The 203,141-nt window shown below is 49.7% G+C and overlaps 2 protein-coding genes across 4 annotated transcripts; both read left to right on the forward strand.

Annotated features, from left to right (window-relative positions):
• Positions 1–24,037: 24,037 nt before the first annotated feature.
• TCF7L1 (transcription factor 7 like 1) lies at positions 24,038–188,028 on the forward strand. Of its 2 annotated transcripts, XM_070429596.1 has the most exons (12): positions 24,043–24,319; positions 24,402–24,465; positions 24,663–24,790; positions 167,271–167,354; positions 180,406–180,538; positions 181,744–181,846; positions 182,106–182,189; positions 183,129–183,272; positions 184,393–184,552; positions 184,640–184,747; positions 185,364–185,439; positions 186,693–188,028. In XM_070429596.1, exons 1-12 carry the CDS (start codon positions 24,107–24,109, stop codon positions 187,124–187,126), a joined length of 1,731 nt encoding a protein of 576 aa, XP_070285697.1. In that variant the 5' UTR covers positions 24,043–24,106; the 3' UTR covers positions 187,127–188,028. The 2 variants fall into 2 exon arrangements, with proteins under 2 accessions (XP_070285698.1, XP_070285697.1); XM_070429597.1 differs by lacking the exon at positions 185,364–185,439 and having other exon boundaries at positions 24,038–24,319; positions 186,693–186,873.
• Positions 188,029–195,427: 7,399 nt separating this feature from the next.
• TGOLN2 (trans-golgi network protein 2) lies at positions 195,428–201,725 on the forward strand. 2 transcript variants are annotated; one of them, XM_070429601.1, is made up of 4 exons: positions 195,428–195,489; positions 195,938–197,178; positions 199,081–199,164; positions 200,970–201,725. In XM_070429601.1, exons 1-4 carry the CDS (start codon positions 195,444–195,446, stop codon positions 200,973–200,975), a joined length of 1,377 nt encoding a protein of 458 aa, XP_070285702.1. In that variant the 5' UTR covers positions 195,428–195,443; the 3' UTR covers positions 200,976–201,725. The 2 variants fall into 2 exon arrangements, with proteins under 2 accessions (XP_070285702.1, XP_070285703.1); XM_070429602.1 differs by having other exon boundaries at positions 195,431–195,489; positions 195,941–197,178.
• The last annotated feature ends 1,416 nt before the right edge of the window (positions 201,726–203,141 follow it).

The following is a 203,141-nucleotide window of genomic DNA, read 5'->3' on the forward strand; positions in this document are numbered from 1 at the left end:
GATCCTGAGTCACAGCAAAAAAACCAAAAAACTGTCCCAGACACTCACTCAAACCACAGTGCCGAGGGCGGAGCCTCTGGATCACAGGTGCCAGTTTGCAAACACGTTGCTTCTCTCCTGGGGAGCCACGGGGTGCATCTCCCTGGAGAGTGGCAGAGGGCTGTGTTCACTCAACGATGGTTAATGACACTCCTGAGCACAGCTGGAGAGGTCGAGGTTTGCAAATATGACTAGGAACAGCCTAGAGGAACGATCCAGGTAACTTATGCTTTCATTTTTTTCATAATGAAAAAATATCAGCAAATAGGTTTGTATATTTATATTTCCACACTTTTCTTACCCAAAGAATAGTATACTATGCACTATTTTATACTTTCCTCTTTTCCCATTTATCCATAGAGGTAGATGGGTATCTTAGGCAGCTAGAGCTGCCATTACAAAATACCACAGACTGGGTGGCGTATATGACAAAAATTAATTTTCTCACAGTTCTAGAGACTGGAAGTCCATGATCAAGATGCCAGCAGGGTTGGTTTCTGGTGAGGACTCTCTTCTTATCTTGTAGATTGCCACCTGCTCTCTATAGCCTCAGATGGTAGGAAGACAGAGTAAGTTTTCTTCTTATAAGGGCACTAATCCCATCATGAGGGCACCACCCTCAAGACCTCATCTAAACCTGACTATCTCCCAAAGGCCCTATCTCCAAATACCATCATGTTAGGGGTTAGGGCTCCAATATACACATTTTTGAGGGGAAATGGTTCAGTCCATAGCAATAGGAAATCTCATTGCTTTTAACATTGATATATTACTCCATTGCATGGCTGTAACCTTCAACCAGTCCCTTTTTGATGGACATTTGCAGTTTTTATGGTCTTTTTTATAATTATAAATAGTTCTGCAATGAGCTCCTTGTTTGCATGCCATTTCATAATTTTACCTGTGAGTCTTTGGGATAGATTTTTAGAGGTAAGATTGCTAAATCAAAGGGTGAGCACATACTTAATTTTGCTGCATTTTGCCAAATTGCCTTGAGAGAGCCTGACTCCCTACATCTCACCATCAGAGTATGTTATCAAACTTTTGGATTTTTGCCAATCTAATAGAGGAGAAATGTTATCTCAGAGTAATTTTAATATGCACTTCCCTTATTATGAAAAACATTGAGCATCTTTGCTATTTTCATTTCTTTTTCTATTAACTATGTTCATATATTTTCTCATTTTAAAAATCAGGAACACTTTATATATTAGTAGTATCAACCCTTTGTGATATAAGTTTTCAGTTTGTTAATTTGTCTTTTGAAAATTTTTTGGTGATCTCTCTCAGTCTCTCTGTCCTTAAAAATATACAGGCATGCCTCATAGATATTGTCGGTTCAGTTCCAGATGACTGCCATAAAGTGACTGCAATACTAAAGAGTGACAAGCTTTTTGGTTTCCAAGTACATATAAAAGTTATGTTTACACTATACTATAGTCTATTAAGTGTGCAATAACATTATATCTAAAAAAAAAAACCCTGTACATACCTTAATTAAAAAAAAATAGCTTATTGCTAAACAATGTTTCTGCACTTTCCAGCAAGAAGTCTTTCTTCCTTTCCTTCTCTCTCTCTCTCTCTCTCTCTCTCTCTCTCTCTCTCTCTCGCTGGTAGAGGGTCTTGCCTCGATATTGAAGAAGAGTCCTCAGGTGTGTTTTGTCCAAAAACTGTTGAAGCAAGATGTAGATTTTCAGGACAGCTGGGCACGTTGCTAAATAAGAGACATTTTATATCTTCCTTTTCAATTATATCTCTTATCTAATGTGATTTCTCTTGTATAATATGTGTTAGTTAATACTTCCAAAATGATGTTAAATCACAGTAAAGAGAGAAGCATTATTCCTGATTTCAACATTCTACATTATGTAAGATAACTGTTGAATATATATATATATATATATATATGATCAGATTTATGTCACATGCCTTTTCTACATTGTCTTGTGGGCTCCCCTGAAAGTAGACAAGGGATTGTGTATGGATAGTTTTTTGGGGGAGGTGATCCCAGGAAATAAGAGTAAGGGATAAGAGAGAGTGAACCAGGGTGAAAGGGAAAGCCAATGATACAAGGATTGTTAATAAATTGGTCACCATGATAGGCAGCTAGGGCTGATTCTGTGGGACTATCTGAGAAGCTTTATGAAATGGCCTTCCAAACTGTTTGCCAGGTAATGAAAGAGGGAAGCTTGTATCCCTCATTGATCAGGTTACCTCATATTTCAGGGCGGCACACCTATGAATGCTGAGAAGGTTTCTGCAGGCATCCCACGGCACCCAGCACAGACGCCCTGCCGCAGACAGTAGTGTATTATCTCAGTGTCTGTGGATCAGAAATGCAGGAGGAGCTTAGCTGGTGGCTCTGGCTCAGGACCTCCCATGAGGTGATAGTCCAGACACCCACAGTTCCTGCAGTCATTTGAAGGCCTAATTGGTGCTGGAGGATTCACATTCTAGATGACTCACTCACATGGGTGTTGCCAGGAAGCCTCACATGGGCCTCTCCATTGGTTGCTTGAGGGTCCTCACAACATGGCTGCTAACTTCCCTGAGAGCAAGTGACCTACAACGGCAGATAAATTAGGCTCTAACTTCGGAAGCAAGAAATATTAAAGGACTTGCAGACAAATTTTGAATTCAGCACACCATTCTAATATAGCCCAAATAGATCTGTACTAAATGAACTTTCCTGAAGAACATCACATGGGTTCTTTATGTCAATACATCATGCTAATTGGACCCCATGAGCCAGAAGTAGCAAACACGTTGTACATGCTCTCCAGAGAATGGGAAATAAAAGCCAGGAAGATTCTGGGGCCCATCCACATTAGTAAAGGGTTTAGGGAACCCCTGAAAGAAAAAGGCAGCACAGTACTTGGTAGCCTCCTTGAGTTTCCTACTGGGGAAAACTGTTCTGACCTACTTACTGGATCACATGGAAGGGTAGCAACTTTGAGTGGGGTCCAGAGCAAGAAAAGGCTTTGCAACTGGTTCACATGACATTACAAGCAACCCTGCCACCTGGGCCATGTAATCCAGGGGACTTTTTTTTAAATAATAAATCTTTATTGTTCAGATTATTACAGATGTTCCTCTTTTTTCCCCCCATAGCTCCCCTCCACCTGGTTCCCACCCCACCCCATGCCCTTACTCCCCCCCCCCCCCCACTGTCCTCATCCATAGGTGTAAGATTTTTGTCCAATCTCTTCCGGCACCCCCCACACTCCCTTCCCCCCAAGAATTGTCAGTTCACTCCCATTCTATGCCCCTGCTTCTATTATATTCACCAGTTTATTCTGACTTAATTTTTAGGTTCATTTGTTGATAGGTATTTATTTGTTGTCACTTTATTGTTCATAGATTTTCTTTATCTTTTTCTTCTTCTTCCTCTTTTTATAGAATATCCTTCAGCATTTCATATAATCCTGGTTTGGTGGTGATGAACTCCTTTAGCTTTTTCTTGTCTGTGAAGCTCTTTATCTGACCTTCAATTCTACATGATAGCTTTGCTGGGTAGAGTAATCTTGGTTGTAGGTTCTTGGTATTCATCACTTTCAATATTTCTTGCCACTCCTTTCTGGCCTGCATGGTTTCTATTGAGAAATCAGCTGACAGTCGTGTGGGTACTCCCTTGTAGGTAACTAACTGTTTTTCTCTTGCTGCTTTTAAGATTCTCTCTTTGTCTTTAGCCCTTGGCATTTTAATTATGATGTGTCTTGGTGTGGTCCTCTTTGGATTCCTCTTGTTTGGGGTTCTCTTCGCTTCCTGGACTTGTAAGTCTATTTCTTTCATCAGGTATAGGAAGTTTTCTGTCATGATTTCTTCTAATAGGCTTTCAGTATCTTGCTCTCTTCTTCTGGCACCCTGACAATTCAGATGTTGGTACGTTTGAAGTTGTCCCAGAGGCTCCTTACACTATCTTCATATTTTTGGATTCTTTTTTCGTTTTGCTTTTCCGGTTGGGTGTTTTTTGCTTCTTCATATTTCAAATCTTTGACTTGATTCTTGGGATCCTCTCGTCTGCTGTTGGATCTCTGTATATTATTCTTTATTTCAGTCAATGTATGTTTAATTTCTGACTGGTCCCTTTCCATTTTTTGGCATTCTCATTAAGATCCTTGAAGGTCTCACTAAGTTCCTCGGAGGTTCGTAGAAGATTCTTGAGTAATCTTATAACTGTGGTTCTGAACTCTATGTCCTCCATTAGCTTGCTTTCCTCCATTTCTTTCATTTGTGACATGTTTCTTTGTCTTCACATTTTTGGCTGACTTCGAGGACCCACTGTGTCTATAAGAAGAACTGCTGTGCTGGAGACACCCTTAGGGGGCAGGACTTGCTTCAGTGGGGCTTTGGTGCTCACTGAGTCTGACTCTTGAGGGTATCCCTTATGGATGTGAGGAGTTGAAATCTGGTATCTGACCAGGGGTACCCTGGCTCCTGGATCTCCAAGTCAACCACTGTGTGAGTTCACCCAGCAGGAGCTACAGCGATATCAGCAGATTTCTCCTCTTTGTTTGGAATTTGGAAGTTTTGGCGCTCTCTAACTCAGCTGCAGTTAGATTAGGCTGCAAAAGCCGAGGTGATTCCTTTGCACCACTGAGCACAGCTTGGGAGGGGATGTAAATTGAGTGGGGCGGGGTCTCAGAGAATCACCAGGACAGAGCGACTGTTGTCAGCATGTCCACAACTCCTGGCATCTCCGTGACTCCGCTTCTCTGCAGTCCCGCACCTCCACAGCAACAATGATTTCTGCAAGCTCCTCTGCGAGAAAGCCCCCCTCACTTTCCAAACTGCTGCAAGACAGTCCAGTTTCTCCCTGTACGAGTCTGGGACCTCAGAATCTCGCCTTAAATGAGCTCAGTGCATTCGAGAGCTTGTATCCCCTTCCGATTGAAAAAAACCATGCACCAAGGTGCAGCCGCCTCGCACTTGCCTTTGTACCTCTGTTCTTGGCGCCTCTGCACCTCCTACTCGGTCTCAATGAGCTTCTTTCTTTCCTTCTAGTTGTAGAACTTCCACTCGGCCAGCTTTCCTGTGGTTCTGGATGATAGCTGTTTGTCTTATAGTTGTAATTTCAGTGTTGTTGTGGGAGGCAGCATGCACAGGTTTATACCTTATGCCGCCATCTTGGTTCTCCTCAATCCAGGGGACTTTTGACAGTAGAGGATTCTATGGTGAAAAAAAAGACCTGTGAGGAGTTCCCCAGACAACTATATGCCATTTGAAAAACAGCTGCTGGTCCGGCCAGCATGGCTCAGTGGTTGAGCTTTGACCTATGAACCAGGAGGTCATGGTTCACTTCCCGATCAGGGCATATGCCCAGATTGCAGGCTCGGTCCCCATTTTGGGGTGTACAGGAGGTAGCAGTTGATCGATGGTTCTCTATCATCATTGATGTTTCTATCTTTCTCTCCCTTCTTCTCTAAAATCAAGAAAAATTTATTTAAAAATAAAATTAAATTAAAAAATAAATAAATAAACAGCTGCTGGCATGCTCCTGGGCCATGATGGAGATGGAGCATCAGACTCTAAGTCATCAAGTAACCATGTGAGCTGGTTTCTGTCAGACCTACCACATCACGAGGATGAGTGAGCCCAGCAGCAATCCATTATAAAAATGAAGTAGTGCATATCCAGTAGGGCCAGAGGCCAAAGTGAGCTACGCAAGCAAGTGGCCTATTCCACTGTGTTATCCTCCATTGTCGCACTGATGCCACCTCCTGAGATTCCTAGCTGATGGAGGAGCAAAAGGCCAAGGTTGAGTCTTGGCTGACTTGCCTTGAGATGTTAGTGTTAGCTGTCATAGTAGTGTCCCCTTCAGGGATGACCCTGGGAGAGAATTGAGGGGAAATCCTCCCAAAGATTAGAGCTTCGGGCAGTCCATCTTGTCATTTACTTTGTGTAGAAAGAGAAGTGGCCAAGGTAAAAATATACACAGACTTGAAGGCAATGGTCAATGGACTAATTGATCAAGGACTTAAGAGGGGAAAGGTTGGAAGGTTGGGGACAAGGAGGTATCGGAAAGAAGCATGTAGATCAAGAATCTGAAAACTTTTTCTGTAAAGGGTGAGAGCAAATATTTTAGACTTATGGGCCATATGGCAGCTGTTGCAGCTATTCAACTCTGTTGTTACGGCGCAAAAGCAGTCACACGCAATATGTAAACAAATGAGCATGGTTTTGTTCCCATAAAACTTTGGGAACTTTATGTTTAAAACAAGGCAATGGGTGGATTTGGCCTATGGGCTTTAGTTTGCCAACTTCTGGTATTGATGGACCTAAGGAAGTAGGCGCAAAGTATGAGTATCTTTGTGCTACATTTCAATGACCACGCAGACACAATGAGAGCATCCACCCACAGAAGAGTCACCAGACAACCAAACAGACAAAACGACGCAGCCAATTGATGGCAGCCAACCTGTTATCACCCATTCCAGCGCGGGCACAATTGGCTCAGAAATGGGGTAGTCATTGTGTCGGGGTTGGAAGCTCTGAATGGGCCCAAAAGCATGAGCTCCCACCCACCAAAGCTGATCTAGCTACTACTGCTGTGCAATGCCGGGCCTGCCAGCAGCGGAGGCCAAAGCTGGGCTCCCGATACAGTGCCATTTCTCAGAGCCCAGCCAGCCACTTGGTGACAAACTGATTATTGAGAGCCTCTGGAAGGAGCATTGATTTCATCTGAATTAGCACAGGTTCCAGATATAGTCTGGTTTTTCTGCCTGCAGGGCCTTGGCAACACCCCATCTGAGGACTTAGAGAGTTGTCTGCCAGTAGGGAATTCTGCATCACATCACCTCTGACCAAGAACCCCAACAAAGGAGGGGTGGCAATGGCCACAGGATAATGGGATCCATGATCCTATCACATACAACATCACTCAGAAGCTTCTGGACTAACAAAGTGATGGAATAGCCATTTGAAAGTGTAGCTGAGGTACCAGCTTAAAGATGATAGTCAACAAGAACGGACATCATCCTTGAGAATGCAATATGCACCTTAAATCAATGCCCATTACACGGTCTTTTGTCCACAATAGATAGACGGCATGAGGTTGGAAACCAGATAATGTAAGTAGGAGTGGCCTCACTAACCATCACTCCCATTGGTTAACTTGGGAAATTTGAGCTTTACTATCCCCTCATTTCTTTTTCTTTTTTAAAAAAAAAATCCTCATCCTAGGGCAGTGATGGTGAACCTTTTGAGCTCGGCATGTCAGCATTTTGAAAAACCCTAACTTAACTCTGGTGCCGTGTCACATATAGAAATTTTTTGATATTTGCAACCATAGTAAAACAAAGATTTATATTTTTGATATTTATTTTATATATTTAAATGCCATTTAACAAAGAAAAATCAACCAAAAAAATGAGTTCGCGTGTCACCTCTGACACGCGTGTCATAGGTTCGCCATCACTGTCCTAGGGCATGCTGAGGGGCGGGGGGGCGGGGGGGAGAGATCGGTTGCCTTCCATACATGCCCTGACCTAGGTTTAAACTGGCAACGTTTTGATGCATAGGATGACACTCAACCAACTGAGCCACTCCTGCCTGGCACTATCCCCTCAATTTCAAGTTCCAGAGATCCTGGCTCCCAAAGGGAACACTTTCACCAGGGGCCATAGTAAAAGTCCCCTACAGCTACAGCTACTGCCTTATCAATTTGGGCAACTTGTGCCAAGAGACTAGCAAGAAGGGAATAACCATATTGTTTGGGGTAATTAATTAATTGTGACCATCAGAAGGAGATAGGATTGCTGTTCTTCGGGGAGGGGAGGGAAGAATGCATTTTACACCCAAGTGATTCCCTGAGAAATCTCTCCGTGCCCATCTAGATTGAAGATGAGAGAAATCTGGAATTCTAGACTGAAATGTGTATGATGGGAAGGAGCCTGTGGCTTGAGACCAGCTGACACAGTGAGGGCTATAGTTTGTCCCACTAACCTTTCTCTCAGAAGTTGTTCCAGGCACGGAGATCATTCAGACCCTGGCGCTGTTCCCAGATGGACGGATGCCTACACAAAGGAAGCAGATCTAAGTGGTGCAAGGGACAGACTGCAGTGGATGCTGCGGTGTGCACACTGAATTCCCCCTTTAGGACTGAGGTACTCCTTTCCTCAGCTGCCAGGAGTATTGGCAGCCAACAGCTCACAGCTGAATCTTTCTCTAGAAATTGCTCTGAGTAAAAGAGAGCTTTCTGCCCAAGATTGTGCCCCCTACTCTGGTGGCACCCATAGTCAATGACTAGTCATTGTAGGAGTACAAACATTAGGCCCTTTGCCTTAATTTGGGGCAAGTCTAAAGGAACATTCCAACTCCAAAGTTCCCTTGAGATCGATTGGGTACTCTGTGACAACTGCTTTTCAGTTCAACTTTTCCATCTATCCCCTGCCTCCCTCACTCTCCTACAGCTGTCTCTGGGACCATTCCCCAATAAACCCGCAGACAAATCCCTGTCTCAGAATATTTCCTGGGAGTGTGACTTAGAACTGCTATTGCAGCTCTCACTCTCCCAGGCTCCCTTGCAGCTATGATACAGGATATAGGACCTAGGCTTTGACTGACATATTCACTTTGGACTTTGAATTGGGAGTTAATGATGCAAAGAAGCAGAACCATGGCACATGCTCTGTGGTGCATTGGTGGTTGCAGCCTGCAGAGGTTCCCCAGGGAGCAGGGCAGCAGCACCAGCCAGTGTTTAGAGTCAGCAATGCGAGTGATGAAACTGTGGTGTACAATGCCAGCCATGGCACATGCCTTGCCCACGCCACTCTGCAATATGCTTTTGCAGCTTTTTATCTTTCATCATTGTGTGAATTGTCCGCTTTCTATAATGAGCACAAAAATGTAAGAGTATGTATATATTTTTGTTTATGAACCCAATACATACATACGTGTGTGTGTGTGTGTGTGTGTGTGTGTGTGTGTGTGTACAAACGCATATGAAATGTAGAAGGTAAAAGTTCCCTGTTAGCTCATTTTCGGCAAATAGCACTGTTCACTGCTTGGTGAGTGTTGCTTCAGATTTCTTTTTTCTTTTTTAAATTTATTTCAGAGAGGAAGGGAGGGGGAGAGATAGAAACAATGATGAGAGAGAATCATTGATTGGCTGCCTCCTGCATGCCCCCTACTGGGGATTGAGCCTGCATGTGCGCTTGACAGGAATCGAACCCGGGACCCTTCAGTCTGCAGACCAACACTCTATGTACTGTGCCAAACCAGCCAGGGCCAGATTTATGTTTTATGTGGCCAATATTCCTTGCATAATTTGGAAAAATAAGAATAGAATAATACTATTCAAAAAAACAAAAGATGAAAAGAAATGGGATTGGAAACTTACTACCAGAATTTGGATATTCGCAGGACAGCAAAATGTAACTCCTTTGATCAAAACTGGGTGTGTCCACTGAAAGTGGACTTCAGATATTGACGTGCTTTTTGAGCTGTGGTTAGAGGAAAGTGCTAGGGTGTGAGTTCCTCCTTCAAAATCAGAGAGAAAAGAAGAGAAAGCCTACGTAACTTTGCCAGGAACAATAACACAAAACGATCAGAAGCCAGCAAGTAAACTGAGAAAGGAAAGTGAACTTGTTGGAGGAAAACACTAAACAGTAAGACGTATGCTGATACATTGTGATCTCCTCTATATCTCAGCCATGTTCAGATTTACTCCATTGGATCCCAAGTGTCCTCTGCAGCTGATGTGCCTGTATAATCAAGAGCAGCCCAGGCACCGTACGGTTCTGTTCCCCTGTTTCATAGATGAGGGAACCAAAGCTTCCTGACACTGAGTGGCCTTGTCCAGAGTTACGTGGTCATTGCCAGAACCCGAATGCAAGCGCAGCTCCTCATGGCTTTGACTTACCACTTCTCCATCTTGAGACCCACAGGAGTGATGGGTTTATTGCACAACTTTATTTTCAAAATCTAACGAATGCTTAACCATCATTTATTAGGATGATTCAGTGGGATTTTTATAGGTGGGGAATTTTTTTTTAATTTTTTTTTTATTGATTTCAGAGAGGAAGAGAGAGGGAGAGAGAGAGCTAGAAACATTGATGATGAGGGAGAATCATTGATCAGCTGCCTCCTAATGGGGATCCAACCCGGGCATGTGCCCCTGACTGGAATCAAACCCAGGACCCTTCAGTCCACAGGCTGATGCTCTATCCACTGAGCCAAACAGCTAAGGCAGGGAAAACTCTTTAATTCATGGAATGAGTAGGCTGTTTACTCTTGCTCAAATATTAACCCGTCCATGAAATGATTTAACTCCATATCTGCAAAGACTAAATGACATAATGGGAAAAATTCATTATGACTACGGTAGATTTGTCATAAACAGACAAGTAGCAATGTGAACAGAACTTACAAGCCAGGAAGCTCTTGGACCACCTGGAAGGAATATTTATCCCTTTGAAAATGGTTACCCCCAAAATGCATTTTGGAAAAAAACTTTTTCCGGCTAATTAATACTGTGTGAAAGGAATCCAAAACAAACTGACAAAAAAAGCAAATAACCTTGGACTTTGTAGTCACCACCCTCACTGCCTCCATGCATGGTGTGTTATCAGGACAGCCACCAGTGATGGCTGCAAGAAACCATCTCAAGTTAGAAGAAAAAAACATTTGTTATGCTTTACACTTCATTTGTCAGTTTGCAGATGATGCTAAAATATATGGTCACGTGGACAAAACAAAATATAGACATACTAGAGGCCCAGTGCACAAAATTCGTGCACAGTAGGGTCCCTAGACCTGGCTGGCAATCAGGGATGATCAGAACCTTTCTTCCCTCGGCTGCCCGGGGCCTTCCTTTGTTCCACACCGCCCCCTGGTGGTCAGCACATGTCATAGCGAGCAGTCACACTCCCAGGAGGTCGAACTCCCAGTAGGTCTAACTCCTGAGGGTACAATTTGCATATTAGCCTTTTATTATATAGAATACATATATTCTACTTACTAGAAAAGAACACTCTGTAAGTTAGCAACACAAAATTGGGTGCAGGAGCAGTTTCAAATTGGCATTCCACTATGTTCATGCTCTATTAAATTTTTGTGTGACTTTTATGTATTGCTGAAGCATCATTAAAAGAATAATAAAAGACATTTTGAGCCCTAGCCAGTTTGACTCCATGGATAGAGCGTCGGCCTGCAGACTGATGGGTTCAGTTCCGGTCAAGGGCACATATCTTGGTTGCAGGCTCCTCCCCAGCCCAGGCCCTGGTCAGGGCTCATGCAAGAGGCAAACAATTGATGTATTTTCTCACATCGATGTTTCTCTCTGTCTTTCCCTCTCTCTTCTACTCTCCCTAAAAATCAATGGAAAAATATTCTCAGATGAAGATTAACAACAACAAAAAAGATGTTAAAAATAGGCAAGGAAATCACTCACTTTGTCTACCACATGAACACATTTACCTTTCCTTGAAAACTTTCTATATGTATAATTGTAATGATCTGGTCCCAACAGTTATGCATTGTGCTATTTTTTGCTTAGCATTGTCTGTGTTGCTATGTATTTTTCTTAAACTTCTGTGAAATTTAAAGAAGGTAACAGAATCTTAAAAGGTTTTAAGTATTTATATATATGCTAGAGGCCCGGTGCACAAAAATGTGTGCACTCGGGCGGGGGGGGGGGAAGGGGGTCCCTCAGCCAGACCTGTGCCCTCTCGCAGTCTGGGACCCCTCAGGGGGTGACCACCTGCTGGCTTAAGCCTGCTCCCTGGGGGATTGGGCCTAAGCTGGCAATCAGACATCCCTCTGGCAGCCCAGCAGCCCTCGGGGGATGTCCACTTGCCAGCGGGGAGCAGACCTAAGCTGCAGTTGGACATCCTTAGCGCTGCTGAGGAGGCAGGAGAGGCTCCCACCACCACCGCTGTACTGGCAGCCATCAGCCTGGCTTGTGGCTGAGCAGAGCTCCCCCATGTGGGAGCACACTGACCACCAGAGGGCAGCTCCTGCATTGAGCGTCTGCCCCCTAGTGGTCAGTGTGTGTCATAGTGACCAGTCATTCTCAGTCTTTCTGCTGTTAGGGTCAGTTTGCATATTACCCTTTTACTATATAAGATAGAGGCCTGGTGCACGGGTGGGGGCCGGCTGGTTTGCCCTGAAAGGTGTCCCGGATCAGGGTGGGGGTCCTGCTCTGGGGTGCCTGGCCAGCCTGGGTGAGGGGCTGCTGGCTGTTTGCAGCTGGTCACACCCCCTTAGGGTGGGGGTCCCCACTGGGGTGCTTGGCCAGTCTGGGTGAAGGGCTGAGGGCCGTTTCCAGGCTGGCCCGCAACTAAAGCTCCCAGCCTCTCCTTTTTTTCTTTATTCTGGGATTTATTTACCTTCTATGATTGAAACTTTGTTGCCATCCTGCTCGCTCCAGCTCTGAGGCCACAGCCTGCTGAAAGCAGGTATTTGGCGTTTGTTTAGCTTCTATAATTGAAATTTTGTTGCTTTCGGTGCTGTTGCTTTCGGAGCTCAGAGCCGGGCCGCAGCAGGTGGGGAACCTTGGCTTCCTCCATCACTGGAGCAAGCAAGCCTCCTGCTCGCTTCAGCTGCGTGGCTGCTGGCCACCATCTTGGTTGGCGGTTAATTTGCATATCACCCTGATTAGCCAATAGGAAGCGTAGTGAAGGTATGGTCAATTACCCTTTTTGTCTTTTATTAGATAGGATACATATAGGATAATACAGATATATTGGTAATATATAATATGTAATATAGAATATGTAATATATATTTATTCCTATGTATAGGAGTATATATTATATTTGTACTTACATAATATAACACTATATGTATATTCCTAGATTTCTAATTGTATTACAATTTACAAGCTCAGAACAGGAATATTGTATTGGCTTACCCCCTAGGTCTCACTGCAAAAAGTCAGCCGCTTAAGAGCTCTATGTCACTAAGTGTTGATTTAACCTTTCAAATAACACCATTGTGGCAAGACTTTGGAGTGAAAAGTCCAGGTTTTATAAACTCTTCTATTTCTATGCTTTTTTGAGCATTTTTGTTGTCACTATATCTTAATTTTTAATAAAGATTTTTAAGGAAATTCCCATCAGATCTCAGCAGAAGAAAGGACTGAAAGAATTTGCCCTCTTCCAGACCATGGAAGTCAGGGAGATCTGAAGGCCCAAGAGGTGGCAGGAGCGACAGGTGTGTGGTCATGAGGCTTCCCTGGGATCTGCAGTTCAACCAGATGGGTCAGGGAAAGGTAAGAATGACAGGCAGCTGGTGCCATCTCTGGGCACTGCTGCAGAAGTCATGGCCACCTCTGGTCTCCCTCCCTGATCAATGGCAAATTTCCCCAGGGAACACATCTTATCCTGCCCATACTCAGCAGTCTCTCAACAGCTGTTGAATTAATGAGCAAATATATACACGAGCTTATGTCTTGGAGAGAGTTTGCGGAATAGTGGAAATAAGCATGGCCACTATTAAGTAATTAATTTATTAATTCAATAAGTACACCTACTATGTGCCAGGTACTGTGCTAGGAGGCATTGAAAACACAGCAAAGGACAAAACAAAGAAAAACAAAACACCACTGTTCTCATGGAACTTACACTGCAGTGAGGGGAGACTTAATTGAGTACCTACTATGATTCCACTCAACTCCTGTCCCCTTGTCTGTATTACCAGCTTGGCATTCACCAATATGCAATATTGAACTATGAATCATATTTTCATGTATGCACATGCTATCTCTGGGGCCTAATCTATACTGAGTTGACATTGCAGGGTAAGTTGGTCAAGAGTGACTAGAGAAAGGGGACTAGTTAAGGGGCTAAGGCGATTGTTTTGGCTTGGTCTAAGCTAGGATGGGCGAGTGGGAATGGATTAAAGGGAAGGATCTGTGGCTCTAGGAAAACTTATACGGAAAGGTCAAGAGAACTTGCATACTGAGGAAAGGGGAATTATCTAGACTGGCTCAGAGGTTTTAAACCGCAGGTGAGGGAGAGAACTGTAGATCACTGACTAACAGAAAACCAGGAGGAGGAAGTTAAAGTTCTAGGTAAGGAGGGGAGTTCTTTTTTAAAAAAAAAATGTCTTTATTGATTTTAGAGAGACAGGAAGGGAGAGAGAGATTGATCAGTATGAGAAACATCGATCAATGCCTCATGCACGCACCCCTACCAGGGATTGAACCCGCAACCTGGGCATGCACCCTGACCGGGAATCAAACTGGTACATCTTTTGGTGCATGGGACAACTCTCAACCAACTGAGCCACAGAAGCCAGGGCTATTTCACATTTTGGCTAATGCTAATAATGCTGCTGGAAACACTGGTCCCCACATCACTGGATACACACTTCAGTATGAGTACATACCTAGGAATATGATTGCTGGGTCATGGGATATGCATTTGTTCAGCCCAACTAGATATTTCCAAAATGGTCAGACCAATTTACACTCCCACTCATAGTGAACACACAAAAGTAGTTCCATTGCTCTATATCAAGCATGTCAAACTCAAAGGCTAACACGCCCCAAATAAACAATCCATGGGGCCCGCAGGCCACACATTTGACATGCTTGCTCTACATTTTTTTTTTTACCAATATATATTTTAATAACTTTAGTCATTCTGGTGGGTATATGGTAATAACTCTTATGGTTTTAATTTCTATTTTCTCGGTGACTAAGTTCATGGACCGTCTTTTCATATGCTTCCTGGTTATTTGGATATTCTTTTTTAGAGGTACCTATTCAAATCTTTTGCCTATTTTTCTCTTGGGTTATCTGTTTATTTTTCTTATGGATTTACATGAGGTCTTTGTATATTCTGGATATGAGTATCTTGTCAGATATGTGCAATGCAAATATTTTCTTCTAGTCTGTGCCTTGCCATTTTACTCTAATAACGATGTCATTTGAAGAACAGAGATTCTTAAGTTTGATATAGTCCAGTTTGTCATTGTTTCCCTTTATTGTTAGTGCTTTTGGGTCCTATTTAAGAAATCTTTGCTCGGGCCAAAGGCATGAAAATATTATTCTGTGTGATTTTAAAATACAGAAGCTTTATTGTTTTACTTCAAGTTTAGATCAACAATCCATCTGGAATCTATTTCAGTGTATGGCTTGAACTAAAGGTCAAGGTCCTCCCCTCTCTACGTATGGTTGCCGGTGCCACCCTTTCCCCTTTTATTGCAATGGCTTCTTTATTGTAGACACCACAGCTATAAGTGTGGGTCTGTCTCTAGATTTTTTTTTCAAACTAGTATCAATAGCATCTTATAGATGTGGTACAAGTCAAAATTTATCAGTGCGAGTCCTTCCACTTCTTCAATATCATCTCTGCTATTTTGGGCCTTTTAAATGTTATATTGCTTTAAAATGTAGGTTTTATTATTATTGAGGTCTAGTGAGTGAGGCCAGCAGGTCAGGAGATGACTTCCTTTGAAAAAAATATCTCATTACAGTTCCAAGAGGAGCGGGCACGCCTGTGCCGTGCAGGGCCACACAGGAAAACACCCGACTTGATGAGGAGGCAGGAGGAGAAGGAGAAAGCCTGGGCAAACACTTGTATTGTGGTATTCATGGAGGGGAATGGGTGAGGCAGGGCGAGCAGGCTGAGCAGGTTTGGAATCATTTTAGCAGCCTCCAGGAGCTGTCTTGAATTGTCTGGTCCCTGGCCCTGAATAGATTAGGGCAGGGGAATGTGGGCCTAGACTGTAAGAGCCCATCCAATGAGAACTCAGTAAAGGGAGTAGTTGGGGTGAAGGGGTTTCAGATCGGTTGGGTTGCATAGGAAAGGCTCATTCACAGGGAGTCTTTTACTATCTCTAGCCATGGGAGTGACAGTCTCTCCAGGGTTGGCAAAGCATCATGAAATACAGAAAATAAAAAACATGATTAATGCACATGTCAATTTAAGAATCAGATGATCAATTTCCACCAAAAAATTCAGAATATTTTATTGGCTTTGTATTAAATCTATAGTTCAATTTGCAAAGAATTAGTTGTGTAGTCTGGGGTCTCCTGTTATGATGCTGAACAGAAGTGCTATTAGCAGGCATCCTTTTCTCATTCCCAGTCATAAAAGGAGAGCTATCAGTATTTTACCATTAAGTGTGACGCTTGCTGTAAATTTTCTTGATTGACAATGTTTATCATATTAAAGAGGTTCTCTTATATTTTTGGCTTGTTCAGAGCTTGTTTAAAAATCATAAATGATTGTTAAATTTTATAAAGTACTTTTTATAGCTTTTGAGATAATCATATGATTTTTTAAACTTTATTCTATAATTGTGATTAATTATATTGATTTAATTTTTGAATGATAAACCAACCTTGCATTCCTGGAATAAATATGATTGATCATGTTACACTTTTTAAAAAATATATTTTTTTATTGATTTCAGAGAGGAAAGGAGAGGGAGAGAGAAATAGAAACATCAATGATGAGAGAGAATCATCAATCAGCTGCCTCCTGCATGCCCCACACTGGGGATGGAGCCCGCAACTCGGGCATGTGCCCTTGACCTGAATCGAACCTAGGACCCTATCTACTAAGCCAAACCGGACAGGGCTCCATTACTTCCTATTTACATGCTCTTTCTTGGGATCATTCTCCTGCTGCCTAAAGAAGTCCCTTTAATGCCGAAACCGGTTTGGCTCAGTGGATAGAGCGTCGGCCTGCGGACTGAAGGGTCCCAGGTTTGATTCCGGTCAAGGGCATGTACCTGGGTTGCGGGCACATCCCCAGTGGGAGATGTACAGGAAGCAGCTGATCGATGCTTCTCTCCCATCGGTGTTTCTGACTATCTATCTCTCTCCCTTCCTCTCTGTAGAAAATCAATAAAATATATTTGAAAAAAAAAAGAAGTCCCTTTAATGTTTCTTCCAGAGGAGGACTATTGGCAATAAATTATCATAGTTTTTGTTTATCTGCAGTTACCTTATTTTGCCTTCATCTTCATTTCAGTGTCTTCATGTTCACTGGGTATTATATTCTAGGTTGGCAGTTGTTTCTCAACACTTAAAGATGCCATGCCATGTATTCCTTGGAAAGTTAGCTGTGAATCTTTTTATCATGTTGTTTTAAGATTTTCTTTTTGCATTTGGATTTCAGCAGTTTGACTATGATGTGTCTGGTTATATTTTTGGTTTTCATTTGTTTGTTTGTTTGTTTATATCTTCCTGGCATCTGTTGAGTTTCCTAAATCATGTGTCTTGATGTCTTAAGTAAATGTTGAAAAATTCCCAGCTGGAATCTCTTCAAATATTACTTCTGCCATATCATTTTTCTTTTTCTGGACTCTAATTAAATGTAATTTAGACATTTTCACTATGTTCAGATGCCTCTTGTATGCTTTTTTGGTTTTTCATTCTTTTTTTCTCTCTTTGGTTCTACCTGGGATATTGTATACTGACTGATTGTGGTAGGTAAAATTTTAATATAGTTCCCATGACTTTTGTCTTCTAGGGTTACTCCGTGATTATGTTGTTATACATGTGTAGACATACGTTTTCAACTCTTTTGGCTATATACTAGAACTGGAATTGCTGGGTCATATGGTAACTATGTTTAACAATATGATGAACTGCCAGATGGTTTTCCAAAGCAGGTGCACCATTTTACGTTGCCACCAGCAGTGTATGAGGCTTCCAATTTGTTTACCTCCTCACCACCACTTGTTATCATCTCTCTTTTAGCCAGCCTACTAGGTGTGAAGTGGGTTCTCATTGTGGTTTTGATTTGATGATCTCAGATAAATAATAATGTTGAACAGCTTTTCCTGGGCTTATTGGCCATTTGCTTATCTATTTTGGATAAATGTCTATTCAGAATCTTTGCCAATTTTAAAATTGGGTTATTTCTTCTTTTATTAGTGAGTTATAATTCTTCTTTATATATGCTAGATACGATTCCATTACCAGGAAAATGATTTGTAAAAATTCCCTCCCATTTTGTGGGTTGTCCTTTCACCTTCGTAATGGTGTCCTTTGAAGCACAAAAAATTTAATTTTAGTGATATCTAATTTACTAATTTTTTATTTTTCTGCTTGTATTTATGGTGTCAGATCAACTGCAAATTTATGTGAAAATGCAGACCTTTTGTTTTAACTTCTGACAACATGGAAAGTTTTTAAAGCAGCTCAATAGTATTTGTGATTTAAATAAAACATTAGTTGTCATCAAGATGACTTTACTGCAGTCTAAGTTTCACATGTAAGGGATTTTTTCGCCTTTTAGTTGTAGGTTAATTTATTTAGTAACATTATCAAGACTAAAGTATTATAGCAAAAAGTATTTTTCAAAGTGATTTACTGTTTGATGACACTTGAGAGCAGTTGTTCTTGTTTTAAAAATTTCAATCTCAGTTCTGAGCTAAAAAAAAACCACAATAAAAATATACTACTGCTAAGCCATTAAACTGCTGTGTTATAGGGCAAATCAGGATATTCAGCTTCTATTTCTGACAAAACTTCACAAAACTGATGATAGTTAAATCTACAAGAACAAATAAAATTCACCATCAATACTACTGGTTCAGTCCTGGCCGGTTTGGCTCAGTGGATAGAGCGTTGGCCTGCGGGCTGAAGGGTCCTGGATTCAATTCCAGTCAAGGGCACATACCTCAGTTGCAGGCTGCCCCCGGGCCCGGGCCCTCATCGGGGCGCGTGCAGGAGGCAACCAATCGATGTTTCTCTCTCTGTCTCTCCCTCTCTCTTCCACTTTCTCTAAAAATCAATGGAAAAATATCCTCGGGTGAGGATTAAAAAGAAAATACTACTGGTTCAGTAACAAGTAATAGATTCAAGTATTTCTTCCAAGTACTTGTGGTGGGTAATATAATGAACACTACAGGCTATAAACACCTTGCTTTGTAAATTTCTCCAGGTAAGCCTTTTTCTGCCACACATACACTTTAACTCTATCAGTGGTAATACATCTCAGGTTGCACTGAATTAATGTTGTCTCAACTTCTTTGAAAATATTCTTGCTTGTATCCACAGACTATTCATGAAGGGCAGTTCTTCAGCCACTTCAGATTTGTCATTGACCCTATAAATAAGCAATAATTGAATAGTCCTGTCAACGTATATCAATTCATCAAAAGCCAAGGAAACCCACTTGAGATAATTTTCCTAGCCTTCTAATTGACTATTGGTGTTTTCCCCAGTGTCCTCCACTCTTTTAGCAATGCTTAAAGGCTAGAAGTCCTACCCACGTTTGTTTTCTCTAGACACATTTTCTTTTTGCTACTGCAATCAAATGCAATGTCATTAACTCACCATGTATAGTTTTCTTTGCTTGACTAACAAATGAACCTCTAGAAAGTTTAGTTTGTGAAAAAGTTTTTATGGGATAAGGTATTATTTTCATTTTTTTAATTTTTCTGACCCTTTCAGCTGAAAAAATTTTGATGAATGCTTGCTTAATATTTGTATGTTGACATATATTCTTTTAGTATAGCTGGTGTTATTTCATAATAAATAAAATGCTTAGCCATATAATCTGATAATAAAATAATCCACACCCCACTATGCCTTAAAAGCACAACATTCATGGTCCACTTTTCTTGTTCTGACATGATGGGTATGCATCTGATAACAGAAGAAATAAAATAAAATGTCACGGTACAGTCATATACATGACACTCAAAACACTGCCTCACTGCAAAGTGTGGTGAGCGAGCAGAGGTATAACGCAATGAGAACACCACATACAGTCTTTGTTGCACCTTCTAAACTCTGGCGTTATAGTGTGAAAGCAGCCATAGGCAATATGGAAGCTAGCGACTGTGTCTATCTTCCAATAAAACTTTATTAACACTGAAATTTGAATTTCATATAATAAATTATTATCCTTCTTTGATTTGGGGGGGGGGGGGGGGAGACCATTTAAAAATGTAAAAAACATTCTTAGCAGACAGGCCCTACAAATTCAGGCTATCGTCTGCCTGCTCTAGACAGTTGCTTTTTGTTTGGCCACTATGCCTGATGTTGCAAATCACCAAATGTTTGGAGGGGATAAAACAGCAGTAACTATGAATTCATTTAAACGAACTTCCCTTCTCTTTGGTACTTGGCTCCTTAAGTCCTGGCTGATTTGCTTGTTTCTAATGCCTTCAGATCAGCTCGGTGCTGATGCTGTTGTTGTTGGGTATTTTTAAGTGTTCTTGGTGGAAGGGACAGTCTGACCTCCACACTTTATTAGAATGGAAAGCAAAGTCTATGTAGGTTCATTGTAATGATGCTCTCACTATCATGAGCCTCTTTCCACACATATTTCCATACTGTCAGAGCATTACATTAAGTGAGTGCACCAGGGTTTTTTTAAACACAATTCCTTGTTTGGAGACATTGAAATTGTTTTCACTGTGATGAAGACAAATCTATAGGTTTCCTTGTGTACCTGGTTATTTCTTAGTATAAAATCCTAGAGGTGCATAGGTGAGTCAAAGGTTCACACTTTCTAAAGGTTTTTCCTTCGGAGATGTTACCCAATGGCATGCCCAGAAGCTTACTTTTTCTCTGCACAGGGGCCAATGCTGGGTGTTACTACGGTATTTGACGCTACATTTGCCAATCTGATAGATGAAAAATAGTATCTCTGTGCTATTTCAATTTGCATTTCTTGGAGGTTGGTAGGTGTGATAAATGGATAATGGCTCACTCCAAAGATATGTCCCTGTACTAATCCCCAGAACCTGTGAATGCTACCTTATAAATGTCAACCGATGGTTGTTGGTGCCAGTTCAATGCCAACAGGAGTCCCCAGTTTTGGGTGTGGTGAAGAAGGAAACTATTTAGTACAAACAGCTCAATGGTGATACAGCACAGCTGTGAGAGCAGCGCGGCTGTGGGACAGCTCAGTGGTGTTAGAGTTCAATTATGAAGCAGCACAGTTGTGAAACAGCCTGTCTGTGAAGTGGCCCTGGGGTGAGGTGGCCCTGGGGCAAGGCTATTCTGCAACTAGACAGCTCTGCACTAGTCCACCTGCTGGGGTCAGCCCCGGGTCAGTGCCAGGTCAGCACCAGCTGGGAAAGCCAGCCTTAGGTGCAAAGAGAAAGTGTGCACCCCAAGCCAGAGGGGAGCAGACTTATAGAGACAGAAGCCCCTGCCCCTGGTCTCTGATTGGTCTGTCCTCATGCAAATGAGGATTCCAACCGGTCAGTTTGATGGGTCCAAAAGGCACTGTCCTGATTGGTCAGGATGGAGCTGCTATGATTGGTTGATGAACATGGGGGGGGGGGGGCGGGCTTTAACTGTGCAGCTCCGATTGGACGAGAAAGTCTCAGTCATATTGGTTGAAACAGAATTCCAGGAACCCCTTTATAAGGGCTGGCTCTGATGGCAGAAACACGGTGCAGGCAGGTAGTTCAGTGCAGGAGGCAGGCCGCTGAGGGTGGGCTTCTCCTTGAAGTGGGGTTGGCGTGGGAGGCCCCTGTGTAGAAATGGCTGTTCGGCTCTGTTTTTAACATCTGAGTCCAGTTAGCCACCAGGAACCCTTCCAGTAAATATCTTCTTTCTCAGGGTCCACATAAGGAAAAGGGGTCTGTGCAGATGTGAGTGAGTTAAGGCTGTTGATGGAGATATTACCCAAGATGATCTGGGTGGGTCCTAAATGACAATGCAAGTGTTCTTCCTTCTATGAAGAAGCAGAGAGAGATTTGTCAGACAAAGGAAAAGGCGATGTGACCACCGAGACAGAAATTGGAGCGATGAGATCTCCAGGAATGTTGGCAGCCACCAGAAGCTGGAAGAGACAAGGAATATATTCTCCCTAGAGCCTCAGAAGGGAATATGGTCCTGCCAACACCTCGATTTTGATTTAGTGAAACTCATTTCGGACTTCCGGCCTCCACAACAGTAAGGGAAAGCATTTCTGGTGTTTTAAGCCACCAAGTTACAGTGATTTGTTAGAGCAACGATGGGGAGCTAATACAATAGGCTTTTCATATGTTTATGGGAGACATGAAAAGCCTTTTGACTTTTAAAAACTTATAAAAATGAAATTTCACACAGTAATATGAACGGTATAATCCTATTTATGTGAAAGTAAATCTGAATATTGTATGTGTGCTTACACAGGTAGAAAACTGCCTGGGAAAATGTCTGGAAGGATGAACATCGAACTAGTATCAGGAAGGTGTTTAGCTGGAGGGAGACGCAGGAAGGGGGAACGAGGAAAGTTTACTCACTATATTGTTTGAAAAAGTTTTATCATACTGTATTCATGTGCTGTGTAGAAAACTAGAGAAGGCATATCTGCTTGCTGTAAAATATGCAGGAAGTAGAAAACAAAACGTCCTCTCTCATCTAGCCCCTTTTCCAGAAATATTGATAATAATTTGGTGTGCACCTTCTCAGACTTCTTCTATGTAGAAACAGACATATGTAATTTTTAAAAAGTATTTGTTGATTTTAGGGAGAGAGAGACCAATTTGTTGTTCTATTTATTTGTGCATTCATTGGTTGCTTCTTGTATGTGTCCTGGTAGGGTGTCGACCCCACAACCTAGGCATATTGAAACGGACTGAACTAACTGGCCAGGGTGATTTAAAAAAAAAAAAAGAAAAGAAAAGAAAGAGTGCCATATATATATATATATATATATATATATATATGAAATGAGAGTGACTGCCTTTCCTTAAAGGGTGTCTCTCCAAAATCATTCCAGGATGTCTATGTGCAGGGGCCTCATTCTGTTGATCTGGTAAGAAAGACTCAGAACTCATTTTACAAACCTCCCTGCTACTTCGCACTTTCTTGTATCTGTGCCCTTGTCCATATGTGGGTGGATCGCTCTAGAAAACGCCTCTGCCAGTTGTTTTAAATGGTTTTAGGTTATTTCCCTACTGCCTTCCAGTCTGCTTTTAAAGTGTATGCTCCCACCTGTAGTTCCCCACTGTGGATGACACAAGATCCACTTTCTCACACTTTCCCAAACTGGTCGGAGAGGGATGTCATCTTAATGTGATTGGGACAGGCGTTTAAGTATGAGGCTGGTTGGGTTTTTTCATTTACTCATTGGCTACCGAGGCCGATTTGTGAATGGCTTCAGAGGTCACTGGCAGAGGATTTTCCTTTCAACGAACCAAATCCGAATCCTTTCCGCACCCAAGACCATGAGTTATTTGGTTAAGGACCGAGTACGGAACCAGGAAGGTGAAAGTGGTCTTGGGGATTTCAGGTGACTCGGGACACCTGGACAAGGTAGAAAGCCTGGACGAGGGCGGGGAGCACGTTGAAGCCCCGCAGGAAAGAGGAGCGGAAGGCTGCCCAGCAGACTCCGGGGGCCATACATTTTCCTCGTCCTCCACTCCGTGCGGCCGGCGAGGGCGCCAGGCCGGGTGGTATCCCGCGCTCGGGGGAACTCCAGGCAGCGAGAGTCGCCGGCAGGTCTGTGTGTCCGGAGCTTTCCCACAGGGGGCAGTGCCGCCCGCGCGCGCCGCTGCGGTGGGAGGGGGCGCGGCATCCGTGCGGAGTTCGGGGGGTTATTTGGAAAGAAAGTTAGGGGCTGCCTGGGGCTGGGGGCGGGACTCCAGCGGCTCGCGGGCGGGCGGGCGGGGGGAGGGCCGCTGGGGGTGCGAGGTGGGGCGCCGGGGCGAGTCGGGGGGTGAGGGCGGGGCGCGCGGCGGGGAGGCGCAGCCCCCGGAAGGTGTGAGCGGCTGGTGTGCGAGTGTGAAGGCGAGTGAGTGTGTGCGCGCCGGAGCTGGCGGGGTTCCGCGCGGCGCGGGTGTCAGCTTGCAGCCGGGCTCCTCCCTCCGGCCCCCCTGCCCAGCCCGGCGGGCCCTCCTTCCTGCCCCGCTCGCCCCTCCCTGGCGGGCCAGGCGCTGGGACGCCCCGGCGGAGCAGGCGGTGGCGGCGAGTTGGGGAGCCCTGGGCTCGGCGCTGCCGGAGGGGCCCGAGCCGAGCCGCCCCCGCTCGGCCCGGCCGCGCTGGCCCCGCTTCCCGCCGGACCACGCCCTGTCAAACTTTGTGGCTGCGGCCGCGGCGGCGGCGGCGAGCGGAGCGGCCGGGCGAGCGGGAGGGAGGGGCGCCGGGCCGGGCCGGGCCGGGCGCGGGCGGCGCGGGGCGCGGAGAGCGGTGGCCCCGGCCCGCGGCCCCACCATGCCCCAGCTCGGCGGCGGCGGCTCGGGCGCCGGGGCGGCCGGTGGAGGGGACGACCTCGGGGCGAACGACGAGCTGATCCCCTTCCAGGACGAAGGGGGCGAGGAGCAGGAGCCGAGCAGCGACAGCGCCTCGGCGCAGCGGGACCTGGACGAAGTCAAGTCGTCCCTGGTCAACGAGTCGGAGAACCAGAGCAGCAGCTCGGACTCGGAGGTAAGGAGGCTCCGGCGGCCGACCCTGCGGACCCCGGCTCGGCGCCCGCTCACCCGCCCTCGCCTTTGTGTCTCCTCTGCAGGCGGAGAGGCGCCCGCAGCCCTCTCGGGACGCCTTCCAGAAGCCGCGGGACTATTTCGCCGAAGGTACGTGCTGGTCCGGGCAGCCCCCATTCCCGGGCCCCCCGGTGCTCTGAGCCTCCGTTGGGGCCGCCCGGGTTCCCCGCGTCCCCGCTCTCCGCCCCGTTCAGGGGCGCGCGCTCGGGCGCTCGGGTCCCGGGGTCCCCCGTCCAGGGGCCCCTGCCGCGGCGCTCGGCCTCACCCCGCCTTGGTCTTGCCCGCAGTGAGAAGGCCCCAGGACGGCGCGTTCTTTAAGGGTCCCCCGTACCCTGGGTACCCGTTCCTGATGATCCCGGACCTGAGCAGCCCGTATCTCCCCAACGGACCCCTGTCTCCCGGAGGAGCACGCACGGTGAGCGCCTGTCCGGCCGCGCCTGGCGCGGGGGAGGCCCGGCCGGCGGGATGCGCCCCCGGGCTCGGCAGCGGGTGGGGGATGGGGCCGTCCCGGAGGATCCGGGGCCGAACTCTGCGGAGTTGAACGACTCTGTGGCGGCGGCGCGTTAGGCTGCGCTAGCCAGTGCCTGGGTGAAAGTAAAATCCCTTCCAATCCCCTCCTTTTTTTGGCGGAAAAGCTTTGGGGTCCATTTCTGGGGTGTCCTTTGGCTTCCCAAGTTCTTTGCTCCCACGAAGGAAAACTTGGATTTTTGCCGGCTGCGGGCGGGTGGGTCTCGTTTTCCTTCCTGGAAGTGGGTCAGCTTTCCTTGGCAGTTGGGCAGGGGGCCCGGGAGCTGGGTTGGCGACGTTGCCCCCCCTCCCCCCCGACCTCAGTGCCACAGGCCGCTGCGAGTTGGTTCCTAAGAAACCCAGTGTCGTGGCGGGCTATTCACACACCCCTCTTCCCACCCCCAGCCCTCGCGCGGGGGCCTCCGCTTCTCCGTGGAGCTCGGGGTTTGAAACTCGCTGAGATTTCGAGGGCAACCCGCGCGGCATTCTTCAAGTGGAGGAACTTGGCTTTTCCCTCCTTTGTTGCCGACTTTTCTCATTTAAAGCGAGCGCTGCGACACTTTAAACCTGTTAATGGGCGCGCATTGTGTGCTGCGCGCTGGCATTTAGAGCCGTGATTAAGCAAATTGACCCGGCCCCAGACGACGTGCAAATGAGGGCGGATTCCATTCCCCACCCCCTCGCCGGCTCTCCACTCCCGCCCCCCTGAGTCGCGAGGGGCGCAGCCCGGGGCCGGCCAGGCTTTGTGTCCCGTAGCCGCCACCCCAAGCAGGGGTCCTCTGCCCAGGGGCGAGGTCCGATGGCAGATGTGGGTGAGCGCCTGTCCCCTGGGCGCCGCGCGCACGGTAGTGGTTCTCTGCTTTCCAGTTGGTTCTTGATTCAGGAGGTATTGGCGCCTTAGGAGCAGGGCCGGACAAACGCACTTTATATTCGCGCAGCCCTTACATAATAATTACAATTCAAGGGCCCCCTGAGAAGCGCTCGGTGCTAAATGGACGATCCCTGGCTGTCAGGGTCGGTGGGGAGCGGAGGCCTCTGCTGTGGGTTCAATGGTGCGCTCTGCTGGCCAGTGACATGTGGGAGTGGAGGTGGGGGCTCTGCCCTCCCGGGTCAAGCAGGGAAGATCTGCGGCTTTGACCCTTGTTTCCGAGCACCCCAGGAAGTTCTGAATGTAAACTGGATGTTACAGTGTACGTTCACATGAAAGAAAAAAAGGTGTGAGTAAAAGTTGAGCGATACAAGCTGTGGCCACTCTGTAGGTTTTCACTGATTCCCTTCCATGTCCGCAGATGAAGCCCCGTTCTGAAAGTTTTGGTAGGGTTCCCGTAACTTTGTGTGTTCGAGAGGGTTATGCTGCCAAAGTCTCCGTTTCCCATTTCCCATTAGATGCCTGGAAAGCGGCGTCTGGTGGCATTAGCCAAGGTGAGGGAGCACTGATCCGGGGCCTGGTGCAGACACGTCCCAAATATGACCAGTTATTTCCCTCCAGCGGGCTATTCCTTCTCCCTACCCATTTCTTATGCGGGCGTTTGGATTCTTCCTCTTTGAATGGTGACTCTGACAACTGCCCCCCAGGGAAGAGAGCCAGTGGGACACATCTGTTTGTCTCGGCCCTCTCCTTCCTTCCTTCTTTCTACCATCTGACATGTTCTTTTGCCTGAACACTTCCAAGGCGGGTTCTTGGTGATGCTGAGGACTCGAATCCAGGCCTGTGTGAGATTTTCGGAGCCCTCCGTGGGGAAGTCGACCTTTCCCCCCTGCATGCCTCTGACTGCAGGCTTACCCTCACCCCTGCAGCTGTGCCCTGGCCCGCGTTGTCTAACCCTCTGTTCAAGCCTTCGAGGACACTCGCCCTCTCTCTCGACCCTTCACAAGGGACTTAGTGTGTCCTAGCCCATTCTCATACCTACATTTTGTCTCCCTGGTGACTCGTCTGCAGAAATTCAGTTCCCGCGTTGTTTCTGTGGTCTTTAAGTGCCTATCACTGTGCTGGGCCTGCCTGATTCCAAAGTTAATTGAAGTATGGGAACATTTCCTGTAGTTCCGTCAGCTCAATAGAACCTGCTCTTTGACCCTATCTATCCTGGGGCATCATGGACTGTTACAGTGGTTCTCAACCTTGGCTGCACATTAGAATCACCTGGGAATCTTTATAAAATCCTGATTTCTGGGCCTCATCCTCCGGAAATTCTGTTTCTTTGTTACTAATGTTGTAGCCCCACCCCATAACAAAGAAACAGAATTTCCGGAGGATGAGGCCCAGAAATCAGGATTTTAAAAAGATTCCCAGGTGATTCTAATGTGCAGCCAAGGTTGAGAACCACTGGACTGTTAGGACAGCAAGTGAGGAAACCCTTAAGCCAGTGGTTCTCAACCTTCTGGCCCTTTAAATACAGTTCCTCATGTTGTGACCCAACCATAAAATTATTTTCGTTGCTACTTCATAACTGTAATGTTGCTACTGTTATGAATCGTAATGTAAATATCTGATATGCAGGATGGTCTTAGGTGACCCCTGTGAAAGGGTCATTCAACCGCCAAAGGGGTCGCGACCCACAGGTTGAGAACCGCTGCTTAAGCACTTGTCTGGACTTTAAGGTTGAGATGATGCTTTCCTCTGGGTGATTATGTTAATGTAACTAATGTGATTCTCACTGTAGGCAAACTGTAGGCCCTCCGTTGAGGTCCAGTCCTCTTAAAATGGATGTAGATATGAGATGGAGGGATGCGGGGAGGGAGGTGGCTGCAGAGGGGAGGGGAGTGTCTGGAATATATAATCTGGTCTCTTTCAGTGTCTAGGTCTGTGTTTGTTTCCTCTCTGAAATTCACAGCCTTAGGCTTTGTTGCGCTGAGGCCTGTCAGTGGTATAAAACTGGGCGACTTCAGTTCTCTGTTGCGCTCACACTTTCTGGAAATACCAAGCTAGAAGCAAAAGTAGGGATTAGCTGGAGTGCTTCAGGGTGTTAATTGACCCTAGGAATAGCAAGCAGCAGGGCTGCAGCACCCTCAGCACTGGCGTGATTCCTGCTGGGATGGCTGGGGCCTGCCAGTTCTGCTGTGGGGCCATCTCCTCCCCAGGCATTACCTTTGCCCTCCACTCTGGGTTGGCTGGGAGGCTGGGAAGTGGCCTCTTCCTGAGGCTCTTTAGAGAAGAGGTCCCCTTAACCTGGGGTGTGTGCCAAGCCTCCGAGCCATGATTCATTCCCATCTGGAGCCCTGGGGACCCTGTGGCCTAGGAAGGAAGGAGTAACTGCCACAAACCATCTTTCACTTCTTCAAACAGTCACCCCAAAATGATACATTCATTCCTGAAAAGGCTTCACAAGTTTGCTAAACCACCTCAGCGCTGTTGACTAGAATGTTGTTAGGAAAATGTAGGTCAACACAAAAGAAAGTGGATGTCAAAAATAGTTTGACTAATAAAAATAGTTTGACTAATAAGAGCCGAAAGGGAAATGTTGACTGGTTTAGGGAGCTAGCTGCAGAAGCATGGAGAATGGTTTGGCTGTGACCACAATGGGAGCGCTAATGACATTTTGGAAAAGAACTCCGCTGCTAGGTAGATTGCTGAGGAAATCTGTACGTTTTTTTTTGGTCCAGTTTATAAATTTAAGAGCTTTTCTCACACAGCTCAGCACCACATTCCTCACACCTTTTCGGACTGTCTCAACGCAAGTTTCTGTCTGGAATGGTTTTATTCACCAAACCTGTGTTTCTTTTTAAGTCCTTCCGATTATCCCACTGCTTCCCGTGGGCAGTGTTGCCGATATCCTGGGTGCTCCTGATTTCTTTTGGACACAAAATAGAGAAGTTGTCTGTTTTTAGGAGTTGTATGTAAAAGCTAAGTAAAACCTTTCTTACGGAAGATAGGATAAACATGCTGCTCTTGGTGAAAGTTCCTTTAAGCCATTTCATCTAAATATAACTTCTGTTCCATTTTTTTCTAAATATAACTGAGGGTTTAATGAGGGCTTTCCACATGGAACAAGCTTTTTTGAGGGCCCTGCCTGCGTTGTTGAGGTTGTGGCACTTGGATTGCGGGGGGTGACAAACCCTGGAGAGGGACTCAAACTTTGTCAGTCTTTTCTTTGGATGGGTGCATCTGGCAGGGAAGATCCGCTTGCTCTGTTATAATTTTAGAAAGTTATAGGTTGGTCTCATTCTTCATTGATCTCACTTCTATGGATTCTGGAGGAGAAAGTAGGCTAGCATACACACACACACACACACACACACACGTGCACACACAAAATCTAACCTTTAATAGAGTATTCCAGCCTTTAGAGTGATGTGCAAAATTAACAAAACAAAAAAAGGTGACATAAAAAAGAATTTAAATACTTAACTCACTGGAATTATTTAAATTCTTTTTTATGCCACAAATATTTTTGTTACCTTTGCATTATAGATCGGAAAATTTATAATGCAAAGAACCTACTTATATTCCAATTTAGAGCCAACTTTTACTTGCTAAACTAGAGAACTTTAGATTGGCATCTTTAAGAGTAAGTCTAAGTTCTCTACTTCATCTGATGTTTATTGAATGGACCCATCACGGGCAATGGCTAAGGGAGATGGGATGAATTAGATCCAACTTTGCTCTATAGGATTTAAAAAATGTGTTAGGGAGAAGTAGTGTTAGCCTGGCCGGAGTGGCTCAGTTGGTTGAGCATCATCCTGAACACCAAAAGGTTGCCGGTTTGATTCCCGGTCACGGCACTGATGGGTTATGGATTTGATCCCCATTTGGGGAGCATCTGGAAAGGCAACTATTCTCTCTCTCTCTGAATTTCCTTGGGTGAGGATTTAAAAAAAAAGTAATGTTAGCACAAACTACTATAATAGGAAGTCTATGTTAGGAGCCCATAAAGTCCAGAGAAGAATTTTGAGAGTAGAAAGATTGTTTTGGGTCAGCAAGATCAAGGAAGGCAGGGGGAGGAAGTTGTTGTTACTGTTTTTTATTGATTTTTAGAGAGAGAAGAAAGGAGAGGGAGAGAGAGAGAAACATCTATGTGAGAGCGAAACATGGATCAGCTGCCTCCTGCATGACCCCTACTGGGGATTGAGCCTGCAATCCAGGTATGTGCTTTGACCCGGAATTGAACCAGCAACCTTTCAATGCACAGGATGACGCCCAACCAGCTGAGCCACACTGGCCAGGATGAGGAAGTTGTTTTACACTAGTGCCCGAAAACTCGGTCATTCTTTTTTTTAAAAAAATTTTATTGTTGAAAGTATTACATAGATCCTCCTTTTCTCCCCACTAACCTCTTCCAGCCCACTTCTGTCCCCCTCAGTCATTCTTTAATTCAGAGCAATTCTTGTTGATTGTGTAGCCTCTAAAACTAATCTATATATATATATATAAGGTGAATATGCAAAGTGTCCCCTCGGGAGTTCGACCAGGAAACTGGGAGACCGGGAGTTCGATTGCTCGCTATGATGTGCCCTGACCACCAAGGGGCGGTGTGGAACATGGCAGGTGACCAGCAGCAAGGGTGGGGTGCTGAAGGAGCCAGGGAAGGAGGAGGTGGGGAGGTGGGGAACCTGATCGGCCCTGATTGCTGGCCAGGCCTAGGGACCCTACCCGTGCACAACTTTCGTGCACTGAGCCTCTAGTATAAAATAATATTGAATATCAACTGTAATAGAAAATTATTAAAAATATATTTAAAAAGTAATTCTTGCTCATGATAAATGTAAATAGTACAGAGGTGTTTAGTGTGGTGTTTAGCCCTCCTTCCCCCTCATCTTGAGGTTGAAGCCAGCACAGGGAGAGCAGAGGCGTGGAGGAAGGCGAAAAGTTCAGGGCTGTTCGGGGTAATGCAAGTTATTCTGTTTACCTGGAAGGGTAAGGGGCCAGACCTTGAATGCCAGTGAAGGAATTTGGTTTTATTCAGAAGGCAGCAGAGAACCATTGAAAGTGAAAGCTGGGAAGTGATGTGACTCCTACATGTGCTTAGAGAGGTAATCGTGATCGGAGGGAGAGGACCTGGAAGGAGCCACAACAGTCAGAAGACTCACAGGAGTCCAAGGGGGAGAGGAAAGGGGCTTAAGAGTATGCAAGTGGAAAGGATGGGAGAGACTGGGATGGTCGGTTGAATTTGTGCAGGGAGAGATGGCACTATAGGCAGGAAGTGGCTGATGTCACAGCGAACTCCTGGGGTCTGGGCTGGGTGAATGACCTCCTGCAGGTGGGGCCCTGGCCCGCCATCTGCCTACTCATGCTGGACTGACTCTTGACTACTTTGGCAGTATCCGAGCCCACGTGGTCTGTAAGAGCGTCTCCCTTGGAGAAACTGCTAGGTTTCATCGGAGACACATTGGGTTTGAGGGGATATTGAGGGAATAGTTAACCGCAGCAACTGGCTGATTCAGGGGAGCAAGAGAAGGGGGCGGGGGAGATGCTCAGATAGAGGAAGAAGTCACTGAAGGAGGATGGAAAGGAGCACTTGCCAAGGAGGGAGGAGGGCTTAGGGACTGTGGCCACATGGGAGCTGCAGGGAAAGGAAAGGGGCGGGGTGTCCTCAGTGACACATGCCTCGGAGGGGACAAGAAGATGGAGGAGTCGAGAGGGGCTCTGGGAATTCTCTAATTAGGAAGTTGGTGCCCACAGAGAGAAGTGTTCCAGGCAAGTGCAGTGATAATGATAGGGAGGCAGTGTCACTAGCTTAGGGCTTCCCCGTCCGGTGCCAAGGTGCTGTGCATTGGACTAGTCCCAGGTGTGGCCCATCCCTCACTGCTCAGCCAGAACGCCCCCCCCCCCCCCCCCCCCCTCAGCTGACTCCCGCAGTGGCGAGCAACCTGCTCTCTCTAACCCTGTGTACCTTACACATTTCATTTTCTGCCCTACCGTAACCTGGAGGATGTTGGAAAATCAGACTCCAGATAACTATTTAAGAAGAATGGGTGTGGCATGAAGGGAGGGGAGGGGGAGCCACAGGCTTTGGAAAGTATATTTAGGATGCTGGAGTGGGAGCTTGTTTGCAGGAGCCGTAGGGTAGCATGAATGGAGGAGAAGATAGGAAAAAGAAGAGGTGAGACTGAGAACGTAGGGAAGAAGGTAAAGTCGTCTTCCTTCATTGATGGAGGATGCTTAAGAGTAGGTGTTCTGATTTTGCAGACTAGCCCAAGAGCTGAAGCTGAGGATGTAGAAAAAGGCAGAGGTGGAGTTGGCAGAAATTGAGGGGGGAGTGCATTGGATGGCTAGATGGTTTTGAGAGTCTCAGTAAAACCAAGGGCAAGTTGGCTGGGGTGGGGGTCTTGAAATTTTGTTTGCAGTAAGTAGGGAGACTAAAGCCCTTTCTCTACCCCCGTTATAAATCTGAAAACGTTGGGAACCTCTGAGCTACATGTTAAATAATGGAACACTTGTGCACTGGTTGAAAGATAGGACATACTGGGGGAAATTTTCCTCTTTTTATTGTCTGGAGCCGACTGTTTTTGAAGGGGGATGGAGATGGGAATCAAAATACAACTCATTTGCAATCAGGGGCGGATACTGCAGTGTGGTCAGTAATTGGGGATGGGGAAGGAAGGACCGACGGCTTAAAAGCATGTAGAAGACTGCCCCAAATGGACTAATGCATTTTTGGAGGAGGTTTTTATATTATCTTCTCTCAAGCTGGGTTGGATTTAGTGAAATAAAGGCCGTTTCCAAAACCTTGGCCCTCGGAAATGAAGGGAGCACAGGGGAGCGAGGGGACTGGCCTTTTCCTCTGTGTGTGTGAACCCTCCGGGCCACTGCACAGCTTCTCCCTGAGACTCCCAGGGGTGAGAGGTGCTCCGACTTACCTCAGTTGACTTTAAGTTTCTAAAATAAATTTCAGAATTTTAAACCTTTCCTTTTCATTATATGTATGTAGCCCACAGATTTTCATGGGGAAATGAACGTTTAGTTTAGAAATACACTTCAAAGTTTGAAAACTATAAAAATGTTTTCCACCCTGGCTGGGTAGTTTAGTTGGTTAGACCATCGTCCGGATATGCCAACGTTGTGGGTTCGATCCCCGGTCAGGGTACATAAACAATCAACCAATGAATGCTGGATGGGTGGAACAACAAATCTCTCTCTCTCTCTCTCTCTCTCTCCCCATCCCTTCCCTTCTCTCTCTCTAATCAACAGTAATTGTTTTTAAAGCAACCTGAACCTGACTTAAAAAAAATGTTTTCCTAAACATGGCCTTTTCAAGTGATAATTCTAGTTACCTGGATTCCTCAGAACAGGGAATGTACTCATACTCCAAGCTGTTATAGCATTTTAGAAATCTTTTTTATTTAAGAGGAGCAACAAGGTCCCAAGTACTCACCCTAATTATAGAAAGTAAACAAAGTATAAACAAAAAATCCACAAAAGAAGAATCTACAAATGACTACCCAGTATGTTTAACCTGCCATGTAATAAAAAGTGCTAATACAGCCGAATCATTTTTCAGCCACTACATTAACAAAGAATTTGTCTTAATAAGACTCATAAATGCTGGCAAATGTATGGTAAAGTGGGTGCTCTATTTGCTGTTCTTGAAGAGTGTTAATAACCCCAGTCCATGTGGAAAGCACTTGGCAATGGCTACCAAAACCTGAACATTTGTCATGGCTTCTGACCTGCTGGGAAGTAGATACTTGTTATTCCCATTTCACTGCTGTGCAGACAGACTTGTGGAGGTCAAGTATCTTGTTCAAGGTCATATTACTGGCAATCGACTGTGCAGAGATTTGAACTTGGTTGTGAGTCCAAAGTCTAGGTCTTCCCACTGCACCCTGTGACTTTACACAGTGCCTGATGTAACTAGCTCCTCCTCCTCTTGGGGCAAGGGCACCGACCTTTGTTTTCCACTCAGAAATCCTGATGTGAGTTATCAGTTGGGGGGAGGGGGGTAGATTTGTTCCCAGTGGACCTGGGAATGTGCCTTCCCAAATAAACAGTTGTATAAGCGAGTGAATGGCTGTGGTTCCAGTTGTCCCTCCAGCATTGTGCTCCGGAGGGGTGAAGTAACCTTCCGTGGGTGGCCCCAGGAACTTCACCGCACCCCCTCTTACAGAGGAATAAGTGGTTATCTGCTAGCGTGTGAACTGTTTGGAACTTGGGGCCTGTTTTTCCTGGTTGAAGTCAGTGAGGGTTAGAAGAACACTCGAGTGTGTCTTTGGTGTGGAGGAAGGCGGGAGGAGTATATTGGCTCGCTGCCTCTGTAGTTTGGATAACAACGGCGTTTGGTTAACCAAGTGTTATTTGCAAACATTATTTCCTTATTGTTCATTTTATAAAGTATTTTATAAATTGGTTGCCTTTTTAAAGTTCTCTAAGTTAAAAAGCAGTCCCATTCATCTATAACTACTTCGGTAAACTGACTGTTAAATAAATAAATAGCTAAACATTTACACAGAGAATTCTTTTGGAAATGGCAGAGGATTTATTAGTCCCTCCCCCCATCCTTTTGTGTGTGTGTGTGTGTGTGTGTGTGTGTGTAAGATAGTTTGAAATTAGGAAATGAATCAGGAAATTCAGTGCTTTTTCCTTCACTTCAGAAATTATCTTCCAGGTGGCCTCTTTCTGAAGCAGTAGTATGGTAGAAATATTAGTAAGAGGGCTTCTGCGTATGGTTGAGGGGAGGAACTTGGGGAGCTAGCTAAGCCCTCCCGGAAATCTGGGTGTTGGGAGGCACTACGTCTCAGTGAGATAGACGTCTTATTCCTCATTAAGTGAATGGGGCCACTATTTGTTCAAATGTCTACAGAAAATGTGTGGGGAAACAGAAAGGTGTAAATAGGAGAGAGAGTAACTGTGATTAGGAAATGCATGGATCTGCCGATAATGAAGAAAAACAGGAGAAGTAAGAATGAGTGGTATGAAAAGCTGATCAAGTCCAGATTCGTTGGCAGTAGAGATTTCTGATGTTTGGAACGACACTCTTCTCCATAAATTCCAAAAAGACTATGTCAGTCACGAATATCAGTTGGATTTTATAACACATACCTTCTGGGGATGGGTTGGATGTCCCTCCCTGAGATTCTTCTACAAGCACCCAGCGAGGTGCCCTGTCGCCCTCGCAGCTGGAAGGGGGACCGTCCGTCCAGCTCACCCCACTGGCGAGGAGCACACGTTGGGGAGATTGTGGACTTGCCCCAGACCGAGCAGTTATGAATGATGGGAACATTGCCCTCTTTACTCAGGGAGACCCACAGTAAGCCCGGCAAAGAGCAGGGCTACAGGAAAACTGCACCTCGGAATCCTTCTTTTTTTAAAAAATATATTTTATTAATTTTTTACAGAGAGGAAGGGAGAGGGATAGAGAGTTAGAAACATCAGTGAGAGAGACACATCGATCAGCTGCCTCCTGCACACTCCCTAATGGGGATGTGCCCGCAACCAAGGTACATGTCCTTGACCAGAATCGAACCTGGGACCCTTCAGTCCGCAGGCTGATGCTCTATCCACTGAACCAAACCAGTTAGGGCTCAGAATACTTCTTTATGAAACCGTACGTCTGACCCAGGAGAAGTGATTCTCAGACATTTGTTGAATGTTGGCAGCATGAATATTCAAACATCAATGTTTTTAAAAGCAGCCTTGCAGGCACCGTTCACACCTGTTCCCACATCGAACACATGCACATCTGATATTATAATCTGTTTTATCCACGAGGAAGCGGAGACTGCGAGAGTAGGCGAGGGACCTAGAGTCACCTCTCCAGAAGGTGGCAGAGCCATTATTCCAGCCACAATGCTGGAGTTCCCCTTTTACTGGAAGTTGACAGCCAGATTAATGTGAACATGCCATTCGGAGCAAGATACAAAGAGGTGGTTTGCAAGAGTACAGGAAAAGATGAAGATTGAGTAGCGTCTCCGTATTCATTTTTTTTTTCGGTGGCATTTCCAACCCTTGGACTTAGGAGGCACTTTTAAATTGCTGGGGTAGCGTCAGACCCTTTTAATGGCTGTTCTCTCCACAGTTCCAGAGATGACGATCATTGCAGTGTTAATCTTTCGTTGCTTTTCTGTGCTCTGCAACTCCTTTTTCCCCCTTCAGTATCCCTTGTGTTTTCCTTCTGACATTTTGAGGCGGTAAACTTGGTTCCTTAGATACCATGATATCTAATATTATTGTGTGCCTCTGCTGACGTGGGCTATTGCCTACTTCCTACTCCTGGCCACTCCTGCTTTCTTGTACATGCATGGATATTATCTTATGTGTAAACTAGAGGTCTGGTGCATGAATTAGTGCACTGGTGGGGTCCTGCTGGCCTGCACCGATGGGAGCTGATTGGGCCGGGCCGTCAGGGGAGAGGGGACATGGGAGGTTGGCCAGCCGGCCCCACCCCCAATTAGGGTGGGAGGGGCTGATTGGGGACAGGGCTGACCAGGGGGAGGGGCCGCCAGGGGTTGGCTTGCTGGCCCTGCCCCCAATCGGGGTGGGGGGGCCAGGCCAGCCAGGAGGAGGGGCCATGGACGGTTGGCTGGCCATCTCCACCCCTGATCCATCTTGGGCCGGCCATGGGGAGGGGCCGACCCCCAGATTGGGCCAGTTGGCTGGCTGCAGTGCGTGTCATAGCGACCAGTTGTTCTGGTCGTTCCTGTCGTTCTGGTCGCTTGGCTTATATATATGTAGATGGGATATAGTCAATGCTTATTAATTACATTATCTATTTAAACTTTTCTAGGTGGGATGCATAGAGGAGAGGTATAGGAGGAATGTTAGACGTACACGAGATAAATACACTTTATACCTCTACTTTACAACATAAGCTTTTCTGTTATAAAATGCTTGTCAGGGCCCTAGCTGGTTTGGCTCAGTGGATAGAGAGTCAGCCTGCGGACTGAAGGGTCCCGGGTTTGATTGTGGTCAAGGGCACATGCCTGGGTTGTGGGTTCAATCCCCAGTAGGAGACATGCAGGAGGCAGCCGCTCAATGATTCTCTCTCATCATTGATGTTTCTCTTCCTCTCTGAAATCAATAAAAATGTATTTTAAAAAGATAAAAAATAAAATGCTTGTCAGGGAGAGGAGACACGGGTGCTGAAGCTTTGGAGTGAGAAATAAATCGTCTTCAGAAGGGTGTTCCCAGGCCCTCTCAGGGGAGGTAATGCAGGAAGGGGCTGTGGTGGTGCGAGTGTGGAGTTTGGACGCATTTAAATTCAAAATATCATGGTGTGTGGGGACGGTTTCCGTTTTGGACACGTGGCAGTTAACTGGTTAATAAGCAGTTGCACTGAGAGAGAGGAGAGAGGAACATGGTGGAGGGAAGCCCGAGGCCTTGGGATGGAGCAGCATGCTCCACGGACAGGCCACCCCTTTCCCTTGGGCTGCATGCAGTATGTCTCAGGCCTGGGGCTTGGCCACAGTCGGCCAGGCCTGAACCCCAGCCCAGCCCTGGTCTGGCTCTGTGCCTCTGTGCCCCAGGGCTCTCTTCGGCAAAACGGGGATAATATTAGTATTTGAGGTCACTGAGTTAACGTTTTGGCTAAATGGACCGTGTTTTAAAACCAGGATTTGTCCAAGGCTAAAACGAACTAGCAACATCGTAGAACGAATTTCTGGGATATAAAAAGCAATAATAGGCCTGGCTGGGTGTCTCTGTTGGAGCATTCTCCCGGACACCAAAGGGTGGTGGGTTTGATTCCCAGTCAGGGCATATACCAAGGTTTCGGGTTCGATACCAAGGCAACTGATCGAAGTTTCTCTCTCACTTTGATGCCTCTCTCTGTTTCTCTCCCCTTCTCTCCAAAAAAAAACCAAACCAATAACAAACATAGCCTTGGATGAGGATTAAAACATTAAAAAAAGTAATAAATGTCATCAAAATAATGTACAGTATTATTATAACTTTATTAAGATGTTTGGTGGCCAAAAATTTTAAACCAATACTTTAATAAGTGGGTTTTTCTTGCAGTATTTAAAAATATTTTTATAGGAAATGATTGGTATAGTCTGGAGAAACCAGAAATGCTGGAACAAAAGTAATTAGTACATCAGCTTCAGAACTTAGTGCAGCTTTTCAGTTTACATGGTTTTCAGTTCCCTTTGCAAAGAGTTAACATGTCACTTTAACAGAATTGCCAGTTTGTGTGAGTTCTTAATCAAGTGACTATCAACAGGATGATATATACACACAACTAATTAATATATGTGGAATTTATGTGCATTTGATCCTTGTACAAATCCGTGTGTAAGTGGAGCTACACATGTTGTTTAGCAGTCAACTGTATATATACAGGGTGGGGCACAAGTAGGTTTACAGTTGTTTGTATGTAAACTAATACTATCTATAATAATAAAAGTGTAATATGCTAATTAAACCAGATGTCCTTCTGGATGACCTTCTGGACGAAGCCGGGGCTGCGAGGGCCGAGGTGGTTGCTGCGGCGGGTGGGGGCCGAGACAGAGGCAGCCGCGGCAGCCGGGGCTGAGCCCCTTGCACGAATTTCGTGCATCAGGCCTCTAGTAATTAATAAATAATAATATAAGAATAAACTGTTTCACGTACTCACAACTGTAAACCTACGTCTGCTCCACCCTGTATATGTATAAATTAATTTAACTTTTTATTTTGGAGTAATTTCAGACGCAGAAAAAGATGTGAAATAGTATGACGAATCCCATGTAATTTTCTCTAGATTTCCCAAAATGTTAACATTGACTACATTTCCTTTATCTTTCTCTCTTTCTATCACTTTTGAGAATAAGTTGCAGACACAATGCCCCTTTGCTCCTAGATAACTTCATGTGTCTGTTCTTTTTAAAAAAAATTGTTAGTTTTTTTAATTGATATTTTTATTTATTGAACTTATTTTGGGGTTCCATTGGTTAATAAAATTACACAGATTTCAGGTACACAATTCTATAATATATCAAGTCCAGGCTCCTTCCATGACCTTTTATTCCTCCTTGACCCTCTTCTACCCCCCCACCCCCCCCAGAACCAACTATATTTACCACAATATAGTTATGACATTCAGGAAATTAACACAGAGGTAGCCCCATTGTCTCATCTACAGATCTTACTCAGATTTTGACAATTGTCTTTCTAATGTCTTGTAGCAAAAATTTGGTCTGGGGGTAGATCCAGCATGAGTCCAAGTCTGACTTTGTTGTCTAGAACAGTTTTCAGTCCAAATGTGTCTCTTGTGTTCTTGACTTTTGAAGATGACAAACCTTTTATTTTGTAAAGAACCTTGACTTTTGCTTTTTTCAGATGTGTCTTCATGATTAGGTTAGGTGTTTATTTAGGGCAAGAACACTGCCTAGTTGATGCGTCATTGACATGTACTTCTCTGTACTTCTCCGAGGAGCCATCTATTTTGCCATTATGGGCGGTGTTCATTTGGATCACTCGGTTAAAGGGATACTGCCAGGTTTCTGCAAGAAAGTTATATTTTTCCTCTTTGTAATTTAATGAGTATCTTGTGGGGAGATCCTTTGTGACTGTAGGAATATCCCATTTTCCACCAAACTTTCACCCACTGGTTTTATTATTCATTGGTGTTTCTTGCCAGACACAATTACTTCTGAGGTAGAGGCCAAATTGATGAGCACATTTTTAAAGTTGGACGTTGTAGTGCAGAAAGTTATTTCTCAGCTGTATAAGTTGCTAGTTGTTTCTGTGACACTCTAGAATATACTTGTGAATATTAAATAGATGAAGGAACAAGATATTTCTGGTCCCTCATTTTTTTTATAAAAGTTTCTTTTCATGGTTTTTAATATCTGTATTATGTCTGGATCGAAGACGATTAATCACAGGATTATGGTACATTCTCTTAAAATCTTGTGAAATATTGAGGTAGCAAATTGACATTCTGCTCTGCATTCTAAATAGGATGTAAAGAACTTCCTAATTAGGTTTTTAGTTTTTTATCTGATGCCTCCTGTGGAGTTTCTCACAGTCTGGATTTTGTCAAATGCAACCCCATGATGTCTTTTAACATGTTTTTCTATCCCCTGTAGTTCTTGAAAAGTGTTAGCTGGATTTAGATTTTTGATCAAGCTTCAGGGGTCTCCCTTTCTCTCTCCTTTTAAATTTATTTTTGCAAGACTCTTTCATCAATGTTGTTCTTACATCGGAGACACTTAATGTCTGGTTGTCTCTGTGATATTAGCAGCCACTGATCATCATCATCCACATCCTTTACTTCATTATCGATTTAAAAAATGGTGAATTCCTTCTTCATCTATCGGCTGTAATATTTTTTTAAAAGAGATACTGCTATTAGTTACCTTTAATCAGGTCAGCAAACTAAGATCCATAGGTGAAATCCAACTCACTACTTATTTTTGTAAATAAAGTTTTATTAGAACCCGGCCATGTGCATTCATTTGTATAACGTCTGTGGCTGCTTTTGCACTACAAGGGCTTAGTTGAGTGGTTGTGATGAGGCCGTACATAGCCTATAGAGTTGAAAACATCTGGCACTTTGTGGAAAAAGTTTTCTAACCTCTGCTCTAGATCACATGGGAAAGGCAGTCTTTCCTTTTATTTATTTACCAGTGGTCAGTCGGTTTCCTATTACCCTGTAAAGGTAATCAATGAAGCTATGATATCTAAAAAATATATCATTATAGACTCACGTACAGTAGGTCCTCGGGTTACATCGGAGATCCGTTCCGTTCCTACGGCGCGACGTAACGTGATTTTCGCCGTAAGTCGAAACCCACTTACATAAGCACCTACGTCACTCACATGGAGCACATACACAGCAGTGATGAAGTGAAACAGTAAAAAAAATTTAGAAGAAGGATAACAATTTCTGACCTTTACTTGTGGTAAATAAATAATAAAAAACATAAAGCACATATGTCGAAATGATGGAACTTTTTTTTTTATAAGTACTGTAAATGGGAGATGGCCACGTAACCACGAAACAACGTACGTTGAGTTCAACGTAACCCAAGGGCTGCCTGTATTTAAATCTATTTAGTGTATTTCAGTCCATTTATAATTATTACTAGAGGCCCAATGCACGAAAATTCATGCAAGGGTAGGCCTTCCCTCCTCCGACCGCCGGCAGGCACCTGGGACCCGGGCTGGCTTCCCTCAGGCCACCCACAGGCACCTGGGACCCAGGTTGGCTTCCCTCCGGCCCTGGCTTCGTCATGAAGGACGTCTGGAATACATCTGGTCTAATTAGCATATTACCCTTTTTAAAAAATATATATTTTATTGATTTTTTTTACAGAGAGGAAGGGAGAGGGATAGAGAGCTAGAAACATCGATAAGCTGCCTCCTGCACACCCCCCACTGGGGATGTGCCTGCAACCAAGGCACATGCCCTTGACCGGAATCGAACCTGGGACCCTTGAGTCGCAGGCCGGCGCTCTATCCACTGAGCCAAACCGGTTAGGGCACATATTACCCTTTTATTATTATAGATCCTTATTGATACTCAGATCGCCCCACCTGTAGTCAGTGGAAGCCTCTTCAGGTCCTCATGTCCTTGATGCTTCCCTGCCTCCTGGAATGGCAGGATGTTCCAGGATCTTGTGCATTCCCTGCCCCAGACCTGCAGCCAGCCATTCCTAGAAGGAGCTCTGATTCCTTTTTTAGTGAAATATGTGACTTAGAAGCAATAGTCTGAACGCGGGGGGTGCATATACAGCTCCTAAATGTTCTGTTTACTGTTAGGAGTTCACCAAGCAATTCCACGGGGTTTAGAAGTACAGTTGACCCTTGAACCTGTACAAGTTTGAGCTGCGAGGGTCTTGTTTTTATGTGGACCCACAAATAAGTAGACCTGTGCAATTCAAACTTGAGTTGTTCAAGAGTTGACTGTAGAATGTAAGATGCCTACTGTAATATTTTTTACTTTTTATTTATTGATTTTAGAAAGACATTGATTTGTTTCACTTACTTATGCATTCACTGGTTGATTCTTGTGTGTGCTCTGACCGGGGATCGAATCAGTAAACTTGGCCTATTGGGAAGACGTTCTAACCAATGGAACTACAGGCCAGGGCGCCTATTGTAATTTAAAAAAATTTCATAAACACTTATTTGCTCTAAAAGTATATAATGTTCTCATTTTAAATGTAGTCTTAACATTAGTAATCCTGTTAATTAATCCCATCTATACTATATATATAAAAGGCTAATATGCTAAGTGTCCGACCATCCGACCAGTCACTATGACATGCACTGACCACCAGGGGGCAGATGCTCAACACAGGAGCTGCCAAGCTGTAGTTACTTGACAGCGGCTGTTCTCAGGTGGTGCACCCTGAAACCAGAGAGGAGGGAGCCTGGTTCCTTGCGGGGCCGCGCGATTCCACCTTTGGCCGTAGGTTATGTTGTTGCTGGGGCACTGATGGCCCCGAATCTGGTTTACTGCACACTTGTGTTTGCATTCCACACCCTGTACGACAGCAACTTTGCAGAGTGCCCTCTTTCACTACGGGACCCGTGGGGGGATGTCAGAGAGCTAGTTTTGGCCTGATCCCCGCAGGCCAGGCCGAGGGACCCCCACCTGCCAGAGTGACCCCACTCACTCCGAAGATGCTGGGGAGGGACCGCAGGAGGTTGGCTCCAGAGCATGTCCGGCCCGTCTAGTCCAGTCCCACCCCGCTGGCCACTTTCTAATTAATTTCCTTTCAATGTGCATGGGTCACTAGTTTATTTAATAATTGTAGCTGTATATTACAGTTGCTTTCTATATGAAATTAGTATTATGCTTATAGTTTATTCTTTCAATTAAAATATAGATATATACTTCTGCCGCCTGATAGCATTTGAACAGATAAAGTTCATAAGGAGATTTCCACGGGAGTTACATGTAGAATGCTTCCCTGTTTTTGAAAGGGCATGTTCAGATAACGACATTAAATCAAACATACTTCCTTTCCTTGTTTCCTCCATGGTTACATTAAGTAGACACGTTGGTCACCTCTGTGATCACATGGTCATCGATCAGGCAGAAGTTCAGGCCTTCTCAAGATTGAAGCTGTAGCTGAGTAACAGATTTCCATCGAATGCTGAGTCACGGGCCGTATTTTGATACATTCCTGGGACCTACCTCCTACTTGCAAAGACTAAATAAGGTTGAACACATGCATAGAGAACAGTTCCTGGCACACAGTAAGGGCTTTGTTACCTTTAGTGGCCCTGGGTTTTCAGGATGTCCCTAGCCCCTATAAAGTTCAGTCTCTACACTCCACCGTTCCCTGGACACTTAGTTATATTCAGTTTTGGATTTCTAGATCTCTAGGCTCCATACTCTTGACCCTGGCTGCCGTGGTTTCCTTGAGCTTACCCTGGCACAGCGCCTTGCACATAAAATCTGCATGTGTATGAATATTTGTTATTATTTATTTACATTCCCTTTTTTTATGCATAGTATGTAATAAACTGCAAAAACCTGTCTTTCTCTTGGACAATTTTAGGCTAGCCAGGGAAATCACTGTTCATGTCTAGCATCTTTCAGGGTATAATCTCTTTGATAACTTCATCGTTGGTGGTTGATCGTTTTTGTTTTACTTTTTATGAACCTTTTCTCGATTTATCCCAGCATTGAGGCTTGTGCCTCCGTTTAAAAATAAAGCGGATGCCTATGCTAGAGCTAGAACTTTGAGTCTGGCCCGCTAGTGGGTGGCTGGGGACTTTATTTCTTCTGTGATACTGGGAGATGTGGACGACATATGTTTTTACAGGCCTGTGCCAAGGAAAATACTTTAGAATTACATTAGCAAATCCAAGGTATTTTGGCTGTTCGGAGAGGACACATGATAGTTCTCCAGTTATATGAACAAGAGCTTTTGTTTTATGCAGAAGTTTCTTATAGGCTCTGAGAACAATAGTGCCTCTATCAGCATTTCTCAGAGAAACATCCTTGGGATGCTAATAGGTAGGACATCCCAGGCTCGTTTCTGCAGGGCTTCTCCGGCCTTTAGCAGGCTAAGGTGCACCAGGAATCTCTCAGGGGAGTGTATTGTGCAGAATTCCTCGGACTTAATTTGACCAAGGCTTTCCTTGTGTTTAGAATACTGCCCGCCCCCCCACAGCCCCCACCCCACACAGAAGTCTCACCTCACACTCCCTGCCCCGCGGCTTGGATGCAGTTTCCTGTGGCACATTCTCAGCTCCCTGCCCATGAGCGCCTTTCACTGCTGGTAAATACGTGGCCCAGTCATGATCCGACGCAAACTGTTTCCTCTGGATCCTAAACTCGCTGCAGAAGGCAGAGAGAAGATCTGTTTTGTTCTCTGTTGCATTCTCAGCACCAGGCAAATAGAAGGTCCTCCGTCAATATTGGTTGAGTGAAGGAAGGAACAATAGAACCCTTTCTTTCCAGGTAGTGCTCGACAAAAATCCACCTTGGGAAACGGTAGATTGGTCTATGGCACTAGCCTTACTCTTGGTACTTTGCTTTCAATTTTTTTTTGCCCCCAATGTGGATAATTAGCATTCTGTAGATCTTCATAATTCTGCTCCATTTACTCAGCACATCCAGCTAGCAGGGACCTGTCAGTGTATTAAAAGGTGAGGCTCTGTGTTTGAAATAACTAGCCTCGGTGATCCACCGTGCATCAGCCAGTATTGGAACCTTAATTTCCTGATACCTGTCTTAGGGCCTGCTACCCAGAGGCCTGCTGCAGCCCGTTGTACGTGAATAAGAACTAGTGTTGGAGACTGTTGGGGGCAGGGGAAGTCAGCTGCCCCTTTGTACACTAATGAACGCAGGCCGGACAAAAGGCCCAGCGTGGTTTTCAAGTGCAAGTTTGGCTCATATGTGGTCCTCCGTGAAGATTATGATCTTGGGTAAATTAAAAACAAATGTTAAAGAAGTCATAATGAGGCAGAAAGGGAGTTCAGGATTCTTGTTTTTAAAAGCTTGAGGTAAACAGAACTCTCTTTAAAGCAGATGTTCATCTCCCCTCCTTCCCTTTACCTCTGTGTTCCATTTTATGATGACTCTTCATTTTTAATTAAATTAGCGAGGTGGAGAGATGCGGACCTGTGGTCCCAAGTCCGTGTGCACAAGCCTCGTTCACCAAGACGCTAGTTCCGCTGAAGTGGGGAAATAGAAGTTTCGTCCAGTCCGCTAACACGGTTGGCAAAATGCCCTCTTCTGAGGAATGACCCCCAGTGGCCTGCTGCCCAGGGCGGCTCCCTTTTCCTGGGGCGGGCGTGCTCCAGGCGAGCGTTGGAGCTTTTGGGGAGGGAGCGCACAGAACCCCGCTGTGTTCTCCCCCGGGCTGAGCTCCCCAGCACATTCTTGAGGGAGCTGGGAGCCCCGGGCCTGGCAGGTTTCGGCACTAAAAGGGACTCTGTATGTAAAAGCCAAATTAAGTCTGCAGGCAGCCTTTACGGGCACAGTAACCGTTTTACAGATGGAAGGAAGCTCAAAAGCACTGTGTATGTTTGCAGTCTCAATCCCCGTAAAGTTTCCATGAGCACACTGCAAGGGCTCTGTACCCAGAAACTCAGTGCCCCTGTTCTCATTCTGCTCACCGCTTCGCCCCGTCAGAGGGCGCCTCGTTATTCCGCGTATGACTTTATTTATTTTTTGAACAAGGGGCCTCAGAGGTACTCTTTTCCCCATGGATTTTAGTGACAGTTGGCTGTTAGTTACAGTTGAGGAAATGGAGGCCCAGGAAGATGAAGAGGATTCCTAACGTCACTGAGCCAGTGAGAAACATAGCAGGACTGATACCCAAGTTTCTCTTCTCTCTGGACAGGACTTCCTACAGTGGTAATAGCTGTATTCTCTGAGTGTTTGTCTGTGTCCCAGAGGAGTATCACATACACTAACTCGTTCCTCAGAACGACGCTGTGAGTTGGACGGGTTATTCCTGCCTTATTCTAGAGGACATCAAGGTCCAGGGCAGGGACAGACGTGCCACGACGGCTTGTGTGAGCTTGAGGGTCGTGGCCTGGACAGGTGAAGATGCTGAACTGAGTGACCTGGAGATTCCTTCCAATAGCTGTGCTCTGAGGTTCCACTTTGGAAACGTCGATAATGCCTGAACTCTGAGAGCTGTAGACCCTGCCGATCCCAGTCCCACTGCCCTCTGGTGGGTCCGTGGCACCTGCTGGGGAGGCCTCTGGATGGAGAGCAGGAACCATGATGCCTGGGCCCAGGGGGAGCTGGGTGGGGCCGGACGAAAGAGACCCCCACTGGCTTTCCTGCCGTCCCCTCCTTCCTCCCTTTTTCCCTGCTCTGGGGAGGTCTCGGGGTTAGTAAGAGGTGAGGGGCAATTGTGGTAATTGCTCATCATTTGTGCAGACATGGCTTTAAGAGGTACCTCCTGGGTAGGAGAGAGGCTGGGGACTCTGGTCAGGGTGTTGCATGGAGGACCCAGAGGAAAGCGAGCATTGCATGGGGAGGAGGGAAGGTGTAGAGCCTCCTCCTAGTAGTGAGCTTTAGATACTCCCAGGTATGAAGAAGCAACCAGCCCCACAGGCATGGAAGCTAAGCGCCGGCTGTGTGTGCAGAAGGCAGGGCAGCGGCTGGGAGAGCTGGTGGGAATCCAGGTGTGGCCCCCAACATCGGCCAGAGCCGCCCCTATCCTCGGCTCCCTCAGCCTAGTCCAGGACGCCTGCTCCTGTAGCCAAACCCGAGGCACTGACCCAGGAACCCACCCCATTGGCTTCCTGTCCCCTCAGACGAGGGCACTTTTTTTGTTTATTCTTTCTCAAGGACATTTTTTCCACTGATTTTTTAGAGAGAGTGGAAGGGAGGGGGAGAGACAGAGAGAGAAACATCGATGTGAGAGAGACGCATTGATTGGTTGCATCCTGCACGCACACACCCCAACTGGGGCCGGGGATGGAGCCTGCAACCGAAGAAAGTGCCCTTGACCAGGAATCGAACCCAAGACCCTTCAGTCCGCATGCCGACGCTCTGTCCACTGAGCCAAACCGCCTAGGGCTGGCGTGGGCACTTTAGAACACAGGCAGTGCCCGCCCCTCTGCCTGAGATCCCTCTGTCCTTTGGGTTTGGTGCCCAGGAGACCATTACATGATTCCGTGTGCAGCTAAAACCCACCCAGAGCTTTGAGGTCCCAACTTTCCCACGGCTGTTTTAGCACTTTTTGGATGTATCTTGTTGGGAGATAGGAGCCTGTTGAGAAATAATGCCTGACCAGATCTTTTGCTGGGAGAGGTTTGAGGGCAGAGAGAAAGCCTGCATTGCAAGTCCGGAGAAAAATTGTGTTTGAAGTGCCCAGATCGCTTTAGTTTAGGCTAGATTAGTTTTTGGGGATGATAAAGTTTCCTGTCTGTTTTTTTTGGGGGGTGGGGAATTCTGGGGTTTTCTGCTATGGATGTATCTTTCATCCACGTGTCCTGCTTTAAGAAAATGTTATTATGCCTCGCTGTAAGTGGATAATTGAGCAGAATAGCACGCTAATTTATTTCTCGGTGGGGCCCGCGGGAAGACCTGGTTCTTTGGAAATGGTCCAAAACTAAATAGCCACAGCTCACCTGCAGACGGGCCTGCCGCCACCAAGACAGGCTGGAACCCCTGCCACGCCCTCTGACTGTCCTGAGAAGGCTGTTCCCACCCTCACAAAGGTCTCCGTTATTGGCGAACTGGGCCTTTAAATCTGACTGTGTTTCCATCTCTGGTACAAATTGTCTTCCCTCAGGCAAGTTTCTGTCTGGGAGCTGGCTCTGAGGATGTGGAAGTACAATCGGGCTTTGTGGCGGAGGAGGGCTCTGCAGGGCCCTGGAAGGTGGGGTTCGGCCTTGGATAAATAAATAGCAGCAGGCTCTCGCTTCAGGAAAAGGGGATTCCTGGAATGAGAGAGACTGGCGCTCAAGACAGGAAACTCTTCCTGGCTTTTCTGCTGCCTCTGCAGCTTCTTCCAGCCCCGCCGTCCTTTCGTGTGGCCTACGGGCAGGCCTGCCGTTCCCCTGGAGCTGCCCGGTCCAGCCACCGACCCTCCGGAACCTGCTCTGCACCCCTGTTGTCATCCACAGATTCACGCTTTGCCCTGGTGAGGCACATCCTGAGCTTGGCTGTTCTGGTCACTCAGGAAACAGGCAGGCAGCGTCCCCCCCCCCCCCCCCCCCCCCAGCTTTTCTCTGGTCTTTACGTGTTGGGCATTGTCTGCTGGAGGCCGTGAGGGCGTCTGTAGCTGCCTGCCCTCTGGAAGGTCTGGTGGGGGGTGGAGAGAGACAGGTGGGACCATTCCTACCGCTCCCCATCAGTGCCTGCCCCTGGCCGGCTTGGGGTGTAGGCCTCTGACATCAGGCGTGGGAGGAGCCCTGAAGAAATTAAAGACCATATTCAGGCCTTCTTGGCCCAAGGCCCGGGGAAGCCTTGAAGAGGGGGGCGCTGAGGGAGAAGTGTGACATCTGGCTCTTCAAGGCTCCCTCGCAGCAGGCCTGGTCCGGAACCAAATACCCTGCTGGTCTCGCCGCCTGGCAGCCCCCGCTGCCACGCCGCCCGCTTGCTTGTGCCTCTCACAAGTCCTTCTCTGGCTCCCTCTCCATCCGCTGCTCAGGGGCCCGCTTCCTCCACAGCATCCCCGTTACCCTGCTCACTCCTCCCAGGTGCTCTGATGGGTGGGCACTGGAGCCCGAGGGGAGCTCTGCGGGAGCTCTGCGGGGTGAGCCCAGGTGGGGCCCGGGACACCTCACATTGTCACAGGGAGGAAGGGCATTCGCTGCCGCGTTCCATCTCCAGTCAGCACTTTTCTCCTTCTTCCTAAAGACTTGTTGATACTTGTTTCTTTTTAAATCTAAAAAAATAAAATAAAATTCAGATACAGGAAATTTGACTCCTTTTGGTGCACAGTTTTATGAATTTTAACATATAGATCTGTATCACCACCTCCACCACCACTACCTCCACCACCACCACCACCACCACCACCACCACCACCACCACCGTTCCAAGTCCCTAAAATTCCTGGTGCCGCCCCCTGTGGCCATATCCTCCTCCCACCTTGTTTCCCCTGGCAACACGGCTCTGTTCTCCAGATCGCTCCAAGGATTTGTCGGCCACATTATGTGCTTCTTCCCAGAAATTTTTATTGGGACCTATTAGTGTTAAGATAGAAACATGAAATCAAGTCCTCTTTTGAAAGCCTCGCACCTTCCTGGGCCCCTCATTCTAACTGTGCTGAGCTCTGACACCTCAGAGCCCCTCCAGGATGGGCCGGTCAGCCTTCACGAACCCAGCGATCTCCCTCTCCATCTCCTCAGCCGTGTCTCCAGTTTTATTTTTAATCCATCCCATCCCTGTTCTCCTGCTCGTAGCAAAAACGCTTCTCTTAGCCCAGGGCTTCGAAATTATGCATTATAGGAAGACGCAGATACATTCTAAGTTTCAAGGAATGCTGTCTGTAATAACTAAGCTGGAGATTGCCCAAGGGAGGAAGATGAGTTGAAAAAAAGTGCACAGGAAACTCTTGACAATGGATTTGAACCCATCTTTTAAAGTCTTGGTACATCTTTTAAAAAAGAAAAAAAAAGTCGAGAGGCTTAATTTTGTTCCAATAGATCATTTGCAAACCTCAGGGAGAACCCACAAATCATTCCTGTTTAATTGGAGAGAGACAAGGGGTGGCTGTCCGGTCTGACTGGGCTCCCCGTGCTGGGGTGGAAGGATTAGGTCCACAGATGTGGGATCCATCAGCCACAGACAGATGAATGCCCCTGCGGGGCTGGCTGTGGGGCATGTGTCCGCGTAGCTAAGGATTTACCATTCACCTTGCCCTCCGGAAAAAATCGACTTCCCCTGCCCACCTCCTCCTGAGTACGTGACAGCTTCGACTCAGGAGAGAGATTTTTCTCATTTCATGAAGTGTTGGCTCTGGAGTCTCCAAGATAAGTTGTAGTTGCCCAGTTTTTCTGGTAAATTTTCAGATTCTCTGGCGGTTTGGAGGCATGAATGAGTTCAGGATACTTTTTTAGGGCAAATACAGCCTATAAAATGTGATTTGGGTGCTTGGTGTCCGTGCCAGAACTTGAAGTGATGGGTCTGTGTGCGAGGAGAACCGAAGTCAGTCTGTCGGCTGTAGTTTTCTTGAAGGTGAGAAGCTGGGTCCTGAGGTGGGGGAGGAGGGAGGGGCCGGGGGGGGGGGGGCGGGGGGCAGTGCCCGTTCCCTCTTCCTGGGGCCCAGTGCTTGCCCCTCCTGCCCTTGGGAGCAGGGCGTTGACTTACGAGGAAGGGAATGAGGTCCCAGGCTGTGTGCAGAGGATGAATACAGCCCGTGGCTGCCGTCTTTGGTCTGGGGAGCCAGGTAAACGTGTGAAGCGCGCAGACGGGACTGAAGTTCCTATTTGTACCCTTGCACGTGGTCAGACCCTGTGAAAGGATGAGAGGACTTTCTACACAGGGGGGGGCTGAAGGTTTGTGGTGATTAACTGGTGATGGGGCCTGCACTCTCAGGGTGGCCCCTTGGCCAGGTTCTGGGTCCCAGGACGCTGGGACCAAAACTCAGAGCTGGAAGGGGGGTTGGGCCTGGCTGGGTCCTTACAGGGAGAAAGAACTCAGGCTCCTGGTGGTCTGCCTAGCAGGGTGGGAGCCAGGTGAGCAGCCCCACAAGGGAGATGGGGCTGAGGGCCTGATTAGGCAGGCCCCGCAAGGCCCGCCCGTGGTGGACCACAAACCGGGCACACTGCCCTCAGAAACATTTGGAGATAAAAACCGGAGGTGCCCCAAAGGTTGAGAATTACCCACCGTCATAACCTGGATCGTGATTCTCTGCGGGTGTTTTTTTGTTTTGTTTTTAGTACACATGCCTGACCCCTGTGCCCAGAATCTCTAGATTGCGGGGCCCAGAACATGTATTTATGAAAATCTCCCTTTTAACAGTTGATGCATAGCCCTGGCCAGTGTGGCTGTGTTAGAGTGTCAGCCTGAGGGCGGAAGGGTCGTGGGATCGATTCCAGGTCAAGGGCACATTAGCTGGCTTTGCAGGTTCTATCATCTCTGCCAGGTCAGGGCACCTGTGGGGGCAACCAGTCGATGTGTCTCACTCACATCAATCTTTTTTCTCTCTGTCTCTCTCTTTCTCCCTCTCTCCCTCCCTTCCTTGCACTCTCTCTAAAATCAATGGAAAGCCCTAACCAGTTTGGCTCAGTGGATAGAGCGTCAGCCTGTGGACTGAAAGGTCCCAGGTTCAATTCCGGTCAAGGGCATGTACCCTGGTTGTGGGCACATCCCCAGTAGGAGGTGTGCAGGAGGCAGCTGATCAATGTTTCTCTCTCATCGATGTTTCTAACTCTCTATCCCTCTCCCTTCCTCGCTGTAAAGTATCAATAAAATATATTTTTTTAAAAAATCAATGGAAAAATATTCTCGGGTGAGAGTTAACAACAACAAAAAGTTGGTGCATAGCTAGGGTTTAGAGCCCCCCCCCCTCCCCCCCCCCCCCCCGCCCCCAGCAGCAGCAGTGGGATCTGGAGGCTGCTCTGCAGACACAGGCAGAAGCCAGCCCCAGCTGGAGGGGCAGAGAACAACGCGGGGCACACTGCCTTACCCAGACCAGGCCACCCCTGGTTAAATACCAGATTCACAGAACAGTGGTTCGCGTGCTTCCTTGGTCTCTGTGGCCGCATCATCTCTATTTCTAGCTGAACAAAATCACTACGGTCCATCATGGATCCAGCCTTCTCATACACTTGTCCTCATGGAAGACATTCTTATTTCTCCTTTAAGATCATCTCCGGGGTCACCTCCTGTTGCCTTGTGGGGTGGCGGCTTGACTCCCTGCTCCTCTATGGACCTCTGTTGTGGTACTTTCCACCTCAACAGCCGTCAGCTTGTTTCTGGAGTGAGACTGTGAGCTTCTGGAGGTCTAGGTATTTGTTTCCGGTTCATCTTTGAGTTCCTGGCACGTAGGAGCTTCGCAACCAAAGCTCACTGGATTGGTGTTTTAATGAAAGGGAGAAAGGCATTTTTAACTCTGTCCCCTCTTTGCCATCATCCCCCCTGCCCATCAGAATTCCTCCTCCGCGCTCACCCAATAAAGGCCCTGTAGGCTGGACCTACAGGAAACCAGGCCGGGGCAGCGCCCAGCACGCTCCTGAGAACCACTAAGATAAACACGAAATGCACTCTCGCCGAATTCTGAGAAGGCAAGGCCCTCAGAGGTCAGAGTGTGCAGTGGCTCTCAACCCTGGCTGCACATTAGAATCATCTGGGGAGCTTTTAAAGAATGCTCATGCCCAGCCCCCACCCCCAGAGATTTTGATCCAGCTGGTCTGGGGTGGGGCTCGGGCTCGGGTGGAATTTTCTTAAAGCTCCCCAGGGGCTTCTTGATCTGCAGCCAAGTTTGTGAACCACTGCTCGAGTCCAGAGTGCCTCACTCTGTGAAGGAAGGGATTCAAAAGGTCCCTGCTTGGGGGTGTTGGCCCCCCAATGAGACCTGGGGCTGGTGGTAGAGTCGCCAAACGGGTACCTCGGATTCTCTAAGCCCCTCCCCATCCAGTCCTGTCATCTAACAGAATGGACCACCCCCCTGCCCAGAGGCCAGAGGCAGACTGAACAGAATCTAATTTTAAGCCGATTAGTGGCAAACAAGGAGACCGAGTGTGATGGGCTATGAGTGAAGATCTCCTTCTTTCGGGCCATCTCTCTGATTTTGACGATGGTATTAATTGTTAAGGCTTCGGGAGCAGAGTGCCACAGGCTGAGTATCGTAAATAGCAGGAATGGGTTGTCTCACAGCCTGGAGACGAGAAGTCTGAAACCCAGGTGTTGGCAGGGCTGGCTCCCTCCGGCCTGCGAGGGAGGTGCTGTTCCAGGCCTCTCCGTGGCTTTCGGATGCCGTCTTCTGCCCATGTCTCTTCCTGTTTGCTCCCCACTGGCATGTCTGTGTCCAAGTTTCCCCCTTTCACAAGGACACCAGTCGTTAGATGAGGGCCCACCCGATGGCCTCATTTTAACTCCATTCCCTCTGTGAAGAGCCTGTCTCTAAATCAGGTCAGATCTGGGGCTGGGGGTTAGGACTTCCACACCTTCTGGGGGGCGTACAGTTTAACCTTTTCCTAGTGCCATCCACGCTCCCCACCTTCGTGGGTGGAGCACGTCTTCTCTTGTTTCTTTACCCCACTCCCACCATCACATCACTCAGACTTCTCGTCACAGGCAGCACCAACCTGCCCCCACGCTGGCATTCGTTCCCTGGTTCTTGTACACTTGGAGGAGGATGGTGTACGTTCAGGTTCCCCCCAAGATGAACACAACTCCCCTAATTTCCTCATGGTAGCGGGAGCAGCTGAGAGGCTGAAAGGAGAGGTGAGGTACAAGGTGGGGCTCCCCCGCCCAAGATAAAGGCCCAAGTCAGGGCTGATGGTAAATGTCCGTTGAGTGGGTTCGTGAAAACTGATGAGGGCCTGTGGTGGGTGACGGTGCCTCTGTGGAATGTACGCAATCATGGGTACACGGGAGGCCGGGGGAGGGAGCGGGGGGAAGGAGGAGAGGAAGCAGTGCTTCACTCCCAAGGAAGCCGTGTCTCCGCCGCTTACTCCAGGGCTTTTTCACACGAGTCCACCCACAGACAGAGTTCAGGGGGCTCCAAAGCTTAGACGGAAAAAATTACATTTAACTTTCACTGACTGAAATCTTGCATTTCCTTTTATTATGAATGTAGACAACAGACCATACTGTATCAGCAGTTTCTGTGATGGCCACCAGTAGGAATTGCTGAGTTGTTTGTTTTTTACATCACATTAAGAGTCGTTGTAGATGTCTCAGAGTATTGTTATCCTCATCACTACTTCAAAACTAATATACTGTGAGGCCTTTTTAAAAAATTTATTGATTTTGGAGAGAGAGAGAGAGAAACATCGATTTGTTGTTCCACTTATTTATGGATTCATTGGTTAATTCTTGTGTGTGCCCTGACCGGGGATTGAACTCCCAACCTTGGTATATCTGAAGGATGCTCCAGCCAACTGAGCTACCCAGCCAGGGCTACTAGCTCTTATTTAATATGTTAAATATTACCACAGCAAAACAATTTAAAAATACCTTGATAACAGCATTTTCCTGTAATTGGTCTCCTTTGCGGTGCTGTGTATTTGATTCATGCATTTAATAGCATTCTGAGGGCCCATGGGCTTCTCCAGGCTGCTGGGGAGGGGTGGGGGGGGAGGGCACTGTGGCACTGAAGAGGAAACCTTGGTTTGTGTTTGTAATAAAGCTTTCCTATCCCTGTAAATGGAGATGATTCTAAATTACAGTCTTGGACAATCACTGGCTTAGTTAATATTTGTAAATTATTCTTTGCTCCTTAGGACTAAGCCGTGCGTGTGTGTTATGTCTACACATGTATGTATATGCAGGTATATGTGTATGTGTATGCATATGTACTCACATGGACTTGGACCTGTCTTCTTTCCAAAGACGTCAAAGGTTAGGTAGGCATTTTTAGAAGAGACCCAGCCTTAAGTCGGCCCTTCTAATCTTCTTGGGTTCTGCTTTCGAAAGCTGGTCCCCATCTCTGGCCAATCACTTTCCAGTGAGTGGGGCTTCCAACAGGGACTTTTGACAAAATAACTGCCTACTCCTCCCGGAGCCAAATGCATGGGGACAGGCCTTTCTTGGCCGCTCTGGAAATGTGCAAGCCTTGCCCTGGTGCCTGAGCTGCCCGTGTTAGAAACGAAAGCTGGGCTCCGAGGACCAGCTCCAGATGGCCTGAAAAATTGTGCCAGCTCGCCGGCCCTGGTGGGTGTGCAAATGATCTGAATGTAAATGATTGGGTTTATGAGTTTGGGGTTTGTTTTGTTTTTGCGTTTTACGTTTCTTTTGAAACAATTTGACTCACAGTTAATGCAAAAATAGTACAGAAGAATCCTGGGGCCCTGGCCTGTGTTGCTCAATTGGTTGAAGGATGTCCTGTGCACCGAAAGGTCGCCGGTTCGATTCCCGGTTGGGGTGTATGCAGGAGGCAACCAATGGATGTTTCCCTCTCTCTCTCTCTCTCTCTCTCTCTCTCTCTCTCATCACTAAAAATATATTTTTAAAAAGAGTCCTGGGAACTCTTCACACAGTTGCCCAAGTGGTGATGTCTTGTATAGCCCCAACTCAGGATCGACAATGGTACATTACTGTTAACAGATTCCAAACCTTATTCAGTTCCCACCATTTTCCACATGCCTTTGCAGTGTGTGTGTTCATATACTTCCATGCAGGTTTATTTTTTATTTTTAAAAAAATATATTTTATTGATTTTTTACAGAGAGGAAGGGAGAGGGATAGAGCGTTAGAAACATCTATGAGAGAAACATTGATCAGCTGCCTCTTGCACACTACCTATTGGGGATGTGCCCGCAACCCAGGTACATGCCCTTGACCACAATTGAACCAGGGACCCTTGAGTCTGCAGGCCGATGCTCTATCCACGGAGCCAAACTGGTTAGGGCCATGCAGATTTATTTTTAAAATTGATTTGTTGTTCCCCTTTACTTATGCATTCATTGGTTGCTTGTATGTGTCCTGATCGGGGATTGAACCTGCAACCTGAGGTATCAGGACGACACTCCAACCAGCTGAGCTACCTGGCAGGGCCTACTTCCATGCAGTTTTATTTCATGTAGAGACGTGTGCAACCACCACCACAATCAGGAAACAACACTGTGTATAGAACATATTTTTAAACTTGGTCCTGAGGCAGACAGCAAAGTGAGTTATACTCGTTCTGTTCATCAGAGCGCTGTCCATCAGCCTCGGGGCTGGGGGTAGTGATGTCAGGTGTGCAGAGGCCCAGGTAGCATTTGGACCCCAGTGTGAGGTGTGGTTGCCATTCACAAGGTCTAGTCCGCACCTGGAGCCAGGCTGCAGGAGGCTTAGGTGGCGATGGTGCTTGTGTTCCACAGCAAAGCACTCTGTGCCCAGGGCTTGGGATCAGTGTTTCTCTGGGATGTGGATGGGGAAGGGGAGTAAGAGAGAAGCAGCGAACAAAGGCAACAGCCAACTCTAGGTTCAGAGAGGGGCTTGAGGCCTCCTCCTAGAGGATGCAGGGACAAACAGGGACTAGGACACCCTGGCTGGGGCTGGGGACACACAGGTAGGGTAGTGGGGAAAGGTGCCTGGGGCCTGGCTTCAGATGCAGGATGGGAATGGTAGCTGCCCCTGCTGTTGTGAGGTCCGACTCCCATGGTAGAAGGGAAGATACTTGGTACAAATCCCAGAGCGCATCTAAAGCTAAGGCGACTTCTTCCCTAAAGCCAGCCGCGTGTTTATTGTGTGTTTAGCACCTCTTAGTTGGCCAGGACATCTGATTAAGTGGAACGTTCCAGTCTTTAACCACGCAGGTAGCAGCGCTTTACCGTGCCTGGCTTCATCCATTTGGGAATGTGTCTATTTTTATTTTTTGTTTGCTGCTTTCCCAGTTTCTTTGGTTAAGGTTTTCAGCAAGGTGCTTAATTCTTTTTATTTATTTATTTTTAAATATATTTTATTGATTTTTTACAGAGAGGAAGGGAGAGAGATAGAGAGTTAGAAACATCGATGAGAGAGAAACATCGATCAGCTGCCTCCTGCACACCTCCTACTGGGGATGTGCCCGCAACCCAGGTACATGCCCTTGAGCGGAATCGAACCCGGGACCCTTCAGTCCGCAGGCCGATGCTCTATCCACTGAGCCAAACCGGTTTCGGCAAGGTGCTTAACTCTTATAGTCAGAGGGAACACCCTCCTCCACACCTGCAGGCAGCCCCCCCCTCCCGCCCCCAATACACACACATTCCTCCCCTTTCTCCAGGCTGATTCCAGCCCTGTGGGCTGCCTGGTGGGAAGAGCGAGTACATGGTACAAGACCAGCTCCCAAGAGCAAGTGCTGGGACACCAGACTGAGGATGCAGAGGGCGGGAGGGAGGGAATGCTGGTTTAGACAGGCAGGCCCCACGGTCCTTGAGGCTGCAAGGGGGCTCTGTGAACCTAGGTCACAAATGAGGAGGCCAGACAGAGCCAGGGAACGGGGAGTCTAGGGGCTGCCAGGTATGAGCACCATTTGCTGACTAGCAGCCAGAACCCCAGGCACGTTATCAGAGGAGGGCCCCAAATCTGTTTGTAAATACAGTTTTTGAAACTAAACTTGTGGCAGGGGCCAAGATTGCAACCGTTCTAAGACAGAAATCCCAAGATAACATCCTGCCTCCATTTCCTTCATTCAACTTTCCCTGCCCATTAGTATCAGCTCCAGCTTCCCAAAACACCATCCCCTTAAACTGACAACACCTGTAGGGAGTCAGCCATTGCTCTTTGACCTCACACCCCAAGCCTATACGTCCCAGCCCGGATCTCAAGGCCTCCCACATCCGGCTGGATGGATCCGTCATTGGACAGCCTCTGAGCCCACCCCTTCCCCGCACCAGAGTGTGTCCCCTTCCCTCCCAGACTCCACCCCACAGCGTTCGGTCCCTCTTCTGACAGTGCTGGCTTTGATGACCCCAACTCCAGGTTAGCCCGCTTTCACACTCTCTTCTCTTCTATGTGCCTCACAATCAAATACACCTGGTTTGTTACATAAAGGTATTGTCTTTTCATTCCTAGATGTTACCTATGATATGTGATTAACGAACACGACGAAGCATATTGTGTTGTTCCCTATTTGTCTCCCTCACTAGGGGGAGGGCAGGGGCCCTGTGCTGTATATTGGCCACGCTGGCCCCCGGGGAGGCCCTGGACACGGGCTGTCAGTGCCAGCTGAGTGAATGTTCAGCCAGCTCCCTTCGTGCAATGCCAGGCAGCTCTGGTCTGGGTTCGCATTCTGCAGCCTCTTCCGCAGCGGACTGGAATGTGTACCTACAGGCCCCTTGATTAACAGTCATTAGCCTGGAATGCAAGGAGCTGGCAGTCAAGACAGTTTGTCGGATGGTTAGGTTTTACCTGAGTGTGGATAGTCCGTTAAGCTCATTTTGATATAACTGAGAGAGATCGGAATTGGAGAAAAAGAACAATATTTTCTTGTGATGAAAAGTTGAGGTAGCGGGAACCTATTCTAGAGCATGACAAGTAAGGTAGGCTCGAAAGGTAAGTGTTTCAGAGAGAGGGAGATGAGACCCCAAGGGCCACAAGTTTGCTGCCTGGAAGGGCTCCCTCAGCCCGTGAGTGGGAAGTCCACACTGCCTTCCCTTCAGCGTGGAGAGGGGCGCGACGCGCTGTCTGTCTGAGGGTTGGGGCACAGACAACAAGTCCATTTTTAGAAGCATCGCGTCTAACATTTTCAACAAAGTGAGGAAGCAATCTGACAATAAGATGAAGGCAATTTTGGGGGTGAGGGGGAGGCATACATATGCACCAAAAGAAAATTGAGCAACATAGAGAATTGAGACATTAAAAAAACTTCAGAAGCAAATAACTCTGCTCACGATTTTAATCCTGGGTCCTTCCTGGCTGCCAGCAAACCCCGTTCTAACACAAGCCAGGGCTTCCACTAAGAGGTACTTGGTTACTTTTGCCAACGCCTTCCTGCTGCTCCCCCAGGCTTACTTACTTCCCGGGTAAATGAGAGGGTTCTCCCGAGGGGGTTCTCTCCGATTGTTTCCCCTGCTGTAGTTGGAACAGCTTCTCTCTCATGCACGTCTACGGACTGAACGTCTCTGGGAAGAACGGTGCCCAGGAACTTGCCCAGAGCCCACCCTGACAGTCCCTCTCCTCCCTGTGCAGGAGGCCTGCACACAGTAGGTGTTGAGGTCGCTCGTTTCTGCAGTGGCTCCCCGGCTGGGGCCTCCACAGGCAGCCCGTGGACCGAGAATCCCCCGGGATTTTCCTGCCTAGGAACGTTTCGGAAATGCACACCTTGAAATTAGTTTTCCCACTTGCCAAAGGAATCGCGAGGCAGTTGGTTTTGCAGACTTCCTTTGTGGGAAGGATGGGGTCAGAGTGAAGTGGGGCCGGGGGCAGGGATTCTGGTTTAAAATGCAGATTCCTGGGCTTCAAACGCGGATATTCTGATCCAGAAAGACCAGGGCTGGGGACCTGTAAGGGCCCCTGGGTGATTCTGACGCCAGCCAGGCTTGGCAGCCTTGTGTGTGCTCCCGACTCAGGGCCCGGAGTGGGCTTTAATGAGAAGTTCTGCCTCTGCCCCGGACCTTCAAAGCTTCTGCTGTGGGTGAATTCCAGGGTCCATAGGGTCCAGGTGAAGCAGCCATTCTCGTGGTTCAGAAATAGTTGCTGATCGTCCTGGCCGGTTTGGCTCAGTGGATAGAGCATCAGCCTGCAGACTGAAGGGTCCCGGGTTCCATTCCAGTCAAGGGCATGTACCCAGGTTGTAGGTCCTCCCCAACCAGGGCCCGTGCAGGAGGCAACCAGTCAATGCATTTCTCTCACATCGCTATTTCTCTGTCTTTCCCTCTCTCTTCCACTCTCTCTAAAAATCAATGGAAAAATATCCCCAAGTAAGGATTTAAAAAACAACAACAAAAAAAGAAATAGTTGCTGATCAGCAATTCCATGTGATTGGACCGACCTGGGCTTGGGGTGGGCATCGCCTGTGTGATGGCTTTGCTGTGTTGGCCAAGTCACGGGGCCTTTCCAGGTCTCTGTCTTGTGGTCTGTAGAGTGGGGAGGGGAGGGGAGGGGAGCCTCACCGGCACCAGATGGTTGTAAGGCTTGGAGATCACACATGTCCAGCATCTCTGGCCTCCGCAGCGGCTGCTTTTATCCCGTTGGGATAACCTTCCCGTTTCCTCCCACCCCACTTCCCTCTAACACACATCCGTCATTTCTGCCTGAGTCCGGTAGGGCCCTGAGAGACAGCTGCTCAGCCTGCGCTGCTCCCGTGTGTTCTCCTGGGCCATTGACAAGGTGCAGCGCTGTCCCTCACGACCGGTTAGAACTGTCTCCTCGATGATGAGGCAGATCTCAGTCATGTGCCCACCAGGAGACCCCAAGGTTCTTCCTGCCTCAGGGCACGCTCAGCTGTGTCCAGCCAACTCACCCAGCAGGTTGCACCACTGGCACCAGGTAATGAATGGTGCTCCAATCACCAGCAATGTCGGGATAGGAATGAGGTAACAGTTGGTCCTTCCCTCTCACTCAGGGTGAAGCCAGAGTTCTTGCTACCTGAGCTGGCCTCCCCATGACCCCTCTGGCCTCCGCTCCCTCGCCTGCTTTGTTTGATCCCCGTTTCTTGTTCCCAAACCCTCTCGGCGCTCACTCTCGCTCTCTGGTCTCAGGGCCTTGGCACATCTTGCTCCCTTCACCCTGGAACTGCGGGGCCCCTTCCCTCCCCTCGGGTTTGATTGTCACCTCCTCAGTGTGGCCTTCCCTGACCACCCTGTGTAAAACAGTAGTGCCCCCCTCCCCGACCCTCTTTATCCCCTAAATCCAGATTTGCCTACTCCCCACCCCACCCCCCCCACACAAACCTTGTTTCCAGAGAAAGATTAAACTCGTCAAATAAATCTTCCTTTCAAAAGGGAAATGGAGATAACAAAGTTATCTTCTCCCCACCTTTCCTGCTCAGTTTCAGCAGAGGGGCCTCACCCAGGTGCCTGATGGAAACGATTCATTCTGAGCGTGGACACAAGCGCAGACTTGCACTTGCACAGCTGAGGTGTGGGGGGAGGAGGCGTCCCAACGGCAGGTAGGTGTTGGCTGACGGCCTGACAATGAGCAGTGGAGGCAGGAGACAAACAAAAAAGGACACTGTGCAGGGTGTTGAGAAGCGTTTCAGTGAGGGGCACGTGATTTTCATCGTAATCCTGCCCCCTTGGTAATTAAAACGATGATCTTGAATTATGAATAAAGATGAAGTTGAATCAAATAAACTGTCGATATGAAGACGGAGGACTAACAAATATGTTTAGAAAACTCTCCTCAAGTCGGGTTTAAAAGTAACAGCTTTATTGAGATGTAATTCCCACACCATAAAATTCATCCTTTCAAAGGTGCAGTTCAGTGGTCATTAGTATATTCACAGAGTTGTGCAACCATCACCACTACTAGTATATAAACCTAGTACATTTTCACCACCCTGCAAGTCGTCACTCCATCCTCCCTTTCCCCCAGCCCTTGGCAACCACTGGTCTGATTTCGTTCTCTGTCCTGGACATTTCATACCAATGGAATAATGTGTTTGCCCTGCCTGGCTTCTTTCATGTAGTATGTTTTCAAGGTTCATCCAGGGGGTGGCATGCATCAGTTCTTCATGGCTTTTTATGGCTGACTGCTATTCATTGTTCGGCTGAGCCACGCTTTGTTTATCCATCATCCATTGATGAACATTTGGGTTCCTTCTACTTTTTGGCTGCCACGGAGCCACTTTGAAATGCAATGAAAAGCCTGATGCTGGTGGGGTTTCTTCACTCCTGAAGTGGAGACGGTGGCCCGGCCGGAGTGGCTCACGTGGGTGAGCGTGGTCCTGTGCACCGATAGGCTGCTGGTTCGATTCCCAGTCAGGGCGCATGCCGAGTTGGGGGCTCAGTTCCCCCCAGTTGGGGCATGCATGTACAGAAGGCAACCGATCACTGTGTTCTCACATCTGTGTCTCTCTCCCTCCCTCTCTCTAAGCATGTGCGGATTAAAAATAATAAGTAAATAAATAAACAAACAAAGGAGCCGCTGTTGCCACCTCCAGGGGCCGTGGGATCTGCAGAAGTGCCCACATCTCATCCAGCTGGTTGTCCCGTCGGCAGTGGGCCTGCCCCACTCCGATGGCCTTTCTTCCTGGTGTACAGTGTGAGACCACCAGTGTTCCTCTCTGACCTGTGAGTCAGAGCTGAACTCCGCAGCCTCCCGTGTCCCCCAGCCTCCCGTGTCCCCCAGCCTCCACTCCTGCTCACTGGTTTCCTCAGTTGGCTTCCCGGGCCTGCTGTTTCTCCCTACAGTCATTCCGGTCCCTGCCCAGACCCACCTCCTCCTCCGGACCCTTATATTAGGCCAGCTCCTCGGGCCTTTTTGAAATTATTACCTCAAACTATTGCGTGTGTGTAAGTATGTTTTCTTGTTGATAGGTGTGATTTTGCTTCTTGGATGTTGTTTTGCCTTATGGCCTCAACCAAACCAGAGCTGCGACAGGGCACCGACAGTGTCTTACAGCGTCCCCGTGCCGGCGCCCGCCCCATGCCCGCGCCCGCCCCGTGCCCGCACAGTGGGCTCTCTGAGGCCGGCTGGCCGGGTGTGTGGGAGTTGTGAGCCCTTTGCCATGTAACTGGAGAGGGAGGAATGTGTGAATGGAGGCACCTGCTCAGCTGTACAATGGTCTTTGGAGGAGGGATCAGGTTTAAATCATTTCCAATCCTGCTTTAACCTCCCATTGTTAATTCCTGAAAGTGCACGGCTGAACTGGCTGAAAAATAACCTGAAGTTTGATCCAATGTTAAACGCTGGCTTTCCCTTCTGACCACGCGCATCTGTGTAAATTCCACAGAATCGCAGCCGTCTGGTGCCTGGCCTCCCTCAGGGGGACCTTTGAGAACTTTCGTTTCCTTCCCCACGGGTCACAGACTTGAGCCTTCGGCGATAGGATTGGGGCTGAGGGGTGGCTTGAGATAAGCAAATCAATAGCAGTGAGGAACGCCCCATTCTTTGTCAGCTTGTCTTTCTCTGCTTTCCAGATGGATCAGGTAATCGGCATGAGCAGGTAACTTAGTTGAGTTTTTTCACTGCTTCTCTGTTGTCTGTGTTCATTGTGTCGAGATAATAGTGACCAGAGAAAGAAGAAAATGAAAATAGGAAGCCAGGAAGGGCAGGAAGAGAGTCCGTAGGCCAGTAAACAAAAGTTGGCTGTAACGCGAGCCAGGATGTGGAAGCGTGACCAAGTGCTTCTGACTATCCCGGTGTAGGCCCTCCGCGTGTTCATTTTGCTTGGCTCATCTCCCTGTCTCACTGTTACCAGGCATGTTTAGGTCAGTCTTTCGGATTGGGGGGGGGGGGGGGGTTCCTTTGTTCCTAAGAAAAAGACACTATCAGATTGATCTCTGAGAATTGGAGTTAGAGATTGGAAAGCTATATTGGACAATTCCTTTTTACACACACACACACACACACACACATATATTATTTTTTACATATATATACACATATGTGTGTGAGGTGTGTGTGTATGTGTGTGTATATATATATATTTTTTAATCCTCACCCGACGATATTTTTCCATTGATTTTTAGAGTGGAAGAGAGAGGGAAAGACAGAGAAATATTGATGTGAGAGCAACACATCGATTGGTTGCCTCCTGCATGTGCCCCGACCAGGGCCGGGGGCCAGGAAGGAGCCTGCAACTGAGGTACATGCCCTTGACCAGAATCGAACCCAGGACCTGCGGTGTCCAGGCCCTGGGAGAGCTGGGTCTGAGGCTCCCGTCCTCCACTGACCATGTCTTCACCGTGCAGCTATAGTGTTGAGCATCAGGAGCTGGGAGCACCTGAACACCAGTTCCTGCAGGTAGAGGATTATCCAGCACTTCCCTCCCACAATCCTGATATGGGGCAGTTCCACTTGTGGGGAGATTTTTCTCCTTATATTCAACTATTATCTTCTCCTTTTCTCCCCCAGGGTGGTCACACCCTCCTCCGTATTCTCGGCTATCAGGCCTTGGTGCCTCAGGGACACTGGCCCTAGCATGGGCGCTGCCCTCCTCACCCCTCACCATCCTGGAAGCCAGATGTGGTTTACATATATACATACATATATATGTATATGTGTGTGTATATATAAATGATATAAAATATACTTTAAAAAATTTAAAGTGTAAAGTCAATATCTACAGGATATAAAAAAGAAAAAAGATGATCTCATTATCACCTAACAAACCTGTTTCCATTTGAGTATTTTCTTTGTCGTTATTCTGATGACTCCACATTATCTATCTACACTAATAAAGAGAAACATGGTAATTAGCGTACGACCGCTACCCTTTTCATTGGCTAATCAGTGAGTATATGCAAATTAACTGTCAGCCAAGATGGCGGCCGGCAGCCAGGCAGCTGGAAGCGAACATGAGGCTTGCTTGCTGCGGACTCCAACATTCCCCGCCTCACTTGCCAGCCTCTGAGCTACAACTCTAAGCAACTATGTACTATGTTGCAAATAAGAAGATAAACAAAACCCCAGAAACCGGCTTTCATTCAGCCGGGCTTTAGCAACATTGTATCGATGTTTTTCAGCGGCGGCGAGGCCTCAGAGCTAAAGCTGGCCCAGAATAAAAAAAGAAAAAAGAAAAAAAGGAGCGGTTGGGAGCTTCAGTCACTTGCTTCAGGAAAACAGCCCTCAGCCCCTCACCCAGACTGGCCAGGCACCCCAGTGGGGACCCCCACCCTGATCCAGGACACCCTTCAGGGCAAACCAGCCGGCTCCCACCCATGCACCAGGCCTCTATCCTATATAGTAAAACGGTAATATGCCTCCCAGCACCAGGATCAGCGGAGCAGCGAGGCTCTAGGCACCGGGATCAGCGTGACAGGGGGCAGCGCCCAAACCCCCTGATCGCCCTGCGGCTCTGTGTGTTACAGGGGGCGGGGCCACAACCTCCCTATCTGCCTTGCTCTGTGCCTGATAGGGGGGAGCTCCCTAATCCCCTGATTGCCCTGCGGCTCTGTGTGTGACAGGGTGTAGCGCACCAACCCCCCTCCATAGGCCTTGCTCTATGTGTGAGAGGGTAGAGCCATAGCCTCCCCATTGGCCCTGCCCTGAGTGTGACAGGGTGCGGTGCCCCAACCTCCCCCCCCCCCCCCACGGGCCCTGCTCTGTGAGTGACAGGGTAGAGCCATAACCTCTCCATCGACCCTGCCCCGAGTGTGACAGTGGCGGCGCCCCAACCCCCTGATCGGCCCTGCTCTGTGGGTGATAGAGGGTGGCGCCCCAACCCCCCTCCACGGGCCTTGCTCTGTGTGTGACAGGGTAGAGCCATAACCTCTCCATTGACCCTGCCCTGAGTGTGACAGGGGGCGGCATCCCAACCCCCCTCCACGGGCGTTGCTCTGTGTGTGACAGGGTAGAGCCATAACCTCCCCATTGGCCCTGCCCTGAGTGTGACAGGGTGCAGCGCCCCAACCCCCTTACCCGCCCTGCTCTGTGTGTGACAGGGAGCGGTGCCCCAACCCCCCAATCGGCCGTACCCTGAGCGTGACTGAGGGTGGCATCGCAACCTCCCGATCCGCCCTGCTCTGTGCATGACGGGGCGGCACCCCAACTCCCCAATTGGCCCTGCTCTGAGCCTGACCAGGGGCTGCACCTAGGGATTGGGCCTGCCCTCTGCCACCCAGGAGCAGGCCTAAGCCAGCAGGTCATTATCTCCCGAGGGGTCCCAGACTGCGAGAGGGCACAGGCCGGGCTGGGGGGGACCCCCCCCCCCCCCCAGTGCACAAATTTTTGTGCACCGGGCCTCTAGTCTATATATAAAAGGCTAATATGATAAGTGTCCCTCCGACCGGTCGCTATGACACACACTGACCACCAGGGGGCAGATGCTCAACGCAGGAGCTGCCAAGCTGCAGTAACTTGACAGAGACTGTTCTCGGGTGATGCACCCCAAAACCAGAGAGGAGGGAGCCCAATTCCTCGCGGAGCCGTGCAATTCCACCTTCAGCCATGGGTTATGTTGTTGCTGGGGCACTGTCGGCCCTAATCTGGTTTACTGCACACTTAAATTTGTGTTCCACACCCTGTACAACAGCAACTTTGCAGAGTGCCCTCTCGCACTCAGGGACCCCTCGGGGGATGTCGGAGACCCAGTTTCGGCCCGATCCCCGCAGGCCAAGCCGAGGGACCCCACCTACTGGAGGGACCCCACTCACTCCGCAGACACAGGGGAGGGACTGCGGGAGGTTGGCTCCAGGGCGTGTCCAGCCCTTCACGCCCAGTCCCGCCCCTCCGGCCACCTAATTAATTTCCTTTCAATGTACAGGAATCCATGCACAGGGTCACTAGTATAGTTATAATCAGAGTATATACACAAAGTTTGGGTGGTCACTTCATTCACTATACACCAATTTCCCCCTCAGTTCTAGGCACTGTGTAAGTCGAAGACAAAAGCACACAAACACCTTGGGGCTACATAAGCCCTGGGATGGTTGTGCCTCTTCTGTGGACAGTCACACGCTCATTGTTAACAATGACACTGACTAGATCTGGCTGGACAAGTCAGCGATGCCCTGGTCCCTACCCCGAGAGAAGGCAGGGGACTCGGAGGGGAAGGGGGCGGTGTGATGTAGGGCCATGGCCGGCGCTCCCAGCCACATCAGGTTGCTGGGCAGTGTGCTCTTTAGAGAAGAAAGGAATACGTTTTCGAACCATTTTGACCTTTTAAAGAAAAAAGAAAGCAATGCCCTTTTTACACACTTTTCAGAATTTCCCACGTTCCATATTAGCTGGTGACTGTTTTGGCTTCCTTTCATGGTAGTAAACACAATTTGTTTTGTTTAGCAATTTCCTTCCCCCCTCAAATACCATCACTGATCAATTCTGCCTTTGCCTGAGTCATACATTCACGGGTCTCTTTCCTTCCACCTCTCTCCCCTCCGATCACTCCATGTATTGAGCCCCTGCTCTGCACTCAGGATTCCAGGAGGGTCTGGGAGGGGGCGGGGTTGAGGGAAAAGGAGGGCAGTGGGGGCTGGAATCCAGCATCCAGGTCTTCCTCCCACCCTCCCAGAGGGCTCACTCTCCAGGCAGGAATGCTGACATTTAAGGAGCACTGACTAGACCAGCCGTGGGCAAACTACGGTCCGGGATCTGGCCCATTTGAAATGAATAAAACTAAAAAAAAAAAAAGACCATACCCTTTTATGTAATGATGTTTACTTTGAATTTATATTAGTTCACACAAACACTCCATCCATGCTTTTGTTCCGGCCCTCCGGTCCAGTTTAAGAACCCATTGTGGCCCTCGAGTCAAAAAGTTTGCCCACCCCTGGACTAGACAGTTATTTGTCCATTTTGTAGATTTAGGGACATCGGGGCCTGGTCAAGTCACTAGAATCAGAGTCGCCGTGGCCTCTGAGGCCCTGGGGTGGCTGCGGCTGCCACCCGCCCTGCCTGAGCTTCGAGAACCAGGGAGACTGGCGGTCAGGGCCGCCGTTTTAAACACTGTTGTCGTGGGTGTCTCCAGTTCGGAGTGACGTGGCCCTCAGCCAGCCCCACTGGGGTTCGGTCCCCTTGCTGCAGCCTGGTGTGGGCGGGTGGAGTTTGGGTGGAGGAGGCCGCCAAGAGGAGGGTGGGTAGGAAGCGAAAGGGCTGGTTCATCCCAGGTGAGATCCAGCGGCCACCAGCTGGGGTGAGCTGCCGATCCTCCAAAGCCGCCGGGATCCTGCAGGTATCGTCTTCTTTTCCTCCGCACAGCCAACAGCGGAGAGAGAGTCCTTAGTTGCCTTTGTCGCCGCGTTACAATCAATAGAACTGCTCGCCTTGAACGCAAAATGATGTTGACCTTTCGAATGAAATTGGGAACACCTGGCGTTTGTTTCCTACCAATTGGGCACAGAACAGTTTCTGATTTTTGTTGGGATGGAACGTGGCCTCGGCGCTGGAGGAATGGCTCTCACATGCATCAGAATCACCTGCTGGGCTACACACACACACACACACACACACACACACTGGCCACACACACACACACACACACACACTGGCCACACACACACACACCACACACACACACACACACACTGGCCACACACACACCCCACACACACACCACACACACACACACACACACACACACACACTGGCCACACACACACACACACACACACACACTGGCCACACACACACACACACACCCCGGCGCTTCCGATTCAGCCAGTCTGGGGTGGGGGCCTGAGAAAGTTCATTGGTGACACGTTCCGGCGGATGCTGATGCCGCTGGCCAGGACTGCACTTTGAGAACCTCCGTCCAAGAGCATCTCTCAGATTTGCGCGTGTGTTCCTATCTTCTCCCCCAGAACCAACACAGTGAGTGTGGTTTTAAAAGGGGATTTCTTTTCAGTGAAGTCAAGAGACTTCCGAATTGCCCCCTGGCCCTGCCCACACCCCTGGTCCCCGCTGAGCCCTTGCATTACCTGCCACCCAGCGTAGGGAGGAGATGAGACTGGGCTGAGTGAATGCCCTGGTGTCCACAGGGCCCTGCTGCAGGCTCGGTAGCTCCTTTTCCCGCGTGGAATTTGACAAGCTAAGCATTTTCCATGGTAAGTGCACAAAATGATTTCTTGTCCTTTTTTGAAAGAAAGAAATAAAACTTCTCTCCTGAGTCATAACTATTATTAGATGGTGAATGCAAAAAAAAAAAAAAAAAGACAGTTAATATTCTGTTCTTCTAAATGGTTTTCTCTGACTTTCTTTAGCTCTGGAAGACTTAGCGAGTTTGAAAAACGTAGCTGAAGACAATAAATGGGCTTTTAGTTTTGTTTTGAGTGAGCGTTCCTGAGACTTGGGACTCATGATGTCATTTTTAAAAAAATAATTCCTTATTGTTGAAAGTATTACGTATGTTCCCCGTTTTTCCCCCACTAACCCCCTCCACCCTGCCCCCCACCTCAGGCCCTCACCACCATGATGTCATTTTGATAGAGAAAATAGAAGCTTCCTAAAGTCCCTGGCTCCTGTGTGAAGGAGGGAGACTGAACCAGGACGGAGGGAGCAGGCCCCAAGCTGGGAAGACGGGAGGGGCCGCAGTGTTCTCTTGCCCATCAGATCACCTGGGGGATATTTTTTGTGTGGTCATCTACAGTTTGCAAAGCACTTGCATGGGAGGTGGTGAGCCCTCTTTGGAGGGATTTAAATTCATGGAGGCATGTTTTCCAAATGTGTATAGCATTATGTGGGTGCTTTAAAAATATTCAGTGTTTGGGGGGGCTTGCTTAGACCTGCTATATCCGTATGTCTGGGGCTCTCAGGCAGTTGGTCTGCCAACATCCCTGGGAGGACGTTCACTACACTGGCAGGGACCCTCCTGGCATGTTCATCACTGGTCCCCAGTGCATGCCACATCGTAGGCGCTCGATAAGCGTTTGCTGGGTCCCTGTGCGGACATAGGCCGACATAATTGCCCTGATCTCTCCTGCTGCCTTCTTCCACGTCATCTACGGCGTGGCCAGCCCAGGCTCCGCCCTGCTTTTTGAACACCACATATGCGCACCCCACCCAGCCTTTGCTCACGCTGTGTCCTCAGCTTGGACCACTCCTCTGCTTTTTCTGCTACGAAAGGTTTGTGTTCTTGTTGCACACTGACAGTGTGGCGGGCTCTGTGCTCCGTGCCCGTAACCCTTCCTGCCAGCCTGTCACAGGTGCTGCCCCTCAACAGGTCTTCCTCGCAGCCCTCCCCCCTGGGTCCCCACAAAGGCGAGAGGCCCCTTGGGCTTCTCTCAGCATCTAGATGCCCTTCTTGGTGCTCATCAGTGAAAAATATTTGCAAGCTCAAAAAATATATTTATATGAATATATATATGTGAATGTATATATATGTGTGTGTGTGTGTATATATACACACACACACACACACACATTTTTATAACTAAAGAGATCTGCAACCCAGCTGGCGTGGCTCAGTGGTTTAATGTCGACCTATGAACCAGGAGATCACAGTTCAATTCCTGGTCAGGGCATGTGCCTGGGTTGCAGGCTTGATCTCTAGTGTGGGGTGTGCAAGAGATAGCCAATCAATGATTCCCTCTCATCATTGATGTTTCTATCTCTCCCTTCCTCTCAGAAATCAATTAAAAATATATATTTTTAAAAGAGATCTGCAAACTTGAAATGAATAAGTATTTAATTACATCCAGTGTTTTCTTAAATGGCTTCTAAGTGTGAGGCCATCGTGGCCAGCTTAGTAGGTTACTGATCCACTCCGGTCCTGGGTGAGAGAATCAGAAGGACTGAGCTCCGTCCATCATCATAATTGTAAGTTTTCCAGATGTTCTTCAATGGAGGTCATGGGTTCTGGAAGGTTCTGTGGTCTTGAGCTCCCCCCTTGGCCTTTATTTTCCAGCTCACAATGGTCTGTACTCCTTGTCTTGCACATTCTTCCAAGGTTAGTGACCTCCTGAAGTGAGGCTTGAGGAGTGTATCACCATAATAATGGCAAGAGCAGACCCCTGTGGAGCTTCCTATGCACCTGGGCCAAGTTCCAAGTGTCTGTTTATTTGCTCCGACAGCAGCCCCAGGGGCTTAGTACCTATAAGCCCTGTTGACAGAAGGGGAAACTGAGGGGCTGGGAGGTGTGGTGATTTGCTCTAGGCCGTAGGTAACTAGCTAGATGGCCTCCTCACCTGCTGGTGTGAAGCACGAGGTTCCAGGCCAGCCCCGGGTCCCAGCCTGCGCGGGCCTCCTGACCGGCAGCACCTTCCCTGTGTGCAGAGTAGCTGCTGCCTGATGGGTTGCCAGCTGCTGCTCCCGCCGGAAGGAGAGGAGAGAGGGGCGGCTGGTGGTTTCAGGTTTCATACATTTCTGAGACAGGTTGCCCTGTGGCCCCATTTGTCTTGGGGCTTCTTTTGGGGGGTTGGGGAAGAGATTAAGAGGGAGAGGAGCAGTGAGCAGGGGGCTTCTGAGAGCAATCACCGCCAAGCAGACCTGCCTAACAGGAGTGGCCAGCATGCCCGGGGGCAGGGGAGCGTGGAGGGAATGCGTTTCTTGTCCACTTTGGTGTGTGGCCAAGAACTGAGTGTAAGTCAGCCACATCTCCTTTAAAGCCGCCCAGGGAAAGGCCCTGCTGGGGAAGGCAGCAGGTGTGGGAGGCTGTGGGGCTCCGTGTGCTTCTGTGCTGGCCTTGGGCCCTGCTTGCTGGGGGCAGCAGCAAAGGGAATAAATGGCCCATGGCTAAGAGCATATGTGGTGGAGAGAGAGTTCAAGGCAGCAAGGAAACCCATGCAGCCCCCAGAGCCAAGACAGGGGCACGGTAAATAATCAGAGGGAGCAAGAAGCCTGCTGGAGGAGATGGAAGGGCTTCTGCTTGGAGGAGAAAGTCTGGGGACACATTTTGGCCCCAGAAAAGAAGACTGGTCTGTCTCTGTGTTGTAAGCCTCCAGTTACAGGTCCTGCAGGTGTATGTACAGTGTCATCAGGGCACTCACCTGGGTGTTGTTGGCCTCCCAAGTCCCTCACTCCCCATCGCCAAGCAAGCATTTAGTGAATGCCGGTGTAACGAGTGCCCTGTGTCTGGTGCCAGGGCTCTGGGTGTGTGGAGGGCATGCAGAGCCTAGCCCCGGGCCTTAAAAACTGTTTTAACAGAGAGGCACAGAACTTTGTGTGAAGCCGGTGACTGCATGGGGTGGGCCCCAGGATGTCTGAGGCCACACTGAGTCGCAGAAATAGATGCCCAAGGACTCTGGCAGGGGGCAGTCAGTGGATGAGGAAGAGGCAGGATGTGGGGGGAGGGGCTCGAGGAGAAAGGGGAATGTCTTTTGGAGAGGAAAGGGAAAGACGGCAAGGAGAGACAAGGCCCTCAAAACCGATCACAGATGGAAAGATGGACTTTCAGGTCACAGATGGAAAGATGGACTTTCACGCTTCTAAGGACAGCCTGGACTTGGTTTGTTCTGCAGCCACAGCTGCTGGCCGGTGGGAGCAGCAGGGACAGGGTCCCGGATACTCTGAGTTCGGGCCCAATGCCGGCTCTGAACGCCCTTAACGGACAGGCAGTCAGGTGCTGGCCCGGGTGCGGGCAGCCAGGCAGGAGTGCTGGAGGGCTGGAGGGCGGCAGGAATGTGTTAACAGCAGCAGCTGGCTGCTATCTGATCCTGGCCCTGCAGTGACTTCCGCTTCCCCCATTGTTAGCATACCAACCAGACTGTGAACGAATGAATGAGTGGATAGAAAGGGTTCCTGGGCAGGCTGTCGCCATCGGAATAAAATAACCCCAGCGCGCTGCTCTCCAGGGAGCTTGCCCTGCCAGCCTTTGACATTAGGAAAACCCCAGGAGGGAAATGGCCATAGAGAGTAGCCTAGACCTGAAGCCCAGTGGTTACTGGTGTTTGAGCTGGGACAGAATACCTACCTGCTTTACAGAACGACCCCCAAACGGCTGAACACAGTGGAAGTTTATTCCTCTCCCCAGTGTAGGTCCGCAGCACTGCTCCATTCACTCAGGGACCACGTCTTCCCAAGAGCTCTGCCATCTTCTTGAGCACTGGCTCCCACTGCTAGTGGGTACCTGAATCCCCCGAGGGCTCATTCAAACAGATTGCAGGGCCCCACCCCCACAGGAGTGGGCCTGAGAATTTGCATTTTTAACAAGTTCCAGCTGCTGCTGCTGCTGCTGCTGCTGCTGCTAGTCCAGGGGCTGCCTTTGAAAACCACTGTTGTCAGCTTTGTGGTTCTCCGTGGGAGCGTCTGCAACCAGCCCGGAGATGAGGGGTGACAGAGCAGATGGCAGTCACAGTGGCTCCGCTCAACGCCATGGGAGCCTGAGAAATGGGGTCCTCTTGCTGGCCCAGAAGGAAAATAAAGGCGTGTTGTCTCTGCCACAGTTAGAAAGGGCAGCACAGCCCTGGCGGGAGCTCAGTGGTTAGAGCTTCAGCCCAAGGATCAAAGGGTTATGGGTTCGGTTCCCAGCCAAGGGCATGTACCTTACCCCTGGTTGGGGTGTGAGCGGGAGGCAGCCCCCCCCCCCCCTTTCTCTCTTCCTTCCCCTCCCCCTCGCCTCCCCCACTCCCTTATCCTTTTCTTCCTTTGTCTAAAAATCAGTGGGAAAAATACCCTCAGGTGAGGATTTAAAAAGGGGGCGGGGGCAGCACAGGTCCTGTTTGCCCCAGATTTCTGCCTGAAATACTAGATTTCAAATGTGTGGAGAAAGTCCACTAGGTTTTGCATCTACTTATGCCTTTCAAGAAGGCAGAACCTTAGTGGGGCTCAATTTCTCACTTGTCCCCCTAGTACAGGTACAAGTCATTTGAGACGCAGGTTCCTGCGATGGGTGCTCCCTGGCACCTCCTGTCCCACCCTTGTCTCTCGGCCTAGGAAGAACGCTGCAAACACTGGTCAGGTGGTTGTTGTGCAGGATGGACTTGTGGGTGTTCCAAGCTCCTTCTGGTGTCTTTCTTCATCTTGGTTGCCGGATAACCCTGCTTGCTTATGTAGGGCAGGGGGTGTTTTTTCCATCAGAATTGTAGCCACGTGACTAGGCATGTCATATAGTTCAGGACTGACTTGGGGGCAAAATCAGTGGGTCAATCAGCAGGTACCTATCTGTCTTCACTCCAGAAGCTGCAAGAGATCACGTTCCAAGGCCATTTTCAATTAACTTATCTAGTCATAGCGTCCAAAGCAACACAAATACAATCAGTGAGGGCTGCGTGAGGACTGCAGATGTATCCGCCAGCTGTCCAGCTATAGAGCCCGGCTCGACGTAGAGGGTCGCCCCGGCAACCCTGTCCTGCTCAGCCCACTCCTGGAGCATCAGGCCCAGCTCTGGGAACTGCAGACAAACACACGATAGTGACGATGGCGGGCGGCCTGTGGGAGGCCGGCCTGGAGGAGAGGGAGGGTAGGTGGGCTGTCTCCGCCATCATGACCTTTGCAGAGTTGGGCTGTGGTTGTGGGAAGAGGGTCGAGGTGATGTGTGGTTCTGGGTGGGGGGACATTGTTGGAGGGAGTGAGGTGGATCTGGGACTTGGGGTGTGGAAGGAGAACTTTCGAACCATCGTTACATTCGGAAGGCACAGTGCACTCCCTGCCTTGCACAGGTCCCAGGCCTGGTCGCCTGGAGTTTGGCCGATTCCACGTTGAGGCATTGTCTTTGGGAGAGAGGTTGGACTAGGAGAAACGAAGTGTCTGTGTGCACTAGAAGTCGGGAAGGACCTTCGTGTGGAGCAGGTCTTCAGCCACGCTAGGAGAGCCAGGCAGGACCTGGGTGGACAGGAGGAGAGGAGGGGTTCATAAAATATACGTGTATCAGGGATCCGGTCGTACACCTCAAACTTAACCAGTGTTACATGTCAATTGTACGTTAACATAGCTGGAGATCATAAAAGGAGAGGGGAAGACATTCCAGTTATTTGAAAGGCACTGGGGGTGGGCACAGTGGAGAGGCCAGAGGAATGACCTGAGTAAGGTCTTGGCTGCCAGGATGGGGCTGGGCCAGGCCTGGCAGAGGCAGCACTCTGGAAAGTGGAGTCTGGCTGAGGACTGTGGGGTCTTCCAGGGTGAAGGGGACCTGGAGGTGGTTCTGGAAGTTTGGGGGGGATGTGCCGAGATAGGGTGTTGGAGGAGAGTGAGTGGGACGAGGGATGAATTTAAGAGCCGGCTTGGCAGGAGAAGGGTCCTGCAATGTTGAGCCCGTGGTAGTTCTGGCATCCGCGCAACGGCGACTACGAAGAGGCCTCCCTGCGGCTGCAGCTTCGAGGAGGCGGTAAGGACAGGGCCTCTCCCGGTAGCTGCTGCTCTGCCTGGGCTGAGGGCCGTCCTGTTCATGTTTCTGGCCCCGGCAGATGGGTGGAATGGGGCAGGGCAGGCTCAGGGACTGCTTCCCTTTGAGTGAGGGCCCACTCCTGTGCTATTCTACCTGGCCTGCCCGTGTCAGGAAGCCGGGCCTTCCCTCCTCGATCGGGCCCTGAGCTCCTGTTACAGCCAGCTGTGCTGGGCTCTCACGGGAGTCCTCCCTTCTGACCCTCTCAGCACCCCTGTAAGGCAAAGACTCCTCGTGTCTCCTCGAGGTCAGGGCCCTGCCCCACGGTGTCACAGTGAAGCTGAGTGACAGGTTCGGCCGTGTCTGTTTTCAGACTCCACATCTGGAGCTCATTCCAGCCTACAGGATCTTTCCTAGCTCTGGACGCAGAATTCCACGTTCCTTACAAATGCGACCGCCTGCTCAGGGGCAATCGGGAGGTCAGCGTTAGGCGAATGTGCACTAGGAGTGTGAACTGGAATCGTAACAATGGCCTGTACCGAGGGCCCGCTTGGCCACGCCCGCAGGTGGATTCAGGGGCTCGTCACTGCATTTTACAGAGGAGGCAACTGAGGCATGGAAAGGCCAGTCCCAAGCAGGAGTCAGAGGTTCCTGCCCTCACGCGAACCTTGGCAGCCAGGGCACCTCAGCATCTCACGTGGACGGTTCTGTCTGTGCTTTTGAATTTTCTCGGGAGGCTGCCTCGTGCGAGAGAAGGACTGTCTCAGCCTGTGCTGTCGCCCTGGACTAAGGCTGCGGCAGGCTTTTGTGACTAGCTGATCCAAAGGAAGGTGGTCAGAACTGGGCGGGCCCTCGTTGTCCTTGTGGTCCAGGTTGGTTGAGGCGCTGCCTCCTGCTCTGTTTGTATGTTCTGCTGCCCCATTTTAACTCTGAGCAGCCTGGCTAGGAGGTAAAGGGTGAGCTCCCAGTCTAAAGGGTTAGCTTCAGGAGAGAAGTGTTTTCGGGCCCATCGAAACATGGAGCCCTGGCCAGCTAGTTAGCGAATTGTCCCCCGTATGCCAAGGCTGTGGGTTCAATCTCTGGTCAGGACACATACCAGAAACAACCAGTGAGTGTTTAAGTAAGTGGGCCAAAAAAATCAATGTTTCTCTCTCTCTCTCCTGTCAATCAATCAAAAAAGTAACAAGGAAAAGCTGAGGGCAGGCTCTGAGCTGCGGGCGCTGAGCTGCTGTGGCTCCTCCTCCCCCTCAGGGGGCGCTGTGGAGACCTGATGCCTCCTCTCTGAACACTTCCCACTGTGGGTGAGAAAAGCAAGCACAGATACAACTGGGACCGCACGTCCTGGGTTTAAGTTTTCCATCCCGGTTGTTTCCATGATGCTTATTCCTCAGATTATATGACGACAATTTAAGTTAGTTTAGCGTAGATGAAGAATTTATTTCTGCAGAGCTTTAGGGTTAAAATCCCTTGGTTGTTTTTGATTCTTTGGAAGATGGTAATATGCCCAATATTTCTGTACCTGGAATACTCCATTCCTCAACCATGCTGCACACAGAGTTAAAAGCGAGTCTCAAGGCATTTGTCTAAGTAGTTCCATAAAACATCTACATAAAAGAGATAATAAAGCCAGAAAGGAAAATACTAGGTAGGTAATAAATATATCTTGCATGGTGTTAGTCTGTTTGGAATGCAAGCTCTTTCTTTTGAGCTGGATACTAATGGGGATGCATCAACAGCCCCCCATTCTCTTATGCCTGTACACACTCCTCTTCTTTGCATGGGAATTGGTGTGACTGTCTGCTCAGGCGGGGTGGGCGTAGGTCGGTGAAACCCCATCACCACCTGCACCACCAATGATCCTGAGCCAGTTAGAGGTTTTGAAAGAACTGACCTTGACATTATCAAGTAGGTGGAACTTGTCAGAACATGATATCTTTCCTCTTCCTCCTTTTCACCCTCCTCTATTCTCCAAGTGCTTAGTACATTTTTTCATTCCACTTGCCTCCTCTCAGCTATCGGCTGGAGAGGACTTAATACTCTGATTCACCCCAAGATTGACAGCTCATATTTTATCTCTCCCAAAGGAACTTTCTGGATAAGGCCCTAAGCCAAAGGTATGGTTGTCTGATACTGGAATTTAGTCATCAGGGACAGAGCAGAGGAGGAGACGTGGTAAAAGGCTCTTCCTGGTGTTCTGGGAATTATCGAAACCAGATTATCTCCATGTGTCCTCTGTTTTTTTCTTAAAGTTTTATGTTTTACATTCATTTTGACCTACTTGTTGTATAAGGTGTGAAGTTGAGGTTGATCGTTTTTGTTAAGGATGTTTAATTGGTCCAGTATCATTTGATCTACATGTTATTTATCCCCCTACCAATATCATGCTGTCAGAATTACTGTAGCTATATAGTAATCCTTAACATGGGAAAGAGAGGTTCCTTTGTGTTTCAAAATTATTTGGGCTCTTTTACCACTTTTCTCTCTTTAAAAAAAATCTTGACCTGGGGTATTTTTTCCATTCCTTTTGCTTTTTCAGAGAGAGTGGAAGGGAGGGAGGAAAGAGGGAGGGAGGGAGGGAGAGAGAGAGAGAGAGGGAGAGAGAGAGAGGGAGAGAGAAAGACAACGATGTGAGAGAGACACAACAACTGGTTGCCTGGTTGCCTTGCACACGTGCCTTTGACCGGGAATTGAACCCATGACCCTCTGGGGAGTGGGCCAAGGCTCTGATCCCTGCTCAGGGCTCTTTATGTGAATTCACAAAGAAACTTCTAGGTGAATGTTCATAGCACTGTTATTCAAAATAGCCACAAACCAGAAACTGCCGGGATGTCGTTCAGCGGTGAGTGGTTGAATAAGCGGCGGTACATCCATAACGTGGAATGCTACTCAGGAGTAAAAAAGGAACTTATTATCAGTACAGGTAACCACATGAATGAGCCTCAAGGAAATCATGCTGAGTAGGAAAGCCAGCGGTTACATATTGCACTTACATAATATTCTTGAAATAATAAGATTATAGAGGTGGGAAACAAATTAGTGGTTGCCAGGTGTTAGGGATTGGTGTCTCTTTAGAGGGGTAGCATGCGGGAGCCTGGTGGGGAGAGGGCAGGTTAGTATCTTGATTGTAATAGTAACACATGTGGTGAAATTGCATAGACACGTGCGCGCACACACACACAGGAATGCTTATAAAACTGGTAAAATCTGAATAAACTCTGTGGATTGTGCCAATGTACGTATCCTGGTTTCTGATAGAAATGAAAAACATTAACACTGGAGGAAGCTGGGTGAAGGCTTCATGGGACCTCTGTACATTGCTTTTCAGTTTTCTGTGAATCTAATTACAGTGGGGCCTTGACTTACGAGTGTCCCGACTAACAAGTTTTTTGAGATACCAGCTGTCTCTGGGCCGATTTTTTGCATTGAGTTGATAGAGTAATTTGAGTTAATGAGCTTCTTAACAAGCTCCTTAATGAGCTCGGTCTCGGAACGAATTAAACTCGTAAGTCAAGGCCCCACTGTATTTCAAAAAAAGAAAAAGCTTAAAAAGCACCAACCAGTATTATAGTCTGTTTATGCTCCATCCATAATGGCAGACCTATAGCCCTAGCGGTTCTCTCAGTGGTTAGAGCGGCGGCCCGCAGACTGAAGAGTCGAAGGTTTGATTTTAGTCAAGGGCACGTACCTGGGCTACAGGCTAGACCCCCCACCCGCCACTCCCACCGTGTGTGCAGGAAGCAACCAATTGATGTGTCTCACATCGATATTTCTCTCTGTTTTTCCCTCTCCCTTGCATTCTCCCTAAAAAATCAATGGAAAAAATATCCTCAGGGGAGGATTAACAACAACCAGAAAAACACCTATGAAAATATGGACATGTGGTTGCCTCCGTATAAGGCCTCTTCTTGTTCCGTAACGTTTTCTTTAAAAAGAACAGGACCTGAAGCAGATATGACAAAATGTTAACATTTGTGAATTTGGGATGATGAATTTATTGATGTTTATGTGTTTCTGTCCTTTTTACTGTGTTTAAATTGTCCCAGTATTTAGAATTAAAATAAACACAAACAAAACTCCCAGTTCTGCCAGGGTCCATCTCTACCTCCACGATACCCCGTTCTGCTCACAGAATTGGCCAGAACGCTTCACATTTCCGAAGGAAAACCGCCACGCAGTCACAGACCTCTCCCATGAATTCCTCACTCTGGGTTGGGAAGCCCAGGGACGTAATCCATCTTTTTTATTATGACAAACTAATTTAACTTTAATTGCTCATTATAGTATTGCATTATGAGGAGGAACTATCTTTAATTATCTTTTTGGGGGGTTGTTTCTAAAGTAATGTGATCTCGGAGCGCAGACGCATGCGTTCCAGAGTCGCCACCTGACTGTGAGCGTAAAATATTTGTGTGCAACAGTGTAAACAGACGTCGGCTCCCCTGCCCTCCCCTTGGAGCAATTAAAGCAATTCCAGGTGGGTGCTTCTTCCCTTCCTGGTTCTATTTAAAAATGCAAATGGCGTTTCAGAGAGATTTGCTATTTTCCTGGAAAACACCAAGTGAGTGACATAAGAATGGGACCGTGCCTCTCCACTCCTCATTTAAATATTGGCCGTGTCCTTTCGAGATCATTTTTCTTGGTGACACGTTAAACAATCTCGGGTCAGTCGGAGTCCTTAGAGGTCACCTCGGGTGTCAGGAATGCAGCCCTAATCACGTCCAAGATAGGCACCCGGAGGCACCCATCAGCGCCTTGGCCCAGAGCCCCATCTTGCTATTCAGGAAAAAGGGTATTCTCCTCGTATGTTGTTTGTCAGACGTTCACTGCCTCTGGCCCTCTCAGCCTCCTACATGCAGTGCCACGGTCTGTGCTGCTGCCCGCTTTGGGGAGGGGGTGCTGTGCAGTGGGCACCCAGAGGATGCCACTGAGTCCGCAGAGAAGTCTTCACGCCACCCTTTGTGGCGGGACGGCCTCCTTCCCGTGGGCAAACCCGGCGCAGCCCCCGGCTGCCCGGTGGCTTTTGTGTGTGCGCAGCTTTCAGCTCCTGTCCATCAGCTTGAATGGGCCCATTCAGGGGCATTCATGCGCCTCGGAGACCCCGGCCGCCTGGACTCAACAGCTGAGAGGGGCGCTGCACATGAGAATGTGCCCGCTCGGCCTGCCTCCGGGAGCCCCCGATTGTTCGGCGGAGCCTGGGGCCCAGGAGTGCGTCCCGAGGGGTGACTTGGACCGAAATTGGGGGCTCATTCGTGCTGTGCACTTGGGGGCTCTGGCAGGGAGGGAAGGCATGTGCGAGCTGGGGCCTGCACCAGCTTATCTTTGACTCTGACCTTCAGCTTTTATCTCTGTGTCCCACCCAGCTGATCCCCTGCTTAAGACCAGGGATCTTGTCTCTTTTAGCTTCACAGTCCTGCATACCAGAGGCACTCAATAAGTGCTGCTGATGGAGTGAACTCGGTCGGAGCTCCGCCCCGCTAGGCCCGGGGTGCGCTGGTTTCCTTTACTGTCCTTTGAAGGGGCTGCAGTGTAGCCTGTTCCTGGGAGTGGGCCTCTCGGAGTGCTTGGGCAGCCTCCTGAAAGAAGTTTGGGAGGACAGTAGATTTGACCCTGAAAGGACAGAGGATGTTTTCAAGGTGGGAAGTGGCCACAGAGGAGGTCTTCTGCCAGCCAGGGGCCTGCATCTGGAGTTTGGAAGGCTCTATGGGGAGGGCCCGAGACCTCTGCAGAGCTCGGCCTCCCGTTTGCAGGAAGGGGCATTGCCCTGGGCCGACTGGGAACCACGTGGCGGTGGGTGTGGATCTGGGGACAGGTTCCTGACTCCCAGTAGCTTGTGCCATTTGGCAGCCAGTACCCTCAAAACCTCTGGCTCTCAGCTCTGGCTGTGTCCCCACTGTGGACAGGGACCCGTGCACCATGCCGAGAACAGGGAATGAGAAGCCAGGCCCAATGGCCAAAGGGGCCTTGTGATTGATGACCTCAAGGCGGCAGTCACAGTACTAGCAGAAGAAATCGTGGAATCTTTCGTTTGTGGGGAACTTCCTGGGCGAAGTGCTTTGACTTAAGCCGTTAAGCTGTTGTGTACACATACTCTACAACGATATGAGGAAAAGATGTACACGTGTGCTGTACACGGGCTTCCAGCACGTTAAGGAAGGGAAGGTTATTATTCCCATTTACAAGTGGAATAACTGAGGCTCCCAAGGTCAGTGGCAGAGCTTCAGTGGAGAGAAGGGCTCAAGCTCCTAGTGGCTAAGGTGAGGCTTCGGCAAACATTACTCCGGTGGAGTGAACCAAGGTGTTATCATTTCTACCTCAGTTTTAAGGGTTAAGAAAAAGGGGAAAAAAAGGAAACACACCTTTATTAGGGCCACGGCACTCAGAAAGTTAGACAGCTTAAGTCTTTGAGAACCTCACAGTTTAGTTGGAGAAACATAGAAGCCGTCTGCAAACTGCCAGCAGCCGGAGTGCGGCATCTGTCCTGAGGACAGACGGCAAGCACCTGGGGAGGTGAGACAAATGCATGGCCTTCCCTCTCGAGGCAGGAGTTGTTTTGCTCCGTGGCTAACGGAGGGAGGTGGATCTCCTTAACCTGACACTGGCTTCAAAGCCTCCTGCTCCCACAGCTGCTCCTGTAAGGTACAGGTGCTACGTAAGGTCACACAGACCTGGTCTGGAGTCAGCTTGGCCCAGGGCTGGTCACGGAACACAGTGGTGAGATGGGATGTCACCCTGCCGAGGGTCAGTCAGCACTTGGCACACGGTGTGCTCTCAGTGCTCTTGATTTAGTGCAGCGGTTCTCAACCTGTGGGTCGCCAACCTGTGGGTCGTGAGCCCTTTGGGGGTCGAACGACCCTTTCACAGGGGTCGCCTAAGACCATCGGAAAACACATATATAATTACATATTGTTTTTGTGATGAATCACTATGCTTTAATTATGTTCAGTTTGTAACAATGAAAATACATCCTGCATATCAGATATTTACATTACGATTCATAACAGTAGCAAAATTACAGCTATGACGTAGCAACAAAAATAATTTTATGGTTTGGTGGTCACCACTACATGAGGACTGTATTAAAGGGTCGCGGCATTAGGAAGGTTGAGAACCACTGTTTATATGTGTGTTTTCCAATGGTCTTAGGCGACCCCTGTGAAAGGGTGGTTTGACCCCCAAAGGGGTCGCGGCCCACAGGTTGGCGGCCCACAGGTTGAGAACCACTGATTTAGTGCATTAGAAGTTGGTTTCTTCCTTGACTGTGGCCAGTTCTCTGCCTGGTCTCACATTCAGCTCCTTGGGGAGAAAGCTCTTCCTAGGGCGGGGACAACCATTCAGTCTCGGGCCACAAGGAGAAAGCATTCTGCAGCATGGACCTCCGTGTCGTTCTGCTTCCACTGTGGTTGCAGAACCCACTTCTCCTCTATCGAGGTGACCGCTGCATGTGGCCAGTGTGGCCAGGGTCAGGGAGCCGTGGGCCCTGTGCCTGGTGGACGCTGTGGCCTCAGTGGTCTCTGTTGGAGCTTCTGCTTCCCTCTGATCTAGGGGCCTTTTTTCAGCCCAGAGAAGATTGGCCGGGCTGTGAATGACAAGGTGTGTTTTCCACCCTCATTTCTAATCCTGAGTTTAAGCATTGGAGAGACCTGGAGCAAATTGCTCAGCCCCTACGGACTCAGTTTCTTCATCTGCAAAGTGGGGTAACAGTGGAACCCGTGGGGCTCCAGGGGGATTACGATGCATGTAGAACATGTCGCGTTCTGACACCCGGTAATCATGCAGTAAAATGAACTTCTCTGTTTCCAGTTGAATGAGTGTGACGATACCTGGGGGAAGCTGAAGGTGGCTGATCCCCTTTCATGTATAGAGCAGTCAGCTACTCGGTCCTTTTATCCTCAGGGGTGACGGAGCAGGGAGCCCAGAGAGGAAAAGTGTCTTGTCGCTCTGGATGGATGGGGCAGTTCTCTATCCAGGAATTTTTTGCACACATGGGATCAGAGGTTTCAGACATGTGTAGAAGCTGGCAGATTCAATCTAATCAGTGTTCAGCCAGGATTGGATCCTGCACCATTGGGAACATTTGAATAAAGTCTGTCGATTGGACGATATTATTGTATCAATGTCCATTTCCTGGTCAGGTAATTAAACTGGTCATGTAAGAGAAAGCCTTTTTAAGGAAATGCGCACTGAAGCATTTAGAGGTAAAGGGAGTGCAACTTTGGTTCAGAAAAAAGAAACTGGAGGGAGAGAAGGTGAAAGCAAACTAAATGTTAATATTTGAGATACTTTGGTGGAGGGAGTTCATTTTACTATTCTTGCACCTTTTTTGTAGGTCTGAAATTATTTTGAAATAAGATTTTTAAAAATCCTCATGTGGCTAGGGCTCGTGAAAAAATAGCACTTGGTTGTCAGGGTTATTGCAGAATAAACTAGTAACAAGGCACTGTTTCTAGAAAGACTTGCCCTTGTTGTGGTGGGAGCGGGGGGTTGTGTGAATAGGGGGGGGGGGCGCGGCGGGGGGAGGAGGGGGCAGGTGGGGTTTGAGGAGCCCAGGAATGGCCCCGGGGAATGGAGGGATAAAGACCATCTGAGTAAAAGGGAAGAGAGTAAATAAACTGAGGAGAAAAGGCCCCTCACATGGTACCTTTCCACCAGCAACGGAGGGGTTGTGCTCAGGAAATGATGTGGGTGGAGAAGAGAAACCATGGCTGCCAGGAGAAATAGCTCTAATTTGGGCCTTGGAGAGTGAAAATTGTAGGAGAATTGATCAATTGTAGGATGGATGGATGGATGGATGGATGGTTGGATGGGAAGAGCCTATGAGGATGAGCAGGACCACATGGTGCTTCAAGGCCTTTGAGCCCAGGATGAATGGCGACCGTGGAGCCCACACCCAGCTGTGTGCTGCAGCATGGTAGACACCCCAGGGTGGATTATCACAGGAGAACCAGGAGGAGACCCAGGCATGAGGTGGAGCTGAACCCCCGGTCTTTCAGGGGGTTGGGGTAGGCGTAGTGGAGTCTCAGTTGCAAGGGGCTTTTGTTTGCAGGCGCCCTGGTTCAGGTTTAATCTTACAAAAACACTGCTCTATCTGAAAGCAGCACATGAATAGTTCTTGTAGCAAGATTTTAAAACCAAACAGAAGAAACACATCAGAGGCTTCCTTCAGCTTCACCCCCAGTATTTGAGAACCATCCCCCACCCCCCACCTACGGCCTTTTTCCAAGTGTTTGCACGGTCCTATTTGCATATACTAGTAGCTGGGATTGTGGCTCTGGAACCAGGCTTCTTGGGTTCATGAACCGCTTCCACTACCTGCCAGCAAGTTTCTGAATCCTTTCGTATGCGTCCATCTTCTCATCCGTAAAGTGAGAAGGACACTGCAGACCCAGGAGGGGTGGGAAGACTAACAGCGTCGGTCCATGAAAGGAGCTTAGAACAGTGTCCGCACATAGTAGGTGCTCAAGAAATGTTCGCTGTCATTATCTGTTGACTTATAAGGGCCTGTTTTCTTTTTTTAAAAGCCGGAGTCCTCATCTGAATATCTTTATCAGTGGGGTTCTTAGTTGTAAAAGCAATAGATGTCAACTGACTGATAGCAGCAGAAAAGGAATTCCTTTAAGGGACACACACAGGGTGGTTCCCAGACTCCCTGGGAAGGCCCCGGAGTTAGACTGTGGGAACTAGGCAGCAGCCCAGACCCTGGCCACAATTATGCCACAAAACCGGAATGGCGAGGGTGCTGCCACTGTTGATGTTGCTGGCATTTGCAGCTTCCGAGTGGGAGGTGGACCCTGCCTCCCACCAGGACTCAGAGGGGGCGCGGATTCCTTAATATGGGAATGGAGTTCAGATGCCCCAGGGCCGAGTTCTCCCTGGATAGGATGTTACTGCTTTGAGCCGGCTGTGTCTGCAGAGACGACTATCTCATGTTCTTCATGGTTGCAGAGCATTGCCAAGACTTGGTTTTTAATCACTTCCCTAGTAATGAACTTTATTCTTTTTGCCCCATTTCAGCATGCCCCAATGAACATACTTATACATACATCTTTACACAGATGTGGCATTTCGGTTGGATTGATTCTTAGAGATGGGAGAGTGTAAATGTATTCTTTTAATTATTTTTCAAGTTAGCATTGTTTCTTCTACAGGCACACCTCTTGTTGCTCTTTGCTTTATTGTGCTTCACAGATGTTGTGGTTTTTACAAATTGAAGGCAAGACCTTCCATCAGCAAAAAGATTACCGCTCTCTTTATTGCAGAATATTGCGGTAGCTGGGACCAAATGTGCACTATCTCCGAGGTATGCCCATTTTTTGTGGAGACTGAAAGACATTTTGAATATAAGTAAACAGGTGTTTTTTGGGTTTTTAAAATTGTGGTAAAATAGACACAACATGCAATTTACCATCTTAACCATTTTTTTAAAATAAATTTTTATTGATTTCAGAGAGGAAGGGAGGGGGGGGGGAGAGAGAGAGAGAGAGAAAAACATCAATGATGAGAGAAAATCATTAATCGGCTGCCTCCTGCACACCCCACACTGGGGATCAGGCCCACAACCTGGGCTTGTGCCCTGACTGGGAATCGAACCGTGACCTCCTGGCCCATACGTCGACCATCACCACCATCCATATCCAGGCCTTGACCTTTCCAAACGAAAAGTCTGTATGCATTAAATAATAACTCCCCATCTCTCCCTCTCACAACTCTCTCCTTTGTATCTATGAATTTGGCTGTTAAGCAGTTTTTATAGTTTTGTCATACTGGCAGCTTGAGCATTTTCAAAGACGGGTTGGAGAGGAACTGGAGACACCACTCATGGCAACAGCTCCCCCACCCCCCGTGTTTTGAGGATGCCCCTGTGCCGTGCTCTGCATGTTCTCGGCAGTGGGGTCCCCTCAGCGGTGCACTAGAATCACCGGGGGAGCTCTGACAGTCCAGTCAGGGACACTGCGTGTGGAGGTCAGCTGCATTTAATCCCCACCCCCATCTGGGGAGGGGTCACGATTACTCCCGATTGACAGATGGGAAACCAAGTCACGGTGAGTGAGGCGTTCTCACCTCCCAGCCCTTACCCCTGCCTGCAGTGACCCCTGGACGGGGCGGGGAAGAAGCAAGCCCCTCCAAGGAGGAGCCCCTCTCCCTGCTCTACCTCAGCGGCCTGCTTTCACGTGGCCCAGACTCCACCGTCTCTGAGTCGCCTGCTTAGGGTTCGCTCTGCCTAGAACGTGGTTAGCCTCACTCCTTACTCAGGTGGTTTCCACTACCCCGCCCCACCCCCAAATTTGGCCCCCTGTTCTTTTTCCTCTGAAATGCTAGAAACAGCACGTGTGTGTGTTTAATCTGCTTTGACTCCCCAGTTGCTGGCACATAGTAGGCATTCAGTGAATGGGTGATGAATGGGAAGAAAGTAACAATGAACAGGGCGCCTAGACAAGCGGAAAGTGAAGAGCGCTCTCTCTGAGTGTTGGGGAGAAGGAACAGGCTGGGAGTGGCATCTTTTTCAGGTGCACATAAGGGGTTGGGCAGGCTGGACAGGATCCTGCTCAGAGTTGGGGTTACCTTCTGCAGTGGAGACGACAGCAGGACCAAGTGTAGCCTCGAACCCACTGCACATCAGAACCACCCAGGGAGCTGAAGAACGAGTGCTGCCCGGGTCTTTGGTGGGAGGCGAGAGTGCGGCTGAGGGAATGGACTGGAAGGTCAGAGGGCAGGGGTGGGGGTGCAGCAGGAGCTGGGTGCTGGGGCCGTGCAGGAGGCTGGGCGGAGGCTGTCTCAGCGGGGGGAGCAGCACCCTCAGTCAGACCGGAGAGCCGGGAAGGTCATGGGGTGATTCTCTACTGTTGGATTCTCAAATGTTGGACTTTATTTTTTAAAATTCTGTTTTCACCGTGTAAAAATGTGCAACCAAAGTAAAACATGTCTGATTAGATATCCTGCATTTCAACATACTGGGGACCACCGGTGCACTCAGTGGAGCTGCCAGGGTGGCTCCCATCGGGGGGGGGGGGGGGGGGGGGGTGAGTAAGTCCCCGGCCACTTTCTGTCTGTGTTGGAATGCCTTGTAAATGTGGTTTTGGTTAGGAAGCTTGCAGCCGAGCACCAGTTTTGCTAAATAGTCAGGCGGGCGTAGTCCCTCATGCTGTTATCCAGATGCTCATGCCTGCCCCTGCCGGCCTGGCTTGGGCCGTGTTCACGGCTCAGTGGCCTGTTTGCTAATTTGTCGCTCTGTGGAGCTGTGTTACGATGGGTGGTTTCAGGCTGGTTGCGAGTTTTGGATGCATCTCACTTGGTTTATATGTTTGTGATAAGGAGTGAGCAGCCGTTCAGCAGCATGGGAAGGTGATGTGCCTAGCGGTTCAGGGTGGGCTCCTGGGCCTGACTCCCAGCTTTGCCATATGCCCCCTGCGTGGACTTGGTCAGGTCGCCTAGCCTCTCTGTGCCTCGTTTTCTTTATCTATTAAATGAGGATAATAATGGTACCCGGAGGCTTAGTGAGTAAATACAGGTAAAATGCTTAGAAAGGTGTCTGGGAAATAATTATCACCTAAGAATTTTTCATTGTTGTTTCTAGTATTATTTTAATGATTCTACTTTGAAACAAAAATTCTTTCTTTTTTTAAATCCTTACCTGAGGATATTTTTCCATTGATTTTAAGAGGGAAAGACAGAGAGAAATATTAGTGTGAGAGAAACACATCAATTGGTTGCCTCCTGCACATGCTCCGACTGGGACCAAGGCCTGGGCCGGAGAGGAGCCTGCAGCTGAGGTACATGCCCTTGACTGGAATGGAACCCGGGAATCTTTGGTCTTGCAGGCCGACGCTCTATCCACTGAGCCAAACAGGCTAGGGGGAAACAAAAATTTTTTATATCCATTGCTCTCATGCATTCTCAACTGGACTGGTATTGCCCCCCAAGGGCGGGGGGGGGGGGAGCGGGGAGTTCTAGCTATGAGAGTGGTTTATGGCCCTCCAAGGGGTCAGTAGGCAGACACATATACACAGGATACCTGTGGCATTAAGACTTAATGGAAGGGGGAGAGCAGATTTAGGCAAAAATGTCGACCAAGGCTCCTGTGAGTGGGTTGGGGAGAGGGGGGCAATACTGAAAGAAAAGCAAGAAACACCACTTTAAGTAAAGACCATCCTAAGATAAAAGGGTAGTCTCCTAGCCCTGGCCAGTGTCACTTGGTGGTTGGAGGGTTGGCCTATGCACCAAAGGGTTATGGGTTCGATTCCTGGTCAAGGGCACATAGCTGGGTTGTAGGTTTGATCCCCACCCGTGGTTGGGGGTGCATGTGGGAGACAACCAGTCAAAATCTCAATCTCTCTCTCTCCCCCTCCCCCTCCTCCCTCCCTCTCTTCCACTCTCTGAAAATAAAAAGCAGGAATAGATATCCTCAGGTAAGGATAAAGAAAAAAAAAAAGCCTTTAACATTCACTACCACTTATCTGTGGAAATCAAAATTTTCTCAGTTCTCTGCAACTAAAAACAAAATTCAGAAATAAATTGCCCGATGATGAGGCTGATATAACACAGATCTCAACCATGGCCATGGGTTTCAGGACCCAGCACAGCACCCTTGTTCTTCTCATTGATTTGTCAGGTGTTTATGTCTCAGGATCTGGATGCTCGTTGACAGAAAGGCTTCCTCCTCTGAGAGCTGGAGCAGCTCCTGGCGGCGCAGGGCGGAGCTCAGGTGCAGGTGTGACACAGAGCAGGTGTGAGGAGCCCGCCTGTGGCCGGGCAGTTCCGCTCCTGTGGAGGCGGCTACTCTGGTGAGCAGAGCTGGGCACCTCTGCCCAGAGCCTGGCATGCAGTGGTTCTAGAGCGTAAGGCTTCCGGCAAGGCTCCCCGAGAGCTTCAGCCGCATGTTCCGTGTGAGGACAGACAAAGACCTTCTTTATTGCCACGCAGGCGGGTGGGACTGAAGCCCCCAGATGGTATACGAGCGTGAAACCCAACTCCAGTTGACCAGCAACCTTAGGTTACAGTCACGTGGCATCTCCACGCCTCCTGAATTTCTCGTTTGGGGTTTTATTAGCTTTTAGTCAAAGGCGACTTTGTGAAGGAACCCAGATTAGAATTCAACCTATAAAACAGCCACGTGAGAGAGAAAGTGGGATTGAGGGGCCAGGGACCCGCATAGGAAATCTGTGGGAGATGACGCAGCCACCAGAACCCAGACAAGGGCTGTCTGTGTGTGTTCCTCCCAAGTGCAGGAAGGAGTCCGAGCAGGAGCAGGGAGAGAGAGGGGTGGGCAGCTCCCTCATTTCTGGTCCTCGGGGCCTGGTGGGTCCTCTGATCTGGGGAGAAGTTTCCCACGGGCAGCGGCTGGGTTGGGGCTCCCACTCCCGCAGCCTCCCACAAATACACTAATGAACAACACGCACTGGCCATGACTTTGCCAATTGGAAACAGCTTTGGGGCTCCGAGACGCATGTGGATCCTAATGCAGACCCGATGGGGTTTCACCAGCTTCTCCGAAAGTCGTGAAAATCGGACAAGCAGGGTCCCAGATGAGTGAGCACTTTGGAGGTGGCTCACCTGAGATGAGGAGGTGAAATCAACCGCGGCTTCCCAGTCCTGGGAGGAGGACAGGTGTGTTACTTGGGAGGCGGGGGGAGGTAGCGGAATGGTTCCATTTTGCCAGATCGGAAGGTGACGATCGTGGGCTTGAGAGTCTGCAGTTTTTCCCAGACAGAGGCTCCCTCTGGCCTTTCTGCCCGTTGAGCCCCTGTGGGTGCTGCCTGTCCCCCACTCGTGCTGCGTGGATCTTCCCAGTGGTCCAGCTGGAGTAACTAGAAAAAGAAGTGCCTTAGTTTCCCAAGGGCTACGTTGTAACTTGATCCTCACCCCAACTCACGATGGTGACCTGAGTATGTGTCTTGGCCATTGCAGACTTGATTCTCTGTGTACAAAATGGCAACCTGCTGGAATTTAAAGAATAAAAATGTGGAAGAGCCGATAAAATAAAAGCCCAGTTCTGACAACCAGAAACAGCGAGCCATTTAACATTGTGTTTGTCTCATGTTTATGAGAAAGGATAAAATAACATGTCTAAGTCAACACCAGGGACTCTTTTGAAAGCTCAAATTCTAGGCAGCAGTCCCCAATCCTGGCTGCGCGTTAGCATCAGCTGGGGAACTTTTGAAAAACACGAGTCCCCGAGCCCCACCCAGACCAATTAAATCATAATCTCCGAGAAGGAGCTCCAAGCGTCTGTGTGTTTTTAAAAGTTCCCTGGGCGATGGGGTTGGGCAGCCAGGGTTGGAACTGTTATTCAAGGTATGCCAATTGGATATAAAGATTCAGAAATATTGTGCAAGATCTTTTTTTTTTTCTTCCATTTCTTTAGTGGCTTAGATATATTCTGTTTATTTTATTGAGATATAATTTACATACCATGAAATTCACCCTTTTATTGGAGTGAGCAGTTCAGTGGTTTTAGTCTAGTCACAGAGTTGTGCAACCATCACCATTCTAATTCGAAAGCATCCCATCGCTCCGAAAAGAAACTTTCCCCATTAGCAGTCACTCTACTCTCCCTTGTCTCCTCCCTCCAACGTCTGGCAACCACTCACCTACTTTCTCTCTCTGGAGTTGCCTATTCTGGACATTTCATATAATGGAATCGTATCACTTGGCCTTCAGTGACCGGCCTCTTTGACTTAGCATACTGTTTTCAAGATGTATTGCTTTATGAATCAGCACACATTTCTTTATATGGCTGCATAAATATTTCGTTATATGATACACTGTTGTTTATCCATTCATTAGTCAATGAACATTTGGGTTGTTTCTACTTTTTTCCTATTACGAATAGCACTGTTATACGCCCATACATTTTCTATTATCTTGGGTGTATACCTAGGACTGGAATTGCTGGGCCATGTGGTAACTCTAAGTTTAAATGTTTGCAAGGCTGTTTTCCAAAGGGGTGCCTCATTTTACATTGCCACTAGCAGTGTGTGACGATCCCAATTTCTGCATCTTTGCCAACACTTATTATTCTCTCTCCTTTTGGTTGTAGCCATCTGGTGGGTGTAACTGGCGTCTCATTGTGGTTTTGATTTGCATTTTCCCGATGGCTGATGGCATTCAGCATCTTATATGCTCATTGGCCATTGGTATGTCTTCTTTAGAGAAATGTCGGTTTAAGTCTCTGATATTTTAAAATTGTCTTTTTAAATCTTTTTATTGATTTGTAATAGTTCTTTTTTGTATTCTGGATACTAGATTCTGATCAGATATATAATTTGTAAATATTTTTTCGTGTTCTGTGGATTGTCTTTTTACTTTCTTGATAGTATCCTTTGAGACAAAAAACTTTAATTTTGATGAATTTCAAGTTGTCTATTTTGGTTATAGTTGTTGTTGTTTATGCTTTAGGTGTCATATCTAAGGATCCTTGCCTAATCCTTTGTTATGAAAACATATGACTGCTTCCTTCTAAGAGTTTTATAGTTTTAACCTCTTACATTTTAGGCAGGGGTCCTCAAACTTTTTAAACAGGGGGCCAGTTCGCTGTCCCTCAGACTGTTGGAGGGTCAGTCTATAGTTTAAAAAAAAAACTATGAACAAATTCCTATGCACACTGCACATATCTTATTTTGAAGTAAAAAAACAAAACGGGAATAAATACAATATTTGTATTTGCATGTGGCCCGAGGGCCATAGTTTGAGGACCCCTGATTTTAGGTCTTCAGTAAATTTTAAGTTAATTTATATATATTGCTTGCGGTAGATTTCATCACCCCCCAAAATTAGGAGTCCAGTTAAATTCTGTGCAAGATAATTTGATAATCTTAGACTATTAGAGCAGGCCACAGGACATGGGGGCTCGAGCCCCCTTTTTGTAATAGTGAAGATTTTGGGGTACTGCATGGTTTCCATAGAGGGGGAAATACTGACTGTAGGGTCCTATAGGAACCTAAAATACTTCTCTTATGAAAGGTGAGAGTGCATTCTCCACGGTTTCAGTGAATTTTAATAGCATTTCTAACATTTGAAAGCTGGAAGTTATCTCTGACATGTTATGTATATTTTGACACCAGATCAACTAAAATGGCCAGAACACTGTATGTCCCCACTACAGAGGAAATATAACTCAGTATCATAGTTTTAAAGATATTAAATTTTTAGTAGATAGATAGTTGATGCAAGTTCAGATTATGCACACATGAGACTTAAATTAAGTGGGAAATTAGTATGAAAGAAAGTTAACTCCAAATAGATTCGAAGGTTAAAAAAAAATTAAAAGGCACTTTTAAAAGTTCTTATAATGGTTCAATAATAGACCAAAGGAATATAGCAGAGACCTCAAACAGGCTCAAGCTTATATGGAGGAAAAGAGCTCAAGTTCATCAGCTGGACTAAAGGTTTTATTTCATCACTGCTTTTACACTCACTGGAGAAATGCATGCGAATTGTAGTCAGACATTCCAACAGTACATGTACAATACAATGAAATTCTGTCCTGCCCCGCCCTGTCCCTCCCTGCCCCTCCCTGCCCAGCCCTGCCCTGCCCTGCCCCTCCCTGGCCCTCCCTGCTCCTCCCTGGCCCTCCCTGCCTAGGTGCACGCCACTCCAGCGTCTTACCTCCTTGGCAGGTGCCCTTCCAGGCTGGTTTGAATGTGTACGTATACAACTACTGCATATTATTTTGTGTATTTTGTAACACAGAGCATCCTATTATTTATACAGGGTGGGACAAAAGTACTAGTAGGTTTACACAATTCTTGTGTTACTATCTGTTACTGTATTCTTTCCCCTACAATTGCCGCTTGCATTTTAGAGACAAAGCAGTAATCCCGGCCACTTACTGACTGACTGCCGAGCCCCATGCTTTGGAATGGCTACTCGTCGTAAATCACCATTTCATTTAATTTTCCGGAAAGTCCGTTCCAGAGCCTGTAATCCTACAGACAGCATATGGCAGACGCTGGATTGACAGCGGGGCTGGTGCTGAACCAAACTAGCAAAGTCTGTAAACCGAGTTGGAGCATCTCTTAGGGGCCAGGCCCTGCCCTGGGGCTGGGAATCCAGAGATCGGGCCTCCGTCCAAGGAGCTGAGAGTTCAGTGAGGAGGCCCGCATTCGTTTCACGCAGCATAACATTATTGCCTGTATTGTAATTTTAGGAGGAGAAAGTAAACCCCGGGAAACAAACTTATACCAGATCTGTTACTCTAAAAACACATTCATTCTTCTAAGCATTTGTCCTAAGGACAATGCGCATTCAATCCAGCCCCCTGGGCGTGAACATTGAGTTCCCTCTAGTCAGAAATGTCATTCGGAACATCGGTGTGAGGGGCCGTGTGGTTTTCTATCACCAAAACATGTTCAGCTACACTTAACTCCTACCAAGGTTTTCGCCAACATTTAAGAAGCGTGTTGTTCGTTGATACCAAAACAAATGGGGATTTTCATCCGTATCTTAATAATTGCTCTTAGTACTGTTAGAATTGGTGCGGGAGTGGACATTTCAAGTTTGTCTATTCCTTGATTCTCTAAACCAGCGGCTCTCAACCTGTGGGTCGCGACCCCTTTGGCAGTTGAACGACCCTTTCACAGGGGTCGCCTAAGACCATCCTGCATATCGGATATTTACATTACGATTCATAACAGTAGCAACATTACAGTTATGAAGTAGCAACGAAAATAATTTTATGGTTGGGTCACAACAGGAGGAACTGTATTTAAAGGGCCAGAAGGTTGAGAACCACTGATCTAAATCTTGAAAACAAAGTTGATGCTTGAGTGTCACTGATTCAATTCCTGGTTACTTGCCTGTCTGTCTGCCATGTGCACAGCACCATGGTGATAGGCAACCATGTGTGTGGTCTGACTGCTTTCTTTTTTTTTTAAGACTTTTAAAACTGATTTTTAGAGGGAGAGAGAAACATCAGTGTGAGAGAGAAACATTGATCAGCTGCCTCCTGCACACCCTGTGCTGTGGATCGAACCAGCAACCGCTCAGTGTCCGGGATGACTTGAAACCAGTTGAGCCACACTGGCGAGGACGTGGTCTGACTCCTTTTTGTCTTTCATGCTATGTTCTCCCTCACTTATGACCGCCAAACTCTTCCCACCTTGGACCTCCCCGCCTGTATCTCATCCACTCTACTCTTCATCTTGAAACCCCTCTGAGCCTCCAGGTCTCAGCTTAAATGTCACTTGCCCAGGAGAGCTACCCTTTGCCCCTACTCTTAAACAGGTCCCACCTTTTTCTTTCTCAGACCATTCTGCTCATTCTCCTTAGGCACTTAGGTCAAGCATAGCTTTGTATTTTGTATACACACATTTGCCAGGGTCTATCTCTCCAAAAGCAAAAACCATTTCTATTGTCTTCTCATTTATAGAGCATCCATCATGGCGTCTAGATCATAGTTGGCGTTTATTGAACGGCAGGTAGATGTTTGGGTGGATGTATGGACGGACAGACCAATGGGCAGGTGCTTTCAAGGTTCTGGGCATGTGGCCATGAGTGAAATGTCAGTCCTCAACTCACCTGTCGCCTGGTTGGGGAGAGACAATGAGCTAATCCACGGTGTGCCAGGTGGGGATGAAAATAGACCAGAGCAAGAGAGGCCTGTGGAGAGGAAAGGTTGGGCTGCTGTACGGGGGTGTTGGGAAAGCCTCATAGTTGGACCAGGGACCCGAAGGAAGTGAGGGAGGGAGCCATATCTAATTCATGGTGGAAAAGCTAAATTCTTGCCATTCCATGTGTTCAGACTGACTCCTAGGTATGTGCTTATCTTGTCATACACACAGTTTTCGTTTTTGCCGCACATCTGTAGCCGAATACTCCACGTCCAGTGGAGGGGGAGCCCCTCTGGAATGGCAGGAGCTGCCTTTTTTTGCGGAAGGGACGATTCTAGGAAGAAAAAAACGTTGGTCTCAGTTTTTTTGTATCTTTAGTTCAGTTTTTACTGTCTTGAGAAAGTGATGGATCGTTACAAAATTGATTTTTTTTTTTTCTTTTCCTCAGGAGTCAGTATGAAATGGATGAGCAAGGTTACTTTCCAGAATAGGCTGGGCTTGGCAGGGTTAGCCCGGTTTGTGTGTCATTAATATCTTTTTTTCTCCACATCTTTTCTAGACTTTTATAGTAGTCATTGAATAGCAGGGCCAGATATTTCTCTTAATCTAAAAGGCGCCACCTTGAAACATTAAACAGGGCAGTCTAATGTTGGGAGTCTCTCCAAGGCGGGCAGACAGATGGACACACCCAGTTCAGAGCAGCAGGCCACCCAGGAAAGGCCTGCCTCGCTAATGAATAAGGAAGTCAGTCCCCAGGAGCAGCCCAAGGGAGGAAGGTGAGGAAGGGCCCACAGGGCGTGGAAACCCAAGTGGCTTCTTCACCTTCACTTTCCTTTTCTTGAGGCTCTGAACACAGGTACACACGAGGCCATTGGCACCTGTCCTGTTTGTGTCCATGACTCAAACAGGAGGGCTCGGCTGGATGCTCTGCAGCCCCTCCCATGCCCTGCAGTCGGAGGTGGGGTGGGGTGAGGGTGCAGTGCCAGGCGCTGTTGGCAAGCCTGCTGCTTTTCCTGCGGCTGCCCGTGGCCTGGGCTCCTGAAAGGAGCTGCTCAAGCGCTGAAAGTCCAGGGGGGCTTCTTAGGTCCGAAGAGGGAGTGGGGAGCTACAAGGAGGACGCTACAAAGCTTCCGGGTGCAGGGCCCTCAGCACTGAGGCCCACAGAGTGCTCTGCAGAACTCCGCCTCACAGTGTCCCAGGTGCTTGTGGAAATGCAGGTCCCTGGGCCCTCCCGAGGGGCAGACGTGCAGCAGGGAGACGGAAGGGCTGTCTCTCAGGGGAGCAGGCCCAGCGCATGGGGAGCCCCGGCTTTGCACAGAAACCTGCTGCTGCGATGGTGCACTTCCAAATGATGATCCCCATCACCTTCCTCACCTTCCGGGATGTGTCCTATATGCCAATTCCTAAGAAATCTAATTGAGCAGATGTAGGTGGTTCCCCACAGGGAAGTTGGTTAGGGTATTAGTGAATCAGGAAATGGTTTACCTTCTTGAAGGGACGGCCACTTGAGACCGGGGTGTCTCTTGGTAAGAAAGTCAAGTACGGGAGGAGGACCTAGCAGCCATCCTGGGCTGTGCCCACGGGGACAGGACATAATCTTCACGGTCCACTTCCATTCAGCGGTACCTCCCGAGTCCCAGCCTTGTGTAGGGCCTGTGGGGACACTCCCAGTGATGTGACCGTTCCTGGCTCCTTACAGTGACCTCAGCTCTGCCTCTCCCCTGGCCTCCTGGGAGGCCCTCTCTCCTGCCTGCTCCCTTTCCCAGACCTTCTGAGGTCCCCATCTCCATGCTAGCTCCTCTTGGGTGCTGCCTGCCCTTTGGGGGGCAGGGAGGCCTTGGGCCTAGCACAGCTGCAGCCCCTGCTGGAGCCCTACAGTTGCTCCCCTTGGCAGGCATCTCTAGCAGGGCCTTGGGGTCACTGCCAGGTAGACAAGGTGGACAGGCCTTTTCCTTTCCGCAAAGGGTTAGGAAGGGGAAGAGGGTTTTCATTGTTTCAGGGGCCAAGATAAAGATTGGAAGAGGGAAAACAATGACTGTTTGCAGGCTGTCTACCTGGAAACACAAGTGAAAACCCACCATATGCAGTGAGACATCCCACGACGCCTCCAGGGCAGGCAGGGTCTTCCCTGGGCTCTTGGAGGAAGCATCCGAGGACAGTGGTTCCTCCAGGTGGTTCCTGACTCCATGTCTTTAGATGTGTCCTACATGCCAATTCCCACGGAGTCTGATTGAGCAGATGCAGGTGGTTCCAGACAGGGAACTTGGTTAGGATATTAGTGAATCAGGAAACCGCTAGGATCTTGTCCTTCTATGGGGGTTGACAAAGGAGCTACGACTTGGAGTTCTAAATAACACACTTCTAGCGTGCCTGCCAGGTGCCAGAAATGGTTCTGAACATGTATGTCAGCTAATTAAATCTTCACGTCGGCCCTGGGAGAGAGCAGCCCCTATTAGTACCAAGCTCACCTTCCCCATTTTATAGGTAGGGAAACCCCGGTGTGGAGAAGCAGGGAGCCTGGCCGAGGGCCCAGGAGTCCACCCTGGCTCTACCCACTCTCTGCCTCCTGCCGCACAGCATGATGGTCTGTTCCCCAGAGACAGCTCTGCTTTTTGCACTTTGAGACTGACGATCCCCCCTCCCCACCCAAGCAGGGACTTGGTAAACTGCTGAAATAGCTTTTCTCTCCAGGGCGGTGCTCAGTCTTCAGCGCAGATGACGTGGCCGCGAGCCCTGTGAATGTAACATAAACAGTTCCCTCATTCATTCATTAATTTAAGCATTGATTTTCCTGCCGGGAACTACCAAGGTAGATCATATCAACAGCTATTTCCCACTGTCCCGTGAGCCGGAAGGAGGGTGCATGGCGCCGCCACCAGGTCCGTGACTTAAGTAAGAGGCTCCTCTTAACCCTGCACGACCTTCATGAGTTTAAGAAGAATAAGCGAGGCAGCGAGGTCAACATTGCTGACCTCAGCAAGTGAGGATTCAGTGAGCGGGTACATGGCAGGGTGTAGGACAGTGGTGGCCTGAGAAGGGGTCTCCGTGAAGGCGAGCCTCTTCCCTGATCCTCCCAGGAGGCCAGGAGGCTGTGTAGGATCCCACAAAACATGATGGGTTCTAAGACCTGTTCCCTGCCCTCGCTTAGCTTGCAGTGTTCGAAGGTCTGCCTGAAACCACAGACATTGGGATCATTATCCAGGCCACGGAAGGAGAGACCCCATGCAGCAGAGCCTGGTCGGAGCATGGTGCGTGGTTCCTAGCAGGCATGCCCCGTGCCCACTGGCCCAAGCCCCTTTCAGATGTGGGAGTTGGGGGGGCGGGCTGGAACACTGATTTTACCAAGTTAGAAAAGGTCATGTAAAAATCCAGACATCTACCTTCTCTTGAAAAAAATCAGAGGTATAGCAAGGCTGGGCTCCAATGCCTGCGTGGTCACAGCGGTGCCCTCCGGCGGGCTGCGCCTACTCCTGAGAGCTGTGTCCACTCCTGAGAGCCGCGCCCACTCCTGAGAGCTGTGTCCACTCCTGAGAGCCACGCCCACTCCTGAGAGCTGTGTCCACTCCTGAGAGCCGCGCCCACTCCTGAGAGCTGTGTCCACTCCTGAGAGCCGCGCCCACTCCTGAGAGCTGTGTCCACTCCTGAGAGCCACGCCCACTCCTGAGAGCTGTGTTGTGTTGGGGCTAAGAGCAGGGCGGGGCTCAAACTGGCCCCACCACTTAGCAGCGGGCATGACTTTGAGCAGGTGCCTAACCTCAGTGCCCATCTCGCAGGCTTGTTGTGAGGATTCAGTGGTTGAGCTGATGCAAAGGAAGGGCCCGCCCCGTAGGAAGCTTCCCGTTATTCCCGGAGCTGCTCTTACTGCCACGCGGACTCTCTGGCTGACCCTGGGAGGCATCGTGTATCTTGCTGTGGTGCCCAGGAGGGACGGCTCATCCCAGTCTGGGATCTTAATGCCTTTCTGCAGGGAGTTACCTTTTGAATTGAGCCTGAACTGGGAGAGGGAGGCGAGAATGCCTGGAAGGGGAAACGGTGAGAGTGAAGCTGGGAGGAAGTGGCTGCAGACACTTTCACTCTTATCACCTGTTGAGTTTTCTCAGCGGCTTTGTGAGAGTTCACATAGCTTTGGGCCAAGTGCTCGAGGTATCTATCCCCAGCCCCTGAGGAAGGATGAGCTGGCTCAGAGGTGGGGCATGCACAGGTCTCCGACAGCAACACTCACCTGCTGAGCAGGCTATGGTTAGGGTCACTGGGGTCCAAGCAGAGTCATGGGAAGGGTCGGAAGACCCTCCTGTGTCAGTTACAGGATCAGGATATAGACTGGCCTTTAGGACCCCCAGGACGAGAAGAGGACAAAACTTGTCCTCTGTTGGAATGGGGGAGTCCTGGAAGTCGGAGAGGTAGGTAGTGGGGTGAAAGGGAAATGGGATGACACAGGAAAGCCCAGAAGATGCCTGAAGGAGAGAACACAGAGCAGGAAGGAGTGGGCTCGCAGGGCTGGCTGTGAGAACGGACCCCAGCTTTTGGGAGGACCTGAGGGGCAGTGGCAGGAGACTGCGTTGGACTTTGAAATGCTGAACTTGGGTCTGGCCTGTGTCTGTTTCAAATTCTGAACTTTTCTGGGAGTCCTCATCACAGATAACGAAACCTGGCCCCACGAATCAAGAATTTGCTATAATCCCACGACTTCCACATCCAAATAGCACCTCTTCGATGGTCTCTCCCATGTCGAAGTCATACCCAAAAATAGCCTTGGTGGAATCGCATGCCCCAGAGTCTTGTGTGGAAGGTAGGGTCACTGTACTTCTGTGTCAGCCATAAATACTTAGATGAGAGTCCGAATTCCTGAGGATCTGCCGCTTCCGGCTGGTCGCATAGATCCTCTGGAGGTGTCCTGTGCCCTAATCCGCCAGCAGACTTAGCATTTTAAGACAGCCGTGGAAACAAACAGGTGCCGGTGCAGCTAAAAATAGCCACCCTGGGAAGTGACGTTGGGGCAGTGCCAAGGAGTGAAGGTGAACAGCGCTGCGCTCGAGGGGAAGGTCAAGACCGTGGGGAGAAAGCCAAGCAAAGAAAACCCTGCCCCTCCCAGTGTCAGGAGTGGGTCTGCTTCTCTGAGAATCTCTTTTCTGCATCATCTCCATGGAAACTTCTTGCATCCCCAACCCCACCTGGCACAGCTTTTCTGCCCAGATTTCAGAGTGAAAGCCCCAACCCAACACAGGAGGTTCTGCTGTGCATGGGTGGCGAGTGGGGGGCCGCCTTGCCAAGGTGGGGTGCTCCCCCGGAGGACCTCCCGGGTGTGAGAGGTGTGAGGAACGATAGTGGAGCTTTGCCTCCGCAGCCTGAACCTGAGCCTGGAGAGCACTGGAGCGCACATTCCAGCCTGCTGAGTCCTCCTCCCACCGGGCGAGCCTCCTCACATCCTCCGTGCCCTGCTGCCCTTCCTGGGAGTGGACGGTGCTGGCTGTCAGTGGGGAAGGGATGCAGGTGACAAGTGGGGTAAACACAGCTTGTTACTCCCAGATCCCGTTACCAGGCAGCGCGAAGACAAATGGCCAGGGTCTGCCCACCCCTGAGGACAGGGCGTCTTCGACTCCACGAGCGGGTCCTGGTAGGGGCGTTAGAAGGTCGTGCAGTAGTCGCACAGCCGGTGTGGCAGACAGGACTGTGTGTTATCTCATGTTTTCGTTGTTGGTAGTTTTGATTTGAGAGGCTCGGTTTGACCCTGAGACTAACCCAGACTGCCCAAATGTCTTCCTACCAGCTGCACACTGTGTGAGTCCTTCTGCTCAAAAACAAGCAAAACTACAGCAGTGAAGGTGGGAACAGTGGAGCCCGTGGGGCAGAGGGATCTTGACAGGGAGGAGACATGCAAGGAACTTCTAAAATGAGCTCTAGAGTGTTCTGTATCTTGATCTTACATGGATGTGTACATATGTAAAAATTAATTGAGCTGTGCATTTAAGATGTCTGCATGCTACCATACTTACGTTATATATATATATATTTTAGAGGCCCGGTGCACAAAATTCATGCACTTGGGGCAGGGGGGTCCCCAGCCTGGCCTATGCCCTCTCACAGTGCAGGAGCCCCACAATCACTCTCCCCAAAGAGGTAGGCCGGAGCCGCCAGGACCCACCTCTGTGGCACCTCCGTGGCTTCAGCCCCACCCACCCATGCATGCCGCTACACACACAGCCTCCTGGTGACGGATTGTGACAGTGTGAGGGTGTGAGAGCATGACGATCATTTGCATATTAGCTCTTCATTACGTAGGATATATATATATTTTAATATATCTTTATTGATTTCAGAGAGGAAGGGAAAGGGAGAGAGAGATAGAAGCATCAATGATGAGAGAGAATCATTGATCAGCTACCTCCTGCGCGCGCGCGTGCGCGCGCGCGCACACACACACACACACACACACCCCGCCAACTGGGGATGGAGCCCACAACCTGGGCATGTGCCCTTAACTGGAATCAAACCTGGGACCCTTCAGTCCGCAGGCCAACACTCTATCCACTGAGCCAGACCAGCTAGGGCTGTATGTTATATTTAATAAATAAGTTAAAACTAAGGAAAAACATATGCATAACAAGGAGGTCTGTGAAGAAAAGCACCATGGCAGTGTGTGAATGGCCCAGATTTTTCCACACTTGGAGTTCGCTCTTCCATGGCCCAGGTCCTAAACCTCAGACGTGGTTCAGTCCAGAAATGTAAAAGACCTACCACGTATGAAGAATACAATGATCAGCCCTAACCGGTTTGGCTCAGTGGATAGAGCGTCGGCCTGTGGACTGAAGGGTCCCAGGTTCTATTCCAGTCAAGGGCATGTACCTTGGTTGCGGGCACATCCCCAGTAGGGGGTGTGCAGGAGGCAGCTGATCAATGTTTCTCTCTCCTCAGTGTTTCTAACTATCCCTCTTCCTTTCTCTCTGTAAAAAAGTGAATAAAATATATATTTTTTAAAAAGAATACAATGGTGACAAGTCTCTTCCAAGTTGGACAGAGTAATTTGGACACTGCCAGCGCCACCCGATGCTGAATCTGAGTCTCTCAGTTCCACAGTGAAATTGTGAGATCTTGGGGGATCTGGGTCAAGCTGACCCAGCTGTGTGTTGCTGCTCTGCCGCTCACTGTCGCTGACCCTCTGGAGAACTGCTGATCTCGTGCGGCTCGGTTTCTTTGTCTGTGAATTGGGTGATCTCCTAAGAGTGTTCTTCATCGAAGTGCGTGCTCCGTACTTCACAAGTGACCCGTGAATGTTAGTGACGCTTGTCCCCGTCACTAAACCGTGCACGGTTCAGGGGAGCCCGGCATCCAGTGCTCGCCGGCGACAGCGCCTTGGGCCTCCGCAGTGGCCCTAACGCACAGTTCCCACACGGCACAACTTTTCCTACAGTTGGGCCGGCTCCAGGGTGCAGAGGCCCCCTCTGGCTTGGCAGGGTTCTTTGGCTGGGGCCTCTGCGAGCATGGTCAAGTTGGACGACCGTGTACCCATGTTAAAGCAGCTGTGGCGAACATCTGGCTCTGATTATCTGGCTGGGAATGGCTGGGGGTGGGAGCCCTGTGATTTATAGATTGCTCCTCTGGCTGTAAATCCCATCTGTAATTGTGACTTCTCTGTCCCTAATTGTTTGCAGAGAAGAGAGGAGCTCAATGGCCCACAATCCCTGGCCGGGCTGGAGGCTGCTGGGGGGTGAGGTTTGTTGCTAGGACACCGCCGTCTTTGTTTTGGTCCCTGCTCAGCAGTGTTTTTAAGGCCCTGTATACATTTCTCTGTATTGTTAATGTAATTTGTTCAGGCAGTGAACAGCCAAGTTCAGCCGAAGGAATCCGATACTCATAACAGAAACACCAGAGGCCAGGTTTTTGTGGTCAAATTAGGGTTTTGAGGCCTCGGAAGAGAATGAAATGCCTGAGCTGGGCAAGGGGGACAATCTCCCTTTCTCTCCCGCGCTGGCGCTGGCCTGGGTTCAGCTGCCCCGCGGAGCTTGGCTTGGGGGGCACCGAGTCCACCACATTCAGGGCTGTGTTAGGTGGGGAGCAGGGCTGCCCTTCTCCCAGGAAAGGAATGCAGATCTTATTCAAAAAGGATGAAAGAAGGCTAACAAAGTATGGGCAAGTTTGGGCCCTCTCTGCCCAGCCTTCCCCCCTCTCTGCCCAGCCTTCCCCCCTCTCTGCCCAGCCTTCCCCCACCCGGGCTCCAGGCACCTTTTCTCTACCCCCACCCCCACCCCTGAATTACTTGACTGGTGCGGAAATACTAGTTGGGATCGGTTGAGGAGGTCTGTGACTGTGCAAAATGCAATTTGCCTGTTTCCGCTGCCCGTGAAGACCCTGCAGCCCATGTGCCATCTGGGAACCTTGCGCCCTGCTGTGCTGGGAGTTTTCGGAAACTGGATTCCAAACTTCCAGCGAGTGGTTAGTCATGTTAAGTTAACTCTGATTGTCCTACCCTCTTCATTTTGCCTCAGCATATACTGGTAAAAGAAAACAAACACATGAGCCCACATTTTCCATGCCCCCCCCCCTTTTTTTTTTTTTGCTTCTAGAACACCTACATGATGTGAAATTAATCAGACCAACGTTATGAGCCCCTCCCTTGGAAGAATGCCTGGTGTGCATGCATCCGTCCACCCATTTAGCAATTACTGAACACCTTCTGTGGTTCCCAAGAAGCCTGTGATGGGGTCCTGGCCCTCAGGAGCTTAAAAGGCTGGGGCACAAACAGGAACAGCCGTCCTCCCGGTACTCGTGGCAAGCGGCTGATCAGGCAGAGTAGAACATCACCTGGGACACCCGAGAAAGGAGGAGCTCTGGCCCTGAGGAGGGAGGGAGGCCCGGGCTCGGAGGTGTTTGAGCCTCGCTGAGCAGAACACCGCTAGCCTGCCTTCCGCTCCCAGGACTGGAAGCCCCCTGGGGAGGGGAGAGAGTTGCCTTGTAAGGACCCATGGTCCCAGGCGCTACAGAGGCTAGCCATCTTCCACTCAGAATGTGTATCGAGCATGACGCAGGCGCCTCCTGCCCTAACCATGTCCAGGACTGATGTCTTCAATCCAGGACACACTTGTGCATTGTTGAAATGCTTACGTGTGGAAATGCATACAGTAGTCAATGCTCCTAAATGACTTGACCAAACAAGCCCGTGAACTTCCTGTTCTTGATCATGATCGAGTGATGTGCCCTCCCCCCAGTGCCCTACACTAGCATTAAATTCACACCAGTCAGTTTATATTAAAACACTTGTTTTCTTGTTCATCGCCTCCATCAGATCATGAATCCCTTGGGGTCAGAAATGGTGTCCTTCTCTCCCTGTGCCTAGAAGAGAACCTGAGAGGTGTTGACTGTGTTTATGGGGTAAAAATTTCATGTCTGTGCCTTTTAAGAAACTTGGTTTTCCAGACAATAATTGCTCCCTTTTCCAAATACTAAAATTAACTTTACCCTTTTTTTTTTGGTGAAAATATCCTTAAGTGCAACCTACACTTTTTCTAACTTCTTAAAAAATGAAGTTAGAATCTTTTTTTGTTGCATGTCATTTTGTTTTTGATAACTCAAGATCAGCTTTATGAACCCCAATTGGTATTGGGATGAAATAAGATGAATTTTCCACAGGCTTTTAAGGTATTGTAGAACCATTAAATGTTTGTTTGAGTTGAAAGAACAAAGATGTTAAACCATCTAGCCCAGACCGGGAAAGTGAGCTGGAACCAACAGCAGGTCTAGCTTGTAGCTGGGTGTATTTCCCCTCAGCACACTCTGCCACCCTGTCCGCCTCTTTCGTAACTGAAGTCAGTTGGCTTCATCTCACCTGCAGTTGGCCGACTTAGTGCTGGAGGGCTGGTCACCTTCTGTTAAGGGAAGGTGCTGAGCTCTATGACCTCAGTCTTGTCCATTGTTTACTAGTTCTCAGAGGTGGAAGTCTGTGCTACTTATCTAGGTATTAGACTTCTAGTGGTTTCAAACATAGGTATTAAAGTCAAGAACTAGGAACTGTGTAGTTAAAATAGGCTCTCATTACACTGCGGGGGGGGGGGATTGGTCATATTGTTCTTTAGTGGAGTTCTTGCTCTTTACTCTCTATAAGAGGGGTGGGTCCCTAGACGCTTAACCAGGATTTGAGGATTTGCTTTAGGCACTTTGGTTATTGGAGGGCCCGGTCATCTGCAGATTAAGGGGCAGCTGACCATCTAAGCCAGTGGTCAGCAAACTGCAGCTCGCGAGCCACATGCGGCTCTTTGGCCCCTTAAGTGTGGCTCTTCCACAAAATACCACGTGTGGGTGCACACGTACAGTGCGATTGAAACTTCATGGCCCATGCGCAGAAGTCGGTTTTTGGCCTGGACGAGTCTATTTTGAAGAGGTGGCGTTAGAAGAAGTGGGGATACGTTCGCTGAGGTCGACCCCTCAGATTGAGAACGTTTTTAGCAAAGGCCAACTTAGGAGTACCCTAATTAAGTTAATAACAATGTACCTACCTATATAGTTTAAGTTTAAAAAATTTGGCTCTCAAAAGAAATTTCAATCGTTGTACTGTTGATATTTGGCTCTGTTGACTAATGAGTTTGCCGACCACTGATCTAAGTTAAAGGAAGATGCGGAGTAATCATTCAGAAGGGTGCTTTGTAGTGGCAGGTCATGACAGTGACAAAGGGTGTTCAGAAAAGGTTGGATGTGTTCTGTGCTTTCAGGGAAATGCTAATTACAATAGCAATGAGATGGCAAACGTTCAAGTCTAAGAATACAGGTGTTGGTGAGGGGACAGGTTAATACATGATGCTGAATTTAGGATTTCTCCTGTGAGGAGTGATTTGGTAATATCTAGTAACGTTGAAGGTGCACATTACCTTATGACCCAGCAAATCTCCTCCACACGCACATGGACAAGAATAATCTCTGCTGCATTGTATGCAGTAGCATAAACTGGGACCACATGTGTGGCCGTCAGTATATGAAATCAATAGGCAAACAAATCAACACAGACATGTGGTAGAGTACAGTGAGCTAATCAGATCTATGTGTATGAACACGAGTAAATTCCAAAGTCAGTGTTAACTGGGAAAAGAAAGTTGCTAACGAACATCTAAAATGTGGCACCATTTATATGAGTATTTAAAACTCTCAAGAGAATGATAATTGTATTGTGGTCACGAAGGAGAATGTCCTGGCACTTAGGTGTAGGAGTGTAAGGTGTCACTGTACCTACAAATTACTTTCAACTTTGTGTGTGTGTGTGCGCGCGTGCACGCGTGCGTGTGTGTGTGTGTGTGTGTATACATATATAGGGGAAGGAGGTAAACATAAGCAGCTTTTGGAACATGTTGATGGTAAATCTGGTTGAAAGACAGGTGGGTTTTCATTGTTCTACAATTTTCCAATAAATCCAGAGTTTAAAGAAAATAAAGTTGGAGGAAACATTTACGTTGAGTCTGTAATTTGTGGATAACACATATGTAATGAAAGTGTAGAGGCATGAAAAACAGCACGTTTGGACACTAGTTACTTCTGGGGAGGACGGGGAAATGGATGGCTGATGTTGGTACTTCAGCTGTGTTGACAGTCCTTTTATTTCTTTGTTAAAAGAGGTTGGGGGAGCCCTGGCCGGTTTGGCTCAGTGGATGGAGCGTCGGCCTGAGGACTGAAGGGTCCCAGGTTCGATTCCGGTCAAGGGCATGTACCTTGGTTGCGGGCACAGCCCCAGTAGGATGTGTGCAGGAGGCAGCTGATCAATGTTTCCCTCTCATCGATGTTTCTAACTCTCTATCCCTCTCCCTTCCTCTCTGTAAAAAATCAATAAAATATATTTTTTTTAAAAAGAGGTTGGGGGAGAGCTCCGAGATCACTGTGGGAAAATGGTAAATTATTTAATGTGGGTAATGGGTACATTAGTGTTTCCATTTATTTCCTCTACTTTAATATATATTAAATGGTTTTATTACTTGTAGATAGAATTAGTTCCATAACTAAACAATATTTTTTTAAACTACAGATAAATAGGTAAATAGTTTGGTTCCGTTTTTAAATTAAAAGTTATTATTAGAAAGTGTTTTGGTGTTTAAAGAATTCCAGACCGCCTCCTCCTCTGTGGCAGCCACGTCAGATGCCTGCCTAGCGTTGTCTCACAGCATGCTGGGATTTCAGAGGTTCCCAGGCCAGATGGGCGTAAACAGGACGCGGGGAAACCACTGAGCTTTAGGCCTGGCGCCCACGAGGAACAGCCATCCGCCCAGGCCACTGTCAGAGGGCAGGGCACACTCAGGCTTCACCCCCACCCAGATCCAAGCCGGTCTGAGTGTGTGGACTTTCTAGAGGAGCAAAGTTGAAGTCAGGTGTCTGCTGTGGTTGGGGCTACCTCTCTGGTTTGCACTGGGCCCAGCTCTGGGTTGGAGCTGGCCATGAGCAGGCAAGATGCCACACCTCTAGCTAAGGACTGGACAAGCCTAAGTCCAAAGGGTAGATAGAACCAGAGTGGAAATCGGGAGACCTAGGAAGAACCCAGTTGTACAAACACAATTATTTGTATATCCATAGTGGGACATAACATCAGGACCAAAAAAACCCCACACCCACTTGAACTGTTTTTCATTAACCATGTTAGTGATGGTTGTGATGTTATTCTGAGTCTGTTGTGTATGTGTTATGAAGGGAGTGAATGAGTAATTATGTTGTTGTCACTGAGAACAAGGATTTTCAGCGTGGGAGAAAGAAGATACAGATGGGAGATCAAGGAAGCAAAGAAAAATCTTGTACTAGTCCTGAATGCAAATTGGAAGGACCAATATAAACTCATAATGTATTTTATATGTACATGTATATGTATATGTATATGTATGTGTATATGTATATGTGTGTGAGTCTTTTCTGTCTACTGAAGAGGCCTAGAAACAGTGATGTTGTAGCAGTGACTAGCTCTCGTGCTCAGATTGTGTTCTCTTAATACCATTTCCCACGTAAAGCAAGGCTCCTAGGAGGGACCCGTGATTTATTGTACCAGACAAGCCCAGGGTATACTGTTACCTAAGAAAGCAGGAAAGCGATCCAAGACCATGGGAGACTTGGTCTACTGTCAGGGACTCGGGTAGTAGGGCTACGAGGTCAAAAGGACTCGAGAGCCAACCTGAATAAGAGGGAAAGGTGAAACCATTTGAGCATCAATAACATCATATTTATTTAAACCCTCAAGTGCAAATGCCTCTAAAAGACAAAACCAAGCAAGGAGCCACACTGCTTTCCTTTGGAAGACAGCAGGTGGGTCAGAGGAGCATGTTAAATGACACCATGAAGATGTGAGTAGCAAAATCTAGACTGCAGAAAACTTAGTAGGACCAATAACTTGATTTCTTCTACAGGTAATAGGGAGGGAGAGGAAGAAGAGGGAACATGAGAGACCCTGCTAAAGCTTAGAAAGCTAAAAAAAAGAGAGACATATATTGATCTACACCAGGATGTGGACCAGGACCACATCTGGAGCCTGATTGAAATAAATAGTAAGGGGATGGGGATATTTATAATCAGGAAAGTAAATATGAAAGTATAACTAGATAGATCATATTAGAGAATCCCTAAATTTTAAAGACAAGGTTATCATTGTACAGGAATTTTTAAAATTTCCTTCTAGAAATACATACTGAAATACTTACCAATGAAAAATGTGCTATCTGGGATCTGGGATTTGCTTCAAAGTGGTTTGGGGCTCAGAGTGCAGTGGACAGTGGATGACGGGCAGATGGGCAGAAAGAGGCTGGGGGATCGGTGAACTAACACCAGCCATGAACTAGCTATGGAACCTGGGTGAGGGCCTAACCAGTTCATTCTGTTCTCTCTCTACTCTTGTATGTGTTTGAATATTACCAAAATAAAAGCCTTTACATATTTCATTTTTATTCACCTGGAGGAACCCAAGGGCGTTGTTAAAGTGCTTGTGGAATAGTTGAGTATTGAGCAGGACCCAGCTGGACCAGGGAGGGACTGAAGGGCAGGGCCAGTCGGGGAGGGCCTGCTTAGGGCAGTGGCCAGAAAGGGGTCTCCGAGAAGGTGCGTGTGGGCGTGGCTCCCCGGCTTGTGGGCGTGGCTCCCCCTGGTGAAACTGGGTTTGCTTGTGCTGAGAATGGGAAGCAGGGCCGAGAAGACAGCAGAGCCCACCGGAAGGTACACAAGGAACAGCTGACAGTGAAATATGGGAGACTGTGGGATTTCATACTGTACAGCACACACTTTCTAGGGCTTTAGAAATAAGGCCTTTCGTCCTTAAAGCAACCCCTACGAGGTGTGTGCTGGTTTAATCCCTGTTTTACACTTGGTGAAACTGAGGCACAGATACATTACTTGCCTGGGATTCCCCATAAGTAAGTGGCAAGGCCAGGATTTGAACCTGGGCACACTTAGAACCTGGGATCTTACCTTTGCATTGTGCTGCCCTTCTTTATGTCAATGCCACTTTCATATTTTGGTGGAAATGGAAGACTCTGGAAGTTTCTCCTCCCAACTTCTCTATTCTGCCATACTCCCCATCGTCCTGGTCACCCCGGCTCGCTGTCTTCAGCTTCTCTTTCTCTCTTGTTCCGTATCATCATCTGGCCCCCAGGTCCTACTGGTTCTCCAGGACTGTCCTCCGATCACAGAGCCACCCCCAGGGGATGCGGTCTGCAGACTTCCAGCCCGGCTGCCTGCAGTAGCGCCCCGACTCCAGCGCTTCCCTTTTCTGTTTATCTCCTTTGTAAAACTTACTAATGCACCACTTTCTTCCTATCGCTGTCCGGCTTACAAACCTCCAAAGCCCCCACATTGACTTTACAAAGAACACAGCGACTCAGCAATCTCCTGGGCCCCAGAGTGAGTTTGTGTGTAACTTTGACTCCGAAGCGGTTTTGCTGCTTTTCCAGGACCCGCCTTATGAGCGCTCTCTGTAAAACCTCATCCGCCGAGCATCCTTCTCAAATTGGTCCCGATTTCTACCATTTTGACCACGGACGCTCACGGATGTGTGCTACGTCTTTGCCTGTGTGACTTATTGCCCGTCCTCATTATAAGCGCTTTGGGTTCTTGGAATTTGTTTCTATTGAGGCATTTCTCAATAAATATTTTATTGGCTTAAAATCAGTCATAGACAGTATGGCGGTATGTGGGTGTTTTTCATGTAGCGAGTAATCATTGAGCCACTCCCAGCAGTCTGGCATCATCTTAGGGACTGAGATAAAAAACAGGACAGGGTCCCCATCCGGGAGGGACCGCATTTCAACTGAGGGAGACGGTTAGCGCCCAGTTACAGCTAAGGACATGGTGCTGGGGTGAAACACAGCCTGGCTTCCAGGGGAGCCTTGGAGGAAGAGGGGGAGGAGTGGGTTGGGGCCCCCTTCAAGGTGGGCAGCTTGACTTGGGGTTCCCAGGACTTCAGAACTGTTTGAAGGTAGTCAGAAGCAGCAAGGAAGGAGATACTGAGGAGTGGGAGGAGGAGGGAGGGAGGGAGAGAAAGACGCTGACGTGTACACATGTTTATACACGGCCATGCGTTCTCACAAGGAGATGGAGATTCACACCAGACGGGGGGAAGCATGTGCAGGGGGCATTTCCTCCTGTTGACTGAGCTTCCAGAAGGAGCGAAAGGGAGAGAGAAGCATGTTTATTAAAGAGTGTTTGGAGATTGGGGGAAGATATCTTTTTTTAATGTCACTTAATCCTGCCACCCAAAGTTAACCATGTCAGTGTGTTGGTCCAATTTCCACCAGACCTTTCTTCTGGTGTGTAAATTACATACTTGTGTCTCATACTAAGGTATCATTTGGTGTCTTGCTTTTTCACATATTTTATCATAGGGTTTTCTGCAATTGACATACTTAGCGATGCCCTTATTCTTGGAAACTCGTGTTTTTCTGATATTTTACTCCATAAACAATAGTGCCGCGCACGTCTTCCATGTATGAAGCGTTTCATGAATTAGGAGTGTTACCCTGGAGTGGATTCACAGACGTGGGCCCATTGCGAGGAAAGCGAGGACCATTTAAAGCCAAATCTCCTTGCAATGGGCTGAGCCAGTTTGTACCAGGGCTGCCGTAGATGCCGTTCCTCCTGCACCCCTACACGTTCCTCCTGCACCCCTACACGTTCCTCCTGCACCCCTACACGTTCCTCCTGCACCCCTACATGTTCCTCCTGCACCCCTACACGTTCCTCCTGCACCTACACGGCACTCTTTCTCTGTGGGGCAGGAACAGTAGAAGTACAAGCCCTGCACAGTGTACAGTCAGCTGGGTCGTGCTGCCAGCGGAAAAGCCCGAGGGGGTGGGTGGATATCGCCTTTTAATTGCTCTTAGTTTGTCATAAAGGAACACACTCTGATCCCTTTGTCCTAGGCTTTTCACAGCAGTCTAAGCTTGGGTAGATCCCTCCACTTCTTAAATCTTGGTTCCCCCAGGATCAATGCTCTGTTTAGGGGGTAAGAATAAATAAACGTTCCAAGAAACTGTAGGGGACTCGAAAAGCCTGTGACTCACCTGCAGGAATCTCACTGATGGACGAGGCTGCTAAGCTGACCAAGAGGAGCAGCTCCTGCCGCCAGCTTGACTGGCCACCGGCCGTGGGAAGTGGCCCATATGGTGCCTGGGCCTCAGGGCTGCCGCCCTCCCAACCACGCAAATGTGGCTGTCGGATGCTTCCTCCCAGCGGCCTCATTGGTGCTTTTCCATGCCCACATTCCCCTCGGAGACCTGAGGATCACTTCACATCTGAAAGTAATTCATCGCTGGCTAAGATCACAGGGCGATCTGGTCCAACAATTTGTTGTCTGGCCTCTGCCTGGACACCTGCAGTGCCGGGGCCGCCCCAAGCAAACTGACTCCTCCTCGTCCACGTGACAGCCTGTCACTCTTCAGAAGTCAGCCTTCTGGTGTCTTCCTCACGCTGCCTATCTCCAGACTACAGATTCTGAGCATCCTCAGCCTCCCACTATACCCGTGACCACCTGAAAGGGTATTTCAAGACCAGAACAGCATTATTTGGGCACCATGGAGGAGGTCAGCCGTTGAAACAGCTTCTTTAATATATATATATAAAAGTATATATTTAAATTGATTTCAGAGAGGAAAGGAGAGGGAGAGAGAGAGAGAGAGAGAGAGAAACATCAATGATGAGAGAGAACCATTGATTGGCTGCCTCCTACACGCCCCTGCTGGGGATTGAGTCCAAAACCTGGCCATATGCCCTGACCAGGAATCGAACTGTGACCTCCTGGTTCATAGGTCGATGCTCAACCACTGAGCCACACCAGCTGGGCTGAAACTGCTTTTTTTACAGGCACCCACAGGGCAGAATCGACTCCCAAGATCCTGTCACTGTATAGCTGTCAGTCAGCCATACCTCCCTTCCACACCCATCCTCACTCTCCGTGGTGGGATGTCTCTGTGTGCAGGACCTCATCACTGCTAACTTTTTCCTTCATGGGCTTAATCCTATTTTTTCCAAAGTAGTGTAGTGGTTATATGTGCAGACCCTAGGGTCGGGGCAGTTTCACATCCTCCTCTGGGCTACAGATAGCTTTCTTGTGCCTCAGTTTTCTCCTCTGTACAATGGGCCTGGAGCAGCCCCCATCTCAGGTGGTGGTGTGATGACTGAGTTAATGTTAGTAAAGTCCTTAGGACGGTGCCTGGACGTTGTAAGACAATTGAAGTGTTAGCTCGTATCTGTCATCGTTGCCCTTTTGAGATTCTTGGGGACCTTCCTGTGTTCCCTCAGGTCTGACCAGGGAGCCTCCTGGATCAACAGCCAACATGGCTGATGGGTTTAGGCCGAGCAGCTGGGGGGGAGAGTTCAGGCTTCCATGCCACTCGTTCTGGCTTTCGAGGGTTTATTTTGTGGAGTGTTTTCTGGTTGTTGTTTTTTTTTTTTAACGTTCTGTGTGTTTGGGTTTATAACTGTTATTTGAAAGCTCTCTTGGAACACTTCGTAATTCTCAGCGCGGCCAGATGATCTGTGTAAACCCTCCTGGGCTTTTTCTTCTTTCTCTTCAATCACATGTCCTCCTCCGAGCTTCTCCCCCGAGACTTATCGTTATTCAGCACATGCTGGTTATGCACCTCTGTGGAGCCCTTATTCTGAACACGGGGGCCACAGCAGTGGTGTGAGTGTCCTGGTGAGGCTGGCATTCCCAGGCCCCGGGCTGACATCCGTCTGTCTCATCCTCCAAGTCCGAACGTCCTCTGTGAGGTCGCACTGACCGTGCACATGGAGACCTTGAATGTGCTCCCCCCTGGTCAGCAGATGGCCCTGAGCCCACTGGAGATCATAGCTGCTGTCTCTTCATCTTCCCTTCCACGTTCCCTCTTCTCACGAGGGAGCCTCTCCTCCACTAGAGTTCTTTCTTCCCATGGCGTGCTCAGAGAGAGCAAGGCCTCGAAACATGAATGCTGATGCTCCTCGCCTGCCCTGGTTGTCCTCAGGGTCGTTGTTATCCCTCGATGCTTCGGTTCTGGGCATACGCATCTTCCCCCACCATGGTTAGAGATCACAGCCGCAGGACTGAAAGGCAGGGCTGCCCTTCGAGCCTGGCAGGTATCATTTAGGAGAACAAAGCGGATTTTTCTACTGCTCTATCCCGGCCGGAAGCGTCAGCACGCGGTTTCCTTGCTTGTTCTCTAAAAGACTAAATTTGGAGGGGTTTTTTTTACAAACCATAAAATTCACGTGGAGTCCAGTTTTGTGGAGTCCAGTTCTATGGGCTTTGACAAACTGAACCCTCCACAGTCCATCCTCCTTCACCCCGCAAAATTCCCCTGGTGACCCCTCCCCTAGAGCCAGTCCCCTACCCTGACAACCGCGGATCGGGTCTCTGTTTCTGTAGTTGTGCCTTTTCCAGAAGGACGTAGAAGTGGGTTCATGCAGTGTGTCGCCTCTGGAGTCTGGCTGCACTCGGTGCTGCTGTGTATCAGCAGTTCCTTTCCCAGGAGCCGTTCTCCTGTTGCCGGACTTGGGGTTGTTTGCAGCTCGGGGTGGTTCTGTGTAAGACAGTCACCTGGAGTTTTTGTGTGACAGGGTAATCTTTTCGGCAGGCCTTTACTTTGCCAGCAGTTGTGCGTGCGCCTCTCTTGCTCCGCTCTGATTTAAAGGCCGTGGGAATTTTGGTGGAATCTGTGTCTGATAAATTACAGGTGGCGGTGCATTCAAGGAATGTCCTCAGTCTTTCCGAAAAAGGGATTTCAGGACTTCCCAAACAAATGTCAAAGAATTTCTCCCCTCAAAGAATATTGGTGTTGAACGACATTCTCTTCTACTGGAATTTATTTTATGTCCAAAGGATATCGCCCACTTAAATTCCCATTCTGTGTCTTTGAGTTGCTATCTTTCTAAATCACAAAAATACAGCGATGCTGAACAAATGATGAAGATGCCAGAGGTCCAGGACCCTCACAAGGGTTTGCCCTCTCCACTTGGGACGCGTGGGAAGAAAGGTGAGGTGAGCAGGAGTGTGAAGACACTGGCATTATTCTCATACAAGGGAGGAGGGTTGGGAATGGGATGAGGCCTGGGATTTAACTTGTTTCTGAAGGGCATTCCCGAATCCTGCCCTGGGATAATTCCCCCACGGCCATTTAATCAGCTCCATTAAACCCTGCCCTGTCTAGTGCACTGCGCTCCAGACACAGCTCTCCTGGGCTCCCAGTAATAGCTCAATTGTGTGTAAGTGGCTGTGAAGAGGCTCTGTGTGCTGGATGAATGGGCCCCATCTCCATGGAAACTGGTGCCGGCGGAGGGGCTGACCTCTGACCCACTGGTTGCCACCATACTGTTAACCACTGGTGCCCCTCGGGTAGAGAAAGAAAGCAAGGAAATGGCCGTCAAGGTTGTTTTCATTTTCCCTTGTTGTAGGCCTGGGTCCACGCTAAACAGAAATAGCACCAGTATTAACTCAAAGCACTGGGATAGTCTGAGTTTAGTTTGATTATAGGTGCTGCCCGCCCTCCCCGACGCCCCCCAAGCCTTTTTCTGCTCCTCTGATGCAGCCCTCAGCCCTCAGCTGTGGGTGGCAGGGTTGGCTTGTCTGGGAGTGTGGTTCCAGGGTGCAGTGTGGAGCGGAGCAGGCACTTGGACTGGGAGTCGCTGGGTGTGACCATGGGCACCTTTCCTCATTGGTTGCGATGGCGCGAGTGCTCTACCTGTGACCCAGCACGTTGCGCAGCTCGGTGCGGTGACGTGGCCGGACGCTGTAACTGAGGTTCTCCACCATGTGCACCTTGTGGCAGTGACTGAACTCGGCCACACAGCAGCCTCCCCGTGAGACAGGTCGCTGAAGTGGCTTGCCAGCTCGGGCCCTGCAAGCACCTCGGTCCCTGTTCTCTGCATGGGGATCGCTTTCCCCAGGCTCCATCCTTTGCTCTGAGCTGACTTGGGTCATCGTGGTTGTCCTGGGCCCCATGAAGATATCGCACAGAATCAGGTCTGTCGTCCCAGGTTTTCCTGCGGAGCGGCCCTGGCCTGGGTCAGACCTTGGGGGCTCCTCTTCCAGGTGTGAGCTACGTGCTGGCGTGTCCCTGGAGTCCAGAGTGGAAGGGTGACTGTTTCACCAGAAAGCTGACAGGCAGGTGCTGGGCTTGTCAGGTTTCTGGCTGGGCCTCCCTCCCCCCCTCCACACCCACACCCACACCCCGTAAGACAAGTCAAGTAATCTCTTAGAATATTTTCATTCCTTAAGTGGAAAAGGAAAGTGACTTTTGGTTCCTGCAGTACTGAGACCTGTGGTGGCCCAGGAGGCGGGAGGGGGGGGGGTGGGGGGGGCGGGTGTCGTATGTATTTATCCTTCTGACTGTGTCATCTGGGTGAGGGTGGGGACACAGAGGTAACAAGAGCCCCAGTCTGAGTCCCTTGAAGAAAGTTAGAATGCAAAGTAACAGTTCCTTCTTTAGAGACAGGAGCCTCAAAGTGCACGGCTTTCCAGGAATCACGGAGGGAGCGGGGAGGAGGCCGGACTGACGAGCGGGACATTTGCAATGATTGAGATTTCCAAATGCTTTGTTCCCCAAACCTGTCAACCGCCATGGGTGCGTCCGAGCATCAGCTTCGTCCTACATTGTCTTGTTCAGACAAGGCGCCGCCTCGAGTTCTTTTGCAAGTACAGGTTCCCTGATCTCATAGAACCCATGTGCATCTGGGGTCCCAGCATCACCATCACAGGCTAGTGAGTGGCGCTTGCTAGATGTTTGGTTTGGTTTTCCCATCTGGCCTGGAGTGTGGTTGAGAGGTAATACTCTTTTAGGGCACCTTTTAGGATTGGAGAGGCTAAAATTATTTTCAGGGTCTTTAGTTTTAAGATATTTGTTAGAACTGGACAGTTTATCTAGTGGGATTTAATTTTTCTAATTTCCTGTGACTTGCCCACAGTCCTTGGTCAAGCGTTGGATTCTAGGATACTCAAGTCAAGGGTGCCGGGGTGATTGCCCTGGTTGGGAGCCCCGTGTCCTGGGTCTGTCGTGGCCTCCTCTCAGAGCTTGCTTTACGGGGCTCACACGCCGTGGAACAGCTACGCCTGTCGGGCTGCCGAAGGCCTCCTGCAGCCTGCAGAGGTGGCCCAGTGTGTGTTTCCAGTCCCCAGAAAGTGCCATTATCAGCGCAGGGACTGTTTACAGGAGATTGGGTTGGGGTAGCATTCCCATTGCCCCAAGTTGTGGGGCTGCCGGAAATACACATATTAGCCCAGGGCTTGGGGAGGGGAGAAATGAGCGTCCCTTCGTTCTGCAGCTGTGTAAACAGTTCTGGGGGAGGAGGGGGTGCTGTGTGCAGGGCCTGCCCAATCCAGGGGCCTCCATGGGGGCCCTCCCAGGATTCTGAGGGGTTGGGGGAGAGGCAGGCCAGATCATTGGATGGGGGCGGGGTCTCCTACGGGGCTGCAGGTTTTTCAGATACGGAGGACACACTTTCACAAAAGTAGGGGCGATGCGGAGGGAAGGAGAGTGTCAACGGCCTGGGCCTGCTTGACTGATGGAGAACAAGTGAGAGGAAGGTGATGGGGAAGGCGGGGAAGGTGGTGGCATTCCAGGTGCAAGTGCCTCCACCAACACCCCAGGGGTCAGTGTGAGGAAAGGCTCTCCTTCCCCTGAAGTATACCTGGGGCAGTCTTGATTCTTAGGCCCCTGCAGTATACCTGGGGCAGTCCTGATGCTTAGGCCCCTGCAGTATATGTGGGCAGTCCTGATGCTTAGACCCCTGCAGTATACCTGGGGCAGTCCTGATTCTTAGGCCCCTGCTGTATACCTGGGGCAGTCCTGATTCTTAGGCCCCTGCTGTATACCTGGAGCAGTCCTGATGCTTAGGCCCCTGCAGTATACCTGGGGCAGTCCTGATTCTTAGGCCCCTGCTGTATACCTGGGGCAGTCCTGATTCTTAGGCCCCTGCTGTATACCTGGGGCAGTCCTGATGCTTAGGCCCCTGCTGTATACTGGGGCAGTCCTGATTCTTAGGCCTCTGCTGTATACCGGGGCAGTCCTGATTCTTAGGCCCCTGCTGTATACCTGGGCAGTCCTGATGCTTAGGCCCCTGCAGTATACCTGGGGCAGTCCTGATGCTTAGGCCCCTGCAGTATACCTGGGGCGGTCCTGATTCTTAGGCCCCTGCAGTATATGTGGGCAGTCCTGATGCTTAGACCCCTGCAGTATACCTGGGGCAGTCCTGATGCTTAGGCCCCCGCAGTATACCTGGGGCGGTCCTGATGCTTAGGCCCCTGCAGTATACCTGGGGCGGTCCTGATGCTTAGACCCCTGCAGTATACCTGGGGCGGTCCTGATTCTTAGGCCCCTGCTGTATACCTGGGGCAGTCCTGATGCTTAGACCCCTGCAGTATACCTGGGGCGGTCCTGATTCTTAGGCCCCTGCAGTATATGTGGGCAGTCCTGATGCTTAGACCCCTGCAGTATACCTGGGGCAGTCCTGATGCTTAGGCCCCTGCAGTATACCTGGGGCGGTCCTGATTCTTAGGCCCCTGCTGTATACCTGGGGCAGTCCTGATGCTTAGGCCCCTGCAGTATACCTGGGGCGGTCCTGATTCTTAGGCCCCTGCTGTATACCTGGGGCAGTCCTGATGCTTAGGCCCCTGCAGTATACCTGGGGCGGTCCTGATGCTTAGACCCCTGCAGTATACCTGGGGCGGTCCTGATTCTTAGGCCCCTGCTGTATACCTGGGGCAGTCCTGATGCTTAGGCCCCTGCAGTATATGTGGGCAGTCCTGATGCTTAGACCCCTGCAGTATACCTGGGGCGGTCCTGATTCTTAGGCCCCTGCTGTATTTCTGGGGCAGTCCTGATTCTTAGGCCCCTGCTATATACTTCGACAATCCTGCTCAGTGGCAGAGGCAAGCGAGGGGGTGGAGATTCAGTTGCAGGTCTGGGCCCTGTTCACAAAGAGTCCATCAGCCAGTGGAGAACAAATGACCCCTGTCCTTGCCCTTTGTGTCCTGGGAGGGCTTTGGGAGGAAGGGGCAGAGCCCAGCGCAGCAGGAGCCTTGCAGATGTGGGCGGGCAGAGGAGCTTTCACTGGGGCTGTCTTCCAGGTGCTGGGGGAGGGGCTGGAGCAAAACTATTAGAGGCTGTGACAGTGGGAGGAGGAGCACTGCCCTGCAGCCAGGCCTGGGTTTGAACCTGAGCCCCCTGGGCACTGTCTGCAGAAATGCAGGTCCTGAGGGTGTGAAATGCAGCATCTCACCGAGTGCCTTGCCCCTGTGGTAGGACGTCCCCAGGCCACTGCTGGGTCCCTCCATTCAGGCTTCGCCCACCCAGCGCTAGTGCAGGGATTGCCTGCGTGAGCCACTCACTGTTAGAGTGTCTGAGGCCTCTGGGACTTCTTTCTCCTGGGGGAGACGGGCAGCGCACAAATAAAACACAGGCCGTGCAGACAACTGAGACAGCAGGACGGCATGTGGTATCTGAGGAGCTACTTTAGACTGAGCAACAGGGCAGCTGCTGAGGAGGAGGTGAGATGGGAGATCCAGCGTGAAGGTGTGTCATTGTTGTCCCCACCCCACCCCCCCCACCCCCACCCCACAGAGGGAACAGTTAAAAGGCCATGGGTTGGGAGGGGCAGAGGTAGGAGGGGAAATCAGAGAGGAGGGTAAACTCTACCATTTTACCATTTGAGTTTGGATTTTATTCTAAGTGCAGGGGAATTGATTGATTGGATTATTTAAGCTCAGCCGGGCTGACATGAATTTTCAAATAATTCTCCAACTGCTGCATAGAACAGGGGTGGGAGGAAAGGGCAGGACTTGGGCTGTAGGGGGTGCCTATTTTGAACGTGTGTGTACCTCACCTTCACTGAACCTGGCTGCCAGGCTGAGGTCCCCCTGCCACCCCTGTGCAGGCTCCACCCTAAGCAGGTGGTGGGGGTCCTGCCCTCTCTGGGGTCCTTGTACCCTCTTCCCCCTGCTGAGTGAGGGTTGGAGCCCTGTGCTGCCATGCTCACAGCCAGACAGGCAGCACCCTTGCCCGTCTTCCTGGGCGCAGTGCAGACCATCTGTCCCCTGTACTCGAAGCTCTCTGCAGTTCCTCAAGCCCCAGGAACCCTGTCCCCCACGCGCAGCAGGAGCGGTGGCTTAGCGCAGGTCTGCTGGCAGCCCACGACATGATTTTGAATCCACTCCTCTAGGGCAGTGCTGTCCAATAAAAACATGACTGAGCCCGACTGGTGTGGCTCAGTGGTTGAGGGTTGACCTATGAACCCGGAGGTCACAGTTCGATTCCCTGGCAGGGCACATGCTCGAGTTGCAAGCTCCATCCCCAGTGAGGGGCATGTAGGAGGCAGCTGATCAATGATTCTCTCTCATCATTGATGTTTCTCTCTCTCTCTCTCTCTCTCTCTCTCTCTCTCTTTCTCTCTCTCTCCCTCCCCCTCTCCCTTCCTCTCTGAAATCATTAAAATATAAATCATTAATATATATATGTATGTGTACACACACACTAGAGGCCCAATGCACAAAATTCGTGCAAGAGTAGGCCTTCCTTCCCCCAGCTGCCGGCACTGGCTTCCCTCTGGCACCCGAGACCTGTGCTTCCCTCTCAGCAGCCCTCGCTTCATCTGGAAGGTCGTCTGGAAGGACGTCTGGTCTAATTAGCATATCACACTTTTATTTTTATAGATAGTTAGCCACAGAGGTCGTTTTAAACTATCTAGTAGCCACATTCAAAAAAAATTGAAAGAAGTAAATTAATTTTAATAAGGCACTTTATTTAACCGAGTTTACCAATACTATCATTTCAACATATAATCAATATAAAAAGTTATTACTGAAGCTTCACATTCTTTTTTTAAAATATATTTTATTGATTTTTTTACAGAGAGGAAGGGAGAGGAATAGAGAGTTAGAAACATCGATGAGAGAGAAACATTGATCAGCTGCCTCCTGCACATCTCCCACTGGGGATGTGCCTGCAACCCAGGTACATGCCTTTGACCGGAATCAAACCTGGGATGCCTCAGTCCGCAGGCCGACGCTCCATCCACTGAGCCAAATCGGTTTCGGCCACATTCTTTTTCCATACTGTTTCCTATGTGTGTTGACATGTACGGCACTGTCAGTTCAGGTGCTCAGAAGCCACGCGGGAGTGGGAGTGGCGGTGGCAGGAGTGGCAGTGATGGGAGTGGTTGCTCTGGGGGTCTCCCCAGGTCCCCTGCACAGTGGAGACATTAATGTGCCTGCACCCCCTCCCCCCCCAGGGAAAGCCTGAGGACTGCGATGGAGATTTGGAGGTTGTAAACCTTAGGCTCTCATCCCAAAAGTGTGGTTGAGAGTAAACGGGCTGATGTGGGGATTTTCCTCCTGATTCTAACAGTCACCATGTTCCAAGGGAGAGAGATAGCCGAGTGACACACAGCAGCAATGAAAACCACAAATGGCCTAAAATAGTGCATATGCTTATGCACTGGCAGAACGGAGTGTCTCACTGACATTTGAAAAAGGAATCTTCCCGAAAAAAAATAAGAGAGAAATGTATTGTTTCCCTCACCATGTAAAAGTGTGTGATGCTTTTCGTTAAGTTGTCTTTTAATGGAAATCCTAAATCCGTGGCTTTTGTTTTTGTTTTTAAGGAAATGGAGAGAGGAAGGAAGCCGGAGGGTTTTGATTCGTTATGCTAGCTTTGGATTCTGCAAAATCAGGAAACCAGAAAGGACAAGTTCTCAGAGCAGTGACATTTAACTCCACTGGGAAGGGCACGCCCAAGGTCACCCTTTTGCAGGGTTTGTCTTCCTTTGCAGCATTTTCGTACAGCACGCCTTTTGGTCTTTTACACAGCAGCATGTTTTGGTCTTTCTTTTTTGGTGTGGGAACACTAGGGTTCTCACTGGGCTCCGCACGTGCCCCGTCCTCCGGGCCTTCCACATGGTACCACTCGATAGCGGTTTGTTGACTGACTCACAGATCGTGCCTGGGGAGGGAGAGCTATAGGGAGGGTGCTCATCCTGTTCTTTGGTCCAGACTACTGTGTGCATTTTTTCAGCAGTCTTTGTTCATACGAGATACGTCAGGCCTTAGGTGTATTTTTATTTTATTGGCTCCCTTAGAAACTTTAAAAAAGAAATTAAATACAGCCACTGTTTGTCTTCAGTATTTTAACTAAGCTCTCTATTAGGACTCTATGTGTGCTTTAGGACCTGGACAGCTACATGGGTCTTAGGAATAGCTTGTTTCTATTTCTCTGTAAATATTCCTTTCAGGCCCGGATGGTGTGGCTCAGTGGTTGAGCGTTGACCTATGAACCAGGAGATCACGGTTTGACTCCCAGTCAGGTCACATACCCAGGGTGCGGGCTCAATCCCCAGTAGGGGGCGTGTGAGAGGCAGCAGATCGATGATTCTCTCATCATTGATATTTCTCTCCCTTTCTGAAATCAATAAAAAATGTATGTTCCTTTCCGGTTTCTTTTTGTTCTTTCCTTTTTCCTGATGAGGAATCTTTTTGATTACCTCGACTCTAAAAACATCTAGCTTTAAGCAGCTGGCGAGAACGTCCACTGTCTGGATCATTTCAAATCTAATGAAACATTTGCCTCCAGGACCCCAGGGGAAGGGAGACCTCGCTGTCACCAGCAGGTCTTTCCCAGCCACGAGGTGATCCCGTAATTCTTCCATGGGCACATGAGGTTGGAAACCTTGTGGTTGCTGCCTTCCTCAGGCGTTCCCGCCAGCCCTGGGCTGCCACCTGCCAGCATGGAACCCATGTCAGAGAAAGAACCCGCCCGGTAAAATGCCAGCATCCGGCCAAATCCTCACTTGTCCGTTTGTGGACACATGGCACTGGGCACTTAAGAATTTTTTCCCACGCCCTGGCCGGGTAGCTCAGTTGCTTAGAGCGTCATCCTCATATGCCAAGGTTGCGGGTTTGACCCAGATCAGGGCACATATAAAAAACAACCAGTGAATGCATAAATAAGTGGAACAACAAACCTCCCTCCCTCTCCCTTCCTTCCTCCCTTCCTTTCTCTCTAAAATCAGTACATTTTTTGGAAAAGAATCCCCCCCCCCCCCACCTTTTCTATGGGATGCCTCAAAAACAGGACTGCCGTGAGGTTTTGACAGCTTAACTTCCTCACCCCAGCTGGACCGAGACCATTGTAACAGTATGAAGACAAACGCTATCTCTTTTGGCCTCAGAAGCTGCACTGTGCTCCGTGCCCACCTTTCCTCCAGGGAGCGTCACTGAGGTTTGTCTCCGGCCGTCCTCACTCCTTGAATGGGGCTCACGTTGCAGTTTGTAGTGACAGTGCAGATGGCAAGCGAGAGGCACCCCCACCCCCACCCCACCCCCACCCCTGGCTCACGCTTCTTGAAGACATTCTCCCTGGAGCCTCCTGCCTGCAGCACCCTCTGCTCAGGCTTCTCGGGAGGTGTGGCTTCTTTCCATTTCTTCTCTGCAAATCTCTAGTTTCTGTCTCTCCCCTGACACCTCTGTCTCCCCTCTTTCTCGGCCTCCCTGTTGTCAGAAGCAGCCGCGTAGCCCCAGACTTCCCGGGGATGCTGCTGCGTGTTTAGAAGCTCTGAGTGAAAGGGCATGTTTTTCTTTCCTGTCCCCACTGGGATGGCTGCCCTCCGAGGTGGCGCCTCCTACAAGCCTCAGAGACCTCCACACAGCCAGGTGCCCGCGTGGTGGTTACTCAACAGTAAGTCACTTGCATCGGCTGCTGGTGGAGCCTCGCCTATCTTGGATAACACGTGCAGAGTTGCGACTCACTCAGCTCCGGCTTTTCCACCCTCGGCTTATTTTCGGTCGGCGTGCTGTTTCAGAAGGACGGATTCTCTAACGTGTTGTGGCTGCTCCTTGGCGTCACTGAGCACTGAGACCCCCTTGCTGTCTCTGTTTTGATGAAGGGGAACGCGGTGGCGTCCTCAGACATCACCCAGAGGCGGCACAGAAGGTTTGGCCGCTGTGACTTATTGCCAGGGATGGCGAAGCTGAATGTAGGCTTTTTAGTAGCTCAGAGGGCTTCCACTCTTTGGTTTGGGTTCCTAAAGGACCGAGCTGTGCCTGACTCCGGAGGAGGCATCATGTGACGTAGTGCCCACCTCTGTACCCGTGTGAGGAGAAAGGGGTCGGGGACATGCCCGGTGACTACATGGGGAAGCTGGGTTTATGCCTGGTTCACTGGGGATCCCGTTGTTTTTGAAACTGAGTGGAGAGGTAATTCATGTCTCCTGCGAAGCCGCTGTCTGTGTCTGAATCAGTCAGGAAGGGGAGGGACGGAGGGAGAACAGGAAGACGTGTGGGATGGAGGTGGGGAGAGGAGAGCTCCTCGCCAGAGTGGCAGGCCCAGGCACGGGTCTAGGGGTCTGGGAGGGCAGGATTCCTGTTCATTGTGAAAGGTGAGGCCATGTTTGGTTCCCTCCTTCATTCGGTAGATACACATCGATCCACCTACTCTGTATGCCTTGCACCATAAGAGGAGCCAAATGCTCATATGAGGACGCACAAGACACACTCCCTGTCCTCAGGAAGCATGCAGGCCAGGGGAGTGGCCTCCAGAGACAGACAGACCCCTGCCAATCACCGGCCGCTGTGAACAGCACCCCCTGGGGGTGGTGGCAGAGGGTGCGGGGCCCAGCCCCAGGGAAAGACTAAGGGGCCAGCAACTGTGGACTGGGCCTACCACTGAGGGCTCAGGGCAAAGCTGCCCGTTCGTTTCTGCATTCATTCATGCAGCAGTGCTTATGGACGGCCTCCCTGGGAGGTGACTTTTCAGTAAAAACCAAAGGGAGCCAGCAGGCTGGACACACGAGGGAAGAGCATTCGAGGCAGAGGGACAGCAAGTGCCCAGGTCTGCAGGCAGGATTGTGCCTGGCTCGGTCAAGGGAACAAGAACCAGTGTGGCTGGAGCAGAGTGGACAGGGCCAGCGGGGGAAGCCCTGGAGAAAGTGTGGCCGGTCAGAGGAGGACCGGGCGCCAGGCACGGAGGCCTTGCAGGCGTGCCGAGGACTGGGTCTCTCTACTCTGAACGAGATGGCAGCGTTGGAGGGTTTGAGCAGAGAGCTGACATCATCTGATCTACATTTGAACAGAGCTCTGAGGCTGCTGTGATAAAAATGGACTGACAAGGGGGCAAGGGCAGAAAATTGGAGACGAGTTGGGGGGTGAAGGTGACTTCGATGGTGGCAGTAGAAATGGGGGTGGGAAGAGTTGTCAGATTCCGGATGTTTTGAAGGGAATGGCCAGCTTTCCTGATGGGGTGCAGAGGAAGAAGAGAGGGCATCTTCCGAGAACAGGAAGGGTGGAAGTGCCCTGAACTGAAATGGGGGCTGCTGGGAGGAACAGATCAGGGAGGAAATGACCTGGAGCTCGATTCAGAACATGGGGGCATTTGGGCTGCTTCTTGGGGCCTCCAGTTGAGGATAGTGACGAGCAGTGGGGTGACAGAGTCTAGATTTCAGGGGAGAGGTCTGAGGTCGAGAGAAACTTTGAAGTCATGAGCATATGGATGTTATGAAAGCCAGGAGGCTGAGCCCTGGGCTCTGCAGCTTTCACACGTAGGAGAAAAGAGCAGGACCTGGCCCAGGAGACTGAGGAGCAGCAGCCACAGAGGCTGGAGGAGACCTGGCGGGGCCGCAGTGCCTGAACCACGGAAGCCTTCACAGGAGGGAAGGAGGAGGGAGCACCTGTGTCGGTGAAAGGCCGTGTGGGAGTAGGGCTTAATAAATGGAGCTCCTCTCCATCTTCAAAGGAGCGATTGCCACAGAGAACTAGGAACACAGCGGCCATCTTAAAGCTCTCTCTTTTTTTATTGATTCCAGAGAGGAAGGGAGAGGGAGAGATAGAAACATCAATGATGAGAGAGAATCATTGGTTGGCCACCTCCTGCACGCTCCATGCTGGGGATCGAGCCTGCAACCCGGGCATGTTCCCTGACCAGGAATCGAACCATGACCTCCTGGTTCATAGGTCAGTGCTCAACCACTGAGTCATGCCGGCCAGGCAGTATCGGGCCTCTTTAAAATGAACCCACGATTGGGTTGTCCACACACGGAAGGGGGCTTCTCAGGTGGAAACTGTTGGGGGACAGCCGTGCCCTCGTGGGCAGTGCCGTGCTGGCTTTGGTCGTTGAGTGACCGGCCAGCTGGCCTTCCCACAGCAAGTTCTCCATCTGAATGGCCGTCAGGTGTTCCTTCCGATGGGTGTTATTTATTGCTGCTGCTAGTGGTGGAGGCTAACTTGGTTCTGGCCTCCAGATGTAACACGCCATCCAGGAAGCTTAAATCCTGCATCGGAGGAAAATTGATGATGGACATCTCAGCGCAGGGAGTGGGGTGGAGTTTCAGCTTCCAGTTACACACGAGCTTTACAGGCTTTGAGGAACCTTAGGCTGCCCACAAAGGAAAACTCAATTAGAACTGAATGGATTTAATTGCTTAATGAATTCTAAATGTGTAAACATTTAAAGGCCAGCTTGTTCGGGGGCCTGGGTGGGGGAGTACTATGAGGAGTGTCACATGCCTTTCATGACAGTGAGGATGGAAACCCACTCCCCCAACACACACAGCCTCGCCCACAGATGTCCCAGATTATATCATATATACTTGGCTTATTGGCTGATTGACATACCTAATCGATCCAATATCTTATTTGATCCTCAAATAGTTCCAAGAATTAAGTGAAGCTGCTTTAATCGCTCTTGTTTAATAGACAGTGAGCTGAGGCTTATTGAGGTGACAGATTTGCCCCTGGCAGGGCCAGGCTGTCAACCCAGGTCTTCTTATTTCAACATCTGGCCTTTGCCGGGGGCCGGGGGGCAGCAGGGGGGAGAGGGAAGGAAGTAGCCCCTTTGACAAGTGTATTCACGGATACTGCCACTGGCATTTATTATTAACAGATGGGCCAGAGACTCCGTAGGGTTGGAATCCTAAGGACTCCCAAGCATTTAACAAGGTGTTTTCAGATCTCATGAAATCCTGCTGCCCAGCTGTTATCTGAAACGTACTCCCTCAGGAAGAGGTAGTCCATCATCTGCTTGGTAGATCGGGGCGACTGACAGCCTTCCTTCCCCCTTGGTCACTGTAGGACCAGGACATTGCCCTGTGGCTGTTGTCATCGCAGGTCCTGGCTCCCCACACTCCTGTGGGTGTGAATGCCGACACTTCCCATGAGGGACCTGCCATGGGAGTGGGAGGACTCGGTGGCTATTTTTATAACTGAAACAGTTGACTGTGCTGGTTCTAAGTTCTGTTTGCTTGTCCCACTGTGTTCACATCTCCACACGGGGCTCCTCCCATCTTTCTGCAGATGTTTGAGCAAATCCATGTGCTATGAGGAGTTCAACAGGACCCCCCCCTCCCCCCCCATTCCTAGAGAACCTGATAAAGTGAACAAAGCTTCCCAGGACCCTGTTGCTATTATACATGTCATATACATATAGTATAGTATATGTAATACATTATAGTATACTGGAGGCCTGGTGCACGAATTTGTGCACAGGTGGGGTCCCTTGGCCTGGCCGGCGATTGGGGCCAATCGGGGCCATTGGGGCCAGCTGGCCAGGGGGAGAAGCCATGAGAGGTTGGCCTGCCAGCCGATCAGGGCCTGGGGGCCAGCTGGCTGGGGTGGGGGGCTGCAGGAGGTTGGCTGGCCAGCCAGGGGGAGGGGCCGCAAGAGGTTGGCTGTGGGAGCACACTGACCACCAGGGGTCAGTTCCTGCATTGAGTGTCTGCCCCCTGGTGGTCAGTGCGTGTCATAGTGACTGGTCAACTGGTTGTTCAGTCACTTAGGCTTATATATATATAGACACTGTCATAATGTCTCCCCTACACACACACACACACACACACCCATATACATCCTATTTCAGATTTATCAACCTAAAGGCTACTATGCTTCTCATGTTTTACTTCCCACTGAAAACAAGTATCAGAGGCCAGAGAGCAACAGCTAAACTAGAACAAGTCCTTAGTTCTTGAGCCTTATGAGAGGAAATCTCTTCCGAATAGACAATTCTTTCTTCCATTTTTTCCCTGTGCCAACGTATTTTGAGAAACTTTGCACCAAGTCTATTCAGATACTTGTACCTAACTCGCAAAACTTAAACATGGGCTTTTTCTGTTTGCACTGTTTCAGAATTCACAGGGGAAAATAAAATAAAATAAAATCCAGTCTCCTCCAGCAGCTAAATTTAAGTTTTAGTCAACATTGTGAGGGTTTGAAAATCAGCTTTAAATTTAGAGCATGCTCAGGGTGAGGTTATTTCTCTGCCCAAGGCTCTGCCAAATTAAGCATTAATGTTGCAGCTGGATTCTGTTCCTTTGTGAACATGCAAATTAACATCTTCAGTGGCTCCCTCCGCCTGCAGACTTACATACCAGCCTCCAAATGCGTTATTTGTTATTAAAATCGCCATATTTATGTGTGGGGGTTTGCAGTGACTTCCCCCAGATGCGGTGACCCTAACGGTGACCATGCAGGTTAGTCAAACATACTTGTCTATTTAAAACAGAAGCATCTAGGCCAGGGTGCGCTGTGCCTTCAGTGTGATGGAGACCTGAGACCAGCTGCCTTGAGGCTGGTTGCATTTCGTTCTAATAGGGTCTCAAGAACCTGTCTTCCTATGTCGATGAAACAGATGTGCACTTGACCTGGATCCTTCCAGGTGATTTATTTTTAAATCAGGGACCCTATTTACAAGTCTTTAGGCTTTACTAATATTTGCTTTTTGTGAACAGAAACTCTAGGGAGCCTGCTCGCTCGGCCCCTGCGATATGGAGGACAGGCGTTCCCCAGACGTGACCGTGGGGCATCTGCGGCTTTAATGACAAACAGTTGCCTGGTATCTGAACTGCTGTGTGTGGGACTTGCGTGTACCTGGGAGTCACCTGAGGAGCCTGCCGGTTCCGCTTCAGCAGCTCTGGGTGGCGCCCGAGACTTTGCATTTTTAACATAATCCCAGGTGGCACGGATGCCGCCGACCGCGGCCGGGAGCACACTTTGAGTAGCAAGGCTCCGAACCAAGTAAATTCGACCCAGTTTCCAAACGACAGCGGGTCAGGCCCCCGGAAGGCTGTCTCCATCGGCCCTAGATTTTCCCACCGTCTCCCCTCCGGCTCGCCCACGGCTACCTTTGCAGAGGAGAAAGTGGTGAGCATCCCACCACGTTTGTTTCATTTTGATTGTTGGGGGCCCTTTGGGAGTTGGAGGAGGAAGAGCATCTCAGTCAACCCCCAGTCTCCACCCCGAAACCAGCAAGATTGTGGCATTGTGCTTGTATTCTTCCAAAAATGTGCATGATTATGGCTCATGGCGGATCCACCCACTTTGGCCTCAAGATCACTCAGGCTGCTCGGCCCGGAGTGAGTGATCGTCCAGAATAAACCCACCCAGGGTGGCAGTCGGCTCTCTCCTGCTCTGTTTAGACCTGGCCTGAGGGCTGACATTTCCTTTTACTGTCTCAAGTGAGAACTATCCTGGGCCGCTTCCAGCAACCCCCGTCTCCTCCCAGGCTCTGCAATCCTGTGGGCGCTCCATAAATACTTGTTGACTGACTGGACTCATTCCCTGGGCAGAAGAAAAGGGCAGGAGAAAGTAGGGAAAAGGGGAGTGGGCTTGGATTTCTGCCTCTCCCAAGTATATATCCCAGGGCAAGGCCCAGGCTGATGCCTGGTGTTTGCAGGGTATGACTGCTTTCATCCGACAGAGTAGCGTTAAGAAGTTTAATTTTTGTGATTCGCTAATTGCAGTTTCTTTCTTTGGATGCTGAAGGCAGAAAGCGGTTCCTTCCAGAATTTCCAACTGGGAACCCGGCGGGAGGCGGGAAAACCAGCCACCTCAGCTGCTTGGGGAGAGAGGCCCCTCGCTGTCCCGAGACGGTGTGGGCCCCGTGTCTTGAGCAGTCCCCCTTGGGAGGGTGAGCAGAGCCCTTTGGGGTGCTCGCTGTGGTGACCCCCAGGTCCTCGGCAGTCTAAGGCCTGGGTTTTGCCTGATTGTGCAGCTGTGAGAATCTAAGGCTGCGTTGTTTTCTCATAATTGCACTCCGCGCCTGCTTCCTTCTCTCTCCCCGAGCAGCCGAAGGGGGTTCCCGGCTTGAGGGGGTGGCTGCCATGAGGGGCCTGCAGTGTGCAGGCTGCCTGCACTGCCCCCAGCTGCCTTCCCCGGGTCTCTGGAACCTTCCTCAGAGCTTGCAGGATTTTTGTCACTTCCAAGAACCCTTTCTGTCACAGAGGACCCCCCCCGCCCCCCAACCCCATAAAGGGTCTGAGCTCTGGTGGAGCCTTTTCCTGAGGTTTCTGCTGCTGGGCCTCCCCCAGGCCTTTGCCTGGGACAGTAGAAAACCCATAGGGTGGGGAAGAGCCCTCGGTTTCCTCATCTGTGCAAAGGCGACATACAAATGCTTTACCCACAGTGCTGTTGGGAGAGTTGAGTGTGGTGCATGTGCAAAGACTTAGGGCAGTGCTAGACAGAATGTTTTGGGGGATATTAGCGTTATTTTTCTGTATTCTGAGCTTATGCAGCTATTCTTCTGGGTTCCAGTGTCTAAATCCATGCTCAGTAAACACTTCTTTTCAGTTGAGTTAGTGATAGGAAGGAGGGGAGGGTGTGGCAAGCAGTGTTGTGCCGGTAGATGGTTAGGGATGGAGGGTGCCTTGATTTGTCGGGTCTGTCATTTTCCCACGGTGGCCAATTTCAAGCTACCAGCATGGCAGCACTGAATGCTGAGTTAGGGAGAGAGGCCCCGGAGGCATCCGTGGTAGAGGCACCTGCAGCCCTGGCCTTCTCCCCCTGCCACACGTGAATGTGGGAGTCGGCCTTGTTTTACAAACACTCAAGGATAAGATGTGAAACACAGCCTAGTTCAAAAGTGGGGTTTTGAATAAGCCTGCGTGACTTTGCAGTACTCTGTTTTGGGTTTTGCGTTTTGTGTGTGTGTTTTAAAAATCCCCAGGTTGTGCTGTTCTCTCCAAAGGAAGCTCTGCGTGCAGGGACTTGGGCACATCTGGGCCCCAGTACCTCACCTTTGGGAGGCCGTTCGGAGCCACCTACGAAAGGGAAAGCAGAAACCGGACTCTGAAGGGCATTCATTGTTCAGTCTGAGCAGCAGAAAGGTGGTAAAGAAGTAATTAAATAGGTGTGTGTTAGGGGCCAAAGGAGGCCACGGCCTGAGGCCACCAGCAGGGGGTGAGCGCCCCGCCAGGCCCTCTGGAGGGAAACAGGTGTTGGCATCAGGGTCCCACTTTGGAATCAGAGGTTCGTGTAGCTTGTTTGTTGGGGGAGGGGGGTCTAATTTAACAGTTTAGGAGTGGAAAGGAAAATGAAGAAACTTGCCGTGCTGAGTAATGGTTTGGAATAAGTAAGAAGAGGATAGTGCAACAAGTGGGCAGGTCATTGCCCCACTTCGTGACCCATGTCTGGATAGTATTTTTGTCTGGAGTGATGATCATCACACACAGTGAGAGAGCTTGTGGGGAAGAAATAAAAAAAACAAACCTTTGGTTGTGCAATGTACATAGAGTAAACAATGTGTGCTCGATACATGTGTGTTTCAGTAAAGGCTTTTCCTAGCAGTTGTGCTCAGAGGGGAGGGGCCTGCCTCAGTCACACTGCATGTCTCTGGCCCTGGCCTGGTGCTGGTCACTTCTCTCGGTACCTTGCAAGGGGCCAGCAGGACACCTGAGCTACCCGGGGAGCGTCAGACAACAGCTGACGCTAGATGCTGGTCCTTCACCTCTAGGCTCCCTCTTGCACGACTCCGCTGGCTGACTGCTTCCTGTGACTGACGTCTGGCTCAGAAAGTGCCCTGATAAGAAGCTCTGTTCTGCTTGCCCCTTCCACTAGCTGAGTCTCCCACTCTGGTTCCGACTGCAGTGAAGCAAAACTCTAGAACCTTCTGTCTGTGTTCCAATCTCTGTGTGTGGTGAGGGCAGAGGGGTGTGGCCAGGGGCTGGAAGGACGTCATATAACAGAGAGGACTGAGGGAGGGAGTGGCCACCCAGGGAAACAGCAAGCCCCTGGGCGGCCCCTATCCCACCCCTCCCACCCCCAGGCTGAGCTGCACCGCTGGTGTCCAGGTGTCCAGCGGTCTCTTCTATTGAAGCCTTAGCCACGGGCCTGACTTGGCAGCTGCAGGGCCTGGCTCCCTGCAAGCACAGGACTTGGAGATAGTCTCATCCGCGCGGCGGGCGGTTACACCCTCATTACAATACGCAGACCGCTCTCCAGGCAGACAACCGGCAGTGAGTTCACTTCCTGTCACACCCTGGTTCAAGTCTCAGAGCCAGAGCGACCCTTCCAAGGGGTCCCAGCTCCGGCTCAGTGCCTCCAGGGGAGTTTGGGGCGTCCCTGGCTCCAGGGAGGAAGGTGGTGGTAGAACAGAGCCAAGAGGAGGAAGAAAGCTGTAAAAGAAGGTGTGTAATGAATGTGTGTAATGGAGCGACTGTTCCCTGCAGCCGCCTCTGAAGAAGGATTCCGAACCCATCTGCACACAGCAGTGTCATCTAACTAAGCAGCCGGCACCGCGGGACCCGGGACCTGGGCCTCCAGGAGCCTCCCCTCCAGGCAGCCCTGCCCGCAGGGAGGCTTTCCTCGGAGCCAGGCCTCCCCTATCAGGCCCGAGGGGCAGGCACACCTTCCAGGGCTGGAGAGCTGGTAGCTCAAGGAAACAGCAGTGCTTCTGAATTTAACCCCCAAAACCTGAGAACTTGGTCTCTATTGCCGACTCTAGCAAAGCAAGCCTGGGAAGCAGCACGGTGTGTCTCAGGAGGCTTGCAGTTAGACCCACGCCTCCCCCAAGAGACCCCTGCTGCCCAGCCACAGCATGCTGGCCTGGCGGACGGTGGCCTGACCTGATGGCCACTCCCATCAGCACCGGGTGGGCTGTGGGGCCGTGCAGTGAGGCTGCTGCACAGCACACCCTGAGCCTCCCCAGTGACCAACCCCCAGGGATCTGGGTTCCTGAAGGAGTCGGGAGCCTCTGAAGTACAGCAGTGACGACCCTGAGGGCAGACATGTCCTTTAGTTTGATTCTGAAGAATCGGGAGTTGGTGGTCATGGATCATGAAGGGTGTGGCTCCAGGTCAGACAGAAGCAGCCTGGTTCCCGGGGAGCGGTCTGGGGTGCGGCACGGGACCCCCCTGGTTATGGTGCCCGTGCTTTGTCCTGTGCTGACTGTTTGTGCTGGGAAATCGGTGCCCAGATACCGACCAGGCGCCTCCTGATTGCAGGCGTCGGGCTGAGCATGGCAGGGGTTCAAAGGTGAGTAAGACCATGACCTGTGCTCCCCATCTGTCTGCCCCTCCATCAGGGCCACACGAACTGAGCTCAGGGCATTGCAAGGCCAGTGTCCCAAGAGAACAGTGCTGTGCTGTGGAGACTCCAGAAGGAGAAGGGGCATTAGACCATCGCCTCTACCTTAAAAAAAAAAAAAGCCCTATCTGGTTTGGTTCAGTGGATGGAGCGTCGGCCTGCGGACTGAGGGCCTGGGTTTGATTCCAGTCAAGAGCACATACCTTGGTTGCAGGCTCCTCCACATGCAGGAGGCAACCAATCAATGTGTTTCTCTCACATCAATATCTCTCTCTGTCTTTCCCTTTCTCCTTTACTCTCTCTAGAAATCAATGGAAAATGTCCTCAGCTGAGGATATATATAAAAAAGTTCCTGCCCTAGCCCATGGGGCTCAGTGGGTAGAGCATCAGCCTATTATGGACTGAGGTTCTGGGCTCGATTCTGGTCAAGGGCATGTACCTCGGTTGCAGGCTCTATCCCCGACCCTGGGAGCCACCCAATCAATGTGTCTCTCACATCGATGTTTCTCTCTCTCTCTCTCTCTCTTTCCCTTTCCCCACTCTCTTAAAAAAAATCAATGGAAAAGTATCCTCGGGTGAGGATTAACAACAAAAACAGTTCCTACTTCATAGTACCTGAGGCTTACCTAGCCCAGGCCCTGTGCTTGTAACATGAGCTCAGTTAAACCTCACCCAGCCTATGAACTGAGTTATTCTAATGCCTTTTAACAAGTGGAAATGGAGCCCCAGAAAGGGTCCCTTTAGACCAGCGGTTCTCAACCTGTGGGTCGTGACCCCTTTGGGGGTCGAACGACCCTTTCACAGGGGTCGCCTAAGACCATCGGAAAACACATATATAATTTCATATTGTTTTTGTGATTAATCACTATGCTTTAATTATGTTCAATTTGTAACAATGAAATGGGGGTTCACCACAACATGAGGAACTGTATTAAAGGGCCGCGGCATTAGGAAGGTTGAGAACCACTGCTTTAGACCAAGGTAACTGTAGGGGTAGTCCTAGCTTGCCGGGCCCCAGTCTGTGACCCTGCAGGGGGCAGGGGGTGGCAGCAGGGGCCCGTGGATCTGTCTTTGGGGACATTGAGCCTTGAGAAGCTTCGCCCCCCCCCCCCCACCCCCCTTGCTGGGAGGAAACTGAGGGTCCTGGAGCAGAAGCCCTGCCGAGTGTGGGGGGCTGATGCGGGCTTTATTGGAGGTGGTTCTGACATCACCTCGTTTGGGGTGATCATTGGTAGCCCTGCTGCCACGGCAAACATAAGCCCTGCTCAGGTTTCCTCGGCAGCAATGACCGTGAGGTCCCTTAGCAGGATCAGGGGCCCAGCAGTTTGTCCAGGCTTGGGGTGGGTGTCACTGTGAATTAGGGAGGAACACGGGTTTATTGCATCTGAACTTCGCCGGGAATCTGAGCCAGGCTGGCGTGGGGTAAGGGGGGAGGGGGGGGCCGCTGAGCGAGGGCCTGTGTGTGTCCCTTGCAGGTCAGCGGAGCTCTCACCTCCTCTGTGGGCTCAAAGGTTGCTTCACAGCCTTTTAAACACCCCCATTGCAGTCCTGTTTGCAGTTGATTTGTGCTATCTGTCAAGAAAGGGTGTGCCGGTAATGGTTACCTCCAGCCCCGACCCACACTAATGAGTGTTGCCTGTGTAAACCGTATTAATTGTGGCGCTTGCTTTTTAATTGTCCTTCAGTTTCTTGTATGTTCACTGCCCCAGGGTCGGAACTCTGGTTTCTGTTTCCGTTGGGGCCCTGTTCCCACCTTTACCCCTACCCCTAATAGCCTCGCCGGTCCGCACCCGCCCCCTCTCCCATGTCTGGTAATAGCACTGTGAACAGAGTGAGGGGCAGAAAAATGGTCTTGTTGGCCTATACTGCGCATGGGCAGGCGCAGAAGGCGAAAGGTTTTCGCATGAGGGCCCAGAATGCCCAGTCAGGAGAAGGGGGACTGTAGACTGTCTTGATAGAAAGAAGGATGCCCAGCAGAGCGCATGGCTGGGCCGGCTGCCTGGAGAGATGGGTGGGAACTGAAGCCGGACCACCACGGGCACCTGGAGAGGATGAGGCCTCCCGGTGCCCAGCACACGGAGGTGGGCCTCCGACAAGCCCCACCTGGGAGCTCGTCAGAAGGGGAGCATCTCAGGCTCCACCCCAGACCTGTTGACCCAGAACCTGCATTCACCGAGCTCCCGGTCTGATTCACCGGGACTTTCTTGCTCTGAGCGGCTCTGCTTCTGGACCAGCTGCATTAGAATCACCTGGAGGAGAGATTTTAAATCCCAGGGCCAGGCCTTTACTACGGAGCTGGGGCTGAGGAGCCACTGTTGAAGAATGTCCCACACCTAATGCTCTGGTTTTCGCTCCCCCCTCCCCTCTGACCTGCTGCTGCTTTTCCAAGTCTGTGCATGCGCACGTGCACCTGCGCTCCGGAGCAAGAACACGGCTCTGACACGGAGTCATGTCTACCAGTGGTTGCAGTCAGGGCTGCAGCTTCCCCTGGGAGCCTCAGGGCAGGGGCCAGAGTCGCCTCCTCTGTACCCCCCAGGACGCGGTTTTACCAGGAGAAAGGAGGAAAGCTCACCGTGGTGCACCCGGCCTGCCTGAGGCTCCCCATCCCACTGGAGTCCCTGTCCCTGCAGCCTTCCTAGGAGCGGGGGAACCCTCTCAGGCCTGAACTTAGTCACCACAAGGCTGCACCATGCGGAGTGGACACACCCAGCCCTCACTAGCCCCCTGGGCGGTGGTTGCTGCCCAGTGACTGACTGAGCCTGGAGCCTTTGTCTGGAGCCCATTGTCTGGCTGGAGGGTGTTAATCTGCAGCCCCTGAAAGGCTGCCTGGCAAATGGGAGGTTAATGTGCAAACAGCAGGGAGCGTTGTCAGCCTGTGAAGCTGGACAGCAAGTAGGAGGGAAATAGTTAAAAAATCCTATTCATGGTCTGGGAGCGGAGGGAGGGGTGGGTGGGCTCCTGAGCAGGCCGGGCCTTGTGCTAATGTTGCTGGAATGTAACCAGTTCGGGCAGTTCTGGCTGAGGCGTGCCCCAGTCCCCTCTACCTCGTGCAGGCCCAGCGGCCCAGCTCCTGGAGGCCGCTCTTTGTTTGCAGCAGCCAAATGTTAGAGGGTCCAAGTTAGACTGCGTGCAGCCTAGAGAGTGGGAGGATGTCCAGTGAGGCAGCTATGCGAGCGTATCTGTTGCAGGAATGAGATGGGGGTAGGGGTGGGCACAAGAAAACGAATGTTCCAGAAGGTCCCAAACCTGTTCGGTCAGGCACTTTGCTGCCTGAAGGGTGGGGAGTGCCTGGGGGAGCCCCATCCTGACACACTGAATTGCAATAGTGGGGCCTTTGGGGGACACGCACCGGGAGGTACTAGGAGGGAGGTCAAAGGGGGGTCAGTTTATATGTTTTACAAGGATAATGTGTTCATGTGTCACTTTTGCGATTTACAATCAGTTTTTCAAGCATTATCTTGGTCTGGGCAGTGGTTATGTGTTATGTACGTATTAAAACGTCACTTAGCTACATGTACACAGGATTTGTGCACTTACCTACATACCTTTTATACCTTAGTTTAAAAAGTTAAAAAAGTAAATGAAAGAAAAAAGGTCTTCCTTCCCACCAGCAAGGCCTTGCAGAGCCAGCGCCGCTGTGGGGAGGGAGGGCAGGGCTGGCGGCGGCGTGGGCACCTCCGAGTGCCGGGATGAGTGGAGGTATGTGAGCACCGCTCGGGCGCGTGGAGGCAGAATGAAATATAGCAGCAGACCTGCCGCAGCCCTCAGGATTTGGAGAAAGCAAGGAAGGGGCTTTAGGGAAGGACTCCCAGGGCCCTGCTTGTTAGGTTAGGTGGCTCAGGAGGCGGCGCAAGAAATAGAGTTCAGTGAATCAGAAAAGAAAGGAAAGGAAAGTTTATTCTGCGTCCCCGGGAGACCCACGTACCCCCAAAGACAGGGCACGTGGATTCACACCAACATGGAGGGGGGCGCTTTTTTTATACTGTGGTTGGGTGAGGGGCGGGGACATGAGCTGAGGTATTCAGTTGAGGAGGCTTCAGCTGCAGGGGAATATGTGGATTCAGGGAGAAGAAGCAGGTATCTGTGTCTGGCACGTTGACCTGTGAGAAATCCCAGATCTGTGAGAAATTCCAGAGGAAGTCCATTGTCTCATCCCATGTCTGTATGTATCTATGTATCTGATCCTGGGCTCTCTCCGACCTAACATCCCGGCCTTTTGGTGATAAGGGACGGCGACTCTCTGACTGCTTCCAGCTGAACAGGGACGACGAGGGGGGGTGGTGGTTAAAGGCCAGGGTTAGGCAGAGGCAGGTCGGAGGGGAGCCGAGTGTAGGGATGGAGCAGGAGCTGATTCACAGTCACCCGTGACATCTCTGCGATCCGGGAGCGGATGAACTTGAGGAGGCACGGGGGCTAAGAGAAAAAAGACACAGATGAGAATCAGGGGCCCTATCATGGGCAGGACCCAGGTAGCTAAGGGGCTTTGGAACCAGCTGAAAGGGGAGTTGTCCTGGAAGTGTCCTGCACGTAGTTCTTCACTCAGCTTAGTCAGGGTCTGTACATTTTGCTCCACTACTCCAGACTCATTGATGTAATAACAGCACTCTTCCTGAAGGAATATGCAGGTTCCTCCTCTTTCTGCAGTCAGAAGGTCTAAGGCGCGCTGGTTCTGTAGGGCTACTTGGGCTACTGATGTCACTTGCTGCTGTAGGGAGGCTAAAGGAGGCAGTAGTAGACTCCAGGGCTAACTGGAGCTTGTCATTAAAGTACTGAGCAGTGACCAAACTGTTCCCGAGGGCCCCCCCGTGAGGCCTACTGAGGCAGTGATACTCACCCCTAACATGACAGGGAGGAAGGCAGCCCGGTGCGTCTGGGGGCGGGATGGAGGGAGCAGCCAGGGGAGCTCTGACTCTCCATATAAGGTTAGTTGGGGAACTACCATGACGATGAAGCAGGGCCCGGGGTCAGAGGAGTTTATGCAGTTACTTAAGGTGCCATTGCACCAAAAGAAGGTACCCGGACTGGCCTTGGTGAGGCTGGATGCAGTGTAGTTCTGGGTGCAGTCCCACGTGACTCGTCCCCCAGTTACCGGATTACTGGTCTGGTAGCATATCCGTGGGGGCAGGGTGGGCTCTGGAGTTTCAGGTTCCCAAAGGGGAATGCCAGCCACGGGAGGCTGACATTCACCTTTCCCTTGGGTTCTTGGAGAAGTCATGAGTGGGACGGCAGCCAGCAAAGACCTGTCTGGGTTTCGCTGCCGGGTGACTTGTTTGCCGTTCTGATAGTGGGTTTCAGGGACCTTGAACCTCCACACAAGAGGGTGGGGGTGTGTGTAGGTTGCTCAGAGCCTGGAGGAGAAGGAGGAGGGGAGGGCGGTTAAGGCAGACGTTAGTGGGGCCCAATACATCACATTTATAGAAGTCATGCTGCTCCGGGGTCCTCTTGAGTCTGGAGAGGCAGTGCCAGGACAGGTCGCCAAGCAGCTTGGCCGCGGTGGGGGCTGTGAGGATTACAGCATGAGGTCCCATCCACGTAGGCTCCAAGGCTTGCAATTAGGTTCTTAAGGAGGACCGAGTCACCAGGGTGAAGGGCTGGTCCTGGGAGTCCTGGTCGGTTGGCTCTGGCTTGGGCAGAAACCTGTTCTCATGTTCTCGGAGCACTTGCCTGGGTAAAGGCAGATATGGGAAATACGTACCCAGGGGAGGGGGATCAGTAAGGAGACGGTGGTTGAGCAAGAAGGGTCAAAAGGGCTCAGGAAGGTGGGGCTCCTTGGTGTAGCCCGGACTTCTGGTTGGGGCCATGGGCAGGAGGTCCGGTCCAGGAGCTGCAAATTTCTAGAGAGAGTTTAGTTAGATGGTCCAATAGGTTGGAATAGAGTGGCTATGATGAGAGTTCGAGTCAGTGACAGACAAATCCAGCAGAATGTAGAGAAGGGATTGATGTTAGAGAGTAGATGGAAAGTTGTGTTGGTGAGTGTGGGCATAGGAGCAGGTTCAGGGTTTGTAAATAGAGAGCGACACTAGAGGATTTCCCATCCCAGACAGTAGAATTGATGACTCCCTCATCATTCCGTATCTGTTTCACCTGAAAATATGAAAAACCTGAGAAAAATTGGAGGGTCGCTTGCCAGGTAAGAGCCTGTGAGGAATGATGAGTCATCTGGTTCTGGATGGTGTCGCCGAATCTTCTTCGGGGATGGTGGGAGGCACTCGGTGAGCCTGAGAGAGGTAGGTGTTGCAGTGAAAGTGGGAGGAAATGTTAGAATGCGCTGCTATCCAAGGGAAAATGGAAGGAGCAGTGGAAGCCAGGGACCTGGAGGCTGGAGAAAAGGCTGGGAGGGAGGGAGCAGGTCGCGCAGCCTGTTCCCAGGCCTCTAGCCGCTTGGATTTTAAAACTGCCACATTTTTCCTTTGAGAAGGGTGGAGGGGGATGGAGCGAGGTCAGAGTAGTTTTCAGTTCAAAGGAGGAGACAGTGTGGAGGAGATAAAGAGATAAGGCATTCACAGCGGAGACAGAGACTGAGCTAGGCGGAGACTGAGCTAGGCGACTATGGTCTGGGACAACTGGGCCCCATGACAGGACGCATGGCAGTGGAGGATCGGTGTCCCTGTAAAGGGAGGGGGCCAGGAGTGGAAGGAGCAGGGAGGCTGAAGGGCAGAGTGGCCGCTAGGATGGTGAGGATATCTCGTCCTAACAGGGGCACGGGGCATGAAGGCATGACTAAGAACGAGTGGGTTATAGGGCTATGATGGAGGCCAGGAAGGGGTCCGGTGGCCAGAGGGCAGGTGGATTTGCCGTCAATACCCATGTCCGAGATCTTGGAAGGATAAAGGGGCCCTAAAAAGGAGGGCAGGACAGAAAAGGCAGCCCCCGTATCGACCGGGAAGGTGACCCACTACCTTCATTGTGACCCGAGGCTCAGCGAGGGTGAGAGGGTGATTGGAGTCATCGAGGCTGGGCTTCTTCAGTCTTCAGCCAGTTTCAACATGGCCAGCGGTCATGGCCTGGAAGGGCGGCCCCCCCATGCTGAGGCATAGAAGGCCCGCCACTTTTCCAGGGGCAGTTTTGACCTCGCGCCGGGCAGGGCTTGCCTGGAGCCCGGGGCCGGGGGCACTGCTTTGCCCAGTGGCCTTCATCTCCGCATTTGAAGCATTCTCCGGTGGCGGCTTTCCTTTCGTTGCACCCACACCGCTCACAGCCCCCTCAGGGCCATGGCGGCTGCCGTCAACCACAGGGCCACTAAGGCGCGTCTGCAGGTCCACCTTCTGTGGAAGGCAGGCTTGCCATTCTGACTGTGCCAGCTCCTCACGGGCATTAAGAACTTTCAAGGCCATTTTTCACTTGATCTCGGACCTGGGTTTGAGGACCAATAAAGACCTTAAAGGTCGGGTTTAGAGAGTGGGGGCAGACTATGCCCTCAATCCCTGCTGCCTCCCTCAGGGGTAGAATGGGCGCAGAAATGGAAGAGGCTGTTCTGGAGCTAACGTTCTCAGGATTTGGGCTCTAGGGGAGAAGGAAGCTGCTTGTTAAAAGGGTCTGAAGAGAGCCCAGCTGCAACCTCTTGCAAAGGGAACTGGCCGGGCATCTGTGAATGTAAAGTGCTGGCAGTCATGGGGGAGGAGATTCGGCAGAGCGCAGTGGAAGGCGGGCAGTTAGAACTTAGAGAGGGTACTGCGTGGGGTACAGGTTACTAAGGCAGGCCTGTAAGGGGAGGGGAGAGCGCAGGAGAGGTGGCCTGGGTGGGCGTGGGAGAGGCACTGGGATTCTTTGATGCACACAGTGGGGTTGGCGGAGAAAGACACCCGGTGCTTCTCAATTGCGGTTTCAAGTCGCAACCTCCCAGGGGCGGGGCAGAACGAAGGCTCAGGGACAGAAGGAAGGTGGAGCCTGTGGACGCCTGCGTGCCTACTGGGGAGGGAGGCAGGAGCGGGACGGCAGGGGACTTGAGTTTCCGGCTCCGGCAGCGGCTACGGCGTTAGCGGCGGCGGTGGGGGCAGAGCAGGCAGACGGACAGACCGCGCGGCGGTGGAACGGGGAATGGGGCACAGTGCGCGCGGCGGCAGCAGTGGCATTGGCGGCGCAGCGTACAGGGGCACGGGGTTGTAAAAGGCGGTTTGAGTTTCCAGCCTCCATGGGGGAGGGAGGAAGAGGGGAGGCGGGATCAGGAGGCGGTGGAGAAGGCGTGGCTGGAGGAGAGTCCAGCAGGGAGGGAGGAGGGGAGAGTGTGGACGGACAGGGGCACAAGGCCGGCAGGAGAATGGGCGGCTTTTGCCGGGGGAAGTTCGCGGTGGTCTGGTGAAGGGGAATGGGAGAACACGGAGACAACGATGATGATGGTGACGGCGCCGGCGCCGCCATCCACACACAGCACATGAACCCACCCCCACACACATACACCACACACACCGCGGGCTCGGTGGTGCACGGTGGGGGAAGCGCAGGAACAGCCCGGAGGGAGGATGGACAGAGCGAGGAGAGATGGCAGAAGGAACTTTGGGGGAGGGACGGGGAACGCAGAGAGATGGAGAGAGGTTGAGAGAGAGAGACTGAGAGACAGAGATGTGGTCACATTTCCCAGTTCACTGGCAGAAATTACTGAGATCGGCGTGACGGTAAAGTCAGGGTCCCGTTTTCAGACTGAGGCCATGCTATCTTACAGAAAAAGGATGCAGGTCGGGGACAGGCCCCGTGTTTAGCCAGATCGGCGAGCCGGCACCCTAGAGGTGTGCTCAGGTCAGGTTTGGAATTTGGATTCCCCGTGCTCGATACCCGTGGCCTGTAGCGGGGCTAAAGGCTGGCGTCCCAGCGGTTTAACCCACGCTACGGACGGACGGATGGACCGTGGGTGGGGCAGAGGCGTCCCTCTACCTTCCCAGGTCTGAAGGAGCCTTCCTGGAAGGTTCCGGAGAGGCACTCCCTGACTCGGCCGAGTTTTACAGACAGAGATGCCGGCGGGCGGGTGGCCACCTGGGACCGGCACGGGGGCGGGACGGGACTCACCGCTGAGGCTGCCAAACTGGAAAAAGTTGCCGAGCTGAAGAAATGAGGTCCTGATGGGTCCAGAGCCACGAGGAGGGAGAGGCGGGCACCCTGAGCCGCGGAGGGACGGCCAAATGGAGTGCTCGCGCCACCCGGGTTTCAAGGCACCAAATGTTAGGTTAGGTGGCTCAGGAGGCGGCGCAAGAAATAGAGTTCAGTGAATCAGAAAAGAAAGGAAAGGAAAGTTTATTCTGCGTCCCCGGGAGACCCACGTACCCCCAAAGACAGGGCACGTGGATTCACACCAACATGGAGGGGGGCGCTTTTTTTATACTGTGGTTGGGTGAGGGGCGGGGACATGAGCTGAGGTATTCAGTTGAGGAGGCTTCAGCTGCAGGGGAATATGTGGATTCAGGGAGAAGAAGCAGGTATCTGTGTCTGGCACGTTGACCTGTGAGAAATCCCAGATCTGTGAGAAATTCCAGAGGAAGTCCATTGTCTCATCCCATGTCTGTATGTATCTATGTATCTGATCCTGGGCTCTCTCCGACCTAACACTGCTCACGAGGGCCATGGGGCCAGCCGCGACCACACACACCTGCCGGGCTGCCCTGGCCCCCTGCCCTGCCCCGAACGGCCTCCTGTTCACCGGGGAGCCTCTGCCCACTGCTCAGCAGGTCCACCCAGTGGGCAGAACCCCAGGTTCCTCCTCAGCACTGCCCACCAGCAAATCCCTGCTGGGGGAGTTCGCCGTAACGACGCTCCTGGTTCCTCCTGGCTCTGAGCCCGTGACTCAGGATCAGGAAATGATCTTCCTCTGAGTATTTTTAGGCCACGAGACTTGGTGTAACACTCAGATCCTCGCTATGTGGCCTTGGTTAAATGAAAATCTCTCCAATCTTAGTTTCCTCATACGTGAAATGGGAACAACAACTGTGTTGAACTCATAGGCGTGACGAGGGGATTAAGTGAAAACTAATGTTGTTGTTGTCATTATCTGGGAGAAAGGTTAGCCTCCAGCACCATCCTAATCAAAACCACAGAGACCGTGCATCACGGTCTGCTGCGTCGGCCCTTCCCGGTGCACACTGCCACTCTGGGGCCTGAGCAGGGGGCCCCGCTTTAGGGCCTGCTCGGCCACCCTCACCCCTGCCCCGCCTTCCCCACGGGTGCAGCACCCCTGGGGTCTGAGACTCCGGGGCCTGTGCCAGTCTCTTCCTCAGGTCCATTCCCCTGGGCATGGCCTGAGGCCCCGCTGAGCACTCCTCTAGGTTGAGGGGGGCTCGGGGGCTGTTCCCACGTGTGGTCGTGATACCTCGTGGTCCAGAACTCAGAAGTCTAGGAATTCTGCATTTGTACCTGGCCTCTGCATATCACCGGGAAGGTATATTTGTCAAGGTAGGAGGAGAGAGTACATAGAGCATTTGATTAGCTGGTGCTGTGACACACATGTTGGCACGTGGACCCGCGTCCATACTCCATTCCAGGCCCCAGGATCCTGGGTGTGGGTCCTTGCCCAGTCACAGCGCTGACCTCGTCACCCCTCCAAAGCTGTCTCTCGGAAAACACGGTCCTGCAGCCTTTTGGTTCAAAACCTCTGCTTATTTATTAGTACATTAGTGGTTTTTAAAAATATTTTTATGTATATCAGAGAGGGAGGGGGAGAGTGATGGAAACATCAATGATGAGAGAGAATCACCGATCGGCTGCCTCCTGCACGCTTCACACTGGGGATCGAGCCCGCAACCCGGACATGTGCCCCGACCGGGAATCGGACAGTGACCTCCTGGTTCATAGGTCGACGCTCAACCACTGAGCCGCGCGGACTGGCAGTACATTAGTTTGAAGGAGCGCCCAGCTCTGTGTAAATTGTCCAGGTGGCAGCCTGGACTCTCCATTCTTCACGGTCCGGTCAGATCCCACCCCTTAGCCCCACCGCACACTCGCACTCCATGGCACCTGTCACTTGGGCACAAGTCCTGTCCGCGGCCCCCTCCTGAGCCCCGTTGTCTCTCCGCCCCCGCGTCGCCTCTCGCAGGGTGTGAGCACGCTGCAAGCACAGCGAGTATGTGTGGAATGAGGGGCTGCGCTCGCTGCAGACTGATTAGTGTGCTGTGGGCCCGTGTTGATTTTCCCAAACTGCTGTGTCAGGAAGGCCTCCCTCCGTGCAAACACATCCAGACCCCGAGGACCAGCAGGCAGGCAGCCTCTAACAACCCAATAACCCAGCCCTTGTTTTTATTATCTTTGGGGTGGGTTTATCTGTAGAAAATCTTAGCGTGCGCTGCTGTGAGGCAAATTTTTTGCATTCATTTATTCTTTCCGTGGTTTGGCCCTATAAAGCAGGGGCCAGGCCAGCCGGAGGGAGCGTTGTGAAAGAACTCGAGTTTGTCTTCAGTGGCAGGAGTCAAACAGCGTCTTCAGGCCTTGCCCTCCAACTTCAGCCCAGTTTCCTACTGAAAATTGTGTCTCAAGGGGTACAGAGGTCCGTGGGATAACGGAGACTGAAAAATGTTTGAGATTTAGCCATTTTGTTTTCTTTATCCCTTGGAGAATAATCTTTTGGAAAATAGTTGGGCCCTTAGAACCTCACAATTTTTAAAGTTGAATTCAAGCCTCAAGTCAGGGCTTGATTCATTTTTTTCTGAACAATGAACAATAATAGTTGCTGATGGAGGGCTGTGAAACGCCGGCGTGTTGAATGAGGAGATGAGGGGAGGGGCAGGGTTGGCCGGGGGTGTTTCTGGGGACTGGCCCTGACGTCAGACTTTGTGTGAGGCAGGGGCCTCAGAGAGGGACGTGCACCCCGGCAGATTTACAGGGCTTTGCACCAAACTGTAGGATCAGCTCACTTCTCCTTTTCCTGGAGGCAAATCAGAGCACCTGGAACTGAGACATCCCTGGAGGGCAGGCCTTGCACACTCCACTCCTTCGTTACAGCAGACACCGTCCTGTCCGCAGTGTCCTGGTAACATCAGCAAGGAGGAATGATGATGATGGCTAAAGGCCATTGCAAACCTACCAGGAGCCAGCCCTCCGTGTGCGGTTCCTCATTGTAGCCTCGGCACAGCCTTGTGCAGGAGGCAGTGCCACCGCCTCCGCGTTCCAGGGGAGGAGGCTGGAATTTAAACTGAAGAAGAGGTATTGATATTTCTGACTCACCGGTTAAAGAAACCTTGTATTTGAAGTTCCAACTCGGGCCTGGCCATTTGCTCACACTGTGATCTGTACCACCTCTAATAAAGGTGTTTTTTTAAAAATCCCTCTTGCTTTCAGCAAGCTCAGTATCCCCACAGCCCTTTCTAGAAAGAACAGGTACATCCAAGTGGCAAACTCCAGCGCAGTCGTCCTCAACTCCAGGATGTCAGAGTAGCTCCGCTGGGACTGGGGGTGTTTTGTCACAGTTGCTAAGCATGTGCTGACCCGTGACCCTCATATCTCTTTGTGAGGGGCCCTGTGTCTTCTGAGATCCTCCTGCCAGTAACCTTTCTGCCACTTGGAATTCGTATCTTTGTGGCTTAGAGTTACTGTGTAGCTGGTGAATGTATACTCGAGCACGGTTACAGTTTTTGACTACGTGTGGAATTATTGATGGGGTGTGGGTGTGTGTTCCAAAGCTGAAGCTATAGAGTTTATTAATATTAGTAATAATATTAGTGGAATTATGTGAGCCCCGAAAGCCCACCATCAAGGTGAACTGTAATACCAGAGTGCCCACAGGCCTGCATGTGTAAGATGCATCACACACACCGAGCCTGGATGCCCTGCTCCACGGCCACTCTCCACACAGGCATCAAAGGGAAGGGCTTTTCCCGCGGGTTTGGGATCGTGACAATCAGGGGCTCAGGCCCACGGAACGAACCTGCCAGAGGGTCTGCCAGTGACAGCTCCTGCCAGCGCGGGAGGGACGGTGGGAGGCGAGGGCTGTATATGACTCCACCGCACTCGTGGGTCTCGCCAGAGGTTTAAGGACAAGAAGATCGAGTTAGCTGTGACCAGAAGACAGCCCAGCCGGCAGGGCGAGTAGAAGTAGGTATTGCTGAAGCTGAGGAAGTGTCTCGGGTCCCTTGGGCCTCTGACAAGCCAAGTGGAGGAAGGGAGGAGGCGGTCTGCGGGGCTCAGAGACTGTGGCTTGGAAGACATGGTGTGTCTCGAGTCCCCAGTAAAGATGTGGTGGCTCCAGGCACTGTCGTCCAAGACTTGTTGGAAATCCAGGTTCAAAGTCTCCCAGGAAGATTCCCCCCCAAAGATACTGCCAAAATAGAAAGAAAAGAAACTGGAGAAGGAGCCATTATATACATGGGAGGTAGCCAGCAGCCCTGCGGTGGCCTGGGGTCTCTGGAAGCAACGGGAAGATCAGGAATCTTTGTGGGACCTGGAGTTGGTGCCTCACGTTATCCTCCAGTCGTCCTCTGGCATATTTCCTTTGGAGAACTACCTGGGCGGGGAACTGGAGAGGAACACTAGGTATTTGCTGCTTTCTGTGGCTTCAGGTATACCCCGTTCTCACCGCTCCAGGGAACTCCAGGGATAATAGGCCACTGTGAGGCCTGTCCGTATAAGAAGGGCCTCGGTGCATCACTCTCTTCCTCTCTCTCTCTCTCTCTCTCTCTCTCTCCCCCTCTCTCTCTCTCTTCCTCTCTCTCTCTCTCTCTTCCCCCCTCTCTCTTTCTCCCTCCCCCCCTCTCTTCCTCTCTCCCTCTCTCTCTCTTCCCCCCTCCCTCTCTCTCTCTCTCTCTTCCTCTCTCTCCCCTCCTCTCTCTTCCTCCCTCTCCCCCTCCCTCTCTCTCTCTCCCTCTCCCTCTCCCTCTCCCCCTCCCTCTCCCTCTCCCTCTCCCTCTCCCTCTCCCTCTCTTTCTCCCTCTCCTTCTTCCTCTCCCTCTCCCTCTTCCTCTCCCTCTCCCTCTCCCTCTCCCTCTCCCTCTCCCTCTCCCTCTCTCATACATTTGATGGCTTCACATCTTCCAAAAGCAGCTGGGGAGAGCTGAGGTCCCTCGGGAGCCCCTTGCTGGCATTTGGGCCTCTGACCAAAGGTGGGTGGTCCAGCCCTTGGTGAAGACATGGCAGCTTTTGCCAACGAGCTGAGGGTGTGGACAGTGAAACACTCAGAGAACAGAGTACCTCGGGGCGGCTAGAACATGGTTGGAGGCTGTTGGTGGAGGTCGGGGGCAGGTGCCTGGAGGTGAAGAGGGTGGGCTGGGCCTCAGTGCCCACAGAGCAGGCAGAGTCTATTCTGCAAGCATTTGAGCTGCCAGCTCCCTGGGCCAGGCAGTGACGATCAGTAGCACGAAGGATGGGCTGGCCTGGGGAAGGGCCCAGGCAGGAGGTGCCACTGCAAGGTCAGGGCAGTAACGAGGAGAATGGAAGAGGGGGGATGAGTTGAGAGACATCCCAGAGGTAGAATGAGTGGCTTGGTCCTCTATCAGGAAAGAAGAAACCAAAATGATCCCCAAGTTTGTACAATAGTCAGTAGTCAGGGCAACCACATGTGCTGGTTCACATTGGCTTTCTCTTGTATTAGTCAGGTTATCCAGAGAAAAAGAAGCAACAGGGGTGTGTGTGTGTGAACACGCTGTTATGGAGACTGGCAGTCCCAAGACCTGTAGGATGACTAACAATCTGGAGAGCTGATGGTTTAATTTTAGTTTGAGGCCAAAGACCTGAGAACCAGGAGAGGCAATGATTTCTAAAGGCTGACAGGCTCGCGTCCCAGGAAGAGTTGCTATTTCAGTTCATTTTTGAGTCCAAAAACAGGAAAAAAAGCCCATGGCCCAGGTCAAAGGTCAGTAGACAGGAAGAAACTCTCTCACCTGGGAGAGGGCCGCCTTTTTGTTCTGTTCAGACCTTCAGCTGACTGTAGGGGGCCTCCCTGCATTGCAGAGGCCGTCTGCTTTGCTCAGTCCACGGGTTCAGATGTTAATCTCATCCAGGATAATGTTAACCAAATACCTGGGCGCCCCCTGGTCCAGGCAAGCTGACACATAAAATTAACCCCTCACACCCAGTGTAAATGGTTAAAAATGTTCGCTTTTGCTTTCAAAGGAATCTTGGTTTGAGAGATATTAGGAAATTGGATCGGTGCTGGGTTTTGATGAGTGTGTGGGATGGAGCTGCCTGTGGCTGAGGGTAGTTGGAAATGAGGGGGAGGGGCTCAGGGGAGAGGTTGGGGCCAGCCACAGAGATGAGAGTGAGCACCATGTGGGTGCTGACCAGCCTGGGGGCGGGGCGCAAGATGACACAGAGGAGGATTGAGAACACCAGCGTTTTGAGGGGGAGAGTACGTGGGAACCCACTGGAAGGGGTGTTGCAGAAGCTGAGGGCTTAGGGAAGAGACCTGAAAGATGACACTGAATTTGGAGGTCGGGAGGGCAGCAGTAACCTTAAGGAGAACAGTGGAAGCCAGATTGCAGGGGCCAGGGCCTCAGAAGGAGGGGAAGGGACCACAGTGGGTGTTTGGGGTTTTTGTAAAAAGACTATATAAGGGAGAGAGAGCAGCAGCACAGAGGCCAACCAATTGTGCAACTCTGGCCAATTGCACTGATTTCTTTCTTTGTGGGGGAAATGGGAATTAAGGAGAAGAAATTAATGACCCACTCAAACCATGACTTTGAGTTTCATTCAGCATGTGTTTGAGTGACTCTAAGTGAGCACCCATGACCTCAAGGAATCGAGAGTAGAGTGAGGCATTTCAGAACGCAACATGGGAAATCAAAGGGACCCAATAGAGGGTTTGATTGGTGAACGTGGGAAAAAGTCATTCAGATGAGCCACACTTACCCAGCCTGGCTCTGGTGCATCCCCGATCTCGGACTGGACAATGGGGTTGTCACTCAGTTCGGTGACTGCTCTTCAGAGTCAGTGGTTAAGAGCCAGGGTCTCGGGGCGGAAGTGGCAGAGGTGTGGAATCTTGGGGTCTGCAGACCCAGGCACCGAGCAAGGCCTGACCACCTTCAGTCCGGCTCCCCAAACAGCTGCTTGGGAAAGTGAAGTGCTGTGACCAGGCTTGTCCACAAGTTGTGCCTACGTTGATGTGCCACCAGGCCCCTTGGGAATGACGTGAGGTTCAAAAATGTTTTTAGGGCTTCTGTGCTCTGAAATGTACCCCCTTCCCCTCCCCCAACCCAACTAGCCCAACCCGGATGCTTGAAATTCCATTAAAGCCAACCCCTGGATTTGGTTGGAGGGCTTGGGGAATGCGTTGCAGCCCCTCTCCCACCCCAGGAACAAGGCGTGTCATGTGCTGAGGCTACTGGGCGTGTGGAGTGCTGGCTGTGGCGTGGACTTGCCACAACTCCAGTAGGAACCACGGCCTGTCTCCCCTCCACTGGTTAGGCTGTGAGACCCTGCAAGTGTGGCTCTCAGGCGGAGAATTCTCCATATTCACCAGGAACTTCCACTTTGAGCCTTATTCATAGAATCATTCCTCTGAGAAAAAGATAGTATTCTGGCCCTACCTGGTTTGGCTCAGTGGGTAGAGTGTCAGTTGGCCCGTGGACTGAAGAGTCCCGGGTTCGATTCCGGTCAAGGACACGTACCTTGGTTGCGGGCACATACCCAGTAGGGGGTGTGCAGGAGGCAGCTGATCGATGTTTCTCTCGCATTGATGTTTTTAACTCTCTGTCCCTCTCCATTCCTCTCTGTAAAAAATCAATAAAATATATTTTTAAAAAGGGGGGGTCATTGGGGGTCAACTCTGAACAAGAAGCCCAAAGAATGTGTAGAAACTGCAGAAAGTTATTGGGGCGGGGGGTGTGAGCATCTGGGGTCAACTCTGAGCTCACGTGAACATCACCTGGGGGCATTAGAAACGATGCTCAAGCCCTCCCCTGGAACAGGTAGATCCTAAGGGGAGGGGCTAGGGATCAGTGTTTTTATTTTTATTTTATTTCAATTTTTAATTCTTTATTAGTTAAGGAATTACAGATGTGTCATCATCCCCCCCATCAACCCTAACTTGTATGCATGCATATAAACCAAACCAATGGACATGGACAACAGGGGGATGAGAGCATGGGGGATCAGTGTTTTTAAAGCCCCTCCAGGCGGCTCTGATGCCGGAGGCTGCGCTGCAGCAGACTGGGTTGTCTCCAGGACCCTTCCTTTCCCACTTTCCACCTGGGGCAGCCATCCATGTTCAGTCAAGGAAGGGGAAGAACTGGAGGAGGGCATCCAAGGCAGGGCCTGCGGCTGAGGAAGGGCCTGTGCAGCTGGGGGACGGCACTGCCGGCCCCACACATCTCGCCCAGGGACCAGCAGACATTCCCCAGCGGCTGAGGCCACCCTTTCCCGGGAGATGGTGGAGGTGAGTTGTCAGGCAGGACAGCATTCAAGGGAAAATAGTGCTTAGAAATTCAGAAATGAGAGAATAGAGATTTAAATATAGACTTTACTGATGGTTTTCTTCTGATTGGTCTTATCTGTCTTTAAAATTTCTAATTCAAAAGTCATTTCCACCCCTGGCCAGTTTTGCTCAGTAGATAGAGCGTCGGCCTGCAGACTGAAAGGTCCCAGGTTTGATTCCGGTCAAGGGCATGTACCTTGTTTTCGGGCAACATCCCCAGTAGGGGGTGTGCAGGAGGCAGCTGATCGATGTTTCTGACTCTCTATTCCTATCCCTTCCTCTCTGTGAAAAAATCAATGAAATATATTTTTTTAAAAGAAAGTCATTTCCATTGCATATGTGTTTTTGTTGTTGTTTTATTGTTTAAAGTATTATAATAGTAGTACATATGTCTCCTTTTTTCCCCCATTGACCTTCCCCCAGCCTCCCCTACCCCCCGCCCCCCTGCACATGCCCTCACCCCTCCCCCAAGTGTCTTGATTCCATTGGTTATGCTTATATGCATACATATAAGTCCTTTGGTTGCTCTCTTACCTCCTCCCTGCCCAATCCTCCCCAGCCTTCCTGCTGTAGTTTGACAGTCTGCATATATTTGTTTTTAAAAGCAATACAGGTTTAGCCTAAAGAAGAAGAAAAAACACCCATAACTTTGTCATCAGACATAAGTTCAGCTCACCTTTTATTTTATTTTTTAATATATTTTATTGATTTTTTACAGAGAGGAAGGAGAGGGACAGAGAGTCAGAAACATCAATCAGCTGCCTCCTGCACACTCCCCACTGGGGATATGCCCACAACCAAGGTACATGCCCTTGACCGAAATCGAACCTGGGACCCTTGAGTCCGCAGGCCGACGCTCTATCCACTGAGCCAAACCAGTCAGGGCATCAGCTCACCTTTTAGTGTGTATCCTTCCAGATCTCTTTTCAACACATTTATAAAAATGTATGTTTTATAAAAGTGGAACTCGAACATGTTTTGTATTCTACTTTTTCACTGAATAATATATAATAAACACCTTTCCATGTCTGTAGTCACCTATTTCATAAATACAGATATCCTAATTGTAGCATAATATACATCATACCTTTTGGCTATTTATTATAAACAGCTCTGCAGTGAGCGTTCTTGCAGCTAAATTTTGCCCACATCCTTGATTATTTCCTTAGGATGCATTCCAGGGGAGGTTGGCCGTGGGAAGACTTGATACATACCTCCAACTTGCACAACAAAGGTTTTGCTAATTTACTCGCCCATGAGCAGGGTATGAACAAGTGCCCGTGGTAATTAAAGAGGAGAAAAGCCTTTGCCAATTTGACAGGATTTAACTCATTACTGAGTTCATAACTTTCTTTATCTTAATTTCTGTGAACAAATGGGAGTGGAGCTGAGATTTTCCTTGGGTGTTTGGGTAAGTGCCCAGCCCTGAAGGATCTTTACCCACTAGGTCACTGCTTCTGGGATAGCTCCCTTCCCTGGTTTGCAACATGGCAAATGTCCTTATTCAGAGTCTTTGTTCCCCTGCATTGGCTCAGTCCACTTCCCGTATGTGCCTGGGAACCACCAGGGGGCAATGTGGAGCCATGGCCACATCAGAAGGTCTTCCAGTTTCTCCATAATGGAATCCTGAATGATACGGTTATTCCTTTGTTGTGTGTTATATGGGTTGTTGATTGGCATTCTTAATATTGATTTGCTTAGGGTAATATTTCATCCCCTTCCAATTATTTGTATATTTTCCCCTATTGTTTATATATGTTGATTGCAAACTATTGCCTGTTCCAACCTAGCTCTTGTGCAACTAAGGGCCAGATACCTGGGCTGTTCTAATCCCAGCGCTGCCAGTGGCCTGAGTGCCCTTCTCGGAGAAATGCCAGGATGGGCTGGAGGAATGGTGTGGGTTTCTTCTCTTCCAGCACTAGAGTAATGACAGGGATGATTCAGGGCTTGGGCACATTAGTAACCTCTCTGGGCCTTAGTCTCTTTGTCTGTTCAATGCAGATAGTAGTAGCATCAACTTACAAGGCTGCGAGGGCTAAATGAAATAATACCTGGAAATAGCTTGGCACCAGATAACTGATCGGTGAACTTAATCTTTAAAGACATCTGTTTACTCTTCTGTGCAGTTTGCTGTCCTTGGCTTTTGCACCTGTTCACCTGCTTACCTGAGAGGATGCCAGTATCAGACAGAAGGTGAACTTAGAAATGCTCTATCCCACTGCGGGGCTGAGCAGCACAACCCCGCCCCACGGCCTCAGCTGCAGAAGAGCTGGGATTTGTCAGGTTATGTTTTGTAACCAATAAATAAACTGTAGGGGGAACTATTTAAACAGGTGGAAGCAGATAGGATATCAGTGAATGTTTGTTTGATTTGATCAATCTTATTGATTTAAATCAGCGGTTCTCAACCTGTGGGTCGAGACCCCTTTGGGGGTCAAATGACCCTTTCACAGGGGTCGCCTGAGACCGTCGGAAAACACATATATAATTATATATTGTTTTTGTGATTAATCACTGTGCTTTAATTATGTTCGATTTGTAACAATGAAATTGGGGGTCACCACAACATGAGGAACTGTATTAAAGGGTCGCGGCATTAGGAAGGTTGGGAACCACTGATTTAAATAAATGGAGTCTTTATTGACTGGTAGACTGACTACCCACTGGCAGTGGGCAGACCCATCCACTCTATCCATTGCCTTCCCCAGAGGCTCTGTTATCACTGCTCTTGCCCTCGGCCAGCAAGATTAGAGTCTCTGACGACCACCCCAAGAGCTGGGCCACTGGCTGCTTTTGGCCTTGGGTCTTTGGATATATTTCTGCCTAGAGCTGGCTGGGAGAGACACTGGCGTCTCTAATGCCTTGAGCTCTAAAACACCCTGCAGGCGTCGTCAAGAACCTCTCACAAATGATGTGCCAGGCCAAGGGCTGTGGGCACACAAGGGACAGATAAGATTTGGTTCCTGTGGTCAAGAAGCTCAGAGGGAGATGAGGGCGGGTCCATGAGTCCAGCTGTGAGCAGGGAATTCCGTGGAGCAGCAGGTGTGCAAACAGCATGGAGGAGGGGCTGAGCTCAGGCCAGGAGGGAGGGGATAGGGGGCCATTGCAAGGTCAGGGGTGGTAGAGATGAGAAAATACTGTGGCAGCCAATGGACAGGACTTTGTGGCAGACTAGGCAGCCGACAGTGAGGGAGAGGGTAGAGGGCAGATTTCTGAGGTTTCCACCAGGGTGAGCACAAGAGGATGGTGGGGGTGGGTCTGGTAAGAAGCATTTGGGAAGAACAGAATGTTGTGTCCTGGGACATGCTGACTTCTGGGTTTGTAGGTAGAAGCTCTTGTGGTTCCTAGGGATGCGCACGGCTCTACAACAGAGTCCCTCAAAGGTCACCGGTTGGCATAATCGTTGCCACATGGCACCTATACTGTCTACTAAATATTTTTATTTGAATTGAATCACTTTTTCCCACTTTTCATAAAATGGAGCTTCATTGTAAACAACAGTGTCCAAGAAATCAGAGTTGCCCTTTTATGCATGTGTGTGTGTACACAGAGTGGGGGAAAGTAGGTTCAGTTATAAGTACGCAAAACAGAGTTTATTCTGTGTTCATTGTACATTGTTCCAGATGAACAGCTATAAGCCTACTTTTGCCCACCCTGGTATATATAATACGTAGATATTTTAATATATTTTAATGCCTGTTACAATGGATAATTTAAATACTAAAACTATAGATATTATGTCGTAGAATTGCGATGGGAATTGGGAATATGAAGTGAGGAGGAGGCGTGATGGGTTTGGGTGTTGTGATAATATATAGGAAGTATCTACTTAGAGAATCCTCACAATACATGTTAATTTCTTAGCCCTTCCTCCCCTCTCCTATGCTAATTTCCTGTGCCCTTACTCCAGTATGAATATAGTCCTTTTGCTGTTCCCTGTAAGTGACCAATCCACTCGTGCACACCCATTTGCACGCACACTAGCATAGGGTGCAGGGACCTACACTGGGGCTGCTTTACCAGGAGGGTTGGCCGGCGCAGAGGTGGCTGCTGTGGCCTTATTCTCACCATCCTCTCTCGCCTGTGGGTCAGAGTTCTCTCCTAGAACTGCCCCTCCACTGAGGGACCTCCTCAGACATTTCCCATTTCCTGGTGCCCAGGAGTTATTGACTTTGGCCAGACGCTGGGCCTGTGGCGACGGATGGACGGAGAGGGTTCTGCAGAGAGGCCCTTCCAGCTCTGTGCCCGGGAGGCAGCTCCAGGCCGCCTGGCAGTTCTTTGTGTATTTTACTGGCCCGAGATAAGCACTTCCTGTTCCCCATTGATTCTACACAGATCCTGCTTCCTTTCTCCTCAATACCTGGGCCGCTCTCCAGCTTCTCCTCCCACAGGGGAAAGTCCATCCGCCTCAGAATTCCCAGGCCGCTCCCCGTCAATGGGTTTTCTGCAGATCAGCACTGGTTTGACTGTCCAGTCACGTTCTCTGTGGCTCCTCACGTCTGGCTAGGAAGGTAGTCCTCGAGGGCGGGCCGGCCGGCCAGCAGAGAAGTGCTCGAGGCCTGCTCACCAGCCGAGTGTCTGCACCTGCCTTCACCCTGAAATCAGAGTAAATAGACTGCACCTCACAGATCAAGGTTAGCCAGGTGTCGTGGCCGCCTCGTATACTGGGTTGAGGACCCGGGGTCTCCCTGATGTGACTGGGGAAGAAGGGCTGTCATGGGGCAGAGCACTGATGCCCGGTATCAGCTATCCCAAGATTCCAGGACGAGACTGAAGCTTCTTAAAGATAAAAAGCAAGTCCCGTATCCTTTGAATCTCACCATAAAAGTCTAATGCCAGCCGGACCCTCAGCTAGTTCATGCCCCTGAGTAATCCCAGGAGCGTCCAGCCGGCTTCGTTTCCCCCAAACGAGGATGCCAGTACCTGCTTTATCTATATCTAGGGCTCAGTTACATCAGATGAGGTAATTAACACACAACGCTTTAAAAAGTGAAACGATGCCCAGCCAGCATGGCTCAGTGGTTGAGCGTTGACCTATGAACCGGGAGGTCATGGTTCGATTCCTGGTCAGGGCACATGCCCAGGTTGTGGGCTGGATCCCCAGTGTGGGGTGTGCAGGAAGCAGCGATCAATGATTCTCTCTCATCATTGATGGTTCTCTCTCTCTCTCTCCCTTCCTCTGAAATCAATATATATATGTATGTATGTGTGTGTGTGTGTGTGTGTGTGTGTGTATAATCTTTTTTAAAAGTAAAATGACCACAGAAATGTATCTTGCCTGTGTTACCCACTCAGATGCTACCACCTGTATAAAATCTTAGGTTTTCCCATAAGAATCCTACTCACTGTGATCCCTCCCTTCTGTAACCTGTCATTTGCTGACTTATATTCAAGCTATTTGTGCACTTTAAAAAATCTTTCCTGTGGCATATCACACACATACACCACCACCCTAAGTAGGAGGCGCCACTGGACGTGTATGGAGTGCTCTGTATAGAGCCTTCACTGTGTCTGTCTGAATCGGTTCTGTGTATAAGCAGGCAGTTCTGTAAGAATGGGAAGCCACCTAGTAGCTTTAAGTAGCATAGTTTTATGTTTCAGAAAGGTATTTCTAGAGGCAATGAAGGGTGGGCCGAAGACCTGGGGAGGGAGCAGGAGCGGTGGTGATGGTGCAGGACAGGCCTTGGGGCCCCTTGCGTCCCATCCACCACCCTGTTCTCCGATGTGGACAGCAGACATGGTCATTTTGAGGCAAGGTGACCTGCAGCCCACCATCCACCCCCTTCAAACCGGGTGGCTGCCCCCAAGTGCTTCCTGGATAGCGAGTCTGGAGTCAGGAGACCAGAGGCAGGCAGAAGGCAGCTACGGTGGCCCAGCCATGAAACAGGAAGTCCCTGAACCCCTAGGCTCCATGAAGATGCTGGGACTCACAGAATTGCTGGCCAACAGGAGGTGAAGGAAGCAGCTAAAAGACATAGAGGCCGATTTTGAAGTTTCTCATTGGGTCAACTGCAGGCACAGGTTTCAGGGATGAAAATAGGGCAAAGGAAACAGGACAAAAGGAACAAATGGGACTCCGTGAAAATAAAAGGCTTCTGCACAACAAAAGAAGCCACAACAAAATGAAAAGAGAACCCACTAAATGGGAGAACATATTTGCCAATGAAGCATCTGATAAGAGGTTATATATAAGGAACTCATACAACTTAACAAAAGGAAAACAAACAACCCACTTTAAAAAATGGGCAAAGGACCTGAATAGACACATCTCCAAAGTGGACATACAGATGGCCAAGAGACATAAGAAAAAATGCTCAAAGTCACTAATCATCTGAGAGAGGCAAACCAAAATGACAATGAGGTATCACCTCACACCTGTCCGAATGGCTACCATCAATAAATCAACAAACAAACAGTGTTAGCAAGGATGTAGGGAAAAGGGAATCCTAGTACACTGCTTGTGGGAATACAGACAGCTGCAGCCACTGTGAAAAACAGTATGGAGTTTCCTCAAAAAATTATATAGGGAACTGCCATTTGCCCCAGTGATCCCACTTCTAGAAATATATCCTAAGAAGCCCAAAACACCAATCAGAAAGAATGTATGCACCCCTATGTTCTTAGCAGTGTGATTTACAATAGTTAAGATTTGGAAAAGGCCCAAGTGTCCCATCAGCAAAAAAGCGGTGGTACATTTACACCATGGAATACTACGCTGCTGTAAAAAAGAAAGAAGTCTTTACTATTTGCAACAGCATGGATGGACCTGGAGAGCATTATGCTAAGCGAAATAAGCCAGTCAGAGAAAGATAAGTATCACATGATCTCACTCATGTGGAATCTAATGAACAGAATAAACTGATGAATAAAATAGATCCAGAGACATAGAATCATGGAACAGACTGTTGCATTTTAGAGGGAAGGTGGGGGGTGGGGGGCAGTAATTAATAGGGAAATTTATATGCATATGTGGACTCAGACAATAGAGTGGTGAAGGTCTGGGAGGGGCAGGTACAGGGTGGAAGGGGTCAATGGGGAAAAAACACACAGAGAAAGGGGACATCTATAATACTTTCAACAGTTAAGATACATTTTTTAAAAATAAAGGCTTAATCAAGTCATACACACATGACAGTTTTTTTCATGTCTATGAAAGGTTTTTAAAAAGTGGCATGTTTATCTCTAAAATAAGGTAATAAATCTAAGTTTTTAAAAAAAGAACTAATCTGAGGGTTACTTTTAATAGCTTTGCTTACTGTTGCAACGGTTATTGTAAAATTTTCTGATGAATAATAAAAGCTCAAAGAAGAAAATAAGAACACTGCCTGAAATGTTAAAACCCAGTGAGAAAATTTCGACGACTGTCATTCCAAGTTCTGCAACTGGCTTTTCTCACCGAGCAGTTTGCCCGAGACATTTATTTGGGTCCATAAATGCTGACCAACCAGGGGGCCACGGAGCCTGAAACCACAGTTCCCGAGGAGAGAGAGGGCTTCCGGGCAGGAAATGGGTTTCCCCCGAGCTGCCCGGTAAGATGAGGCCTGAGAGAGGCCCGTAGGGGTTGGCAGATAAAAGGTCAGTTGTCTTTTTTTCTTTCTCAAGTCCTCAGTGGTCGTGCAGTAATGGAGGCAGAGTGACTGGAATGGAAGCCAGTGGTGAGGAAGCGGAGTGGCCTGTGTAACGAATGGGCAAGGAAGGAGGGAGAATGAGAAAGGGCGGCTGAGGGCCCGCTGGCCTGTCCACCCAGCCACACGCAGGGCTGCTGGGCTCTCCTCCTCCTCCTCCCTCTCTTCCTCCCTCCTTCACACACATACACGCACACACACACACACGCACAAGCACATACCTCTCAGGCCTGCCCTTCTTCCCTCTGAGCAAAGGTCATATGCAGTAGAGGTTGAGCAGTCCTTTGTGAAATGTGAGGAGCCACAGAGATGCCCTCCCATGTGTATCAGCCCAGCCTGCTCCTACACCTGCAGGTTTCTCTCTTTTTCTTTTTATTGATGAGAGAGAGAGAGAGACAGACAGACAGACAGACATCAGTCTGTTGTTCCACTTATTCATGCATTTTTTGGTTGATTCTTGTGTGTGCCCTGACCGGGACTGAACCCACAACCTTGGTGTCTCGGGACAACACTCCAACCAGCTGAGCTACCTGGCCTGGGTTACACCTGCAGATTTCGTTCCCACCCTGTCCCTCACCCCAGTAGATTGTACCTTCCTCTTGGCCGCACACATCCTTTTTTCTAGTCTTCAAATCAGAATGTATACATTTGACAGTCTCTAGCCTCACTTAAGAGAAATGGAAATTGAAACGACAATGAGCTGCTTTTCCACCTGTCCATTTGGCAAAGATCAGTGAGCTGAGTAACGCAGTGTGGGCATAGTTATGAGAAGTAAGCTCTCTCGTGTCGCTGGTAGCGGTGTAGACTGAGATATTTGGTAATGCTCCTCAAAACCTAAATACACCTACCTCTGACTTAGCAGTTCCTCTCACAGCTGGAAATGGATCCTACAGCCGCATTCATACATGAACAAAACGATGAGTGTTCGAGGATGTTCGTCACAGCAAGAGCCTGGGACGCGCCTCCCTGTCCTCAGACGTGGACCTGTCTGGTAGCCATGGCACCTCCAGGCGGTGGGTACTGCGGAGCTGATCTCAGAATGAGGCAGCCCTCAGTACATTCTGGAAGCAGCTCCATGTTGCTAGGTGAACAAGATGAGGCTTGTGTGCAGGCCAGAGACCAGGCCGGAGGCCAGTGGGGCCGGGGCAGACGGGCCCACCTGATGGGAGGGCGTGCTGTCAGCATTCGCCAGACATGGCCATGCCGAGGCCCAAGCCACAGGGAGAGGAGGAAGGGCCAGCTCCTCCTGCATGTGTTCATGAGAGTCAGTGAGCACAGACGTGCCGGGAAGACCTGGGCCCCCTGCGGCCACGGACCGTGTGTGTCAGCCTTCCAAAGCCGTCTGAGCAGAGCCGCAGCCCCAGCAGCAGGGCCTGGCACCCGCCGGCTCCCGCCCGCAGATGGTCTGCTCTGTGCCGAGCCAGCTGCCACCCAGCCGATGGTTAGCATCTCCCCCTACACGGCCTGCGGGCGCTCCCACGGAGGCTGGAAACCATCGTGGTGGGACTGCTTACCCGTGGATGCCAGCATGTGCTACAAAGCGGGGTCGTGCTTGTGTTTTTGCTCAGAGGGCCAGTGGCTTAGCACTTACTAACACGCCACCGAACAGGACCTCGCTCGTCAGAAAGCACCTGCGGAGGAGTGAGTGGGCTTCCCTGTGCTGGGGTCACGCACAGGCCATAGGCTTGTTGAACAAAAAAGTTTTATTGACTAAATTCATATTTCTTTTCTTTTTTAAGAAAGAGAGAGAGGGAGAGAGGGGGAGAGAGAGAGAGAGACCCTGGCCAGTTGCTCAGTTGGTTGGAGCATCATCCTGTGCAATAAAAGGTTGTGGGTTTGATTCTGGGTGAAGGCATGTGTACAGGAGGCAACCCATAGATCTCTCTCTCTCTCTCCCTCCCTTCCTCTCTCTCTAGAATAAACATATCTGAGGGTGGGGATAAAAAAGGGAGAGAGAGACATCGACTTGTTGTTCCACTTACTTGTGCATTCATTGGTTGGTTCTTGTATGTGCCCTGACTGGGGATCGAACCCACAACCTTGGTGTATCGGGATGACCCTCCAACCCACTGAGCCAGGACCTAAACACGTATTTGCTAAGAGCTCGTCCCGTGCCCAGCACCCTGCTTGGCGCTCTCCTGGGGGGCTGACATTCTTGACATAATTGTCCTGCAGGTGGGAGGTCCTGCTCCTCTCATGTACAGGTGAGACCCCAGAGTTCTGTAAGGGGAGGTGACTTCCTCAGGTAGATGGTTTCTGTATGGGATCACCTCGGACTCCTGACTCATATTTATTGAGCACCTCCACACGTCTCCTCGCCCAGGAGCCAGCCCGGTTTAGACACACAGCTGCATCTGGTTCTTTTTCTCCACAGGAGGCCACCTGGTCCAGGTCCCTGCCTCCAGGCCGATGAATAAGATGTCCCCATTTTATTTACTTATTTATTTATTTATTCATGTTGATTTCAAGAGAAAGGGAGAGGGGGAGAGAGAGAAACATCCATGATGAGAGAGAACCATTAATCTGCTGCCTCCTGCACACACCCCACTGGGGATCGAGCCCGCAACCTGGGCATGTGTCCTGACTGGGAATCGAACCGTGACCTCCTGGTCCACAGGTCGATGCTCAACCACTGAGCCACCATGGCCGGGCAAAATGTCCCCATTTTAAAGGTGAAATGATCGAGCCCAGAGCCTGGAGCCGCGGTCTCCTGCCTCCGTGCGCTGTCCTTCCACCACTCGACAGTGGCCTTGGGGAAGCCAATGTTAAAAGCAGACCTTTAGTAGGCAACGTTGGCAGATGCTCTGAAACGAGAGGAGAAGAGACTACTTTGAGGCCATCCGGGAAAGAAGGAATTACTGGGGGAAAGAGGAGGAAACGGAGGCCCAACCAGCCCCTCTTCTTCCTCGGTTTACTGTTCAGTCACGAAATTCGTTTGGAGTCCCCTGCCGCCAGGGACTGACTCAGTGCTGTGACCGGTGCCGAGAGAAAAAGTCACCTCGGCTTAAAACACGACAAAAAATGTGGCTCCAAATAACTCTTCCAAGGAAAAAGATGTGTCATATTAAATTGAAAAGTAGCTTGTTTTAGGGAATGATGGGCTTACTGAGCAGGTTCATTTCTAACAACTTCCCGTCATCAAAACTTCAAGAGGGAACGGAGCCTCTGCCCCTGAGTGTGGGGACTGAGAGCCACAAACGAAGCCCATGCAGGAACAGCTCGCCGCCAGAGGGACGGGAGGGGTGGGAGTGGGTGGAGACCTCGTGTTCTATGCATTTGCTCCTGGAACGCGGTCTAATCCATCATGTTCGGGGACCAGTCCTAAGACTTTCACTTTCTCTCCTTTGGCGGCCCCTGAGAACTCAGCTCTTGTTCCCACTCGGGAAAGCCTTTCTGTCTCCTCATTGATGAATTGGTTGCTCGGTGTTGGTCTATTTTCACATTTAAATCAACGCGTGTCCATTTTGACAGAAGGCCGAGGATCTTAAACAGGCCTCCGGAACCGGCAGGGTGGGGGCCCCCCTCCAGGCTGCGTCGCAGAGTCTTGGCACTGCTAAGCCAGTGGGTGTGAGAGCCGGTCGCTCACGCTGCACATCTCTGAAGGATCCGGGCAGGGCTGGGCAGTCGGTGTTACTGGTGTGAAAACGGGGACTCGCCACCGTGATAACGCGCTGAAGCTCCAGGTGGGGCACATTGTGAGTGTCGGCTTCTGGGTGCAGAATTGGGGGTGCAGACGTGACCCCGAGGAGCTTACAGTCCAGAGGACAGACCGTGTGCAAGTGGGTAACAGCACCTCGTGCTGAGTGCCATGGCGACACCCAGCACAGCTGTGGCGGAGGAGAGAGTGGCTGACCCCGGGGAAGCGGAGAAGTTTGTCCAGGAAAGTGGCCTCGGCACTGGGTTTTGAAGGAGGAATTAAACTTTCCCACCAGTAAAGGCCGCACGAGGCCAGGGCTCCTTCAGTTGTAAGAACGTGAGTGCAGCTGGTGTCGGGGTGGGGAGCTGGGTGGGTTGAACCTGAAGGGTAGGTTGCACCAATCACTGGTGAGTACCCCTTGACCCAGCAGCCAACCAGGGAAGCGTTTTTTAAAAATATTCTTTTACAGAGAGAGGAAGGGAGAGAGAGAGAAACATCGATCAGCTGCCTCCTGCATGCCCCCACACCCCCTCCTGGCGATCAAGCCTGCAACCCCAGGCATGTGCCCTGACCAGCAGTCGAACCAGCGACCTCTTGGCGCATGGGTCGACGCTCTGCCCCTGAGCCATGCCGGCCGGGCCCAGGGGAGCATTTTAAGCAGGGAAGAGATCTGAGAGGATGGTTTTTAGAAATCCGAACTCTTGCAGAGTTTGGGAAACCAATGCAGTAGTCTTGGTGAGAAAGGGTTTTGTCCCCAGTTGTGGTAAAAGGAGGGTCAGGAGAAACTGGTCGTTTGTTCACTTTGTCATTAATATATAGTACGATTTTCGGTGTTAAAAATGGCCTTTAAAAGGAAGTGGAGCCCTAGCCGGCATGGCTCAGTGGATAGAGCGTTGGCCTGTGGACTGAGGGGTCGTGGGTTTGATTCCGGTCAAGGGCACATGCCTGGGTTGCGGGCTTGATCCCCAGTGGGGGGCATGCAGGAGGCAGCTGATCAATGATTCTCTTTCATCATTGATGTTTGTATCTCTCTCTCCCTCTCCCTTCCTTTCTGAAATCAATAAAAATATATTTTAAAAAAGTTAAAAGGAAGTGGAGAGCATCTTGCACATGTCCTCATGCCTGTGTGGTGGTGTCTGTCTGCAAGGTTAGGTTTCTAGCCTGCTCTCCTGGATGGCTGCGTGCGCCACGGTTTCCTGAGAGGGGGGTCTGGGAGGGCCTCCCTTTATTACAGAGAGGGGCCCCAGGGTCTGTGTACCATTGGGGGCCAGAGAGGCGGGAAAGACTGGACAAGGAGAGAAAAGGGCCCTTTCTTTCTGCACCAGGCCTGCCCCTCCCACCAGGAGGCAGCAAACGGGATTCTGAGGGGCGGGGTTCTTACCTGGGAAGCTTTGGGGATGACTTGTTTCTTTGCTTCCCCTGCCGCCCTCCCCGTCTGGCACTACTGCAGTTGATTGTCACACGGAGCCTTGCTCCCTCCCTCCTCAGCCCTGCTTGACGGGTGTCCCGTGAGAGCCTGTGAATGGGGAGGACGTGGGCGTCTTCACCCACAGCCCAGTCCACACCAGACCGGCTGGGGGAGGGGCTGACCCTACCTCCTGGGAGGCGGACGGTTAATCCCCGTAGCTCATTGGCAGTTCTGCCTCTATACAGGGCATGCTGGGATTTCCTCCCAGCTGTTTTACATCATGAAGATTTGTATGTTGGGGAAATTCCAGGGCACAGCTGCAGTTAATCTGCACGGCCTCCATGCTAAGCAGGGAGTTCTGACGGACCCGGTCTCCGCCTCCCTGCAGGATGGGGGCTCTGGCTCCCGGGCAGCTCCCTTCAGAGGGACCCTGGCCTGGGTCCGAGTCCCACAGGAGCAGCCTGCCTGGCCCAGGGTCACCCCAGGAGGGCCCTGGGCAAGGGCCCAAGACACAGAAAGGGACCCAGAACATAAGTCAAAGAGGAGCAACACCCCTTATCCTATATAATAAAAGGCTAATATGCAAATTGACCCTAAAGGCAGAAGGACGGGTCGCTATGATGTGCACTGACCACCAGGGGGCAGACGCTCGACACAGGAGCTGCCCCCTGGTGGTCAGTGCGCTCCCACTGGTGCGCCTGCATGTAAGGTGTATAAGGGAAATGAATGCAACATGATTATAGTAATCAGTCATTAGCGAACGTTGTAGTTCGTTATTAATAATCCTATATAATAAAGATGTAATATGCAAGTAGTCGTTACACCGTGAAGCGTAACAACCGACCGCGTAACGACCTGATCACAGACCAGCAGGAGGGCAGGGCAGCAAGCTACAAGTGGTGGTGGAGAGCTACAGGAGGTGCCAGGGCAGCAAGCTATGGGCGGGGTGGCAGGGCAGCAGGTGGAGAGCTACTGGAGGGCAGCAGCAAGCTACTGGCGAGCTACTGGCGCACGGATTCGTGCGCAGGGCTACTAGTTATGTATAACAGGATATTATAAAAATTAAGTTATGAGATTTTTATTAAAATGTTTCTTACATACCATTATATTGGTTGGGCCACAAAAATATCTGTTGTGGGCCGCGAGTTTGACAAGCTTACTTTAGATTGAATAAGTACTTCTTTCCCTCAGAACTACAATTCCATGGCTAAGCTGCAGGGGGCTCCAGCGTTTTTATAGGTACCTCTCCCCTCCTCCGTCCCAATACTACCACCTTCACTTGTTTCAAAATCTTAACAAGGCCAAAGAGCATAAAGGGGACCCTAGCCAGTTTTGCTCAGTGGATAGGGCATTGGCCCGCGGACTGAAGGGTCCTAAGTTCAATTCCTGTCAAAGTCGCGTACCTTGGTTGTAGGCTTGATCCCCGTCCCTGGTCAGCCCGTGTGGGAGGAAACCAATTGATGTGTCTCACATCAATGAGAATGCACCCCTCTCTGCACGCACACACACACCCAGCCTCCAGGATGGGCTGGAGCAGGAGGGTCCTGGGCCAGATGTGCAGCCTCCCAGAACCGCCTGTCCCCACCTGTCCGGTGGACCTGCAAGGGCCTGACCTCAGTGGTGGGCAGGGCTGGAGAGTTCCTCCACCTTCCAGCTTCCAGGTCTCGGTTAAAGTCAGTGAGTGAACACAAGTGCAACATGCAGATGATATGTGATAGATGGGTCACTTGAAACCTATACAGTTTTATTAACCAGCGTCACCCCAATAACTTTAATAAAATTTTAAAAAATAAAATGAGTGAGAGTGGACCCTGACGAGAGAAGAGGCCAGTGCGGCCTCCTCGTCCCACCGGAATTCCCCTCATCTTGGTCGGCAGGTGAAACACAAGCAAATGATAAGTAACCAAAAGCGGTAGCTGTTAGCCTTGCAGCGAGTGCTGTGTGTGCTGTTACATGTTCGTACCTTGAAGGCCCCAGGACCAAGGCCGACAGACCGTCGTCATGCAGCACACAGCCTGTTCGGTACGAGCTCCTCAACCTGCTGAGTAGGTCCTCACGGGCCGGTTTTGCCCCTCCAGGAGGCATTCGGCAGAGTCTGGAGGCATCTTTGGTTATCGCACGTGGGCAGGAGAGTGGGGGCTACTGGCATTTGGTAGGTAAAGGCTGGGGATGCTGCTGAGCACCCTACAATGCAGGGGACAAGCCCCCACAGCAAGGAATTGTCCAGCCCAAAATGTCCCTAGTGCCAAGGTTGAGAAACCCTGCGTTAGGATCCTGCAAGCCTCTATGCCTGACACTCCAACACTCCAGCATTGTCCCAAACCAGGTTCAGGCAGCTCTTTCACACCCTCCGCCTTCCTACACACACACACACACACACACACACACACACACACACACACACACGATCAGGAGCATCCTTTGGGAGCCAGTGAGAAGGAAGAGTGTTCAGCGCATCTTCAGGGCTCTCAGTAGGGGACCAGGTGCTGGTAGAGTTGATGGATTCTGGGAGCCTTCTGCTGTGTCTTGGGGGGAGCGGAGGTTGGGGCCACCACGTTAGCCCCTGATATTTGTGATGGTCGTTCAGTTTTTAAAAACAAATATTCTAGTTGTCGCTCCTAGAGAACTGAGTGTGATGTGTAGCACTCACGTGTGAGCTCTGGCCACCTCGGGTGTCCCTACAGGAGAGCACCGATGTGTGTGCGTCCCTTCAGCTTCGGGTGGGCAGCCCTGTGCCAGGCACAAAAGGAGAGAGAGAAGCCCACCAGCTCTGGCCGGTGGCTCAGCTGGTTGGAGCGTCATCCTCTACACCAAAAGGTTGAAGGTTCTTGTGCTGTAGTGAAAAGTGTGGGATGTGAAGTCAGGAGACCTCTGCTCCAGCTCCAGCTCTCAGCGTGAGGGTGGGTGAGCCATGTGCCCTGTATTTACCTCCATCAGCTCCTCTGAAAATTCGGACCATCATCGGACTTGGCATGGCAGGGTCGCTGCAGACACCTCCGTTATGTGTATCAGGTGCCCTGAAGGGCCCGTGCCGCACAGGTGTCATTCGCCGAGGAAATTGGTTTTAACTGGTGACGCCAGTGTGTGTTGAGGGCACGTGCCATGACTAGGGATGGAACCCGCAACCTTGGTGTATCAGGAGGCTGCTCTGACCAACTGAGCTGCCCAGCCAGGGCTGTCGAGGGCTAAAAACATTTAAATGCCAGTTGGGCTCCGGGTAGAGAAAGAGATGGTGGGGTGGGAGGAGTGGGAGAGAAGGTAAGATCATCAGCGGGCGGGGACAGAGAGGAGACTCAGTATGAGGCGTGGGGGTGTCAGGGACCAGAGGACCCCGTGGAAAGACTGTCCTTATTTATGGGGCCCCCAATGCCCTCTTTCATTCTCACCCCCAGGTCTCCTGCAGCCAGGCCTGCCTGCCTGCCCCCCAACCCCCACTGTCTGCACCGCTCCTGGCCGGGGGTAGATGTGTCCTTGGGTTGTTATTCTCCCCCGTGGACACCCTTCTGAAAGCCCAGCCCCTGCCCGCAGTCAGTCTTTGTGGTCGATGGAAAGCGAAGGGCCTCGGGTCCTGTCCTCAGCCCGTGCACAGCCCAGGCCAAGTCCTGACTCTCTTCCTGGAATTGTGCGACAGGGCGAGGATGAGTCAAAGACGGCTTTGTCTCTGGGAGTCTCTTCCTGGAGCCACCATTTCCTACGCGAGATTTAATTCTCGGAGCAGCCACGGCGGCCGCCCCCAGCGCTGGTCTGCTGCCCAGGAGCGCCGTGTCAGTGTTGACACTAAGACAACATGTGCTCTGGCTCCTGGCAGAGACTAATGGTTTGCTTATGAAAATTACTGCTGCCATTTGTCCCACGTCTCCCACATGCAAAGCACCGTGCTTAATCCTTGACATTGTCCCTAATCCCCCCACAACCAGGAAGGTGAATGACCGTAGCCTTGCCTACAGTCAGGAACTGAGGCTCGGTTAGGACGCTTGTCTGGGTCACACCGCCTACACTGGCGGAGCGAGAACCTACACCCACGAGCGCTCAGCCCCAGAGCCCAGAGCCAGGCGCCTCTCCCAGGCCCTCACTGCCCCTGCGCTGGCGCTTCCCAAAGACTGTGCCATGCCAGGTTAGGAGAAGCGTTTCATCTGAAGTGTGTGTGTGTGTGTGTGTGTGTGTGTGTGTATGCACGCGCACACATGCTGATTTATTACAGTAAAACCTCGCTAGAACGAACTAATTTGGGCATGGGGCGGGGGGGGGGGGGTGCGCTGTCCATTAAAGCTGAAAGTCTGTTATAAAATCAAGTAGGTTTTGAGAATGCGTATGTTAAAAAATTGGCAAACTGGTTAGTTTACCTGTTTTTACTTATGTAGACACGTTTGTGTTATTTAAATGATGTATAAAAAGTCTACTTTCACAGAAAAGTTTTCTATATGTATTATGTGATTTTAAATTTATACTGAATAGGTCTAGTAAATGCGTGCATCCATCAACCACCAAGAGCAAACAAATGCACGCGGCTGAGGTGTGGCTTAGCGCACGTGGGGACGTGGGCTAGCCATTCAAACTGCTGCGGAAGCCTGGCTGGCGTGGCTCAGTGGGTGAGCGTCGACCTATGAACCAGGAGGTCACGGTTCGATCCCCGGTCAGGGCACATGCCCAGGCTATGGGCTCGATCCCTAGGTTGGAGTGTGCAGGAGGCAGCCCATCGATGATTCTCTCATCATTGGTGTTTCTCTCTCTCCTTCTCCCTTCTTCTCTGAAATCAATAAAAATATATTTAAAAAAGAAAAAACTGCTGCAGAAAGTCACACAACTCACAACAGAACCAATTACCACACTCGATGTGGTGTGATCACAGGCTGGTCATTTGCTGAACACTGTTTAGGAGCGGTGACTCGAGTTTAAATGTGTAGACTATAGTTGTTGATATGTAATATTTATGTCGGCGAATTACTAGTGTATTTTCCAACATATGGCCTATTTGCTAAATTTTTCTTTAAATGACAATGAATTAATAAAAAATAATCTGTTTAATTATAAATAAATCTTAGTTAAAAGCACTTTAATATTAACAGGATGTTAATTTTCACATATAACATACAGACCAGAAATGTTGTCCATTAAATCCAAAATCTGTTAAATTGTCCACAAAATCAAGGGTTTACTGTATTTGGTTTGGATTTCTACAATACTGCAGGAAAAGACAGGGTGTATCTTACATAACCTTTTCAGGGCTGAGAAACAGTATAATGACGTAAAGATCAGCACTTGAGCCCTGGCCAGGAAGCTCCGTTGGTTAGTGTCATCCCGATACAACAAAGTTGCAGTTTGATCCCCAGTCAGGGCACATACGAGAAGCAACCAATGAATGCATAATTAAGTGGAACAACAAATTGGTGTTTCTCCCTCCCTCTCTCTAAAATCAATCAATAAATTAAAAATTAATTCATAAATAAAAAGTTCAGCACCCTGAGTATGAACAGATATTGCCCATGTCCCTGTGAGTGTCAGGCAGATGGTTTTCATCCATCCATCCAACCATCCATCCACCAGATTCTTCTGAAGAGGCTATGTCGTAGGAAGCATTGTGTGTGATGCTGAAAGACATGGAAAGGAAGGGGGTGGGATCGCCATCTGGAGCCCTGCTTGTCCCAGGACTACAGCAGGCAGGACCTGGCCCTCACCGACAGGCTCTGAATACTTCGGCTGCGTGTAGGGTTTTGTGTTGCCCCAAAGTGATGGGGCTGTGGGTGGGGGTGGTGACTGTACATGTAGGCCCTGCCTTGTGATGCCCATTCGGACAGTAAGGAGCGTGTGTGGTGAAAATGCATCACGTCTCTGATTCGCCAGTGGCCCAGCCACGGAGCCTCTCCTCTGCTCGGAGCCTCCTCTCTGCTCTCGCGGGGCGCCGGGGCCTGCTCTCACCAGCCGCTTCTGTTTTCTGTCTCCTTTCAGTACCTGCAGATGAAATGGCCCCTCCTCGATGTCCCCTCCAGTGCTACCGTCAAGGACACCAGGTCACCGTCCCCAGCACACTTGGTAAGTCTGTTTCTCCTTAAAGTGCTCCCCTCGGCGGTCACTGCTTCCCCTCCCGCTGCTGAAGCTGCTGGGTCTGGTGGTGTCGCCTCCAGTGTGTGGGTCCCTGAGCTGTTGGGGCTGCACTTCCCTCCCACCTCATAGACACACACACACACACACACACACTCAGCTCCTGGGATGGTGTGTGATTGGAAATGCCGTCCCACCCTGGCTGGGAACCCTGGCCCTTCTCTGCTGCCACTGGAGCCCAGCTGCCCAGAAATGGTGTCTGCCTCCCTCTGTCGCAGCTCATTCAGCCGCTGCTGCCCCCTCGGAGCAGCGGAAGGGGCTCTTCTGTACGGGATGTTCTAGGAAAGAATGAGGTGAGGCGCATGCAAAGGGAATCCCCGCAGGGCTGCCGAGGCTCTTCTGCCAAGCCCTGTGGCTACTCAGGCTGCAGAGGGTGGTCAGGATGGTCCTGGGGGGCCAGAGCTTGGGGCCCAAGCAGGTCTCATCTCCTCAGCACTTGCCATGGACTGAAAGTGAAAACAATTAAGAGATGGTCCTTGTGCCAAATAAGTGATGATCCTCAGCACGGACAGGGGTGAACCTGAGGAAGGGCGGTGCAGGATTAAAGAAGACAGACAAGAGAATAAAGCTGGGGCTAGGTGGGACGCTGCTCTCTCTGATGGAGAGACAGCGCCACGGCCTGCAAGCCGAGTCTTTATTTTATGGCCAGATTCCACAAGGCAAAGTAAGGGCATGGTTAAGATGTTTACAATGTTCTCGCGGGTTTCCAGTCTACTCGGTTACATGCACCTGAACTCTGTCAAGCCCACATCACTCAGCCTCCTGGGACCACAGGTTCGGACCATAAAGTCAAGCTTACAACTATAGCCTTTGGCTAGAACTGTGCTGGGACTTGCACGTGGCTCTGCCACGAGAGGATCGTGCCCTCTCATTAGTCTGAGGCTTGAACCTGTCCAAACACTGTAGCCGCTCTCCACAGATCCTGGCCCTAGCCGGTTTGGCTCAGTGGATAGCGCTTTGGCTTCGATTCTGGTCAAGGACACATATCTTGGTGGTAGGCTTCATCCCCGTCTGGACGAGTGATGTGTCTCTCTCACATCCATGTTTCTCTCTTCCTGTCTCCCCCTCCCTTCCACTCTCTGAAAATCAATGGAGAAAAGACCCTTGGGTGAGGATTAACAAAACAAAACGAGATGATCCTGGAACCTTGCGTTCCCCGTCCCTGAACTCTTCGTAAGAGCCGCCCTTGCCTGAGGACTATGCACCCCACAAGCTAACGGGTGTTACCCACTGTACAGCGAGTCTCGGAATCGTAGCAGGTGCAGCCAGGAGCAAGCCCAGCTGGCACGGCCTGTCCATTGACAGGGAGACTCGAACGCTTGATGTTTTTTTAAACTTCATTATGGAAAATTTCACGTCTTCCCTTCACCCACACTCCCTGTCCCACCACACTGGGTTGTTTTAAAGCAGATCCCACATTATTTCATCACATTCAGGACATGATGGCATCCTGATAGTACTTTTTCATTATGAGCTTCGAGTCCAGTGAGGAGGAGGAGGAGATACGTAGAGAGAGAAATAATGGTGCCGTGAGCCCTTCTGATTCACGGTCACCCTGAGCCCTCACAGGAGCAGGCCCTTGGTAGCTGAGAAGCAGTGTCATGTGCAGTTCTCAGATGACTGTCACAGCCATCTGTGGAGGGACAGCTGGAGAGACGTGTCTTTAAGCAGCAGTGAGTGGCAGGACCAGCCGTCCGGGGCCAGCTGCTCCAAGGGGTTCTGTGGCCGGTCACTAAGAATGAGCAGCCCACTGACCAAGCTTCCCAGGAACAGGCCACGGTGGCTGCCCCTCCAGATTCCTATTTCCGATGGCGGAGCGCGAGGTCCAGGCGCCCTCTAGTGGCGCAGTCTGTCGCAGTGGAACTCATAAATTTTTGTGAGTTTGAGCAATTCCCGCATCCACCCTACCACCAACCTGGCTGTCCCCTCCCTGCAGCTCTTGCTAACTGTTTCCGATCTCTGCAGGCCCCACCCATCCTGTGGCCTCTCCACCCCACTGTCTCTGCTCGTCCCTCCACACACCGTCTCTGCACACGGTCTAAAATCTCCATCCACTTCTAGAGGAAGTGAGTTCCCTTTAAAGCGAGCACGTGCACTCTGAGATTCCCATCCTTCCTGTTGCGCAGACCAGCCCATCTCGGAAAAATAAGCTGTGAAGCCTGTGTCCAGCCCTCCTCTGCCTGTGAGCATGAACCCGTTTCCCTCCCAGTTTCCTGTCTGGCTTTTCACTCAAGAGTTAGGCCTGCCCCTCCATCCCTGCACCGTGTACTGTGCAGTCCACTGCAGCCTGGCTCAGCTTCCCAGCTGCCATCGAAGAGCTAAATCCCGTCATTTCCCCTGCTTCTTCTCAACACGGTGACACCTGACAGTATCCACAGCCCTCTGCTTTCTATGATCCGAGTATCATCTGTTTTCCTGTCTAAGCTTCCATTTTCTTCCTAGACGCTTTTCCTCGGTAAATCAGCTGCTCATTCCCACTTACCTTAGTGTGACACCAAAATATGTGAAGTCCTGCTGGACTGGCATGGCTCAGTGCTTGAGTGTCGACCTATGAACCAGAAGGTCATGGTTCAATTTCTGGTCAGGACACATACCTGGGTTATGGGCTCAATCCCCAGTGGGGGGCGTGCAGGAGGCGGCCAATCAATGACTCTCCCTCATCGATGTTTTTATCTCTCTCCCTCTCCCTTCCTCTCTGAAATCAATAAACCTATGTTTAAGCATGCACACACACACACACACACACACACACAGACAGAGACCCTAAACTCTCAGCAAGGTTCAGTACCCGTGACTGCTGCCAAGCAAACATCAGCCATTGCAAATGTGTGCTCTGCAGATCCTCACTCAGCACTGCACTGTCCTGGGCAAGGGGGAAGCATGGACAGTTGATAAAGTCACTGTAGATAGCAAGATGGATAATTTTCTAGTATACTGTGTCGTGTGTCAACATAAACATTCAAACCTGTGGAGAATTTTTGTGAGTTTATTTGAGCCAAACTGTCAGCAATTGCCAGGAAGCAAAATCTCAGTGGATTGACATAATGCTCCAGAGACGGGCAGCTTTGCACCTTGTTTTATACATTAGAATCAAAAGAGAAGACTTATGTGGGTTACATGAAATTCATTGGTGGGAGATTAGGGAGGCGGGAGAAAGCAAAGCAGGGAAACCTCTGGGATTGGATAAAAAATAAAATGATAGACACATACACCTTTTACATAGTTGAGCACAGGATAGTTAATAGTCAACCACTGACATGGTAAAAATAGCAACGAGAGCCGAAACCGGTTTGGCTCAGTGGATAGAGCATCGGCCTGCGGACTGAAAGGTCCCAGGTTCGATTCCGGTCAAGGGCATGTACCTGGGTTACGGGCACATCCCCAGTAGGAGATGTGCAGGAGGCAGCTGATCGATGTTTCTCTCATCGATGTTTCTAACTCTCTATCTCTCTTCCTTCCTCTCTGTAAAAAATCAATAAAATATATTAAAAAAAAAAATAGCAACGAGAGGATTCACAGTCTCTGCCCTGGTGCATTGGTTGTGCCCTGAGGGGTCCAGGAAAGGGGCAGTTACCCTGACATTCCAAAAGTGCGTTATGGTGGATGCAAAAGACAGCAGACAGGGAGATTCTAGCCTAGGACATGACTACCTGCCATAAGCTGCTTTTAGTTAAAAAGTTTCATTTCAGACCGCCCTCTATGGTTATTTTAAGTATCTGGGTTTGCAAGGCCACCACACAGGCCTTCCCTGAGCTTGTCGGGTTAGCACGTGGCCCCTTTTCATCCACAATTATTCTCTGTATTCTGATATGAAAAAACAGAAACAAGCTTCAAAAGCTTAAAGAACATTTATGGGAGAAAAGCTTACCGTTAACTTGAAGTTCTACGGGTTGGAGAAAGAACACCATTTTCAGTTTTCGAATCCGAACACCGCATTCCCACTTGAGCTACATGCATGTGTAGGAGCACAGCCTGAGGCACACGGGCGTGTGCGTTGCGGGCGTGGGATACAGTGGGTTGGAATCCCAGCTCCGCCTTTATTTGTGCAGCTTCAGGCAGATTACCTCACCTCTCTTTACCTTGGTTTCCTCATTTAAAGATGGGATTCAGAAAAGGATTTGACCTTAGACTTGTGCAAAAATGAGTTTACAATTGTGCCTAACACGAAGTAAGCCCTTGGTAACTGTTAGCTTACCACCATGGTTGTTATTAAGAGAGGGAAAGACAATTAAAATACCATTTAATTAGCAGACTAAGAGGTGATGAGGTCCTGAATTAGTTGCATGGATTGCAAAGGTAATAGAGATAATGAGCCTATGGTATTTAGTATCTACTCTTTCAAGAATATGATTTCATTGTCTGGGATGGGGCTCGTATCTCAGTTGTTTTGTTTGTTTTAATATATCTTACTGGTTTCGGAGAGGGAGAGAGAGATAGAAACATCAATGATGAGAGAGAATCATTGATCGGCTGCCTCTTGCACCCCCCACACCGGGGATTGAGCCTGCAACCCAGGCATGTGCCCTGACCAAGAATTGAACCATGACCTCCTGGTTCATAGGTCGACGCCCAACCACTGAGCCACTCTGGGCCAGGCTGGTATCGTAGTTTCATGAGCTCCGCAGGAGATTCTCAGGGCCCTGATTGCAAATCAAAGGCAGAAGGGGAGGGAGTTGCGAGATGACCCCGGTTTACTCCTGCGCACTCTCTAGGCTGGAGGCAGAGCCAGGACTTGAGGTTGCTGACGTAGTCATGGAGTTTTTTTATTAGAAAAATGAAAATATTTGATTACGAAATTTATTACAGAATCATGAGCAAAACATTCCACGATGAGTTTTGCCCGAGGAGAAGGGCGATGAATACCTGGAGAGAGTCAGGGAGTCAGGTCGAAGCTACCTCTCGGAGATGTGTTGAAACAAGTCGTAATTGGGCCAGTGTGGGGATGGAGTTCATTGCGACTAGGATTTTATGCCTTCTAAACAGCTCTAAAAGCTAAGCAACAGGCCCGACTGCGTGGCACAGTGGTTGAGCGTCGACCTATGAACCAGGAGGTCACGGTTCAATTCCTGGTCGGGGCACATGCCCCGGTTGTGGGCTCGATCCCCAGTTTGGGGCGTGCAAGAGGCAGCCGATCAATGATTCTCTCATCCTTGATGTTCCTATATCTCTCTCCCTCTCTGTTCCTCTCTGAAATCAATAAAAATATATAACAAAACCAAAAAAAAGCAGCTAATTAAGTAACAGTGATATTTCCTAGGTAACCCCTCACCAGCCCCGTCTTTCCCTCCACTCTCCCTGGTGCTCTACGCCCAGCCTTGCAAAACAAACAGACACACTTCCAGACTATAACCAACTCCAAGATCGGATCCCATCTGTCTCTTCACGTTTGTTTCACCCACCACCTGTCGCCATGCCTGGTGCAGAGCTGCTCCCGGAGTGTTTGTTGAATGACTAGGAGGATAAATGGGCTGGTGCACCCCTTCTGAAGCCCCTCTCCACCCCTGCGTCCAATCCCTCTTCTCAGTCAAGATTTTTTTAAATTACTTCTTTTTTAAACCATGAAATGGTGCATGCACTGTGTAGAACACTTGGGAAGATGCCAGAGTACACAGAAGCAGACGTATAAAACCCCACAACTCGCGTTTGGTTGTACAGCGTTTCCATCTTGTCTCCGTGTGCACGTGCACTTGTAACTGTCTGCTGGGATGACCGCGTGCTTCCTTTAAAGAGAGCGAGCGCCTGCTCCAGCACAGGCAGAGGGCCACTCCGAGGCGCTGCACTTCCTGTCTCAGGAGCAGTGTTGAGCCAGGCCCTGGAAACCTCCTGCTAGAGAGTGGCTCTCTCGCTGCTCCACTGCTGAGCTGAGCAGCCTGACGGCCTAGCATGCCAGTTCTCAAGCAGAAACACTTTAAAATTGTAGTTTCTCCATCTTCTTAGCAGCCTACCTGTGTAGACTAGAAAAACATCCAAAACTCATCACATAGCCTGTTACTGCTCTGCTCTGCCTCCAGCACTGATTTCAATTCTTATTATACAGTACTAGAGGCCCGGTGCACAAAAATTTGTGCACTCGGGGGGCGGGGGGAGACGGGTCCCTCAGCCCATCCTGTGCCCTCTCGCAGTCTGGGACCCCTCAGGAGATAATGACCTGCTGGCTTAGGCCCGCTCCCAGGTGGCCGAGGGCAGGCCCAATCCCTAGGTGCAGCCCCTGGTCGGGCTCAGAGCAGGGACGATGGGGGAGTTGGGGCGCTGCCCCCTGTCATGCACAGAGCAGGGCGGATCGGGAGGTTGCGGCGCCACCCCCTGTCACACACACAGCAGGGCCAATCAGGGGGTTGGGGCTCCATACCCTGTCACACACAGAGCAGGGCCCATCAGGGGGGTTGGGGCTCCGTACCCTGTCACACACAGAGCAGGGCCCATCAGGGAAGTTGGGGCTCCGTACCCTGTCACACACAGAGCAGGGCCCATCAGGGGGTTGAGGAGCTCCCCCCTGGCACGCACAGAGCAGGGCCCATCAGGGGCTTGAGGAGCTCCCCCGTCACTCACAGAGTAGGGCCAATAGGGGAGTTGGGGCACCGCCCCCTGTCACACACAGAGCAGGGCAGATCAGGGGGTTGGGGCGCCGCCCTCTATCACCCACAGAGCAGGGCCGATCAGGGGGTTGGGGTGCCGCCACTGTCACACTCTGGACAGGGCTGATGGGGAGGTTATGGCTCTACCCCATCACACACAGAGCAGGGCCCGTGGGGGGGGCGGGGTTGGGGTGCCGCCCTCTATCACCCACAGAGCAGGGCCGATCAGGGGGTTAGGGCGCTGCACCCTGTCACACACAGAGCCGCAGGGCGATCAGGGGTTTGGGGTGCTCCCCCCTATCAGGCACAGAGCAGGGCTGATCAGGGGGTTTGGGCGCTGCCCCCTGTCACGCTGATCCCGGTGCCAGGAGGCCTCACGGCTCCGCTGATCCCGGTGCTGGGAGGCATATTACCCTTTTACTATATAGAATAGAGGCCTGGTGCACAGGTGGGGGCCAGCTGGTTTGCCCTGAAGGGTGTCCTGGATCAGGGTGGGGGTCCCCACTGGGGTGCCTGGCCAGTCTGGCTGAGGGGCTGAGGGGCTGAGGGCCGTTTTCAGGCTGGGGGGTGACTGAAGCTCCCAACCGCTCCTTTTTTTCTTTTTTCTTTTTTTATTCTGGGCCAGCTTTAGCTCTGAGGCCTCGGCTGCTGAAAGCAGGTTTCTGGCCTTTGTTTACCTTCTATATTTGATACAATGTTGCGGTCGGCTGGCTGAAGCCTGGCTGACTAAAGCTGGTTTCTGGGGTTTTGTTTAGCTTCTATATTTGCAACATAGTTGCTTAGAGTGCAGCTGAGAGGCTGGCAAGTCAGGCGGGGAACGTTGGAGTCCGCTGTCACTGGAGCAAGCAAGCCTCCACTTCAGTGCATGGCTGCCAGCCGCCATCTTGGCTGGCAGTTAATTTGCATATCGACCTGATTAGCCAATGGGAAGGGTAGCGGATGTACGGCTAATTACCATGTTTCTCTTTTATTAGATAGGATTAACTTTTTTTAAATCACTTTCATCAAATGGCCAAATTTCTTTTTTTAAATATATTTTTATTGATTTTAGAAAGAGAGACAGAGAGAGGGAGAGAGAGAGAGGAAGAAACAGAAATATTGATGTGAGATAAAAACATCAGTCGGCTGCCTCCTGTACCAACCCCAACCAGGGATCAAACCTGCAACCTGGGTATGTGCCCTGACCAGGAATCGAACCCAAGACTCCTCGGTGCATGAGACGATGCCCAACCAACTAAGCCACACCAGCCAGGGCAGTATTATTTTTTCTATTTGGAAACAAATTTAAACATATATATATTTTATTGATTTTAGAGAGGAAGGGAGAGAGAGAAAGAAACATCGATGAGAGAGAATCAATGATTGGCTGCCTCCTGCACACCTCCCATTAGGGATCAAGCCCACAACCTGGCATGTGCCCTGACCAGGAATTGGACTGTGACCTCTTGGTTCATAGGTCGATGCTCAACCACTGAGCCACACCGGCTGGGCCCACACATGGAATTTTTTAAAAACAATTTGAGAGTAAGTTGGAGAAGTTGTGCCCCTTTAGCCCTGAACGCTTTAGATGTATTTCCTATGAGACCACAGCACAGTTATCAAAATCAAGAAATTGACATTCCATATTATTATCTAACTCACAGTATACATCCCAGTTTTGGTAAATGTCCCAATTATCACGGTATTCGTTACAGCCAGGTGGTTATTTCCTGGAGTTCAGTCCGTGATCACACATCACACTGAGTGGTCGTGCCTCTTCGGTCTCCTTTGCTTTAGTGAGTTCCTTAGCCTTCGTCTTGCCTGACCTGACCCTGACATTTTTTGAAAATGTCCCTCTGTTTGGGTTTGTCTGATGTTTCCTTGTGGTCAGGTTCAGGCTGTGTGTGTTTGGCAAGAACACTCCTGCGCTGAGGTTGTGTCCCGAGTGCATCACGGGCGGGGCAGGGGGGCGGGAGGCGAGCCCACGGGGTCCGTTTGTCCAGTCCCGATGATACCCGCCTTGCTCCTTTGGCTCAGGGGGTGTCTGCCATGTTTCCCACTGTGGACTTACTTTCTCCCTTTGTAATTAATAAGGGCTCTGTCAGTAACGGCTTCAAAGCCATGTAAATGTCCCTTTTCTCGTCCAATGTTGACCCACTAGCTTCAGAAGGCCTGCCTCCATCATTCCTTCTATTAGTCTGCTGTTGAGATTTAGCTTTGGGGAATCCTTACTCATATCAACCAGCTTATTAGTCTTAGTATAGAGCCGAGTGGACATTGTGGCAACTCAAATCTGTGCATCCATAACACTGTGAAAAAGATGATAGAGGAGAGAAACTAAAAACCAATATACAGATGTATTTCTGAAGAGAGATCAAAACAAATGAAAGAAGTCAGTAACAGATGAAAGTTAAACTGGGCTGTAAGAACAAACACTTGAATTTATAGATTGAAAGAACTCACCCAAATTCTACAAAGTAAATGAAAATTGACATTTACCTAGACACATCCTAACAACCATTTGAATTGTGCACTGGGCCTCTAGTATTAAATAGTGATAAATGCTAGGAAAGGCATTTATCACTAGCCAGGAAAGGTAGATACAAAGTGAAGGGGGAGTGGGTTAGAAGTCAGACAGGTTGACCAGGGAAGGCCTCAACAAGAAATGACTCCAATGAACACCTGAAGGAAGTGGGGAGCTGGATGTGTAGGTAGGTGGGGAAGAGCATATGGGCAAAAGGAACACAGTACAGTGGTTTTTGAGATGGGCAGTGTGCTCGGCACATTTGAGGAACCACAAAGAGGCCCAGTGCATGAATTTGTGCACGGGTGGGATCGGCTGGCAGGGGGGAGGGGCCAAGGGCAGTTGGCCAGCCGGCCCCGCCCCCAGTCGGGGTGTTGGGAGCCAATCGGGGGCCGGGCCAGGGGCGGGGAGGGCTGATCGGGGCCTGGATCAGGCTGGTTGGCTGCTGCAGTGCGCATCATAGCCTCTTGTCATTCCACCGTTGTGGTCACTGGGCTTTTATATGTATAGATATTATTTCGTTGGTTTATTGTCTTGTCTCTTCAATTAGGATCTGAGTACCTTGAGGACAGGTGTTTTTGTCTAAAATAGACGAGATTTTCCAGTGCAGTCACAAGACCTAGAACACTGCCTGTACATAGTAGATACAACACAAGGACTTGTTCTTATTGTCGTTATCTGCATTTTCTTTACTTTTTACTAAAAAGTTTTATTGCAGTATAACTGATATAAACATTACATTAGTTTCAGGATTACAGCACAATGATTCGATACTTGTATATGCTGAAAAATGATCATCACAGTGAGTCTGGTTAACATCCGTCACCGTGGGGTGTTCCGCATTTCTACTCTGGGCCTGAGAAAAAGCAAGAACTTTCATTGGGATGGTTAGGGTTCCGGCTAGGGTTAGCCTTTCCTGAATCAGCCCCAAAGAGCCCTCTTGCTCACAGCCCAGGGACGACAACATCTGAGACTTTGCCTTCCTTGCTCTGGACAATGCTGCCACCTACTGGGAACCAATAATAATGGCGTTTAAATTAAGATACCTACATTTTCAAATATAACTCACATTTTCCTGCCTTTACTTAACTCTGCCACTCCTTCAGTGCTGTTTGCCACCTCCTGATGAGGCCGCTCAACAGCACATGGGCAGTCGAGATTTCATAATACCATTAAGTACATTTATTTAAGTGGATATTATATGTCAAATCATTACATTGTACACTTTAAAGATATTACAATTTTATTTGTCAATTATACCTTAGTAAAGCTGAAAAAATCTTTTCGTTAAAAAATGATGGCTGCCCTGACTGGTTTGGCTCAGTGGATGGAGCATCGGCCTGTGGACTGAGGGGTCCCGGGTTCAATTCTGGTCGGGGGCATGTGCCTTGGTTGCGGGCCCATCCCCAGTGGGGGGTGTGCAGGAGGCAGCTGATGGATGTTTCTAGCTCTCTATTCCCTCTCCCTTCTTCTCTGTGAAGAATCAATGGGATATATTTTTTTAAAATGATGGCTATAAATGATGTAAATAAAAAACATGTGCACCCTGGTTGGTGTGGTTCAGTTGGTTGAACATGGTCCCATGCACCAAAGGGTTGCCTCCCAGATTGCGGGTTTGATCCCTGGTCAGGGTACATGCGGGAGGCAACCTATTGATATTTCTCTCTCACATCGATGTTTCTCTCTATACATATAAAATTTAAAAACAAAACATGCGCAGAGTCTTAATAAATGGAGACATACCAAAATGATAATAGTGACTGGGTTGGGCTGATGTGATTGTGTTTTCTAATGCTTTATAGCATAGTTTCAATACAGAAAGGACAAAACAACAACACCCATAGTTCCACCACTCAAACAGAACTACTGTTTACATTTTGGTGTACAGTGGGGCCTTGACTTACGAGTGTCCCGACTAAGGAGTTTTTTGAGATACCAGCAGTCTCTCGCGGGTTTTTTGCATTGAGTTGATAGAGTAATTTGAGTTAACGAGCTCTTTAACGAGCTCCGTCTCGGAACGAATTAAACTCATAAGTCAAGGCCCCGCTGTACTTCTAGTCTTTTTTTTTTTCATCATGGAGTTTATGTATTTATTTTTATTATAATCACTAGTGGCCTGGTGCACAAAATTCATGCGGGGGCGGGGGGTTGTCCTTCAGCCCAGCCTGCACCCTCTCCAATTTGGGACCCCTTGGGGGGATGTCCAACTACCAGCAGGCGGACATCCCTCTCACAATCTGGGACCACTGGCTCCTAACCACTCACCTGCCTCCCTTCCTGATCGCCCCTAACCACTCTGCCTGCCAGCCTGCTTGCCCCCAACTGCCCCACCCACCAGCCTGATCGCCCCCAACTGTCGTCGTCCCCCTCCCCCCCCTCTGCCAGCCTGATCACTCCTAACCGCTTCTGCCTCAGCTCCCGCCACCATGGCTTTGTCCGGAAGGTCTCCCAGTCTAATTAGCATATTACCCTTTTATTAGTATAGATTATGTAATTATGAGCCTGCTGTGGCCAGGTGATAGGAAGTTGTTCATGGTCAGGTACCTGCAGGGTCCAGCCAGCGCCACCTAGTGGTTGTGGTTCAGAACGGCCTGGGAGCTGGAGCCCTGGGTTCCCATCCTGCGCCAGTACTCCGCCTCTCATCTCTGCTCAGCCTACTGAAAATGGAACACGGCTGCCGTCAGCACACAGATACCAGCAGATGCACAGGCTGGAGTTTTCATTATGAGAACCCAATGGGCACCAGATGAAAGGGGAAAGGGCTTGTAGAATCTATGAAATGAAAAGTTCAAACTGGAAGGCAGCAGTTTGGAGTCCCAGCCCCGGGGCTGCCTCCTAATCGCCATCCTTTTTACAAGTCTCTTTGTTAAACAGAGCTCTTCTCTACTTGTAACTCTTTCACCTCATTTTAAAAATTTATCGAAAAAGCCCTAGCCAGTTTGGCTCAGTGGGTAGAGCATCAGCCCACGGACTGAAGGGTCTCGGGTTTGATTCTGGTCAAAGGCACATGCCCAGGTTGCAGGCTCGATCCCCCATAGGGGGCATGCAGGAGGCAGCCGATCAATGACTGTCTCTCATCATTGATGTTTCTATATCTCCCTTTCCCTCTCTGAAATAAACAAAAATATATTTTTAAATAAAGATATTACAAACATTTTTTTACCTAAAATAAAAGGTATGTCTATCCTTTCTCTCTGACCGAGATGTTTTGACCGGGTTCTTGGGGAGGCCAGTGGTACAGAGAAAGGGGAGATATGGATCCAGTTCTGCCACTTGCAGCTGAGTCACCTAACCTTTCTGAGCTCGGTGTCTTCAATGGCAATGACCACCACTGCTTTGCCAGGTTATAATAAGGCCTAGACAGTATGCCTCGCTCTGTGCTTGTAGAAGGAAGATCCTATTGTTAAGGTAAATTACATCAATTCATTTTACCAGTACTAGGACGCACAGGTTTTTCCCATTTTAACGTTTCTGAAATCAGGATATGTTGATATGCAAGGGTTTTTTCTTTCGTAATAAGTATATGAAATAATGGTACTCCTTACACTAGCTAGTGTTTTCAGTGAAACGGCGAGGTAACTAGGTTGGCAGAGTGAAGTGAGGCTGGGAGAGGGGCTCTGGGGCTGTGTCTGCGCATCTGAAAGTGGCACCGGTTATGTGAGCTGAACATATACAGTACACACGTGTTTAGAAGAGGGTGTGTTGGAGGGTGGGCATCATCCCTCCTGCTCCTGCTGGTCCTCTCCTGCCGTGTAGCCCGCTCCTTTCTCTCCAGGGCTGTGTGAGGACTGAATGGGACGGGCATGGAAAATACCTGGCACTTTCTCGACTCAGTGACTGTCAGCTGGTTTCACTCTCCATCTCCTTGGCAACTGTCCCTAGTCTTTTTCTCCGTGTCTTTCAGTCGAATAAAGTTCCTGTCGTTCAGCACCCGCACCACATGCACCCGTTGACGCCCCTCATCACCTACAGCAGCGACCACTTCCCCCCGGGCTCCCCGCCCACACACCTCTCCCCAGAGATTGATCCAAAGACAGGTGAGTCTGCTGCTGCGGGAGGGCTGCACCCGAAGCAGAGCTCCGAGGGGAGCGGGAGGGGCAGGCTTCTCTCCTCGGAGCTCCCACTGGACCTGGGTCCAGGTCGTGTCCTCAGCTGTCGCAGCCTTGACCACTGGCTTTAGCCTCTGGTTTTTCCACCTGTACATTATCTGTACCTTCCGTTCCGCAGGGTTATTGTCAGGGTGAAAGGAAATTAAATCAGATAGTGCACAGGGCCTGCTCCACAGCGAGCATGTGGTGTGTCTCTGTTTCTATTACTTTACAACAGCGGTTCTCAACCTGTGGGTCGCGACCCCTTTGGTGGTCGAACGACCCTTTCACAGGGGTCACCTAAGACCATCCTGCATATCAGATATTTACATTACGATTCATCACAGTAGCAACATTACAGTTATGAAGTAGCAACGAAAATAATTTTATGGTTGGGTCACAACATGAGGAACTGTATTTAAAGGGCCAGAAGGTTGAGAACCACTGTTTTACAATCTCAACACTTTGGGAATGGAATGATCTGGCAGAGGTGGGGGGAAAATCTTTTTTTATTATCTTTGACGTCTAGCACAGTGCTAGTTGTGCCTCCCTGAACGAGACTTCAGCCCGGAACTGAATGTTTCAAGTGGAGGAGTACCCAAGTCCCGCCAGGCTATCAGGCAGCAGGGCTGAGCTGGCTTTTTTTTAGCTTGTTCACCAGACCTGTCTATCCCAGGGAGCCACAGTCTTAATAAAGTTCCCAGTTACCGTGGCTCAGTATTTGGTGGTCTCACTTTAGAGAAATAGTTACGACACGTTGCGGACGAGGATAACTGTGGACTTGGAGTCCAGAGTTCGTTTCTCTGTAGACGTGGGTTTCCTAGAGAAGCAGTTAGCTGGTGACTGGGGGTCCCGGGGTCTGCGGGTCCAGAATTTCTCGTCCCTGTCTGGGACAGTAACCCCTGTATCGGCAGCTGGGAGTTAATCCTGCCAACAGAAATGGTTTCCACGTAGCTGGGGAGGCCACACTGGTCCTGCCTCCCTGAATGTCCTTGACCAGCGGGCCTGCGGAGCTGGGAGGTGACAGGGCAGGGACACGAAAGAAAGAGGCTGCCAAGCTCCAGAACCCTGGGACCTGGGGCGAGGAACCTCCCAGACGATGCTATTTTAAGGTGGTCCCGGGCACAGTCTGACACATCTCTCCTTGGAAGCAGGAATCCCCCGGCCCCCTCACCCGTCGGAGCTGTCTCCGTATTACCCGCTGTCTCCTGGAGCTGTCGGACAAATCCCCCACCCCCTCGGCTGGCTCGTCCCACAGTAAGGAAACCGGGGGCCTCTCCTACCCCCGTTCCATCCTTAGGCTGAGTTCTGCTCTGACCTCCAGCTGCCCCACCCGCAGGGGCACCCTCACCAGAGCCCCAAGCTCAGACCTCCCTCCCCCAGCTTCCTCCCAGTTCTCACCCCTACTTCCTGCCCTTTATCCCTCAGCCTTTCTTCCCAACCCCTCTTCTCCGCCCTGAATGTTCCCGTTTTAGCCAGTATGCTGACCAGGTTTCCTTGCTCCTGGCCCCTGCAGGCAAGGACAGCCCATGTACTCCCTTCCTCCTGGTGGCTTCCGGCACCCCTACCCTGCCCTCGCCATGAACGCCTCCATGTCCAGGTGAGTCCGGGGACGGGCTGTCTGCGAGCGTCCCTGCCATTTCTGCCCATTAAGCAGCTTTCTTTTGGCAGCAAGCAAGGAGGCCCAGGCTCACTTTTCTCCCCCATCTCCAGTAAGTCCTGTCCCGTGGTGGGAAGGACCCCCGCACCCACAGGTTCCCTTTCCCCAGTGTCTCTAAGAGAATTTCCGAGCCCTGCCACTCAGCCCTCCGGTCCCGCCCTCCCGCACACCGGGCTTTGTGGTGGTTTTTTTATTTTTCTACCTAGTTCCTGATGTGTCTGGTCTGGACATACTCTGAGAACCACTTCTAAGGGGTTGTATAGTTTTCCCAGACCCCGTGGATTGTCTCTGGCCGGCTTTACCTATTTGTATTACCTGCCTTGCCTATGAGTTTGAAACTCTGTGAGTCTATTTCTGGTAAAAACCCTTTTTCAGCCTGATTCATGGAGACAACTGTGTAACGCACTTCTTATTGATGTAGAGCAAACATAATAGTACCTGCATCGTAGGTAGACAACTCATTTCACGCTGACGCCAGAGACGGGGGAAGGTTGGTTTTCCCTCAGTGATGTCAGGGGAGGGCAGAGGGAAAGGAGATTTATGCACAGGGCCAGCTCTGCCTGACCATGGTACCCCCAGTGACAAAGGAAATTCGACCCACAGAAGCCCGTACTTTCCCGTGGTACACCCCGCTTTTCCTCCTACCCGCTTCCAGCACCAGAAAGAGGAACCCTGTGCATTTGTAGGGGGAGGGCAGGCTTGTTGGGTGTTTCCCAAACCTCATCTGTCCCGAGAGGTCGGCGATGGCCTTCCCTTCCTCACACTTGGCCACAGCAGAGGTGCTGACCCGCCTCTGCAGGAAGGGCGGGGCCCCCCACACCCACTGCTGACTAGCACTCGGCCTGAATCCCTCTCTCGTCCTCTCCACCTGCTGCACAGCCTGGTTTCCAGTCGGTTCTCCCCTCACATGGTGGCTCCGGCCCATCCTGGTTTGCCCACCTCAGGGATTCCCCACCCCGCCATCGTCTCCCCCATCGTCAAGCAGGAGCCGGCACCCCCCAGCCTGAGCCCAGCCGTGAGCGCGTGAGTAACAGGCCTCCCGGGCTGGGTCACCAGTCTCTAAGCAGCAGCTGCTATTTCTTTCTCTCTCCTGGTGGCATTGAGCGGGCAGCCCGGCAGCCTCCCTCAGCCACATCCTCTCCCCAGGAAATTGTTCCCTTTGGCTCTCTTGAGACATTCCGCATCTTTTCTCATTAAAAAAGGTTTTACAGCCCGGCCGGCGTGGCTCAGTGGTTGAGTGTCAACCTATGAACCAGGAGGTCATGGTTCGATTCCTGGTCAGGGCACATGCCCGGTTGCTGGCTTGATCCCCAGTAAGGGGCGTTCCCCAGTAGGGGGCATGCAGAAGGCAGCAGCAGATCAGTGATTCTTTCAGATCATTGATGCTTCTATCGCTCCCTCCCTGTCCCTTCCTCTCTGAAATAAATAAATAAATAAAATTTTTTAAGAAATTACAGTCCTGGCCGGTTGCTCAGTGGTTAGAGCATTAGCCCTCGGCCCGAAGGGTCCCAGGTTCAATCCCAGCCCCGGTTGGGGCGTGTGCGGAAGGCAACTAGCTGATGTCTGTCTGTCTGTCTCTCTCTCTCTCTTCCCCTCTTCTCCTCCCTTCCACTCTCTGAAGACCAATGGAAAAAGTATCCTCGGATGAGGATTAAAAAATAAATTAAGTTTTACAGTCAGGATTTAGAGGCTACAAGAGAATCGGAGAAAGCCTTTAGCTTCCCTTCTCCCATGATGCACGTGAGGCTTTTCTCAGGTCACAGGGCTTGGTGGCAGAGCTGAGACTAGCGCCCGGGCTGTAAAGAGCAGGAAAGCCAGTCAGTGCCTCATGGCCAGGAGAGCCCACCCCTAGTTTCTGCCCAGGGCGCCCCACCCATACATCTGTATCACCTGTGGCCAGTACAACCCAGCCGTCACCACCGCCCTGCTCCTCCATCAGGGAATTCTCCTTCCGTAGGGTGTGGCCCAGGGATCCAGAGGTTTGGGTTGGAACTACTAGTGGGAGGCGCTCAGGTGCTGAGAGCAGCCACTGGCCGCTGGAATTCGCATTCCTCCCCTCCCCAGAGCAACGGCTCTTAGTCGCAGTGGAAGGCGGGGGTTGGTGAACTGGATGACAGCTGACACCTGCTAACCCACTTCCCAGGAAATCACCAGTCACGGTGAAGAAGGAGGAAGAAAAGAAACCCCACGTGAAGAAGCCCCTTAATGCCTTCATGTTATACATGAAGGAGATGAGGGCCAAGGTGGTGGCTGAGTGCACCCTGAAGGAAAGTGCCGCCATCAATCAAATCCTGGGAAGAAAGGTAAGACCGCCCGACCCGCCAGCTGTATGGCCGGCGTCCCTGTGTCCCCTGCTCCCTGTCTCTGACCCTCTCCGCTCCCTCCCACAGTGGCACAACCTGTCCCGAGAAGAGCAGGCCAAATACTACGAACTGGCCCGGAAGGAGCGGCAGCTTCACTCCCAGCTCTACCCGACCTGGTCAGCCCGGGACAACTACGTAAGTGCTGCTCAGACCCCGGAACAGCATCGGCTCGCGGAAGGGGGAGGGGAATTGACGACATGAACGGAGGACTCCAAGGCCAGGGGATGCCTGTATTTCTCTAGAAATAAGGCAGGCAGGTCCACAAGGGCACAGTTCTGGTGTCCTGACAACAGACTTAAACGTGTGTCCCTCCCATTTGATGGGACTCGGCCTTCAACTCCCCACTTCAGGGCTAGCACTGGTGGTGGAAGGTAGCCAGGGGTTCCTGGCCGGGGGCGGAGTGGCCAACGCGTGACCTCAGCCGGCAGGTTTTTGTGTGCATGTTCTTATTGGCTCTCTTCCGGTAAGAGGGTTTGTAGCTGAATTAGATTTTTCAGTGGGACCTAGGACCCCTCCAAAGGGTCTAGGGAGAGAAACGGAAAAACAAGCCTGAAGTGCAGCGACAGGGTGGGGCCTTTCAAAAGACAGGACACCCGAGCTGGAGGGCAGGAACCGATGGGGAGGGGCACTCCAGGAAGACACACTTCTGAGACGCCAGGGGGGTTGAGTGACCCCCCTTCTTACCTGGGCATCCCCCTGAAAAGCCAGGTGTTCTGTCTCTGTGGCCTCTTCCTTTGGCCGTGTTTTTTAGGGTAAGAAAAAGAAGAGGAAGAGAGAAAAGCAGCTGTCGCAGACACAGTCCCAGCAGCAAGTCCACGAGGCAGAGGGTGAGTCTCAAGGAGCCGCTGCCTCTTTCCTTTGCCTCCCGCTGTCCCAGCTGCACTGCCTGCGCCTGACACTGCACCGGATGGACACAGGGACAGTGCTGGGTGACAGCTGCCTGTCCCAGGCCTCCGCCTCATGTGCTCACGCGGGCATTACTGTGATCCTCATGTTAGAGATGACCAGCTAAGACCCGGGGAAGTTCAGGGATTGGATCCCAGCACTTTCTCACTTGAACCTTGGGCGCTTTGGAACGCTCTTCAGTTGCGTCTTATTGGAGGGTTAGGTTCTAAAGTCTGTGTGTAAGGTAAAAACTGAATGCTGTGGAAATCCCCTCAGGAAGGCAGATATTAGGGGCCGACGTACTGCTTGTCAGTGGACCCAGCAGAATCAGCTTTGCTGCCAGTGTCTGGTCAAACACCAGAAGAAATACTTTGCTCAAGTTCAGGGGCCTTGTGCCAAAAAAAATGTGTGCACCAGAATCACACCTGGCACAGAGGTTCACACTGTGGCAAGCACTTAGTCATGCCTCTCATCTCATGCTCACTCCAGGATGGGTATAAAAAGCCACCACCATCTAAGGCAGCAGTTCTCAACCTGTGGGTCGCGACCCCTTTGGCGGTGGAACGACCCTTTCACAGGGGTCGCCTAAGACCACCTGCATATCAGATATTTACATTACGATTCATAACAGTAGCAACATTTCAGTTATGAAGTAGCAACCAAAATAATTTTATGGTTGGGTCACAACATGAGGAACTGTATTTAAAGGGCCAGAAGGTTGAGAACCACTGATCTAAGTGGTCTTCCTTCCATTCATCTACACATGAGCACACACACATAAATTATGAATATGCTGGAACAACCTAGTGCATGCCATGCTGCTTGTGAGCAGGTGCCACACTATTCCCGCTAGCACCGTAAGCTAAAGATTTTTAAAGCAAATTGACTGGAGATCCATCCCCCAAATGATGAGATGTGGGCAAGGGAGACGACGATGCGGTAGGCGGAGCTGTCTTCCCTCTGGTCAGACACTGAATTGTTGGTGTTCACTGGCATTGCCCCTTCTCTCTGCTCTAGGCATCCTTGAATGCAGTTTTCTCATCTTGAAAGCTTTGGATGCAATGCCAGGTCCTCACTTCCCTCCCAGGAAGGATTCTTGTGTTTCCAGAGACGCTGTGCACAGCCAGGCCTCTTCTGCAGCCCCTGCCTCGCCAGAGCTACTAACTGCTCACTCTTCTGTGTGTTTTTCCCCCAGGTGCTCTGGCCTCCAAAAGCAAGAAGCCGTGTGTTCAGTACCTGCCCCCCGAGAAGCCCTGTGACAGCCCTGCCTCTTCCCATGGCAGCATGCTAGACTCCCCGGCGACCCCCTCCGCAGCCCTGGCCTCACCGGCTGCCCCTGCTGCCACCCACTCGGAGCAAGCCCAGCCCCTCTCCCTCACCACCAAGCCAGAGGCCCGGGCCCAGCTGGCTCTTCACTCAGCTGCCTTCCTGTCAGCTAAGGCTGCGGCCACGTCCTCTGGTCAGATGGGCAGCCAGCCCCCACTCCTCTCCCGGCCCCTCCCCCTCGGGTCCATGCCCACAGCTCTGCTGACTTCTCCCCCTTCCTTCCCGGCCACGCTCCATGCACACCAGGCCCTCCCCGTGCTCCAGGCCCAGCCGCTTTCCTTGGTCACCAAGTCTGCCCACTAAGCTGCCCTGTGACCTATGCAGGCTGTCAAGTGACCCATCGAGTAGTAATGATTCAGAAGAGGAAGGAAAAAAAAAAGGAAACTTTATTGGTCAATATTTGACCACTCTGGACTGTTCTGTAAAGTGACTGGTAACAGCAGCACTTTACATTTTGTAGATGTAACCAGTAGCTGACCTTATGGCTTTTTTAAAAAACAAAACAAAACCCACAAAAAAAAAAATCTTTAAAAGAAAGAACTGAAAAGTAGTGTGTCATTTTTCCCGTACGTGCAGTGGTGGATGGACCTGGGCAAAAGACCCTCCTCTCTCTACCTCTGAGATCGCCTCCTCCCTCCTCCCCCTGTGCCCCAGCCCCCACCCGGGCTGCGTGGCCACTGCTGCGCCTCCTAGCCTGTTGCTTCTTCATCTAGACCCCATTCCCGGACATTTCTTTTGATCTCGCCCCAATTCTTTGCTCAGCTCCATGGGTTCCTGCCTCCATCCTTTCGCCCTCTGCCCAGTGTAAGGCTCTCACCATGTGAGAAGACCCTGCCTGGTTTGTCTCCACCAGCACCCCTTCCCCCAGCGGGCCCCAGCCTCCAGCCTTCGAAGGGGAAAGGTCCTCTGAAATGGTTCTTCCCTACACACAAAGGGACTCAAGGTGCCTGCCACTTCCTTAGTGACGAAGTCTGTGTTCCACCCTTCACCAGTCAACATCTCCCCCTCACAGTCCCAGAGCGCAGACAGGAACTGCTCCGAGGCTCAGTCTAGCTGTCTGCCAAAGTTCTAAACACCCTCCCTCCCCGTCACCTCACATGCTTCTGTGTGTTATTTCTTTTTGTTTTTATGGGGTTTTTGGAGCAATTTGAACTCCCAATAAGCTGTTTATTTTCACAAAAGAAAATAAAATTGCAGTTGCAAGACCTCTTGAGTGTTTTAATCCTTTTGTTGAATCCAGTTCCCTTCATTCCAAGCCCTGTGCTAGTTTTGTAGACTTGCTAAGAGGATGAGCGCTTTGGAGAGGGATATAAAACATGCCTGACACAATCAGACAAATCCAACCCAGCCTCAAATGGATATCAACCAGTCAGTATCAATAACTGGTCCAAAGGAAGGAACCCTTGCCTTCCCTTTGCCTTTTAACTGCCAAGATGTGAGAGGCGTCCTTTGTCTGCTTTGCATAGTACCTAGCACTGCAATTAAATTTTCTGTAACAGCTTTACTGAGATACTAGAGGCCCAGTGCACCAAAATCGTGCACTGGGGGTGGGGGTCTCAGCCCAGTCTGCACCCTCTTGCAGTCTGGGAGACCTTGGGGGATGTCCAACTGCCAGCTTAGGCCCACTAAGCCATCAGTCGGACATCCTTAGCACTGCTGCAGAGGCAGGAGAGGCTCCTGCCACAGCCACTGAGCTTGCCAGCTGTGATCATGGCTTCTGGCTGAGCAGCGTTCCCCCTCTGGGAGCTCACTGACCACCAGGGTGCAGCTCCTGCGTTGAGCTTTGCCCCCTGGTGGTCAGTGTGCATCATAGTAACCGGTTGTTCTGCCGTTCGGTCAATTGGCATATTAGCCTTTTATTATATAGGATAATTCATATAACATGTGATTTACCCATTTAAAGTGTATAAATTGGTTTTTAGTTGTGTTCCCAACATTTGCATCACCTCTAAAAGAAACCCCATACATACCCTGTGTACGTCACCCTCTTGTTTCCTTCAGCCCCAGGCAACCACTGATCTATTCCTGTCTCTGGATTTGGCTATTACAGACATTACATTAAGTAGAATAATATAATACATGGTTCTTTCTCACTGAGTCCTTTCAGCATATTTCATGTTCACCCATTTTGTGTAGTATGTATCAGTATTTCATTTTTTAAAATTAGGGTCATTATATATAACAAAATTTGCCATTTAACCATTTTAAGTATACAGTTCAGGAGCATTATATTCATAATGTTGTGCAACCATCACCACAAACTATTTCCAAAACTTTTTATCATCCCAACTCATTCCTCCTCCCCCCAAACCCTGGTACCTCTAATCTACTTTGTTTCTATGAATCTGCCTACTCTGAATATTTCATATAATTGGAATAAAAACATTTGTCCTTTTGGGCCTGGCTTATATAACTTAGCATAATGTTTTCAAGGTTCATCCATATTGCTGCACGTATCAGAATTTCTTTTTATTTTAAGCCTTCATAAAATAATTTAGTCTTCCTTCTCCTTTTTATGAGTACTTGCCAGGTTTTTTACTCTTCTTGGATATATATAACTTTTTAAAATTGTGGTAAAATACATATAATATAATATAAAATTCACTATTTTAACTATTTTTAAGTGAACAATTTAGTGGTATTAAGTACATTTATAATATCATGCAACCATAAGCACTACTGACTTCCAGAACTATCTCATCTCCCAAACAGCAACTCTGTACCCACTAAGTAATAACTCCCCATTCCCTTCTCCCACCAGACCTCAAGAACTTTTAAGCTACGTTCTAAATCATAGATTTGCCTATTCTAGGTACAGCACAGAGTTGAAGTAAGATAAGGACTTAGGATTACATGTTTAATAAATAGATTCATATAATGTTTGTCCTTTTGTGTCTGGCTTACTTCACCTAAATCGTAATGCATATTTTGCAACATACCATGGATTCTCTTGTGGATCACCTATGCTGTAGCCAAGAACAGCTTTTCACAAATGAAAAATACTTCTTTTAGGAGCTTCCCTCAGGAGTCTGGAGGAGGACGGCCACGGGCAATATCCTGTGTTGCAGAACAACCAGTACAAGAACACTGTTGGTGAGGTGAGAGGCGTATGGAGAAAGATGCCAAGAAAGCAAAGCATTTACACTGGAGAAACTGTCACATGCATTAGCAGACCAGAAGACATGAAAAACAAGTGTTTGCTGCAGCACTGTTTATAAGAGCAACATCTAAAAACAAACCTGCCCTAACCGGTTTGGCTCAGTGGATAGAACGTTGGCCTGCAGACTGAACGGTTCTGGGTTCAGTTCTGGTCAAGGGCATGTACCTTGGTTGCAGGCTCAATCCCCAGCGGGGGGCGTGCAGGAGGGAGCTGATCCATCTTTCTCTCTCATCGATGTTTCTAACTCTATCCCTCTCCCTCTCTGTAAAAATCGATAAAATATTTTTTCAATATTGTATACATGGGCCCTCACTAGTTTGGCTCAGTGGATAGAGCATTGGCCTGCGGACTGAAAGGTCCCGGGTTCGATTCCGGTCAAGGGCATGTACCTTGGTTGCGGGCACATCCCAGTAGGAGGTGTGCAGAAAGCAGCTGATCGATGTTTCTCTCTCATCAATGTTTCTAACTCTCTATCCCTCTCTCTTCCTCTCTGTAAAAAAATCAATAAAATATATCTTTAAAAAAATTGTACACATGGTTTTATAACTTAATTTTCAGTTAATAAGCTATCATAAGCATATAGATGTGTATAAAATAAGATCCAACAAATTTTCATGGTAATAGCTCTGGATTACAGGATACTTTTATTGTCTTACTTTGGCTTATCTTTATTTTTAATTTTTGTATAATGAATAAAACAATAACTTTTGAGAGTTGTAATTATATGCTACTGTGTTAAGTACTCTATATGAATTATCCAATTCTCCACACTTTTATTTTCATTTAGTAATAAACAAATTGATACTTAAAGCATTTAAGTAAATTGTACAAAGTCATGTGAATTACTTGTCCAATAAACATTAAAGAGTAACAGGGACTATTTTTGTCTTATCAAATTGGCAGATTAAGAATACTCACTCCTGCCGAAACCGGTTTGGCTCAGTGGATAGAGCGTCGGCCTGCGGACTGAGGGGTCCCAGGTTCGATTCCGGTCAAGGGCATGTACCTGGGTTGCGGGCACATCCCCAGTGGGGAGTGTGCAGGAGGCAGCTGATCGATGTTTCTCTCTCATCGATGTTTCTAACTCTCTATCTCTCTCCCTTCCTCTCTGTAAAAAAATCAATAAAATATATTTAAAAAAAAAAAAAAGAATACTCACTCCTCTCAAAGAAAAGATAAAATAGCATGACCTTAAGCAACTTACTTAATATTTTTTTAAAAAATTATTGATTTGAAAGAGAGGAATGAGGGAGGAGAGAGAGAGAGAAATTGATTTGTTATTTCACTTATTTATGCATTCACTGGTTGCTTCTTTTGTGTGCCCTGACCAGAGATCAAACCCACAACCTTCGCATATCCACAGGACGCTCTAGGACAATGCTCTAACCAACTGAGTTACCTGGCCAGTTGGTTAATCTTTTTGAAGGTCTGCCTCATCTTAAAATGCACCTAACCAGTACCTGATAATAAGTAACAGTGAAAAAAAAACGACCTGAAAATAATCCAGATCTCCAATAAGAGAACTGTCACACAAAAATGATGATAAACTCATAAATTACATTTTATGAAACCATTACCAGTCAATATTTTTAACAATATTTAAATTAGTTAGACAAACAGTTCCTATATTTTACCTTTGAACTCCATGTTCATATTTCCAACTACCTCCCTGGCATCACCACTTGACTCTCACAGGCATCCTCAACACACGACCAAAAGCAAATTCAGCCCTGACCGGTTTGGCTCAGTGGATAGAGCATCGGCCTGCGGACTGAAGGGTCCCGGGTTCGATTCCGGTCAAGGGCATGTACCTGGGTTGCGGGCACATCCCCAGTGGGAGATGTGCAGGAGGCGGCTGGTCGATGTTTCTCTCTCATCAATGTTTCTAACTCTCTATCTCTCTCCCTTCCTCTCTGTAAAAAATCAATAAAATATATTTTAAAAAAAAATTCTCACCCAAGGATATGTTTTTATTGATTTTAGAGAGACTGGAAGGGAAGGGGAGAGAGAGAAAGAGAGAAACATCTGAAACCTAAGTTATATGTCCTGACTGGGAATTAAACCTGCAACCCCTTGGTGTATGGGGTGGTGTTACAACCAATTGAGCCACCCAACCAGGGAGGGCTCCAAATGGGAAATTTTTGAAGATAAATCTGGGGTGGGGAGAGAAGAACAGATTTAGGAGTTAATGAATTAGGAGATGGTTACAGTAGTCCAAGTAGGATTAGCATAGAGACAGTGAGAATGGCGAGAAATGGTAGGACTTAAATTTAGGAGCCTGTCTAATGTGGCTCAGTGGTTGAGAATCGACCTATGAACCAGAGGTCACGGTTCCATTTCCAGTCAGGACACATGCCCAGGTTTCGGGCTTGGTTCCCAGTACGGGGCGTGCAGGAGGCAGCCAATCAATAATTCTCATCATTGATGTTTCTAATCTCTCTCGCTCCTTCTCCCTTCCTCTCTGAAATCAATAAAAATATATATTAAAAGAAAGATACATTTAGGAGTTAATAATATCAACAGGCCTTAGAAATGGATTGCATGTGGGGGGGAGGGGTGATCGTGGAGAAGGTGTGGTGCAGTGATTTTCAACCTTTTTTGTAGCATGCATAAACTCATTAGTAAAATTCTGTGGCACACCAAAAAACATACCTTTTGCTGATCTGACAAAAAAAAATAGTCATCATTTTGATCTGACAAAAAAAAATAGCCATCAAAGAGTTTTAAATAGGAAAAAGATATAATCCTAGGTGGAAATGTTTTTTAAAAATTCTCACCCATGCCGAAGCTGTATTTATGGTTTTTTAAAAACACACACATTACTATTAAGATTAAATATAAAACCTGGGCATGGCTCACAATCTGTAGGATTTGGACCCTTCTTTCCTTTCCCGCCTAGTAATGTGGACACACGATCAGGCTTAATAATTTGCCTTTCCCTTCCCTGAACATACCCCTACTAAACCACCATTCTTTAATATTAGTCCAATATTTATGGGGAGTTGGAGAGAATTTTCTTTTAGATACAAATTCATTTACCAATTCCCTTCCTTTTGCCAAAGCAGAGTCAGAGTTTTGAAGTAATTTGGAAACAGATTTCTCGCTTCTCTCTGATCCTTATTCTCATATATATCATGTGTATATAAGAGAGATTTTCTTACAGCAGAGAAACGTTGAGAAGCATTATTAAAGGGTTTTTAAACAACAATCTAAACTTATGCCATGTACAGAATTACAACTAAAACTGCACGCAGTGTAACCCAATTATTTACTCAGCGGACTGCAGAGGAGCGCTATTGCCCTGGCAGCTGTGGTCCCTTTCGGTCTGAGTTAACTGGCATATTTTCTGATGCACTTTTATGACCCATAAAGATTTATGTTCTGGACAACTCCCAGGTCATTTACTCTTTAACCTGACTCTCCCCTGCCATTCTTTCCGTTCTTTGTTATCTGACAATCCTATCCTCATCTTTAGATTTACACAAAACGGTCCGCTTCCCACCAGCCTCCAGGCCGCGGCACACCCTGTTCATCAGCCAGAAAAGCTTCCCCTCCTCCTCCCGCCACCTCACCTGGAAACGCCTACACACTTTGGTCCTCAACTCAAAGGTCTTTCTCAACAGAGTTGTTTCTGTACTTTATTTCCTTGAACACACACTCATTTGTGTACGTATCTGATTAATATTTGTGAGTCCTCTAGATTACATGTTCCATGAAGTTAGGGCCTGTCATTTTTTTAAAAACCACTGCCTGTCTACAAAGCACCTAGCCTGGCCAATGTTCATAAAATGATTTCAAGCAACAAGTAATGTATAAACGTAACAGTTATGATAAACAGTGGGATACAACACTATTTACCCAATGATTATAATTTGGGAGAAAATGAATATGCATAGGAAAAAGACCAAGAAATTACATTTAAGAAGGAGGGGGAAATAAGTACATTTGTATTTATGTGTTTTTTAAAATACATTTTAATTGATTTTTTACAGAAAGGGAGAGGGATAGAGAGTTGGAATACTGATGAGAGAAACACCTATCAGTTGCCTCCCCACGCCCCCTACTGGGGATCACCCCCTTCCCCGCCCCCCCACTGCCCCCCCCCCCCCCCCAAGGTACATGCCCTTGACCCAAATGGAACCTGGGACCCTTCTGTCTGCAGGCCCACGCTGAGCCAAACCGGCTAGGGCTGTATTTATGGTTTTTTAAAAACACACACTAAATGGAAACAATAAACTAATGTAAGTGGTACCCTGTGGAGGGGTAGTTTTCTAGCGTATGCTATTTTTTAGAAATCCCATTTTGATGTTTTGAGTCATTAGAATGTATTACCTAATCAAAAACTGTTAAATGTTTGCAATACGGAGCGCGGCTACAGTGTTTTGGACAGGTTCAAGCTGTGGACTGAGGAGAGGGCACAGACATCTCGTTGCCACGTGCAAGTCCCAGCTTGGAGGACAGAGCCCTCCCAGCACAATTATAGCCAATAGCTATAGCTGGAAGCTGGAACCTACGGTCCAAACACGTGGCCACACGTGCCTGTGTGATAGAGTTCAGGTGCATGTAGTTGAGTGAGGTTGAAACCAACGAGAATGTTGTAAACAACGTGATCACGTCCCTACTTTGCCTCCTGGCATCTGCTATAAAATAAAGACACGGCTTATGGGCGCCAGCGCTGTCTCTCTGTCAGAGAAGCAGCGTCCTACCGAGACTCAGCTTTCGTTCTCTTGTCTGTCCTTTCTCAATCCTTTCACCCTCCACTCAGGGTCATTGGAGCAGGCCGAGCTGGCATAGGTATGCCATGGCCGTGCCGGCTCCCCACATTGCAAGACAGAAAACAAACTAAAACACAAACAGTGATTACCTCGGGATTGTGGGACAAAGATTTTGCTTTCTACTTCTACACAATCGCTCCGTTTTCTACAGTTTACACGAAGAGCTCTTATGGTCATGAAAAGGAGGCACTTTAGGGAAGACCTTTGGCGACTTGCGGGCAGTGTCCTGGAGCTGGGACGGGGCGGCTCTGCTGGGGTGGGAGAGACCCGAGCAGGCGCGGCCGCGGGCCGCGGGCAAGAACCACGAGAAAGGGAGACGTTGCCAAGGCGAGCAGAGGAGGGGGCGGGCGGCGCCATTCCCGCGGGGCCGTCCAGGGGCCAGGGGCTCCTGCTCAGCCTGCATGGTCTCGGGAGCACGGAGGGAAAGAAGGAAACGGGGAGTGACGGCGGATGCCACGGAGCAGACATCAGGCAAAGGTGGACGCACCTCCTTCGGGACCGCCCCGTCCTATGAGAAAAGCTGCACAGCGGGGAGGAAGCGCCACACCTCCCGGCCTTTCCCCAGGCCCGCCCCTCGAAGGCGGCGGCGCGGCGGGAGACGCGCGCAGGAAGGGGCGGGGCTATGAGTACGACGTCCGTGCGCGATCTCGCGAGAGCAGCAGACGGCGGAAGTACAGTCTGCAGGATGCGGTTCCTGGTTGCGTTGGTCCTCCTGATGGTTGCAGCGGCGGGTAAGACCCCTGCCCCCAAGGAAATCCCACTCTCGCCCGCCAGGCCCATCATCCTCACCGTGTCCCGTTGCCTTCTGAGCTTGCCTCGTCCCTGCCCGACTCACCCCTCCCCTCGCCATCACCGCCACCGTTTGCCGGTTGCGTGTTGCTCCAGTCTCTTCCAGCTCTGAGGTATCCTTTGTCTCGGCCTGCCTCTTTATTTATTTATTTTTTTAGTTGATTTCAGAGAGGAAGGGAGGGAGAGAGAGAAACATCAATGGTGAGAGAGAATCATTGATCGGCTGCCTCCTGCACACCCCTTGCTGGGGATCGAGCCAAAACCGGGCATGAGCTCTGACCGGAAATGGACCCCTGACCGCCTGGTTCATAGGTCCACGCTCAACCACTGAGCCACACGGGCGAGCCACGGCCTGCCTCTCTTGAGGGCCAACTGGTTTCTCTCTTTCAGAAGCTGCGGAGCCCACTTCTCGGTCACCCACTCAGAAGAACATAATGACTACAGAAAGAGTCTCCACCCAGTTCTCCCCCAGCCTCCTGCCTCAGAATGATCCACAGGCTCCGACACAGCTCATGGCTGTCAGCTCTGCTGGGTCAGACTCACAGCAACACTCTACAGGAGACAACTCAAACCAGTCAAATGAGGGCCACCAGTCCACGGGAAACAGTCCTGGCAAGTCAAATGAGGGCCACCAGTCCACGGGAGACAGTCCTGACAAGTCAGATAAGAAGCACCAGTCCACGGAAAACAGTCCTGACAGGTTGGTTAAGGAGCACGAGTCCACGGGAAAAAGTCCTGACAAGTCGGATAAGGACCACCAGCCCACGGGAAACAGTCCTGACAAGTCAGACAAGGAGCACCTGTCCACGGGAAACAGTCCTGACAAGTCAGACAAGGAGCACCTGTCCACGGGAAACAGTCCTGACAAGTCGGATAAGGACCACCAGTCCACGGGAAACAGTCCTGACAAGTCGGATAAGGACCACCAGTCCACGGGAAACAGTCCTGACAAGTCGGATAAGGACCACCAGTCCACGGGAAACAGTCCTGACAAGTCAGATAAGAAGCACCAGTCCACGGAAAACAGTCCTGACAGGTTGGTTAAGGAGCACGAGTCCACGGGAAACAGTCCTGACAAGTCGGATAAGGACCACCAGTCCACGGGAGACAGTCCTGACAAGTCGGATAAGGACCACCAGTCCACGGGAAACAGTCCTGGCAAGTTGAATAAGGACCACCAGTCCACGGGAAACAGTCCTGACAAGTCAGATAAGGACCACCAGCCCACGGGAGACAGTCCTGACAAGTCAGACAAGGAGCACCTGTCCACGGGAGACAGTCCTGACAAGTCAGATAAGGACCACCAGTCCACGGGAGACAGTCCTGACAAGTCAGACAAGGAGCACCTGTCCACGGGAGACAGTCCTGACAAGTCAGACAAGGAGCACCTGTCCACGGAAGACAGTTCTGAACCTGAAGGGGGCTCTGCACCCAAAGAAGAGAAGGAAATGCCTGGCCCTGCCTCTGGAGAGAACCTTGAAGGGACACTTTTGGATTCCATAAATAGGAAGAAGGATGACCTTTATAAGGACAATCTTGGAAGTGCGGAGAGCAGTCACTTCTTTGCATATCTGGTGACTGCAGCCATTCTTGTTGCTGTTCTCTATATTGCCTATCACAACAAGCGGAAGGTAAGTCAACAGTTAGCTTAAGAGGAGGAATGGGATGTCTTTCACCCTGAAAGCTTGGTGTATGGGCCAGTACTCATCACTTAACCTGCCTGTGAGCACTGGGTATTTTATGACATGTCAGGTGTTTTTTTCCAGAACCTGCTAGGGCTCTACTCTTGTTTTATAAATCATTTGTTTTCATGACTGTTTCCTCTGAGTGCTCTCTGCTGCTGTATTAGGTGCCAAGTTAGGATGTTATTACGATCTGACCTGCTTTGGGGTCTCCTGTAATCTTGAACTTAGATCCTTCACAGCCTCAGAGGACCTGAGTACCTGACAGTTTGTAAGTAGTTAGAGCACTTACCTTCCTGTTTCCACTTTCAGTGCATCATTTCTAGCTTCCTTTGCTAAGTTTTTGTCTTCCCCTTACAATGGCAGAAAGAATGGTTACATAATCTTTGACATCAACAGCAGGGAGCCCAGGGATTATCTTTGTAGTCAGTTGAATTTCTGATTAGAAGAAAGAACAGAAATTGCATAGGTATACTCATCTTTTATTTCTTTAGCAAGGTTTGGTGTGAAGTAGTATCTGTGTCACTTAGTAATCACTCCAGTGACAAAATAATTACATTTCTTATTGAACTCTAAGAATTTAGTAGTTTCTGTAGCCTGGTCAAAATTGGAGAGTTCAATTCATGATGGCCATAAGGCCTGTGGCTATAAGAAATGGACTCATTTAGTTAAAATGGTGCATTCTTATTCTACATTCAACATCATGGAGAGTAACCTTAGGCACGAAATGAGTGTAAAGTTAAGATGAGGCAAAGTGTGGAGTGAAAGAGTGCATTTGCAGAAAAAAATAATTATGATTTGTTTGTTTTCTTTAAAAAAAAAAAAAAAGGAAAGAAAAGAAATGTCTTAGCCTACAGCTCTCCAGGGAGGAGTTGTCAGATCTTTGAGTATTCTTGAGTAAATTAGCAGACTGCCACAAACTAGAGCCCAGAACAGCTTTCCTCCCTCTGTCATTGCTGATTTAGCAGTACACAGGATTGTAATGGAACTAAGCCCTGTTCTTAAAATTGTTATAATTTAAACCAGTGCATGAATTCATGCACCTTGAAAGGAACTGTGGGCCGTGAGGCTGCATTGGGCACAGGGGCGGGTCTCGGCCCATTCTCCACGCCCCCTCCCGGCCCCTCCCACTGTGGCCCCCCCTCCCCATCCCCTCTCTGCGGGCAGCTGCCACCACCGACCCATGCTCTGATGGCACTAGCCCCACTCATACCTGCTGACGGCACAGAGAGATTGGGGCCGGCACCAGCAGCGGGTGTGAGCAGCAGCTGCTCGCCCTGATTGTTCCTGAGGGCTTCTCCACCTTCCCCTGCTCCTGAGCTATTGGGCCTGGCGCTGGGTGCTGGCAGTGGGTGCTAGTGGTGGCTCCAGCGCCAGCTGCAGGTGTGAGCCAGGCCAGTGCTGGCAGCAGGTGCAAGTACCGGGTGGGACCATAGTGCACGGGAGCAAAGAATTTTCAGTAACCACCAGAGGCTTGCTCTGATGACAGTGACCGGTGCCCCGCCTTGGTCTGGCACCCCTGCTCACCTGCTCCACCATCCCGCCGCGGCTGATGCCCGCCATATTCCACGCTCTGCCACCTGCTGCCAACGCCCACCATGTTCCGCGCGTGCCCCCTGGTAGTCAGCGCATGTCATAGTGACCGGTTGTTTGGTTATTCGGTTTTCCACCGTTTGGTCTGTTTGCATATTAGGGTTTTATATATAGAGATAGACCTCTTTGTGGGTGTACTGCTCTTTTTACTGTCAGGTTATTAACAAATGTACTACCAGGTGATTACCTCTAATTTCAAAAACTGAAATATGTCATTATAGATTCAGTTGTTAATCTTTTTTTTTTTCCTTTCCCCAGATTATTGCTTTTGCCCTGGAAGGAAAAAAATCCAAACTTACTCGGCGGCCTAAGGCCAGTGACTACCAGCTTTTGGACCAGAAGGTAAGGAAGGAAAACCCAGGTCCATGGGAGGGCTATGCAGTCTCAGCTGGGCACAGCAGTGGGCTGGCATTTGGCTCAGATGCAGCAGCTGGTTCTGGGGTGCTGCCACCATTACCCCTGCCCTTTTCAGATCACTAAGTAGAGACATCATGTATACATGTCTGTAGTGTTAGAGCTGAAGAGAGCTTTAAGTATGTTACAACAGCTCCCTCCCTTGACAGATGAGTATACTCAGGCCCAGAAGTCATGATTTACCCACCACTTAAATTCCCACCTCAAGTTCGTGGCAAAACCAAGACCTGATGGGAACGCGCTAGGCTTCCATCCTATGCTTTTTGTGCTACACCAGCACTTCACAAATTTTCATAGGCATTGTGATAGAAAGCAAAATCTGATTCACTAGCTGTGGGGTGAAGCCTGTGCTTCTACATTTCTAGGCGGTTCCTAGGTGACGCCAAATGCTGCTGGGACCACATGTTAGGGAGCAAAACTCTAGACTACACTCCCTAGAAATAAACGAGTTCAGAAACATAGGCCTCCAACTTCCCAGATCAGCCCTGCTAAGCATTGTTGACTAGATTTCCTGAATGCAGCCAACCCATGCCTCTGCCAGAAAGCAAAGCCCTCCTTCCACCCACAGCAGCAGGAGCTGAGTAAGGTTCTCCCCAAAGGCAGCCTGTCTGAGCTCAGTGTACTCCCACAGCCTTGCTGCCAGCATGCACCCGTCTGCAGCTCAGCAAGGGCATGGGTGAAGAGTTGCTGGCGGCCCAACTGGGAGTTGTTCCCAGACTCCTACAGGGAACACAGTTCATGTGTACTGCTCATACCAGCTACAGAATAGGCCACTCAGCTCAAAACATCTTGCTGACTGGCCCAGTAGATCAGCTTCACAGTATAACCCTGGCCAAGTACCTTTCCAGATAATTGACTTTAAGGATTGTCATTCCTGTTCATTATAATCTTTTTCTGATTTAAAAAAAAATGCACATGTAAACAATTCAGAATACAGAATGCTACAAAGCAGAAGCTAAGCTTCCCATATTCCCTCCACTAAGTGTGGATCTCTCTAGTGTATGGGTTTTTTTTACGTGTTTTTTTTTTAATATATTTTTATTAATTTCAGAGAGGAAGGGAGAGGGAGAGAGAGATAGAAACATCAGTAATGAGAGAGAATCATTGATCAGCTGCCTCCTGCACGCCCCCGCTGGGGATGGAGCCCACAGCCCAGGCATGTGCCCTGGCTGGGAATCGAACTGTGACCTCCTGGTTCATAGGTCAACGCTCAACCACCTGAGCCATGCTGGCTGGGCATCTAGTGTATGTTTTATTTCAAATTGAATTTTTTTTTTAAAGGTAAGATTTCCTTCTTTTTTCTTTTTCTTTTTTTTATATATTTTATTGATTTTTTACAGAGAGGAAGGGAGAGAGATAGAGAGTTAGAAACATTGATGAGAGAGAAACATCGCTCAGCTGCCTCCTGCACATCTCCTACTGGGGATGTGCCCGCAACCCAGGTACATGCCCTTGACCGGAATCGAACCTGGGACCTTTCAGTGTGCAAGCCAACACTCTATCCACTGAGCCAAACCGGTTTCGGCCAAAATGAATTTTTAAATAATTTTGCATGCTTTTATTTTATCAGTTACTGTTTGTATGGTGGAGGATCAGTTTGTCTTAATTCTGGATTTTTTTTTCTTTGATCTGCAACTCTTAAGATCTTTTTTACCCCCAAAATCATAGCAGTAAGTTATATTCCTCTGGAAGAAGGTGAACATCACCAATGCATTGTGTTACTCTCGTTTCAGATTTGATCTTTCTGTTTTTGAGAACCTCGTCCTCCCTGCTGATTTGTTTCTAAATCAAGATAAATGAAGATAAAAGTACTGTGAACTAAGAGATACCCTCTAGGGTTTGGTGGCAAGTCCGGGCTGGCAGACATGGGGGGTGGGGAGCATGACTTTGGTTTTTGCACCGGCACTTTAGTGACCCTGTGCTCCTTTGTTCCCATTATTTACCCTGGTGTCTTCCCTCCTTTCCCCCTCTTAGTATGAGTAGAAGGAGTGAGCAGGTGGGAACCCAGTTTTGACCAAATGGAGATCCCAGCCCCTGGCAGGCTAGTGCTGCTGACCGCCCTGGGCGCCTTGGGCCTCGGCTCTATCGTGAAATTACCCCTAGAAAGTAGCATTGCACTCGCCACTATTTATTTTTTCAGACCTAGGAGAAAACTCAGCTGCTTGAGGTACTTTCCACCAGGGCCTCTTACTTTGGGGGCTGTGCCCTACAAGAGATCTACAAGGTGAATGCTGATGGGCAAAAAGCTACATTGAACACATAATTCTTTTCAAATGCTTCAGCAGTAAACCAAAGCAATAGCTTAAAAAAATGCTTTACTGCCTGCAGGTTCAACCCATCTAGCACATTTTCATATTATGTAAGACAAAGTGAGTCAGCTTCCATTTGGTTGTACTGAGTATAAAACTGAACTTGGGGCTTCTGGGAGTAGAGCTGTAAAGCCACTGTTCCCATTGCAGATTTTTAGAAATAAAGTTGTGATTATTGAAGCACTGTTTTTTCTTATAACCGTAACAGGAACTTTTTGAAGTAGAGTAAGTTCATGTGCAAGAAAACAAATAGGAGGGTTCTGGTTTGGGTTTGCGTTTTTTTCAAAGACCTTTTATGAAATAGGTTCCCCACAAACTCTATTTTGCCTGTGTTGCCTAAAACAGACAAAACAGACATATTTAGAAACTAACCAGGCTCTTTCTTTTACCTTAACCTAATTAATGGTCCTCTCATCTAATATAAAATGCTAAGTAAGGGTAGTTAGTAAAACTTCTATCCCATGGGAAGGGTTATTAAAATTTAAGAAATTCACAGAGTTCCCCTGGGGTAACTGAGAGTAGTGTCTTAGGTCACACTGTTTGAAGTTTTATGTAGCTCTAGTCATGTCATCCTATTAGAGAGCCTGAAGAGTTGTTTCTGCAAAGGAAAAACTGAAATAGAATAACTGATCTCAAGAAATACAAAAGATGTGGGAAGTGAGGAGAATATGACGAATTCTGTGCTATGGAAGAAGTAAGTCTAAAGAAGGGACCATGTGTTTGTCACATTATCATCATCCACCTTGCTTAGAACAGTACATGGCTTCCAGTTGAGGTTTTCATTCATTGCAGGAACCTGTTTGTGGAGATCAAGAATGAATGAATGCTCTTCTTGTCATCGTTTCTTTACTTGTGCACCAGTCTTATAATACTTTCCTCCAATCTGAGGCATCTTCTATCAGGCTCCCCTAGCATTCCCTAAGACCTTGGTTATTATACTCCCTTTTCTGTCTCCCCTGTCCCTGCCTTCCCTCCTCTAATGTTTTCTGTTTCAGCCTATCTACACTAACACTTTTTCTCCAACCTTCATGCTTACACAATCCCCCCCAGCCCCCATCCATCCTATTTGTTATTCAGTCTGCTCTTCAACATCTTCAGTAAGTGTTGCTTCCATTACTTTGTCATTCACTCTCTTCATAACCTTTACAAGTTCACTTTGGTCCCTGTCTTTCTACTAAGTGTTGTTCCATAGTTTCAGATCATCAAATCCAATGGCTTGTTCTCAAAACCTAGTCTTGATCTTGATAGAATTGGACACTGTTGACCATCCAAATAGAAATTCCCCTCTTTTGGTTTCTTTGACAAAGTGTCCTTATGTCAAAAACTCCTTTGTCACCCTAGCCCAGGGGTGGGCAAACTTTTTGACTCGAGGGCCACAATGGGTTCTTAAACTGGACCGGAGGGCCGGAACAAAAGCATGGATGGAGTGTTTGTGTGAACTAATATAAATTCAAAGTAAACATCATTACATAAAAGGGTACGGTCTTTTTTTTTTTTTTTTTAGTTTTATTCATTTCAAACGGGCCGGATCCTGCCCGCGGGCCATAGTTTGCCCACGGCTGCCCTAGCCGGTTTGGGTCAGTGGATAGAGCATCA

The sequence above is a fragment of the Myotis yumanensis genome, unplaced genomic scaffold (assembly GCF_028538775.1).
Source record: "Myotis yumanensis isolate MYYU_CA2020_CCGP unplaced genomic scaffold, mMyoYum1.0.hap1 SCAF_11, whole genome shotgun sequence".
NCBI lineage: Eukaryota > Metazoa > Chordata > Mammalia > Chiroptera > Vespertilionidae > Myotis > Myotis yumanensis.

What these genes read in the sequence shown, in the direction of transcription:
- TCF7L1 (XM_070429596.1), top strand. Translation starts at nt 24,107, where the DNA reads ATGCCCCAGCTCGGCGGCGGCGGCTCGGGCGCCGGGGCGGCCGGTGGA. An exon ending in CACCGTCCCCAGCACACTTG is followed by an intron (nt 167,355 to 180,405) that starts GTAAGTCTGTTT and finishes CGTGTCTTTCAG; the next exon opens with TCGAATAAAGTTCCTGTCGT. An exon ending in ATCAAATCCTGGGAAGAAAG is followed by an intron (nt 184,553 to 184,639) that starts GTAAGACCGCCC and finishes TCCCTCCCACAG; the next exon opens with TGGCACAACCTGTCCCGAGA.
- TGOLN2 (XM_070429601.1), top strand. Translation starts at nt 195,444, where the DNA reads ATGCGGTTCCTGGTTGCGTTGGTCCTCCTGATGGTTGCAGCGGCGG. An exon ending in CCTGATGGTTGCAGCGGCGG is followed by an intron (nt 195,490 to 195,937) that starts GTAAGACCCCTG and finishes TCTCTCTTTCAG; the next exon opens with AAGCTGCGGAGCCCACTTCT. An exon ending in CCTATCACAACAAGCGGAAG is followed by an intron (nt 197,179 to 199,080) that starts GTAAGTCAACAG and finishes TCCTTTCCCCAG; the next exon opens with ATTATTGCTTTTGCCCTGGA.